The sequence below is a fragment of the Lepisma saccharinum genome, chromosome 15, assembly GCF_977018435.1.
Source record: "Lepisma saccharinum chromosome 15, izLepSacc3.1, whole genome shotgun sequence".
In the NCBI taxonomy this organism is placed as follows: domain Eukaryota; kingdom Metazoa; phylum Arthropoda; class Insecta; order Zygentoma; family Lepismatidae; genus Lepisma; species Lepisma saccharinum.
Genome location: NC_139243.1, coordinates 35918064 through 36177592, shown reverse-complemented (window position 1 = coordinate 36177592; position 259529 = coordinate 35918064). Strand labels below are relative to the sequence as shown.

At 37.7% G+C, this 259529-nt stretch overlaps 4 protein-coding genes across 6 annotated transcripts in view; 2 read left to right on the top strand and 2 right to left on the bottom strand.

The window, feature by feature from the left end:
- The window catches only part of ebo (exportin ellipsoid body open), a 151872-nt gene extending 135543 nt beyond the window's left edge, over positions 1-16329 (bottom strand). The window contains exons 1-3 of the mRNA XM_083136809.1: positions 16197-16329; positions 7358-7460; positions 582-785 (exon numbers count right to left, since the gene is read on the bottom strand). Of these exons, the coding sequence (XP_082992935.1) occupies positions 582-785; positions 7358-7360 (207 nt within the window). The 5' untranslated portion in view covers positions 7361-7460; positions 16197-16329. The remainder of the gene's footprint in view (positions 1-581; positions 786-7357; positions 7461-16196) is intronic.
- Positions 16330-27728: 11399 nt separating this feature from the next.
- On the top strand, positions 27729-98736 carry peng (Pumilio and CPL domain-containing protein penguin). 2 transcript variants are annotated; one of them, XM_083136807.1, is made up of 13 exons: positions 27729-27775; positions 42385-42427; positions 48967-49110; positions 56655-56950; positions 60631-60858; positions 68566-68774; positions 73143-73317; positions 75044-75166; positions 77985-78139; positions 84988-85133; positions 90136-90318; positions 94407-94497; positions 98415-98736. In XM_083136807.1, the coding sequence occupies exons 2-13, from the start codon at positions 42415-42417 to the stop codon at positions 98659-98661; spliced, it is 2010 nt and encodes a 669-aa protein (XP_082992933.1). In that variant the 5' UTR covers positions 27729-27775; positions 42385-42414; the 3' UTR covers positions 98662-98736. The 2 variants fall into 2 exon arrangements, with proteins under 2 accessions (XP_082992933.1, XP_082992934.1); XM_083136808.1 differs by lacking the exon at positions 27729-27775 and adding an exon at positions 27782-27850.
- A 10880-nt stretch (positions 98737-109616) lies between these two features.
- ND-B14 (NADH dehydrogenase (ubiquinone) B14 subunit) lies at positions 109617-119788 on the bottom strand. The gene is made up of 3 exons (XM_083136806.1): positions 119632-119788; positions 114174-114289; positions 109617-109862 (listed from the first exon to the last, which is right to left on the bottom strand). The coding sequence occupies exons 1-3, from the start codon at positions 119759-119761 to the stop codon at positions 109734-109736; spliced, it is 375 nt and encodes a 124-aa protein (XP_082992932.1). The 5' UTR covers positions 119762-119788; the 3' UTR covers positions 109617-109733.
- A 63-nt stretch (positions 119789-119851) lies between these two features.
- On the top strand, positions 119852-204718 carry Miro (mitochondrial Rho GTPase). 2 transcript variants are annotated; one of them, XM_083136804.1, is made up of 16 exons: positions 119852-120105; positions 128074-128270; positions 134068-134273; positions 143289-143339; positions 143696-143797; positions 144644-144685; positions 154014-154179; positions 160272-160392; positions 163397-163589; positions 164757-164892; positions 168205-168335; positions 175559-175771; positions 179092-179288; positions 190895-190966; positions 197115-197285; positions 204477-204718. In XM_083136804.1, the coding sequence occupies exons 2-15, from the start codon at positions 128075-128077 to the stop codon at positions 197245-197247; spliced, it is 1959 nt and encodes a 652-aa protein (XP_082992930.1). In that variant the 5' UTR covers positions 119852-120105; position 128074; the 3' UTR covers positions 197248-197285; positions 204477-204718. The 2 variants fall into 2 exon arrangements, with proteins under 2 accessions (XP_082992930.1, XP_082992931.1); XM_083136805.1 differs by lacking the exon at positions 190895-190966.
- The last annotated feature ends 54811 nt before the right edge of the window (positions 204719-259529 follow it).

Sequence of the window (259529 nt, the reverse complement as noted above, 5' to 3'; positions counted from 1 at the left end):
CACTGCTCCGCCCTGTACATGCAAGAGCTATGAACACTGCCCCACCCTGTACATGCAACTATTCTTCACACAATCACAGTTGTCAATGACATTACTCTTTTCTCTGCCTTATATCATGCCAGCATCTCTGCTTGCAAGGTTAAGTTCCTTGACTCCTGCCAATTATATCATATTGTAGCATATCCTACTTCAAATTTTTCCATTAAAGAAGGACTTCATAGGATTTTTCAAGAGATATTCAGTCTCCAGAAGGCAACTCCTGCACTGATTGGTTGCAATGTCTGCCTTTGGCATATTGAAAAAACAAATGTTATTTTCATACAGAAAATACAGGGTGGCCCAAACAAAGCTATACCCAAACGTTATTACAATCTTTGTGTTTGGTATAGTTTTGTTTGGGCCACATAACTGTCAGTTGAAACCATGAAATTGTACTACAGAGTTTGTAGCATCATAATTGCAACTTGTTACATCTTGAGGTCATCTACATGCTGTGAAAGTTTGCTAGGACATCCTGTAGATATTTACACAGGCATAACAGATAATACAATATGGTTGAAAAAATATGTTTCAAAACTCACCTCAATAGTTGTCAGACAGTACATACATACATAATGGTTGGAAGTATGTATCATAAAATACAAACAATGTTTCCATGCTCCCCTCTGTCCACTAAAATTCTGAAGCAAATTTTCAATCTCTCTCTTCTTCTCATTTCCAGTCTCAGGAGCAAAGAATTCGTTCATCAATGACTCCAGCGCAGCCAATGATTCTGCATTCGCTGCCTGCAAAGCATTAAAACAAAATCACAAATATAAATAATCCTTGTGTTACCTTCTTATTACAAACATGTCCAAAATCCACACCTTTCTATACAATAGCAATTAACTTAATGTTACTCGACCACAATTTTCCTTATTTGTGTTAACCTCTACTGGCAGGAAGGTTGCAAGTGGTCACTCTCCAAATGTTCAGTGACACAGCCATTTACATTTCCAAGCCATTAAGTAACAAAAGCAATGTCGTGCCATCTGATATTGGTAGTCCTAGTCTGTCGATTGTTGTGCACTGCAGTTGCATCACTAAGGATGAATTCTTCAGCCAGGAATGAATGTGCATCACTAAGGATGAATTCTTCAGCCAGGAATGAATGTTAGTGAAGAGTTAATCTTATAATATGCTCAAAAAAATTGTGGCATAATGTGATATTTACAGAAGCGAATGGGATTGCCAGGAAATGAGGGGAAAGCAAAAAAATGTTGGGGTTGTCAAGTCGAAGTGTTTTATATTAAACAAGAGGGAAAAAGTATACAGCAGCACTGCTACAAAATAAGCCAAGACAACCGAGCTGTATATGAGTGCAGTGTGAATAAGATACAAATTCACAAGAAAATTTACAGTACTTGTACACAACATGAGATAAATATAACAGGTTGGGTACATGGTACACCCGACATTGTAAACATTGTACAACAGCCATGTTATCACAAAATACATGAACTCTATAGTGACCCAAGATTAACAAGGCAACTAACAGCTAAAAATTCCATATAGAATATGGGAAACTCCTCCTGCCACTAATACACAAACAAGGGTTCACCATTTGTAAATACAGTTGCAACGCTGGAAGGAGTTGCGTCGGTATACACATACATACGAGGCGCATCCAGAAAGTAAGTTTCCCTATTTTTTTCCCGTGAAAGTAAACATAATGAGCCGTGTAAATTGCGCATGCGCAGCAGAGCTATGACGTATCAATCATATGCCAGGCGGACAGATCCCGCCCGGCGCCAGTAGCGAGGCAGCAGTGGTCCGAAGTGGAAGCTCGTATTCCTTCTCCCGCCGCATGCCAGTAGCAAGGCAGCAGTGGTCCAAAATGGAAGCTTGTATTCCTTCTCTCGCCGCATGCGAGGTTCAGTCGGTGATAAAAGTTCCTGAATGCACAAAGCATTGCGCCAATTGACATTCATCGTCAGCTCTGTGAGGTCTATGGGCCGAACATTATGAGTAAGCAGATGGTGCGTCGCTGGTGTCAGCAGTTTTCGGAAGGTCGTCAAAGTGTCCATGATGAAGAGTGCAGTGGGCGTCCGTCCCTCATCACTGATGATCTGGTTGAGCTGGTGCGACAGCGCATCGTAGAGAACCGTCGCTTCACGATTACGGAGTTGAGCAGCCTTTTTCCGCAGATATCGCAATCCGTGTTGCATGACATTGTCACGCAGCGCCTGCTGTTCAAAAAATTGTGTGCCAGGTGGGTACCGAAAAACCTGACACCCGAACACAAAATGAAACGTTCAGGAGCAGCACTGACATTCCTGCAACGGTACCATGATGACGGCGATGATTTCCTCGACAGGATCGTCACGGGCGATGAGACATGGATTTCGCACTTCACCCCGGAAACCAAGCAGCAGTCAATGGATTGGCGGCATAGTGGATCTCCGGTCAAGAAGAAATTCAAACAGAAAGTGAAGTGCACCGTGTTTTGGGACAGGAAGGGCATTTTGCTCATTGACTTCCTCCCCAGAGGTGAAACGGTGAACGCTGACCATTACTGTGAAACACTAAGGAAATTGCGACGTACCATTCAAAACAAGAGGCGTGGCATGCTTACTGCAGGTGTTGTGCTCCTCCATGACAATGCTCATCCACATACGGCTCGGCGCACAGCAGCTGTTTTGACGGAATTTGGCTGGGAGTTGTTTGATCATCCACCTTACAGTCCTGATCTGGCTCCCAGCGATTTTCACGTTTTCATGCACCTCAAGAAATTCCTGTCCTCCGGTGAGCGTTTTGGCAACGACGAAGAGCTGAAGACGTCTGTCACACGATGGTTCCATTCACAGGCGGCAGAGTTCTACGACAGTGGGATCCAAAAGTTGATACCACGATACGACAAGTGTCTCAATTCTGGTGGTTGCTATGTTGAAAATAGCTGAACCTTTGCTGTACCTGTTGCCAATAAATGGTTTCCTGAAAATGTGTTGTTGTTTTTTTTAAAAAATAGGGAAACTTACTTTCTGGATGCGCCTCGTATTAGGCACAAAGGAATCGTATACGAGGGTCACTATTTATATTTTGAGCATTGGCAACACTGATTGAAGTTAGGCGCGATTTGACGTTTGCACGGAATCGTCTGGCATTATTGACCATAACGTACTTCAAATGTTTTGTCAATAGCTTCATTTGTGTTGTTTATGTTGCCTTGGAGATTGCGCGACAACAATAAAATGGAATTAACTCGTGAACATTTTCGTGCGATGATTTTTTATGATTTTCGACGTGGATTATCAAGACAAGAGTGCATCGATCAACTTACTTCCACATTTGGCGATGAAGCCCCATCCTTTGCCACTGTGAAACGCTGGTATAACGAATTTAATCGTGGCCGCCATTCGCTCACCAACGAGATTCGCGAAGGTCGTCCAAAATCAGTTGTTGTTCAAGAAAACATTGATGCTGTGCAAAACCTAATACTGCAAGATCGTCATGTGACATACTGTGAGATTGAGGCAACCATAGGCATTAGTTCCACCAGCATATATAAAATATGACATGATCATTTAGCTGTGAGAAAGGTATGTTCTCGTTGGATCCCACACAATTTGACAAAAACTGAAAAAGACGCTCGCGTCAATTGGTGCAAATAAATGCTCAATAAATACAATTGTGGTGCTTCAAAAGACGTATATAAGATTGTAACAGGTGACGAATCATGGATATATGCATATGAGCCGGAACGTAAACAGCAGTCGACTGTATGGGTGTTCCAAGATGAACCCAATGCAACAAAAGTTGTTCGCGCTCGAAGCACATCGAAACAAATGGTCGCCTGTTTTTTCGGGAAAACTGGTCATGTGGCAACTGTGCCTTTAGAGGAACGTAGAACGGTCAACTCTGAATGGTACACAACAATTTGTTTGCCAGAAGTCTTCGGTCAAATACGGAAAACAAACAAACGCCGTCGGATCATTCTTCATCAAGACAATGCCAGCTGTCACACATCTCGTCTAACAAACAACTTTATGAACAGTCAAAAAATCGAATTGATGGGTCATCCGCCATACAGTCCTGATTTGGCACCCAATGACTTCTTCTTGTTCCCGAATGTCAAGAATAAATTGCGTGGACAACGATTTTCGTCGGCGGAAGACGCCGTTGATGCATTCAAAAACCATATTATGGAGGTGTCTCAAGAAGATTGGAAAAACTGCTTTGACAAATGGTTCGAACGAATGCAAAAGTGTATTGACCATAAAGGAGAATACTTCGAAAAACAATAAAGCAGTTTTCAATGCCAAATTCCCGTTTTTTCATTGTTAGGCTCAAAATATAAATATAAATATAAAAGAAATGGTTGTAACTGAATGCTTCTTATGCTGTCAATGGCCCATTTAGGGCGAACATTGAGTAGGGCATATGCCAATGGAAATGTCACATTTGCTGTGGCATACACTCATGTGAGGAAGCCAAAGAGAACAGGATGTGCAGTGTATCCTGAGGAACAATACGGTCCCATTCCTGTATGGTGGCCTCGGTGAGCTATCGGAGGATGTCTGTGGTGGGTTGATGATAGGTCTCTTCAGGAGTGTCAATGCACTTAAGGTTGGGGAATAAGCTGTCCATGGCTGCGATGGATTCAGTGCTGCTGTTCCTGATGGAAGTGGATGGTGATAAGGGAACAGTGCACCCACACAATGTGCAACAATTTTTTTGAGTACTGTACATTAAATTAAGTTACAGTATTGTATGTGTTGTGAACATTATATGTTGACAGTTCAGAACCACTGTCACTATTTTTATTGTCACTGATTTCAAGATGGTGGACATCATTTTCTCCATTTGTAAGCATGAGCAGAACAAAATGTGACACAATTGTATGTGTGTATAATATCCTAAAAATTATTGCTTCATAATAAATTTTAAGGTCAAAATTTTGTATCTCAAATTGCTGAAATTGTCATTTTCAGATAATTTTTTGAGGGAGCAATTTAAAAATTTTGGGTTTGAGACCCAGGTGGTTCAAGAGATATGGTCTGCAAAACTTGTTAAAAAATTCAATTACTCGGATTAAGTAAGGTATGCCTAATTTAATTTTATATTGACGTACTTTGTGATGTAATGCTGTAAACTGTAATTTGGAATTTAAAAATACACGATTAGAAACTAATCATGATATGGATCTGAGGGCGATTAGAAGTAAATTTACAAAATATTGTAATCTATTTTGTATGTTTGCTTAACAGCATTGAAATTTCTTCACCTAATGATTCTGAAATATTGTGTGAACATCCAGCTGCTAAAATTAATTCAGAGTGGCTGAATTCTAAGCATATCTGTCATTAGCACTCATATTCTTACTTCTTCGTGGCTGAGTTTTCTAAGCATATCTGTCATTAGCACTCATATTCTATCTTCATATGACATCTTGAATGACGTTTCAGGTCCACATGGGTGGTAGAAGCTACATTTGCCCATCATAGAATTGTAATTATTCAGGTCACAAACAAGCATATCAATCAGGGTTCTGTAGTTGATGTTAAGCATTGATCCATAGACCACAAGATTAACATTTTGATCAGTACAAACACAACATACTATGGCTTCCTGAGGATGTTGCAATAACAATATAAACTTTAATCCTCCAATTTTACATTCTGGATTTCTTTCTTGGAACTACACAAAGAGTTCATTCAGATTGCAAGGAAGGCTTTTGCTTATGAACTTTCATATACGCGTATGTATCCACGTACATGTTTATTTCATTTTATTAATATTTCTGACCATTGTCACTATTCACAACAGAACTTTTACAAGTCCATTTTGTGGGCTTCCAGTCTGCGCTGTCATGCCGATGGCCACTAAGTGCGCAGCTGTGTAACATGCCACTGCTTGGTGTTGCTTGCTTAAGTAGCGGAAGCCAGATGTGGTGGGACTGTCTGTTATCAATATTTAGTTCATGGGGGAAATGAAGATGGAATGTGTTTCCTTGATATTTGTGTTGATTGATTTGCTTCATTTTACTTCACTTCTTATGCCACTTTTGAATGAGTGATGATACGATGAAATTGATGAATGGACACTCACAAACACCATGCCCAAGTCAGGATTCGAACCCGGGACCCTGGCATCGTAGTGCAATGTGCTAACAACTCCACCTTCGAGGGCTGCTGGCTTGATATCTGTGTTAACTGGGCGTTTTTCTACATGTTTGGTGGACACTTTCTTCATTTGGTCGTTTTCTGTAACTGATATGTTGAGCTAAGCCAGTGGTGGGTTGGTTATTTTCTGGCATTGGGTAAGGGCTGTTGGATTCTTTCATTGATTGATCTACCAAACCGCATTTCACTGACACTCCACATCGTACACTACCATGTTATCCAGTGGATCAAGGAAGTATTGTTTATGCTTGCTAATTCTGCCTGCTACTTTGGAATTGGGTTTGTGTGCTATGGTAATATTGAAGAATCAAAGGGCTTTGGGGAGATGGTTGGAGGTGGAGGGGTGGTAGAGAAGGCAATCCATTTCTTTTTATCCTTGGTGTCTAGCCTGTGGTGGTCGAGTCTCAGCCTTACTGCACCTTGTGAATAGTTGGTGCTCCATGTATCCATTTTTGATTCCCAGTAACGTAATTGTGGCTACTTCTTCTTGGATATCTTTCTCCATGGAGAAGGCTCTTCTAAAAACGTTGAGCCATATGGTGGCATTTTGTTTTGGTGGATGGTTGGATAGAGCATGGATGTACTGGTTTCCTGTATACTGTGGTGTCAAATCTGCTGTAGCAGTGCTTGCTTGAACTTGTGGACTATTCATACCAAAAGGAAAGAGGGCTGACCATTTAGCTAGGTAGGAATTAATCTCACTAATATACAAAGAAGACATTTGAGAGTAACACATTTGGAACCATTAAAGAATTTTGAAGTAACGAGTTTAACTGTAATGGTAAATAAGAGAGCAATCAGGCTGAGGTAAAAAAAAATAGTGGAAGGTCGAAGGTAAGTTTCTCAGGGGGACCAAGCTGAAAAACTTTCAATATGAAAATGTAAACTGAGGAAAATTTTCTAACATTTTGTTATGTTGGGACCATCAAAATTGAATGTATAATGCAAGAAAATGTAATATCCGAGAACATAAAATAGGGGTTCTCCTGTATTAGTTTATGAAAAGATTTCTCTGGATTCAACCTTTGGAGTTTTCTCAAAACTGTAACTTTAACAATGATGGTTTCTACCCATAGGTATGTAAGAAATTGTTTGCTGCAGCTTCCAAATTCTGAATAAATTCCTGATTAACTTTCTCAAAGAGAAAAAAAGGATTAGTTTTAATAATCACATTTCCATCTCTTGTAAAAACTCACCATTTTTCCAGGAATGTTATAACCTGCAGTGCAGAATGCTAGTCTCTACATAAGATGTCATTTTATTGTGTTACTTTGGCTACATACCACTACAGATGATAGCCTGGAAAGAAAGAAAAAAAACAATGATCAACACTAACATAATAAAAGTTTTCATGAAAAATTACATGTATGGGTGAAGAGAGAAACTAATGCTCTTGTTATCAGTGTCTATGGGGATGTCCCCCCCCCCCAAATATTTTGGCAAATGGGAAATCAAGGGATAGGCTACACTGACTTGGGACAAAAAAAAAACACATTCCAATCCACAATATTTTTTTACAAGTCAATTAAAACACCGAGAAGTTTTTAGTTTACTGAATTTTGGTGCACCAGAATTGAATTCTGCAAATTTTTTTGTGTGAGTATAAAACCAAGGTACAAACAAACCTTTCTGAATTAAACAAACAGCCAAGGTCACACCCCCACATATGGGATTGTCTCTGTGTGTGTATATTTCTCTTACAACTTTGCTTTTGATGTCCCTGGGTAATAAAATTTTGAAATTTACAAATCTACCAGACTAGTTGACTCAGTGCATGTAACGTGCGAGAATGTGTAGTAGATTCATGAATCTGCAAGAACCATCTAGAATGCTGTAGAATGTGCACACATGAATATTCCAGAATGCTGCAAGATGTTGCGGAACATAGAATAACTTTCTAGAATGTCTATTCATTTCTCCTCCAAGATGAAGTACAGAGGTTTCACTGGAAAAACACATACACAATTCGTCCTATTGCATTCTATTTATTTGGCCCATATTAGAGTCGCAACAAAGCTGGCTTTTTTGAACTGACTTTTTTCCCCAATAAAAAGCAGGTTCTTTTGGAAAACAACTGGAAATTTTGGCTTTTTACAGGGTTCGCACGTCAACTCTAAATGCATTTTCCCTGAGTTTTCCTGAAACAGCACATTTCTTCCAGAGTACTCAATACCCAGTATATTACAAGGTAGAATCAAAAAGTAAGGTAACAAGTGCCCTGAAAATGAACAACGATATGCTAGTAACTTTTTTTTGTGTGTTGTAGGTATTGATGGATAGTATCCCTGGTGACCGCTAGAGAGCAGCACGGTGACACAGTTGCAGAGAATCGCAGTTCGAAGATGGCAGGGTTACTGGAAACATGGTCAAATGTGGAAGTGCGAAGTGTGATCAGGTTTTTGCATGCGAAGGGGAAGAAACCAGCCGAGATCCATCGGGAACTTGTGGAGGTGTATGGAAACAACGTGTTATTCAGGAAACAAGTGTGGTGTTGGTGTAAGGAGTTTGAAAATGGTAGGACTGACATTAATGATGATCAGCGAAGTGGCAGACCGTCAACTTCAGCTACCGACCAGAACATTTGTCAGGTGGAGGGAATGATTAGGGAGGATAGGCGAATCACACTGTCACACATTGCAGATACACTGAACATTTCGTATGGTTCTGTGCACAGTATTGTGCACAACACGCTTGGCTACCGCAAAGTACGTGCACATTGGGTACCAAGAAATCTCACTGATTATGACAAAGGCAGACGAATGGGCATGAGTCTGAACCACCTGATCCGTTATCAACAAGAAGGGTCGTCATTTCTGTATCGCATCATTACGGGTGATGAGACACCTGTGCCATTGTGGACACCGGAATCCAAACGTTCCTCCATGATGTGGAAACATCCATCATCGCCCCCATCCAAAAAGTTTAAAACAGTAACATGTGCAAGGAAAACAATGGCCACGATCTTTTGGGACCACCTTGGTGTGATTCACCTGGAATTCCTTCCATGTGGTACCACTGTCAATGCTGGACCTACTGCCAGACATTGGACAGATTGAGAGAGGCCATACGTCGGAAACGACCTGGAGCACTCAGGGAGGGTGTATTGTTGTTACATGACAACGCTCGACCTCACACAGCGCAGCTCACCCGTGACCATGTCACACGTTTCCACTGGGAGGTTTTGGAACACTCCGCATACAGCCCTGATCTTGCACCCAGCAATTTCCATCTGTTCGGACCAATGAAGAAGCATCTTCGAGGACGACGCTTCAACACAGTGCAAGAGACACAGGATACGGTGAAAACCTGGTTGGACAGCCTTGACACTGATTTCTTCACTTGCGGCATTGATGCATTGGTCACCCGATGGAACACGTGCTTAGACAAATATGGCGACTATGTGGAATGTTAGTGTGCAGTGTCATGTATACCCTGTCACAGTTTAGGCAACCACGACATAAAGGTTTCTGTGGATAAAAACTTGTTACCTTACTTTTTGATTCTACCTTGTACTATTCTAAATATATTTTACAATGGCCTATGGTGCATCTGTTTTATCAGCAATATTACCGATCTGATATATTTATAAACAATCTGTAATTTAATGCAATATTCTGCAATCTTGTTTTTTTTTTTTTATTTTATGAATAAGAACATGTAATTAATGTTATGGTAGTGGCCGCGGTGGCTCAGTCGGTAACGCGTCTGACTACCATGCTAAAGGTCCCGGGTTCGATCCCCGGCCGGTTCAAATCCGGGAACTTTTCTAACGATGGAAGCAGCCCCGGCGCCCACCCAGCGTCGAATAACATGGGTACCTGGGGGAAACCCTGGGGGGTAAAGGCGGTCAGGGGCGTGATGCTGATCACATCACCCCCACTCACGACCGGATCAAGAAAGTGTGGGGCATTACCCCCACACCCCCTATACGCCTTCATGGCGTGGTGCTATGCACAGGATAGCACTTTACCTTTTTTATTAATGTTATGGTTTTGCAAAGTAAATATCTAAATAGGAAGATCCTTTTCAAAGGCAAAACCCACCACAATCACTCGGTTATGTACATTAACGAGATACCCAACTGTAACCCTCCCGGTCCCAAGCATCTCGATCGAGACGCTGTATCAAGGTCATAGTTTTTACGTTATAACTTTTCTATTTTTGGCTAGAATTTCAATTTTTTTTTTTTAATATTGTTCCTAACACATGTATTTAACAGAAATGTTTCTTGCACTTTTTTTCTTCATGAAAATGGAGGGGAAAAGGTGGGAAAAGGGACTCTTTTCAAGGGAACATTTTTGCCGACAAAGTAAGACCGGCTTTGTTGTTCTAAAGCAATGCTTTTCACTCCCGCCTGGTAACTGAATTCGAAGGAAGCTTCTTTATCAGTATCCGATGTCAAAATGAAAGTTTTCCGTGCGGGCGCAAGCAGGGGGTGGGGGTGGGGGAAGACTGGTTGTTGAATCTGCGTTGTGAGAATGGAATTTCGAGATGCGCTGAAGGAAACCTTTGTTTTTGAGCACAAGTGTTCCACAAGTTGCAACACAGGTTACCCTGCATTGTCTAAAAATAGAATTTGAAGCAGCTGCAAGAATCGGCGCTCATTTTTCACTGCGTTCTAGCTTTTTGTCCATGAAGGTTGTGCATAGGTGTGTGTCGTTTTGTGCCCAAGTGCGAGGATATTTTTTGAGTGAAGTGACAGACTTCCAAGGACTTTTTTGTCATCTACGTGTTTTTCTTGTGGTGTGAAAAGTGTGCTAGTCGACCATGGCTGCCCCCGTTATCTCCATTCTGATGAAATCCGAGATGAGCTGGAGGATATGAATACAGACTCCGAGTGGGATGAAGAAGAGCTTGACATTCCCTCCGATATATCATCAGAATCTTATTCTGATGACATGTCACAAAGACGTTCCCTTCCCCTCCTCCTGCTCCATCCGACTGGCAACCCCCTTCCCAACTGGTAGAACTGCTCCCAACCTTTCCTAGGTCAGACTGGACTGAAGGTTCGACACATTGACGATGCATCCTCCTCCTTGGTATTTTTTCCCTTGACTTTCTATGAAGAAATCTTCCTCTTTAAGGAAGGTTCAAATTTCGTGTGACAATGATTTCCAAAATTCTATAATAATTAGTCTTTGTGCCAGGAGAAATCATGGTAACAGTATGGTATAGTGAAAACACATTTCTTCAAATTTACAAGAGAAACTGCTTATGGAACTGAGTTTCTGTAGACTTTTGGAAGCTCGTGGAAGTGTTTCTCCCTTCGTTCAACTTATTCGGACGGTAAATCATGTATTTTTCGACACTAATGTATCTCCGATGCACGATAGCTCTTGCCACCATTACCGTCGACTATGTGTTTCAAATATTCCGTGCATTCGATTATGTAACCCCCTGTTAGTGTAGCAACCATGCAGTAGTTTTACAAGATGATGTGTGACTGTTTTTTTTTGTTGTTTTTTTTTCAATATAATTTTCTATGTTTGCCTAACCTAACTGAACCTACCTAACCTTCCGTGAATGGTTTGTGGATAACTTTTCGCTTAAAAACCTCCTGTGAATAGTTTGTGCGGCATTTTTCGTTCAATAAGTGTTAGTGTAGCAACCATGCGGTAGTTTTAGAAGATGACGTGCGAGCGGTTTTTTTTTCCAATTTAATTTTCTGTTTGCCTAACCTAACTGAACCTAACCTAACCATCCGCAAATGGTTTGTGGATCAATGTGTGCTTAAAAACCTTCTGTGAATACTTTGTGCAGCATTTTTTGGTTAATAAGTTTGGAAACACAGCCTATCAGCTGACGATAGACAACGCAAGTCAAGATTTACCTGCCATATTATGTGTAACAAAAGCAAATTAGCAACGACCAATAAATACTTGTAATGTGAAAAATTACACTTTTTCAGAGAAAAAAGCAAAATCCAATGTTCAAAAATGTTCCGCTATGCATAACAGGTAAGGGCCCAAGTTCCTTTTGTTTTATTGCAATTTCATCATGCTACAAATGCAATTTTTACATGGCTTGATTTCGATTCATGTCTGTTAACACGTACTGCGGAGTTTTAGCGATCACTTAATATTTTGTTCAATATATGCTATCATGGTTGGGTTAGGCAGGTTAGGTTCGGTTCACTTAGCATTAAAATAAAAGTCCCTAAATGCTTTCTACTAAGGTTCAGATTTTCTTCTACATTGATTCCCACGCTTCTACGATATTTACTGTCGGTTGTCAACTGAGAATATCTTGTCCATGAGAAGTGCGTAAGGTAATTTTCAAGTTGTTTTTTTCAACATAAATAACTTTTCAAGTCCAAACAGCACTCATTACTTTAAGGAAGGTTCAAATTTTGTGTGACAATGATTTCCAAAATTCTACGATAATTAGTCTTTGTGCTAGGAGAAATCATAAAACAATCGGAACCGTTACCCCCAATTTGCCTACTATTATCTTTGAAGTTGACTGTACCAGGTGCACCTTCAAGGAGCATCAAATATTGTAGTGGCGTTATTAAAGGTTGCAATAGAAATCTGACAAAGAAATCAACACTTAAAAATGCGAGTTCCATTTGGTAAATATAAGATCAAAAAAAGTTGGTAGCAGTTTCACAGATCGGAGACACATTAAAATCGAATATTTCGTGTTTCGCATGGTTCGAACTTACTAATTGTGTATTGCGGAACATAGTTCAAGGTGCCACTATGCATTTTACACAAAAACAAACGTATTTTTCACATTCTGGGAGCTTTTTTTTTATTCCTTTCTTCGCTTCCAGAACACACAATATGGCGGGCACATCTTGACTCACATTGTGGCAGTGAGTGTTTCAACCTTCTTCACCGAAAAATACCTACTATCATGTTCGTCACAGGTGGAAATTATACATTATGCACTGGTAGCTGACGGATAACCCCATGAACCATTCACGGATAGCACCACAAACCATTATGCACTGTAGCTGACCGATAGCCCCACGAACCATTCACGGATAGCCACACGAATCATTTCCGATAAGGTTAGGTTTGGTTACGTTAGGCAAGCATAGTAAAAAAAAGGGGGTTGAAACACTGACAGAGGCTTACGTCATCAAACGTACGCAGCATCCAGTTATTATAGGGCAAGCAAATGAAAGCAATGGCAATTGTGCATTTGTGAGATATTTCTCTTGAAAAATACATGATTTCCCGGTCAAATATATTCCACGATGAAAGAAAATACCTCGAAGTACGTTGTAAACCTTGGAGAAACTCATTGCCGTAAATCGTTTCAGTACTATTATAGTATGGGGGTGACACCTATAAATCATATATTTCGCACTTTTTTACATTTCCAACATACTATTTTGAAATGCAGAACATTTCCTAAGGTGAAATAATGCATTTCTAAGTATGATAATGTCTATTTCTTACATTTACGAGTACTTACTGTTACTTGTTATTTTGATTCTGTAACACACATTATGGCGACAGTGTACTGGTTCATCGCACGTTGTGCGAGTGTTTTGTCGATTTATGCAGTGTTGCAACCTTGTTCATCGGAAAATACCTACTTTCGTGCCCGGATTTGAAATAATGCTAATACCTCGCAAACCAATGACGTTAGTTAGCCTCACAAACCATTCACGTTAGCCCCACAAACCATTCACGTTAGCCCAAAAAACTATTTTCCGTAAGGTTAGGTTAGGCAGCATAGTTTAAAAAAAAAATATGAGCGATTTTACAATACCGGGAATTTCTCTTTTCTTTGAAATTCGGCATATTCACTAATTTTGGCCCCCTAATCACGAATCTGCAGTTAAAATTTGGCGCTCACGTGTCAAACTTACAAAATTTAACTATGTTTCCTAACTTAACCTAGCCTAACCACGTGCCAATGGTGCATGGGGCTAGCGCCAATGGTGCATGGGGCTAGTGCCAATGGTGCGTGGGGCTAGTGCCAATGGTGCGTGGGGCTACGAATATTTTTTTCGAAACCAATTTAACTATTGTAACCTTTGCGTGGCCCTACCTAACCTAACCTTACCGAAAATGGTTCGTGGGGCTATGTACGAAATCTCTCCGAAGGATAGTAAACAAGTACCCAAATTTCAACTGCAGTCATGATTACCAGACCAAAATTAATAAGTACACCGAATTTCAAACAAATTGCATATATTTCAGTTATTCTAAGTAACGTAACCTATCCTTACAGTCAATGAATCGTGCAAGAAACATGTAATCCACACTTTTCAAGACACCATTTTCTCACATGCAAATGAACGCTCCATGCAATTCACAGATTACATGCAATTGGTATAACTATTCGTACAACACTCTAGGAACCACACCGTTGCCAAACTTACCTCTATTGGAAGCCGCTTCCATTTCAATAATTGAACAACATTGACGATCTTTTCACTGCTTTCCGCCTCCATTCTGCTACGATCAATGATCCCCAAATGAGATAGTAACAATGCGGCAACGCTGTAGACACAGCAACAAGTATGCAAAGAATACCGAACCTCACTTGTCAACATCAAACATGGCTACCACAGGAGTGTATTGACAATCATACCGGTGTTAGGCGCTGTACCGGTGTTAATTCCACATAATTCAGGAATTTCTATACGTGAGCGCCAAATTTTAAGTGCAGATTCGTGATTAGGAGACCCAAGTTAGTAAGTATCCGAAATTTCAAACAAATAGGAGAAATTCCCTGTATTGTTAAATTATACCAAAAAATACTCGACATGTCATGTTCTAGTGAAAATACGGCAAGTTTGAAACACTGACTACAGGATTACGTCATCTATTGTGCTCTCGTGCAGAAAGCAAATGGCGGCAGCAGAAACAGCATGTCGGACAGAGATTTTTGCAGAAAACAACATGCATTCGGGTAACACTTTACTATACCAGATACGGATTTCTTCAAATTTACAGGAGAAAGTACTTACACAAATCATTTTCTGTAGCGTTGTTGATGTTCGGTAATGTAGTTTTGATCCATTTTAATGCGAAAGCATGTGGTTTTCTATGAAAATCTCTTTACGATGCGCTATTGCTGCTGCCGCCATTTGCTTTCTGCATGAGAGCACAATGTTCCATGTGTTTGATGAAGTAAACGCCGTAGTCAGTGTTTCAACCCACGCTGTCTTTTCGCTATTAGATGAAGTGTCGTTGTCCGTATATGCTAAATTGAACGAAAGGAGTGCTAATGGAACCTAACCTAACAGGCCTAACCTAACCTAGTAGGCATACCTCATCCCTGTTATGGTTTGTGGGGCTATCGTGAATTTTTTGGCTAACGTCAATGGTTTTTGGGGCTACCCATGGATAGTTTTTGGGGCTAACGTCAATGGTTTAATAATTACTCTTTATGTCAAAAATTGAACTTTTTTTCGTGAAAAAATTTCGTGAAGGGTTTTTATTTTATTTTTAAATTTAGGTATTTTTCGGTGAACAAGTTTGCAACACTGCATGCACACTCCAAATCGACAAAATACTGGCACAACGCTCGATGAACGGGTAAGCTATTTCCATATTGTGTGGAAATAAGGAAGAACAGTAAGTACTCGTTAATGTAAGAAATAGACATTATTTTCATTAGAAATTCATTATTTCACCTAAATAAATGTTCCGCAATGCAGAATAGTACGTTAGCAATGTAAAAAAGTGTGAAATAAATCATTGACAGATGTCTCTGGTATAGTAAAGTAGTACCAAAAAATGTGTCTCCGATGTATGAAACTGTTACCAAAAATTTTTCAAAAGACAAAAACTTACTGTGAACTGAAGTTCGTGAAGAGCCGGCTTTACAATATCTACATTGACAGCTTGGCTGCAAACTCCCTGGTCAAAACTATCGAGCTTCTCTCTAACGATATTGTGTTATCACGGGCCATATATAGTATCAATATACACAGCCTTTTCTAATCTTGCAAGTCCAAGAAATCTAATATTCAAGGACGTACAATAGACTCTTTTCCATGAACAAGAGTTCCTTCAGGTAGTACACCATTTACACTGTAAATCTCTAGCTGATTAATATATACTGTACCTTTAATATCATATCCTTATGCAGAAATAATGCCCTCCTTCAATTCATTCACGGATAATTTTTTAAACAAATTTCCTAAATGTTAACAATCCAATAAATTTCATATCCTGGACTTGAGCCTTACACAGACACACTTACAGACATCACTTCCTTGAGTTCCTGTATTCAGACAACAGTCTGTGACTTGTCAGCGGGATGCACGAGTAATGTCCAGCAAATTGTACATGATTATCTTAATTAATTCTTTTCTCCTTGCATTTTGCAAGATTTCAAGGAATAAATTTTTATATATGCTGGTGCATATGTTGCCAACAGCGTACTTAGACTTTTATTTCGAATCTTGAAGCTCTCATTCTGCAAAACAGAAGAAATAAACATGATGATGGAAATGTTCCCACTCCACTGTGGTTCTTCCAACTGAATTAGCTTTTCTTTATACAGCATACTTGTTCATAAAATTGCTTTTGTCAAACAAGAACCGATAGACAATAATATTATTTTCAGGGGTGATAATAGTCTGTGGTGATAATCATGGCCGCGTCCGAATCGGCAGCAGATGTCGCCTAGCATAGAGCGCCTTGAATAACGTAGTGTGGAAAACGGCACGGTTCTGTGCTCTCTCTGGCTGGTTCCACTCGAAAATGATATGCTAGAGGCGCTGGTGTTGGACCCGGTGATTGGTATAGACCGTGTTAAAAATGTAAACATAAACATTGGTGAAGTCTTGCCCGGTCCCCCCGGAACTTCCGGTTTAGGCCAGTCCCCGTTGTTGCCAGTGCAGATTCACCGGCATACGAAGTAAGAAATGAGCGCTGTTTTCATCAGTTGTGCGACGATAGTCAAGAAAAGTATTTGTTAAAGTTCTACTATGAAGGAGTGGACGTCGGATGATCAACTGCAGAGCAGATTATTAAAATATGACGTGTCTTTGTGACCGCCAGTTGTAAAGCACACTACGAACATACAAGTATCTCATTCTCATGTACACGCACGACGTACGTTTAAATAGAGTATATTCAAATATTTTGTAAATTGAAGAGTGAGAGAAAGATAATTCTATAAAACTAGTGATATTATTATATTATAAAGTATGCTTAAGTGAATCTTTGCTAACAAATCTGCAGAAGTATAGTGACACATAACAAATGCTAGTAAATATAAGTGCTTTCAACGTCGCCTTTCCGCCTGAGGGATTTAGGGAAAACCTATGATATGGCATGCCACTTTCACTTGCACGAATTTACTTCAAAAAACAAGGGAGTTTTCAGACTGACGCGACAAGCGATATCGGGATTTCGCACAGAAGTATTCGATCTAAAGCAAACCATTCACCAGTGACGCTTGCGCAAATAACAGGCCGTTATCAATGCACGGTATTGATAAAACAGCCCAGTCAGAGCAACAAGCAACACCTGTCGTTCGGAAGGTGTTGTTTATTTTTTAATGTTGGTTTCCAAGAGTCACGTATCGCTGCAGTCTGAAAGCTTCCTTTCGAACCAATTCATGGCCTCCCCGATAGCGCAGTGGTAGCGTTGTTGCATTGTAATCAAGGGGTCCCAGGTAGGGTGACCAGACGTCCTCTTTTATCCGGACATGTCCTCCTTTTTAGGTGTCTGTCCGGCGTCCGGGCAGATTTTTTAGAAATCGGTAAATGTCCTCCTTTTTCGGAAAGATTGATTGATCCATTGAGTTGGTGTTTTAAGTCCACTTATGCACAGTAAGGCTAATTGGGACTGGACCTACAGTTTAAAGTTGGATCCGAACCACTATCCGTCTCCACCAGGTATCGAACCCGGGGCCCCTTGATTACAATGCGACGACGCTACCACTGCCTCATCGGAGAGGCCCCTTTTTCGGAAAGAGTGCAGCATCGACTATAGAGAATGTGCTGCACAGGCAATGTATCAATACCGACGATCATAATTTGCTATTTTACATAGGGCGCATGATCAAGTTTTTCTGAACGTGTCATCATCATTATATTTCTAACTTGTTGCTTCTTCTTCTGAGGGAGCCCCAGATTGCCTGCGGGAACGCATACCGTACAGTCTCTGCAGTTCTGTTTCGAGTCACACATACGCAATACAGAAATGCATAGTGAGAATTTTGATTATTGAGTAATAGTTAATTTTACTAAAGTGTAAATTCAACAATAAAAGCATGAAAATATTAACGTTTTAAGGATGGAAGAATCAAACATGAGGCAGAGTGTCAAGTAGGCGTACGCAGGGCTGCAATTGTGTTCTGGTGGGACGGAACGGTATACAGTATACAATATATATCATAATTGCAGTTTTTAACTTTCGTTTTAAAAGTTGTGCAAATGCAAAATTTGTAATCGGGGCTCATTTTCAAAGGTGTTTGCATTTACGTCTTTGGTTTTTCACAAGTCCATTGCTGTTTTCATTTGAAAACTTTGATCTTCTCAATATTTGTGGAGGGGCTGCAGCCCCATCAGCCCCTCCCCATCTGTGTCACCGGCTGTCACATTTCCCTGTTGATGAAAGAGAGCCAGAAATATTCGCATCATTACAATGTTTCTTGTTCAAACCTAAACTACCTAAAATTTTAATTCAGTTTCTTTCGGAAATAGGTTAAGCGAAACTTACTTGTTTCATTTGCATTCACATATGGGGATATTTCATTCCAAAATCCAAAGGATTTGAAAAGGAACACATTTGTGTGCTTAAAATTATAGATACTCTTAGTTATGATTGTTAGAGCATTTATTAGAAGATTGCTTTCTGTGTTTAAAGGTAAGAGGAAATTATTGAAAGTGCTGAAAAAGATGGATTTGTTAAGAGGTAGAACAATATATGTTGCTTGTGAGTCTTGTTGATGAATTCGAATGATTTAAGTGAAGGAATAAAACAAATCGGAAATACAGTGATGTTAAAAAATGTATGGAAATCTATGGTTTAAATTAAAGGAATTGATATTGATGATGTTAAAGTTTTTACTAATTTTTCATCTTAAAGCAGTTTGGTTTGGTTTGGTTTGAGTTGGTGTTTTAAGTCCACTTTATGCACAGTAAGGCTAATCGGGACTGGACCTACAGTTTAAAGTGGGATCCGAACCACTTGTGCCTCCACCGGGTATCGAACCCGAGACCCCTTGATTACTAGGCAATGACGCTACCACTGCGCCATGGGGGAGGCCCTCTTAAAGCAGTTTGTTGGTGGTAATTCTGAATTAGAAAATGTAAATGAGAAATAGACTAAATATTTCCATTCAAGTAAGTCTGCTGAATGTTATTCAGAACTACTCAAAATATAGCAAAATATTTATTTTCTGTGCCGCGACAACTTAATACAAATGTTGAGAGAATTTTCTCACAAATATCAACAAATTGTTGGAGAAAGTCAGATCTCGTACCCCTGCGGAACGAAAAACTTACTTACCTGAGGGGGCTCAAAAGCCCATACTTTGTTTTATCACTAAAATTCAAGAAACCGTCACTGCTTTTCTTGGTGTTTATATAAATACAGATGCCGGCGGAGTGGTTAACACATCACGCTACGCGCTATTCGTCACTCATCTCCATCTTCGCAAATTAGCCAAAAGTGGCACAAAAAGCGAACTAAAATAAAGAAAATCAATCAAGATAAGTACAGTTATTTAATAATTTTAATAATTACAAAAATTAACATCATAAATGAGAAAAATAACCACTTGTTGTATGATTGTCACACACACATTTTATACACTGAACCTCACAAAAACAATATTATTTATCCATCAAAGTTTTTTTTCGTGTTTATGTAGTTGCTGTTATTTATAAATAATTATTACTATAAAATACCATTGTTACTAACCATTTGTGCACTGCCATTATCAATGGCACGAATAATATGCATCCAATAAAAGGGGAGTTGCCTGATAGCCCAACCAAGTGAATTTTCCCTTTACGTTGCATTTTATGTCTTTATGAACAAATGTAATACCGAAATATTTTGAACACTAGGGAACATTGTAATTTTTTTTTCTAAAAATATTCAGTTGAAAAATCTAAGACGTAGACAGCCCCCCCCCCCCCTTTTGGATAAGCTAAGGCTAAGGGTAGGTGTCCTCTTTTTTTGGGTTTTGTCCTCCTTTTTAGCCATGCTCTGTCCTCTTTTTTGAATGTATGTGTCTGGTCACCCTAGTCCCAGGTTCGATACCCGGTGGAGGCACATGGCACAGTGGTTCGGATTCCACTTTAAACTGTAGCTGCAGTCCCGATTAGCCTTTCTGTACATAAAGTGGACTTAAAAAACAATTCAATCAATCGAACCAATTCACCACGAGAAAATGCATGTGTCGCTTGGACTGGAATGTTCTTTTCTCAGCACCATACATCGTGTCGCCTCGCTCTGTTGTACTCGTATGCAAGGAGAATTGTTTCCTTTGGAGTAAAGGGGCTGTTGCTTGTCGCTTCGGTATGTAATCTCCGTGCCACTTAAAATAAAGTAAATCCTCAGTGATCAATGAAATTTTTCGAACCGAAGCGAAACGACAAGCTGCACGTGTCGCTCAGATTCCCAATGGCGTGTATTGTGCCGCCTGATACTCGATTTCCCATGAGCGGTAAATGCTTATTTATAGACTAAATGGGCGTGTGTTGCTTGTCACTTCGGTTTGAAACCTCACTAAGAGGCGTGCTTTTCACCACAACACAATACGCAGATATACGATCAACATGATTGTAACAAAATGCAAGTCGTAAATATCCTTTCCGGGTACCAATCCTTTCTCGTTTTGCTTGTATCAACAGGTTTCGTCTCTCTACGTCCTTCGGAAATCTACGAAGTGATACTTGGCTCAATAAATTTGTTCCCGATCGAACTGTGCAACCATATGCTACACAGCTGACACCCTATTTCCTTGTAAAAGAATCTCCACTTTGCCTTTTCATATTAACGTCCATAGCATTGTAAGCGTAACCGGATGTTCTAGGGGGACCAGACGAGTGCGCATGCTCCGCAGTTGCTCCGCCTTTAACACCGTCTATTCGTCTGCTTATAATGGAAGTAAATGGAGTTTTCGCTGCAACGTCTGATTCTTTTACATGAAGCATTTCTATGAATGTGATAATTGCTATGATATTTGTTACAGTGGTCGCGAAGATATTAACGAACATTCTAGACAGTCGACCACGTCCTGTTATGGTCACACTTTCGTTAATAATACGAGAGAAAAAATACGCGTGGAATGCTCTTGGTAACTAAATTTTTGAGTATGAATTAGGTTCATTATTATTATCATCATCATCATTTCTTTTAAAGATATATACACTGAAGCATTTGTATTTTTGATATTTACTGTCTCTTTTCTTCCGCTTTAAACTAATCGCGGCGATGATGATAATGATGATTCCAAGAAACGACATGGGGAACCCCACAAAACTCTTAGTGCCATCGACATGACTTTAAGGAAACTTTCAAACCAATGGGACAAGCGACACGGGATGTTGACACTGTCACACTAGTGACACTCACTTCCAGACTGTAAAATAGCATTCATTGCACATGAGGGTCCAAACAGCAAACGACACGTTCATATGGCGTATTCGCGTGCTACTTGTTACTTCGGTCGGAAAGCTCAGACCGAAGCGACGCGCTACAGGGGGAGTTCCCAACTAAGTGACAAGCGACATGGTGCCTTCAGTCTATTGGCAAGCGTTCGCTGCTAATTGTGCGAACAACAGATAGGCGACACGATAAATCGCACATTACAACAACAGATCTAGGCGGCACGATAACCCACACGTGTCGCTTTGTCGCTTGTGCGTCGCTCAAACTGGGCAATTTCCTCAATAGCTTGCAACATGTTGCCGTGTTTTGTTGTTCGCGCATACGCGATGCAATGAGTGTCTTGCTTTAGGGAGATTGCGCACCAAAGCGACAAGGGGCACGCGACACATACCGCTTGAGGATTTCACCAACCGAACGCGGACCTGTACTTCCCGTCATGCCGCTACGATGTGAAATGTTGCTCTTGATTGGCTCCTTTCCAAGCAACATGTCTCGCTTCGGTATGAAAGTTGCCTTGGACCGAAGGACCCGTGTCGCTTTGGTGTGAAATCCTCGTATCGTTTGTCGCGTGTCGCTTTGGTGTAAAATCTCCTTGAGGATACGGTGCAGTCAGAGCTTGTGTAAATATTGTTCGAAAGGCTGCATTGATTACGGGCTGCTCGCTTCCAAGATTGTGGTTTGTCGCCTCGGTATGAAATATCTCTCAGGATACAATTTATATTCTAATAACATAGAAAAATAAAACTCTAATACACAATCCAACACCTGACGTCCGGAATCACTTTGCGATGTTTCTTCTTGTGTTACGCATGCTATTTATTTATTAACTTTATTTTACTTTTCTTTCCAAATTAATGTCATTTCGTGACTGCAAATCACTCCACAAATATAACTGCTTCCATGAATTCACTTACCGCCTTTCTAGACAAACAAATCTACACAATATATTCCAAAAACTAACTAAGCCGCATTACTTTCATAACAAAATTAGCACCTGGTTCGTTCGCACTGCCATCTATGTTTGTCATCCGTCTGGGGAACTAGTTTCTTGGGTCGTTTTCCACACTACGTTATTCAAGGCGATGTACCTAGAGCATGGAGTTAAGAAGGGGGAGGAGCAAGCCCCGCGCGATTTTTCTGGAGCTGGGTCACGTGACAGGACGAGGCGAAGTCAGACCATGATCAGACCAAAACATTCATAGTCCCCATAAGAAAGTATGTAATTTTGCAGGGACGTCGTTACGGGGGCACTAGCCCCGGAAAACTGTTCTGTATTTGCTGGAAATTTTACTTTCATGACAAATATTGCAAAATAATTCTTCAGTAAATATTGCTTGAAGTTTGAAACATTTCTTCAATTTTCAGTAGCACGAACCCAAGCAAGGCATTTATTTCTTATTTCCCTCTTTCTTGCTTGTTGAACACAAACAGATGTATTGGGAGGGGATGCAGTTAATGATTTTGTGGTCCGCCCCGGTCAGGGAAGTCTGAGACCTATTGAAAATGCACTTTTCCTCCCGGCTACACACCAGATCCAGGATCCCCCAAAAACTGTCACTTTCTCTTCATCTGGCCCTGCACTGGCTGCATGGGCACCGAAAGGACAACACAAACAGGAAGATTTAGCTACGGGTGGCTAGAACTTTCTGCGTTAATTATTTTATGGTTCAGAAAAGATATCCCCATGCGTTTCAAAATCTAAAAACAGAATTCTATTGCTTGTCCCTTTTTCGGCGCGGGAATGAATGACATAGCGGTTCTCCTCACGTGCACTCAACCCTCCTGCTAATGACCTGCCCTGCAAGGAGGGAAAGGCCACTTTCTGAAAATTCGGAGAAACATCGAGACGGTCGGTTCATCTGTTGATTTGGTGGACAGTTGATATCTGTCGGATAGTTTGAAGCAGGATTTGTTGTCCGAGCGGTTGTAAACTTCTGTAAATGCGTGAAGATAGCATCACGAAGTGTTTTTGATCTCGTTTTCCTACATCACGAATAAAATGTCGAATGAGAAGTTGCCAGATTGTCTTCCTTTGGAAACAATTGATCAGGATCAACTAATCGACCAAATATCCAACATATTGGAATTCTAAAAGAGAGTCTGATTACCACACAAGATCCTGGGTTCGACTCCCAGTGTGGTTGATCTCATGTATAATGAACAGGGTTGGCATGTTTAAAACAAAAGTGTTTAAAACACTTTGTTTTAAACGTTTAAAACACACGGCTCTGTTTTTTTACAAATGTTTTAAACGTCTAAAGCAATGTGTTTTAAACATGTTTTTTTTAGAAGTGTTTAAAACACATTTTGGTACTTGATATTTTATAATCTGTGATAATTTTTTTGTTTGGCAACCCTGCCTTTTCATTGGATCTGTGTCAAATAAGGTTACCGTGCTTTAAGGATCTCACTTATCGCACAACACTTGAACAACCTTTTTTTCTGACGTGACGGGAGAAAGATTTTTAATTTTAGGGCACATGCCTACATTGTTAGGTTAGGTAGGCTAGCTATGTATGCACAAGGTTGCAAAACTGTTGTGCGACAAGAAAGACCCGTGCTTTACTGTACAAATCGAGACTTCTCAGCTCTTTGTTTCCTACCGTCCTGGAAGTTTGAGACTGGTGGAAGCTAGAAAGTAATATCTGATTTTGATCAATACGTGATTTTTATTTATCTTGCGATACGATTTATTGGTCTGTATAACTGAATGAAGCGCAGATAGTTACTTTTGGTAACATAACTTTGTACTTGGAAAGATAAATTGATCTGGAGAATCTATTATGACACTGCAGGTTGTTTTCTGCTATATAAACTGTTCTGGCAGCAGGAAATATTTCACCCTGATTTTTCCAGGACGAGGATAGTAATTCTATTATAATATTTAGTTCGTTGAAATTTAGATGAATATGAATCCTTACATACTTCAGCAGTGACGGAAAAGGGGGGGCTATTACCCCCAACTTTTGTCCCTGCACTAGAGGTGTGCGGGATCCCGAAAAGTCGGGACCGGGATCGGGGGAAAAAATTCCCATCCCGATCGCGACTTCGGGAAATGACTTCTCGACTTTTCGGGATCCCAAGCAGTCGGGAAATACCGAATGGTCATTTTAAAAAGTCGTCAATTCTCGACGTTTTCTGCACTGTAAATGTCTGGAACTTATCGGAAATTGTCAGTTTTTGTACCAGAAGTGCAAAAACAAGCACTTAAGTTGGAAATTACGTGTAGAATTCGAGATTTCAAGATCTTTGGGAAATTTCGAAAATATCCCGTCCCGAAAATTTCCCGACTTTGTCGGGAATTTGAGAATTTTCCCCGTTCTGAATGTCGGGAATTCATGAATTTCCCGTCCCGACCCAAAAAAATCTATCCCGCACACCCCTTCTCTGCAGTATGGTAAACCTTATTTCCAAAGGTCAATAAACTGTCCTTGCCGCCACTGTACTCATAAAAATGAGTATTTTTTTCTATAACGACTAAAACTATAATTTACTGTGAAAAGGTTGACTTTCTTTTGTATAAAACATATTTTTTAACTCATGTTTAAAACTATGTTTAAAACAAAAGAAAACGTTTTAAACAAAAAAAAAGTTTGTTTTGTTCTTTTAAAGAAAACACAAATTTTGCCAACCCCGATGAAGAATAAACCACGTTTCAATTAAGGAAGGAAACTAGGTATGTAGCAATGGTTTTTACAGCCGTCTGCATGCTCTAAAAGTATTATGTTACAAAATTTGTATATCATTCTGACTTTCTGTGATTTTTCTTCATTTAGCCTCCACCTGCAAATGCGGAAGCTGCTGCTGCTGCTTAGGTGGCTAGGTTGGCTAGACATACAAATATAATTAATCCGTAGTCATACAGCGAATAATACTTATAATATAATCATGAGTTATGGAGAAGCAAATAATTTATCAAGCATTTTCTGTTTCTATTTGTTGTGCAGTGGTTAACAATGTGCATTACGATGCCAGGGGTCCTGGGTTCGAATCCCGGACTGGGCGTGTGTGTTCTTTATGATGGTCCTCTCATCAATTTCACATCACTCATTGTCATCTTCATCTTCACGATTAGCCAAAAAGTGTCAGAAAAGCGAAGTAAAATAAATCAAATCAATCGTTTATATATTTCTATATTACGCCGCTCTTCTACCTCTTGGGTTAGATGCGATGATGAGGATGAATGATGAGCCGAAGGAATAGCAATGAGACAGACATGATACAACCATACCTGTAAGAACCTTGGACCTCTGGTTTCGTAGCGTCTTATACTCAGTAGAATTCTTAGGAAGAAAAACTGTAAAAGTAGGGTGAAAAGAAGCAAAGTTGTATGATGCATAACAAGCCATGTTTAGTTCTTCTAAATCCTTCCAATTATCGAGTTCGTGCTTTAACTCCACCTTATGCACAGTAAGGCCAATCGGGACTGGACATACAGTTGAAAGTTGGATCCGAACCACTATGTGCCTCCACCGGGTATCAAACCCAGGACCCCTTGATTGCAAGGCGGCGACGCTACCACTGCGTTATCTAGGAGGCCATCAGTAAAATTAATATTGAGGGACAAGGTCTGCGAAGAGTTCTTTCATTCGGTTGCGAGTTGTCATCACATCGAGTCCCATAGTTTCGAGAGCAGAATTTGCTTCCATATGGCTTTCAAGTACTTCCCAAATTGTCCTCACGATGTTGGAACAGAACAGAAATTTGGAACTAATGCAAGTAGTGTTGCCCACGGGACGAGACGGGACAGGCTTTTAAAAATTCGAGACGAGACGAGATTGATCATGTGTCCCGAGACAAACGAATATTTTCGAGACGAGACAGCATTTCACAGCATTTCTACGAGACGAGACAGGCCAAAGTCTCGTCTCGTGGGCAACACTAAATACAAGCAAGCACATACCCAGGAAAGGGGCTCGGGGGCTGCAGTCCTTTCCCGAAATCCTACAAATATCTGATTTTTATAATGTGTAGTACTAATTAAATTTACTTCATTAACAGGATTAAACATCTTGTATATGGTATTCATACATTCATTCTTCGTATTCATACATAATTAGTTACACGCGCATAAACGTTTGCAGTTGCAGCCCACCTACAGTCTCGCTTGATAGAAGGAGAACCTATGTGCGTTTGCAGTACGCGATGCGATGTTCTTCTGTCAGATGAAGTAGATGCGGCCATCTTGGGCAGTCTGTAAGCTCCGCCCACTGGCTTCAAAACGAAAGCAAGGCAAGGAGTGATATGGGACTGCAGGCACCTGGCCTAAGGCACCGTTCCATCCGGGGACTCATGCTACCTCCGTTGTCCGAAATGGAGCCAGACAAAGTCGGAGGGGAGAGACGAACGGCTCAACAGATGCACGCTCTAACTCGCTGTGGCCCTGCGCTTGGCAGCCATATTGCAACTTCCGCTTTGCGGAGACAACTTTTACTGAATATATGATGTAAATCTCAGTGATTCTTAGACATTTTATCGAAAAAAATTAATGTAGAATAATTGAGAATGAAGAAAACATATGTCACATTTCTAATGTTAGTAGTAAATAGGTGGAAATCGTTGAGACGTGTGTTTGGCGTTTGCCTTCTGCTTCCATCCTGTGCGCCTGCGTCCTAGAGCGCGGTGAGTGACGTTTGGGGTGACACCAGGAGGGAAAAGTGGCATACATACTGGAAAGGGACATTTAGATTCGGACAGCTTCGACGACAGACGAAAGCAACGGGATAGAACGTGACGGAGCGCTTGTCAATCCGAACACGGCCCTTATATTTCTTAAGAACTAGATAGTAATCATGGTGATGGACACTTTTCTTAATAATACTTATGTATCTCACTCTACGTTAAAGCAAATTGACCATCACTAAGTATTTTCCTTTTGTCTTATTTACGTTGTTACTACGCGTTTCAGTTTGTGTTGGCAAGATTAAATAAATCTCTGTTTCATTTATATGTAGTTATTTCAATTTTTGAACCTCATATCTCATAGACTTGAAATAATATTGGGATGGACAATTTGAATATTAGTAATGTAAACTTGTGCAGTTTCGGAACACGTGAATATTTCTTGTAGGTTTTATTTTACTTTCGTTTGTATTATTGTTTCATTTTTAAGGAGTACAATACAACGAAAAGATTATATAGGTATTATCTCTTGTATTTTTTTTTTATAAAACTTTGTGTTGGTGCAAATTGCTGCTGTAAGTAGGACTTGTGCACAGATATCTCTTAACCAATTGTATTTCGATGTTTTCTGTCGAACGTTTTACATGTGAAAAGAATATGTACATGAGAATATAGTTTATTTTTATTCGATACATTCATAGATATAATGCGTGAACTTAAACAAAAACGAAGTCAGCGACGTCAGGAACTACAGAATTTAATGTGCGTATTACTTGATGAAAGTTAACTGGGTAACAATTCAAAAGAGGCAGTATCACATCCTCCCCAGCTCAAGACCGACTGAAGGTACTAAGGGTGCCAAGCGGGCAAGAGTCTAGTTTACGTCCTTTTCCTAACGTATACGTGTCATATATCGTTGGAAAGGTTATTGTATAAGAAATTCAACAAAGTAAATCCCAAAGCGAGGAAAAATTTCCTGGAGAAGAAGATCGAGAAAAACCGATGTTGTCCGGATATGCGTGATTGAACGTACTGAGGACATTTTTCGATGATGAAGCACATATTTAGGGGTGAAATGAGGGTAACACTTTATAACACCATTAAGCCTTGTTTCCATGATTATGAAAAACTAAATATGCTGACCAAGGCAGTAATTTATTTTATTGAAAACATAAACTAAACGTAACGTTTCAACCTTCTAGCAAGGTCTTCTTCAGACTCTGTATCAAGTACAAAAGTCTGAAGAAGACCTTGCTAGAAGGTTGAAACGTTACGTTTAGTTTATGTTTTTAATAAAATAAATTACTGCCTTGGTCAGTATATTTAGTTTTTCGTAACACTTTACTATACCAGAGACGGATTTCTTCAAATTTACAGGAGAAAGTACTTACACAAATAATTTTCTGTAGCGTTGTTGATGTTCGGGAATGTAGTTTTGATCCATTTTAATGCGAATGCATGTGGTTTTCTACGAAAATCTATTTCCGACGCGCTATTGCTGCTGCCACCATTTGCTTTCTGCACGAGAGCACAATATGCTCTCGTATTGTCCGTATATGCTAAATTGAACGAAAGGAGTGCTAATGGAACCTAACCTAACAGGCCTAACCTAACCTAGTAGGCATACCTCGTCCCCGTGATGGTTCGTGGGGCTATCGTGAATTTTTGGGCTAACGTCAATTGTTTTTGGGGCTGCCCGTGTATGGTTTGTGGGAAATAAGGAACAACAGTAAGTACTCGTTAATGTAAGAAATAGACATTATTTTCGTTAGAAATTCATTATTTCACCTAAAGAAATGTTCCGCAATGCAGAATAGTACGTTCGCAATGTAAACAATTGCAAAAAAAATCATTGATAGGTGTCTCCGGTATAGTAAAGTAGTACCGAAATGAGTTCTAGTGGAACCTAACCTAAAAGGTCCAACCTAACCTCGTAGGCATACCTTGTTCCCGTGAATGGTTAGTGGAGCTATCGTGAACAGAAAGTGTAAAAAAAAAAACTTAATTACCCTAAGAGATGCCGGAACGCCGGCTGTCTGCTTGCACGGTTTTGAATGATGCACTGAATTATCACTGTGGATAAACATATTTGGTAAATGTCTGTCATATCAGAGACACATTTCTTCATTTTTACAGAAGAAACTACTTACGGAAATGAGTTTCTGTAGTATTTTGAAAGTTCTTGGGAGGTATTTTCTCACCGTAGAATGCTGCACAACAAGAAATAAGCACTTTTGATATAATAAACTTGCATTTTGTGCAAAGTGACAACATTGTGCCGTTGTTTCCATTATGTACCTGCAGATGGCGCAAGCGTCGAAAGGCATGCGGTCTCGCCAATGTTTCCAAACATGCCTTTTTTTACCAGATTTTTTTTTTTTTTAACTGTGATTACCTAACCTAACCTTGCCGGAAATGGTTCGTGGGGCTATCGTGAAGGGTTTTTGGTGCTATCGTGAATGGTTTTTGGGGCTATCCGTCCATGGTTTGTGCGGGCTATCGTGAATGGTTTTTGGGGCTATCCGTCAATGGTTTGTGATGACATAATGAACACGAAAGTAGGTATTTTTCAGTTAAGAAGGTTGAAACACTGCATACCCCACTCCAAATCGACAAAACACAAGCACGACGTGCGATGATCCACAGCTGTGCGTGCCATATTGTATGTTCCGCGACGGAAGAAAGGACACAAAAGAATTACTCGTATTGTGAAAAATCGAAGTTATTTTCGTGTAAAAAGCACCTTCAACTATGTTCCGCAATACACAATTGGTAAGTACGAACCATTTAAAACTGAAAATATTCGATAGAAATGTGTCTCCGATATAACAGACAATTACCACGTATTTTACACTATCTAGAAGTTTTTGGAACCTGTTCTTCTTTAACACACATTCACAACGCGGGCACAAAGACGAGCATGCAGTGTTGTTAACTCCCATCGGTTACCACCAAAAGGCAAGAAGGTTGTAAACTAGACTCTAGCCGCCAAGCGCATCATGTGGTAAGAAGAGGTGGAGAATAACTTTTTCTATTTACTCGTCATCGATTTGACGAAGTCTTAGCTTTCTAGGGTTAAAACAATCATCTGCAAAATATTTAAGGTAGCCCATTATTTCAGATATGCACCCTCACTCTCGCCATCAACAGTTTTAACAACCAATTTCCTGTTTAGATAAAGGTTCCGGTTGATTTTTCCAAGTACCAAAAGCAAGTATTGCAGAATTGTAGTCATGGGAGTTACAAAATTTGAACCTTCCTGAAAGTTTGGATTTGTTGTAAGTGGCATTTATTTTCGAAAAAATGTAAAAATTACCTTATGCAAGCATCTGCGATTCCCATTGACAAGGCATTCTTAGTTTCATAGAAAGAGAAAGTATCGAAGAATATTGTAAATGATTGTAGAGGTAAATTTGAAAAAACATGAAAATAATTAACGGTAATTATGCGATATAGCCCGAACACCTCTCACTCGTTTATTTTGTTAATTTTAGCATTGATACTTACCTATTCTGCATTGCGGAAGATTCTTTGAGGTGAAGTTATGCCTTTTTCTATAAAATAGTGTCAACTTTTCATATTACGAGTCATTATTTGTCTTCTGTGTTCCGCTTGGGTAACAGACAATATGGCGTGCACTCGTCATAAATCATCGTGCTTGTGTTTTGTTGATTTGGAGTGGGTATGCAGTGTTTCAACCTTCTTCATCCAAAAATACCTACTTTCGTGTTCATTATGTCATCACAAAATATTGACGGATAGCCCCAAAAAACCATTCACGATAGCTCCACAAACCATTGACGAATAGCCCCAAAAAACATTCACAATAGCCCCACAGACCATTTCCGGCAAGGTTAAGTTAGGTAAGCATAGTTAAAAATAAGAAAAGAAAAAATTCTCGTAAAAAAAAGGGCACATTTGGAAACACTGGCGAGACCGTGTGACTTTCGATGCTCACGCCATCTGCAGGTACATAATGGAAACAACGGCCAAATGTTGTCGCTTTACATAAAATGCAAGTTCCTTACATAAAAAGTGATTATTTCTTGTTCTGCAGCATTCTATGGTGAAGTTTTCAGTTACCTCGAAAGAACGAAGAACTTCGACAATGCTACAGAAACTGATTTCAGTAAGTAGTTTCTCCTGTAAATTTGAAGAAATCTGTTCGGGCTATATCACATATTTACCTAATTAACACTGTTTCCATTTAGAAGAATCCAATTTATAAGCAAAAGGAAGATGTTAAAAAGTACCTTTCGCAAACATCCCATTCTTTGTAGCTAGGAGGCATTCTACAGATCACTACTGTTATTTACTTGTTCCTGTATGTTCACCGGAGGCTCAAAGGGGTTTTGTGCTTGAGATCTGCAGTTACGTAATGAGTATTTGAAAAAGCAAGGTTATTAGAAGTATAGAGGTTGTGTCAATCCCTTGTTTATCTCGTGATGACGACACGATGCCAAGAGGTGAATTCATTCATGAAACGAATTTCGGCATGAGTTTACAATACCGGACCACTCTCCAATTTCTATAACATTTCGCCTACTTACTAATTTCAGTGTCCTGATGACGTATCTGTAGTTCATATTTTGCGATCACTTGTTAAAATTGTAGATTTACGTGTAGAACTTGTAAAATAACCTTGCAATTCGGAACCATCTTTCTTTCACAATTGGCTAATGGTCTTCCTTTACTCACAACAATCTTGCTGACGTCAGACGAGGAATGCCTACAAAGTTAGGTTAGGCCTGTTAGGTTAGGTTCCATTAGCATAAATACAAAGAAAAGTTAATATTTTAGCTAAGAGAACTAAACCTTGTCTTGCTTGTTGATTTCTTCATGTTGGGAAAATGGCATCTTCCGTGGAGTTATTGTTCTTATGGTAGGGTTACGTTACGTTAAGAAAACATAGTTTATTTTGTTTTTTTTCTCGATTTCCATACTTGACCGCCAATTATTACATGCAGATTCGTGATTAGGAGTTTACAATTAGTGAGTACGCGAAATTTCATAGAAATTGGAGAGTGGTCCGGTATTGTAAACTCGTTTCAATCATTTCAAATCTGTGCGCTAGTGTTGCACAATGCAGATAGGAAACCATGCCAGAAACTGAACACATGAAATCGAGTACACAAATGGGCATTTCCTGATGTAAGATGCTTTCTTCTTTATAAGCAATAAACCAGCGCCTTCCAGATACTACAGGCCTGAATCTGCGATGCTAAAGAGGCTGGTGAGGTCAAAAGATTGATTCTATGTTTTGGGGAAATACATTATTTGAATGAGCAAGTAGTTCGAAAAACAGGTCGTGCAAATTTATTTATTTCAGAGTAAGAATAATAATTATAATCACAAATTAAAAAAGGATTATATCCTGATCATTAGAAGTAAATTTGTCTGTTGTATGGAATACAAATCTCAGTTACATGTTAGTGCAAGAATGTTTGAGTTCAACCAGTACAAAGTACGAACCTAGCTGATTGAACATGTTGATTACATGGATGTCAACCATATTACTATTAATATTCCTTTATTTAACTTGAAAAAAAAAAATATTGGGATTTTGGTTCATACGTTGTTGAAAATTGTGTAGTTCGATGTGTAGGTCACGTATTTACTGTCTAGCCATAATATATTATATTCAGTTCCTTCTTCTTCTCCTATGGCGCTGCAGCCCGATATCGAGCCCTGGCCTTCATAATAGAGCCTCTCCATGCTTCTCTGTCCAATGCTTTCCTCCTCCAGTTTCTCATTCCTAACATTCATTTCACATCTTCCTCCACTGCCTCCATCCATCTTCTCCTGGGTTTCCCTACAGATCTACCTCCTATTGTACTATAAGCCACTATCTTGGGTATGCGATGTGCATCCATTCTTTGGACATGTCCTGCCCACTCTAGTCTTTTAAATTTAATAAAGTGGGATATACATAATTCTTTGTATAGATGGTACAATTCATTGTTATATCTTAGTCTCCATCCATCTCTGTCTCTTACTGGTCCCCATATTCTTATTATAATTTTCCTTTCAAAAGCATCCAGGTCCATCTCGGATTTCTTATTAAACGTCCAGCTCTCGCTTCCATAGTACAATGTTGGTCTGATTATAGATTTATATAGTTTAACCTTAGTTACTCTGTGTACTTCCCTGGTTTTGAATATCGGCAATAGGAAAAAATAAACTTTGTTTCCCTGATTTATTCTCCTTTTGATTTAATAGCTTTCATTTCCATCTTTTATGTATTTTTGCTCCCAAATATACAAATTCTTCTGCTAGGTCAATATTGTCATTACCTACTGATATTGTTTTTCTTGCATCATATGCCTTGGTCTTTCGACTCTGGATCATCATTGTTGTTTTATTTAAGTTTATTTGTAGGCCAACTGTTTTAGCTGCATTTTTAAATTGAGTATATGTTTCTTCTGCTGCAGCCATTGTTCTTGAAATGATAATTACATCGTCTGCGTAAGCCATTATCTGAGTGGTCTTATATACAGGGTGACAAGAAATAACCCGTACAAAGTTTGGTGTATCCTGCCAAGAATGTAGTGTACCGTAGCCAAAAAAATTGTTGTATTATTGGATTCGCCATAGTCTTTTGTAACTGTACCTGTTGTTTCGGCTTTATAATGATCATTTTGTTTGTGTTTCATAATGTCAACGAAACGCAGTGCAATTTTGGAACTGTGGCGTCAAGGAAAGCGTCAATGTGAAATTGTTCATTTACTGGGTGTTCTAAAAATGACAGTCTCAAACACAGTTTGGCGATTCAAGGATTCAGCTATGAAGGCGACTGTCCCGGAAGAGGAAGAAAGCCTACCGTCAACACGTCCCAGAACCGCAAGATCATCAAAAAGCGAGTTCAGCGAAATCCGAGGATCTCCATGAGAAAAGTCGCCCGTGAGATCGGGATCAACTGCGAATCGGTGCGGCAAATGGCGTAAAAGAACCTCAACCTCAAGGCGTACAAGCTCCAAAAAGTTCAGCTTCTCACGGACGAAAACAAGCGCCTGCGACTGAAAAAAAAATGCGCTCCCAAGCGATGGGAGCGCATTCTCTTCACAGATGAGAAGCTGTTCACCGTGGAGCAGGTGCACAACCACCGAAACGACAGGACCTGGTCTGCAGAGGCTCCCGGTACCCGCCAAAATCCGCAGTTGGTCATGGTGTGGGGAGGAATTTGCGCAAGCGGCAAGACGCCCCCGGTTTTTGTGGATCAAGGGGTCAAAATCAACCAAGAAGTGTGCCGCCGCGACATTCTCGAGAACGTCGTCCTTCCGTGGGCCCAGCAGCACTTCGGCGATACGCAATGGACATTCCAGCAAGACTCCGCTCCGGCCCACAGGACGAAAATGACGCAAGCGTGGTGCAGAACCCATTTTCCGGACTTCATCGCATCAACGGAATGGCTGCCCTACTCGCCGGATCTCAACCCAATGGACTACAGTGTCTGGTCGATTTTGGAGGCCAGGGTATGTGCTAAACGCCACCACAGTTTGGAGTCGCTGAAGCAATCGCTGCGTCATGAGTGGAACCGATTGTCGCCCGAGGACCTGCGGCCCATCGCCCAAAATTTCAAAGCCCGTTTGGACCTCTGTATCGCCACCCAGGGAGGCCACTTCGAAACCGGCTGAACATCTTATTCCTAAGGTCCCATGTCCTTGTTCTTCAGTGTTGTTTTGCTCAATTGTTTCGGTTTAATAAATTTATGATCACAAACATTAGTACGGGTTATTTCTTGTCACCCTGTACTATAGTGCCATTACTGTCTATGTTAGTTTGTCTTATTATATATTCTAAAACCATATTGAAAAGTAAAGGAGCAAGTCTGTCACCTTGTTTCAATCCGTGGTTCACTACTATGTCTTCTGTGAGTTTGTTCTGTATTTTAACCTTTTGGTGCCCAAGCGTCTCGAACGAGATACCCAAAAGTAACCCTCAGGACACCAAGCATCTCGATCGAGATGCTGTGTCAAGGTCATAGTCTTTACGTTATAACTTTTCTATTTTTGGCTAGAATTTCGATTTTATTTTTTTATATTGTTCCTAACACATGTATTTAACAGAAATGGTTTTTTGCATTTTTTTTGTCTTCATGAAAATGGAGGGGGAAAGGCGGGAAAAGGGACTTCTCTTTTGCATCTCTTTTCAAGGTCAATTTTTTGCCGACAAAGGAAGACCGGCTTTGTTGTTCTAAAGCAATGCTTTTCACTCCCTCCTGCTAAGTGCATTCCAAGGAAGCTTGTTTATCAGTATCCGATGTCAAAATGAAAGTTTTCCGTGAGGGCGCAAGCAGGGGGTGGGGGAAGGGGGAAGACTGGTTGTTGAATCTGCGTTGTGAGAATGGAATTTCGAAGCGCGCTGAAGGAAACCTTTGTTTTTTTTTAGCACAAGTGTCCACAAGTGGCAACAGGGGTTACCCAGCATTGTCTAAAAATAGAATTTGAAGCAGCTGCAAGAATTGGCGCTCATTTGTCACTACGTTCTAGCTTTTCGTCCGTGAATGTTGTGCGTAGGTGTCGTTTCGTGCCCAAGTGCGAGGACATTTTTTGGGTGGTGACAATTTTTTAAAATAATTTTTGGGGGGTTTTCTCCCTTCCCCCTCCATATATAGAGCAAATTTGCATAAATTTTGCATTTTGTGCATTTTGAAAAAAATTTTTTCGGGGTGGGGGCGGGGGGAAACACCATTTTTTTTTTAAGAAAAGTATTTTTTAGGGGATTTCCCCCCTTTCCCCCTCCATATGTACGCCGAATGTGCATAAATTATATATCGTCTGAATCTGTGATTCATTCTGCGTACAACGGTATATCTTTCATATCTCTAGGGCATTTAGTTTCTGAGCTATAGTCATTTCAAGGTACCACTGCATTTTGAAGCTTAAATCAGTGGCATGCCGACCATTCCTTTTGGGGGTACAACTCAAGTTACATTGGTCATATGATAATAATGCAAATATTTTTGTGTTCCTTACATGTCAGTGATCATTTCCATGTGCATGTCGACACTGTCATGTACTTTTTTCTTGTGGGGAGGGTGGGGGAACCAAATTTTTTTTTCTGAAATTTTGGAATTTTGAGAGTTAGCCCCCTCCCCCCACCACATATACGCCGAATTTGCATAAATTTCATATAGTCTGAATCTCTGGTTCATTCCGCGTACAACGGTATATCACTCATCTCTCTAGGGGAATTAGCCTCCGATCTACACTCATTTAATTGAAACTCTGCATTTTACTCAAAATCGGCTCGGGCACTAGAGGCTTACTTGTGAAAAAGGCCTTGGGCGGCAAAAGGTTAATTTGGCTTTTGGTTCCTGTCATCGTCTGACTAATCAGTTTAATCAGTTTTTCTGGTATTTTAAATGTCCGTAATATGTTTTGCAATTGCCCTCTCAGTACACTGTCATATGCCTGTTTAAAATCTATAAAAATCATATATATATCCGCATTGTATTCCCAGCATCTCTCAGTAATCTGTCTTAATGTGTAAATCTGGTCTGTTGTTGATCTTCCTATACGAAAACCTGCTTGGTATTCTCCTATGCATTTTTCCGCCAAGGGTTCCAATCTCTTTTTAAGAAGTCCTGATAATATTTTATATGCTGTTGACAGAAGTGATATACCTCTGTAGTTGTTACATGTTAGCTTATCCCCTTTTTTTATAAATAGGGCATATAATACTATATGCCCTATACTTCCAGCATATGTTCTTCTTCCCAGATTTTATATATCAACTGGTATATTGCCTTTATTAATTCCGGTCCTCCTTTTTTGAGTAGTTCACTGGGTATGCCATCTCTTCCCGGTGCCTTATTCCTTTTCTGTCTGTCCATCACTTTTTTAAGTTCTTCTTCTGTTGGTGGTTCGATTTGTACTTCTATATTACCTTGCTGTTCTCTATTTATCTGTATTTCTATTACATTATCTTCTACGTTCAGGGGTGGGTTTAGTAGCTGTTCAAAATAGTCTTTCCATACTTGCATAATCTCCTGTCTTTCACTTACTATTTCTCCCTCTTAATGCGGATTATATCTATTCTTGGTTTGTATCCTTCTTTGAAGGATCTAACTTTTCTAAAAGCTTGTTTTATATTATTTGCCTTAAATTCTTCTTCTATCTGTCTCAGTATATACAGTATATGTACAATACTGAATTCTCTTGCTTTTTGTTTTGGATTTATTCGAATAAGTTGCTTTAATTAATATTTTCAACTAGTTTAATTTTCCGTATGATTGTAAATCCCTTTCCATAGGTTTGAATTAGTGGGTTAGGTCATTTAAATTTGGGATTCTTAGCATCCAGGGTTTCGAGTAGGTTAGAATAAACTAGTTAAGTTCGTTGCATATTTGTATAAGAAAATTGGGCCCAAGTTCCTTTTGTTTTAATGCGATTTCATCATGCTACCAATGCAATTTTTACATGGTTCAATTTCGATGTATGTCTGTTAACACATACTGCAGAGTGTTAGCGATTACTTAAGATTTTGTTCAATATATGCTTTCGAGGTTAGGTTAGGCAGGTTAGGTTTGGTTCCCTTAGCATTAAAATAAAGTCAAATGCATTCTACTAAGGTTCCGATTTACTTCTACATTCATTCCCACGCTTCTACGATATTTACTGTCGCTTGTCGACTGAGAATATCTTGTCCATGAGATATGCGTAAGGTAGTTTTCAAGTTGGTTTTGCAACATAAATAACTATTTTTCAAGTCCAAACAGTGCTCATTACTTTAAGGAAGGTTCAAATTTCGTGTGACAATGATTTCCAAAATTCTATGATAATTAGTCTTTCTGCTAGGAGTAATCATAAAACAGTCGGAACCGTTACCGAAAAATGCTTTTAATAACCTCAACCTATGACCACGGTAACTTGTGCAGCCAAATATTTACCATATTTCTCGAAAATTAAAAATTTCTGCATATTACAAATGCGAATTGTGTTTTCAAAGTTTGCAAGCTTATTTAATACTAAATTCCAATCTTTCTCTTTCCTAATCTTTCTGTATGTTAAAATTTTCAAAAATTATCTTAAGTACGTTCAACTCGAACACGTAAGTTCTAATTACATAACAATTAAATATATATGAACGCTGACAATTTTTCAGGGATGTTTGATACAGTTTTAACTAATTTTTAAAATAAAGGTAGATTAAGCAGAACTGTAAAGATTGTATTTAACATTTATCAATGTTATTTCTGTATTTTCAAATTTTCTTGGATGTGAAGTCAATATTCTGAATTAATAAGATAAAGGACGATTAGGTCAGAAAACTAAATATTAAGCTTTTACAATGCGCTGTGTTAAATGTTGGTTATGCTCGACCAGTCCTGTGACATCACAGAAGCTGGTGTGAGGCCCGTAATATTTTGGAAACCCATTTACAGTTTTTGGCTTCAGATAAATTGAATACCCCGGCAGGTACTTAATGTACATAACATGAAATAAAAACTAATTTCCCGATGTTATAGACGAGCAATAAGATTTTATCAATATTTTATAATATAAACACAAAATGTAATATTCTAAAATTAATTTTGTGAAGTTTAGTAAATCATTTTATAAGTTTCATGTCTGCTGCGGCCTGTTACTTGTCCATAGTCCAACTGTTTGATAACTCTAGTGACTTACACATTAGCTTTTCCACAGCCTACAGTACACAGCCTAATCTAGACATTGTTGTTGTTCTAGTATTTGATATTTGCATATTGCAACATTGCCATTCCGTCGCTTCACATGTCTTAACATTGAAGTGATACATTCATTTTGCCACTACACATCATCGCACACAAAAAATTTGAAGCGTTGCCATCGATACAGACCTGGGCTGGTTGAAAGTATTTAATGAAATTATTGGAATGCTAAAAATCATAAAACCCAGGGTTGCTTTCCTCCGCATTTGGAAACCAGGGAATTTTGCAGGTCGTCTGGAATTTACGTGCATTTTGGAGTCTGCAAGAGAAAGAGTTGCAAGATGAGCAAGCAGTTCACTTCCACTTCTAAATTTGGTTCTTCTGATTCCACTCCCCCCCCCCCCAAAAAAAAATCAGTTTAGAAACTTGTTTCTTTCATTCTTATCATTCTCAGTCTTGTGCAAATTTATGGCTCCTCTGTAAAAAAAAATCACTTTTCTAATAATAGATATTAGAAAGAATATCAAAGTAAAACTTGCAGTCCAGATATCTGATTGATAACTAAAGTACATGACTATATGATCATAATTATCTGAAAGGTTGGTGAAGATGAATTTATCATCTATTATTTTATAGATCTTAGTCTTGTTTTCATTTCCTATAGAATTCCTATATGCAACAAAATTTCTCCAGATGCTGTGTACTTATAAATGTAAGCAAGAAGGCAGCATTTTCTATGACATTATAAATCAGCCAGAAAATGAAAAATTGTGTATGGTTTATGAACCTTTTCTGTTGTTTTTATATTGTGGAGATCTGTTATGGTGAAATAATAATTCTGTTACCTTAGCCTGGCTAGATGCTCGTGATTGTAGCACCCAATTCATGTGATGCTGATTGTAATTTTACATTGCACTCTTCGAAGTTTCACGTGTTCTTGTGTGTGTAGAAATTGCTAAGAAAAAGTTGTGAAAGTGAATATTCATAATAATAAACAGATTATATATTTAATTGAAAAGCACAAGGTTCCAAAGCAAAAATTGTGATGATAAACGTGTCTGGAAAAATTTTAATTTTTGGACTGGAAATGTCGGGGAATTTCATAATCAAAAAATCTTAGCAACCTTGTAAACCTGACCCGTCTAACGTTACTATGAAAGCATTTAGTGAAGCACGATATGTTGGTAGCAAAGTATTATCAACACCTCACTGCAAAGCTTTTTAATCGTCAGGAAGTTATTACAGCCTGCATGAATTCCACATGTCTCCAGAATCTTGAAACATTTTAGCAATTGAGAATTACACATCAACCCACCACATGGTAAATGAACCAATTCTGAAAACCCCTTTGTACCTCACACATGTGATGTAGATAGCAGCAACAGTTTGTAACTAGATAAGAGTAAACAAACAGCTGGTGGTAAGTAAAGAAATATGTAGTGAATATTATCATGACAAAGTGAAACATAAATCTGTATGAGTAAACATTATAAGAATTTGACAAGTTTACATTCACCCAACTTCAGTTTTCTGCTACACTCGCATGGCAAGTTAGCCCCCTTCCGCCAATATTTTTAACCTCACCAGAGATGATTTTGAGTCATTCAATCGTGGAAATTTATCACTTTCCTGCATAGAATTTACAGTAAAAAAATGCATGACCCACACCTGGGTCTCGGACATACCATGCCATTGCTCTGCCACTGAGCCGGCCTGACATTATCTGAGTTTTCGTTGTTTAAACCGGTGTGTAATAATGTCTGTCAGTGCTAACGCAACAGGATCTGTTGCCTTTGAAACACACTAGACATCAACATTGCCTGGTTCCTCCAAGTGTAGAGATGTAAATTCATTAACATGTGGCTCATACCACACAGGAGATGTACTATGTAGAATTTTCAGTGAAAAATGCAGGCTTGACCAGGATGAAAAATCAGGTTAAACCAGAATGGCTGGGTAGCTCAGTGGATTTTCTCCTGTGCTATTTATACTTAAATTGGTTCTGTACTGGTTTGAAGCACTTGGTATGTTCTCCTCGGATCTCCCTCCCCTCCCCTTCCCTTCTTCTCCCAGCTATTAGTTGTGAACAAGGTATCATGGAGAGTCAACTAGGCTCCCTGCAGGGTTGCCCTGTCAAGAAAAGTGAAAAAAATATGATACTTCAATAGTAAAGTTAATTAATTATTTTTCGTGATGTGAATACAGTAATTGAAAATTTTAAAAAAGTACTTTTCTAGGAACATCCTTTATTAGTGCTCAAGTAAAATTTGAAATATTTCTGTGAATTGGTTGTTGAGATAATCATGACCAAAATGTACACAGGCTTGACAAGGAAAACACATTTTTGCCAGGTGTGAGATTACCTTAAGCTAAGTTTGAGAAAATGCATTAAACTGCAATATACAGTGTGTCTCATACGTAATAGCGCAAACTGACACAGGTGAAAGTACACAATAGAAGAAAATAACATGGGTCTGCAAACGAGCCATTTTTGAGATAATCGTGAATGTGTGCTTACAAGCCGCCACTGACTTTTCATTGTTTGTAAACGTCATCCTAGTTGGTAAAATGCTAATAATGTGTGCAAATGTGTGGTTACAAGCCATCACTGATTGCATTTTGTAAACACAGAGTGCTTTACTCCTTGCGCATTCTGAGGTTTGCTCTTTCTTTACAAAACAGAACATTTCTGAGAGATGGCGTCAGTACAGATAATTGTACATGCTTGTGACCAATTCCGAAATGAACCGGGGGTGTTTGAAAGCATTTACCAACTAGGATGACGTTTACAAACAATGAAGTCAGTGGCGGCTTGTAATCACACATTCGCGATTATCTCGAAAATGGCTCGTTTGCAGACCCATGTTTACTGAGACTTTTTTGCTTCTATTATCGTGTACTTTCACCTGTGTCAGTTTGCACTATTACTTTTGAGACACCCTGTATGTACAGTGTTGTGGTAAACCAAAATAGTCCTTTTCAGATATGGAAATTTACAACGTGCAGCTGTAAATAGCACTACTCAACTTAAATCATGCTTTCACTTGAGTTTTAGTCATATGTTTTATGTATCATTATGCTTGTTTTGTTTTGTTTGTCGAAGGGGAAATTTCTAGGCTGTGGGGTGATGCTTGGTCAAGTTTGGGTTAGGAGAGGCTGATGTTTAAGCAAATTATCTAACTGGGGGATGCTTTGTAGTTTTTCTTAACTGGGTAACTGCATTACTCTTTTTATTCTTAGATTTATACTGACCTCTTATCAAGCATGGATGTCATTGAGTTTGTCCCATCAACATTTCATATTTTTTCATTATTCATCCTAACATGTAAGAAAAGCAGTGATCGAAATAGAAAAGAAGTAAAATTTCCTGCACTCATAATAAAATAACAATTTAACTGATGTATTGTTATTTTTATTTTAGATAGTTCATGAAAGGGGACACTTCAACAAAATGAAAAGATCACGTAAGTATCTTTTGTGTAAACCATTTAAGTTAGTCTTATAAATCCGGTTGAAATAACTCTAGTATACAAAACCTTCTGTAGGGAAATGTAAACAAAATTTAGTGGCTCAATTTTATATTTTTTAAAATTTTCCTAATTATTAATATTTTATAATTTTTATGCTTGGTGTTATAAGTTTATCTTCTAATGATTTTGAAAATATTTTATTACATTTTTCTTACCATTATTTACAAGAAAAGAATATTTTCTTATGGGTCTTAGGAAAAATGAAACACAGTTTGTTGTTTCTTTTTTTTTTTTAAATAAAAACCAAGAAACTTGTTGTTTGTTGATAACTAGTTACATGTTATAAAATGTACATAAGATATTTTGTTGCTGACTTGAAATCACTTTTACAAAGAAAAAGCATAAGGTAGTAACTTGAATATTACATAGAACATGATCAGTGGTCAGCAGCAGCGTGCTTTCCCACTACATGACATATTCTGACATATCTAGTTGAAACATTTTTTTTTATTTGTATGATACCTACTGCCGGATTTAAAATTATAGATACTAGAGTTTGGACTCCAATTATTAATTAACTAGTAGACCTACATAAAAACGATTTAAATCAAGATTTAGCTTATTCAATTCTAGATTATATGCTAACCAATTTTATTTCCGGGTATGCCTTTTTTTTTTGTCATGAAAACAAGAAAAGTGCCTTTCTTATTAGTTTTACAAACGATTGCTCTCTTTGAAATTCTATAAATACAAAACAGGTCCGATTGTGATGAAATTTTAGTTTCCAAATTTTTAAAATTCTTAAGAAAACCTGAGTTACATGCAAGCACCTCATTTACTGACCTCTATTGCAGAGTGGTTAGCACAGAATTTTACAATAGCAGGTGTCTCGGGTTCGAATCACAGCCTGGACATGTGTGTTCTTTGTGAGTGCCCCTTCATCAATATCATCCTTACTGTCGTTATTAGTCAAAAGTGGCAGAAGAGAGATGCTAAATATTCAAAATCAAATCATGTGCCTTATTTGGTGTCCATGCACACACAGAAAGTAACTTTGAAAATGAAAGGTGCTTTTATTCAGAACAGTCAATTGTACTCATTATTGATTCGCATCCCAAGCAACGCTCAGGTCACGGTACACTCATGCTCCATTCATGGTCAGGGGTATCCACACTAGTGCTCAAGTATGCCAATGGTGTTCCACAATTATTATGAGTTTTCAATGACAAGACTTGACTGTTGTAGCATGGGCGTTTAGAAGAATATGAGAAAAAGAATTATGAAAACTGAAATGGCTGTGGGTTCATCCAATTAGTGCAAGCTGCAATATTTTTTTTTAATGTCACTTGCATCTTTTGAAAGCATACTGAAAAAAATTGAACCTTCACTAAAGAAAGAAAACATGAAATTCCGTAAAGCAAGCTAAGTCCCAGCATGGGGCAGCCTTTATGGCAGTGACCTGCTGTTGCCATGTTTACATACAAAGAAACTTGCCATCAAACAGTTAATTAGGCCTACCCATGTTTGGGTAACAGATGCAAACTTAGAATCTCTCCTCTCTAAAGCAACCAGCAGGAATACAGGATTTTGTCAAAATAGCCTTTCTGCACTGTGAAAGAGGGTTGAGAGATAGCATGGCCATCTTGTAGGGAAAAGCTCGTAGCATGTCTGAGGTAAGAAAAATTCAGTTATACAGTGCTTATTTATTACTATCCTTGAAATACACAAAGCTACAAAAAAAACTTGAAATTATTTAGATTTCAGAAAGAACTACTTTTGCTTTCCAAGATTATCCAAATGCACAGATAAGGTATAAAACCATGAATAATATAAAACAGAATTTTCGAATTTATACACCTGCACAAGGTCTACTCTGGTCAGATATTCTTTCCAATTAACATGATCAGAGCATGAGCTGAGAGGACCTTGAGCAGACGTCTAGGCGTGAGTGCATTCATTTAAAAATTATGTTCACCATGAGCGGAGTCTGACTTGAGCACTAATGTGAATCAAGCATATATGTGACAACCTTCCAGCAAAGTCGGTTGATTTAAATCGGGTGATTAAAAAAAATCACTTTAGATAAATAATTTATAGAATAATGGACATAAGGATTTTGTAGATATCAAAATCACTTTTGGTGAAAGTACATTAATCTCATAATCATTTTATGGTGAAATGAAATTAAATGAAGGGAAGCAAATTATATGTACTGATGGTGTGAAGCTCACATGAAAGGAAATGTAATATGTAAACTGTTAACATACTTAAATTTATTTTGATTTAAAAATTAAATAATTTTTATAGACAAAAAAAGCAAATATTTTGTGTAAAAAATATACAAAATACTAATCATGTTCAACCGTAAATAGTGTCATTTTCATTAAAGTGTAAATAAACATAGTAGCTGATATTTTGCAAACTATCATTAGAAAAATTACCAAAGACTAAAAATATTTTTAAGTTACAATTATAGAGTACATCCAGAATGTTTTATTTTCACTGGAGGAAAAGTTACTAAAAGTATAATAGTTTCATTAACACACTCAACAAACATATCCATAGTAGGTTCATATATATACTATCAGAAACAGAAAAATGTATAATTACATATAATATTTTATTTGCTTTACTCAAACTGTTGAAATATTTTACATACAGGGCCATTTACTTCAAAGAGCCTTTCTATATATATATATATATATATATATATATATATATATATATATATATATATATATATATATATATTATATATATATATATATATATATATATATATACACACACACACACACTCTGTAAAAAAAAATAGCATCACTTCATTATTTTTGGTCGTCAGCATTTCGCTCGTGAATTATCAGTTGTTTTATTGATTTAATTCGACTTGTTGATTTGTTTTCCTAACAATTATATAAAACACTATATCTGTACAATATATTTTTATTATTTAAGTCCTAGTTACGTACATAATGTACTTGACAGAACTAATAACAAAAATATAGCTTGTGGAACGTTTTCGCACAAAGACAATTTTTACAAGTAAAAAGATTGAACAAAGGTTTTAAATGCATCATGATATGTCAATTTGAAATGATAGTAAGTAAATACATTGACTAGTGCTTAGTGTGGCCACCCCTGGCCTTCCTAAGTGCTTCCAACCTTTGAGGAATGCTATGAATGAGATTTTGACAATATTCGACCTCAATTTCATTCCAAACATGTACAATTGCTGTCACAAGTTCCTCTTGTGACCTGTACGTCTGATTACCAAGTTTTTTGCACATAATAGCCCACAGGTTTTCTATAGGATTCATATCTGGAGAGTTGGACGACCACCAAAGTCTTTCAATATTCATATCATGAAACCAGTTATTCACCACCTGAGCACGGTGACAGGTTTCATTATCGTCTTGAAAAATAAAGTAGTCCAAATTCTGTCCAGAAAAATGATCTCCTGCAGTTTGTAGAACTTTCCGATTCAGGATTTCCAGATATTGATCAGCCTTAACGGTCCATGTGCAAATATGCATCCTGCCAATCCCTTTTGCAGAGAAACATGCCCAAATCATAACACTGCCACAAAACTTTTGACTTTCTAAACTACAAGATTTTGCAAGTTCTTCTCCCTTCCGCATCAACAGTTTAACTGAGCTGTCATTTCCTAGCAATTTAAATAGTTTTTCATCAGAAAATATCACATGTTCCCAATCTGTATCATTCCATGCACCATAACATGTGACAAACTCTCGTCTAGCTTTTGCATGTGCGTCAGTTAGTCTGGGTTTTTTACGTGGGACGTGTTTAGAAACACCCTGTTTCTTTAGTCGGGATACTACAGTAGCATGAGTAAGATTAACTCCCACCTTATTTTGAAGTTTATGTGCAATTTGGCGTGAACTCATTCCTCTGTTCTTCAGTGCCATGTCCTTTATCATACGATCCAGTCAAGGTGATGTATTTTTCTTTCTGCCACAGTGATTTCTCAGTGATGATTTTCCATGTTCTTGTTACTTTTGCAGGCAGCAGCTAACTGTGGATTGATGCAGTTGAAGTTGTCGACCAATTTCTCTCTGAGAATGACCATCCATATGCAAAGCAAGAACCATTCCTTGCTTACGTGGTGAAATGTCACACTTTCTGCCAATTTTTTTTTCGAGAAAACATGCTCAAATACACTACACACCACCAGAACACTTCACAAATATGATAACGTATCCAAACTGTCAATAATGAACATGTAGTTGCAACATAAAACACGTCACAAGTTGCACTACTAACAATCGTTTTACAGATTTCTGACAATTGATTACAAAGCCTTGCAGCAGTAACTGATTGCAACACCCTCTAGCGGACACTCCAAGCACTAAATCAACAAAAGAATAACACCACACTATGCAGTGATACCAGACCAATGCTTCAATCAATTGATTTCAAGTTGTGCAGGAAAGATGCATGCATGCGAAACTCAAAATTGTCAACATCTGTAATAAGAATACAGTGATGCTAATTTTTTTTACAGAGTGTAAATAAATCAAAGAAGGTAAAAGGAAACACTCACCGGACAGTAGAAAAATTCAAAATTTTCGCTAATTTCATAGCATCATCGGTGTGAGGAGAAAGAGACGGTTCCGGTTCCGTCTCTTTCTCCTCACACCGATGATGCTATGAAATTAGCGAAAATTTTGAATTTTTCTACTGTCCGGTGAGTGTTTCCTTTTACCTTCTTTGATTTTTACTTAGCCCTTTTGGCCCTCCTTGCTTTTATATATATATATATATATATATATATATATATATATGGTGCGAGAGACCATACATGCAATTTTAAGCTTATTTTTAAAAAAATCTATTTAAATAAAAAAAATAATCAAAAAATATTTTTATATATGAAAAACATGACTTTTATTCACCCTGACCTTCCTACATAATCTTGTTCTCTCCCTGCTCATTCCTTAGAAACACATTTTACACACATTTTCGGTTGGAAATTAACAAAAAGTAGCTTCTAGAGCTGAGATTGTCCAAATGTTAAACTTGATTGCAAATCATTTTAAAAAATTGGAGCTTAGGATTTATATTAAAAAGCAGGGTGTTAGTTCACAGGGATGTCCAGAATTCTATAATATTCACATTTCGCTAATTCCACAGAAATGTACACCAAAGTGAGTTTCAAAAATATTTTTTTTTACCAACTCCTTGAAATACAAAATGTTGTTGGTAAATCTTTAAAAAACAAGAATCAGCAACTGGTATCAATGTATGAGCAACAATCTGTCAGCACTCTCGGAGGGAGTGTGAATTTGTTAACCTTTGCTATGCCGAGAGGGTCGTCAGAATGTAACCCCGGTTTCGCCGAAACCTTTTGCGCGAATTTTAAATTCGTACACTTATTTGACAAAAAATGTTATAACTCGTAGACTATTTGACCAATCTACTTCGGGTAACTTTTGTTTTGCAGCTAAAACATCAGGGCATGCAAAAAATCATAAATATGGGGAGTTTTTTCACATATTCTATAATGTAATGCACCCGGGAACATGAAATGACTTTCATTCGGTTGAGAAAGGACCTTTCTTTGAAAATAAGGCTAAAGTTTGCCCCCCTTCCCAAAATAGTGGAGGAAGAGGGGACAAACTCCCCATTTATATGATTTTTTTAATTGAAAGTTCGGGGCCGCGGCCCACCCAACCCCTCTTATTGCCTTTGGCATTTTGATTTCTGCACGGTTGCATGCCCTGTTTTAGCTGCAAAACAAAAGTTACCCGAAGTAGATTGGTCAAATAGTCTACGAGTGTTAACATTTTTTGTCAAATAAATGTACGAATTTAAAATTCGCGCCAGCTTCCATAAGTAACTTTGGAGTCGGGGGGGGGGGGGGGGGAGAGGTGCATCCACATTATGTGCCAAAGCTTTGTTTAACCCACTGTAAGTGTTTCCGACCTAAAAGAAAAGTATGAAGAAAATAAAAAACAGGAATTTTGTAATCAGCTGCATGGTCGATATATCAACCAAAATACGAGTAGAGGAACCTCTTTTTTGGTTATTGAAAAAGGAAGAGTAGTATGAGTCACGTGATTAATTTGTTAATTTACTTAATTGTTTACTTTATCAACATTTTAGCTGTTGGGGTTTCTCTGCTATTACAAGTAAAGTCAGATGGTTGTATCAAATTGTATTTTACTTCGTACTTTTCACTTCTTGATTATGGGGTGTAAGGGGTACTTTCCACGTAGGCACCCAAAAATCAACCTCACTTCCATGCAGTACACCCTGGACTGCCTTTTGCAGATGAACGAGGCTCTAGCTCGGTGCACCCTTCTGGAAGGGTGAGTGAGTGACCTCTGCCTCTTGTTACCTCGGCCTGTTTGTTCGGCTGAGGAGCAGACGACGCTAGAGTATTGGCAATAGTGTGCGAGCGACGTCTGCTGTTAGCCCACGAAACACTCTTTCTAAGGCTTCCTGCACTATAACAACCTTTATGCTTATGTGCAACTGTTGGTTTTTCATGATAATGAACTTGCATGTTTCAGATTCAGGTTCTGCAAATGAACCAGGATCAACAGGTACTCCTGCAAAGAAGCAAAAAACTTTCAAGAAACCAAAAGGAACCTTTAAGAAGAAACAAAATAAACCACATCAAAATAGTGTGAAAAAAACATTCAAAAGACAAAAAGGTAAGAAATCTATTCTGCTGGGTGAACCAAAGAGACTGGTTGAATGTAAGAAAACAGCCAGCTGAATATGGGAATTTATGGGGATGTCTGGAATTCTATAATATTCACATTTGTAAAACAAATGTTCCCTTTATGTTTGCAAACACAAAATTGTCAAGAGAAGTAAATTTTACTTTTCTGTTTAAATATCTTCATTGCATTCGTTTACAACTCTTCTAACACAGGTGGCCTCCCCGATGGTGCAGTGGTAGCATCGTTGCCTTGTAATCAAGGGGTCCCGGGTTCGATACCCGGTGGAAATGGGCATCGCCAGAAATTTTCCTAGGGGGGTTGAATCAAAGATGTCGAGGACACCCCCTCCCCTCAAAAATATTGTGATGCAGACCAGTGGCATATGCAGAAGTTGTCAAAGAGGGGTTCATTTTTATAATTATTGCATTACCGATATTTTAAATTATGTTATTGTTATTACTATTATTACTACTGCTACTACTACTAGTAAGTTTATTATATGAATAATATAGTACTTGTTACAATCAAGATTACATAATAGTTACTTCAAACATTAGTAGCAGTAGCAGCAGCAAACACAGTAGTATAAGAAGCTTCAAAACGTGTGAAAGTTACGAATTAACAGAGTTTCAGTGTTGCAAATTATGAAAGTTTCGGACCAAATTCAATATCTCAAGACCAATGATGCAAAATGAGGTGAAATAAAGTGCTTTGTTTATAAATTGCCATAAATTGAAAAAAAGTAGATGAAAATTTCCAGGCTGGTCGATCGAACAGTTCGACCCCTCCCTGCCGATGCCCATGCCGGTGGAGGCGCATAGTGGTTTGGATCCCACTTTAAACTGTAGGACCAGTCCGATTAGCCTTTCTGTGCATAAAGTGGACTTAAAACAACAAATCAATCTTCTAACTCAGAAAAAGTAAGGAATCAACAAGTAGGTCAAGACGTCAATAAAAAATAGGGATGGACTGAAAAGAAATTTTGGCTGATACCGATAAAGTACCAATATAAAATTTACTGATGCAAATAACTGATACAATGAAATCTCAGGTATATGTTTTATGGTGAACAGAAGGGTAAAAACGTATAACAGAAAAACATATTATTAAAATATAATTAAAATGGTAAAATTAAGTACACAAAGAAAGAAAAGGAGTACTACATATATACCAAAGTTTGCTGTATTGGACTGATCTGTTCTAAATCGTTATTGTAAATTCACAAATTCACGAGAAAGAGACATTGAAGGTGCCGTGGGGTGAAGGGGGTACAAGCAAGGATTACACGCTAATCCATTCAGCCAATTCCCTGCAAAAAAAACATGCTGAACATTATGACGTTTATTTCGATCTTATGTTTACTGTAACTCTCGTTTCCCGCTTTATACATTTTCCAAACTCTGCCAATGACATAATTTGTCGTATGCCAGTCGACGTCTTCTTCCCCACTTCCTTGCTTTTGTAGCAGCCTATTCATTCACCCTGCGACATTGAACTCCTGCCTTACGATCAGGGAACAAGCAAACTGTTTCCAAAACGATAGTCATTAAATGCTGCTTTCTCTAGCGTTTTAACAAATTCTAAAAGCGTGACTCAGGTGTCTTTGTTGCGCCTCCCCCCACAAAAACGTATGCAGACAGTTGAGAACATGGCTCAATCACTATTCCCATTTCTTTATCTACGTAATTCTTCCTAATAGAAGGGGGAAGGAGAGAGGGAGCGGGGGGGGGGGAAACTTGATTGGAAAACTTTTCTTTGGCAATCCCGGTTATCCGATATTGGTTTAGGAACGAGTGAAAAAAGTCTCTAATCTCCTCTCACAATAGATAATTAAAATCTGCAACAGTGCAGGGCCAGCTTCCGTTTGAAAGGAAGGGGTTTAAATATACTTTTTTTTAGTAGTCTGCCCTAATTTTGCCATCTTTTCCTGCTAACAACGTTCTTTTTTTGGAATACTGGGACAAGGGTGAGGGGGTTATGGTCCCACCAACCCCCCTTGGGCACCTCACTGTGCAGGGCTATTCACGAAGTAGCCATCTTTTTATTTTATTTTTATTGCTCGTGTCGCAACTTTAAAAAAAAAAAGAAAACCCTGAAATTACAGTGTTCAGAAATTTTGCGTAATTACGGAATTTCGCTTCTAGTGTCCGCCCTATGGATGCTGGATGGACAAAATTTTGAGGGAAGCACAACAAAATTCCACTCTATGAGGATATGTAATGCTCGTGTCGCAACTTTGAAGAAAAAAACTGAAATTACGGCATTTGGAAATTTTGCGTTATTCCAGAATTTCACTTCTAGTGTCGGCCCTATGGACGCTGGATGGACCAAATTTTTAGGGAAGTACAACAAAAGATCACTCTGAGGATATGTAATGCTCGTGTCGCAACTTTGAAAAAAGATTAAAATTATGTCGTTCGGAAATTTTGCGTAATTACGGAATTTTGCTTCTAGCGTCGGCCCTGTGGACGCTGATGGACCAGATTTTGAGGGAAGCACAACAAAAGACCACTCTATGAGAATATGTAATGCTCGTGCCGCAACTTTGAAAAAATATAATAAAACTGAAATCATGGCATTCGGAAATGTTGCATAATTACGGAATTTCGCTTGTAGCGTTGGCCCTTTGGACACTGGATGGACAAAATTTTGAGGGAAGCACAACAAAATACTCTATGAGGATATGTAATGCTCGTGCCGCAACTTTGAAAAAGTAAAACTGATATCATGCCATTCTGAAATTTTGCGTAATTACGGAATTTCACTTCTAGCATCTGCCCTATGGATGCTGGATGGACCAAATTTTGAGGGAAGGACAACAAAGAACCACTATGAGCATATATAATAGTCCTGCCGCAACTTTGAAAAAAAAAAGATGGAAATTATGGCATTCAGAAATTTTGTGTAATTGCGGAAAAATTGGAACTTTGGGATTTTGCCCCTGCTTACCCCCTGACCTCTTAATTGTCGGAAGTTACTTAAAATGTTACTTTTTGTTCATTGTTACATTTACAATTTAAATTTTTAAAAAAAGATGCAGTGGTTGAGCAGTTATAGCCTTTTATCTTCAATTTATCCCATAGTAACAAAAGGGAAAAAGTTCTTATTTCAAATGGTGCTTGCAGAAAGAAAAAGGCACACAGTGTATGATTGCTGCTTTACTTCAAAAACATTCACACGTTAAAAAGAAGTCGCAGTATTTAATAATTTGTTTATTACGATTTCGTTTTGCATAATATAAAGTACTGCAACGTCTCCGTCTTCAACAACCGTATTATCTTAAAATATGACTGTAATAAGACCCAACAGAATTCCCCCTTCCTGCAGGCTGCTGTTGACTCCCCCTCCCTTTCTTCAGCTTGTTTGTAATGTTTAGGACAGGCTGGGAAGTGTGGCGCCAGTAACTTGTCTGACAGCTTGAAAGATATCAATCTCCGATCTGCTTAGGCAGATACAACTTGCAGAAGACAATGCAAAGAACAAATGCAGGATTATTTAGCACAGGTCAATCTTGTTGAAGGGTGCATAGCCCTTCCGCTTCTCTCCGATGCAAGCAACAAAAATAGAATTCCAAGTCGAGAGTCTGGTCCCATGGTTGCAGCTGATAAGAATACCTGTATGAGAATGGGTGGCAGATGTTATCATCACGGAAATCTTGAACTCCAAGAGCAGCATTCTTTCGAGCAAGTCGAGTTAAAAACGTATAACTGAAGTCTTTTCCTTGTTGGGACTGAACTTGTCGAACGTATAACTGGAAGAAATCGTATATCTGGAAATCGTATAACTGAAATATAATAGCACTGACCCTTATGGGAATTGGCAGTGACCGCCACAAAAAAAGTACTAACGAGAAAAACGTAATATTGCAAAACATATAATTGCAATTTCACTGTATTCTACCGGTCTGATATAAAATTCCAAATGGTCCTTGAAGAACCTGAATAGTTGATTGACTTCTTAATAAATGTGTTTTTCGAGATGACTGCAGTACAATAGGAATTGTATACACAGCGCGGCAATTTGAAATCGAGACTGGTGCTGTAAAAAATAAACAAGTGTTCATAGAAAGTTACTTACCTGGGATCATTCAAGATAGGACCATCCTGCATCCACACATCATTGCGCCCTGCCCACCAGTGCATGGAAGGATTGCTGGAATTCATTTTGTGTTATGTTGTTTTAAATCCTTGTCGCAGCCCTCTTGATGGTCGGTACATCATCAAAGTACGAACCTTTGAGTGCAGATTTTAATTTAGGAAATAGAAAATAATCACACGGGGCCAGATCTGGTGAATAGGCAGGATGTGACAATATACGGATTCCCTTTTGGGTCAAAAAGTCCTTCTCAATCACAGCCTTGTGACTTGGAGCATTGTCATGAAGCAGACATCAGGACGGGCATCACATGTGTTATTTCCATCAAACGTTTCATAACCTCAAGATAAAATACTGCAGTAAGAGTCTGTTTGTAATATTGGTCTTTAGGAATGATTGTCCTCATTTTCTCAACCAATTCCGGTGTTCTCACCATCCTTGCTGCACCTGGATACTCGTTATTTTCAATTGACTCCCATCCTTCATGTGAAACACCTGTGCTATTCAAATGCATGCGCACAGGATAAACAATTGTCCCCATACACTTGGCTGCAACATGTGAATTGTTTCCATAGCAGATTTACCCAGGCATGCACAAAACATGATGTTTGCTCTTTGTTCCATGTTGAAATCACGATGCACTTTCACGACATGTGCCCACACTCAACAATGCCACATGTGGCAATGTCACTCAAGGTCAACGAGCTCTGCACCAATTGTTCGTGAGATACCCCTCACTTGTTTGCACCACAGAATGCTTGTACAAGGAAGAAAATCAGTCTCGATTTCAAATTGCCGCACTGTGTATTTAGACATTTACTTTTTTAAAGTATGGAGATTATCCATAATAATTACAACACAATGGCAGAATACCACACTAAATTATAAGATATTTATAGATATATTGGATCAGTATATGCCTATAACGGCCCTCCGGTAGAGTACTGATTAATCTGTCCCATCCTTAATGAAAAGTGAAGAAATTATCAGTGGCGATGCTAGATAAAGGGCAACTAGGGCAAGGCCCCACAACAATTTTAACATAAAAAAGTTCATCTGAAGAGGCGAACGGTATATAACTAAAATTTTCGTTTTTTTCCTCAACTCCTACGTTACTGCAACCAGATTTACAGGGTGTGCACCCTGTGCGAGGTTAATATATTTCTGCGTCCTGTTTGAGAGAGTCAGATCTCAGCTCTGCCCTGAGACGTGACGTCACTAACTGATCCTAAGATTTACAGCATAGGCAAGGGACGGTATCCCCTCACAATGGAATAGTGCAAAATTCGTAGCAGTCTTTGGGCAGTGGATGAGGTGCCCTGCCCATTCATGTTTACAATTTTACCTTTCAGTGTTTCCAACGCTTGGCAGGCACTTCATTCATTCTTCCAGCTAGAAAAAAAATCCATCGAATGCCTTTCTTCGCGCTTGTTCCGGCGACCTGAAAAGTTGACAACACTTTTTATTGCACAAACTAGTCCCGCGGTGTTTTCAAAAAGATCCTCCTTCCTTTCCAAGGGTTTGGATTTGAGTTAGTGTGTGAGTTTGCGTTGCGTTCCATCTGTGTCCGTTAAGGTCGCTTACCTCGGATTTTTAGGTTCTAAAAAGTGTGCTTTTAGGTTCCTAATACAGGCTCTAAAAATCCTCAAAAAGGTTCGAAAAAGCCTAAAATAGGTTTCAAAAAATCCTAAAATAGGTCCTAAATATCTCGAAAAATCCTGAAGTAGGTTAAAAAAAACTAAAATTAGGGTCTAAAAACCCTAATATAGGTCCTAAAAATCTTAAGTTAGATCGAAACAACCTGAAGTAGTAAAAAAAAATGAAAAAGTTCCATATTCCTGTAAAATGGTGATTAGGTATAGTCACCGGCAATGAAAATGGGACACCTATATCCTGAAATACTCACTATCTTGCATAACGTTATGTGTGTTGCCTAACCCTATGGCGGTACCAGAATATGCCATTGGAAATTTGCTATTAAAATCCACTCTTCGCCGTATAGTTAGGCAACAGTCTTTTTTCGTGTTGTCCACAGCAAACTCCGCAATTTTGTCTGTAAGGATCATCTTATATGCTGAAAATAATCTTTCAACAAAAACGTAGTCAGTGGTGCAAACTTCAAGGCTGAAATGTTAGTTTGCAAGGCGTGAATGCCACAAAGCACCGAAGTGACGTGAAAGTGAGACCACACAAATCAGACCCCTTAGGATTGTGCAGGTAACAGTGGCAACAGACATTTTGTTTTGTTTTGATCTTTGAAAATCACAATGAACTTGGAAGAAGGGATATCGACAGACAGTACGTTTCAAACACGTTCATCATTGGATTTTTTGTGACGAAACAATGCAAATGCCTTTGTGTGACAAAAATCCTGTAAGAACCTTTAAAAATATATAAAAACCTCAAAAAGTCATGATGTAGGCGCAAAAACCTAAAATGGGCTCTGACAAGCAAAATAGTTTTTTTAGGCACTATAAAACTTCATCAGTTGTTGCGTTTTTTTAACGAAACGCTGACATAACTTACTATTTCTTACATATCTGTAAAGGAAAAAAAAATAGGTTAAAAACCTGAAACCCGAAGTCTACTTATGAAAAAAATAGTTTTTCACGAGTGACAGTTTATAGTGACTGTACGTGTAAAGAGGAATATAAAGGTTAACTGCCCCCCCCCCCCACACACCCAAAGAAAATGTGCCCTGCCTGCCTGGAAAGGCACGCGCCGCCCCTGGAAATTATACTTGTGGTCAAGAATTTTCGCTATCGTAATGAATGACTTCCTGATTTATTTTACTTTACTTTACTTTTCAGCCGCTTTTGGCTAATCGTGAAGATGAGGATGAATGGTGGTAAGATAAGATGGATGAAGGGACAATCACAAATATAAGACAACAATACAAGTCCCACATAAGATTATACTGGTTGTGGGTCCTGTCACCAGAGCCTCGCTAGTCTGACAAATGCAGTCCAGGATGCATTAACCCCTTCCCTGTGACAATGTTGAAGGGAAGTGCTTCCAAAAAAGAAATCATCTCTATATAGGTGCAACCTCAAGTTCGTTCTATCATAAAAAATAACTATATAAAGTCTTGCCGCATAAAGAAGTTAAGGGAAGCAATCTATGTATAGACTCTGCCACAAATTGTAAAATGCAGGAAAACAGTCATTACAAAAATATATTTTTCAGGAACTGGAAAAGCATTAGCAATGGATTTCTTGCTCAAAAAGACTAATAAAAGCATGATAAAGTGATGTCTATAAAAATGAATTGCAAACATAAATTTAAGTACACGAATCTAAGTGATATTGGTGATATAATGCAAGATTTTCATTTAAATTATGCTCATTACTTTGCTATTGGTGATATCAATGGAAATATGCTGATGTGATTATTTGCTCGAAAAGTCTGAAGCTTGTATTTTATTTTTATTGCTTCAGGTGCAGATTCTGCAAATGAACCAGGATCAACAGATACTCCTGCGAGGAAGCAAAAAACTTTCAAGAATCCAAAAGAGCCGTTTCAGAAGAAACCATATCAAAATAGTTCGAGAAAACCGTTAAAAGGACTAAAAGGTAAAACATCTACTCCTCTGCATGAACAGAAGAACCTGTCAGAATGGAAGAAAATGGCCAGATCCATATGGGAAGTCGTACGTAGTAAGCACACAGAAAATGAACTCCGTGCAAAGAAAGTGCCACAGCTATTCAATATTCTGAAGGACAAAGTTAATATGGTAAGTTATATTTTTCTTGTTTTGTTGTTTGTGTTTTGTATGTGTACACACACACACGAGCACTCACTATCTCCCCTCCTGTATGTGTGTTTTTCCCTGTCCCTGTGTTATTGTTCAAGCACATATGTGAAAAAAGAAAGAAAAAGGAGGAGAAAGGCAGATAAATAAAAGTAGAAAGAAACAAAATCAGTTTCTACATTTTGCAGCCTGGTCACATTTTCAGGGAGGAAGAAATTGCATTGTACTTCAGTGTAGCCAGGCCATTACAGAAGATAGCAACAGGCATTAGACAAAAATGTGCTTTCACCAGTGTTCACGTGCTCACTGGATGGTGGGATTGAAAATATCTGAAATATGTGGATGGGATGGGATCGTTACTGAGTGACTAGGAATACATATGAATGCATAACTGATATGTAGGATCTTTCCCAGCATTTCCAAAGGAATGTGTTGGTTGAAGAAGGGTGATAATGGCTGCTCAGAAATAGTTTTTGAAGTTAGTGTTGTGGCTATTTGTGAGGGTAGCAATGGCGAATCAAGAGTTCTTGGTGGACATGTGGTTATTGTTGATTCTGAGGTTGAAAGAAACAGGGTGGGGGGGCAATTTTGTCAAGGTAAAACCCCTAAGAATCTGGCAGATGAGAATATTTATGATGTTCAGGAAATTCCTGGAATAATGTGTGAATGTTTCTTCGTAGACGTGAAAAAATTGCAACTTTTATTAATCCAGATCCCATTGGATTTATTAGGGATGTGCCGATATTAAATTTTGGCCAATTCCGATAAAGTACCGATATAAAATTTACCAATACCGATAACCGATATTCTGCCGATCGGATATAAATTTAGAAATGGTTCTTGAAGAACCTGAAAGGTTCTTTGACCTCCTTAATAAACATGTGTTCAAAATCTCTGCTGGTTGACAAAGGGTCAACCAACCGCAGTTATGAACACACTATGTGGCTGAATAATCTCATCAGCTCTCCAACTCATCCACCATCTCCGCTGTCATATACTGACTGATTCTGTGTGCCAGGAACCCACACTTAAACATCCACCCTCATTCCTGACCAACCCTGCACCCAAACGTTCTATCTACTCCTTAAGATCCACAAACTGAACAATCCAGGTAGACCCATAGTGTCCAGCTTCAAGGGTAGTCCAAGGTTGACTGAGACTTTTACTTCTAGGGAAAAAGTTTTACAAATACCAAACTGTGTCAGTTTTTTGTATCATTCCTCCTGCATATACAGGTCATCATTGTTGTAGTTCCCTGATTTCTTTGGCATAGAAGAAAGGCGACCTCAGAACATCTTTTCTCAGTGCTTCATCTGTCTTCAATTTTTTCCCATCTCATATGCTTTTCAAGGAGCTCAAACAAATTTGATTATCACTGAGGGCTAAGTCTGGACTGTAAGGACATTGGGCAACACCTCTAAGTGCATTTTGGCAATATTTGATGCTGTCAAATTGACTGTGTGTGTCTGAGCATTGTCATGGTGAAGATGACATTTTCGAACAATATCCCTGGTTTTTTATTGTGAGTGGCATTACTAGAGGCACATATTTTTGGTAAATAAAAAAGCAAAATTTCAGTACAAAAATGGAGTCAATTTCGGGTTCAAAAGCGGTAAATAAAATAAAATATCGGTGTTATAGCGGTGAAAAATTGGATGAAAAGTGGTATATAAAAATACATTTTGGTTTTAAAATTGTGAAGATAATCCTAAATTTGATTTAAAAACTACACTTATTCCACAGAATTAACATTTCACTTCTAATAGCACATTTATGTAGTTATCAGAGTATTAAGTTTATTTCTGTCTAAAGGAGTCCATTTTTGTTTCTCCAATATTAACAGCAGAATTAATAAATTTTCCGGAAATTGCATAAATCTCAGGATAATTCAGACCTCAGAAGGTGTCGCGTCGGTGAATAAACCCTGAATTTCGTGTTTAAGAGTTAATTTCGCTTTTGCAGTTCATTTCGCATTATTTCGTGACAAAATATGGTCACAAAATGCATCTCACACCTTTCAAAAACATGAAAAATTAACACCACAATGCATTTTTTCAAATTTCGTTTTTTTGTATGCCATCCTTCATCAATGTTGAATAATACTGGGCATTTATTCTGACCCTTTCTCCAAAAAAATCCTCATGAATAACAGCTGGCATGTCCCAATGACACAAACATGTTCATGCTGTTCATTCGTCACCAAATATTGATCTTCGCCAAACTGTTGACTCCATTCAGATTGTACACAGCTGATCCACAGCAACACACACACACACTACTTGCTCAAGATAGCTCAGAAGGCAACACATACAATTTTTCAAGCTGATCGAGGTGTTGTCAAAGGTTTTTTTTTGCATAACATGGAATTTTTCTTGCAAATTGTCACATGTTCAACCAATATTTGCCTCAGTAGTTAACTGCAGATCATCGTTGTCTGCCAGCATGTGGTGTATCTTCAAGCGATTCATCACCATCCTTGAATTTTTTAAACCACCTGCACTGTCTGCTTCTACTCATTCACCACATCACTGCTGAAGCCCTGGCATATAAACCCTGGTTCAAAGTTTATAGTCATACAGCACACAGGCCCTTAACATGCTGTTTGAAGTATCCATGCTTCACCTGTCCTCACTGATGCTCACATTAAACTAGATGACCACAACCTGCTGGTTGAACCAGTATATGCCTACCAACGAGTGACTATCGTCTTATCTGTCTAACCTTTGAAGTTAAAGTGTGCATTGCACGTGACATTCAACATCATCAAAAACCGGAAGAACATTCTTGTTTACCTTTATACTTGCTCTTCTGCTGAAAAATACACCATGGTACTGGACTTTTTATTGCCAGCATTAATCTTCAGAGCAAGGTGCTCCATTACATGTGTTAGTTGTGTGAAAGAATTGGGTTGATCTAGAATGTGTCTGCCATTCACTCACATTACATCCATTGAACAAATCAACAAGCAGAAAGTAACCTGACAGTGTGCATGTCATCATGTTCTTTCCATTTTAATGTATACATATTATTCAAAGAGCAAACCGACCAACAGCCACCATGACTAGTGGATTAATGTACAGGCATCAACCATATTTCTGCCTTCAAAACTTACTGTATAATCTGTTTTACCTATTATCGAGTATGGTTTTTTATTTTGTCAATGGCTTATGAAAGTGCAAGCCTTTCCAAATGTGAAATTTTATCCAATCTTCAAATACAATTTATTTCTTATGTTAACTTTAGGATTTGAGATTTCTTTTCACAATGATTAATGGACGACGTACAAATTTTTGCCACTTTTCATATCTAGATCCCATGTACCAATATCAAATACCAAAACTTCTTTGGCATAAAAGCTTCAAAGCTACCCTTAGAACTAAGATCACTTCTCTATAGACTACTGACACTCCACTATTCATTAAAGATCCTCCTGCCTTCCATCTTTCCAAACAAGCTTTCAAAACTGTGTTCATTAAGCAACCAACGAATTAATAAAACTGGTTTTCTTGTTGGTGTTGTAATTTTTGTTTTGTGTTTGTGTGGGTGTGCAATTTTTACATTTCTTTCATTTCTCATTGTTGATATCCTGATGTAAAGGAGATTTATTTTGTTTATAGGATTTTTCAAATAAATTTATTTCTCTTTTCCATTGTGGATTTCAGAATGTTTATGCCCAGGATTCAGCGAGAATAATAATATCTCTTCTTAAACATGGATCTCCAGACATTCATCAGTCAATATTTGATGCACTGAAACCCATAGCAGGAAAGGCAAAAAATAAGTATGCAAGACATGTTATTTCAGCCATGTGTAATTGTGGAACTAAGAAAATAAAAAATGATACAATTGAACAGTTATATGGCCATGTTGTTGATCTGATGTGTAGCAAGGTAAGTTGTATCAGAGCATGGTAATTGAAATATATAATGTGCTTAGAGTGTAGGTAAAATTCATATTTGTCATATTTAGATTTGCTTTTCTGCCATTTTTGGCTAATTGCAATGTTGAGGATGATTGATGATTTATGTAAAATTGATGATTGAACCTCTCAAAAAAATACCTATGCCCAGATCAAAACTCAGACCTGAGAACTTCTGAGGTGATCTCCGAAGTTTGCCACTTAACTGCTTGCCTTATTATGTCGAGTAAACTCAGGCAGGTACTAGGTGCACTTTTTATATTATCCTGATTATAATTGGGCCAAACCTACTTTTTCTCATTCAAATGTTTTTATCCCGAATGAACTTGTGAGATGCTCTATGCCACGAATTACAGTAAATGTCCACTTGGTATCAGCACTTTACTCAGCTTCATGCTTGGAATGTGTACCAGAGTGAGAGATGCCAAAGGCAATGAGATTGGTAGTAAACCACGTTACTACTGTGCCCTTATGTGCAGCTCCATGCTTCAGAGTTCACCATGCTGTCTCTAATATCTAACAATGTCAAAATCATAACTGCAATTTGTAAGATTGTAAAAACATATGTACCACATTTAAATGCAAGGTACAGTCAAACCCCGATTTTACGTTTTTCAAGGGTCCGTAAATATAGAACGTAAAATGCAGGAAACGTAAATAATGGGAAAGTATGCGGCAGGGGTGAAACTCAAGTGTCACTAAGAAATGACTACACAATCAACTTTTTAGGGGTATATTATATCAAAAATTGTTTAACAACGGGGTAGAAATATGATTATGAATTTCTAAGGAAGAAAGGAAGACCTGCTTTGAAAGTCAATGACAGATTAACAGGATCCACTTTTGTAGGGTAGGGACAGTGGATGACTGCTTCTAACTACCACCTATTAGGTTCAGTTGATGCATTTGCTTGTGCGGGATCTCCATTTACTCTGTAAACTGGTAATTAGTTGCTAGTTTTTGAAGTCCTGGGTAATTGAAGGAGTAGGTTATCATTTATAGGTGGACATCAAGCTCTTTATATACTGGAATCAAAGTGTCCTGAAGACATGCAGAATGGTTCAGATTCCACTTTGAACTGCATACTGTATGTTTCCAGTCCCGATCAGCCCAACAGCATGAAGTGAACAAAACAAGCTTTGTCAAACTTACGCATTTTTAGAAATCACAAGAAATTATCAGTGACACGTGCAGGTTTTTCGAAAGAGGAGATGGGGCTACGTATACTTTTATAGTAGTCAGCACTCACTTTGTCATCTTTGCCTGCCTATGACGTTCTCCTTTCCCCCCCCAGAAATACTGGCCAAAGGGGGGGGGGTTAAGACCCTCATCATCTCCCCCTTGGGCACACCACTGAGTGTTATTTACATCCATATTAATTTACTATTTATTATTGGATTTAGAAGTTTTGTGGAGGGCAAACATGCCTTCCACCAATAGTTTTGCCAGTAAATAAAGTGCTTCCTTTATTTTTTTGTATTCCTGTCAACGTTTTAATATTGCGTGATTTAGTTTCAGCACGTGAATGGTTCTGAAGGAAACTGTGATTATATCATTCTTAGCATCATGTGCATTTCCTTCCTGCACTGCTCTGTGTGTTCAAGGCGTTTATCTGAAGGCAGAGCAAACAAAAAAAAAATTCTCTTCTTTTTTTTTAACTCCCGCATTGTGTCTGCTGCTCGTGTTTCCTAATCGTCAAAGCAAAACAACCTTCTGAGACAAGATTCAAAACACTGCCGTTTTTCTTACCTTCAGACTGAATGGAGCCAGGAGATGAAACATTGGCACTGGTTGCCACCTGCCCGCTGCTTGCAGATACCCCTCCGACCGGTTTATAAGGGAGGGAGGGGAAGGGGGAGACAAACAGGTGGTGGAGCAGTGCCAATGCCGTCTTATCAGAAGTGTGCTCATTCCCACCTGGCCAAGTTGCAGAAAGAAAAGAAGGAAAGGGGTGGGGGGAGAGGAAGAAGCACTGCTTGTCACTCTCCTATGTTGTCATATCAATGCTTTAGAGACAGGAGCAAGATTTCCGATGTAGGGCATTAAAGAATGAGAAACCAGCTCAAGTATTTTTTTTCTTTTTACTTGCAGTATGCTATGTTCGTTGAATGTGCGTATTCAGGTTCAAACAAGCACCTTTCTCGCTTTTCTTTTTCGTTCCCGTCAACTAGGAAGGATTCCGTAAATCTGCGTGGGTAAAGAAGCGGATGATAGAGTCCTGTTGTCAATTTTCCACTCGGAGTGGGGAGGGCAAACTGTTGTTGTCCAAATTCTAAGGCAGGCACCATTTGGTGAAAATCTGTTTGGCAACAGTGCGCTTGTCTGATCCTGAGGCAGAAGAATCCGCCCATTGTGTCTTTACCGGCAATGCAAGAAGTGCCGTTTTCCCTTCCTGTCCGTCAAGGTGCAACAAATGCAAGCAGTGCCCCACCTCCCCCCCCCCCCCCCCCACATTTCACTGAGCCATGCATCTTCACTCCCTTCTCTCGCATAAAAGCCTAACAGCTGGAAGTTCAAGGTTGGGTGGTGAATGAACCAGCTTCGAAAGCAAGAAAAAGTAGGGAGAACTCGCGTGGTCAACAGAACAGGTTTCTGCCAAATTTTAAGACATCGTCACAGCTCTGAAAATGTATAAAGCAGGAAACTGGAGTTAGAACGAACGTATGATCAAGGTAAACGTCCTATTACACAGTGCAACAAATTTGAACTTTGTGTCTTGCCGCGAGATGAAAGAAGGTGTTCTTTACTAAATCAAATATGCTGATTACAAAAATGAAATCAGAAATGTTCCATTACGTACCAATTTTACTGGAAAAGATGTGCCACATGTACCACTTAGCCTATATTTTATATAGTTAGCAATATATTGTAATTCATGAAAAACAAAGTAGCAACTTTTGCGACACTTGGAAATGACTCCATTATAGTACAGGAGGAACCTGTAGCTGGATAAAATAAAAATCATGGAACAAAATTAATTATTTGTATTACAAAACATAAAAAAAGGTACGAGAAAGCTGCCAAAAGCTTCAAATGATCTTACAAGTTAGAAACGTCTCCTGGAAAATTTCCGTTTGTGGGTGGATGGTGAATCTTCTTGTAGGAGTGTCCAGCAGTAATCTGCCAAAAGGTTTGGTGACCATCTTCCCTTATATCGTCTTTCCATGGCAGCGATATCTTGGTGAAATTGCACCATGTTTGTCACTCACATCTCCAAAATTAGGCAGGAAAAAATCCAAAATGAGAATGCAGGAAATGTATTTTCAAAGACATGTTGCACCCCATAGCCTTGTAACAGTCCAGCATGTGTTCCGTCAGTTCCCTGTAATTGTCAGACCTGACGTTACCCAAGAAATTGTTGCATACATCTTTGAAGGCAAGACAAGCTGCCTTCTCAGTACCTGTCAGCAACTATTCAAAGGTTATGTCATTCAAGTCACGAATCTGAGACCCAATGAAAATACCTTCTTTAATTTTTGCAGTACTAATCGCAGGAAATTTGGATAGTAGAAAGCCCCTGCCATCTTTGTCCATTGCTTTCACAAAATTCTTGAAGCACAATTTCAGATGGAGCGGTGGTAACAGCACACATTTTGTTCACCCGGATTGAAGCTTTCTCTCGAAGGCCACTGTTGCACTACATAATGATCTTTCCTTGCCCTACTATCCCAGTGACACAAGAAACAGCAATATTGTGTGTAACCAGTCTGCATTCCAAGCACAAGCCCCAGAACTTTGTGATCATCACAGATTTTCCATTTGTGGTTCGAATAGCCAATATACTTCAGAAGTAGTCTCATGTTCTCGTAGGTTTCTCTTTTACTGAACGGAATGGGCCACTGGTATCGAAGGTTTCTCGTTTCCGTTATGCAAGAGAGTTTTTGAGGAATCTATGAATAGGCGCCATTCTTCCGCATTGTGAATCATTCCAAATTCTGTCATTACAATATACCAGACCCTATCCCATTGAGGAAAAAGTGGAAAGACCAAGCTGTTGTTTACGGAATGATATACTAGTTTTTGGTTTGTAACAGGTTTTTTTCTTGAAGATGAGACCCAAGTAATTCTGCTTGCCTTTTTGAAAGATTAAGTCTCTTACAAGATCGTTCAATTCTACCTGTGACAGTGGCTGTGGTTGGGGCTGTGATGTAGATGGCATGTAATCAAGATCTTCGTGATTTATTGGTTAGTTACTACCATCATCTGTTTCATCTTCCAGTGTCCATTCCGCTGGGGGTTTTGGAACTGGGATAGAATCAGAATACGGAACTGGCCGCATTGCAGATCCCAAATTTGGATGTGAAACTGTGTGTTTTGATTTACTTGAGATGCCAGTTACTTTCGTTAAACAAAAGTAGCAATCTGCTATGTGGTCTCTAGGTTCCCTCCACAACTGTGGTACGACAAATGGCATAGATGGGTGGGTTCCATGCAACCAGTCTCTTAAATAGCAGGAGCAAAGTGAGCAACAACAGTTCTGTGGTGCCTAACACTTAACCTCATATACATTTGATTCAACTCGAATGCCTTTTTGACGAGCGTGGAAATGGGATGTCTTTTGGACTTCGTCGTAAACTCACCACACACATAACAGAAAAGGTTTGGTGAATTAACACACATCCTAGACATCACTGAACACATGAAACACGTGAACATGCACAAACAGTATCCTTCACGTTAGGGGTTTTGCACAACACACACTGCAGGAACAGACACTGCGTGATCCCACTAGCAACTGACTAATGCAAATAACTGCAACTTCACTATACCTCAACCTATCCCTTCCCTCTCCACACCCTCCCCTATGCACTGTCGAGCCCTAGTAACAGGCTGTGCTGATAAGTGCCGCGACAACAATACCATGCAGTCGTGTGCTGATAAAATTGCGTTTCCAGAGAAAAGTTTAGGTCATAGGGAAAAACGGTTATCACTATCGTCATCAGGGGACTGAACTCCATAGGAATCACATGTTTTTGTTCTGCGGCAATTTTCATTGTCGCACAGTGTTATTTAACATGGCCTTTTGCCGGGGCCGGACTGGATGAACGTATTAAGTAGGAAAACGTATAATGTGGGAACGTAAAATTGGGGTTTTACTGTATTATGTTTATGTTTATGATAAAAATGTATATCCTTCATTAGCCCGAGTGTACACATATACATAATGCTTACAGATGAGTGAAGTGAATTGTTTAAACTTTCATTTCATATATCCAATATTGAGAGACAGTACATTATAATTTATTACATTATGTTTATGAAAAATTAACATTTTTAATGCATGTGTGTGTAGCCCGAGATAACTCGGAATAATAAAAGATAAGTTTTTTACATATAGATATTCTATGCACTTAGCTATACTTCAGGTAAAATGTGTATTCTTAATAATGAGCATACAATACAGAACAAAGAAATGGGATTTAAAAAATTCCAAATTTTTGGACCGAATTTTGGAAATTAATTTGTAAGGCAATTGGTTAACATGCTCGACCACCAAGTGGGTAAGTGCAAGTAAATGTAACTAACTAACTCTCTAGCCTTCTTAAACCCTAAGGTTCATGGCTGAAGCAACACAGGCCTTCCATCTGTCACTATCCTGAGCAAGATCTATATACTCTTTTCCATCCCTACCGATTTCCTTTAGGTCCATCTCAATGTTGTCCCTCCATCTTCGGCTTGGCCTTCGTACAGGTCTCTTACCATCAGGTTTCCCAACAAGAATCCTGTAAACTCCCCTTTCCTCTCCTATTCGTGCCACATGGCCTGCCCACCTAAGTCGTCTTGGTTTAATTATTCTAATAATATCTGGACATGAATACATATTATGTAGTTCTAAATTATTTAACCTTCTCCACTCACCTGTCTCCTCATCCCTTTAAGTCCAAATATTTTCCTAAGGATCTTATTTTAAAATACTCTCAATTTATGTTTCATTATAATTTATGTACGAGCACCAATAATAAGATATCCTTAACTGCTTAATTTAAATCTGCAATAAGTAGGGCTCGGAAGTTGAGGACCTAAAAATAGAAAATGCCCTTAAAATTATTAATAAAAATGACCGAAAAATGGTAAAAATAATTTTCACTCTGAAATTAAAAGCTTGGTTTTTTCATAACTTTCAAGAGAGTAGTTGAATAATTCGTTAGGTGGTTTAAACTGAAGCAAAGGGATAACAGCACATAAGTGCTAATGTAGTTTTCTTTATTTTCACATCAAGGTTACATAAAATACAGCAAAAAGTTTATCTGTGTAAGTCATTCACTTTTCAGGCCTCCCCGGTTTTCACAGTGGTAGCGTCGTCCCCTTGTAATCAAGGGGTCCCGGATTTGATACCCAGTGGACGCACATAGTGGTTCGGATCCCACTTTAAACTGTAGGTCCAGTTTCGATTAGCCTTACTGTGCATAAAGTTAGTGGACTTTAAACACCAAATCAATCAATCATTCATGTTCAGAGGGATACAGTAGTCACCCAGCATCTGCGAATGCAGTTGTGTTTTACATACAACCTCTGACAATAAGTTCGGTGAATGATCCTGAATATCGAAAGTAGACGAATTCTTAATGAAACCTACCTTACTGTCCTTCGAAGTAGTCCCCTCCCATGGCTATACACCGTTGAGAACGGTTGTACATGTCCTGGAAACTTTTAGAAAAGTCTTCTTTCGGGATGGTGTTCAAGAACCTCGTCACGTTCCTTTGGATGTCCGGAATATCCTCAAATCTCTGACCTTTCAAAGCGATTTTGAGCCGTGGGAAGAGCAAGAAATCTGGAGGAATCAGATCCAAATTTCTTGCAATGCATTGCTACAGAGGATGAGAGCTGGTGTGTGTGGTACGACCCTTAGAGGAAACGCCAAAGCATGGAATGGCGTTCTCCTGCATCACCCCGTCGGAAGAAGGCCAAGGCGGAAAAATTGTTGTTCCCTCCGGCAGGAATTCCTTGTGGATCATGCCATCGCTGTCAAAGAAAGTGATAAGCATCGTCTTGATGCGTGATTTTTACGCTGTGACCTTTTTCCAATGGGGTGATGCAAGAGAATGCCATTCCATGCTTTGGCGTTTCCTTTCAGGGTCGTACCTCACACACCAGCTGTCATCCTCTGTAGCAATGCATTGCAAGAAATTTGGATCTGAATCCTCCAGATTTCTTTCTCTTCCCACGCCTCAAAATAGCTTTGAAAGGTCAGAGATTTGGGGATATTCCGGACATCCAACGGAACGTGACGAGGCTCTTGAACACCATCCCGAAAGAAGTCTTTTCTAAAAGTTTCCAGGACATGTACAGCTGTTCTCAATGGTGCATAGCCATGGGAGGGGACTACTTCGAAGGACAGTAAGATAGGTTTCATTCAGAATTCGTCTACTTTCGATATTCAGGATCATTCACCGAACTTTATTGTCAGAGGTTGTATGTGAGAGTATAATTTTTGTATATTGTGACTAATTTTACTTTAGAAACCCAGATTAAAACATTAATAGTGACCAGCAAGGGAACCTTAAAGTAGGCTTCACACAAAGTATTTCAAGTTTGCTGGAGGAAAAATGAATTTACTACAATTAATTATTTAATCCATTGCCAAGCATATGCCCTTATGTTTCTTGAGAAATAGTGCAATTAACATTTACAGTTGTCTTTTCCTAAATCTCAATTTCTTTGTTTTATTTATTTTCAGTTTGGATCAATAGTTGTTAACAAGGTTTACAACAAGTATGGTAATAAAAAGCAAAAGCTATGTTTGAAGCAAGAACTTTATGGTGATCAGTTCAAAGTGGCTAAAAGGGAACGTGTAAAAAACTTGAAGATACTGTTTGCAGAACACCCAGAGTTAAAACAAGAGGTTCTGCACAATATGGAGAGAGCATTTGATAAAATAATCTCTAAGTAAGTGGTACATTCATGGTAAATGTAGTGAAGATATCTTACGGAAAAGGATTCTGCATGTTGCTGCATTGCTCTTATGCCTGTGACCGATTGCATCACTGTATTGTTTACTGCTGGTGAGAGTTCTGAATAGTCACTTATCAGTGCACAAAGCCAGACATTCACAACCCAGCCCCACTAAAAAGTAGGAATCTGACTCCTGCCAGTCAAGCGTGAAAAGTACCATCTCCACTCCAGATGCCATAACCTAAGTTAATGACATCTGTAGAATCTGTCACAAGAATAACAGTAATGCAGAAACATGAAACTTTTCCCCCTAAAGTATACAGTTTAACCTTTAACTGAAGTATCCAGACACTCACCTGAAAATAATGTACAAGTTTAGGTTGCCCTCCATCGAGAACACTGGCAGTCAATACGGTGTTGGCCCACCCTTAGCCTTGAGGACAGCCTTCACTCTCACAGGCTTACTTTCAATCAGGTGGCGCAAGGTTTCCTGGGGAATGGCATCGCATTCCTAGCAGAGTGCCAAAATGAGAAGAGGTATTGATGTGGGTCGGTGTGGTCTAGCATGAAGTCTGCTTTCCAAAACATTCCAGAGATTTTGTATGGGATTCAAATCAGGACTCTGCACAGGCCAGTCCATTAGTGGGATGTTGTTGTTAGTGGGATGTTATGTGCCATGACATTGCCACATAAAGGAACTAGGGGGCCAAGCCCCCTCCAGGAGAAACATGACCACAGTGTAACCCAGCCACCCCCAAATTTCACTCTCAACATTATACAGGCTGGTAGATGTTGTTCATCAGGCATTCTCCACACCCACACCCTACCATCGGAATGCCACATTGTGTACCGTGAATCGTCACTCCACACAACGGTTTTCCACTGTTCTGTTGTCCAGTTTCAACGCTCCTTGTGCCACGCAAGGCTGCATTTGACATTTCCCTGTGTGATGTTTTGTTTTATGGGCAGCTGCTCGGCCATGGAAACCAAGTTGGCACACCTCACGCCGAACAGTCATTGTGCTTGGAGTAGATCATGATGCAGTTCGAAATTCCTGTGTTATGGTGGCAATGGATGATAGATGATTATGCTGTACGACCCTCCAACACTCGACGGTCTCTGGAGGACAACATGGGAGGTCAGCCTGCACGTTTTTGGGTTGTACACGTCCCTTCACGTTTCCACTTCACTATAACATCGGAAACAGTAGACCTAGGGATGTTTAGGAGGGTGGAAATGTTGTGCACAGACTTCTTACACAAGTGGCACCCAACCACCTGACCACGTTGAAAGTCCGTGAGTTCCTCAATCCTCAAACCTTCCCACACAGCTGTCTTGCACTGTCTGCACACTTCTGAGATCGCTGAATACGTGTTTCATGTGGTAGATCGCAGAACTGTGTCACCCTCTATGATAAACACACATTTTGCTGTCTGTCCGGATACTTTTGATCACATCCCATAGCCTGTAAACATGTTGTGAATAGCTGGCTCAGCACCACATGGCAGCAATTACACCACATTTCTTGAAAACTGTACATGATATTTCAGTTCTGTCTTCTTTATTCATTAATATACATATGAAAGTGTGACATACTCAAATTACAAAACAATGTATCCATTGTTACTCTTATTAGCAAGCAGAGTTTGAAAAAGTCCTTTGTTTCTCTCAGTATTATGGCTTTTAAAATTTGCCATAAATCTCTCAACCACCACTTTTTGCTGATATATAATAAGTAAAAAAGGAACTTTTAACAGCGTGAAAAAATAGGGATCCAGGGACAAGGGCCTAATTTTTTAAATTTCCTGAAAATTACAACTGTTAAAAATGTGTAATTTTTGTTTTTTTTTGTTTTTTTTCGAATTCTAGCATTACGTATCCTCAAAGTATGGTCTTCTGGCATGCTTCCCTACGAATTTGGTCCACCCAGCATCCATAGGACCAATGCTAGAAGTGAAATTCTGGTAATTCTTCTGTAAGCGGGCAACACTGCCACTACAACCATGTAGCACAGATCCATATTTAGCACCATCATTAATTCGATGTCAGAAAACGCACACATTATATGTGAAGGGAAAATTATCATGATTTCGCAGGTTTAATCCCTCCCCCTTAAATTATCCATGCATGTGTGGTATTTTTTGTATCAAGAAGGGTTTCGTAAGTGTTGTCCACAGATATTCACACTCGGATGGCAGCCTATGCTTTTATTGGTTACACAGTCTCCCCATAGTGCGTTAAAAATTATACCATTTTTCCATTATATAATTTTCCTGACAGAAAACTATCAGTGTCAAACCTGAATCTATGCAACATGTCTTCATGCATATAGGAAAGAATATCCCATTTTTTATGTCTCAGAACAAATTGAAACAATGCCTCAGCAAGCAAGAGCATTGGAATCATTAATTCCTAAGAGACAAGTGACTGGTCATTTTGCAAATTTCATAATATTTCTCTAAATTTTAAATACAGTGAAAGTTTGGTTTTGTGTTTTTCAGGGGACCAAGTGGAGGGGGGGCTTAATATGCATGTAAATGTACAATCGAGGAAAATTTGTAATATTTTACCTTATTGGGATAATGAAGATGAGTGTGTATTGTGCGAAAATGTAAAATCAGAATGGTTAAAAATGTTGCTATCTTATAATATGCTTTTAATAACAACTGTGAACAATGCTAATTCAGAGACCAGGTAACGCATAAAACATACAGTGAGGAGATTAAAATTATTTAGAGTAATTTTAAATGTTCAAACAGTATTATGGATATGTGTTCAAACTATTGAATTAACTGTAATAAGAACATAATGTATTGAACCACATATTAAAAACAAATTGGAACTCCAGTTACTCTTAACTATGATATCCTCCATGGATACTATTCAGATTCTGACATATCGATATTCTGAAGAGTGAGACTAGTGAATTGGTGCTATTAATTTCTCAAATATGCATAAAGGTGCACTTAATTATCAATTTTTCAACAGTGTCAGAGATACAGGTTCATGTCATTGTTGAGTCTGTACAGAATTGGTTTTACAGTAGACTCGCGATTAACCGAGGGAGTGGTTGGAAAACATCGTTCTTCATAACGCACCCCCCTGTTTGTTTATGGAGTCAAGTCACCGTCCACGCTGCACGTGTTCGTTACATTGTCGGTGTATCCGATTGTTACGGTGGTGTTTAAGTCTGTGTAGGCCTATTCTAAGTGGAAAAACTAATCTTCTCATTTATGTTGTACTTGTAATAAATAATTACTATACAGTTTTAAGTGTTGTTTCATCATTTACAATCTATTAGTACATTATCTCTGTATTATCAGAGTTTTTCCATATCCGAGGTAATCTCTGTCCCAATTAGCACGGATAATCGCGAGTCTACTGTATATGTATACATTATCTATCCAATATATGTGTAAATAACCTGCAGTGTTGTTTTAAATCCTACCACTTTGTTATTATTTTTATGGATATAAACATGTAATTAATTTACCCTCGTTTTTGACCTTCCGGATATTGTAGTGTTAATGTTGTTGCCTTCTAATCAGGGACTTCCAGGTTCAATTCCCAGTGGAGGCACATGGCACAGTGGTTCAGAGTCCCCTTTAAACTGTATGTCCAGTCCCAATTAGCCTTTCTATGCATAAAGTGTACTTAAAACAACAATTCAATATACCCTAGTTTTATAAAGTAATGCAGTTTCCCAAGGTAAGACATTGCAATCACCAGATCACACATAAATTAAGGAGCTTCATGAACTGTAGTTTTTCTTGTATGTACGCATTGCTTGCATTGTAGAATTACTTTCCTGTAGTTTACGGTTATTATAAACATAAGAAAACAGTTTTTTGTTGTGACGTTTCAGGAGAACACACACTCCCTTCATCAGACATTTATTTTAATTTTGACTAAAGATACAGTTATAACAATGGTTAGCAATTTTTTAAACAAAAAAAAATCCATTGTATAATGGATGTTGTCAATGTTACGTTGTTGTTACATTTGTAACAAATCGAGTTACAGAAGAATTACCGGAATTTCACTTCTAGCATTGATGTGTGATGAAGGGAGCGTGTGTTCTCCAGAAACGTCACAACGAAAAACTGTTTTCTTATGCTTGTAATATCCGTAAACTACAGGAAAATAATTCATGAACTGTTTTTTAAAAAAATATTTTCTGAAATGTTAATTTTTTCAGCACTAATATCAATTTCAGATTTGCTCTAATGACAAAGTTTGTACATTCCTCAATTTAAAAAATAACCAACTCTTGTGTAGGAATTCCTTAATGCCTTGATGTGTTAGAAGGATGCGTGAACATTGCCATGACAATATTGTATGTATTATTTTCTTTCTATCCAGGACTTCATGTAATTCCCCAATGCTTCATACTGCTCTGTGGGAATTCTTGTGTGAATGTGAACCTGCATCTCGACAGAATTTGTTTTTCTTGTTACGCTCACATTTCCAGTCTCTTCTACTGTCCAAAGATGGTGTTAAAGTTGGAATGTTCTGCATTTGGCATGGGAGCCCTAAGGTAAATTGGTGATGATTCACATCATAATGTGATATATTTGTTTCAATGTTTGTAATTTTTATAAAGCTAATTTTAAAACTAAGAGTGACAGTTTCTAACATGTGTGCATTTATTTCAATATTGTCAGAATGGGCACACAGTGTATCAAAGGCAACAGATGCCATTGAGGCAGCACTGACTGAGGCAATCCCACACAGGTAAATCAGCGACCGTGAAAAATCAGGTGTAGCCAAGGCTGATTCGGTAGCTCAGTTGGTAGAGCAATGGCACGGTATGCCAGAGACCTGGGTTCGTGTCCTGGTCGAGCCAAAATTCTTCATATCTGTACGCAGTTTATATATCCGTTTGATTCAAGCATACATTGTAGGTGGCATATTCCTAGCAAAATCTATGAGAACGAGTCAAATGAAAGTGAGCCAAGCCAATGTTTTATGCAGGAAAAGAAGTGTATTTACTAGGGATCAGCCGATATAAAATTAACCGATACATATAACTGATATTCTACTGATCCGATATAAATTTTTAAATGGTCCTTGGAAGAACCTGATTGGATCATTGACATCCTTAATAAATGTGTATTGCCAGATGACTGCAATGCAAAAGAAGCTGCATGTTTAGATATTTAGTTTTTTAAAAAGTAGGGCATAGAGATTATCCTTAGAAATCGCAACAAAATGGCAGAATTTTTGCATTAAATTATATAATATTTATAGATATATGAGATCCTTAAAATAAAATGTGATTTTACTGATACACCGATATGCCTATATCGGCCGATACCGATAGAGTACCGATTAATCTGTCCCATCCCTGTATTTACTCTTGTACAGTGCTGAAAGAGAACCATACATATATAAAAATCTTGCCACTCCACTCTGTTTCTCTTTTACAGTCTCCATTGCACTATGGTGTTGAACACTCACCAAACCTCACGACCATGCACAGAATGAAAGCACAAGGACCGTTGCAGCCTGCCCAGCTAATGCCATGTAACTGGGTGAAACAATTCGCTCCAGAAAAAGGTTGACTCAGCCTTACATATTCTACCCACCAATGTTCCCCCAAAGTTAACGAATGTAGGCATTTTTTGGAAACTAAATAACTGTACAAATATTGTAATTGATTGCTGTTGCTACACAAAATATGTAACAAGAATCAAATTGCAACCTGGAAATTAATTCAGCTGTTTAAAAAGTTAATCAGTGTAAAAGATAAGCAAATCCGGGAACTTTTCTAACATTGGAAGCAGCCCCGGCCCCCACCCAGCGTCGAATAACATGGGTACCTGGGGAAACCTGGGGGGTAAAGGCGGTCAGGGGCGTGATGCTGATCACATCACCCCCACTCACGACCGGATCACGAAAGTGTGGTGCGTTACCCCCACACCCCCTATACGCCTCCATGGCGTGGTGCTAAGCACAGGGGAAGACTTTACTTTTTTTTTAAAAAAAAGATAAGCATAGTTACTTATTACAAATTTCAATAACATGGCTGAAAAATTCAAGAAATATAGTACTTGTGATTTTTTGAAAGCATAGCTTTGACCTTGTGCCACATACATTAGCCAGAACTAATAATAAAGTATTGCATTCATATGTGATTTTATTGTTTTGAAAATAGTAATAACATGTGCTGAAAGCTTAACCAAAATATTTTAAAAAAGAGTGGTTTTCTAATTTTTTTAAGCTTGTGTCTACATGATGAGTATTTCTTTTCTGTGTTGCAGGACAGGAAGGCATTTGTAAAGAGCTGTAAAAATAATGTCAAGGATTTAGCAATGTCTGATGTAGCATACACACTATTACTAGCTATTTTTGACTCCATTGATGATACTGTTGCTGTAGCAAAGGTAAGTAACAACAGACTTTCTTATAATTTCTATTTTTTAGTAGCATAGTTATTAAAAAAATTAGGGGTTGGTGTCAGGCATATGGACTTCTTATGGATACGTCACTAATTTTGTTATAAGGCTGAAATTAGTCTTTTTACTTGTTTTAAACAAGATAAATTTGCCATTTATTAAGGCGCGTAAGAATTATGATTTCTAAAATGAAATTGATTAGCAAAATCTGCAAATGTAAACCGGGAAAGTGGTAAATTTTCCTATATATGATTTGGTGAATAAGACGTGAATCCGGCAGCCATTTTAATTGGTTTGGACATTGAGATAAGTACAGTTTTACGTGCTCTGTAAGAAAAAAAAATAGTCCAGAAATAACTTAAACAATTCTTGAAGTGATATTGGGCCATAAAAGTAGACTTTGATGAAATAATGTTCTAAACTATTCATCTACACACTTCATTTTTCCCCGATTGAAACATCATCCAACAGAAGATGAATGCACGATTTTGGAATGTGATAACATGAAATTTTTATTCATCAAACAGAAAGAAAATAGTGCATATTACATAAAAAGTAGTGCACATGTTGTTATTTATCAATGTATTCAAGGATGGTTAATTCTTAAGTTAGTGAATGTAGAATATAACATTGTGACATTATATGAAGAACATACTCCATTCTTTTGAGGACAGAGTGCTGCAGCTTCTGTTATTTTAATTAGAGCAAATACAAATTTTTAGTATTTAAAATATAAATACTTCTAAAATATTTGCTCTACTGTGGTATCTAGGATTACTTGAGATCTAATATAATTCAGTCTCAAGTATTCCACCTACACGGGTGGCATTATACCGGAACATATCCCAGTCATTGCCCAACTCACTATAAAATGGGTAAACAATCTGTCTTGGGGAGAAAACAAGGAGACTGCAACGAGATCACAGAGAGCTGACGACGAATTTGCTGCCAGAGTGAATGCTGCCAGTGTTAAGATGAGCAATTCCCCTGCAAGGCTGTCAGAAGCTGTGGGGTTCTAGTCAGGCACGTGAGGCCAGCCAGTGGGACTGCCACCAAACCACCCAACGTGAAAAACCAGATAAGTAGCCTGCTCCCATTAGTGTGCTCATCCTTCCTCACCTCTCAGCTAAAATGCATCGTAAAAAGGGTACTTTTGTAGTAACAACATGAATACATATATTCGGGCCTCCTCGATAGCACAGTGGTAGCTTCATCGCCTTGTAATCAGGAGGTCCCAGGTTTGATACTCGGTGGAGGCACATAGTGGTTCGGATCTCATCGGATCGTCCAGTCCCGATCACTTAAAACACCAAATCAATCAATCAATGAATACACATATTCAATTGGAAATAGTGTCATTGTAATTTGCTCTACCTCAGTCTCACTGGATAAGGTAATCGCCCCAGTTAGGTCTCCAGGGAACCATCCTGGAATGAACAACCCTTGGCCATAATGAAATGCTGTACCCAGTTCCAGTGACACTAGCACCGTAGTGGCAATGTCAGTAACAAATAAGTATAAGTAGTTGAAGTGTGGACAATGGAGAATTTACTCTGATAAGCTTAGTTTTAATTTTTCCATGTAAATTTTTCTCGTGTACTGTACATGCCTGACGAACCCACCAGATGGGTGGCGAAATCGATCGTGACAAAAATGTATGCAGAAAAATGAAAAGTAAGCTTATCAGAGTAAATGACCTATCTCCACGTAACCAGCAAACAGATATCTTTAGATACAATGGAGAATGTCAAATTTTCATTCCATTCTCACACCGGAAGAGTGTTTGAGATTTCAGGTGAATTACCTTGTTTTCAATACGAAAGAAATTTATATCCTCTTTTTTTTTTTTTTTTTAATCACGTGTTGTTTCTTTGTTGCTCGCCAATAATGGTATGTAACTTAAGGTTTGAGGCATGCATGTTTAGTTTTTGACGAAAACACGAAATGTGAAATAACACATTGTAATGTTAATTTTTCGTGTTTCTGGAAAGTGTGAGGTTCATTTTTCTCCCCTGTTTATCACAAATTATGCGAAATGAACTGCAAAATTCAAAATAGACACTTAAACACGAAATTTAGAGTTTATTTACTGATACACTTTCTGCAGATTGAATTATCCTGCGAGTTATGCAATTCACGGAAAATTTATTAATTCTGCTGTAAATATTTGAGAAGCAAGAATGGGTCCCTTTATTCAGGAATAGACTTAATACTGTGGTAACTACATAAATGTGCTATTAGAAGGGATATGTTTATTTTGTGTAATAAGTGCAGTTTTTAAATCAAATTTAGGTTTATATTCACAATTTTATAACCAAAATATCATTTTGTATACCATTTTTGATCTGATTTTCCACTGCTATAACACCAAAATTTTATTTTATTTACCGCTTTTGAACCTGAAATTGACTAATTAACTCTACTAATTAACTCTGATACACTTACTATTCATTTTTCCGTGAAAGTTTTTTCCAGCGATCGATTTCGCCACTCGTCTGATGGCTTCGTCAGGCATGAACTGTCTTGCTGCCTGACGAAGCCACCAGACGAATGGCGAAATCGATCGCTGGAAAAAACTTTTGCAGAAAAATGAATAGTAAGTGTATCAGAGTTAATTACCTACTTCCGCATAACCGCCAAACCTGATATATTTAGGTGCAATCTGAAATTGACTGTTTTTATACCAAAACTTTGCTTTTTTATTTACCAAAAATATGTGCATCTACTTGTGGCGTAGGTTTTGATTTTATTATAAATTAGAAAGCAATGATAAAATACTTATGTGTGAAACTTTTTTTACTTCCAGTACATATTGAAAGAAATAATCATGAATGGTTATGAGCTAGCACAAAATCAGTATGGTCGTAAAGTACTCCTGTATTTGTTTGACAGAAGAAATCCTACGCATTTCAACAAAAATTTCTTGGAAATTCTAGAACAAGGAGACAACAATGAAGTGAGGTAAGATACATGAAACTTCTTTAATTACTGTTTGTTGCTGTTCTTTTGGGCGATATCAATTATTACTATTGTTTGTGGGGATTTATCCATACAGAGCCCCAACACTAACACAAATTCGAACACTATAGTCGTTTTCATGTTCAGAAGACACAACGCCGCTTATGGAGAAACCGCACAGTGTTGCCAATACAGCGCTAGCTCATGTCACCGGGAAATGATGAACTTCCTTCACAATGAAGGTGTTACATATTTTGTATATATAATGATAATTATATTAATATTAATATTATACTGTGAACGTTGCAGTTCATTAGCATGTCATTTTCCCATTAGATTTAATTTAATACACAGGCACATTTAATATTCATTTGCCTTTCTCTGTAATTATTTCCTAGAATAACATTGAGATTATTGTATTTACGACAGCACTAATGTTGCTCACAACAGCAGCATTGGAAATAATTGTCAATTATTAAATTTAAGTAATTGCAATTCTATTATAAGAAACTGCATGAAGTTAATATTTTTACTGAATGAAAATAAAATAACTCGAAAACTTGGTGGTGATTAGCCGGAATGCTGCGGTGAGTCAGCTCAAGATGGCCAGACGACGTCTCCTTACTTCATGCGCGGTTCGGGTTAAAAAGAAACTCAACATGCATGGAAGTAATATTTCTGGGAACCTTTGAGTGATTATAAAAAATAATTTCATTATTTTCTCCACAACTTTGTCGCTTGAAGTTTTTACTTGGAGTTACAGAACAAAAAATGGCCAGCGACGACATTTTCTACTGCACGAATATAAAAAATCTCCACATACTTTATTTGAATATTTTTTAATGCGAATATGCTTTAAAGTATTGATCAATTCTGAGCACCACCATCACCTATGACAATTAAAAAACAGTGTCATTTTTTTTCATAATGAATGCTTCAATTTTACGGCATGTTACAACGTTAGGAATGAAAACAATGTAAAAAGTTTGTTTTCACAGAAAATTTGAGTGTTTAATTTATCTAAAAATATGGAAGCAAGTTACCAGTTTTTTTATGTTCACCATCGTATTCTCTACAAAATTTCCTGCAAAACTGCAGGTACCGATTTTACGTAAGCTAAATTTGTAAATCGAGAAATTTCACAACAGCGCACTCTTATTTTCCCATAAGAAAAGCATTCTCCATAAGAATCCATTGTGTCTTCTGAACGTGAAAACGACTATAGTCATCTGCATGTTTTGGATGAGCACCATCTTGGATTTCACTGTCTCTGGCAGCAGGAGAAGTGCACAATGAATCTTCAGGATAGAAAATATAGTTTTGGAGTTAACGTATCTGTGGTCACCACATTTATAAAAATATTCCAATAAGTTTTGATTTTATAACTACTTGAAATCAAGGAGTGTTTCTGCACTCACCCTGTATAATATATTTTCTCAAATATCAACACTTAAGGCTTAGCAATATGTTATATTTAAAATATTATAGTTATCATAGGGGTTCACAAACTTTGAGTTCGCTCCACCCTTCACATGTGACACCCCTGCATCTAACAATTGAAGGGCTCGGGTGTAAAACATGGTAAGTGACATTTTGGTAATTTCTGAGTTCATTAAGAAAAAGGTTATTAGAAGCTATACTGTAGATAAATTGTTTTTGTGGTATGTTTACCAATTTCACTGAGTCCTATGCAAATTGTATGACATCGCAATTTCACTCGAAAATTGAAGGATGGCACATTTTACTTTGTAATTCAAAAATTACCAAAATGTCACCATGTTTTACACCCGATACCTTCAATGAAGAAAATTACACAAATTTGATTTGGTGCTTTTTTCAGAGCCATTATTTTGAAATTCAAACAAAAAAGGGATATTTGGATAGTTGTAGGTTTTGATTGGCTTGATTTTTTTATATGTTGAAGTAGGCCATGAGAAATGAATATTGTGCAATTTTGAGACCTTGAAATATTTTTTACTACCCTGTAGAAAATGTCAACGTTCAAAGTTCAAGGTCAGACCGCTCATTTTTCATGAAAAGTATCTTTGAAAATCAACAACATCCCAAACTTTTGTTTTGATATATTGTTAATATAAGACTGTTTGCTTATATACATTCAATTGTTTTGATGGGACATTGTCCTTTCCATTGTTATGTGGCAACAAAGAGGGTCCAAAATGCAGTTTTTTTCCTTTTTTCGGCCCTTAATATCTTGGTCAAGCAACAGTACCCCAAAGATTTGTTTACTGAGCATTGAAGTTCACTATTAGGACATTCTACCTGATATAGCACATTACTTGGATATTGATGCTGTTAGCAGATATAACCCTTTGAATACTCAAAAATTGCGAAATCCACAACTTTAGAATTAAGCCTATCTCAAAACAGCATCAAGGTAAAAATACACTAAGTATGCCATCTTGTAGCTGAATATATGTAATAACACATGGAAATGAAAAAACTTTGGGTGTAATAACACATGGAAATGAAAAAACTTTGGGGCCTCGTCCCATTTTCGATAAAAAAAAGTTTTAAATGTAAAAATAACAATTCTTCTTTGTAGCTACTCAGTGGTGATTTATTCATCATGGAGTTTTGGACTATTAACCACTGTTAATTTTTGCAAATAAAATATTTTACCTACGTTTCGGAGGCTGAATCTGCCTCCGTCTTCAGGGTACCGTGTAGTCTGTTACATAAATGGTTGCCTAGGAGGAATTGTTCAAAGTGACCTAGGCTTCACCGCGTCTGCAGTTACAAGGACCTCTATATACGAAAAAAGTGCCAGGTAGATTATGAGTGGCCCAGGCTCCACTATGTCAAATGACCACGTCGAGGTCACGACTGACCACGTGAAGGTCACGACCAAGGCTTCGTGTGGCACCGTACAAATAATGGAAATGCTCAACCTCTGCTTGACCACTACATACTTCCAAATAGATGACATATTCTACCAACAGAAAGAAGGCATGGCCATGGGATCTCCTCTATCCCCTATAGTCAGCAATATCTATATGGAACATTTCGAAGAAATAGCTTTAACCACACACCACCTCAAACCGTCCACCTGGTTCAGGTACGTAGACGACACTTTTGTGGTCTGGCCACATGGGGAACACACGTTGCCCATCTTTCTGCAACACCTAAACAGCCTAAGACCCACAATCCAATTCACCATGGAAGTGGAAAAAAACAGAACTATACCCTTTCTAGATGTACTAGTCACAAGGCATGATCACACCCTTTCCACAAAAGTGTACAGAAAACCTACCCATACAGGACAATATCTTAACTTCTTCTCCAACCACCCCAAATCCATAAAAACCGGCATAGTAAAAACACTCGTGCACCGAGCTAAAACCATATGTAAGACCAAACAGGATCTTACCAATGAAAAGAAATCACTCTACAAAGATCTCAGAACCAATAACTATCCACACAAAATAATAAACCCCATAATATGGACAGAAGAAACAACAAAACCACTTCCAAAAGATAAACCACTGGCCACGATCCATACACCATACATAAAAGGAATATCAGAAAGAATCCAAAAAATAACCAAGAAATATAACATCAGAACTACATTCCACTCCAAGAACACACTCCGATCCAACCTGGTCCACACAAGACCCCACACACCCGATATAAAAATGAAAAACGTAATCTACAGCATCCCATGTGAATGCGGGAGAGAATACATTGGCGAAACATGCAGAACACTTGAAGCGAGGGTGGGGGAACACAAAACAAACCTTAGGCTTGGATACTTTGAAAGATCCAAACTAGCGACCCACGCCTGGGAAAACAGTCATAGAATACAATGGGATAAAACACAGATAATAAACAGGGAAGAAAACGGCTACAGCAGAAAATTCAAGGAAGCATCACATATGACAACAAGAACAGAACCGATCAGCCAACCCAGCCTAGAGATCAGACCAATATGGACACCATTAGTCAAAATTTTTTTTTCAAAAAAACAATAGATGGCAGCACTACACCAACGCATCCACATGTCATACATTTACCCACAGAACACAGCAGAAACACTAAAGAAACAGTGAACTAATTGTACAAAAACACAAACTGCAAAAATCACTAACAACAACGGGGCCAGAATTCACAATTCAGACACTATCTCTCCACACACACAAGATCTCACGTATATTCTCTATAGACTGTTCATACATATTGCACATCAACCCCGCTTCACGTCATCATGCAATCCGGGGCAATCCAGTCCCCGGAGATCAAGGTGGAAACCTAACGGTGCCACACGAAGCCTTGGTCGTGACCTTCACGTGGTCAGTCGTGACCTCGACGTGGTCATTTGACATAGTGGAGCCTGGGCCACTCATAATCTACCTGGCACTTTTTTCGTATATAGAGGTCCTTGTAACTGCAGACGCGGTGAAGCCTAGGTCACTTTGAACAATTCCTCCTAGGCAACCATTTATGTAACAGACTACACGGTACCCTGAAGACGGAGGCAGATTCAGCCTCCGAAACGTAGGTAAAATATTTTATTTGCAAAAATTAACAGTGGTTAATAGTCCAAAACTCCATGATGAAAAATAACAATATCTAGCAATCAATCTTAAATAGGCCTAGGAAAAGAAGGCTTAGGATATTTCCTTCATCTTTAATATTGTTACTGCAAATAACCAACGTGCTTCTTTTTATCATCATGGCAATTGTTTTAAAGAAATTTTAAAACATCAGACACTAATTTATATTTTCAGGTGCTTCACCTTGCAAGCATAATGGTCTTCAGTCTCTTTTTCAACTAATTCAACTGGGCCCCCCTCTCTTCATCATTCAATAGCTTTCTATGAATTGCAAACAAAATTGATTGGGTGGGATAACTATGCCTGGAAATGTTCTAATTAGTTCATGGAACATGACCTGTGGTTAAGAGCCGTAGTCAACTGATCTTCTTCTTGTCTGATTGTTCATGTTCAGGATGGCTGCATGATTTACTTACGAGCGAACATTTGGCCAGGTGGGTAGAAAATATTACATTGCAACAATTTCATTTAACCTAAGTATGGACTTAATGGCTTCAACTTTTGTGGAATACTTGTACGTTTGATCATCTAGTTCTGTCAGAAGGGAGAACTGATCACTTTTTGAAGGCTTGACTGCACCACAATTCAAAGAAAACTAAGCAAATCTGGAATACCCCATTATGCTTGCAAGGTGAAGCACCCGAAAATATAAATTAGTGTCTGATGTTTTAACATTTCTTTAGAACAATTGCCATGATGATAAAAAGAAGCACGTTGGTTCTTTGCAGTAACAATATTAAAGATGATGGAAATATCCTAAACCTGCTTTTCCTAGGCCTATTTGAGATTGATTGCTAGATATTATGTTCTTTTACATTGTTTTTCTGCCACTTTTGGCTAATCGCTACAATGAAAATAATGATATTATGAAATTGATGAAGCTACACTCCCAAAGAACAATCATCCCAAGACCGGGATTCGAACCTATGACCACTGGTGTCCTGCCATGCAGTGGTAACCCCTCCATTACGAAGGTCCGCTCCTAGGCCTACATGAATTGAAATTGGTTTATTTTGGGAATCTCGCACACACAGGATAGTGCTACCAGTACAGACTTTTACAAGAAAGTTATATTTTCTTTCGTACTATAACACAGAATCTTTTACAAACATACTCTTATCGCAATACAGACAGTGGGGTGCCCAAAGGGGGGAGGGGGTCATAACCCCCTTTGGCCCAGTAAATGGAATGTTAAAGGCAGGAAAAGATGGCAAAAAGATGTCTGGCTACTAAAAAAAGTATAGCCCCTTTTCGAAAGTCCTTGGTACACCACTGTACATAGAGCTTAGTAGAGCTTTGTTTTTAAGCCCACTTTATTCACAGGAAAGCTAATCAGGACTGGGGACTTGAAGTTTAAAGTAGGATCCGAACAACTTGTACTTCAACCTTGCATCAAACCCAGGATCCCTTAATTACAAGGATGCACCGTTACCACTATGCTATCCATCAAAGAAAGAAAAACAAAAACTATCCCTCAACTTGTCAAGACATGGGCTGTTCCATTTGGAACAAAGAAAAGTAGGAGGAAGGGCTGTTCCACTTTTAGATAGGGGAGGAAGTGTGATAATTTACATTGACATTCTTTACATTTAAAACTTTTTTTTATCGAAAATGGGACGAGGCCCCAAAGGTTTTTCATTTCCATGTGTTGTTACATATATTCAGCTACAAGATGCCATACTTAGTGTATTTTTACCTTGATGCTGTTTTGAGATAGGCCTAATTCTAAAGTTGTGGATTTCACAATTTTTGAGTGCTATATCAGGTAGCTTGTCCGAATAGTGAGCTTCAATGCCCAGTAAACAAATGTTTGGGGTACTGTTGTTTAACACATTTGGGTCTGGCCTCATAATACAGCATTGTTACCTCTGGTCTGTGGTTTTAGGTTGTTTTTCAAAAAATCATAAAAAAAAAATAATTAATTTGTTTTTATTTACCACATATTTCTTAAATCTACAAAACTTCCTCTTTTCAATGAACAAAAATTTGTTAAATTTTCTTTTCATTTTCAGACATTTTTTAATATTTTTTTCAGCAATGTTTTGTGATGAAAAAAAAAAGTACAACATTGTAACAAATGTTAATATAGATATATTTTAAGTTTGTAATCTGGAAATTTCAATAATTAACTACATATTCTATCAATACATATTTTGAATCTTGCATACAAATACTTCTGTATGCTGTAAACGGTTGTGTTACTTTATAACAATGCTGAATTGTTAATTGCTGTTCTTAATTTGAATTGTATTTCATTATTTTGTTTCTTTCTTTTTTTAGCAAGAAAGACAGCCATGTGAGGGAGAAGGAATTGCTTGCCATTGTCTCAGATCCATTTCTCTTAGCTGTTGCAGATGATCCCAAGAAGTGGTTAGATGAAAATTCAATCTCCATTCTAACCTTAACTATTTTGAAATCAGGAGCGGGTAAGACATTGTTCTGCATCTTCAGAATGTTCTTTTTCATTTCACACATGTAAAACAAAGAAAATTTGAAATAATTGGAGCAAATTGACAATACCGGAAGTATCTTCAATTGCTTTCAAATTTGGCATTCTCACTAATTTTGGCCTCGTGATCACAAATCTGCTGTTAAAATTTGGCAGTCAAGTCTAGAAATTGTAAAATACGTCGAAGAAAGTGGGTCCGTGAATGGAGTAGACACCATTGATTTATGAAGAAAACAACTATTTTTTGCAATGATTAGCATTTCAAAACTATGTTTATGATCACCCTTAATTTTAACTATGCTTGCCTAACCTAACCTAACCTTACCGTGAATGGTTCGTGGGGCAAACATGTTTTCCACCTTTACGCAAGATGCCATTTTCTCACATGCAAATGAACGCTCCATGCAATGGGTCTCACTTATTGCACAACACTTGAGCAACGTTGTGTTATGACTACGGTAGCAAGACTGTTGTTTCATATCAGAAAACATGGTTTCCATGTTAGTGTATGGAGAATCATAGCGGTAATTGACAAGCTTATTTTGCAATTTCTAGACGTGACCGCCAATTTTTAACTGCAGATTCGTGATTACGAGGCCAAAATTAGCGAGTATACCGAATTTGAAAGCAATTGGAGATACTTCCGGTATTGTACATTTATACCAAATAATTTTACAGTGAAACTTCGATTTTGCATTTTTCAGGGGACCAAGCTGGAAAAACTTCCAGTGCGGGAAAATGTAAAATCAGTGAAAATTTTATAACATTGTGCCATGTTGGGACCATCAAGATTGAATGTATAATATGGGGACATGTAATATCTGGGAATGTAAAATTAGGGTTCCACTGTAATAGCTTACTGAAAAGTTATGTGAAAATTGTGGCTCAACCAGGGAAGTTATCAGAGGATAATACATGTTCTGATTTTGGAATTGATTATATTGTAAAAAAACGTAATAAATTATAATCAAAATTTATTACTGAAGGAATTGCTAAAATCTACAAGTGAGTCACAGTTTCGTTGATTATGCATACCTCCCTTTATTTCTGAATTAATTTATGATGTGTAACTGTGGTAAGAGTGTATTTATATTGTTCTGTTTGTATAAATCGGACTGAGTGTGAAGGAGATGCCTACCACAGACATTCATTGCACATAAATAGGATAACTCTCTATGTTAGAACCCTTAGGCCAGCCACACTGGATCTGACATGACACAATGTTACACGATGAGTCACAAAGCAACACAACATGACAAGTTATTATGTTTGTTAGCAAAACAAAAATGTGATTGCAAATTTTGTTCATTCACACAATAAGTCGAGGTCTGTCTCTTATAATTTAGAAAGCTGCTAATGATGCATTATAACAGGTTACAGCAGAATCATAGTATCATTGTGTATGTAGAATTAATGTATCAGTTTATATGTTGTGAATTGAATATAATTGGTTAGAAAATACAATATTAATGTAATGTAATGTAAGATTAAATGACTACATTTAATTATTGCTTGCTTCAAATTGCCCCCGTTTTTGGACTGTGATTAGATGTCTGTGGTTGAATTCAATGGATTCACATATTATCACGGTACTTCCAAGGTGAGGAAGAGCCTCACTCAATGACGTAACAAAAGCCCCGGCACTTGGACACAACTTTCCAAAATACCACCTTACTAAAATTTTACTTTCCCAAAGGCCTTTCGCGTGATCCCCTTGTAGCGATGAAAGTGCTGATTGGAGGGTTACAGAAGAGGAATTTACTAAAATGAGCATTAACAACTATGTTATGATATGAATGAAAAAAAAAATAGAATAAATTCAATTCACTTTTAAAGAGTGCAGTTATATGAGCTAATTACCCATTTATCTCCCTATTAGTATGGAAATGACCACCCTGATAACTTATGTTATGATTTCTGTGGTACTGTTACACACATACTGAACCGACCTCGTATATATTTAGATATGACACAATACTTCTGATTTGCAACTTATTCTAAATTTGAAACATATCCATTTATTGGCAAATCCAATCATAAAGATGTGTGTAATTCAGACCTGAACGTAATTATTCTTCAAAGTACTGACTTAATGAATGAGCAAAAGTGGATTAAGGATGTTTCACAATTACCCTTTATCCTCAAGTTGCCTGACAACCTTGTTTCAAAACAATATCTTGTTAGGTTGCATGACCAGACCACACACAAATTCCCCCTCCTAAAAGGAAAGTACAGTAATTAATACATATATGCATGCAACAATATAACGTGCAACCTTGGTGTATATTCATAGGACAAATGGTACTCTGAAATGTTATGGATTACATTTATTCTAATAAACAAGGTACAATTCGGCCATCATTATGCAAGGTAGACTCATTTGCAATACTAAAAGAAAAACAAAAAAAAAACAACATTTATCTGTCCATGCAAAGAACAGCTGGTTTTGAGCTTTAAAAGTACCAATTAATTTATTTACACCAGTAGGAATGTCTGGTAACCACACCCTGTGTCAACCTATGCTATATTCCTTGTTTCCAAAACAATAGGAAACATTAACCACATTGATCATATATTGCCACCATAATATAACATTAGACAGGTTGCACAAAAAGCTTCTAATATGACAAGATGGTTTTGCAACTCGATCAAATCAGCAATAGTCAGTTTCTCTTGAGTGTAACTGCGATACCAGAGAAACACGTCAGCACGTATTGTCCCTACCAGGTACGAACACACCATATATGGGCATGTGACCTTGACTTAAGAATGAATGCAGAAATGCACTATTCCACGTATTAAAACTGGTAAATGAGTAATGTTCATTAACATATACGTTATCTGTCAATCCTACAAAGTATTTTAGATTGATTTCAAATCCTTCTTATATACCAAATCAGATTTTCTCTGCAATGGCGTCGCCCACCATTTCGTATAAGCCACGTTGATCAAAACTAGCGTTTCCCGGTATCCCGTGCAACACACGGCGCACTCGGGAGCATGCTTTACGTACTTATTTTTGCGAAGAAAGGTAGATCTACGTAACAAATGTATGGACATGAACTCGTGTGACACTTGAGGAAAAACTGCAGCTTACCTCCATGGCAAGATGGGGAGTTCAGGGACTGTCACATTCATACCTTGTGCAACGTATTGCCAGTCAACCAGCTGGCGAACCAAGTCTGACGCTTGCGTTAAACTATTCACGATAGCTTCCCATTTGTAGGACAATCCACTATGAACCATCATAATTCACACAACCACCGAATCCAAAGCTTTTCTTCCTCTGTGCATTTATCTCACATTCCACCTCTCATCCATCTTTCTCCCGGGAACCGCGTTGTTTTTTTCACTAATTTGTACTCCACAATTGTCCGCTGCCTATCTGGCAGACCACCGAATGCACTTACTTAAAAGTTGACATTTGTGAATGTGTCTAGGATCTCAATGTATCCCTTGGACCCTAGTATCCCTTAACAACTATATTTTGTAAAAACATGAAAGTGTAATATGTTGTATACAATTTTGTACGATTATTCATGTGCAGATTGCGGAACCTTATCAAGTCAATTTTTATCCGAAATGTCCCGTTGCGTACCTCCATACGAAATTTAATGCATATAAGTTCAGGAACTTAATGTTTGTTCAATTTAAGATCGTAATAGGTAACAATGAAGGTTAATTAACCCTGAATTTAATTTTGACATTTTAACAATCTACCAAATAAGACACAGCTTTTGTATTTTTGGTTTTACGTGTATAAAAGCCAACCATCTAGTGACTTTTACATGTAATATCAGATGCGGAGATGACTAAGATGAGCATTCCAGCTCCACCTATTGTTAATACTTTCTGCGTAGGCGCTTATACATACAGGAAAGAAATTCTTATCTTCTGTTTTCCGCATGCAGGTAAACACATCAAAACTGATAACTCTTATGACAATATTTGTCATAATATGCATGGATCGTTTTGTTGCAAGCTGCTCCTTGCACAGGGTGTCTACTGACCTGGAAAACCTAGGAAACCTGGAATCTACTTTTGTACCTTGATAACCCGGAAAAAGCCTGGAATTTAACCAGAAAGCTGGATTTTTCTCAAAGTTACCATTTTCACTACATATGTCCACTTCACTTAGGGGCTTATGTTTTGTGAGTACGTGGATGGCGACCAGGGGGGATACCTGAGCGGAGTCTGTCACTGCCTCCACTTGAATTTTGGGGGAATGCTGCAATTCAAGGGATTTCTTCGTTAATTTTGAGAATTTGACCTTAAACTGCCCCTCTACAGTCCACATTGTTTTTGTTACTTACAGAATTATTGTACAAGTGCAGAGTACATTTTGTATGAGTATATTTTATGAATAAATTTGTATGAGTATGAGTAAATTTTGTAAAAATAAAGTAACTGGCCATTCCCCATCCGAGAAGAATATGCAGTAACATGTAATTATATAAATTAACATATGCTTAGAATTTAAATTAATAATTTTTAGAAATTTTGTAGTAAAAACAAAATGTAAAAAATATACTACTACCAAGGGATATGAATTATACGGCAGTTTAAGGTCAGAACTCAGCTTGCTTTTGTTAGTTACTGCAATTTTTTCCCAACCCGCCTTCTGGTAGGGGTTATTAACAATAACAACTTTTCTTTGTTTGAAAAAATATGGACTTGGAAAATAATATAAATAGACTTGGACAAACCTGGAAAAAACCTGGAATTTATAAAGAGATATTTAGTAGACACCCTGTTGCAAGACCAAATTCCCCAGATGTTTGTTGCTTTCTCATAAACCATCACAACGTGACACTATAGTCAAATGTTTCGTTCGGTTTGTGCGGCCACCCTTACCACATATTAACTCTTGCAGTACTCTGCGTTTCAGTTCATGTTGACATTTTTATTTCCCTGTTCCCACTATTTCCTGAGACACTACAGTGTGAAAGTATTTTATAATTTTCTTGTTCTTTTCACAGGCCCTAATTTGGAGAAAGCTTACCATGCTATTGTAGATCTTATCACTAAACCTGTTGATGATATAACAGAGGAGTTAGTAGAAAAGGCTGGAGTGCGAGAAGAGTTGGTAGAAAAGACTGGAATTCACATAGTATTAAGAAAGCTGATAGAACATGACAAAGTTAATAATGAAAAGGGGGAAGGTAAGAAATCTATATTTTTATTTTTTATATATACAAGGTAGAATCAAAAAGTAAGGTAACAAGTTTTTTTCCACAGAAACCTTTATGTCGTGGTTGCCTAAACTGTGACAGGGTATACATGACACTGCACACTAACATTCCACATAGTCACCATATTTGTCTAAGAACGTGTTCCAGCGGGTGACCAATGCATCAATGCCACGGGTGAAGAAATCAGTGTCAAGGCTGTCCAACCAGGTTTTCACTGCATCTTGTGCCTCTTGCACTGTGTTGAAGCGTCGTCCTCGAAGATGCTTCTTCATTGGTCCGAACAGATGGAAATCGCTGGGTGCCAGATCAGGGCTGTATGCGGGGTGTTACAAAACCTCCCAGTGGAAACGTGTGACATGGTCACGGGTGAGCTGCGCTGTGTGAGGTCGAGCGTTGTCGTGTAACAACAATACACCCTCCCTGAGTGCTCCAGGTCGTTTCCGACGTATGGCCTCTCTCAATCTGTCCAATGTCTGGCAGTAGGTCACAGCATTGACAGTGGTACCACATGGAAGGAATTCCAGGTGAATCACACCAAGGTGGTCCCAAAAGATCGTGGCCATTGTTTTCCTTGCACATGTTACTGTTTTAAACTTTTTGGATGGGGGCGATGATGGATGTTTCCACATCATGGAGGAACGTTTGGATTCCGGTGTCCACAATGGCACAGGTATCTCATCACCCGTAATGATGCGATACAGAAATGACGACCCTTCTTGTTGATAACGGATCAGGTGATTCAGACTCATGCCCATTCGTCTGCCTTTGTCATAATCACTGAGATTTCTTGGTACCCAATGTGCACACACTTTGCGGTAGCCAAGCGTGTTGTGCACAATACTGTGCACAGAACCATACGAAATGTTCAGTGTATCTGCAATGTGTGACAGTGTGATTCGCCTATCCTCCCTAATCATTCCCTCCACCTGACAAATGTTCTGGTCGGTAGCTGAAGTTGACGGTCTGCCACTCCGCTGATCATCATTAATGTCAGTCCTACCATTTTCAAACTCCTTACACCAACACCACACTTGTTTCCTGGATAACACGTTGTTTCCATACACCTCCACAGGTTCCCGATGGATCTCGACTGGTTTCTTCCCCTTCGCATGCAAAAACCTGATCACACTTCGCACTTCCACATTTGACCATGTTTCCAGTAACCCTGCCATCTTCGAACTGCAATTCTCTGCAACTGTGTCACTGTGCTGCTCTCTAGCGGTCACCAGGGATACTATCCATCAATACCTACAACACACAAAAAAAAACAGTTACTAGCATATCGTTGTACATTTTCAGGGCACTTGTTACCTTACTTTTTGATTCTACCTTGTATATTATATATATATGAATAAAAGCAAGGAGGGCCAAAAGGGATAAATAAAAATCAAAGAAGGAGAAAGGAAACACACACTGGACAGTGGAAAAATTCAAAATTTTGCTAACTTTGTCGTAGCATCTTCAGCGTGAGAAGAAAGAGCATCTTCACACACCGAAGATGCTACAATAAAGTTAGCGAAAATTTTGAATTTTTCCACTGTCCGGTGAGTGTTTCCTTTCTCCTTCTTTCATTATTATTATTATTATATATATATATATATATATATATATATATATATATATAAATGGATGTATGTATGTGTGTGTGTGTATGTGTGTGTTCCGGCATAACTCTTGAATGCCTGGAACAATTTCAACCAAACTTGATACACATATCACTTGCAATCTGGAAAGAAATACTGTGGGGGTAAGACACCCCTGGCACCCCTAGGGGAGGGTGTGGGAAGGGTGTGATGTAAAAATAATAAAAAAACTACCGATATTAGTGTGGAATCCATAGTTTTCGTGGTTGCTAAGTTGAATAGTGACACTCCCAATGCCGTCCAACTCCAAGTTTATCACCTATTGGGATGGGGGGTGAGAGGGGGTGAAAATTAAAATGTCAAAAATGACCTGGATTAGTGTCGAATCCATAGTTTTCGGAGTCGCTAAGCTAATTGGTGACATTTATGATGACCAAACTTGATACACACATGACTTACAATCTGGAAAGAAATACTGTGGGGGTAAGACACTCCTGCCCCCCTCCTCCCAGGGGTGGGGGTGTGAAGGGGGTGACATGTAAAAATAATCGAAAACAACCAATATTAGTGTGGAATCCATAGTTTTCAGGGTTGCTATGATTAATAGTGACACTCCCAATGCTGTTCAACTCCAAAATCATTTTACACTGTAGTTAGAATTCATTATTTTCCTGTCTAATAGAAGATTGGGACAAGTAAATACCCGGGCAATGCCAGGCAATCAGCTAGTAATGAATAAGACTGTTCTTAAGCCTTGTCATCTTATTATTTAAAGAAAGTAATATATAGAGCTGCTATTCCATACACTCTGCCTTGGGAATTTTTGAAGCAAGGCCATGCATAACGGACAGAAGGGGTAACAGTGAATGGGCAGAGGAAAGCAGTGTAGAATGCAGCAAGCGGCTTGAAGCTGCAGCCACGTTTTTACCTGCGTGCACTCACTTTTCTTCACACATTCATTGGTCGAAACCTCTGGAGTCACTACTTGCGCAGAATCTTATTTTCGTTCGCTTGCTCCAGTGATTTCCAAGACAGTGTGTAATATTAACATTTGAGTTCTGGTCATATTTGATATTTACTTTACTAAATCAGGTTTTAGTAAATATGACTTTTTTTTTTATTATTATTAGAAAACATTTCAACTGATACCAATGGTGATTCTCTTGAAGCTTGCAGAATTATTCTTAATGTAGTTTACATTTGTTACAAGCATTTATGTACTATTTGATATAACGTTTAGGAAGGACAAACTCTCCTTTTATCAGAAACAACATATGGTGATGTAGTATACGAGGGTTTTGTGTTCTATGATTAAAAGAAGTTGACCAGAGTGAAATGAAAAAAGAAGTTTATTGAAATGTTACAACCCTTTTTAAAGTATTGCAGTTAAACAGAAAAATCAGTGAATTATTACAAGTGTCCTGCTTCAATTTCATGTAAACAACATTCTTGTCATTTGGGTTAACCTGGAGAGGGAGGAAAATGACATAAAATATATATACATACACAAATACAGATACTTATATAATAATATATTCATTTGGCCATCTCTGTTTATCCCCTGCTGTCCATTTTTCTTTATCATTTGCAATAAAAACAAGTCTGTATCGGCCACCAGTTGCACAAAAAGATTCCACAGATCGGTAAGAATCCACAACCCTCTCTCCCCACACACATTCATCCCTCTCCCAAGAACTCTGAAATCAGCTCAGCATGATAATGCTGCCAGTTTTGAAGATGTCCACGTTCTTACCCCACGAGTTTGCGTGCAAGAATTGGCAATGAATTGTTTCTTTTATTTCCAAGTAGCACCAAGCAGTTACATGCCTTCAGTGTCACATTCGGCTGCAGCACTTTAGTCCTGCCTTTGATCTTGTCATCTGCTTCCCAGGAGGGTACCTCATTTCTCAGAAATCAACATTAAACTTCCTGTGTTGGAAGTCACAAGGAAGGGTGAATGAACCTTTGAAAAGGACAAATCTTGACAAATGAGTTGTTTCTCTTGGGCACTCTTCTAGCTACTCAAGATCATTGGTATTGGCGAAGAAATTTCAGCCAAAACTTACCGATACCGCTGGTACTGATACCGATACCACTGATATGGTATCTGCTCAGCCCTGGATTAAATTAATGAACGAGCAAAGAAACACTCATACCCATGCCAAGGCTGATCCTTCATTCACAAGATGATAATTACTCGATTACTCAACGAACTGATCACTGGTGACTTATATCAGTAAAATTTCATTTCACTTCATCGTTACAAATTATGCATGCTCTTCTCCAATGTACAGTGATCCTTGATCAGTCATCTAATTCTGGTTATAATGCGGTAGTATTAACCTAAAATGTTCTGGGAATCCAGAATGAAATGTTAGTGAATATAAGAAAGACCACTTCAAAACCATATATATTGCAGTTGTTTTATAATAGTTTTTACAATCTATTAATAAATTTTTATATTTTTCTTTGCAGCAACATTTGGTTCATTTCTTGCATCGAAGTTAACAGCAGAAATTTTGAAGCGGTGGGTCAAGGTCAACAGAGGAATATTACTGCTTATGAAGTAAGTGAAATGTTTCAATACAGGAATGTTTAAATTCTTTTTTAGGATATTTAATGCTTATTGCAGTGTATTTATAGATTCACACATAAAGTTTATTCATTTTGCAAAAATGGACGATCTTTAGATAGGTTAGTGCACATTGTTTGTTTTTGTCATCCAGGTTTTTATTTTTTCTCAGCTGTACATTCAGGTGTACCTTGCTATATGGCACTTTGTAAACACAGTGGAACCTTGATTATGTATTTTTCAGGAGACTAGGGCTGTGGAACTTAAAATATGAGGAAAATGCAAAATCCAGGAATTTGGCAGTTCTTGCCATATTTGCATATAAAGTGCATATTTTAGAAAATTTGTTAGGATTAGCCAAATTTGATAATGGTTATATAACTATGAAAGACATGTCTTATGTTGAGCTTTCAAATATGACTGCCTCAATGCTAGAACACCTCACGAAGAAACCATCTGAATATTCCCAAACCATATCAAATTACAAAGTCACAACTCTCAAAAGTCCAACGAATTTAGAACTATTCCACTCAAACAGAGGTTCACAAGATGCCCATCATGTAGCTCAGTGTTGCTTTTACTCAAATTTGTGTACTTGTGTCATTCGGGCACTCAAAAGGTTGAAAATTTCCACATATTTCAAAATATCCAGTAAAAGCAAAAAAAATATGGAATCACCGAATGTGGTAAGAATCACTGAATCTTGGAAGGCAAGCAGGTTATAACAGAATCATATCAATCATATGCAAGCATCAGCTCATTGTACCATTATTTTTTCATACCCTATAATAGTCATTCAAAATTCAAGAACAAATGACAAATCAGAACAAACTTCAGTGGCACACCATTGCACACAGTATACTGGTACTATAAGGGTACTTATTACTTACTTTGAATGAATATTAATGTATTGCTATTAAGATTATGATTCTACTCTTAGAGATTCAGCGACTCTGTTATGGGAAGGGTTTGGTGGAGTACACTAAATCAACCAAGAATAAAAAACCCAATAACAACACTTATTCAAAAAGAGAGCAACGCTTTACGCTGCCACATGTAGACCCTATGCTACGTGTGGTGTTTTGTAAACAATAACAGGTATTTCTTGGGAGACCTGTTAACCAACAGACGAACTTTAGCCTAAATTCTAAAAACGGTAGGTAGAGGATGCTTTGGTAGACTTACGGTTCATGTCAATGATATCAGGTCGATCACATTTAAACGACGCATTTATTCAATAAAGAACATAACCTGTGGCATGGTCACCACCAAACATGGACAGCTTCACTGTTACACAAAGAACACAAAAATAAATATACAGAAGACTTGGTACTTACAGATCAGCCAATTTCAGACAAGACTTTTCATATCTGGGGGCTACACTTTTTCACAACCACAAGCCACATCCCTGACACCTGCCAATTTATGGGGCACACAAGACAAAATATTGGATAATTCCTGCTTTCTTGAGGTAATAATGACTTTTGGGAGTGATGGACACACTTTCCAGGCTTTTCATAGAAGGATTGCTGGATATAACCATGGATGCTCTTGGATTCTTAATGGATGTTCCTACGACTCCTTCTTGCCAACCATGTGGTCTGGATTTCCCACTTTGGGTATGGGACACAGATTTCGGCACATTGGCGAAAATTGTACTCAGCCCACGTGGCCATTAACGCACTGGTTTTGGCCAGCAACACAACACCTGACCTGCTCTCAGGCAGCTAAAAAACACAAGTGAGCTTGAACGCCAAGCTCAAAACATAATAGGACATCTGACTTTCTCCTGTGTGACGTCCCAGCCTTGGAAGCATCTCAATGGCTAGCTGAGGTCACATGTGGCTTTTCCTTGTCTGTGGAGGTTCCAATTCCTTCCACCAGATGGCAGAGTTATCAGGTGGTTGAAAAATGTAAATAAAGGTGTTTTTCACCTTTTGTGGCTTATTTATGCCAGATAATTAAAAGTGAGAGTTTACTTTTCATAAATTACCTATGCACAAATGTTATATTTTATATTTAATAAAAAATAAGGGATTTAGCAAATATATGATTTGGAGCACATGGTTTTTTTGTATTCAAGATGGCTACTGTCTGCCAGAAAATTTTTACTTTTTAATGAATAAATCATTTCTATCCCTCCCATGGGTGTAGCAAATGGTTTGTAAGCATTACCCATGATGCTAATTGGGGGAATTATAAGCCTTTCGGAAATAGCTCTCACAAGCCTTTTCTGATATTTACCTAATGACCCTTGCACTTAGGTTGGGTCTGTGGGTATTTGTGTGTGGGCATGTATGCCCAATCCTTGATTGGTCATAGTACCATTCGTAATTGTACTTGGTCAGTATGTTGGCCTCGTCTTGTGATGAATTTCTAGTAATTCATGGAAGCTCATTTTTTGGTAAGAATTTCTAGCATACATAAAAGGGGTGTACCATATTGAATTACATTTTTTCATACCAACAGATCACTTACAACTTTCAGACAGGACCACCACCTCCATATAGTCTTCCTTCTACTGTATGCACTTCCGTTAACAGGTGCATCTTCTCCAGACTTTCTGGAACCACTTTTTCAGAGTGTGTTGAGCTCATATCTGGACAGCTGCTTCCAGCTCTTCAATATCTGCATAAATATGCCCACTGGGGACTGCTTGTGCTTCCATTGCATTGATTGGACTCTGGTCTCCAGTTCATGGAACCATGCTTCGTTGCAAGCCTAGACATGAAGTCCACTGGATCTGGATCGTGGTGTTGCAGGAGATTACAACTGCTTGTCTTTACACTGATGAGAGCCCTCCTGGCAGAACCTTCCTCATCTTAAGGTGCTTGTTCACAATGCCCAGCAGGGTGCTTCTGGTGAGACTCGTGGCTGCCTCCATTTCCAAGAACGTGATGCAACTATTGTTTAGGATGACGTGCTCCACTCGGACACTGTTGCTTTGCATTGTGTTGCTTTCCTTCTGGAACTGATCTCTTTCCCCATTGGCATGCAGCCACAAATCACGTGTGAATCTCTGGTGGTCACACCCTCTTTCCACAGAAACTGCATTACCCAGCTTGGTCTTTGGCGACCACTTTCCATTCTATCTGCTTGTGCACTGACAGTGGCAGGAGAAATGTGCTATGTTGTACATGGATTGCACCCCCTCTGTCCATTTTTGCCATCAGGTGACAGACCGCTGTGTCAGTCACAGTTGACTTCCATGACCATCCAAACAGTGGCCTGTGGGTTGCTGTAAATTCAAAACTAAAACAATATGGTACATCGCTTGTACATCAGAATTCATGCATTTTCACTGAAATAATTCATCTACACCAATTGAAAATCAACTTTGCACATTAACTACTTGCTTTACTTTCTGCCAATTTTACACTGTGTTCCAACTTAAGCCGATATAAGTTCTTGCTCAAAGATTCAAATTCAGCCAAATGCATGAATTTATAATTCCTACCTATTATGCCATCATGAAGATGATAGATTCTCATGCCAACTCTTGAGCAATTTTTAACTTTCCTTCCATAACCAATATTCTACCGATCCAATATAAAAGTTTTATAATAAAACTTCAAATGGTCCTTGAATAATGTGTATGTATGTGTCATTAACCTCTGTAATAAGTGCATATTTAGACATTACCTTTTAATAAATAGAGAATGGATATTATATGTTTATATAATCCATAAAAGTTATAACAATATGGCAGAATATTGCACTAAATTTAAGATATTTATAGATATATTGGATTGGTAATTTTACTGATAAACTGATTCACCGATATACTGATCGGCCAATACTGGTAGAGTTCTGTCCCATCTCTAAATATTTTTACTTAATTTTTAAAAATAATTGTAAATGTACTTAAATCATGGATTTAATATTTTTTTGTTTGGTTTTCCTTTTAACAGGTTGTTGGAATCACCTGTAGAGAGTATTGCAAAACATGCACAAGAAGTAATGCTTCCCTGTATCAAAATTTTTAATCAATCCACACCTTCATGTATCAAGATCGTGGAAAAGCTGACAGGATCACAAGATAGCAGCAATCCAGTTAAAGAGGAAAAAGAAAGCAGAAGTGCAGTTAAGAGGGAGGAAGAGCAAAGTAGTGCAGTTAAAAGGAAAAAGAATAGGAGTGCAGTTAAAAGGGAAAGATAAATCATGGATATTGTTTTCTGAAAGTGTACAAATGTTTTGTTTTATTTTTGCAAATAAAATAACAGCTTGATTTATTATCACGTGTGTACTAACATGACATAAAACTAAAATTTTAGTTTCCTCTTTATTTTACACTCTAAATGTTCTTTTTGTGTTTTTCTGTAACAGAAACTGAAAGTTTCTGATTTTGTTGAGAATTATAACTTATTGCCAAATTGATTTTTTATATATACAGGGTGGTGCAGAGAAACGGCAAAATTTGAATGTGGAATTGGCAACACTGTAGCACCGGCATTTGTTTCAGTACTGATGCGACATCATTGAGGAGGCTTTGCCATTTAGTAATGATGCAGCATTGGAATGGTTCGGAGCATGCTTTCGCTGTGAAAGCTTTCTAAAAGAAAGGTGATAGTGTGACTGCAGCGCAAAGGGTATTTCAGCAGCATTACCAGCTAGGACGTCATGCTCGTGTCCGATCGGCTTGTGCGATTAGAACATGGGTGCATAATTTCGAAGAAACTGGTTCAGCGTTGAAGAAGAAGCCCCCAGGTAGAATTCGAACAATACGTATACCAGAGAATATTGAAGCAGTTCGAGTTGCCATTCAGAGGAGCCCTCGCCGCTCCGTTCGACAACATGCATCAGCCCTACAGTGTAGTCAAAGAAGTGTACAAAGAATGCTGCATGAAATGAAGTTCCACCCCTATAAGTTACAGATTGTGCAGCAATTACATCCTAAAGATCCTGTGTTGCATAAGAAGTTTTGCGAATTGGTGTTGGCTAAGGTTAACGAGGATGCCAATTTTCTTAACAGTTTGTGGATGTCTGATGAAGCCCATTTCCACCTTAGTGGCTATGTTAACAAACAGAATTTCAATTACTGGTCACAGGAAAATCATTGTCAGCTTCATGAGCATCCATTACATAGCACCAAGGTTACAGTATGGTGTGCAGTGTCAAGTCATGGTGTTTTCGGCCCTTATTTTTGTGAAAGTGAGGAAGGCATTGCAACAACAGTGACATCAGATCGATATGTTGCTATGATTGAAACATTCTTTGTACCGAAGTTGCACGATGCACATCTTGACACCGACAACATGTGGTTTCAGCAGGACGGAGCCAGGTCACATACTGCTCGACATTCGATGGAGGCGATTCGCAAATTGTTTGGAAGGCGGATCATTTCACGTAACGGTGACATTTCATGGCCTCCGAGATCCCCTGATCTTAGTGTTTGCGATTTCTTTCTGTGGGGACATCTCAAAAGTAAAGTGTACAGCACACGTCCTGCAACCATTGCTGAACTGAAACAGAAGATTGCAGTAGAAATCACTGATATTCCTCGAGACATGATACAGCGGGCATTCCAGAGTTTCCACAGCAGACTTTCAGAATGTGTACGCCGCGATGGAACACATCTTTCTGATGTAATCTTTAAGAAGTAAAGTGACATGTAAATGTCATAGTTAATGGCATACTATGTACATGCATATCCTTCATTAAATGTATTTTTTTCTGTGATTATTCGTGCATTTTACGTCAATTGAAATTTTGCCATTTATCTGCACCACCAGTTATAAATGTTACAAATAAGAAGGTTCCATGTTTAAAATAAAACTGAACCATTTATAAGAAATGCCACATCCAAGATATATTGTAACTTTCTAAAAGGTTGAACCTTGATCCTAGTTATTCTGGACCAATGCTTTAACACCAAGGTATGAAAGAAGCCAACCTCTGTTTTCCCCACAGTTTCTACATTTCAATCTCCAGTATGTGTTTCTTTGTGTCCAAGATTATCCAGTAGCAAATATAATTTACAGTATACCTGGAACGTGCATGTTAATGTAACAGAAATCTAAACACAAAGTTAGCGGTGTTCGCAAATGTTACCTTTGTTTTTATTGATTTCAAGACTAATCTGGATGCTCCTTTCATACACAATTTCATTCGCTATGCAGAGAAGTACAGGGTAATTAAAAAAGGATCATAAAAAATTAAAAGTTGCTTCTTCATACCTGAACTGACTTATCACAACATTTAAGACATGGATTCAATGTGAGTGAGACAGTAGATGGCAATCCAGTTCTGTTCAGATGCTTCCCAATATATCATCAAATATTAAGTCCACTGTATTGGGGATGTATTGTTTCAAGCTGTACAGGTGATGTGCCAACCATCCTGACTGCCCCTGTTTGTGTGAATTCCATTCTATAAATTTCCTTCTCCCGCTTCCACGTTTTCATATTTCACACATGCTTGCCCAATTTGTAGCCCCTTTTTCATTTCTTGCAGGAGGAGGTGTCTGTGCACAGGAGTAATAAGAGGATAATAGCACTTTGCCCTACATATCAGGCATGCACACCAGTATACTCTCCCAGACTCAACCCAGCCACCCAATAATGGCACCAACCCCCTCTTTTTCCTTCCCGAACCTCACCTGTCACTAACTATGCAGTAAACACTGGCCAAAGTACTTTCTTGTCAACACCTGTTACTTAATCACTTCTTTATGGCTACACTGCAGTACCGATGCCATATTTATTATTCTGTGCTTCTACCATGGAGCATACAGAGTGCTAGTTGGCGAGAATTTTTGTCCTCAGGTAGGTGGAGCTTACGCTTGCATGGTTACCTTTCCATCTGACTCATGTGTTGTTTTTTTTGGGTTTTTTCTGGGCCTCCCCCATGGCGCAGTGGTAGCGTCATTGCCTTGTAATCAAGGGGTCCCGGGTTTGATACCCGGTGGAGGCACAAGTGGTTCGGATCCCACTTTAAACTGTAGGTCCAGTCCCGATTAGCCTTACTGTGCATAAAGTGGACTTAAAACACCAACTCAAACCAACCAACTCATGTGTTTTCTGCTGTTGGAAGAGAATCAAGAAAATCGACTCCCACGTTGTTTCAGCAATGCTTCATGGGAGGTTTAACAAAACGAGTTTCATTTTAAATGTGTAAACTAACTATTAAGTTCACAAATGAGATGGTTTAATGTTGGATATTACTTAATTTAGAAGCAGCAAAGTTAAAGATAACAGAGTAATTTCTTCGCAACCTTAGATCCGAGGCAGCAGCCACCTTCCTAGCAAGTTCATCACACTTTCCCGTAATGTTAAAGCATACATATGTGTAATACTTTGCATTGTGATTTACAGAATTTTTTAAACCTTTTCCTTCACTAAGTTGCTTGATATATTTTTCAAAATGTGTCCAATATCATGACTATGATAATAAGTAGGGCTAGGAGTTTCATGACTTAGCATTTTTTTTGGGGGTAAGGGTGATGTGTTCCCTAAACATGTAGAAATTCATATTATGAAGAAACTAATTAAATTATGGTGATTTTTAAGGGCATATTTGGCCATTTCCATGTGATAGAGCATATTTTGATGATTGTTTGGTCATATTCAGCATATTTTTGCATTTTCAAGAAATATACAATCATTTTCAAAGTAGATTCGTTCTTACTCCCATTTTTTTTTTTTTTGCACTAGCAAAATCTTTTGCATTTTTCTTTGAAAATTTAGAGAAAGTGTTCATTGTGTATTGCAACTCAGGGCCCATAAAGTGAACTAAATATAGTACATATGTGAAAATATCTCAGCATTTAGATATTGATGTTTGAAATAGTCCAGTTATAAGGGCATATTTTGTAAAATCTTAGGTCATAAAAATCCTAGTTCTAAGAATAATAATTAATACTCTTGAGTGCAGATTTGCAAGTGCCGTCCTACACATTTCCTACAAATGAAATATAAAGAACAATGAGAACAAAAATATAAAATTCGGCAGACTACTAAAATCTACAGCTTATTGCCAAGTATTATTGAATGCAGTGGCGCAACCACAATGGGGTCAGAGGGCATTTACCCCTCAACCTCAGATGGAAATAAATTATATGGGTAACAGGCAAGAGGGGCAAACGTTGAAGTAAGAAGCAGAACTAACAAAATCTAAGAGTAGCCTGGCGAAAGAGATATTCAAGATGGAATTATTTTTTGTAAATCTGATTCTGAATATTGACTGTCGTTTTGAAATCATACAACCCTCTCTCACATAGGACTACATGCTACATGATTTGCACCAGTAACTGAATGAAGACAAATTCGTAGAGGAACAAGCTTCAAATTTTATACAAGCATTTTTTCTTTCTCTCCATCGTTTTTACATGATATCTACTATTTCATACATAATCTGGACATGTGTGATTGCACTTTTATACAATATATTTGTGCATTTCATTTTCTGGTAGGCAATTCTTGGTTTTCATAATATACTGCTGGACAATGAAAACCGGACACTTTAATATTTGACATCGGAATTGCAATAACAGCTCGCAGGTATATTACAGAATGTTCGGCAGATCATGTAGTACCATATGCACCATTCATAGACTCGGACTTTGTTTATGCATTCATACTTAATTCAGTTTCTGCAACATTTAGTTAGCCCTTGTACCAGAGCTTTTATCGACCCATTGCGTTATCACAAAAAATGCAAGTGTCCGGTTTTTTTTGTCCAGCAGTATATATTTTTTCACCTTTGAAATATAATTGTTAATGCAATTCTATTTGTAATATAGTATAAAATTTCTGTTTCCCATGATCTAAACTATTTGATTTACCATGTGGTTTCTTCTTTAGTTTTTAAGAACTTCAAACAATTTAACATTCTGATTTGGAGTACAATTCGTTACCTTGACATTAAATATGGATATTTTTCTTCAGTCTGCTTTACTGCTTAAAGAACAGCCTTGAAGCAAACAAATTTGTCACCTCCTTCGTCAAAACCAACAACTGTAAGCTAGCCACCAGCATAGACATAGTTGATATGTACTCCTCCATTCCAATGAGCCTTGCACTTGACTACCAGAACGTGGCTGCACAGCAATGGCACACCCCCATTTGTAACCAGCTAAATCTGAAACCACCTACAAGCATGCCTCACCCAAACTATTTCCAGTTCGAAGACAGTTTCTTCCACCAGACAGGAGGCCTAGCGATGGGTAACCCCCCTGTCCAACATTGTACTACATGTAGCAGAGAAATCAATACTCACCCGACCAGAGTTTGCTCACAGAAGATATGCCGATGACACCCTATTCATTTATAAACAGGATGAAGACCTAAACTGCCTCCTAACTGCCCTCAACAACATACATCCCAACATAAAATACTCATGATAAGGGGAATAAACAATGCGGTCGATAATATAAGACGTAAGCGAGTTACTAAAGTTATATCCGCGAATATAACTTTATAACTCGCTTACGTATTATATAAAATTCCCTGTTAAAAAGGAAGAAAATGGCCACCTCAATTTTCTCGACCTCAGCATCCGGCGCCAACAAGACAAATTCATCACCTCTGTGTACAGAAAACCAGGCTTACGCACCCAGTTTGTTCACGCAAAATCCAACCATCCCCCAAAACAGAAAGCTGGAGTATGGATGAACTTCTACAGAAAAGCCTTCACACACAGCTGCAAAGAACATTACTTCGATGATGAAATAGCATGCATAACTGAAATTCGACTAAGCAACGGTTATACCGAACGCCAGCTATCCATGTGGTGTGCAAAAGCAGAAGCCCAGCTAGAACAACCACGAGACAGAGATAACCCAAACCCAAATGGATCGCTTTCCCATACCACCCCACCACATCAAGCAAATTAATCAAAGACCTGAAACCCTTCAACATCCGACTGGCACACAAACCTGTATCCCAAATCGGGAGAGACCTACCCAACTTCAAGAGATACTACATACCCAAACTTACATCCCCTGGTGTCTACAAGGCCACATGCCAATGCCACAACAGCTATATCGGCAGAACAATCTGCACTGTACAAGAATGGATCGAAGAACACATAAAAGATACCAAAAAAAGACACACCAGGATCAGGCCTTTCACACCATCTCCTCCACATCCATATTTCACCCAACTGGCTCTATCATAGAAAATACCATTAAAGAAACCCATGACATCATCCAACAGAGACCAGCGCTTAATCTGGAAATGGACAGACACACCTGACTTGGCACCCGTCCTTCAAAATATCCCACACCACAAATAGAAAAGATTCAGTGCCCCCCGCTTGACCCCCTACTCCATAGGAAGAATAGGAACTACACCACACCAAGCAACACAATGCAGCAGATGGCCCAGCCCCACCAACCACCACGTGGTAATGCCACCAAAGCACAGCTAGGAAAGACACCAGCACCGCCAAATGGGAAAAAATGTAACTACTGCTGCTCGGGGAACTAACAAAGAAGTGACGTGCTACCATCTCCACTCCAGGTGCCACACCCTTAGTGAATGAAGGCAGTGAGCCTTCAAAATTAATGGGAAAGTACTATCCAATTGTGTAACACAGAAATATGAAGTTTCACATACGTAATATTTAAACTACTTCCATCATGAACTAATAACAATGTTAATAATAATACTAATTACAATGTAAATAATAATGTACATTAACTTAAATTTGTACTGACAAGCGATTGCCACACATTTATCATTGGAATATTTCCAAATTTTACACGTAAATAAACCAAGGTCTATAAAACAGCTCTATCTTCATATTTGAGGTCTATATTATAAAATAACATTGTTACAAAGTTAGTTTCTTTATTGATTAATTTGCTTTATTTTACTTTTACTTCGCTCTTTGTGCCACTTTTGGCTAATTTGCGAGGATGGGGATAAGTGATATGTTGAAATTGATGGGACACTCACAAACATCCATGCCCAGGCTGGGATTCAAACCCGGGACCCCTGGCATCATAGCACGATGTGCTAACCACTCTGCCACGGGGGCCGGCTAGACTTTCTTTATGAATGCAGTTATGGAGGTTCAAAAAATTGCATCAGATGAAAGAATTTATTAAAAAGTGCACAATTATCTAACCGGTCAGAATGCGATAAGAAGAGTCCAGTATATTCATCCAAAAATAGTAACAATAAATCGGAACAATGACCTGAAATGAACATATGAATGTCCAACTTTCATTACTTTTTTACAAAAATTTTTCCTTGTGCCCATTGGTCTTTAAAATGTTTCTTTATTCATTCTTTTTACAGAATGATCCTCATTCGTACAAAGTATTCATTCTTTTTTACGGAATGATCCTCATTCGTACAAAGTTTTAAAAGCTGCATTGTGCAGTTTCAAATAATAGTTTTACAGTTGCTTCAACAGCTAACTTGTTGAAGATATGGCAAAACCGGTTTCTGCTATGCACGCTGTCACTCAAAATCTGGCCACCAATCACCTTGCCCACTACACGAACAGGAACCAATGCTTTGCAATCCCTCGTGTGTTACTCTGTTCTTCTACTGTGAACATGGGTCCAGGCTGCTATATACCAACCTTTCTTTTCTATGTTGTAGGTGTTTATTGTCTCTTACTTTACATATACGAGGGTTATTTTTTAAGTAAGGTCTGTTTTGCAATAAAAACGAAGTAAGTAAATGTTTTTTAAAAAAAAACATTTATTTTCTGAATTTACATACATTGCTCTATTTTTCTACATAATTTCCTTGCTGGTTTAAACATTTATCGTAACTAACTACGAGTTTTTGGATACCCTCCTCCTAGAACTCTGCCGCCTGTGATGATAGCCAGTTACTCACGGTCGTTTTCACTTCATCAGTGTCTAAACGCTTGCCACCCAGGAAGGTCTTCAGATGGCGTAAGAGGTGGTAGTCGCTACGTGCAAGGTCTGGACTGTATAGCGGATGGTCAAAACATCATCACTGGTCAAAGTGAAAGCAAAACAGGCACTTTCAAAGTGTAAGATCATGGCAACTGTGTTTTGGGACAGGCAGGGTGTTTTGTTAGTGGAATTTGTGTCGCAAGGAACAACAATTAACCCAGTTTCCTACTGTTAGAGTCTAAGAAAACTTTGTCAAGCAATCCAGAACAAACAGCATGGAATGCTGTCAGCTGATGTCGTACTGCTTCATGACAATGCAAGGCCACATGCTGCAGCTCAAACTCAAGATCTGATCAAATCTTGTGGCTGGGAGGTATTTGATCATCCACCATACAGTCCATCCAGACCTTGCACCTAGCGACTACCACCACTTCCGCCATCTGAAAACCTTCCTGGGCGGTAAGCGTTTAGACACTGATGAAGAAGTGAAAATGACCGTGAGTAACTGGCTATCATCACAGGCAGCAGAGTTCTATGAGGAGGGTATCCAAAAACTCATAGTTCGTTATGATAAATGTTTAAACCAGCAAGGACATTATGTAGAAAAATAGAGCAGTGTAAATTCAGAAAATCAATGTTTTTTTGAAAAACATTTACTTACTTTGTTGTTATTGCAAAACGGACCTTACTTAAAAAGTAACCCTCATATATCAAACACAGTAGTTTTCTGGATCTTTGCAACAACAGTAGTTTCCCATTACTAGATGTCCTTGACCAAACTAGAGCCCAAGTTAGGCCAAATAGTTTCCTTTTGATGCAAAAAACAAAGTAATGGATGAACGAAACTTAAAATGAATGATTACATGAAAATTCCTCCAATATATGCAATAATTGCACATTAAGCTCAAATATACACTAATGCCTCAAATATGTATATATATGCACTGTAAAACTGTGCCAGAGTATTCCCAATCAAGCAAAATAAATGCTAATATGCAAAACTCTGCCCCTTCTTAATATATTCCACAAAAACAGAATAGAGGGTAAGAGGTATTATCATTGTATGTATTTCTGTAAGAAAACAAGTTGATGCTGCATTTGAAATTTGTGATTTGCCTTATGAGTACTAATCAAACATTGGCATATCCTCCAGTTCATTTGTTATATAGATTTTTAACAAACTCCTAAAAGTGATATATTAGTATTCACATACACAAAATTGCTGAGTGGTTAGCGCAGCATGATACAATGCCAGAGTTCCTGGGTTCGAATCCCAGCCTGGACATTGGTGTTATTTGTGAGTGTCCCTCATCAATTTCGTCATATCACTCATCTTCACAATTAGCTGAAAGTGGCAGGAACGCAAAGTAAACCACATCAATCAACCCTATACAAAATTTTATCTGTGTGCTATTCGGGAAAAAGCACTTCTGTCAAAAGAAGCAGACAGTTTTTTTATGTTCATTCTTTTAATAGAAAATTGTAGTTTGTGACATGAGCTTTTTCTCACACACACTAGAAATATCCTAGAGAGTCAAACCAAGATATTTTTTATTTATATTTATCATACTGGCATTTTGCTCATGAAATTCCATTGGCAGTTTTTAAGTCCACTTGTAGGCACAGATAGGCTAATTGGAATTTCATCCACAGTTTAAAGTGGAATCCGAACCACTGTGTTCCTCCATTAGTTATTGAACCTGGGACACCTTGATTACAAGGTGACAATTTGCCACTACATCATTGGGGAGGCCACATAAAGGTATTAAATACTCCATTAACATACTTTGTTTTATACTACTAGTAGGTTTTGTTTGCATGGTGATTTTAGGACAGGTAAGACTGTACTTTCCGCATCAGGCATCTTCTCACATTTGAAGCAATTACATCATTTTATATTTCAAAGTTGAAATAACTTATTGCTTTATCTTGCTAAGTTCATGGCACATGTGAAATGATGGCACAGAAACGATTAAATTTGAATGAAAAAAACAATCATTAGTGTCTACAAAAAAGTTAAGTATGTGAATTTTTGTTGTAAAAATGCAGTTTACGACATTTTAAGAAAAAATAAATCGTTGCCTGAAAATTAAAACAAACCATGCTGGCAAACTCTTCCACCCAGCTTGGAAGTTGGCAATTTAAGGCCAGCTGCACACCAGATCCAACATTATGCGACACAACACGACGAGTCATTTCCTTTGTTAGCTAAAATCTGATTGCAGATTTCGTCCATGTACGCAATAGGTCTAGGTCTGTCTTTTATAATTTGGGATGCTTTATGACAGTTTACAGCAGAATCAGTGGATCAATGTGTATGTAGAATTGATGTATCAGTTTATATATTGTGATTTGAATATCTTTCTAGCATAATTGGTTAGAAGATCTGATAACCATTTAATGTAAGATTCAATTACTACATTTATTTGCTTTGAGTTGCCCCCGTTTCCTGTCTGTGGTTAGATGTCTGCACCTGAAGTGAATGGATTGGTGCATGTGCAAACAGTTTTGTCGCAAGCTGCTCCATGCGAGACCAAATTTCACGGGCCTTCATTATTTTGTCACAAACCATCGCATGGTGACTCAAGTCAAATGTTTTGTCCAGTGTACAGCCACCCATAAGAAACTAATGTCAAAACTTCCCTAAAATGGTTTGGGACAAGACTGATTCGTCGTGCAGCTGATCTTACTCTTGACAAAAATCTGAACCTTTCAAACCATCTGAATCTATCCACAAATAGTTCAATAAGGGAACATTTTGTAAAATTGTACATATTGTATATTTGAAAGAAATATGTAAAATGTATATGCCTAATAATTTTGTCCATTAAACAACTTTGAATACAGCAACCCAAGCAGTTTTCCATTTTTGTTCTCCATTGTAAAGAAGTTCTACTCTATTTAGAACTACATTAATGATATGACATCCTGAACAAACTTTTCATATTTCATTTCTATGCAAGGATGTTTGTATGCTGGGATTACAGTTTATGTACGATAGGATCTTCTTTCAAGCAAAGTCTTACCTGTGCGAGAATGATTTTTTTTAACTGATAGTGACAGAAAAACTACATAATTTGGACAACGAAAAAAAAAATATGCTGGCATAAACCTCTACAATTCAACATTTTAATCACATCAATTTACAATAATTTAAATCTTACTTACTGTACAGATGACAATCGGATAGGAAACATTATATTGCAAACAGGGCATTTTCTTTTTAAGATCACTATGCTCAGAAATTGAGAACTCCACATCAGATTGGAGGAATAACAAATTGATTACACATGAATACTGAAAACAAGATGTATATTATCTACAAATTTTTATACAAGGTTATATTCTTCTGTAATATCATAATAAACTACAGTTTCTGCTGTGCACACACACTATGAACACAACTAAGAATTTACTCGTGTCCAGCTAAAAATTTTGACAGAAAATCTGTTGGTTTTGGTTCAAGGGTGTCCTTAAAATATGACATCACATGGTGCTTCTGTTTCCATATTTCAACGGTTTCCTTCAATTCCATCTGGCCCTGCAAGCAACAATAAAACATTAGTTCTGTAAACAGAAAATAAAGTTTACAATTAACTGTATGCAAGTAGACTAAAAAACTGTGGGTAAGATTCTCCAAATACATACACTTCAATGGTTTCATGCAGTCATTACATCAGCGGAAGTGAAACCTTTTTTGGCTTGAGGGCTAATTTACATTTCAAGAATCACTGGTGGTCTACTTATCTTATTAGACCTAACAACGAGAGCCTAAAAAAGGAAGCAAAGGGCCAATATCATAAAATTGACATTGATTATTTTATTTTATGTATGTAATTATTTATTTATTAAATAAGTTTTGGCTTCAGTACTGTGGACCTGGCACCTATTTTAGGCCGTATCTCCCCAGTTCATCATTAGCATCTTTTCATCCTTTTAATGAGAAGGTAAAAAAAATATTTTTTATTTATTTTTTACATAAAAATAATTACTACAAATGTCAGTGTTCACAGGGTTGCGAATAACTGTCTACTAGCCCAGTATTTTGTGCAAATAGTGTTGCATCTAACAATGTAATTAAGCCGGCCTTGTCACTAACAACATTGTAATGTAGGATAAGATCGCCCATTGTTCAGTCGTTCAATAACGAATTGTTGGTTACTCCGAAAGGAGAAGGCAAAGAACATTTACATTTTTTACGGTAAATTATTATGTGATTCAACAAAGAAAGAAATTAATTGTTACAACAAAGCTCTTTCCCTGATACAACACCTGAAAATACAGAGAGCTAAATAATAAAATGTTTTGTGACTAAGCATTATAAAATCCGTATAATATGACAGAGCATCGCGGGCTACCTCTTGCGGCTTGCCGGTCGACTGGTAGACCGCGGTCAACATGTTGGCCACCCCTGCATTACATGTTGAATGTTCGCAAGTTTTTGTTATTTTTATCAATGTTTTACTTCTGAAGTGACCTGAACATGTTATAAATTCTAAGCTTCCTGATGCCAAGTCTGGATAAAATGACCAGACATCCAACTACCATTTTATCTAATTTCCATTCCATTATCTAGATATTTTCGGGTTATCCAATACTTTCAAAGTGGATACTGAATAAATTGAAAGCTAAATATGTAATCTGTCTTCCAAACTACCAACACAGGATTCTACATAAAGTTTAACACACCTGAGACACTTTGCAACTTTATGGACAATTGTATAAAACAGTTGATCCTCGATTAGCCAGTAAAATTGATCTGCAGTCACGCTGAACTCTGATTTTGTGTTGTATAAAAGTTGAACTGAGATTAAGTCCCGGCAGCGATCTGAGGTTGAAGTTAATCTGCGAATTTTCTCCGATCAGCAGACACTGACCGTAGTTGAGCTGCTGTATGTACCATGGTTGTATTAACGAATATTTGCTTTAAAAATGTGTTGCAAGTGAACGTATGCGGCAAAATTCAATGACGGGTGAATCAATTCATAAATCTTGTTTCCATAATAATTATTTATTTTACCTAAAGTTTCAGATACAGTACTAAATGATCATTTTACACTGAAAGAGTAACAGCAGGAAAATAACAGTAATATAATAAAGAAGCGGCAAGCATGCACAACGAGGTGAACAATGACAACTATTTCTTCCATTTTTCTTTATTTTCATATATCGTATGCCATCGTTATTTACTGTTTGAAATATCATGTATTTTTTCCCTTGTAATTTACCTTAACTGACTGCTAGAACATATTGTTTAATTTCAGCAAGAGATGAATTGAGAGGAATTGAATGTTGAAACAAACAGAAAATATTTCCCGATTACGTTTAGTTTTGTTGATACTATTGTGAAACTTGCGTTGGTTGAGGAGGGAGTATAAACATATTACCATTCCCTTTACTGCATCCAGCCTAGTGTCATTGCAATTCAATTTTGTCCGCAGATTACAACAGAGCATGTAACTTGGGCTGTAGTGTATTTGTATCTACGGTTTTATGAACTGAGCATGTTTCATTTTAGTTGGTAAAGCTTCCTCTCCTCCTGATATGTAAACTACACATATCTTCCTTATTTCAAATATTTATTTGTTGTATCATAATGGAATAAAATTTTGGGCATAATTTACATTTGAGAGGATAAAAACCATCGTTGTTTCAATATTCTTCCATTCTGGAAACTGCAGACACATTTTACATTTGAAAACTTAAGTTATTCAATTAAGTGCAAGGAAAATTCCACATGTTACTTACAGGAACGAATGGTCCACCTGTTACTCATTGTGTAATCACAAAATAAATACAACAAACATCTTTTCACATGCACAATAGCTCCGAATCCGAGCATAAGGACGTTGTTATATCTCTTTTTAGCATTATTATAATTTTTTTGATCTATTTATGTTAGCATATTTTCTCCCCTTTGCAATGATAGTTGCTTTCGCCATTAATGACAAATCATCCACGTGCACTCACACCAGCAATATATGGCCATATTGTATCTAATTTACGTGATTTTACTAAATCTGTAGTATGTACAAATATTTACTACATCTAGCACCTCACATTTATTCTTTATTCAAATATTAAGTATAACTATGTATTTTCCGAAAACAACTTTAAAACATTTGCTGTCCAATGTTGGATAATTCGTACCATCACAGCGATATTGATGTTTTTACCACGTTGCCCAACCTATTTTTTTGACCTAAGATCAGGATTTGATCTAAGATCGACAGTTAGCTTTATACAACATGGTTGAAGCTTGAACTTAGTTCATTCCCGGATTGTAGATTAAATCTGATATCCAGTTAGTGATGTTTATACGACCGGCCCTATGTCTTCAAAATGTATTGTATAAAAACAGTGAGTCATATTTAAAAACAGAGCACCTATTCATTTCTCAACTTTTGGAGCATGTGCTTCATTTTGTACAAAAATAGAACCTGCTCACGCAAGGAGCACTCACTCCCAATAAGTGTATGCTTATGTATATCATCATTATTCTCAACTCTGAAGATGGTATATGTTGTTCTTTATCTTGTTTGGTTAAGTCCCCTATGTGTAGATTATTTAAGACTACATGATAACACCAGTTTGAAACATGATAGTTGCAGTTGCGCAATATAATTGCATGTGAAAACATATTTCAATTTTATTGTGAACAATGTAAAAATTAACTTTCTGCCAATTTTTGAGGGAAGGAAATTTCATGCAGCACCTAGGTATTACATTCTAGGTGATGCCAAATTATGTTTGGAACCATCATACTGCATGACTGATAAACAATAAATCTGGCAAATCTAGCTTGTTAGCCAAGCACAATAAGTGATTGACTTTCAATCACAAGTTTGAATCCAGACTTGGTTACGACAGTTCATTGTGAGTGTCCCTTCATCAATTTAATCATAATTTATCTCCACCACGATGGTTAGCAAAAGTGGTAGTAAAGTGATGAAAAATAACAAAAATTAAATACAAACTACAAATAAATGTTTGATGAAGAGAACATGTGGCCTCAAGAAACGTTACATACACAAAAAAAAAAGTGTTTAAATGATTGTAATAACTGTAACTACAAGAATACAAAAACAAATGTGGCAAATAGGTTTCGATTCTTCCTTAAACTAGACATGCATCAAATACTATATTCTAGCTCCTATTTTTGCACCAAAACATTATGGATACAACTCTTCAATCATAGCCTATGCAAGAAGTATACCCTTAACATTTGACTTCATGTACACACTACCTACAAAATTACATTTTATTACTCCATTCAAGTAATAATAATAATTGAGCAACCTTAACTTATAGAGCATACTCCTTAAATACCATTACTATAATATAGAAATCCTGCAACTTAAGATTTATTTACTTCGAGCACAAAAAAACATGTAGCAACAGTACATATCTTGCTTCGTAAACATGCCTATATTTTCCCATGTGCAGTAGTCCCAATTTCAATATGTTATTGGGTCTTAATGCTAGTCAAAAACACATAAAATTTATTGGAACTTTTGCTTTTCAGAAAAAAATTTAAAATAGGTTTTCCTGGAGACTATTTCAGGTTAAATGGATGTCTACTCACCATCCCTTTTTCTGTCACTGCTTAACAATATAATCTTCATACAAATAATACTTCTTCTAATCAAGTATTTCAGTACACAAGCAATAACAAATTTGCTGATCAACCACTAAAGGATTCAAAGAATTAAAGGTTGACTAGCACCCATCACCACTTTGAAAGATGGTTCCCCATCCAACTAAAAGTTCCAATTGAAAAATATTTATGGTACGTTTAAAAGTAGTTATTTACGAATATAGTGCCACATTAATGCATAATAAGTAAAATTACCTTTATAACCAACATATCTATAATTCTGATGTCTGTAACATGGCGGTGTTTTTCAAATTCTTCCCGTAGCTTTACTCTGCACTGCTGGACTGATTTTGGTATGTCATAATCCAAAACTAAAAGATAAAGTTTTCTTTTTAGTAAACAAAGAATATTTCCTGATTGTATTATAATACAAGTCAAGTTACAATATGGCATGCTACAGCACTTTTACTAAGATTGATTGATTGAGTTAAAATTTTTGGGTGCTTCGTTTGGCCATTTTTTCACACTTCCTAAATATATTAGGTGCATCCAGAAAGTAAGTTTCCCTGGGGTTGTGCACAAAAAGGAAACATTATTTAATTCAATGGTTTATTGCCACAGATACAGCACTTGTCCAGTTACTTGTCAACATAATTCCCGCCGGAATTCAGGCACTTGTCATAGCGTGGGACAAACTTCTGTATACCTGCATCGTAGAAGTCTGCCACCTGGTTGCCGAACCACTGTGTGACAGCCGACTGAACCTCTTCGTCGCTGTGAAAATGCTGACCGGACAGGAACTTTTTCAGGTGCAAGAACAGGTGGTAATCACTGGGTGTGAGATCCGGGCTGTAAGATGGATAATTTTACACCTCCCAACCGAACCTGTCCAGAAGGGTTGCAGTGCGCTTAGCCATATGCGGCTTTGCATTGTCATGCAGCAAGATCACCCCGGCACTGAGCTTACCGCGTCTCTTATTCTGAATGGCTAAATGCAATGTCCCCAATGTTTCACAGTAACGGTTAGCGTTCACAGTCTCACCTCTGGGCAGAAACTCAATGAGCAGAATGCCTTGTCTGTCCCAGAACACCGTGCACATCACTTTTCGCACCGACACAGTCTGTTTGCACTTCGTCCTGCATGGAGATCCACTGTGACGCCAATGCATGGACTGCTGCTTGCTTTCTGGGGTGCTGTATGCAACCCACATTTCATCCCCTTTGATGATCCAGCCAGGATGAACATCAGCTTTGCGCAAATACAAAAACTGACAGCGGGATTTTTGAGAAGTCTGTACAGCATGTCAGTAATACTTTAATTTCGGCAAACTTGAGCTGTGAACGTTGTTTTCAATTCACCAAAGAAGAACGGGAACACAAAAAAAACTGAATTGGATGATTTTAACAAAGATGTAGTCCAGACTTCTAGAGTAATACTATGACCAAGGAGAATAAACCATGGATAGAAATAACCAGGCTGATTTCTGCCGTAAAATTGAACATTCATGTTCCCTTCTGTTTGTTGTTTTAAGTTTAAAAAGTGCAATGATGGGCAAATTTTTTTTATTGGAATGCAGATACATTTTTGCCTCAAGAGTAGTTTTTGCAAACTATGCATTTATTGCACACTGAGGACAACAGGCCTGTAATTTACTTGATGAAAGCTGGATTTCACAAACCAGCCAGGAACATGTCACAGACAGCTTTTATCAGTGACATGCACTGAGGAGTAGCTAGTCTAGCAGAGATAGATCAATCAAGGCACAGTTCATATGCAACACTTTCTTTTCTTTCCTTTTCCACGTGCCTCCCCGCGGTCTGTGGGCAAGGCTGGAAGGAGCTACTACCCTAGCTGGCCTTTCCTCCACCTCACCAGTTCCAGGTAGAAACAGCCACCCGAAGGGAAAGGGAAGATTTCTGCCTCTACCTCCCTTGTCCCCTGCTGCAATGGTTGAAAGGTCGTGGTTTCAAGTGCTTCAGTCTGTGTGTTAACAAAAGTAAATCGAACCATGTTAAAATTGCATTCGTAGCATGATGAAATCGCAATAAAACAAAAGGAACTTTGGCTGCAACATTTTATAGCTACTATTCAGGCTTTCACAAAATACTGCAAGAATAATAGCCATCTCAAACCCACAATAGGCCTATATATTTTTAAAAATAAATTTCTGCAAATGTTTTATTTGTGATCATTTTGTCCTTGCCTTGTATTCAAGGGGTCCCGGGTTCGAATCCCACTTTAAACTGTAGATCCAGTACTGATTAGCCTTACTGTGCATAAAGTGGACATAAAACATCAAATCAAAATCAAAACTTGTGATCATTTTCCTGAAAGTGTAGGAAAAATGTTGTTCAATACATAAGCAAGGCCTCCATGTTCTATAGTATTGATGTGGTGGACATTGTAGGTCCAAGATATATCTGTCCACATTTAATTTTTCTTGAATGACCATTTGTGACAAATCGAAGTGGATGTTATGTTATTATTTCATTTGTAGGTATATATAATTACATACATGCTGTCTCTGTATCTGGGCTCTTCCTTGTAGGAGAAGTAAAAAAAATGTTAAAACTATCAAAGCCGTGAAATGTTTGTAACTCGTTTATTCTGTAATTGTTGACATTCATACTTATCTATTGTGTATTGCGAAAGATTGTTTAACAACGGATTTCGCCTTTTTTAACGAAATTAGTATCTATTGTCGACATATCGAGTAATTATTGTTCATTCTTTTCTCACTTCCTGAACACGCAAAATGGCAGGCAAATCTTGACTAGTGTTGTGTTTCAACCTTGTTAACAGAAAAATTCCCTCATAGCCCCAAAAACCATTCGGGATAGTATGACCATCCACAAATAGCCCCAAAAACCATTCTGGATTGTATAACCATCCACGAATAGCCGTACGCACCATCACGGTAAGGTTAGGTTAGGTTGCTTTAGGTTGGGCAATATAGTGAAAAAACTGAGTGTTTGGAAACACTTACCGGGGATTACGTCATCAGATGCTCGCAACAGCTTTCGTGCATCGGACTGACATTATTATAGAAAAATACATGATTTAGCGGCCAAATATATTGAAAAATGCGATAAAACACTTCTACGACCTTTCGAAATTACACAGAAACTCAATTCTGTAAGTACTTTCTTCTGTAAATTTGAAGAAATCAGTTTCCCGGCTTTGATAGTTTGGTATCAGTTTGTTATATTGGAGACACTTTAAAATCGGATATTTTGTGTTTCGTATGGTTCATACTTACCAATTGTGTATTGCGGAACATATTTGAAGGTGCCATTAAGGTTTTCACACGATTAGAAACAGTTTTTACACTAAAATAAGCCATTTCTCGAAGTGTTACGGAATGCACATCATGGTGCGAGCCCCACGAACCATTCACGGATAGCTCCAAAAACCACTCACGCATAGCCCCAAAAAACATTTGGGATCGTATAACCATTCACGAATATCCCCAAAAACCATTCCCGGATAGCCCCACGGACCATTCACAGAAACAGAAGGTTAGGATAGGCAAACATAGTTAAAAAACGGCGTGGTTACGTTTTCGCTTCAATTCAGCAACGGGAATTGATTTCCGGCTGAAATAGATTGAAAGATGAAAGAAAATACCTCGAAGAACTTCGACAATGCTACAGAAACTGATTTCCGTAAGTAGTTTCGGTAGTACTTTACTATACCGGAGACACCTATCAATGATTTATTTTGCAATTTTTTACATTGCTAACGTACTATTCTGCATTGCGGAACATTACTTTAGGTGAAAGAATGAATTTCTAACAAAAATAATGTCTATTTCTTATATTAACGAGTAATTACTGTTGTTCCTTATTTCCCAAAAATTCACGATAGCCTCGCGAACCTTCACGGGGACGAGGTATGCCTACTAGGTTAGGTTAGGTTCCATTAGCACTCCTATCGTTCAATTTAGCATATATGGACAATACGAGAGCGTATTGTGCTCTCATGCAGAAAACAAATGGCGGCAGCAGCAATAGCACGTCGGAAATAGATTTTCGTAGAAAACCACATACATTCGCATTAAAATGGATCAAAACTACATTCCCGAACATCAACAACGCTACAGAAAATGAAATCCGTCTCCGGTATAGTAAAGTGTTACCGTAGTTTCTCCTGTAAATTTGAAGAAAAGTGTCTCCGATATAAAGAACTGTTACAGATAGTTTTACCAAAAAAATAAATACAACTTCTATTTCAGCGATGGGTAAAATTTTCGTATCCCCAAAACGTATTCTTCAATTTTACAGGAGAAAGTACTTACCGAAATGGGTTTATTTATACTTTAGGAAGGTCTTGGAAGTTTGTTTTCGGCTCGTTGAAATTTTTTTGCCGGTAAATCATGTAATTTTCGACATTAATGACACTCCGATGCACAAAAGCCGTTCCCTTGATGTCCGTCTACTACGTGAACCAAATATTTGCGAGCATTTCATGACGTAACAACCGGTCAGTGTTTCCAAATACGCATTTTTGTAACTGTGTAACAGTTCTAGAACGTAAATAAACGTGAGTTACTGTTCATCATTTCTGATTACGAACTTGCGACAACATGACGTGCACAAGATCAGTGGCGTGCACAACGTGAGATTGATGGGGGTTATAACCCCCCCCCTTTCGCCCAGTATCTCTAAGGCTATTTATGAATGGTTCGTGGGGATATTTATGAATGGTTCGTGGGGATATTTATGAATGGTTCGTGGGGCTATTTATGAATGGTTCGTGGGGCTATTTATGAATGGTTCGTGGGGCTATCCGTGAATGGTTCATGGGGCTATTTATGAATGGTTCGTGGGGCTATCCGTGGGGCTATTTATGAATGGTTCGTGGGGCTATCCGTGAATGGTTTGTGGGGCTATTTATGAATGGTTCGTGGGGTTTTCGAACCCGAAAAAATTTCTAATTTTGAAAAACAAATTTAACTAGGTTTAGCCTAACAGAACCTTGCCGTGCATGGTTCGTGAGGCTATCCGTGAATGGTTCGTGGGGCTATTTATGAATGGTTCATGGGGCTATCCGTGAATGGTTCGTGGGGCTATTTATGAATGGTTCGTGGGGTTTTCGAACCCGAAAAAAAAATTCTAATTTTGAAAAACAAATTTAACTATATTTCCTAACCTAACAGAACCTACCCTTCCCTAACCTTGCCGTGCATGGTTCGTGGGGCTATTTATGAATGGTTCGTGGAGTTTTCGAACCTGGAAAAAAATACAAAATCAGTAACACGAAAGTAGGTATTTTTCTATGAAGAAGGTTGCAACACTGCATAACCACTGATCATGGACTACATTAGTCGATTTCTCCGCCATATCGCGAGTAACGCAAGCGAAAGCGAACAAAATAAAAATACTCGATATTTCGAAAATTGAGATTATTTGCGTGCAAAAAACGAAACGCGAACCTGAAGAACCCTTAGGAATGCAGAATACGTAAGTATCAATGTGAAAAATACGAAAATAAGGGAATTAGAGACGTTTGGTGGTTACTGAAATTTTAATCAGCGATGTATCCACAACCCAAAACTTTTCGCGAAAGCCTTACCGCAGACGGAAAATTTTGGATAAACCCTTGTTGTATTGTGAAAAATAAAATATGCCTACACTGTAAACTTATGTAACAAGATATCAACAAACAGTGCAATAATTTTTTTTTCAATAATAGTCTAATAAGCATCTATACCTATGTATGGTACCTGGCGATACCATGCTTTGTACAAGTTTAGAACTCTATTTCTTGCTTCTCCTTGATCAAGCGACAATATAGGTTTTACTTGCCGCAGAACAGTTCTTGCAGCCTTCTGGGAAGCCATGTTATTGAACAGCTGACAGCTACTGCTAATCTCGAAAATTCAAGAAGGAGATATATCGCAACCCTTCCAGAAGAATCGATATTTATATTCGATTCATGTCCTCCCACTACCGCTAGGGGTCTGCTTGTGGGAGAGTTCAGCCAAGTTACCGTAGAAATTCTCAGGATAAGCCGAGATTTGTAGTGATTGTTCCGGCTTTACCGTTAGTAAGAACAAAGAGGCAATTATGAACAAAGTACCAGGAGAAAGAATACACAACTGTATGTGATTGCGTGTACGAAAACAGCCGTGTTCATCCGTGTTCGGCCTGCAATGTTATATTAGTGCTCTTTTCATTTAAAAATGTAAGTAATGATTGCGATTAGTGCTACAAAATACATTTAATTTCACGATCAGATAGTTGCATCATAAATAGAACATTATATTCTTTCAATGGTGTGTCTTTTATAAAACAACACAATATTCAAGATATCGAAAATTAATTGTAGGTGATGGAAAAAAATACATGCTAAAAGAGTAGAAACATACTAAAGACTGCTGTACCGGCAATTGAATTCAATTAATATTTTGTATAACATTTGTGTCTCGTTATCGCGAATCTAATTCAATATTATATCCAGGATATATCAGTTTGAACGATGTATGGAAATTGTGGAAGGAGTAAAGATTTGGGAAATGCAGAGAGGCTGTGAATAAATCCTAGCATCCAGTGTAAGATTATATGGTAGAACCCTAGGGAAAAATGCAGGGTCGACCAGTACTCGAATGCAGAGTTACAATGCATGTGAATCAGGAAAAAATACCACTGTCACCTAACCTACTCGGGGTAATCGTATTCAGTTTTAGCAGTCTCTTTTTCGCTGTATTGATTTTTTTTATTTCCTGCATCTGAAAATGCTGGGTAAGACTGCAGAATATGGGCTGCTTAGGAGGAACGCGGTTCATAATTTTTTGGTAATGTTTGTAGTTAGTAATCGGGAAAGGTAAGTTTGAAGATGTGGAAAAAAAAAATTCATTGAAAAAAACGAGAAATACGTATCCAGGTTGGGTGTTCTTGGAAGGAAAAAGTGACATGGTGGCGCACATTCCTGCACAAATCTAGTGAAAGTGAAAAATGACTACGTTGTTAGGTATCTAGGTTTAGTTCTCTTAGCCTGAATAATAATTTTTCATTGTATTTATGCTAATGAAACCTAACCTAACCTTGTAGGCATTCCTCATTGAAATAATGAAAGTTACTGTTCATAAACAATATGGGTAATTATGCGATATCACCCGAACACCTCTCACTCGTTTATTTCGTTAATTTTAGCATTGATACTTACCTATTGTGCATTGTGGAAGATTCTTTAAGGTGAAGTTATGCCTTTTTCCATAAAATAGTGTCAACTTTTCATATTACGAGTCATTATTTGTCTTCCTTGTTCCGCTTGGGTAACAGACAATATGGTGTGCACTCGTCATGGATCATTGCCCATCGTGCTTGTGTTTTGTCAATTTGGAGTGGGTATGCAGTGTTTCAACCTTCTTCACCAAAAAATACCTACTTTCGTGTTCATTATGACATCACAAAACATTGATGGATAGCCCCACAAACCATTGACAGACAGCCCCAAAAACCATTCACGATAGCCCCACGGACCATTTCCGGCAAGGTTAGGTAAGCATAGTTTTAAAAAAAAAAGATTCTCGTAAAAAAAAGGCATGTTTGGAAACACTGGCAAGACAGCGTGACTTTCGACGCTCACGCCATCTCCAGGTACATAATGGAAACAACGGCATAATGTTGTCGCTTTACAGAAAATTCAAGTTCCTTACATAAAAAGTGATTATTTCTTGTTCTACAGCATTCTATGGTGAAGTTTTCAGTTTCCGCGAAAGAAAATACCTCGAAGAACTTCGACAATGCTACAGAAACTGATTTCAGTAAGTAGTTTCTCCTGTAAATTTGAAAAAATCCGTTCGGGCGATAACACATATTTACCACAATATGGACGCGAACGAATAGAGAAATGCATTCCTTCTGCTCCATTACTTTAACATGCAGAAAAGTGTTACCGAAAGTCATCGTATTTTGGTGGAAGTGTATGGTGACCATGCGCTAGCTGAGCGAACGTGTCAGGAGTGGTTTGCACGGTTTAGAAGTGGTGATTTCAGCCTTGAAGGCCAAGAGCGACCTGGACAGCCAAAAAAATTTGAAGAGGAAGAATTGAGAGCATTGCTCGATCAGGATTCGTGTCAAACGCAGGAAGAACTTGCAGAAGCATTAGGCGTTGATCAAACAACAGTTTCCAAACGCCTCAAAGCCATGGGAATGATTCAAAAGATTACACATTGGGTTCCACATGAATTGAAAGACAGAGACGTTGAAAGACGAAAAACCATTTGCGAATTGCTGCTTCAAAGACAGAAAAGAAAGGGGTTTTTGCTTCGCATTGTTACTGGCGATGAGAAGTGGATCCATTACGAGAACCCGAAACGAAAAAAGGCCTGGGTGAAGCCAGGTGAACCAGGTCCATCACAACCGAAACGAGATATTCACTGTGCAAAGGTTATGCTGTACATATGGTGGGATATGAAAGGTGTGGTGTACTATGAGCTGCTGCAACCGGGTGAAACTATTAATGGAGAACGTTATCGACAACAATTAATGCGTTTGAAGCAAGCTCTGGCCAGGAAATGACCAGAATAGGTGAACAGACATGATAAACTTATTTTTCAACATGATAACGCTTGCCCAGATGTTGCAAAACCGGTCGAAACCTATTTAGAAAATGTCGGATGGGAAGTTTTACCCCACCCGCCATATTCACCAGACGTTGCTCCTTCGGACTACTACTTGTTCGATTGCATGAATAACGATTTGATTGGACAGCGGTTCACTTCTTCAGAAGATATCGAAAAATGTGTCTCTGACTGGATCGCTTCAAAGGATTAGGACTTCTTTCGCCACGGAATCCGTAACTTGCCTGACAGATGGGCCAAAGTGGTGGCTCGCGATGGACAATATTTTTCTTAAGGTATTTATGTATTTTGTGTTTGAACTACAGCTTCAATGTGTGCGTAACAACTGCACGAATTAATTCCTAGACCAAATACATTATGCACGGGTAGCCCCACGAATCATTCATGGGTAGCCCTAAAAACCATTCATGGATAGCCCCACAAACCATTCACAGAAAGCTCCACGAACCATTTCCGGTTAGGTTAGGCAAGCTTAGTTAAAATTTTTGTTCGTAAAACAATGTGATACAGCTCTAAAAAAAATCGGTGCTAATCTGATATTCCCCGGACAGATTTCTTCATTTTTACTACTTACAGTAATAAGTTCCTGTAGCATTGTCTGCATCTGGAAGGTGTTTTGTGTGATGTGGGAATGTTTCATAGCGGAAATAAATGTTCTTTGTTGAAAATTAATTCTCCGATGGACAATGGCGTTTGGCACATACACCTTCGTACATCATCACGCGTCGTGATTGTGTTTTGTTCATGTTCATTCGGTATCCAGTGTTTCGATCTGTCGTGTGTTTGCAACGAAAGTTAGAAACATGACGTGTCGTGGATGCATGGTGAAATTCGTACCGGGTGTGGAAGATCCAGAGGATTTTTTAAATTTAATTGAACACGGGATTGTGAAGAAAGGAAAGGAATGTCGAAAATGTGGCAGTGAATGGCTACTCGTTAGAAGGAATGGGCTGTGGGTATATGCCTAATATGACGTGTCGGGGATGTGTGGTGAAATTCAGGTAAGTTTTCCATATCCTGGAAACTGATTTCTTCAAATTTAAAAGTTGGGGCAGGTGACTCCAGCCAATTTCTAACATGCTTTTAACAGGGACTCTATAGAGAAAGCCGGGTAGCCTGAGTGGGGCCGCGGTAGCGGTAGGTCGGTCAGTTACCTCAGGGCCGGAGCCCGGAATCGGTGGGAAATTTGGACTCAAAAATTTCAAACTAAAATAATGTTTTAGTTTAAATTTCTCATCGATTCCGGGACGGATAGCACCACAAAACATTACAATTTTCTTCGTAAAACAATGCGAAAAGAAAAAAAAAAAGATCAGATGAGCTTTTTTCACGGGTATTTCTTGGGTTCCTAAGGTTGAAACACTGCATAACAAATGAAAATCTTCAAAACACAAGCACGACACGCGATTATGTAGGAAGGTGTACGCGCCATATTGTGCGAAAAGACTACGAGAAAGAAGTACTCGTGATGTGAAAAATTCCAATTACTTTGATAAAAAAACTTGAATACACCTTAACCTTTTGCCACCCAAGCGTCTCGAACGAGATACCCAAATGTAACCCTCGCTGTCTGAAGCATCTCGATCGAGACGCTGTGTCAAGGTAGTAGTTTTTACGTTATAACTTTTCTATTTTTGGCTAGAATTTCGATTTTATTTTTTTATATTGTTCCTAACACATGTATTTAACAGAAATGGTTTTTTGCATTTTTTTTTTGTCTTCATGAAAATGGAGGGGAAAAGGTGGGAAAAGGTACTTCTCTTTTGCGGCTCTTTTCAACGTCAAATTTTTGCCGACAAAGGAAGACCGGCTTTGTTGTTTTAAAGCAATGCTTTTCACTCCCTCCTGCTATCTGCGTTCGAAGGAAGCTTGTTTATAAGTATCCAATGTCAAAATGAAAGTTTTCGGTGAAGGGGTGTGGGTGCGGGGAGGGGGAAGACTGGTTGCTGAATCTGCGTTGTGAGAATGGAATTTCGAAGCACTCTGAAGGAAACCTTTGTTTTTTTAGCACAAGTGTCCACAAGTTGCGACAGGGGTTACCCTGCATTGTCTAAAAATAGAATTTGAAGCAGCTGCAAGAATCGGTGCTCATTTTTCACTGCGTTCTAGCTTTTCGTCGGTGTGCGTAGGTGTCGTTTTGTGCCCAAGTGCGAGGACATTTTTTTGGGTGAAGTGACAATTTTTTAAAATAATTTTTGGGGGTTTTCTCCCTTCCCCCTCCATATATACGCCAAATTTGCATAAATTTTGCATTTTGTGCATTTTGACATTTATTTTCGGGGGGGGGGGGCACGGAGGGAAACACCATTTTTTTTTAAGAAAAGTATTTTTGAGGGGATTTCTCCCTTTCCTCCTCCATATGTACGCCGAATGTGCATAAATTATATATCGTCTGAATCTGTGATTCATTCTGCGTACAACGGTATATCTTTCATATCTCCAGGGCATTTAGTTTCTGAGCTATAGTCATTTCAAGGTACCGCTGCATTTTTGAAGCTTGAATCAGTGGCCATTCCTTTTGGGGGTACAACTCAAGTTACATTGGTCATACGACAATGATGCAAATATTTTTCTGTTTCTTACATGCCAGCGATAATTTCTATATGCATTTTGTACTTTTCATATCCTTTTTTTCGGGGTGGCGGGGGGGAGAAACCCCTTTTTTTATGCCGAATGTGCATAAATTATATATCGTCTGGATCTGTGATTCATTCTGTGTACAATGGTATATCGTTCATATCTCCAGGGCAAATAGTCTCTGAGCTGTAGTCAATTCAATGTAACTCTGTATTTTGCTCAATTCCGAAGCTTGAGACAGTGGCGTGCAAGCCTTTCGTTTCAGGGGTACAGCTCGCGTTACATTGGTCATACGGCAATGATGCAAATATCTTTCTGTTTCTGACATGCCAGCGATAATTTCTATGTGCATTTTGAACTTTTCATATCCTTTTTTCAGGGGGGGGGAGAAACCCAATTTAAAAAAAAAAAATCAGGGGATTTCCCCCTTCATATGTGCGCCGAATGTGCATAAATTATATATCGTCTGAATCTGTGATTCATTCTGCGTACAACGGTATATCGTTCATTGCATAAATTATAGTCTCTGAGCTAAAGTCATTTCAAGGTACCGCTGCATTTTGAAGCTTGAATCATTGGCATGCCGACCATTCCTTTTGGGGGTACAACTCAAGTTACATTGGTCATATGATAATAATGCAAATATTTTTGTGTTCCTTACATGTCAGCGATCATTTCAGAGTTAGCCCCTCCCCCCCGCCACATATACGCCGAATTTGCAAAAAATTCATATAGTCTGAATCTCTGGTTCATTCCGCGTACAACGGTATATCAATCATCTCTCTATGGCAATTAGCCTCAGATCTACACTCATTTAATTGAAACTCTGCATTTTGCTCAAAATTGGCTCGGGACAGAGAGGCTTACATGTGAAAAAGGCCTTGGGGGGGAAAAACGTTAATGGATGTTCCCCAAAGCAGATATGCAAGTGCAAATGTCAAAAATTGACAAAACGAAGAAATTATAGGTGTGCGGGGAATAGTAGATTTTTACCAAGAATTCCTCTTTCATCGGCTATTTTCCCGATTTGCACACGTGAGCCCTCCATTTTAACAACAGATTCGTCATTAGAAGACATTCTCTATATTGTAAATTCGCTCCAGATACAAGAACTAGATTTTCAAGAAAAAGTAAGACAGAATTAAATGGTAATGATATTATGGGAGCCTATCCCTTATTAGCTATAACTTTGATTAAGTAATTAATGCAGTTTAGTGTTTTGGAAAGTGATATCTATTGCTTCCCGGTGAGCGGCCACTCTTCATTTACTGTTATCTTGTACATATAAGCTACTTGTGTATTTTCATGTGAGGTTCAAATTGGTGCCATGCTTGAGACTAGGTACCACATGATCAGCTCTATAAAGCATTTAACAGTGTTATTTCTATGGTAAGTATTTTTTTAAACATAAAAGTAAGTATGACCAAAATTTTCAAACATTTTCACAGTGTAATGGAAGTAAAACTGTAGCTCATCACATGGTTAAAGGTTCAAAGAAGAGAACCCCTTCACATCCTATGCATATGATGCAAATGACATCAGCAGTCCATGCTAAAGATGACAGTGAATGAATGGCTGCTAGCAAACAATAAGCATGTAAGAGTACACAAAAGGGAAATTTTATTCTCCAGGAAACACATAGGTAATCACTAAGCCGATGACATAAATAGAAATCAAACAATCTTGAAAACATATGTGTGTTATGATTATTTCAAAATTAAACAAGTGGAGGTTGGGCCTTTCTATACATTTTTGCTCATGATAAATAATAAATCTCAGGATTTAACAGTGTGGAATTTTTATGCAAAGAGTAACCTCAAAATATTTTTTCATTAGTTTCTGAATGATCCAGTTGAATTCCTTGACCCCAAAAGAATAGTCTGTGGGAAATAAGGATATTTTGTCAGTTATATATAAAAGTAATATTACAAAGAAATCTCAGTGCGAATGGATGGCACATCCTATCTTCACAGAAATCTTCAACTCCAAGAGCTGCATTCTTTCGAGCAAGCACAGTTAAAAATGTGTAACTGGAAGTATTTTATTTGTTGGGATTGGAATCGTTGAACGCATAACTGAAATATAATAGTACACAACCTTAGGGAAATTGGCAGGGACTGCCAGAAAAGAAAAGCATACTCTCGTGAAATGTGTAACTGCAGTTTCACTGTATTTGTAATTATTTTTATGCTTTATAGACATACATGAGAAATCAGTGTGATAGAAACTAAATATGTGCTGAAAAAAAGAATGCGAAGAATATTATGGGGTGGATCATCACTTATTGGATACAATTAAATTATAAGGGATGGTAATCTATCGGAAATTTCAAAACACTTCAAACTTGTGTCCCAAAAGAATAGTCTGTGGGAAATAAGGATATTTTGTCAGTTATATATAAAAGTAATATTACAAAGAAATCTCAGTGCGAATGGATGGCACATCCTATCTTCACAGAAATCTTCAACTCCAAGAGCTGCATTCTTTCGAGCAAGCACAGTTAAAAATGTGTAACTGGAAGTATTTTATTTGTTGGGATTGGAATCGTTGAACGCATAACTGAAATATAATAGTACACAACCTTAGGGAAATTGGCAGGGACTGCCAGAAAAGAAAAGCATACTCTCGTGAAATGTGTAACTGCAGTTTCACTGTATTTGTAATTATTTTTATGCTTTATAGACATACATGAGAAATCAGTGTGATAGAAACTAAATATGTGCTGAAAAAAAGAATGCGAAGAATATTATGGGGTGGATCATCACTTATTGGATACAATTAAATTATAAGGGATGGTAATCTATCGGAAATTTCAAAACACTTCAAACTTGTGTCCCATAAGTATAGGTTGAGTTTCTGGTGGAAGAACTGTTACTAAGCATTATATATTTTGCTATATCATTGTCAAAGGTGACTGTTGAATTTCTATATTTTATGTTTTACGTTGCATTTTAATATCAAAGAATTTGATGATGTTATGAATTTTTCAGAATGGTGTTGAGAATAAACCCTCATCGTAATGTTCGCATTCTATTGGTTGGTGACCGTGGTGTTGGAAAGACATCCCTGATACTATCGTTGGTGAGTGAGGAATTTCCAGAAGATGTACCACCAAAGGCTGAGGAAATTACAATCCCAGCAGATGTCACCCCAGAGCAAGTTCCAACCTACATAGTAGATTACTCAGGTAATTTCAAGTATCCATTACTTGTGATGCCATTTGTCTGTCTTTGGAAGTAAGGAGTTGGTTTATAAATTAGTAACTATAACTTGGGTATGCTTTTTATTGTTTTCCTTAGAAACAAATTTTCTTCAGCCAGATTTTTGCATTGCCTTGAACCAAATATTATTGTGAAAAAATAGTCAAGTAGAAGACTATTAGGATTGCGCATGTACCCCAAGTGTTTCTTGTAGAACACCTATATCATATTTTTGCTTCCATTCTTGACCAGTGTTCAGCCCCCTCCCCCCTCCCTCGATGGTGCAGTGGTAGCATCCTCGCCTTGTAATCAAGGGGTCCGAGGTTCAACACCAGGTGTAAGCACATAGCGGTTCTGATCCCACTTTAACCTTTTGAGTCCCAAGTATCTCGATCGAGATACCATGTGTCAAGGTCGTAGTTTTTACGTTATAACTTTTCTATTTTTGGCTAGAATTTCAATTTTTTTAATATTGTTCCTAACACATGTTTTTAACAGAAATGTTTTTTGCATTTTTTTTGTCTTCATGAAAATGGAGGGGAAAAGGCGGGAAAAGGGACTTCTCTTTTGCGTCTCTTTTCAAGGTCAAATTTTTGCCGACAAAGGAAGACCGGCTTTGTTGTTCTAAAGCAATGCTTTTCACTCCCTCCTGTTAACTGCATTCGAAGGAAGCTTGTTTATCAGTATCCAATGTCAAAAAGTTTTCCGTGAGGGCGCAAGCAGGGGGTGGGGGAAGACTGGTTGTTGAATCTGTGTTGTGAGAATGGAATTTCGAAGTGCGCTGAAGGAAACCTTTGTTTGTGAGCACAAGTGTTCCACAAGGTTGAACATAGGTTATCCTGCATTGTCTAAAAATAGAATGTCAAGCAGCTGCAAGAATCGGCGTTCATTTTTCACTGCGTTCTAGCTTTTCGTCCGTGAATGTTGTGCGTAGGTGTCATTTTGTGCCCAAGTGCAAGGACATTTTTTGGGTGAAGTGACAATTTTTTAAAATAATTTTTGGGTGTTTTCTACCTTCCCCCTCCATGTATACGCCAAATTTGCATAAATTTTGCATTTTGTGCATTTTGACTTTTTTCGGGGGGGCGGGGGGAAACACCATTTTTTTTAAGAAAAGTATTTTTGAGGGGATTTCCCCCCTTTCCCCCTCCATATGTACGCTGAATGTGCATAAATTATATATCGTCTGAATCTGTGATTCATTCTGCGTACAACGGTATATCTTTCATATCTCTAGAGCATTTAGTTTCTGAGCTATAGTCATTTCAAGGTACCGCTGCATTTTGAAGCTTCAATCAGTGGCATGCCGACCATCTTTTGGGGGTACAACTCAAGTTACATTGGTCATATGATAATAATGCAAATATTTTTGTGTTCCTTACATGTCAGCGATCATTTCCATGTGCATGTTGACACTGTCGTGTACTTTTTTCTTAAGGGAGGGAACCAAATTTTTTTTTTCCGAAATTTTGGAATTTTGAGAGTTAGCCCCATCCCCCCACCACATATACGCCGAATTTGCATAAATTTCATATAGTCTGAATCTCTGGTTCATTCCGCGTACAACGGTATATCACTCATCTCTCTAGGGCAATTAGTCTCCGATCTACACTCATTTAATTGAAACTCTGCATTTTGCTCAAAATCGGCTCGGGACCAAGAGGCTTACCAGTGAAAATGGCCTTGAGACTCAAAAGGTTAAACTGTAGGTTCAGTCCTGATAGCCTTACTGTGCATAAAGTGGACTTAAACACCAGATCAATGAGTTGACCAGCATTCAGCCTGCAGCCATGTATCTGACATTGACTGAACTTTACACTTATGCCTCTCTCACTGATTTCAGTAAAGGAAGAGAAAAAGCAGCTATGCTGTTTTTGTCGTGCGTCAGTGGGTTTTCCAAGGCCTCCCTTCACACAAAATAGTTGTGGTGAGCAACTAACCCCCAGGCATGTGCTGGCATCCTTCTTCTGTCATACAGTGTTGCAAGTCCATTCCACTTAAGACCTCATTGCAAATTGAGGGAGTGTTTTTTTTGTTTAGAAAGGGGAGATTTTGATATATCCTCCACCTCAGTGTTCTGCCTGTGGCAGCATCATGGAGGACCCCCCTCCCTCCCAAGCATTTGGTGTATTGCTTTGAATGTGGAAGGGAAGGACATTGCCAGGAGAGGGGAAAGAGACAGCAAAACCAAGGTTGTATTTTGCCAGGCACCTTGGTGAAAGGAAAATGAGGTAGTAATTGTTTTTACATGCTGAAAAATTCCCTGAGACAGGGTGCGGCAGAAATATTGAGACTATTTAAGAATCGCAGCACCGGAATCTCCCGACAGATGTCATGGAAAATTAATGTGTCGTTGCGTGCAACAGTGGATAGATAGCCTTCAGTAGCAATGGAGCGTTGGTCGAGTGAGCATCCTGCTTTCACAGTGGAATGTTACTGACACTATACAGATTCTGCCACTATAATGCAACGTAAATTCAGGTGCCACTCCAGCATTGGGAGAAATTGGAAAATGCTGACATGACAGACTATTCTGAATTGGATAAGAAACTTCAGAATGACTACATCAACCACAAGCAAGAAGAGCCCAGGACGTCCATGAATCGTGCGAACTCCGGAAGCTGTGGGGAGGATAATGTAAGCTTTGCACAGAGGTTTGTTTGAGGGAGAATGATGCCCATCTGAGTGACACTATTTTGAAGACATAGGCATCATATGAAATGCTTTTGTATGTACTTTCCAGTCATGTAAGTGTTTTAATTGTTATTCTGAAATGTAATGTAGATTTAGCAATTTAAATCATTTCAATATTTCTGCCGCACCCTGTACAATGATGATTGTGAAAGCTTTACCTCTGCCGTGAAATTATTACCTACAGGTCTGAATGTATCAAGCTGGAAATTGCTTTTTGTAGATTTCAGGTGAAGTTGTGCAGGTTGTAACATTATATTTTATGCAAGCTCTAATTTGCTTTTGTACCAAGCTTTGTTCTAGTGAAAAATGGAGGCTCAACCAGGATTTGAACCGTGGCCTGACATATCATGCTATTGTTCTGTGAACTGAGCAGGATTGTGCAATTACGCTTAAAAAAAAAGATTTTCTACATGACATGTAAATTACATGTAAAAATGCGTAAAATACATATGAAACTTAAAGTACGTAAAAAACTAGAATTAAATATAAAAATTAAAAGGAAACATGGATTTTGAGATGGTTATTCTTATGTATTGCAATTGGCAGTGGTAGAAGACAAGAAAAGGCTTTAAAACTTTCCTTCTGAATTTTTGTTTGTTCTTACATTGGAATTTTACAAACAGCCATATTCAAATACACATCATACTCACCTATGCAAGTGTATAATATGCATGAAAAAGGAATTTGAAGGTGTTACTAAAACTTTGAAATCCAATCCAAATTCATTGTTGTCAAATTAAAATTAGTATTGTATGATCATGGAAGAATATTATTTGTTCTATTAGCGGGGATGATCTATCTTGTAATCCAATTTGATTTCAGGTTGCCATTTTTTAAGAAAGGTTTAATTTGAATTTGAATTTTATTTGAAGCTTAAATTCAATGCACTTTTCTGCCACCCAATCGTTATGTTATGTATACGCCAACCCCCATGGTGGAGTGGTTAGAACATCACGCTACGATGCCAGGGGTCCCGGGTACGAATCCTGGCCTGGGCATGGATGTTTGTGAGTGTCCTTTCATCATATCATCAGTCACCCCCATCTTTGCAAATTAGTGGCCCAAAACCGAAGCAAATCAGTAACAATAAAACATGGCAAGATGTGTATGCCAACATGTTTCTCAATTTTTAAAGATACGTGAGAGAACAGTTATATTTTAAAAAGTCTGTGAGATGGCTGTATAAACAATCTTAAGGAATTAATCATTTTTGTGCTGAAATATGTAAGAAGATTAAAGTTATAAACTTTTTATTTTGAAAATTAGTTTTTTATATCTGTGTAAAGAACTGGTTTTCTACGTGAAGTAAATTATGCGTAATTTATGTAAATTATGCATTTTTTATGTAAAATACGTAACTAGTAAATTACCTTGGCAACCCTGGAGTTGAGCCAGCCTTTGATTTTTCGCTTGCACTGTTTTACCTAAATTTCTCTGTACTACATCTCTGTGTGCGAAATAATAAGGTAATATACACCTCCACTCTTGCATTTACTAGGCACTGTCAATGACAGTGTTTTAAAGGCAACAGATCCCATTATGTAAACACTGACAGACAATTCCTACAGGGAAAGCAGCAGAAGTCAGGTACAACGATGGCAAACTTGATAACACAGTTAATAAAGCAGTGCCACGATATGATAATCCAGATTCAAGTCCTGGTTAAACTTGCATTTTTTTCTTAAATTTCTAATTGTATTATGTGGAAATGTGTGCTAACACAATATAATAATTAATAAAATTAATTTACAATAATAGTTTATCATGCAGGGTTAAGAATAGAACACTGAATAATTAAACATGTGTAGAATAAATGCACCAAGAAGAGCTCGGGTGTATAGCATGGTAAGTGACATTTTGGCCATTTTTGAGTTACAAAGTAAGGTGTTCCATCCTTCAATTTGCAAGTGAAATTGCCATGTCATACAATTTGCATTGGACTCGGTGAAGCCTCCTGAACTTGGAAAACACAACACGAACACAATTTATCTACAGTATAGCTTCTAATAACCCTTTTTCTTAATGAACTCAGAAGTGACCAAAATGTCACTTACCATGTTTTACACCTGAGCCCTTCATTTAGTTCTTGCAACAGTTACCAGGCATGATACATACTTAAAAACATGTTTTGCTTGTTTTATTGAATTAAATATTAGAAGCAGTAATGGGGCATTCCAGTGTTACATCTGACATTCACATAGAAAATGTAAGGTTCTAAACATGATATTGGTTCTTTGTGGCATCTGCTGACAGATGAAAAAGAAAGACTACAGTATGAAGTGGCCACGGTGGCTCAGTTGGTAATGCGTCTGACTACCATGCTAAAGGTCCCGAGTTCGATCCCCGGCCGGTTCAAATCCGGGAACTTTTCTAACGATGGAAGCGGCCCCGGTGCCCACCCAGCATCGAATAACATGGGTACCTGGGGGAAACCCTGGGGGGTAAAGGCGGTCAGGGGCATGATGCTGATCACATCACCCCCACTCACGACCGGATCAAGAAAGTGTGGGGCGTTACCCCCACACCCCCTATACGCCTTCATGGCGTAGTGCTATGCACAGGGGAGCACTTTACCTTTTTATGAAGCCATATCCTGAATTCATGATATGCAGTAACGAAAATGAGTTACTTGTGTGATGCTTTAAAATGTAGCAAAGTTTCTACAGACAATGGTAATTGTTGTTGAAAAATGCAAATTATATGTATTCACAAACATTTAAACGTAAATGTAATTAAAACAATAGTAATTTTCAGACTGATTCCTTTCGTTATTTAGGGGCCTCCTTAATGGCGTAGTGGTAGCATCATCGCCTTGTAATCAAGGGGTCCCGGGTTCGATACCTGGTGGAGGTGTATAGTGGTTAGGATCCCACTTTAAACTTTAGGTCCAGTCCCGATTAGACACCAACTCAACTCAACCTTTTGTTATTTACATGGAGCAAGAACACTTTTCGTGGAATGCACTTATGTGTTTATATACAGTAATACTTCCAAGTACATAACTGCATAATTATTTTGAGTATATCATGTATGCATCGGCAATTAACAAATAGTGAATTCTCTCATCAGAATTTGTTTTGTTCTTTGCAGCAGTAGAGCAAACAGATGATATGCTGGTTGAAGAACTTCGAAGAGCTCACGTCATATGCGTAGTGTATTCAGTAGAAGACGAAGATACCTTGGACAGAGTGACAACGCGATGGCTTCCACTGATTCGGGAAAACTGCCTTGAGAGCAGGACTCCAGTTATTTTAGTTGGGAACAAAGTTGATCTGGTTGATTACTCTACAATGGATGTAAGTAAAGATGCGATGCATTCCTTCTTTGTGTATGAATGTTTTCTTATTTTATATAGATTAAGTTGTACATAATTGGTAGGGCCACATATTTATGGTGAATTAAAGATCATGGTTTTGGGAGAAAAACTTGGCAGATTTCTGGATCTAATGTGGTATATAAAAAGGTATATCGGTGTTAAAATGGTGAATTCAATCAATTTGATTTAAAGACTATACTTATTACACAAAATAAACATTTCTTTTTCTAATATCATATTAACCTAGTTATCAGAGTATTAAGTGTATTCCTTTGTAATGGTGTCCATTTTTACTTCTCAAATTTTACAGCATAATCAATCAATTCATGGTGGTTGCAGTAAACGCGGTTTAAAATTACTTACGTGAAATTTAGAAGATTTCGTACTTCCGCGTTGCACAATTTAATGGTTCAATCCTATTAATTTCGAAGATCCACTGTCTTCATTCACAAAAGGGTACGGCGTTTGAAGCGGAGATGGTACCGCGTCACTACTTTGTTTGTTCCCGGGCGGCGGTGGTTGCGATTTTTCCCGTTCGGCAGCACTGGCGCGCGCATCTTGGTTTGTGTCGTCTGCTTCCTGTTGTCCGGTGGCGTTGTCAGTTGGGGGTTGGGGGGCTGGGCAGCGTTGCTTGGTAATGTGCCGTTCCTGTTCCCCGCGTGGCTGGAGGGGGGTCGAGTATGTGCATAGCATCTTTTCTTTTTCAGGTCGGGGATCTTTCTGAGGACAGGGTGCCAAGTTGGGTGTGCTTGCCCATTGTCCAGGTTTAGTGCTGGTTTCTGCTGGATGATGGCATGGGTTTCTTTGATGGTGTTTTCTATGACAGAGCCGGTTGGGTGAAGTATGGATATGGAGGAGATGGTGTGGTTAGTGGAGTGGAGGTGTTGGGAGAGGCCTGATTTAGGTGTGTCGTTTTTGGCATCTTTTACATGTTCGTTAATCCGTTCTTGGACGGTGCGGATGGTTCTGCCAATGTAGGTGTTGTGGCATTGGCATGTGGAGTATGGATGAACTTTTACAGAAGAGCATTCACACACAGCTGCACAGAAGATGACCTGCAAGATGAAATAGCGTGCGTAACGGAAATAGGCTTAAACAACGGTTACACCGAGCGCAACTATCCATGTGGTGCGCAAAAACAGAAGCCCAGTTCAGACACCCAAGAAACAGAGATAACCCGAACCAAAATCCTAAACCCAAATGGATCGCCTTTCCATACCACCCCACCACATCTGGAAAATTTGCCAAAGCCCTCAAACCCTTCAACATCCGAGTAGCGCACAAACCCATATCCCAAATCGGAAGGGCACTACCCAACTTCAAGAGATACTACCTTCCCAAACTTGCATCCCCCGGTGTCTACAAGACCACATGCCAATGCCACAACACCTACATTGGCAGAACCATCCGCACCGTCCAAGAACGGATTAACGAACATGTAAAAGATGCCAAAAACGACACACCTAAATCAGGCCTCTCCCAACACCTCCACTCCACTAACCACACCATCTCCTCCATATCCATACTTCACCCAACCGGCTCTGTCATAGAAAACACCATCAAAGAAACCCATGCCATCATCCAGCAGAAACCAGCACTAAACCTGGACAATGGGCAAGCACACCCAACTTGGCACCCTGTCCTCAGAAAGATCCCCGACCTGAAAAAGAAAAGATGCTATGCACATACTCGACCCCCCTCCAGCCACGCGGGGAACAGGAACGGCACATTACCGAGCAACGCTGCCCAGCCCCCCAACCCCCAACTGACAACGCCACCGGACAACAGGAAGCAGACGACACAAACCAAGATGTGCGCGCCAGTGCTGCTGAACGGGAAAAATCGCAACCACCGCCGCCCGGGAACAAACAAAGTAGTGACGCGGTACCATCTCAGCTTCAAACGCTGTATCCTTTTGTGAATGAAGACAGTGGATCTTCGAAATTAATAGGATTGAACCATTAAATTGTGCAACGCGGAAGTACGAAATCTTCTAAATTTCACGTAAGTAATAATCAATCAATTTTCCATGATTTTGCGTAACTTACAGGATAATTCAGCCTTCAGAAAGTGTTGTATCAATAAATAAAAACTCTAAATTTCATTTTTAGAAGTTTTGTTTCACATTTTGCACTTCATTTTGCATCATTTCGTGACAAAAGATTGAGAAAATTGTTCTCAGATCTTTCGAAAACATGAAAAATGAAGATTACAGTGTGTTAATTCACTTTTCATGTGCACGGCTCTATTAATTGGACCCACCACGGAGATGAACTTGGTGGAATTTCAGTGAAAAATGCATGCTCAACTATGTACCCACGTAACTGACATAACACCGCTGTTTAACTGCCAGGATTGTCTCAGTGTTACCACAATGTGATCTATTGTCTTTGAAAACACTGATAGGACTCCAATCCAGAGTCTTTGATAGTAAGGCATTAGTTGTTTTAATAAAGAGAAGCAGCAGCTTATTTTTCAACTTTTGGAACACCTGCCCCATTTTGTATTATTAAGAAAGACTGAGAATAAAATTACCATGTCCTCAGAAATGGAGCAGGTCCTTATTTTCTCATGTACACACACCTGTGCACATACACTCAGTTATCTTCTCAGGTTATTAAACACTTGATGTATCTATTAACCGTAGCTGGGTTGTAGAGAGAAGACTATTCATATAAAAATTGGGTTCATGCTCACTTTTTGAGCATCTACTATGTTACCTTTGGAGTATGTAATCATGAACATCTGGTTATTATTGTTAAAACCCAATAAGTTGACCACTTGATTTCAAGGGGGATTGATTTAAATGTGGTAATTTTTTTTAAAAATTACAGTCAGAGAAAGTAGTTTGTGGGGCCACGTGAACTACGATATCATAACATCTTAAAGCCTGTTGTCTATGCAACCCAAATAACAAAATTGTCGCTTAGGTTTGTCTGGTGAACCTGGTTTCTCGGGAACGATTGAGTATTGACAGCAGCATTAGTCATACCCCCACTCCCAGCTAACAAACAACAGCTGGGTGCCGTGAGACCTCAAGAAAAAGTTTCATTAATTGGTTTCTTAACAACAACTACGAGTACTCTTAAGGAAATGTTCTCTTTACTGATATTAGTCATTGTCAAGGAAGTTCCACGAAGTGGTGGGTTTAATCAAAACATCATCGTGCAACACACATGCTGTTATCCCAGAACTCTTTGAAAAAGATTAGAGTTAAAAACAACTACTTGACAAATCATAAAACGAACGATATTCATTAGTCCTGTAAGGCATGGATCATGATGTCCTATCATCCATTTCATAACTTCATTAATCATCCTCATCGCCTTAGTTGACGCAAGTGCTATAAAAGCAATATAAAATAAGCAAAATTAAGAAATTATTTTTTTCATTTTCTGCGATTTCACGCATCGACTCAGTTTGCATGTAGAAAGAGTTCCTTTAATCGAGAACCAAGGGCCCCCTCGTTCTGCTTTATTGTCATTTCCCCTTCACTTTTCCTGCCGCGATTAACCTGATGTTGATTGATGCAACATTAATTAAAACAACCAACCAACGAAACAATCCACAAAGTGCACTAAAGCGGTGCACATTATGAATCGGTAAACTATGTGAAATTATGCTAATTTAGAATTTAGCAATAAAATGGGAATTTGGGGGGGGGTCCAGTTAAGTGGCTGCATGATTCATGCACATCTATTATGTAATCGCGATATCATCAAATTGTACAATGCGTGTCTACACCTACATAAAGTGCCAGTTCCCGTGATGGAGTATGTAGCGCAAAGCCAGGGTAAGATCAAATTTGCTTTGTTATTGATTTTATTAGTAATTGCCTCAGTTTTCTTCGTCTGTAGTTTAATTATTCATGAGGACGATTTGTCATTACATTAAACACATACACAAACACAACTCGGAACTTTGTTTGGCAAGAAATTCAAATTCTCCAAAAGGCATAAGTGTTTCATTGGAGTTGTTCCTCTACTTCCGTCATTTTATCACTAATGTATTTCTTTAATATACAAATATATATCACAACTATCTAAAAAACATTATATTGCATTTTCACATGCATATGTTTTTGGACGGTTCGAGTGTGAACTGGCACCAGTTTATTTAGATTGTTCTTTGTGTTTCGTGTGTAGTTAAAGATAGGAAAAATTCTTGTGGAATGATTAGGGTTATAAGAACTCCGACCACCGTGACTGACTGATTAGCACAGTGTGCTATGATGTCTGGTGTCCTGGGTTCGAATCCCACCGTTGATATGGTTGTTATTTTTTTATTTTGACTTCATCAATTTCATCATATCACTCATCCTTATCGTCTCGAGGTAACGGAAAACGACAATAAATAAGAGAATAAAAAGGGGCTATAAGAAGCATTCTTATTTCCACACGTGTCCTACATTTTAAAGTTGTGTCTGGCCTCCAAAAGAAATTTGAAAGAAATTACAAATGTCTTATATTTTGGGCATCACGTAACTTCAAATTAGATGTCGAAACAGAAAATCTGAGGGAAGTCTGAGATAACATGGTTCCTCGGAGAAGTATTCTTAAAACAAAGAGTGTGCACGTTTGCTACTGGATGTTTGAAAAAGAAAAATCCAATCCGAGCTCAGAAAAGGCTTCCCGATTTTCTAGATCTGGAAAAGTCCGGATATATGTATAAAAATGCTTAATTTGTGAAGTTGTATCAATACCATAAGTATCGGTAATTGGTAACAAGTTTCATTCTCCTTCTGGAGAAATAAGGCACACAATTCTGGTTTTTCCCAGTGCATAGAAATCTTTTACATTTCAATAACAAGAACTTCCCGACTTTGTTTATGAAATTGTGAACATTCTCCGTTCCCACTGCATGGATTGTTTCCGCTTCCTGACCCCGTCTCAATGAAAAACGTTCCGTCTGGCATACAGAAGTTGAAATCACATATGGCCGTGCTATTAATTAGCAGTTGGGAATGTTCACTTGAACATCCATGTTTAAGCTGAAGATGTGTCATATTCTCGTGATATTCTAATATGTCCTAGTAACCTATAATATTTACTGCAAATGCGTTCGTGTCCAACATTTTCAGATAATATGTCCTACTTCTCGCTGAAGAGTGATCTGATAGCCCTATGCATGATGAAAACTGTTTTTACTCAATTTCTAATATCATTTATTCCAGCATTTCCTTCAACTTCTATCTCTTTGTTATTACCTCCAATGCTTATACGACTTTTTCTTCGTGCTCGAACTTTCAGTTCAGAAATGTGTACAACACCCCCATCTCCCACTTGTAAATAGCCAGCCAGCAACATCACTCTGGAGAAAGAACCATAATGCATACAACTTCTTTACTACATATTTTACGAAAAAAATAGAATTTTGGCTTTATATAACTCTGGATTGAAACAATACCATCGACAAACAGAAAAAAATTACCTGTTTTATACGAACACTGGAACGAGCGCAGGCCTGCTGTGAGTCAATCTGCCAGTGAAGGTCACTGAATGAAGGGGTGGGTTTTTTTTTCTTGCTACAAGCAAGCACTTTATCTCTGCTCAAGGAAACACTGAAATCTTTGTTATGTTTCTTTTCACCAGACTAATGGTGAACATTTACAGGAAACGTAAGGAGTAGTATTGTATTCCATTCCAATTCATTCTTGTTCTTGGCAATCCGTCACAACCCATTCTTTTTTTTATTATTTTGGAAGTACGTGCGTTCCCTTGGATATCTCCCTGTAATAGAAATAAAATAACACCCCCCCAAAAATTACACATGTGTATATATCTTTAGTTGTTCTATCACGGGTGGTTCGCGTGCTATTAGGAAAAAAACCAAGGATCAAACAAATCAAAATAGGCAAAGGTCAAACTGCTAAAACCCAGTTTTTCTAAGTATAAAATAGTGCATCACTCCAATTCCTTCTCGCATGTACCGCCAGCTGGTCGGGAGTTTTGTTGCGGGCTCGTCAAGTCCCACTCCCGACGAACTAATGTGTATATGACTGAAAATATACAACTGCCGTATGGCCCTTCCAAAAAAATACCTGCTACCCAAAAATTATACAGGGGAAAGGTGAACTTATCCTAAACGGCACCCTGCGCCCTCCTTCATTACCTGAACAAGTAAGATTGTGTATTTTCTGAATATACTTTTTATTTCTTTAACGATTGTGTATTTTCTGAATATACTTTTTATTTCTTTAACAAGTGCAGTTTTTGATTCCTTACAATAACAATACGTAACAACGTGTTCTGTATAAATAAGCCCCTTCAAACAAGAATCTGTTAACAATTAACCCCCTTGACAGATTTCACAAAAAATATTTACTACGGTGATCAACGTCGACTATTCCTTTTTTTTTACATTTTCTTCTTTTTGTTCCACTATCTCTTACAAACACTTATCCTTACAAAAACTATGTCCTACATATTCATTCCTTCTCTTAACTACTCTCATATTTACAGGAATTAACCCCGGTGATAGGAAAGTCTAGCATCTTAGCTCGCGATGTTTTCTAGAGTTTAAAAAAAAGGGGGAAAAAGGGAGTGAAAATGATTCAATTACAGTAATACGGTAAATTAAACCCTTTTGGTAAAATACTTAACTCCATATCACGTAAGGCTTCCTTCCACATTCTAGTCGATGTCCCAGGTGTACAGGAAAGAAAGCCTGAGTCACGCTCACCTCGGCTCAGGCGGCTATCGCGTCGTGGAGCACCGTTGCTGGAGTTGATGTTGTCGCGGTCACAGTTGGGAGAGAAGTCCGTCTCGCCTAACAAGGAAAACGTCTGCCTCGAAAAGCTCGCCAGGTGGCAGTATCGTATCAATCCCTAGGATTGTATGTTTATTTTATTAAGTCTCTCTGAACGCTTCATGTTGACCAGGGCATTCACTTGTTTTTCTCAGCTGTCTCAAGCCTCTTAGGCATGTTTACAATGCATTGTGTTGTGCCATGCAAACCTCCTGAGCATTCAGGAACAGGTAACACTTCTGGTTATGGTGTCAGCGGTTTGCATGGTAGCAATTATAATAAACACGATTCGGCGATTCGGCATCGAGGAAGAGCTCGATGGCCAGGGAATATAGAGGTGAGACAAGCTGGGAAGTGACTGGACTTTGGGAATTGAGTTGGTAGAGAGAGGAGGTCAGCAAGGCAGGAGGTCGATAGTGGAAGCACGCTTTGGTCAACAAGTTAGAAGCTTACAGAGGACTTCGCTATTTTCATTCAGCTCAGAGACTTCAGTTAGACAGGTAATTATCCTACACCCAGCCATGATACAGGTTCAACGGTTCACAAAATCCAACGAGTTGCCATTGTCTTTTCAGTAGTTTAATTCCTTTTGTGTAATTTGTACCTTTCGCATGCCAAGCAATAACTCGTCATGTCAATGACGAGTGGTCTCATCACGAGGATGAATGATGAGTAGTTTACATCACCCCATCAATTAACTGGTTAACCTGCTAGATACTCTTAAGATCCCACGAACTTTAAGGTTCGTTACGGTATCGTCGATCCCATGCGAGCTTCTGGGAGACAAACTAAATTTCTCAGCGAACTAACAATCCTAAGCATCGGGTCTAATTCCTCTTATACGTGGTGGGCCGAAGAATGTGGCGAAACGGGATAAACAAGTCCCGATTCACTACATGTTTCATTGACATGTGAAAGTGGAAGTTTAGAGATCCTTCTTCCTTACGATTTCTAAACAACTGAAGAGTGTAGTGAACGTGAAGCAACTAATTGTTTGCAACAACGATATATAAGAATCACTTTGGGTGAAAGTACATTAATCTCGTAATCATCTAATGGTCTTTATGAGGCTCTAAGAAAGGAAGTGTGTGCTCCCCTGTGCTTTGCACCATACCATGAAGGCATATAAAGGGTGTGGGGTTAGGGCCCCACACTTTCTTGATCTCAGCCGAGCTGGGGGTGATGTGATCAGCACCACGCTCCTGGCCATCTGTACCCCTCCCCCCACAGTTTCTTCCTGGTACCCACTTTAAAAAAAGGAAGATAAAGGGGGGGGATATGTACTGATGGGGTGAAGCTCATACGATAGGAGGTTAGCACATCACGCTATGATGCCAGGGGGTCCCAGGTTCGAATCCCGACATGGACATGGATGTTTGTGATTGTATTCATTTCATCATATCATCACTCATCCCCATCTTCGCAAATTAGTCAAAAGTGGCACAAAAAAGGAAGTAAAATAAAGCAAATCAATCAATCAATCATACGATAGGAAATGTTAGCATGTACTGTAAACACCATTATTATCAGCAATTTTACCAATACATCAGTATCACTACATCGGTCAGTAAGATAGAGTACAGATTAATCTGTCCCATTTTCAGTCTTTATAAATATTATATTGCAAGAAAAGTGTGTTATTTGTGCCCGTAAAGGTTAGGAATTTCCAGACACCATTATGCTAATTAATATAAGGCAACTGGTTATAAAAACTCAACATTGATTCAATTAATTTTTTCTTTTTTTTCTCAGTTACTTACTGTATTGTAAATAGGCCTGGTCCAATACTGATGCTGAGTCTGTATCACTATCAGTTGGAATTGAATCACAGATACTTTTGCGGAGTCTAAAAATTTTCATTATTTTGGCAACAACACTGCATGGAGAAATGCGTATTGTTATGAAATCATTATTTTATGTAAAATTGTGAATTTTTTAAAGAAAAATGTTGATAGATTAATATGCTGTAAAGTATATTTTATAATTTATAAATACATGAAGTATTTGCATTGGTATTGGTGGGAATTAGTGGTATCTTCTCAGTCCAAATTGTAAGCCATATGCTTGTTTCAAGTTTGAATTAGTTTCTGTTTTCATCTGCCAGTTTGTGATGAAATTACTAAGTATACCATTAAAACATCAAAAACTACCTACTATTTGCACAGTATATGTTAAATAATTTGCATGATTGACATTTGACTTATTTGTTGTCAGTAGTATTTTACTAGGCTATATTCTTTTGTTACAGGCTGTATTCCACATAATGGAGGAGTTTCCTGAAGTTGAAAGTTGTGTGGAGGTATGTACTCCATGCCTTTTTCAAAATTTTAAAATTGGAATAAGAGAAATTAATAGAAAACATGTATTTCACTATTTGTGTGCAAGCATGGTCATTTTCCATAACTATCTCAAAAAAGGTTTCACCTGCCTAATGGCATTTTTGGCCTTCAGCAAACGAGACTTTTTTTTATGCCATTATCCATCTTTTGTGGGAGATATTTCAACTGTTTCCTATTCACATGTGGAAAAATAAAATAATGTAGGACATATTTTTACTGTAGAGAGTTGAAATTTTGTTGGAAGGAATGAAAGTGGTGATCTTGTATTGTTCTTGTTTCTAAATACATTAAAAATTATATCTATTTCCATTTTTAGTGCTCAGCCAAAACACTGAAGAATATTTCAGAGATGTTCTACTATGCACAGAAGGCAGTTCTTCATCCAACTGCACCTTTGTACTCCCAGGAGGACCAGGATGTAAGTTTGTACTTCATTTTGAATTTTAACTTTTTTAAATGCCTTTACATACACTCCTGTTCAGATATAGTGCAACGTACTACAAATGCCCAACCTTATAAAATGTACCACTTTATGTAAACAGGAGTGTGCAATAGCATGCTACAAATGTTTTCATTTATAACTTTTATCACTTTCTGAAAAATTGTTAATGTTCATTGCAATATCTTTGCCTCAAAAGCCTTTATGAACTTGTTGGATGAAAATACCTCTTAACTAAAAAAATATCCAATTGCAGAAGGAAATAAACAAGAGGTGAGATTCTTTTTCAGACCCCATTTCAAGGCATGGTTTTAGACAGAAAAAGTTGACTAATCATCATGAAATTAAGTGATACTGTAAGGGAAGAGAAAAATGTTATCATAAGATTACCGCAACATGATGTCCATTGTCTACATGACATATAATTTTATTTGAGACAACTTTTTTTCTCTATTTGTGAGCTACCCAAAAATTTCTCAATGTTGGGCCTAGATTCAAACCTAAAGAAGAAAATTCCATGAAGAAGTTGTTACATTCTCTTTCAAACCCCATATTTACACATTCTAAATGGAATAGAGATTTTTTTGTGTTAGAATTTCTGTTCATTTTTATGAAAATGTGCATTAAAAATTTGAGCTTCCTCAAAGCTGAGTGCTTAGTATTGCTCATACTGCACACAAATGTAGCGGGGGGCGGGATACAACACATACATTTTTCATTTAAAGCCATTGAAGTGGAAGTTATAAATGTGCTAAATAAATGATTTATGTACTAAATCATAATATAAAGCTACAACATGTTAACAATGTCATTTTTTGTTTTCAGCTTACTACAGCTTGCCAGAAGGCACTTGTTAGGATATTTAAAGTAAGTATTTTTAATAAATGTTTCTTTACATATTATGTATTTAAATTGTTAGGTATATATTAACAATTAGTGTCATGGTGAAAGAAAGTTGTGTTATTCATATCATAGGCACTTGTCACTTGTCTTTTATGTGGATGGGTTAAGTCAGTCATATCAATTGGTTGTGCCTTTGTTATGGACTCCTAAAGTTCCAATTACTCTTTACATCCTACCTGTTCCATCTATTTGGCAGAACTGTATACAATTCTACAGGCACTGAACTTTGCTGATGTTCACGCTCCGAGGAAATGCCTTGTTTGCACTGATTTGACCAGTGTACTCCAGTCATCCTGTACTGCGATGTGTCCTTCGACGGCTCGGGTCCTTATCTGCCAGTGCTGAAGTCCGCTTCTGCTGGATCCCTAGTCATGTGGACATAAAGGGGAATGAAGCAGCTGATGCTGCCGCCAAGTCTGCTGATGCAGATGGCGATGTTTTTGTTCACTTTCTGCCAGCCATGGGCCTGCAGAACGTGTTTCTTTGCTCCCTTCTTGACACTTGCCAGGATATGTGGGATGATCTAACAGGGGACAAGCTTCGCACCATTAAGCCTACCATTAGTACATGGCTTTCTTCATGCCATCCCTCCCATCAAGAAAAAGTCATTCTGACTCAGCTGCGGATTGAAAAGAGCTCCTCTCACCCATGGTCACTTTCTTCAAAGGCTGGACCATCTAATGTTTTGTGTCTGTAATATCATTAACTCTGATAAACTTACTTTTCATTTTTTCTCGTAGTTTATGCGGGAAAATGAAAAGTAAGTTTATCAGAGTTAATTACCTATCTCCGCATAACCGCCAAACAGATATCTTTAGATACAATCTGTATTATCATTTTTAAATATTCAGCATATTCTTATTGAAGATGCTGAATTTACTTTCCTCAGACAGACTTTTAATCTTCCCAACTGTTTATCATTTATCATGCAATGTTTTAACAAAGCATTTTGGCTTTTTGAGAAGAGCAGATCTCTTTGCCTATCTCTGAGGAAGTTTTTAGTGTGAGTTTTTTTCAAGGGTTGTATTTGTCCAGGGTTCCTGTACAGCCTTGCACTGGAAACCTTTCTCGAGGAATTTTTTTCAACTCTTAGGTAAGAATTTTGGATAAGGGGATATTTCCTCATACACACTGAAGGGTACAACCCACACAGCACACAAATGTACAAAAGATATCCACTGGATATCATTTGGATATTTGTGTCAGAAGTTCTGGATATCCAATAGATATCCAGGAAATGTCCAATTGACATCGACTGGATATCTGCTGGATATACATTTGTTCCCATACATGATATCCAAAAGATATCCAGAAAGGATATGTTTTGGACATTTTTGGATCACTTTTGGACATGTACTGGACATCAAGTGGGACGTAATCTGGACATTATGCTTTGATTTAGACTTTTTTGTACGTACTTTGTATATTGTATGAACACGAAAAGTTCAAGTTTTGATCTCATCTGGATATTATTTCGATATGAAAGGATGCATGCAACAGTCAACCACCAATGTTTGTTGTTAATTTTCTTGCTCCCCCTTAAAATGGGCACTAGTCAAGTTTGATAGTTCAATGAACTAACCTATCTGTACCCACCCACACTAAGTACCACATAATTACTTCAAGCTTGCTTTCAGCTTGCCATATCAAGCTTGCTATCGTAAGCTTTCCGCAAGCTGGTGTGCTAACTGGGTATATTCCTTCGAGATTTGTGATGCTATAAGCGAGAATTGGCCCGATTCTTGTATGCAGTGTATTGTAGCGTTTCTGATCCTAAAATTTTAAAAAGTTTCAATCGCTGATAGTAGCTAATAATAAGATGCTCACCAACAAGAAAAACAGTCACAAGCTTCTGATTCACTCAGGCCTCAGGCATAAAACACACGAACTGAAAATGATGTGTATAGCTACTGCCTATGCTAAATATACAGGGTGTAATTTTAATGGCACCCACGGACCACGGAACATTTTATTGCATTTGTGACGTCATATCCCATCATGAAGCGATGCGTTCCAGGGTTGCCAGGAACACACATATTCTGTGAAAAATGACATAGCTACAATCAGCCACATTATGTACCGTAAAATAAAACGAGAAAACACGTTCTGTAACCTAACATGAAGTAAACAAACGATACGTTAAATGGTAGAAAGAAAATAGAATTCAAGTGGAAATGGTCATATCGAATTTTATCTCAGCTTACATGTCAAATATTTGCAAATCTAGTTACCAAGTTGACATCTACACTTTAGTCTATCCACTTCGTTCTTCTGATACTAGTTGTCTGTGACACTGAACAGAACAAAATTCCAAAGGTAAACAACACATAATATAATGTATATTCAGGGCATTATGAGGCAAGTGGCAAAGATGGTTGAAAATACAGGGATATAAGTAGTAGTAAAACAAACTGTCTGACAACTGTGTTTATCTATGCACCGGATACACATGTAATAGTTTGCAACTGTGAAGAGGGCAGTATAGTCGCTACTGATTCATCATTACATTGTTACTGTGGTTGTACGTGTTTTAGCCGTAATGTAACAACGTGAACCTTGGATACTTCCGTTATCAGCACAAAAGTGCAACAAGGCATCTGGACACAAACCTGTTATCAGCACAAAAGTGCAACAAGCCATCTGGACACAAACCTGTAGATATCAACCTTGCAACGAAATTTGCAAATATTTAACATGTAACTGGGCGAAAACAGCCACATGTAAGCTGCAAGTCCAATAAAATATATTGTTGTTGATATTTGACATGTAGGCTGAGACAAAATCCGATAGTGACACTTCATTTTAAATACGTCTCTTACCATTTCTCATATGGTTGGTTCACTTCCCCCTTCCCCTGAGATGACTGCTGATCTTCTGGCTGGTAGGCTATGATGTTCGGTCTACTGGACGAGTTTCTCGCTTCGTTTTACAGCTAATTATTTGGTTGGTAGTTTGTGATTTTTCACAAAATTTGTGTGTTCCTTGCAACCCTGCTGTGCACTGTTTCGCAGCAGGAAATTACGTCACAGACACAATCAAATGTTGTGTTGGGTTTCCAGCATCCAGGCGGCAAGACTGTGTTTTTTGAAAAGCTGTAGCGTCGAATCTACGCACCAACGAGAAAAATGTTACTGAGAAAAGTTTTTTTGTCTTGATGTCCTCTATACAAATCTGTGGTCCGTGGGTGCCATTAAAATGACACCCTGTATATAAGGAATGGGTTTTCCCAGTTTAGCTAAGGATTTACTCGATTTTAGTCTCAATTGTATTGTAGCGTTTAGTAAGACTAAATCAAAATTTTCTGGTTCTAAGAAGAAAAATATTAAATCGCTATATATAAGAAGTAAAAAAGTTTAGAAACACTAATGCTTCAATGCAATTATTGTTTCAATTGCAAGATAAAGTATAAAAAAGTATACACAATGGGAATACTATGATAATTTTCTAGGGGTGTGCAGGACAGAATTTTTTGGGTTGGGACGGGAAATTTTTTAAAGCCCGACATTCGGAATGGGAAATGTTCAAAATTTCCCGAAGCTCTGGAAATCTCAGATTCTACATGTCATTTTCACTTTAAGTGATTGTTTTCGCATTTCTGGTACAAAAAAGAACAATTTTCCATAAGTTCCAGACATTTACAATGCAGAAAACGTCAAGAATTAACGACTTTTAAAAATGACCATTGGATCCCGAAAAGTTGGGAATTAATTTCCCAAAGTTGGGATTCGGACGGGAAATTTTTTTCCCGATCCCGACTTTTCGGGATCCTGCACACCCTTACCATTTTCTAATATTCGAAACATATCCTATTTATGTTCATTGTTGGATAAAAAGTTCTGGATCAGTTCTATACATGTATTAGATATCCAGAATTGTATGTATTTAGGATATCCAGTTTTGGACAAGATCTCGATATGTTTTGGATATCCAGAATTGGATGTGTTTTGGACATTCAGTTTTGGAAGAGATCTGGCGTCGTATTAGATATTCGGAATTGGACAAAGTTTCTTACAACCAGTTCTACACACGTTTAGGCTGGGTATTACGAGATCAAGAATTTGTCGAAGAATTGGATATGCACAAAGGGATATCTAATGGACATTCAATGGATATCCATAATATCCATGGATCTGATCTGGACATTGTGGATAACCAATGGATATCCCTGGGAGATTTGTGCTGTATGGGAAAATGGCCATATGTGCCAATGCACTCAATAATTTTAATTCAGTCATTCATTTATTAAAGTTAATGTTACATGTTTTGCACAAAGTAGTGTATTTAAAAATCATAACCGAGACAAACATATGACAATAATGGAAACAAACCACAATCAGTACATATTATTCCATCTCCTGTACTCATTTCGGTGTGGTCACTTCGAAGTACGAGGTGCATGCCAAGAAAAGGGCTGATAATTTTTTACGCGGGGTTGGCAACACTGAGCATGCGCAGGAGCATGCCCTAATATTCTGTGCTTGCAACAGAGATAGAACACAGTGGGGTTGCGTATGTGCGAGTAGCAGTAAAGTGAAATGGCTGCCGTAATACAAAATCCCGCCAAATGTGAAGTGAGATCTGTCATATGATTTCTCAACGCCAAAGGACAGAATGCAGCTGACATCCATCAGGAATTGTGTGCCCTTTATGGACCGACAGTGATGAGTGAAGGGAAGGTCAGGCAATGGTGCAGAGAGTTTCAGGAAGGGCGTTGAAATGTCCATGAGGATGAGCGTAGCGGAAGGCCTAGTGTTCAGATGGACGATCTGGTGGAACGCGTTAACGAGAAAGTGCGTTCCAATCGCCGGTTCACAATATCTGAACTCACCAAAGAGTTTCCAGAAGTGTCTGCGAAAACAGTGCATCGAATTGTGACTGACAGCCTGGGGTATCACAAACTGTGTGCGTGGTGGGTACCAGTGGCGCAGGAACGGGGTTTAATGTACCCCCTAAATTTTTGAAGGGGTACTGTACCCCCTAAAACTGTAAATCGAGTTGTACCCCCCTGTACCACCCCTTGGTAATTTGACAGCAGTCAGAAGGTGCTACTATTAAAATAACCTATTTTCAGTTCGCTCAATAAAAAAGTGTATATTGTTTATAACTTAAAAGCATTATCTTCCTTACCATAGAAATTCAAACCATTCTAAACTTATTCTACTATTGAGCGACCACAAGGAAAAAACCTTGGACAAAAAGTCCCGCGCAGCTTTCTCTTCTTCCGTTCAGCTCAGGCCATAAGAAAGCATGGTTCACTCTCCCCCTACCCTCCTTGCGGGAGTACGGTGCATAGGAGTAGCAGGTCTGTGCAGGTTTTTTTGCTTGTGGTTCCACTATACATTGTGGTTGCGACTAGTTAGTTCATTGACCTAAGTTCTTGGAAACCTCTTTAAGGTGAAGAAAATTGTTTAAAATGTGTGTGGAACGATGGAATCAGATTTGCTCTCATAAAATCTTGCTGCAGACGAATGCTCCTTTGCATAAGGGGGAGGGGGTTACACTTTTCTAAAGAAATGGTCACGCCGATTCGAAGATAAGATACAAATCTTCATGTAAAATGGAATTTTCCAAACGAAATACTTACATGAACGAGACGAGATACTTACTACACACCAACTTGGGGGGAGGGGGGAGGTACAATGTACTGCTGTACCTCACCCATATTTTTCATAACTTTGTAAGGGGGTGTTCTGAAAACTATACTTAAACCTAAATATTAAGAGATTTTGAAAATAGAGTCCCGATTAGCCTATCTGAGCATGAAGTGAATCTAGTTTTAATGACTTCCGAGTGGAAACCGAAACAAAAATTAACACACACAAGAACGAGAAGGACCTCGCCACACAGGAGATGAGATGAGGCTGTGACAATTTTAAACTCATCGCATCGCGATATTATTCCTAGGTGAAATGAAATTTTTCCTAGACATTTAAACAAGGTGCAATTTGCGATATTATTGTTTTTACCTATGTATTAGATATACTTATAATTAGACATTAATTGCTTAAACTGTAATTTTGGTATCGAATGCAACACAAACACAACACCATTTTAAGTTAAACCCTAAAGTCAATCTGTAAGGAAATTACATTAGTCAGATGAATGCACGAGATAAATTAAACTCACTGCAGGTTCTATTGGTAGATTTTGGATTGGATTTGCAAGGTCTTGGAGTGAGATGAGAATGTTTGATTAATTTATTTGGTTTATTTTACTTCTTGACCTGGGACCTCTGGCGTCAAAGCACGCTAAGGTAACCCCACGGAGGCCGACGAGGTGGGAATCTGTTTTGGATTTTTTTTGTAGATGCTAAAATCTTTAACTGTGACGTGCACATGCTTTTGCTTACATTAAAGTTTACCTTTTCACATAAACGACAGATTGACATGTCACCCTAAAACACACGCATGTATCTGCATTTAATACCACTACATACAAAAGGAAACCTTGGGCGGTTCTTCATATTGTCAACCAAAGATTGAAACTAAAAAAAATTGAGCGTATGCATTTCCTTGCTTCCTCTGACATCTGAAGGATTCTGGTTTTGTATATGTAATGATAGTACTTTCAGTGCTTGAAGAGTGTCATTAGGTACAGCTAATTATATAACAAATAAATGCTTTGTCCAATGTTCCACAAATATTTCAAAGTTATACTTCTTAAGAGTTGGTCAGGAACCATCTCAACTCTATATTATTATTATTATTATTTTTTAATACAACGCCCTACAGTAAATGCCAAATACATGGCTTCTAAAAGACATTGGATGTGGTACAGATCTGCCATAATTGTTTAAAGATATTTTTATACGTAGCTATGGGAATTTAAAATTAGAATGAACTGAACTGAAGTGAAACTCTATAAGTATGATATATTCATAATGTGGTTTCTATATCCAGTAGGTGGGAGATGATTATTCCTGGTTGGGGTGGCTTAGGATCCTCCTCACTCCCTTTAATCTCAACCTGCATTAAAATGAATGCATGTATCTTTGTTCGAAATTTTCACATTTCGAATTCCTGATTTTCCGTTCCGTTAAATTCAAATAAGGCCAGAACGAAGTCACAGAGCTTTATATGTTTCAGAATTTTTAGGTCTGTTTAAAAAAACAAATTCTAAGGAAAAACAAAGAAAAAATAGTTATGTAAATTTTGCATTAAATAACAGGACATTCGTGTGTGTAGTTCTAAAATAGAATATTTCCCATGCCTTCACATTATACCTAAGTATCAAGGACGTATTTAGGAGGGGGGTCCGGACACTCCCCTGAAAGACTTACCAAGAAGTAAAAGTAAATAATCAAAATATAATTGTTTAGCATTTGTTATATAATCAATGGTTATTTCCGCTGAACTTATTGAAAAGCAAGGAATTTGGCTCATATGGCTTTGAAGGGTTCCAAAAGATTTATGCACACAACTAATGATAATATCCATAAAATATTAATCAGAAACTTTACTTTTCGTTAATTGGATCTAACTCCTTGTTTGTTATTCAATAAATATTCAATTATTTTTCTATTTGACATTAAATTCCTTGCCAGGGTAGTTGTTTTTATGCAAATCTTGACGACCTTAACTACACGTAAGCTAGATAATGAATATATGCTTTTATATCTCTATTCTTTTATTATATTTGACCTATTCATGTAATAACAATAATACAATATTAATTAACTTACATATTTAATTAATATTTTAATTTAATTAAATATAATTATTATTATTATAATTATTTATTATTATTATTGTTATTATTATTGCAACACTTGGTTGGGCCCCCAAAATGTATTTCTAGGTGCAGTAGTATGTGTGTTCATATATATACTGGGTGAGTCTTTTAAAAGAGGCCCCGTGGAAAATGAGCTCCTTGCATGTAGGCAACCCTGGTACACCGAAGAGAAGAGTGGGTTAGAGAACAGTCCAGGATATCGGTGCCAAGCATATTCGACAACATGACATGACATATCCTGGACTGTTCTCTGCCCCGCTCTTCTCTTCGGTGTACCAGGGTTGCCTACAAGCAAGGAGCACATTTTCCATGGAGCCTCTTTTAAAAGACTCACCCAGTACATATATATGGTGGGCTGAATTTTGTACCCCCCCCCTTCCCCCAATGAAAAACGTTCCTGCACCACTGGTGGGTACCAAAAATGCTGACAGATGCTCACAAAGAGCAAAGAAGGACAGCTGCACGTGATATTTTGACCTGCTGGGGTGAGGATGGGGATGACCTCTTTTTGCACATAGTTAAGGGGGATGAAACGTGAATATCGTATGCCACTGGGGAGTCGAAGCAGCAGTCAATGCAATGGCAGCACTCTGGTTCTCCTAAAGCGAAGAAATTCAAACAAACACCATCAGTTCACAAAATCATGGCAACCGTGTTTTGGGACCAAAAGGGTGTTTTGTGGAATTCTTGGAACCAGGACGAACAATTACAGCAGAGTAATTTCCTTGCCCCACTTGTAAATTCACTCCATTGATGCCATAGTAAAAGATTAAGAGTGTTCCAGTATTAAAACAAACAAAGAATGGGGCTATTCCGTGTCTCATCAGCCAGGTGTTTATATTCATAACGGAAATAACAAAACGGCGGAATTTTGCACTAAATTGTATGCTGTTTAAAGATATATAAAATCTGTAACATTATCAGTAATTTCACTAATAATCCAATTTACCTGTATGTGTATATTGGCTAATACTGGTAGAGTACTAGTTAATATGTCCTATTCCTAGAACAAATTATACAGTAAAACCTCGCTAATCTGGACTTTGCTTAATCCGGACAGGCCAAAAAAAGGAGAAAAAAGCAGAATGCAAGGTTTTATATGTGGCTAGAAGTCAACAAGAGAAATTCCCGAAGAAAAGGCAGTAAACCACTGATGAAATTCTGTTTTCTGCAGACTTTATACTGCATTGTATAGTGTATTTAGGCCTATGCCCTTTAAATACAGCATAATAAACGTATTTTGTTGCTATAAACTGAGTTTTAATGCACTTTCTACTGTTATTTTAGGTTATTTCAGTTAATCCGGACTTTCGTTAAACTGGTCAACGTATCCCCCCCCATTAGTCCAGATTAATGAGGTTTTACTGTACATAAAAATTCAGAATTATGTTTGAATTCACACTGGGATAGTCAAGGCAGCCTGTGTGTACATTTTACAGTTCCTGGTGAGTGTTTCAGTCTTTCTTTTCCACATTTTATTTATACTGCTTATTGTTATTTTATTATGTCATTGTAGATTTCACATGAAATTACTTCCAGTCTTGATTTTCCTCACCTCTAGATATGCGATGCTGACAATGATGGATTGTTAAATGATACGGAACTAAATGCCTTTCAACGGAAATGCTTTAATGCGCCATTGCAACCTCAGGTATTGGAAGATGTCAAATCTGTTCTGAAGAGAAATATCTCGGATGGAGTGGCTGGAGATTGTATTACACTGAAAGGTAACTAAATTTCCATATCAGAGGAATAACAATGACTATTATGTGAACTCAAAACTTGAATTATTTTATAGTCAGCTAACTCGTTCTTCCTAGATCACGTTTCAACCTTCGGATATACCCTCATTTTGTACTACCTTTACCCACCATCAATTCAACTACTAACAGCTGGTTACATTTTTTTGGTTACCCAAACATGGGATGTAGCGTATGCATCATGTACATACTATATGCTCCTGTGTACGGCACCGTGAATGTCCACTATATTACTTTTCTTCATTTTATTGTGCTGTATTATGAAGGAAGACAATAGAAATGAAAGGAATATGGGGAACTGTAAAATTCCATGGATTTGATGCCCTGGCTTATTTTAAAGGCACCAGAGCACTAAATTTATGTGGGTATAGGTTGGGCTACTTCTGGGGTTCCCCCCTTTTTTTTCATTATTCCACAGTCATGCCTAGAAGAGATGGAGTAAGCCCAACGTGAATTAAGTGGACAGTCCTCTTGCAGTCACCACAGATGAAAATGTTCCCTTTTGCTTCTGCTTGTGTTATATTTGTGTAATCCAGTTTTTTCTTTGTCACAACCACCGACACAAGTGCACATGCATTGACTGGGAGACCAGTTGTAATGTTGGGATGGAGGAGATTGTGAAGATGACCTCCTGCAAAAAAATCATCTGCTGCTGAAACAACATTGAAGTTTCATATATAGTAATGTCACTAGCAGAATCTGTTGAGGGCAGGAGTAACAGATTCTGTGCAGCCAGATGCAAGGACCCTAAACTTCTTTCCCGTGGCAAGCTGGCGAAAGAGAGGTCTGTGTGTTGGATGGTTGTGGGAGGGGGAGAAAACATAGCATTACACTTATGGGAATATTATTTTACTTGTTCTCTTGGGAGTATCAAACTTCCGATGGTGTGGAAAAACATATCAGCGGGAACAGGACAGGTTGAAGATTTGATTGGCAGGTGGAGAAGCCGAACCTTCCATTTGATTCGTTGTAACTTGAAATTGAAGTTGCTGCTTTTTTTTCTTCATAAGGAGTAAATGGAATTCTGAAAATTCTTATTCATCATATTTTTCATACATCGCACCTAGCCTAATCATCAACTTTATAAAAAGTTTCCACTTGCAACATGGGAGAAATTCATACTCTCTTGTTTACCTTTTTATTTTTATTTTTTCGAATTTTTGCCCATTCCAACGATATCAAACTAAATGCACAACTAGTATGAAACTGTTAACTCTTCACTTTGAGAAGGAAGTTTGGAGCTGTAAAGGGCAGCACAAACTTTGCAAGATAATAAACAGAACAACTGAATTCATACAAACGAAATACTGATCTGAAACCTACCATGTTGTTTCACATATGTTTTTACCTATCTCCTTTTTCACATGTAGATTCCCTCGAGCTAGTCTTGGGCAATGCAAAGGCAGAATTGCATAGCAAGCTGATTGATCGGGATTGTAAGGTGCAGTGATTTCAATATGTTTTTTCTTTTTAAAAAGACCCTTGCATTTCAATTCATAAACTGCAAACCTTTCAATTTTGAAACAAATTATTTACACAAAAATGTGTAGTTGAGTTTTTCCTTAAAAATTCCATACAAAACGAGCATAATAGTATTGTTCTTCACTGGCTATGTTTCACCATCTAAATTAAGCTGTCATCAGATTAAATTTTTCATGTTAACACTACATTGTTCTATGCAGCTTGAAGAATTCTCTTTTCTAACCATTACAGTTAATGTGTAACAAAATCTCATGGTATATCTTATTAATGTCCTTTTCCTTTTATGTAGCCATTATATTTTTTCATAAATGATAATTGTCTTATCTGTTGTTGTTTCTGTGTTTTAGAGACAAGAAACAGAGCATTCTTTACAAGCTAGTAACCTAAACACACAGCCATGAAAATAGGCGGCTGGGCAGAATTGCGCTGGTGCCACATATGGGAAAAGCAAAGCGAGAGCAGGGCAAAAGTTGCTGGTTCTCGTGCACTGTGTGGCAACGTCAACCGGGCTGTGTTGCCAAGCTTGAGCATCAGACCGACCTCTCTCTGGGTCAGTTCTGTTTCATCCCTGACCTTTCGAGCAAATACTGTCAGTTTGTATCACACGGATTACAAAGACCAACTGTACAATGAGATCTTTCATTCTCTTAAACCTTGAAACACACAGGGTTTTGCTCTGACGTGGCAACAGCGAGAACTTCTGCTACCCACCTAATTTCATTGCCGTGCATTTAGTGTCAAAAATTGTATTTAAAAATAATAAAAAGTTAACTGTGATAAGAAAGTAAGATTAGATAGGGCAGAGGTTGGTATGTATACAAATTGAGCAAGGCTTATATTCAGGGGATCACAGGTTCAAATGCCATGGCTGTCCATCCTCTGTGGGCAGTTTCTTGTAACTTTCCTTCCATCTTCCTCTCACATGTTATGATTAACCTAATGGTATACACAAGAGATGTTCCTTTTTCATAAGGGACGTTGTGGACGCGATCCTCCATCCTCCTCTCTCCTCTCACACATACATCACCCTCTCACCCGGCATAAGTTCCCATAAGTATGTCGTTCTGTTTCATCTCTGATTTGTGTAATTGCACGGGTGTGGTTGTCCCATAATTTAGTAATTGGCCATCCTGAAGTTGCTTGGAAGAGATTGTTGGTCTCCAGATGAATCCTTGGAACCCTGGCTCCTGTGTAAAATACCAGGGAGTTCTATTTTGAGTTAGTTCTTGATATTTATACTTTACAGTTAAAATATTAAGGTAAAAGAAATAAGAATAAGAAATATGATACAGCTTAAAGATATAATATAGAAGAAAAATACAGATAAGAAATATAATGGAAAATAAAATATAATTATGAGAGATAAAATGATATCAAATAATAACATATAATTGATTTGATAAGTAAGGAGATTCGAGTCTGTAGACTCGTATGGTCCGTAGACCAATTGCAAGGGTAACAAAAGAAGAAAAATAGATCTATGTTGAGGTTGGGATTTCACATGTTCCGCAAGCTTCTTCTTCCTTGTTTCTGGTCCGAGGATTAATGATGCTCATGGTGGTTGACTGCATGCACTTTCACTGTCAAACACTTGGGGAAAGTCCTGCCGTACACTTAGTCCAATTGAGTCCTTTGGGGACAGTGCTCCGCATGGAGTTAGTTCACTTTTGACTGCACGTATTTCACTATCAGCAACTAATCTGCAGAGTCCTATGTGTTCCACTCTAGAGGACAATATTTATTTCTCCTCATCCGAATATGGACCACCTTCGTGTTCCGTGAATACGCTGATGGATGTTAAAAACTTCCATGCGTATTTGATGCTGCGATTGGGAAAGGCTTTTCTTACACTAAGTTCACTAAGTACTTCATGTCCCACCATCCGATGGGACTATATCCTTTAAGAATGGGCTTACAAAAGTATTCATCTTTGACTCTAACTAGGACTCATTCCCTACATCTGAAATGAAGTATCCTTTTTTTCTAGAGATAGACTGAGTTCACTAAGTCCTTCAAGTCCCATCCCACGGAATGATGTTACTCAGGAAAGGAGTTCACTTGAATGTTTGACACTGGTAACTTTGTGATTCTCAAAGTAATAAGGTTCTATTGGAGATGCTGTTCTCAAAGTCCAAATATGGACTACCTTTGTTTCATTTCATACACAGATGGACAAATAATTCTTCAGGTCCCTCTAGGGGAAGTCTTAACATATACTAAGTTCAGTAAATCCTACAAGTCACACCAACTGATGAGGCTGTGTTCTCCAAGAGTAAGTTCACTCACATGTTTAACACTAATACACTGAGTTCACTAGATCCTTCAATTGTTGTCATCCAGTAGGGCTCGGTTCTTCAGGTAAATAGCGTTATTAAGTGTTACTGAGCTTTCAGAAGTGGGTTAGTTGTGGTCCTCAAGATCTTTTGGTCTTGCAGAAGTTATAAAATTTTCTTCTGGGGCCTCCCCGATGGCGCAGTGGTAGCGTCGTCGCCTTGTAGTCAAGGGGTCACGGGTTCGATACTCGGTGGAGGCACATGGCACAGTGGTTCGGATCCCACTTTAAACCGTAGGTCCAGTCCCGATTAGCCTTACTGTGCATAAAGTGGACTTAAAACACCAACTCAAACCAAAATTTTCTTCTGTTGACTGAAGAAGGTCCTGGTTTGTTGGTTAATAGGTGGTTCTCGTTGTGTAGTCTGTGATCTTCTAGCTCTTATCATTCTTCTAGTTCTGACTGGGTTTTCCTCGGTGTCGCTTCTACCGGGGAGATTCTGGTTCTCTCTTATGTTGAATTTGTATTCAAGCTCTTCAGCATTGGATATTAACAGAGTTAATTTGTTAAGTGCTTCACACTTTTTCTTCTTAGCTAGCAGGTTAGCATAGTCATCACGTCCTAAGCTTCTTCTCAGCGTTCCAATTATCGAGGAGTTATGCTTAAGGCACTTGGAAATCTTATGTTCCGGTGAATCCAGTACCTCACAGTTAGTGCAGATTGCTGTATCCCTCAAGTTAAACCGCTGCAGATAGCTATTAAATCGTCCATGTCCAGTTAGAAAATTGACCATTTCCTTAGTTGGATTTAGATGAGTCCATGTGTTTCTCTCAGCGATGTCTGGGATGTATTGTCTCGTATGGGTTGAGCCATCCCTTTTCCACTCCTCATTCCATATCTGGTTGAAGTCTTTCGATATCACGTATGGAATCCATCTGGATGTTCTATCTTGATCTTATCATCTTATGTTGGTTTTTCTTAAACCAGTAAGTTGTAGCTGATTTGAGAAGTTCCATATCCAGTGGAAGTTCCCCAGCAATTGCAAGTACAGAGAGAGTTGAAGAGGTCCTAAAAAGGCCCTTAGTACTCGTAGAAGAACATTCCTTTGAGCTGATCAGAGGGCTGATTTAATTACCTTTTGTTGAGCTAAATGGGCCCAGGTGCTGGCACCATATCAAACAATAGAGAGAAACACTACTCTATAATAAATCGTTGCTGTTTGAAAAGGGATTTTGTAGATGGAGTTTCCCATGTTCAACATTTTATGCATTGCTGCTTTGGCTTTAGATAGAATGTACTTTATATGACTGTTGAATCCTAATCTGGAATCAATATAGATTCCTAAGTATTTGAGGGATTTTGATTCTTTTAAAGGTTCATCATTTATTCTAATGCAGGGTGTCCTCAATAGCCTTCCCTTAAGTTGTATCTTAAAGGCCTTGCTGATGGCGATTTGTAATTTTGATAGGTTACACCAGTCCATGACCGACGATAAGACTTCCTTGGCCTTCATTTCCAAGTTCCGTCTGTTCTTGTCACCGACGAGGATCATAATCATCCACTTATGCTATTATATCCATTGCATGCGGGCTGTTTCCTGTTTTTTGCAGGAGTGGATCGACAGTTATATTCCACAATAACGGCCCAAGGACGGAGCCCTGTGGGCAACCTTTATTTGTCTCTCTAGTTATGGTATTTCCATTCCATTCGAAAGATACTGTCCTTCCGTTAAGATAGTCTTTTAGTATGTTGTATAGAGGACTTGGTATTTCTTTGTCTCTTAGTAGTTTTAGGGTAGGCCCACCAGACATTGTCGAAGGCTCCACTAAAGTCAATGGTGATTCCTATCACATACTTGTAGTTGGATCCACGTACTACTTCCGATGTTCCTTAAGGGAGATTTCACACTGACAGGCGACACTTGTTGCATGAGGATTTCACCAATCAAATGCAAGTTTGTGCTGTCTGTCATGCCATTGTGATGTGAAATGTTGCTGTTGATTGGCTTCTTTCCAAGTGGCACATGTTGGTTTTGTCTGACATCTCCCTTAATCAACCAACCAGTAACTTAACACTCACTGAGATGTAAACTAAGCACACACCTAGTACATGGAGTCTCATTATTTGTATCTTGTTCTAGTTTTTCAAACTGCATCTGGTATATCTTATTCAAATCTCCTAACTTATTCAAGTCATGAAAAAAGAGTAGAACCATCAGGTTACTCAAGTCAAGTGTGAAGTGGATATGATCGAATCCTTATGCACATGAGACATGTTGATTTTTATTTCCTTCCTTTCCTTACAGGATTCCTTTTTCTACACTGCCTTTTTATACAGAGAGGAAGGAACGAAACAACATGGACAGTTCTCAGGAAGTTTGGTTATAATGACAGTCTTCAGATTGCAAAAGAGTACCTTTTCCCACCGTAAGTACTGTCCCCACACTAGTTGATACCAGCAGTATCAGTATTGGAAAATATTGGTTCAAATTCAAAAACTTCTGCTGATCAATGTTTTTCTTAAGTCCATTTGTCTTGTAGCACTTTCTTGGAGACTAAATATTCTGTAAATTATGCAAAATTTACAATTTACTTTAATCTTGAACCAGTATTTTGTGAGAGAATGGATTTTGTCGTTAAATGAAAGTTACTTTAAAGTTTTAATTATCTTACAAGTGAGCTTGTACATATTTTGAAGTAAAATCCCTGCTAGATTGATATCATACAGTTCAAATAGATTACTTATATTATTATTATATTATTACTTATAATATGCTGTGCAAATTTATTACAGTGTTCAAGTATCAACAGGGGTATCTGTAGGGATCTAAGAGTGTTAACATCAGTGTTTGTATTACTTCAAAGCTTCAGCTCAGCTCTAAATTAGCATATCGGTGGTAATTTCTTCATTACTCGGGATAAGCTGCAGAAGATCTGTTCTGAATCTATGTGCCATACCAGTAAAGGAATGCATCGATAATGTCACTCTTACTTCATTCTTTTTTCTAACCCCAGGTGCATTAGTTTTCCAGCAGAGTAGCAAATTAACCCTCCGTTAGGCACGTGTGGTATAGGTGTCCCCATATTGATATTAGTGTTCTGATTGCAACACTGAACTATACTGCACATGGGTACTTTTGCGTAGCTGAGCGTGCTTTCTTTATCTTTGTTTTAAGTTCAGCTGTGTTCTTCTGTTGCACTTCTAAGCCATGTAATATTTTAAAGTTAACATCAGTTTCATGCTTAGGGGACTAAATATGTAAAAAGAAAAATATCAAGGCGAGATAAACAGAGCACACAGCAGATCAAAATGTTATGCGGAAGTGGGTTAGTGATGAAGGGGAGGACACCTATAGTTCAAATCACAAACCCTGACACCTTCCGTAAACAAAACCACCTGCATGCAGAAAGCATTGCAAACTCATAGAAGTAAAATAATCCACACGAAAATTCAGCGTTGTTACAGGATTCATTACGTAAGGTAAAACAATGGCAAATTTGTAGTATGGGATACGCTGCCGCAAATGACGTCTCACTTTAAACCCAATGCTCTTTCTTTTTTTACTTATTGCTTCACCTTTATGGTTAACTCTTTGCACCAGTAATCATTTCCCATAAATTTGGCTTCTTTCTTTGAATATATTTTACTTGAATTTTTTAGACAAAATGATATAACATGGTAATGTATATTTCTAAGGTTTGATATAGATAGGAGTGTATTTGAAATTTGTTTGTACATTTTATGTAAATTGTATCTTATGTAAATAAAATATATAATGGGCATAAACAGCCATATTCATTGCTGTAAGTTCAATAAATGTATTGATGATCAAAACAAGACAAAAAGTTCGTAAATTTATTGCGGTTGGAAACTTTGACAAGCATCCTAATAACGATTTTTGTTCCGCCAAATATAGTGCACTTCGTAAAATAACTTGGTGACATGGCAAGGCAAGATAAGTGTGAACATTTTGTAGTAATATAACTTTCAATGAGCTTAGAGATTTGTGTACATAATGATATTTTGTAACATTGGTTATTTTCTAAAAAGAATCACGTGAACAGCAAGGAAGTAGTGCAACTTAGTAATATTGCCTGACTTATCCTTAGAAAAATAACATGCCGAGTTCTATGCGTGCGGGAAGGTCTCCGTGTTCTCCGAGCTTGTTTTCAAAACACCAGCAAGGACAGCCTTTGAAAAGGGGTGAGAAACAGATTCTACTCAATATTTATGTAACGTTCTGTCAGTAGTATCCTGAGAAACCAGTAAATGAAGTGGTTAAGTTGGTATCCCAGTGCAGTGGTGTGTCAGTGTCTGCAGTTTTAAGGGTTATGAAAGAGAGAATGACCGGGAGAGTAACAATGTATGCGGCTGCATATTCGTCTGATGTTTTGAGAACGGGTTCTCACATTCAGAGGCTCTTATATAAAATGAATAGGTGCAGCGAACTATGAGTGTAACAGCAGATGATTGCAGTCATGGATCAGCTGACGTGGAGTGATACATCGAATCGGTGAGACCGTTTGTTTACAGAAGGTCTCAGGGATGGTGATTTAGACCTTAGGATGTGTTAGTGACCACGTGAGTGGAAGTGAACATGACACTTCTTCTGTTGTTACGTACGGATCTGATACATCTTTCAGAGTTAATAAATATTTGTACATTAAAAAGTATAAATTTTAAACATTCCACCATCGGTTACATACATAAAGATTAGTAAATTAACATCTTTGTAATTTTTAATTGGCGTCCATTCATTTCTCGTTTGGTCATGACAAATCTTTAAGTTTTCAACTTTTAAACTTTGCATCTTATACTCGTACATTTTCCTCTCTTTCTTTCCAATTGATTTATCAATTTTATCAAATGAAGCAAGGGCGTAACAAAGTACACGGATCAACCATACATTTTTTTCAAACTCTCGACTCTACCGATAGGCATAGTGGTGGGAGTTATGCGCCTTCACGCTCAACTTCACGTTACAATTACTTGAGAACTACTTGACGTATTACAATCTAACAAACACCATTCTTAATGAATTTTTCCATACTTTCAAATGAGCTGAAAAGAAAATGGGGTTTCCATTTAAAAGAAACTAAGTTTGTGTTGAAAACGTACTTCCTTACGTAGTTGAACGTATTTTGTCCACTAATTTCATGAGCCCCTCTCATACCTTTATATCTGCGAAAGCAGTTTTTCAATATTTATTGTTGTTCACGAAATATTTGTGTGGTAATTTTAGGTTACTCACCCTGTATATCTTAGGATTTATAAATATTTGGAACTGCTTGGAATAGTTGTAGTTTTTGTGTATCAGTATCTGTGGGAATTTGTAAGAGTATCAGCAGTGGTATTGTGATATGGGCTCAGCCCTTATGACAAGTCTATGTAATTGTTTTGCAGTAAGCATAATGAAATATTGTATTTCAGATTGAGGGTTCCAGCAGGTTGTACAACAGAACTGACACATCGTGGGCAACATTTCCTGTCCACTGTATTTGAAAAATATGATAAGGATCAAGATGGTGCATTGTCTACTAAAGAAATGGAAGACTTATTTTCAACGTGTCCATCTATGCCATGGCAAGATGATTTTTATAAAGTTGTTCCAACAAATGATAAGGCAAGTGTTTACAGAGAAACAGGACTTCCATACACTTTAGGGAGATTTTACACTGAAGTGATGTGTGTTATGTTAGAAATATCAGTTACTTTCAACTTTCTATACACTGTCAGGGTGAGGCACTGCACTTGATTGGTTCATAGTTCGTATTCAAGTATCCTGTCACATTGATGTAAAATCTCACTTAGTGATGCCTCCTTGTTTCATGTTAGATCAATCTTTGCTTTTCCATTTTTATATTTTGTTGCTACCAAAGTTTCACTTTTCTGGCCATTAAATTTCATTCCTTATTTTGTTTCATTTCCCACTTCCTGTTATCTCCCTTCTTCCCCATAGACCTTCCCAAAGGCATAGTGCAGGGCAGCCCAAACTATGGCCTTTGGGTGACATCATGCCTTCCATTGCCTTTTATGTGGCCCACCTTAGTACCTACAAAACCACAAATTACATGCTGTAATATGGGCCGCGAACAATTACTCAAGTAGTTACTAGCCCTGCATGCAAATGTTATGTGCCTCTGGCATAGTAGAAATTAGGGATGGGACAGATTAATCGGTACGCTATCGGTATCGGCCAATATAAGCACATCGATTTATCAAGGGGTTCAGTTCATGGTGGAAGCACATAATGGTTCGGATAACACTTTAAAAGTAGGCATAATCACCACTTTATTTTCTGTCCATGAGTGTTTAAAATAATAATGATGGTAAAGCACTTCCAATTTTACACAATTTTCTGTTCAAAACCACTCAGTTCTCCTATATGATGAGAAATGTGGGTGATTATCCTTTGTTATACTCATGTGTTTTTCAGAGAGAGAGAGACATACTTCTACCACATTTTTCCACAAAATAATGCAAAATTACTTTCAAGATGTGAAATACACTCTTGCACACAATGTGTATAATCTATTTGTTCATATGGGTGACAATTATAAACATGCCTTGTAGGGTGGATTTTCTTGTGTGTAATAAGTGTAAAATCATATTTGAGATTTTATGCACCATAACAGTAAAATGTCATATTATATGCTAAAATTTAGTCTATTTGTGTACCTGAATTTTGATTATTTACACAAATGTGTGTGTAAAGATAATTAAGAAATATGCAATATAAGACTTATGTACATTTGATTTGAAATAATTCCTCCTGCTCATTCTTTTGTAGGGATGGATTACCCTTCAAGGTTTTCTCTGTCAGTGGGCTTTAATAACTTTATTGGATGTTGCAAGAACATTGGAATATCTAGCCTATCTTGGTTACAACATCACAGAAAATGAAAACCAGCTGTCGGCTATCCAGGGTAAGGTTTTCCTTATATAGGCTTTTCCAATAAGAACGATATGATTTTTCATGTTGAGCGGAATAAACAACGTGATTGATAATATAAGACGTAAGCGAGTTACTAAAGATATATCCGCGAAACTTACTTGTAAATGTTCTATTAATTTTGGTGGCCTCTACCACCATCCACTTGGGAACTCGATGCTTTACTGTTAGGTTGACTTCCGGTTCCTGTTGTTGTTTCCTCGACTACCGCTAGGGGTGCTGGTGTAGCCATTTCGTCTGCTGTGTGCGATGGGTTTGAGCTGTTGCAATAACGGGAGCCAAACCTGATGAGCCTGACTGCTGTCGATAATCAGTTCGTGTGGAAAGTGCATAATGGCATGCGTCTGTTTGATTTTGGTGTCGATTAGGGTGTGATGTATGCCTAACAAACTTTTTGGATCCTGTGTTTGTTGAACTTGAGGTGCCTTGCTAGTCCGGTAGTGGGTTGGGATTTTTTTGCATCCGCTAAGTGCTGTTGTGTACACTCGTTGACAGATCTGATGGATCTGCCAATGTAGTGTGAGTTGCACTCACACTGCACATTATATACACCTGGGTTGTCTAGTGGGGAAAGGAATGCCTAAGCCAACACAAGAGATCATGCCTTTCCCCACTAGACAACCCAGGTGTATATGAAGCCCAGTGTGCCCGACCCTGTGGCCGAGTGGTTAGCACATCGCGCTGCGACGCCAAGGGTCCCGGGTTCGAATCCTGGTCGGGCTTGGTTGTTTGTGAATGTCCATTCATCAATTTCATCATTTCATCACTCATCCCCATCTTCGCAAATTAGCCAAGAGGCACAAAACGCGAAGTAAAATAAACTAAATCAATCAATCAAAATGAAGCCCAGTGTGAGTGCAACTCACACTACATTGGCAGATCCATCAGATCTGTCAATGAGCATATACCACAGCACTTACGGATGCAAAAAAATCCCAACCCACTACCGGACTAGCAAGGCACCTAAAGTTCAACAAACACAGGATCCAAAAATTTTCATCAGTTAGGCATACATCACACACCCTAATCGACACCAAAATCAAAGAGACGCATGTGATTATGCACTTTCCGCACAAACTGAATATCAACAGCAGTTAGGCTCATCAGGTTTGGCTCCCGCTATTACAACAGCTCAAACCCATCGCTGCAGCAGACAAAATGGCTACACCAGCACCCCTAGCGGCAATCGAGGAAACAACAACAGGAACTGGAAGTCAACCTAACAGTAAAGCATCGAGTTCCCAAGTGGATGGTGGCAGAGGCCACCGAAATTAATAGAACATTTACAATTAAGTTTCGCAGATATATCTTTAGTAACTCGCTTACGTCTTATATGATATGATTTTACAATAAAATAAAATAAAAACTATTTGAGATACAAGTAAACTTTTTATATTATTTTGAAGCATAGTTTATTACATTATGTTTTGAATAACACATCATTTAAGTGTCCACCTTGACTTCGTGCACACGAGTGAATTTGATGAACCCAATTTTCGATGACTTTGTGCAATAACTCGGGCCTAATGTCATGAATGCAGCGTTTGATATTCAATCTTAATGCTGCAAGGGTTCATGGTCTGTTTGCATTGACTCTAGATTTCAAATAACCCCACAAAAAGCAATTTGAGGGAGTTAAATCACAACTTCTTGGAGGCCAACTAACAGTTGCATTTTTTGAAATTATCCTTTCACCAAACTGTTCTTGCAATACATTGATAGTGGCATTAGCAGTGTGACATGTGGCACTGTCTTGTTGGAACCACATGTCCTCATCAATTTAATCTAAATTTGGCCACAAAGATCTGTTAACATCAATCGGTACCGCTCACCAGTCACTGTAACTTCATCTCCTACCTTGTTTTGGAAAGAAAATGGTCCGATGATGCCACCATGCCATAAACCACACCATACAGTGACCTTTTGCGGATGCAAGGGCTTCTCTTATGGATTGTTTTCACACCAAAAACGACAATTTTGTTCGTTAACATATCAACTTAACCAGAAATGAGCTTCATCTGAGAAGATAATATTTTGCCCAAGTTCAATAGAATGTAGCAGGATAGTAGGATTCTTATCTTTTATGCCCTTATATGAATACTACATTTGTTCTATGGGTCTTCAGTTTCACCAGTACTTTGTATTTTTGGGATGAGGGTTGGTCAGCATGCTCTGCCCCTGACCTAGAAGGCTTTGTCAGAGGGCCATTTAACTACTCTTATTTTTCAACATAGTCCCCTGCAACTTTAATGCACTTTTCCAATCGGTACTCTAGGGCTTCAGTTCCAGCACAGGAAAAAATCTTCCGACTGCTCCTGAAACCATTCATTTACAGCATCCATTACTTCATAATCGCTGCTGAAACTCTTCTTACACAAGTCTTTTTTGAGATTTGGAAACAGTTGGTAGTTACTGGGGACTAGGTCCGGAGAATACAGTGGCTGGTCAATCAATTAAAATTGTTATTTGTGTATAGCACCCACTGCAATTTGGGATTTGTGAACTTGTGCATTGTCATGCTGATAGAGGATACCCCGGCAAGCTTTCTGTGCCTCTTTGTTTTGATAGCATTGCGTACTTTTTCAAGTTGGCTGGCATAGTAACACTGTGACTGTGGTGTGGTCTTCAAGGTATTCCACCAGCAGTATCCCCTTTGCATCCCAAAATAGGGAAGTCGTGACCGTGCCTTTGGACTGTCGAACCTTGAACTTCTTCAGTGCTGGGGATCCATGGTATTCCCACTGCATGCTTTGAATTTTTGACTCTGGATCAAAGTGGTGCACGATTGTATAAAACTTTAAATATATGTATCTAGATCTGATACTAATGTATTGTTTCCAGAAACATGAAGCATATTCAAATATTTGTACAAGAGCTACATGTACTTAACGTTACCTGTGAATCTGTCTTCTGTCGCCACACACATTCTTGTAAATTTTGATCATAAACCACATAAATCACATGGCACAACATTCCCATCTGAGACGTTGCATGGTGAAGTTGCAAGTTAGAGTTATGAGAAATGTATTCACTGTAACTTCTACTAAATAGTCAGAATTTCCACAATATCAGTGATATTTTGAGAAATGGAAATTCCATACTTTACTTTGAGTGCTTTTCCACCAGGTCAAGAAGTATGTGAATAACAAGAAAAATATCAACCCTTTTATTAAAGATTGTGAATTCTCACTTAACTGAAAAATTCAATTTAAGTGTTTTCTGAATATAAAAAGTGAAATTAGTTTATGGTAAACATGCATACTAATAATGGTGTATCATCTTTCAGTAACAAGGGAGAAAAATATTGACATTGCTAAAAAGCAGACAACTCGCAATGTGTATCAGTGCCATGTTATTGGACCAAAATGTTCCGGAAAGTCAATGTTGTGCCAAAGTCTGCTTGGGAAGTGCCTAGAGGTGAGTCTCAGTAGGATTATTGTTGTAATTTATCTGCACAGCCATCAGTACAAAATATTCTTTATAACAAATAAAAAAGACATGTACAATTAATTGAAACTAAATGTTTTGTTTTTCAAGGGACCAAAATGAAAGAACTTTAATTGTGAGAAAATTTAAAAATCTGGAAATGTAAAATCATGAGTTCGAAATGTATATACTTTCTATGTTTTGTATGTCTGGCACATACTTAATTTTTGGTTGATATAGTCAAAGTATTGTGTAAAGAGAAATACAGTATTAAGTTCCAGAACCACAAATATAAAAGAATTCCATATCTTTAGGGTTGAGACAAATTAATCACTATATACTTGATAGGCATTTTTTAAGGGTACCCATAAAATCAGGATGACAGATGTTTGGATGTCAAACCTAGTATGTTTTGAATACAACAGATAATCTGGATTTCTAAATATTCTGACATATCCTAATTACCAAATTTTCAAGATATTTGGATATCCTAATTATGCCTAATTTAATTAATTCAAATCTTTGTACATATCTGTTTTATGTGCTGTCCATGTATCATTATCCATTTATAGTATTCCTCACGCATACTTTATCCATAATGTCTGCATTGCTGCCGTAGGGATCCTGAACAAATTCATCATCCAACTAGTTTGTGTATTTTCCTTATAAACTTGACCTGTGATATCATGGGTAAAAATCAGAATAACAAAATATCCCATCATTATTTTCACAGCTACAGTAAATCTTAGGAGGAATGTTTAGATGCAGGATGTATGAGAATCCATGCAACAGATATCATGGACAAAGTATATGCACAGGATCCATAAAAATGGACAAACAAACCATTCAGATGATGGATTTGTTAAAAAACTGCACCTCAGATTTAGAGTGTAAATTGTGCAAACTATCTGGTCATTCATAGTATTTTCCAACGTAGGCATGTCAGTGTATTAAAAAAATAATACAATATTGTTACTATTAACCTTTATTTTCCTGTAGTTTACGGTTATTACAAGTATAAGAAAACAGTTTTTCTTTGTAAACTACAGGAAAATAATTCTACGATGCAAGCAATGCGTACATACAAGAAAAACTAATATTAACCTTTAGTAGACAGGAGTCTCTCATGCCTGTAAGGTTTAGAGGTTTGAGGTTTTCAAGGTTGTTCTTTTCAAATGGGCAGTGCTAAAAAACAAGTACAAGGAAAACTATTTGCCGTAAACAGTTGTAGGTTAGTTTTTCCTCCTTCTCACATTGTTGCGAGAAGGAAAATTATGGTAACCTGTTCCAAAAACAGAGGCTCAAACAGAGGCAGACAAAAGTTTAAAAAAAAAAAAAGTTTTTGTGAAATTTCAGGTTTGAAATATTTTTTTGTATATTTTGTCAAAAACCAAAAAAGTTGTAGTTTCTCAAAGAGTGGTTTTTTGTGCTAAGTAAAATCAACCAGGTTACATAGCCATTGCATGAATCAAGAGTCTACCTGCATTCATCTGGTTATATGCAGTAATTATGGAAGTGAACATTCATTTGCAATTTCATATTGGATCAGCAAAATGTTCAGAATTGGTCAATTTTCTATCAGTACTTTATCAGTATTGGCAAAACTTTCATACAAGCCTATCTCTAATATCCTATGACATAATACTGTGAAGCATAAATCTTGTACATTTGTATAGTGCCATTGCAATAGTTATTATAGTCTAACACATGAAATGCAAATTATTCACCTTATTTGTCAGAGCAGGAACACAAAAAACACTTAAAAGTAAAAAAAAGTTTCACTGGCTTTCTGCTGTCATTGTCAAGGATAAAATGTAGTTAAGATGAAGATGGGGAAGAGCAGATGTGTACTCTGTTGTAATGTTCAAGTATCATGTTGGTACAGTATTGGAAGAATCAGTAAGCCTATTGGTAATGATTCAAAGTGGTTTCAGATTGCAATATTCATATCAGATTAAAATATCTATAGCAGGGTGTCTACCAAAATGACAAATCCAAAATTCTTGACCCTTTTTTCCTTTTTCTTAACATTTATGTAGTCACTACCCCCTCCCCCTATGTGGGTATAGTTGAAAATCAAGAAAATTTGTATATATTTTTATTCAATGAAAAAAAAACCTACCACAAGGCCAGTCAAGATGAAAACTGAAGCTGTACTTTAACAACTAGCATTTTGTAGGTTTGGTGACTATTACTCACAATTCCAGAATATAAAAAAGATGTTAAAAAATTTAACGTTAAAACTGTACTTACGTATGCGAGTATGTTGTTCCTATTTACCTTTCTTTAGAACTACGTTTCGGGGACTACAAGGGCTACTATTTATATTTTGAGCCTTGGCAACACTGATTGAAGTTAGGCGATATTTGACGTTTGCACGGAATCGTCTGGCATTATTGACCATAACGTACTTCAAATGTTTTGTCAATAGCTTCATTTGTGTTGTTTATGTTGCCTTGTAGATTGCCCGACAACAATAAAATGGAATTAACTCGTGAACATTTTCGTGCGATGATTTTTTACGATTTTCGACGTGTATTATCAAGACAAGAGTGCATCGATCAACTTACTTCCACATTTGGCGATGAAGCCCCATCCTTTGCCACTGTGAAACGCTGGTATAACGAATTTAATCGTGGCCGCCATTCGCTCACCGACGAGATTCGCGAAGGTCGTCCAAAATCAGTTGTTGTTCAAGAAAACATTGATGCTGTGCAAAACCTAATACTGCAAGATCGTCATGTGACATACTGTGAGATTGAAGCAACCATAGGCATTAGTTCCACCAGCATATATAAAATATTACATGATCATTTAGCTGCGAGAAAGGTATGTTCTCGTTGGATCCCACACAATTTGACAAAAACTCAAAAAGACGCTCGCGTCAATTGGTGCAAACAAATGCTCAATAAATACAATCGTGGTGCTTCAAAAGACGTATATATAAGATTGTAACAGGTGACGAATCATGGATATATGCATATGAGCCGGAACGTAAACAGCAGTCGACTGTATGGGTGTTTCAAGATGAACCCAATCCAACAAAAGTTGTTCGCGCTCGAAGCACATTGAAACAAATGGTCGCCTGTTTTTTCGGGAAAACTGGTCATGTGTCAACTGTGCCTTTAGAGGAACGTAGAACGGTCAACTCTGAATGGTACACAACAATTTGTTTGCCAGAGGTCTTCGGTCAAATACGTAAAACAAACAAACGCCGTCGGATCATTCTTCATCAAGACAATGCCAGCTGTCACACATCTCGTCTAACAACCGACTTTATGAACAGTCAAAAAATCAAATTGATGGGTCATCCGCCGTACAGTCCTGATTTGGCACCCAATGACTTCTTCGTGTTCCCGAATGTCAAGAATAAATTGCGTGGACAACGATTTTCGTCGGCGGAAGACGCCGTTGATGCGTTCAAAAACCATATTATGGAGGTGTCTCAAGAAGATTGGAAAAACTGCTTTGAGAAATGGTTCGAACGAATGCAAAAGTTTATTGACCATAAAGGAGAATACTTCGAAAAACAATAAAGCAGTTTTCAATGCCAAATTCCTGTTTTTTCATTGTTAGGCTCAAAATATAAATAGTGACCCTCGTAACTATCCCTTCTTCAGGTTCATCTAAAAAACTAGGTACTTAACATGGTACCACGTCAAAATGTAATAAAAGGATTGTGGGCAAGGGTTGGTGTGGATACATTTAAGATATTATATCCCCCCTCTTGATGAGGAAAGCCCCAAAGAATGTGGAAAAATACTTTACTGATTATAAGAAAGGAAAAACGACTAAGGAAATACCAGAAAGACAGAAAGGAGTGTATCGAATAGAATGTCAATGTGGGAAGGAATATATAGGACAAACTGGTCGAAATATGGGTAAAAGATGGAGCGAACATGAAAAATATATAAAAGAAAAAGTTCCCAAAACAGGTCTCGCGGAACACATTTTGGAAAGCAGACATAGAATTGTAAAAAAGGAAATCATTAGATTGGAAAAGAGAAAGTTAGGAAGAAATGTGTAGGAAACAGCGAATATTTGTAGAGGGGGGAAGAATAATCTTAACAGAGATGAAGGAAATTTAGAAGAAGGGTGGATCAATTTCCTCAAAAAAAATGGGATAAAACCCGTAAGATTCAACCCAATATCGGTTTCCACGTCACTCTGGAAGTTATCCAAGCTGCTCGAGAAGAACGAGAATTTACGTTGGATTTGTGACGAGATAGTAAGGGGGAAAGAAGAAAATAAAGTGGAGAGGAAAGCGTTTGTGGAAGAGTGACCTTCAAGTAGATTAGGAAACACAGTTGAGCAGGAAAAGCCAAACCTGCAAGTTGTACATAGTGATACATGCAGGTTTTTAGTCTTTTAACGTTCTTAACATAGGAATAGGGTAATTGTGCAAGTTTTTAGTGAACGACTAATTTTTTTAATACGTCTAGAGGGGGGATATAATATCTTAAATGTATCCACACCAACCCTTGTCCACAATCCTTTTATTACATTTCGACGTGGTACCATGTTTTTTTAGCCGAACCTGAAGAAGGGGATAGTTAGTCCCCGAAACGTAGTTCTGAAGAAAATAAAATAGGAACAACATACTCACATACGTAAGTACAGTTTTAACGTTAAATTTTTTAACGTCTTTTTTATATTATGTATGTTAACAAGAGATTTAGACTTGCTTTAGTTATTAACCTTTACTTTCCCAATGGTCTATGAGTGTTCCATCCACAATATAACCAGAGTTGCCTGATGGCACACTCATGGACCATCGTGCTAATTAAACAATTTATGTGCTTTTAGGGCCTTCATACTTGTATGTGAGGTTGTAAACGCTGACAGATGTTCAGATAAAACTTTGAAATGTCATTTGGAAGAAAACCCACATACCCAGGACCCCCCCCCCGACTCCAAAGTTACGTATGGAAGCTGGCTCGAATTTCAAATTTGTACACTTATTTGACATAAAATGTTATAACTCGTAGACTATTTGACCAATCTACTTCAGGTAACTTTTGTTTAGCCAATAAGAGGGGTTGGGTGGGCCGCAGCCCCCAACTTTCAATTAAAAAATCATAAAAATGGGGAGTTTGCCCCCTCTTCCCCTGCTATTTTTGGAAGGGGAGGCCTTATTTTCAAAGAATGGTCCTTTCTCAACGGAATGAAAGTCATTTCATGTTTCTGGGTGCATTACATTATAGAATATGTGAAAAAACTCCCCATTTTCATGATTTTTTTCATTGCAAGTTGGAGGCCGTAGCCCACCCAACCCCTCTTATTGGCTTTGGCATTTTGATTTCTGCACGGTTGCATGCTCTGATGTTCTAGCTGCAAAACAAAAGTGACCTGAAGTAGATTGCTCAAATAACGTTTTTCTGAAATAAGAGTAAAATTTAAAAATCCAGCGCAAAGGCGGAGACCAGAGAGAGATTACTTTCGAAAACCCGTTCGGCAGTCTAAAGGTTAATGCATGTAAAAATTAATGCTTCAGACTTCATTTTGGATGGGGAATGGCCACATTACATTATTTAATATTTTTACTAAACTTCACATACACAACAATGTAATTTTTATGAAACAAAGTGAACAAATCTTAACCACAACCCAATACAATTTTAGATTTCCAAATATTAAATTTTATCATATTCCAGTACAGGTATATAACAATGTACCAGGTAACCAAGAAAGTTCATGCGGTTTTTACAACTGCCCGTAGTTTTCGTGGGGTAGTACGCAGTTCAGCCACCAGGGGTACATGTATGTGTGATTGGCGGAAAGCTCATTCCTTGGCACGTTGGCTAACGTAGATAACAGGTCGCAGTCGATAGTTCGGGAGCAAGTATTCGCAGTGAACCATGGCTGTGTCGAATGCAGTAATCAGGGCGTGTTTACTGTATGAGTACAAGTTGGGCACAAAAGGAGCGGAAGCAGCAAGAAAAATATGTGCAGCGTTTGGAGAAGGTACAATTAGTGAAAGGACAGTGCAAAAGTGGTTTCAGACCTTCTCGAGTGGCGATGAGACACTGGCAGACAAACCTCGAACGGGCAGACCGAAATCTCTCGATGTGGACCAACTGAAGGCAGCAATTGAAGAGGATTCAAGTCAAACGTGTCAAGAACTCGCTCAACGATTTGCGGTAAGTGCTGAAACAATTCGTGTGCACTTGCATGAGCTTGGCAAATCATGGAAACTGAGTAAGTGGGTCCCGCACGAGCTGACTGCTGCGAACCGTCTCCAACGACTGAACATTTGCGCTTCCTTGCTCACTAGGAACAACAACTGTCCAATTTTGGACCGCATTTTGACGTGTGATGAAAAGTGGGTAATGTGCGATAACAAGAAATGCTCATACCATTGGCTATTGTCAAATGACACCATACCTTGATCTGCAAAACCTGCTCTTCATCAGCGGAAGGTGCTGCTGTGTGTCTGGTGGACTACGGCAGGGATTGTGCATTATGAGTTCTTGGAAAGTGGTAAAACCATCAACAAAGAGGTGTACTCCGCGCAATTGCAAAGAGTGGCGGAACAGCTTGCAAAAAAACAACCTGCATTAGTGAATAGGAAGCATGTTCTTTTCCACCAAGACAACGCTAAACCGCATACAGCAAAGATGACCCTGGATGTGATTTCTTCTCTCGGCTGGGAACTTCTGCCACATCCAGCGTATTCACCCGACATCGCTCCATCAGACTACCATCTTTTTTTGTCTATGGACAACCATATGCGCAATCAACATTTCCAAACTCGCGAGAAGGTTGAAAACGTGGTGGTGCAGTTTTTTGCGGCCCTACACAAAGACTTTTTCAAACATGGCATCTACAGGCTTGTACAAAGATGGGAGAAGGTTGTAGAAGCGGATGGTGGATATTTTGCAGAATAAATATAAGGTAAACACATTTGTTTTGGACCCTTTCTTCTTTGTACTAAAACCGCATGAACTTTCTTGGTTACCTAGTAAATTCAATATACTGTAAAAAATATAAAAAATTCTTGACCACAAGCATAATTTATTGACTTTTTCTTGACTTTCTTGACCTACCTGTTGATTTTTTGACGGCATTCTTCACTGGTAGACACACTGTATAGTCATGACTGCATAAATTTAATTCTGTCAATACCAAATATAATTTTATTTTGAATTCTCTTTGTTAGTTTTAGAATTTTAGCTAGGAACATATTGCAGACAGGTCTTACTTACTTCTTGCAGGACACACATGTTTCAGAACTTGAGAATACTGCAAGATACATTGTAAATACTGTTCAGGTGTACGGGCAGGAGAAATACTTGGTCCTGCAGGAGGTTGATGTCAGAAACATTTCTGATCCTTTGTTCCCAGCTGAGGTCCAGTGTGATGTCGCTTGTTTAGTGTATGATGTATCGGATCCAAGATCGTTTGAATATATTGCCAGGATATATTTGGTAAGTGATAATTGGGGAGAAAATCAAACAATTTCAGACGTTGATTGATCGAAGAGGTGGTATTGATTTCCTAGTAGATATGCTAATAATTTCTATGAAGGCAGTGTATCTGTAAATTATCTTTAAATTGTGACTAATCACATATTTATTTATCAAGAAAGTGGATTATACAGTAAAACTTCTCAATACCGGACAAGCCTGGGGGAAAAATAAATGTTCGTTATTAAGAAGTGTCTGCTATTCAGAAAAAAGTGTAGGATGTTACACAATCGGATAAGCATATTACAGTACGTACTTTACGAACATGTTTTTTTTCCCTACATTCAAGGAACAGAATACTGTACTACATATGGTGAATTTAAATTTACTAATGTATCCCTACATACATTACAAATTTCAAAAAAGAAAATACAGTACACGTAGTGTAATCCACTTCTCAAGATAACCACAAAGAATACTGTCTGCACTTTTAAAAAGAAATACATTCGGTGTAACATGAAACAATGCACGCTAGTTCGAAATACTGGCCATTGTTGTGTTGAATTCCAGGAATTGCAACCGTTTTCTTTCAGACTGTCCGTTATTAAGAAGTTTTATTTGCGTTGGGGAGGTAGTTTTCAGTGTCTACATCCGTTATTGAGAAGTAATATTGCCATTAAACTCCATGTATTTCTGCCGGGGAATTTAAAAGTGTCTATAATTTAGAGGTGTCCGTTAGGAGAAGTTTTACTGTAGAAACCCCGATTTTACGTTCCTAGATTTCACATTTTAAGTTTTTTCAGCATGGTTCCCTGAAATACCCAAAATCGAGGTTCCACTGTAATTCAGTTTTGTATTAAATAAGTGACATTTGTATACATGGTGTCCCTAAAGTCACTATTTCAATGAAAATATTGATATGTATCTTCATGAAATATGTGAACATCTTTCGCGGAAGATTGATAGGTAGGAGTCACCAAAAACTGGGAAACATAATCACCTGATCAAACCCTCTTTATGCTTCTTGTCATGGGGATTCGTCAAATCAAAGGTTTATAGATGTAAAGCCAGTGGCCTAGTGGAGCTACTTGGGTCATATTAGGGTAACAGCAAACCTTTTTAGTCTAAGTTTCACAACACTACTGATTGATATAGTTTTTTGTCCTTGGTGGAGGTCATACGAAGTTATGTTACATGGCAGTAGACATCTTTGCATTCATTCATGGACATAGGAGTGTTGGTATATCTGTCGATTTATGCAATATTATTTTTAATATCGTAACATACCCCAGCGGTGCGGGTAGAATCATGCCTGAACTTGCATCTCGATTTTGTTGATGACAGAGGTTTTGACAGGAAGCGGGATGATGCCGACCTTAAGGGGGAGGTGAGTGAGAGGAAACAAAACTAGGAGGATCGAGATGAACAAGGTCTTTTGTTGGTCATCGCAAGAAGGAGTAAGACTGGTGGAATAGAGGCTACTCGCACCGAACAGGGTACGTTATTCCTTATTCCTGTAACCTGCTATTCTCAGTCAGAAGGATTGGGACAAAACATCTGTTATGTCTTTTAATTACTTATGCTAGATTATTTACCTCACCTCTGGCCCTTTTAGGGCCGTCGCAGCAAGCAAATGTTGTTATTTGTTATTTGGAGAATGAGTTGGTTTGATCTCCCATTCTACAGGGAGACAGGATAGAACGTTACGATATGTCCATGGAAGGAGATGGTGACTTTAGGGACACTCAGTATATAATCAGTACTTCATTAGTTACTGGTATCTATAATTTTATAGCAGTAACTTATTGGCAGCAGTGGCAGAAGATGCACATTAAAATTTTTCAGAAACTGTTGAATTTTATTAGAGCTAAGCTGGTACCGATGTAACAATATTGGCAGATACTAGTGGTATCGATATTGGAAGATATATCATCTAGAATGTAATCACTGTTACCAGCCAATGCTTGTCTGGTATCCAAGTGTCTCATTAATCTGAAAATCCTTCACGACACTCGCTGAACCTAAATATTCTGAAATTATACAAAATGCATAATTTTCATTACTTTTAGAACAACATTGTGGAGAGATAGATGGATTTTGTGATTAAATTATTATCTTATGTGTATTATAAATAATCGAAAGCAAAACTGGTAGATTGCTGATATAGCAATGGAAAATAATGCAATTTTGCATTGTTTTTTCGATTTTATATATGCAGAAAACATACTTGTGATATATCATTGCATGCATGTAAACATGCAAATGCAAGAAAAAATGTTGTGATGTTTTTGATTTGAAAAATCAGGTTATCTGTGCATGATGATTAACCTATACATATATGTATGTGTTGTGATTAGGGCTGAGCCTGATTTGATACCAATGTATCAGTATCTGATGGAATTAATCACTGATACTTTCCACAATAGTCAGTGTGTCTCATGGAGTCTGTAAAAATGTAGCAGGCTGCTTTGTGGAATCTAAATATCCTGGAAATTGTACATAATTTTCATTATTTTTACCACAATGGATTTTATGATCGATTGTCTCGTGAAATTATAAATATTTTATAAGTTTTCCGTTGCTACTATACATGGTTATTCACAATTTGTTACCTAAAACTAAAATTAAATAACTCCATTTGTATAATACACTTACATAATTTATTTACTGCATTAAAATCTACATAACTTCAAGTTTCTTATAAATGTTCGATTTGGCTCCCTTTTGTCACTCGGGAAATATCCTACCAGTATGATATAAGCATGATTTTGTTCTCTGTGTGCAACACAGCCAGGGTTGATAAAATGATTGCACAAGGATTTAACAGTCTTTGCTTGATGCAGAATTTTCTGATACGTAGTGCTGAAACCCCTTTGAACAGTAACTACGGACTGTGTTTCATGGAGCCGCAGACAACACTACACGTGCTCTACTCTAAGAGTCCATGTCAACTGGTTTATTGGTCATGTAGTCACCTGTAACAGAGCAACTGACCTCTGGTGGCCTAGAAATGAAACTTCATGGTATGGCACATATTTACGTAGAAACCGCATTTGAATGAATATTGAATAATACTTTCAGAGTTAGTCAGATTTAGTTTTAGCTAACTAATTTGGAAAACCTGTATTAAAGCAATATATTATAAATAATGTGAAAGATTTTGGTTTGTTAGAGTTTTCAAGTATAGGTATCTGTGAGAATTCATAAGAGTAAAGTCCAAAGTGGTATCAGGTCTGCCCTAGTTCTGATGAATGAGTTCTCGAAAAGTTGAAAGTGTGTTTTGGTGTATTGTTAGTAAGTATTAAGAAAACATTCTTATCTGTACTTCTTTCTGATTGCAGAAATATTATGTTGAAACCAAAATCCCTGTACTAATAGTTGCCAATAAAGCAGATTTAGAAGAAGTGGCACAGGAGTACTTACTCCAACCTTCAAGTTTTTGCAATAAACACAAGTTGCCTCCACCACAGATCCATTCCTCATCACGGAGAGTGAAGAAGGATATTTTTATTAAGTTAGCAACAATGGCTGCATTCCCGTAAGTAAAGATATAAACTTTTCTCAAATAATAGTTTAAAAATATTTTTTGAAAATATATCTGTATGTATGTAACTATGATAATTGTATTTGTATATATGCATACTTCCTTAATCTTGGATTTCATGATCCTTTTGTAGAGTGAGATGTAGACCTGAGCTGATACTGATTCCAATCCCAATAATCGTACCAGTTCTGACTGATACGGATGCTTGAAATTGTAAAAATTAAAAGTTGTTCAAAATATTAATTTATATTAGTGTGTGTTCCACTCCAATTATATGCATCAATTTACCAAGAGTTTTGCTTTAAAATATTCAAGAATTACTTCAGAACATTAAAATACATGTTATGTAATCACAAAATCTCATTTTCACACAAATTGGTGAATTATGGAGTGCTGCATGGGACCACTTTCGCTTGCTCACTTTTTCGAGTCTCCCTTCTTGAGCGTACCACACTCGTACTGGAATCATTTGGCAATGTCCTGTGTTTCATAGCCTAATAAGCAACATTGTCAACCTAAATCCCATACGTGGAAGGAAACCACTCTGTGCAATTACAATTCTAAATGATAATTCCATACATTATTATGTAAGACTCAAATGCGATATGCATAAGAGTATGCATACTGATAATGTGTGAATTGCTCACAATCTAATATCAACTAAAGGTTAAAAGATTAAAAATCAGTAACTTATGTGTGTGAGCATGAGATTGGTCAAAAAACGTTTCGAAGGTTATACTACCTCCTTCTTCAGGTTAATGCAATGTGTTCAGACACCTGACATGGTGCCTCGTCGAGAACCTAAATCCTCAACCAACACTTTCTCGATGAGGCACCATGTCAGGTGTCTGAAAACATCACGTTAACCTGAAGAAGGAGGTAGTATAACCTTCGAAACGTTTGAACAATCTCATGCTCACACATGTAAGTTACTGATTTTTAATCTTTTAACCTTTAGTTGATAAGAGTATGCAATATCTACAGACCAAAACGTAAAATGGAACCCTTGGATATACATGCTGACAGACCTGCCAAATATCATATCACAGTGGAACAAGTATGTGTACATCATTGTTCACTTACCAAAAAGGATAATCATATTCTGCAAAATAATAAAATGCAGTTATAGCATCGTTTTAATGTGACAATAATCTTAGAAACTTGAAATGTCAGCCCAGGTAGTTTCAGCTCATAATCGTAAATAAATAATCGCAAATAAATAAATAAATAAATTTCATTTTTGTATATCACAGACATACAAAACTGCATTTTAACATGGAGACTTGTGTTCACTTAATTTTCAATTTCACTGTATCTTTTACTTCACGGTCCATATTTGAGGACCCACTATCACAGACAAATCACATAAATACGTGAGAGTTCGAGTGTATTCCACCTGATTGAACATTTTTTGCTCAAGCGAAAGAGCTATGAATTCTGTATGCCATTTAGCATTGCCTGTGTAAACTACTGAGCACTCAAGCGAAAAGCCCTCATTGTAGTACTCTAGTGTATAATAAAATAGAATTTTGCATAATTTCCAGGATAATAGGACTCAGCAAAAGTGTTGCAAGACATTTTTGCAGACGCTGTGAAAGACCAAAATGCCAGAAAAGTATCAGCTGGTATTAGTAAATAAGTTCCAACCGATATTTTCAGATAATGATACCAGTGGTATCAGCTGATACTGATATATCAGCAGTGGTATCAGCTCATTCAAAGTCACAGACTATACTAGGTTAAGGACCATAAGTTCATTATAATCATTGTTTTAACATTACCAGTAAGTTACTTTTTGAAATGAGTAACTGTAACTCAATTGCTTTTTCAAGTAACAAGTAACAAAAGTAAGTTACTTTCACAGTTCTCTTCTGTACCTATCAGCAGTAATGACTAAAATTATGGCTTGCTGGAAAGAAACAGAAAAAGAATGTTAATCTTTACAGATATGCATTTGTTAAATGTTTTGCACAACATAATTTATTTTCAACTAGAATGGTTTAATTTAAATTATCCTACCTCTATATTTTATTTAAACATATGGGATTTATTATAATTTAATGGATATTAATTTTAGTTTTACATGAACATCGGTAAACATACAGTTCAGAAATGCAACATGCTTTACGAGTTGTAACTGAAATGCAATGAAGTAGCTGACAGTTTTTGAAGTAACAGTAAGTGAGTTGCTTTTTCAACAACTGTTACTGTTACTCAATTACATTTAACAATGAAAGTTTGAAACACTTATTTTAACATGGAAAGAAAGGGGAATGCAGAGTAACAAACAATGAGAACAAATATTAGAGAAGTTAGTGCTAGAATTCCAGGCAATGTGTAGAAGCTATTCCTTTCACTGTGACGTTTTTCTGCGCGGATCGTAATAAACGGTATTACGTTAAAGTACCGCGTAGAAAAGCCTCACATTTCCTCCACAAATCGTCGGTACGCCTTGCGTCTGTGTTGTTGTATGTTGGTTGAGCGACTGACCACTAGAGGTCTCCACTGGCCTTTCTTTTGTGCTGCGATTACGAGCGAGGAAGCTCCGCAGTCCTGATTCACCTGGCAGTCTTGATTCAGCTTGGAGTCTCGAACCAGCGACCGTGCCTTGAAGTAGACGGGAGAGACGACGTGTGTTCTGAGAGGAACAGTGACTCGCCGGACGAGACTTATCTATCTACCGTCAGTTACACGTTGTAGTATTGGACTCTCCTTTTTCTACTCGGACTACTATGAAAACTGGTTCATTTTATTGTACCCGATTGGCAGTAAAGAGGTAGAAGAACTGCATTTTTTTGGGGGGGAAGGAGTGAATGCGGTGAGCGGACTTCACTTTGACTTTTGGACAGCTTACTCGACGTTTTCTTCAGTGCACGATTCGTTGCTAGGACCATGGAGTTACAAATGGGACATGACGATGAAGGAAGATTGAGTGGCAGCACACGGGATTGTGTACGAGTATGAAGACTACCAAGGGAAGGCACCATATCCATATTTGACTCCATACTAAAGAAGTTCAATAGGTCAGTGAGGACGAGTTTGTCCCGACTGTTGAGGTATGTACTTTTCAACCCACCTTTTTGCATAGATGACAGTGAAGTGTGCGAGATAGATGTACGTCTTTCTGAACCGAGTTAGGAGTTTAAAAAATGGAAAGAACGAGTGACAAATGTCATACGACTCAAATGGTGGACAAAACAACGATGCATTAGTGGCCAAATGAGTCTTCGTCGCGATTGATCTTGTGGAAAGTAAAAGCGGCGTTCAATCTTTAATTTTTTTGTAAGCAAGGCAGGTCCTAGCGGAATTTAATAAAGTATCACAGGGAATGGGGAAATACAATTAAAATAATTGTTGGTTGGCACAGGGACGGATAAAATATTCTCTCGTATACGTTGATAATAAAAATAAAAAAAAGAGAAAAAGGAATGCGAGCACCAAAGGTAAAAAGGGGGGGAAATTTGTTACAAAGGAAATGTGTAGGATTCACATACTGCTAAAGATTGACCTTGTAAATTTAAATGGTGCGAATGCATGCGTGTTCTGATGATTGTCTTTTTTTTTTTTTTTTTTTTTGCTCCCTTGCTGTTTAATGTATAGACCTTCGTAGTAAAAATAATTGTTGGATTTTTTGAAACTTTATTGTGAGAATCAAATGAGAGAAATTGTTAATGTTGTTTAATGTACATGTTTGTTGACTGAAATGCTAATCGATCTACGCTGCGGGGTTAGCATAATAAACTTTGACTAAGTGTCTCAAACTAAATATTGCATTATATGTTGACCTTTTTTCCAAAGAAAGAAAAATTGCCTTTTTTTGTATTACAAGCTGGTCGAACTGTATTGTAACAATTGTTCGGAGACGGACTCGTGGTTATATTCACTCGTGATTTAGAGTTAATTTTCCCAGAAATTCTTGAATGTATTTTTGCATTGAATTTATGTTTCAACCTATCCTGTTTATCCGGATTGCATACCACGTTAAATTGGGTTCTCATTAGAGACTGAGGTGACAGTGCTAAACACTTGTCATTAACCTCATAAGACCGTGACTTTTGTAACTGATTGGTTTTTTGTTTTTTTTTAGCGTACGTATAATAAATTGGTCCACGGACTATTCCCGCGTCTTCCTAAATTTTGATTGTTGTTCTTACGTACGCAACCATCACGTTACATCACTTAGCCTCATTAAATCATCCTAATTAACTTCTTAAAGCCAAAGTAACAAATATTAAAAGCTTACGTACTGAGAAACTTGGAATGCAAATATTGATGACAAACTTAAAAGCTTCAATATTTGCTGCCTCAGTAGCAGAGGGTATTGAGTGATTGACTCAAATTCTTACCACCAATGTATCATGGTCTGTGTGCTTCTTTGTGTCTCTTCATCAATTACATCTAATCATGTATTACCATCATTTTGATTAGCCACAAATAGGAGAAAAGCAATTCACAATAAAAAAAAATTAAAAAAAGTTTCTTTGACATTTATACATCTCCATACCTCCTATATGCCTTCATGGCTTGGTGCAAAACCTTACTTTTTTTACTTTTTACTTTCCATAGAAATTGAATTTTATTACAGATAACAAATTTTAAACACCATGATAACAAGTAAAACACTCTATGTGGCAAGGATTTGAACTGTTTTGGGACAATATACTATCGAGTAGGTAAACTTTATTGTGAGTATCATAACACCAATTGTTCAGATAGTTCACATTCCTGTTTCTCTATGTATTTGAATTTTCTTTCTTGCGTGCAGAATTTCTCCTTGCCTGTAACTAATGAAGGGTTACAAAATTTATACACAAACATTTTCTTTTCCCCACATAATCATCCTTCTATAAGTTACATTGGGTTCATATTCATTCATATAATTTACTAGCATGATAACTAGTGTGTTCTTGTTTTGGGGATATGGGAGTGTTTTTATTAGGACTGAGCTGGTACTGATGCCACGCAAAGTATTGGTTGGAATTTATTTACCAATATCAGCCAATACTTTTCCAGCATTTTGTTCTTTCATGCATTCCACAAAAATGAGGTGCAACACTTTTGCGGAGTCTAATTATCCTGGAAATTATGCAAAATTCAAACTTTATTATTCTTTTGGTCCAATTTTGCTTGAAAAACTTACTTGTGATTACATAACATCTATTTTAATATTACGATGTAATTCTTGAATATTTTAAAACATGGTGGCTACTAACAGGGAATTCCTTGAATTCCGGGAATTATGCATGAATTTTTCTCCGTAGATGTGAAAACTTGCAACTTTTATTCATCCAAATCCTATCGAATTTATACATATTTATAAATACCCTGACAAGTTTTTCACACTTTAGCTTTTATTTTTATTGAGGAAGGAAAATAACAGAAAGCTGCATGAAAAATGAAAGAGAATTCTCTCAAGCCATTTACTTTGTTAGTGTCCTTTGCAGAACAATATATCTGACGGAAGATTATTGCAAGGTAAGATATCTTGAAATTGATTAGGTAAATTTGAGTTTGAAATTAATTCTTACACAAAATTCTTGTACAGTTAACCATTTTTCCTAGATTAGTATATCCCGTAACATTTGTGACTTGTGTTTGTAGATGTATTTAGAGCATAATTGTGTGAAATGGCAAGTGTTAATATGTTTGTTTGTGTCTGTATGTGGGTGGTAGGAGACTAATTCTTAACGTTAAAATAGATAAAACATTTTCTTGTACCCTTGAATTTTTGGAAAGTTTGACTTGAAATCAGGGAATTATACTTGAATTTTATCATGGTGCTAGGGTAGACACCCTGTTAAAGCTAATTTCTTGGTAAATTGGTGCATATAATTGGAGAAGAATATGTACACTAATATTGATCAATATTTTGAACTACTTTTTTAATTATTACAATTTTCAAGTATCGGTATCGGTGGAAAGCGGTCAGAGTATCGGCATCGGTATCGGTTTAAAGTGGTATCGGCTCAGCTATAGCTTTTATACATATTGATCCTTTCAGCAAAGTTGTTTATACAGGGTGACACAGGGAAGTGTACTCATTTTTGAATTAACAGTATACAGTTGATGTGACACCAAACTTTATTCCTGGGGTTTGAATAGGTGTGGGAAGTAATGCCATTGGTGGTACGTAGAAAAAATCACATCTGGAATGTGATGTCCATCTTCGATAATGCAATTTTCCAGTCGAGAGGTGAAGCTGCCCGACATGAGTTCCAATGTCTCCTCAGTGATCTGCTGCACCTCCCTACGAATAGCTGTCTTCAGTTCGAAACTGCTTAACCCATTTTAAGATTGTTTTGCGTGTTCGAACTGCTCCATGCCACCTTATGTGGAAGTGTCGGCAGAATAACCTCTGAGCTGCAACCACTCTGAGTCGCCGTTTCTCACATATGCATCATACGTGAACACAATATGTTGCACCGACCACGAGTCCATGGTAATTGCAATAAGTAAATGTAAAATAAATTGCAATAGATCACACACATTATACAACAAAAATAATACAGTTTGATGTACAATTAACTGTAGTGTTTATTCAAAAATGAGTACACTGTCCTGTGTCACCCTGTATTATGTTGGACAGAAGCACTAATTAATTATTTCCATGTGCAATTAGTTTATTTTGTTTGTTGTTATTCATAGGTGAAATTGTGTGTATTTATAATACACAAAATGTATTTATTATTTATGAAGGGTAGACAATTGCTTAGAAATTTTAAAACATTTTAAGTCTAATAGTTTAATGCTTTGTATATATTTCAATTACAGTGTTTTAAAGTGGAAAAAATGATTACGGAGAAAATTTAAAAATCATATTTAAGTTACTTTTAAAAAACAGTTTTCATGTGTTAACTTATTTGCTTCTAATAACTGATTCAAAAGTTATTGAAAACTTTATTGAAAATAGAGGTTGAGTTAGTAACTCAGTTGGATAGGGTATTGAAGGACCAAAGCCTGGTTGCCAACAATTTTTCACTGAAACTTCAATTAGTTAATTCAGTTTATCTGCATATGTAATATGTTTTTAACATTTTTTTCATTTTGAAAAGCTGAAAATTGAAAATTAATTTACTTACTTAAAAGAAAATACTTAACATCAGTTTGTGTAATAAGCTATATTACAGATGTTTTCATCATGTTTTTTTTTTGTTACTATTTTTCAATTTTTTTTATTACATTCTCATGAGCTCAGTAAATTAACTGGTTTTATTTTAAAATATATTCCTTTTTTGTTAATTACGTTGAACAATGGAAATTTTTTAAGATGGATCCCAGGGAATGTATAGTTTCTGACCCACTTGAGTCCATCTAGATTTAGTCTAGCACCCTCAGATTTTAAAAGAATTGTGAATTAAATATAGTACTTGCACATATGCACGTTATGAAAATTAACATGGGATCAATGTTTTGCAATGGAATAACATGTATTGAAGTACGTATGTTTGAATGGAGTTAAATGGTATAATCTTTTATGCTTCAGCACAAAAGATGCGAAACTTTGACAATATTAATCTATTGACAGCTCATGCTCCGATACACTTTTTACATCCCTATCTGCAGTAGTCTGAATAGCATGTTTCTGGCATTGACCTACAAAAACTGAGGTGTACTCGTGCATGATCCAAATTTTAATTCAGTTTGTGTAGTCTTTATCTGGAATGCTGGGGTCTTTAACACGTTGAATCCCAGGGTATTTAAATTGGCAAGAACTCGGAAACCTGAGCATTTTATGTGATTTTCAACAATCTGAAACAATTTATTTTTTGGTCTTACTATACATGTGTTATACATCAAAATAAAGGCAATTTATTTGCCTACACGATAAAAAAGAAACAATTAGAATCTGTGTATTCTTGCGTGTGCTAGAGATGTTCAACATAGTCCTTGTTTTTCATATAATGAAAAAGTCCGTACTTCTAATACTAAACATATACCCTTAGTATGAAACACAGGCGGTGTGCAAGTAAATAACTCATTACAAGTAAATAAATAAGTGTTCCATTTCTTTTGATATTCATTAGCCAGGAAGGGGAACTTGAGCCCCCCCTGCCCCCATATGGGCACCCATGGTCAAGTGTGCGTATGTGTGTGTGTGAGTGATGATAAAGCACTAAAAATCTAGGCCTAGTACTGCAATCAATGAAATTAATGTGCTTTCCATTCAATGAGAAGACGGTTCGAAATTTCACAACCAGGGTACAGCACAATGTAGAGGCATACCAAAAGAACTCCCAGGAACATTCTGCACGTGCATGGCCCAGCATCGTAACTCCAAACATTCAAGTGATATTGCCAGTACTATGAATGTGCATGGGACACTCGCCATATTCAGGATGCTCGTGCATAGCACTAGCATGGGATTCAACGTGTTAAAGAATCCATGTTCAAATTTCTTTGGAAACTGTAGAACAGAAAATTATGAGATGTTGGTAAACAAAATGCTGGAAAATGGCCTCCCCAATGGCATAGTGGTTACATCGTTGCCTTGTAATCAAGGGGTCCTATGTTCGCTATCTGGTGGAGACACATTGCACAGTGGTTCGGATCCCACTTTAAACTGTAGGTTCAGTCCCGATTAGCCTATCTGTCCATAAAGTGGACTTAATACATCAATTCAATTCAATTCAAAGTGCTGGAAGTCCGTCATACTTGGACGTAGACTCCAACAATCTGGGATGTGTAAGTGATGGAGAGAAAAGGGTGGGGTGGGGGGTATATTTTTAACAATGGAAAAATGTTAACCATGGTTGATGGAGGGCTAGTAAACCTCCAGACTAAAGTACCACCATGATAACAGCCGACGCGGGGAACACCTTTATGGTAGTGACTTGCTGTTGCCACCTTTACCTACGATGCCAATTAGTCCTACCACTGCCCCCTGATTGTGCTACAGATGGCAACCTTAGAATCCCTCCTCCCCAAAGCAGCCAGCAGGGAAACACGATTTTGTCAAAATAACCATTCTGCACTGTGAATGGGGGCCTGTTGTTGAGGTGGCCATAGGTAAAATAAGTATATGCATTTCTGTATTTTGTATTACTGCATAACAGTAAGTGCCATTTTTCAACTAAAATAATTTCAAAACCTGAGGGAGCTAGAAAAAATGTAATGCCTTAACTCAGAAGTTTGAAATGTATAAGGAAGGCCTTATTTTGTTCAGTGATTAATATGGGTTAAACTTCGCAAAGAGAGCGATTTTGTTTTCAATGTTACTTAAATTTTCTTTAATTTTTAAATTTGTACTGTTTATATATATTCCTATTTCTTGTGCATTGTTTGGCCAATGCACCTAATTTTAAATATTTTCTTGAAGTTGTTTTCAAGCAGCTTGGATACTTTTCTACAAGCACAGGTTTGTACTTTAAATGTGACAATTTGTTGAATTTAATACATGTCATGTTTATGCTCACCTCTATGTTAGTACTGCACTCGAATACTTACCATGTGTCATATTTTGTACTTGGTTATCAAAGATTGCATGCCAGAAAAATATGAACATTTCATCAAAATTAAACTTAGGGGAATGTACAGTATGTGAAAGCATTTTGATAATGTCAAAGTTTTCTTGTCTTAGGCAGTGGCTGTTATGTTTTTCTATTGCTTTAAACAAATAATGCAATTCCATTAACACAACAGTCCATGAAGAGGAAAATGTATAATTATGAAACATATCATCTTAATTTCATATCATTTGTATCATATGGGAAGCTGTTAGGTATATAATTGTTCTCTTGTCTACATCCACACAGAAAGGATTGACAGTAGTCGTTCAAGATTAACTTTCCGTGAAAAACTAGTTTTCCACACTTTTGTCTAATTACTGAAACATATGAGCCCATTATGAGCACGACCTTATGACCTGAGATATGCTGAACGAAATAAGAAATAATCTATATTTATACCACTTACATTTCCTGGGATATTAAATTCTAGTTACAACACATATTTTTTTTAGTTTTGCACTGGGAATAACCCCATTGTTGAAGCTAATACAGTGAAAACAGTTTCAGCATGCAAAGATCAATAGATTTTTCCACAAAGCCTATAATTTGTCTTGTCCCCTTTTCATAGAAACCCCCAAATTTAATATGAATGATGGGTCTTTAATTTTGTTGCAGGTTGATATTTCCAAAACAAAATCCAAATATTTGAAATGGAACTTCCAATGCACGCATGAGGGAAAGGGGGGGGGGGGTTCAAAGTCTTCAAATAACACTTCGTTCATCAGATCTCTAGCTTAATTTCAAGTAACTTTGGTATTAAATATTATAGCAACAGTTTTTGTAGGAGCCTATAAGTAATCTTTGTGATTTACAGCAGTGACAGGTTAAGAATATGAACACTTCAAATATTGGTAAAAGCATAAACAGTAATTGTGAAGACTATACAATCAAAAAGTAATGAACTTTTGTACGTCCTCTTTTTCTGCTATGAAATTTATTTATTTACTATGCCATGCATAACAGGCATCTGGCCTTCTACAATGCACAGATTTGCTACATTTGTAAATTTATTAAAAAAAATAGATATACAAAATATTTAAATGTTTATAGAATTCAAGTAAAAATATTAAGTATATCTAGTCCATAACGGGTAAGAATCTTGTCTGTTAAGATTTCATTTTAATTGGGTAAATTGAGAAAATGTCCTGCACCTTGGCCATGCAATCTAAGGTGTCACGCTTTGGGCTCTGGCTATGGGATGCATGAAGGCTCAAGTCTCCTGGGGAAGCGTAACAACTTTTGTCCTGAGGTTTCGGCCTGTGTATGGGATTGGTGGCCACCCACCATTGTGAGGAAATTGGGGAGCTACAAATGAGTAACATAACCCGGCCATGGAAACTTACAACAAGGATGGGGGGGGGGGGGGTTGACCACACAGACCCCTTACTTAACTGGTTGGACCCCAGCAGGTGGGAGTGAAGCCAGTAGCCCTTGACCCTCATGGGCTGTTGTGCCACGGGTTATTAAATTGAGAAGATATATCTCCATGTATGCCCTTTTCTAACCAGTCATTCTTTGCAAAGAAGTAATTTCTGTGGATTTGTGTGGGTGTAGGGAATTGCAAAGAGTTGCTTTCTTGATTTGAGTGTCAGAAAAAAAGAAAAAAAAAAAAGCAGGAGAGGAAGAACGAAATTTCTTGATGAGTTGAAAAAGAAAGAGAAGCTAGAAGTAGATTTTCCAGGAAAGATTGGCCCACAAAATAAAAATCTTTCATTCAAAGTTGCTTGATATTCACAAGGTTATGAATGAGATCACTCAACTTCCTTTGCATTATATTTTTATTGCTATCTTCAGGCATCCCACAATTAAGGCACCACCAAACCTTATTAGTGAAACATCTTCCCATATTTGCTTATGTTTGTAAGCTAAAAATATTACAGAACAGTTAACATATATATAAAAGAAAAATATGCTTATGATCTAAAAAGTTTACCATTTCTTACCAAAGAACACAGACAATTATATTTTTTAAACAAAATTTCATGTTTTTTTGTGCATGCTCTTCATTTATTTGTGATACTCTTGTAAGTAATTTTTAAACATGGTTTGAAACATCAACTTTTTTTTCTCCATACTTGAATGGGCACTGTTCAGCAATCTTCGAAGGTTGGTCCATGTTGTCCTTTTGAGATCATCTCCATCCGAGTACATCAGTAGCTGTCTCAGGTTCTTGACTACATTCTTTTTTTCTGAGCTTGAGAAACTTTGAGACATTTCTCCTAGCACGGTTGGCATGCTCAGTATTCCTTTCTTCTGAGTGTTGAATGTGTGTAAATACAGTTTTACAGTTTAGTTTAAAAGATGCATGCTTAGATCTAGAACTGAAGCATGGATGATTTCTGTACTGGTAGGTGATAAGCATTGAATAAACTCTGTGCTTCTTTATGTGATTACACAACACATCATTTTAAATTAACACTTCAGAGACAATTAACTCTGATACACTTACTATTCATTTTTCCGCGTAAGTTTTTTTCCAGCGATCGATTTCGCCACTCGTCTGGTGGCATCGTCAGGCATGAAAAAAATTACGTGGAAAAATGAATAGTAAGTGTATCAGAGTTAATTACCAAACTGATATCTTTAGAAACAACGTACTTCAGAGACAGTTTGAAGCTAATTGTAAAATTTATGTATGGATGTTTTTATGACTTCTAAGTAGGAGCACAGAAAAACTTACTTCTGACTTAACTCGCATTTCATTCATATTCATGCATTCAGTACTTTTTGTGGCATTATTTTACAATATATGTTTTAACTGAAGTGCATTTTGCATGCATAATTCAAATTCTTACATCATATTTACATTTGAACCACATTTTTGATGAAAGGTCACATTGCTTTCAACTAGGTAGACCTAAAAAATTTACAATACTTGCCAAAAATTTTAATTTAACACTGAACAAAAAAAAAAAGATTTTGACAGAACGAAGGTTTCGGAAAAGCTTGTAATGTTGAAAAAAAAATACCAAATAAGAATAATTTTCTAATAGCCAAGTGTTTCTAGTATGTACTTAATAGCTCATTCTGTTTTTCATATTTCTAAACAGAAAATAATATCATATTTTCCATCTGCTTGCATTATCAATTTGTATCATTGTTGATGGTATACAAGTGCCTTTTTTTCACCATTTTCAGTTGATTGAAAAGTTCTTCTTGGATGATTGGTGTGTATCTTGATATTGCTATCTTTACAAGGAATAGCAATATCAAGATACACACCAGACTCTCACATTGAAGTTCTTGATTTGAAGGGAACAATAATAAACCAATTTCATTAAGTAATCTGGGTAATGCATAAGCCATAACATGGTGCACATGCTTTCAACTGTGTTTTCAAGCCTCCATACTTTTTGGGATTGCCCAACTTTACTCCCAAATTGGTTAATTATAAAACGAAGCATTTGTCCTCAGTTTTCTTTGAACTATAATAATACTGATACTTCAGGTTTATGAATGAAAGATTTGACAAAAGGATAGTATGATCTTACGAAACAATACCAAATTAGTAAATGTAGCTTATAGTAACCATAGGTATATAGAAAGAAGGAAAATATGTAAGAATAGAAACCATACAAATGTGATGTAAGAATAGCATCTTCAAGATGGGATAAAGAAATCCTGTACAAGCATCAACATTAAGCAGCATTGCAAGATGACAAAGGAACACAAATCCAGAACAGAGTATATTGCACACACAAAGCAAACCACATCCAAACTAGGCACAATTGGGATGCTTTTTAAAATTGCAAAGTAGTAATTTTGCTTTCACATCATTGCAAGATCATGTTGTCTTGGAGTCTGGTGATTTTCACACAGCCTTTGTTCATACATACACCACCTTGAACAAGTGGTATGAGAAAACTCAAAATTGGAAAAGCATGCAGTTGTTTTGCTTTCATTCACGCTACCTTGTGCTGTAGATATTTGGTAATGATCAAGGCGAGCGATTTGAAAAGGTATGCCATAATACTAGACTAAGAAATACATATATTGCATGTTCTCTGAAAGTGTAGATAGTTTGTGGCATACCCAGGTGGGAAGTCTGTATGAAGTTTACATCACCCCAATTGGCCTAGATTTCCTGTACACACACACACACAAAAGGAAACCCAAAATGCAGATTGGGCATGCCACTGCAAACACAATAGATAAGCATGTGTGAATTTGAAACTTGTTTTTATACTTGCTGCTTTGATTTCTATCAAAATATGTGTAATGTACAGGGTGTCTCAAAAGTAATAGGGCAAACTGACACAGGTGAAAGTACACGTTTTTGAGATAATCGCGAATATGTGATTACAAGCTGCCACTGACTTCATTGTTTGTAAATGTTGTCCTAGTTAGTAAAATGCTAATAATGTGTGCTAATGTGTGGGTACAAGATGGCTTGTAATGTTTGATTGCAACGCCACCTCTCGGAAATGTTGTTTGATTACAATGCCACCTCTCGGAAATGTTGTTTGATTACAATGCCACCTCTCGAAAATGTTCTGTTTTGTAAACAAAGAGCAAATCTCAGACCGCGCAAGGAGAAGTGTTTACAAAATGCAATCAATAACTGCTTCTAATCACACATTCGCGATTATCTCAAACGGCTTGTTTGCAGACCCATGTTTACCGAGACTTTTTTGCTTCTATTATTGTGTACTTTCACCTGTGTCAGTTTGCGCTATTACTTATGAGACACCCTGTATTGAACATTCATAATGAGCTGTTAATGAGGGCCAGAAGTAAAGCTCGGACAAACTTAAGGAAAGTCAGAACTTATCCTTCTCACAAATTTTACTATGTGTGAAGAGACGTGTAACCACCACATGTCCATGTGGGTGTCCTCACAAGAATGGGCATTATGGAAGAGACATGTGGTGGTCCTACTTTCTCTGTTTGCCCGAAGCTGTGCTTAATTTTCTTGATAGTTGGCTTATTGCACTTTACATGGTGTCATTGTGATCAGTCTGGTGGTGAAACTACAGAAATTTAATTTGGTGTCCACTCTATGAATGCTTGTTCTTTCGTATTACGTGTAAAATACATGTATTTTAATATCAAGTGAATATCTTTAATAGCATGTGTCATCAACATGAAAAAGAGAAAGATAACAACTAATAATATTTAACACAAGCTGGTTTATAGACAGGATTAGAATTTGGCAGGGCTGGACGTCATACTTTATTTAAATTGTGGGAAACTTTGGGAAGATTCAGAGAAATTTGACCATGTGCAGTCAGTGGCAAGTGTAACAGTAGGCAAAGTGTCTGTCCCCAATAATAGGTAGGACTCCATGCAATCTCGATCTTTCCTCATAGTGGAGGTGATGTGATCAGCATCATGTTCAAGCCATCTTTACCCTTCAGAGTTGCCCCCCAGGAACCCATTGAGTAGAGTCAGTGTGAGTCCAAGATCACTTTATTCAGGAACATAGTCCATAAAATTGCCTCTTGAATCATTACCATGGGGAACCAAACCCAGGTCTCCTACATGGCAGCCAAGTGTCATACTAATCATACTACAATGCCAAACAACTATTAGAAAATGTTCCAACCTGCATGTAACTATATGTAACAGTTATTTAAATGGATTTTGCGTGGGAAAACAGAAACTCTGTGTTTAGAAATTTGTGAAAGAGCAATGAAAACAATAACACAATGATAGAAATATTTGACTATTAGTAATACAAATATAGGCCCTTATTGACTTATATCAATAGTGCCAATTATCGTATTTGCCGGCACGTAAGTGCACCCCCTTTTCATACACATTTTTGAGGAAAAGCGTTTGTCACTGAATTTACAATTAATTTACAGTATTTCAAGCATAAAGTAATGTGTAGGTCTACTTTCAACAAATAACCTAATCAAACTAGGAAAGAATGCATTTTAATTGTAATCTTCCTCACGCACCACAAGAAAGGAAGCAGGAAATTGTCCAACTCAGAACAGAAAATTTCCCGAGATGAAGGTAATCAAAAACTGAGTATCAGCGTATAATTTTGTCTTTTTAACCTTTTGGGTCCTAAGCATCTCGGTCAAGATACCCAAATGTAACCCTTGCAGTCCCAAGCATCTCGATTGAGATGCTGGGTCAAGGTTGTAGTTTTTACGTTATAACTTTTCTATTTTTGGCTAGAATTTCGATTTTTTTATATTGTTCCTAACACATGTATTTAACAGAAATGTTTCTTGCACTTTTTTTTCTTCATGAAAATGGAGGCGAAAAGGTGGGAAAAGAAACTTCTCTTTTGCGTCTCTTTTCAAGGGAAAATTTTTGCCAACAAAGGAAGACCGGCTTTGTTGTTCTAAAGCCCCATTTTTTTCCGAAATTTTGGAATTTTGAGAGTTAGCCCCTCCCCCGCCACATATACTCCGAATTTCCATAAATTTCATATAGTCTGAATCTCTGCTTCATTCCGCGTACAACGGTATATCACTCATCTCTCTAGGGCAATTAGCCTCCGATCTACACTCATTTAATTGAAATTCTGCATTTTGCTCAAAATTGGCTCGGGACCAAGGGGGTTACATGTGAAAATGGCCTTGGGACTCAAAAGGTTAAGACTTATTTTTAAAGGAAGTGTGTCTTATATGCCAAGAAATATGGTAATTCCCTGTTCGATCCTTAAAAAATGCATTTAACCCTTATAATATGACTACACCAACAGGTATTTCCACCAAATACCCTGTGGTGCAGCATAAGCATAATATGGCTCAGATGGTAACACTGTTCACAAATTATTGTGAATCTTTGTCTGAAGAAGACCCTGTCAGAGGGTGGAAACGTTATGTTTTAGTGTATAATTTTTTTCTACAATAAATTTTTCCTTGGTCAGCATTTGATTCTTTTATGACTCAGAAGTGTGTTGTTAGTAAACAGTAATTGTCAGTCTCGGTATTGGGGGATGGGAGTGTAAGGGAGGGGCAAGTACTTCTTTCTTAATGATTATTAACATCAATACTGTTTTTCCATCATACAGACATATACCCAAGTTTCCTAATCAAACCAGGCAAAGGCATTGAAACAAAGGGGAGGGGATAAGAATTCACTTGTCGACCATTACCAAAATAGCAGTCAAGAATGCCTCTTGTTTTCACAGCCTACATGCTTTCACCACTTTTTGTCGGCAAAGCTGCATGTCAGATGATAAATGGAATGAAGGGGAAGGTTCGGTTTTGTCAGCGTGATGAACTACAAATCAGCATTTTGCATACACCTGCACTCTTATCCTTTGTTTCAGATTGGATTTTTGGTGCTGCTTATAGTGATCTTTTGCCTCACATTTCAAATCGTTTTTTCCCATCAGTCCCTTTTTCGGAAGATGTGCATAATTTTTTTGTAGCAAAGTGACTCCTGGCATGGTCTCCATGGCAGATGACAAATTTTCATTAATTTATTTTTCAATTTTTGTCCTGTTCTGATTGATTAAAGCAAATTTGTTCTCTAGAATTATGTTCTTGTAATGCTACAATTAGTACTGAGATGTTAAGTATGGAAAAGTATGGAATTTCAAATTATTCTCCTGAAAACAGCATTGTATTTGGTGCAAATACCAGGAAAACAGATCTGTATTGTAAGGGTTAATGTTAATAAATTAAGATGTTTGAAACTTCTAGTATTATTACTTACGTGAAATTTTGTATTTCCGAGGTGCACAATTGAATGGGATTATCCTATTAATTTCGAAGACTCTGTCTTCATTTACTAAGGATACGGCGTCACTGCTTTGTTTTTCCTGGGTGGCGGTAGTTGCAATTTCTCCCATTCGGCAGCGCTGGCATGTGTATCCTGGTTTGTGTCGTCTGCTGTGCTTTCTGTTTCCTGTTAGGTGGCGCTGCTGGGTGGTAATTGGGGGGCTGGGCCGTGCTCACCTGGGAACAAACAAACGCAGTGATGTGGTACCATCTCTGCTCCAGGCGCCGTGCCCTTAGTGAATGAAGACAGAGTCTCTTCGAAATGAATAGGATAATTCCATTATATTGTGCAATGCGGAAATACGAAATTTCAAAATTTCACGTAAGTAATTTTAAACCACGTTTACCGCATCCATCATGAATTCTAGTATTGGTTGCCAGCTGTGGTGAGAAACATGACAAGAGTTTGAAAGATAGATATAAACATTTTTCAAGCAGTTATTTTGAATATGATTTTAGTAATTTTTCAAAAACAGAAGTATAATTAAAATATGTATCTACAAAATTTCAGAGAGACTGGAGCCTATAAAATCAAGTATTACAGTTGTGAACTAATATATTCTCTTTGTATTGTTCATGAAGATTTATGTATGAAAGTAAGTTAGTAATTGACGTTGTTACTTTAGGCATCTGAAACACATGAATTTACCACTGATCGCTGGCAAGAATGTGGAGTGGTGGAAAGCTGGGCTAGGAATCGCTGCCATCACCGCTGTAGGATTACTTGTCGTGCGGGTTTTGAAGTCGGATAAGAGATAACAGAGGGTACAAGAAATGGAGCAAGTGTGTGTTTGCATGTAAGTCTTTGAGTTTTGATAATAAACTTTCTGCTTATTTCAAACATGTATCATGCACCTGTGTTTAAATTTATTTTTTTTGTAAATGGGGACAAAGTACTAACTAGGGTTGAGCTGATACTTATGCTGACATGTCAGTATTTGTTCTAATTTAATCACAGATGCTTTCCCAAAGTTTGGCAATCTTGCCAGGTCTGCAAAAACACTGCTTGATACATGGTTTAATATCCTGTAAATAAAATGTAAAGTGCATAATTTTCATTATTTTGGCAACAGCATTATAGGAAGAAATTGATTTTGTGATTAATTAACGTGTGAATTTTTTAATATTTTAAAGCAAATTGTAGATTGATATGGTATAGTTTAAATTATTTGAAATTCAGATAGTAGGTTAAGGTAATATCGGCGCAGCCCTAGTAAAAACTAATTGCTTATGTAGATTTTTCAATTTCACTTTTAATTATTAGAAGTATCAAGGAAAACTAAATATATGCTTACAGGCCGAAACCAAGTGTTAGGTAATAATCAAAATCTAATTATTGATAACAACTCGTTTGAACCAGTTTCCAAATTCAAATACTTAGAAGTAATATTAACAAATGAAAATTATATTAAAGAGGAAATAAAAAGTAGGCTTAATTCAGGAAATGCATGTTACTTCTCTCTTCATAAACTTTTGTCTTCTCGTTTAATATCTAAGAAACTAAAAGTTAAAATATACAAAACATTAATTTTGCCTGTGGTATTATATGGATGTGAAACTTGGTCCCTTACATTGAAAGAGGAACATAAATTGAGAGTATTTGAAAATAAGATCCTTAGGAAAATCTTTGGACCTAAAAGGGATGAGGAGACAGGTGAGTGGAGAAGGTTACATAATTTAGAACTACATAATTTGTATTCATGTCCAGATATTATTAGAATAATTAAATCAAGAAGACTTAGGTGGGCAGGCCATGTGGCACGAATGGGAGAGGAAAGAGGAGTTTACAGGATTCTTATTGGGAAACCTGATGGTAAGAGACCAGTAGGAAGGCCAAGATGGAGGGACAACGTTGAGATGGACCTAAGGGAAATCGGTAGGGATGGAAAAGAGTATATAGATCTTGCTCAAGATAGGGAAAGATGGAAGGCCTGTGTTACTGCCGCCATGAACCTTCGGGTTTAAAAAGGCTAGAGAGTTAGTTAGTTAGTATCAAGGAACAGTGAAAGGAGAAAGTTGTTGTTGCCTTGTAATCAAGGGGTTCTGGGTTTGATACCCAGTGGAGGCACATAGTGGTTCGGATCCAACTTTAAAGTGTGCATAAAGTGGGCTTAAAACAAAAACAACAACAACTCAAAACTCGAGAAAGGAGAAGGAATTCTAATATATATTGATGCGTTCACTGGATTCGTGAGCATAACATGTGGCGATCGAACTGGTAAAGGCTTAGGGACCAGATGATAGAGCAAGGTATATTTATGTTCCCAATACAATCTCCCTAACAAGCTATCGGCAGGGAATGGAAGGAATCACGGGATGATGATGTTGTACATATTACCTCTCGGCCAAGCGGATGTAAGCAGACGTCAGGTGACAGCTCAAGGAGTCCTGGGTTTGGCAGCCCACAGTCTTCCTTTTCTGTGGCTGGCGACAAAGCTTGCGCTGATTCTAAGTGGAAGGCATCCGATTGACTGTCTGAGCCAGCGGGCTGATGCCTTATGAGCCACAGTACTGATTATGGCTAACTGTCATCGAGACACAGCGATTGCTCTCAGTGATTACGGTGGTCCGGAATCCCGAGCTTCGCTTGAGATCTGAATACTGAGCTGGATACCTCTTTTAAGCTGCTGGCATTTGCTTCCTAGCCGCATACTCAGTTTTTCCGGATTTGCCAGTCGATGACTAGTTTGAACACGGTAGTATAGAAGAACAGTGTCTCTTGACGACATATGCTTCTGCTATTGCTGGAATGTTAGCTTGTGTAGTGTTTTGTAGCTTGGCCGAATACCGACGTCTGAATTGAGTTTTAGCTTTTTACAAAGTCTCCCTTGGGTCTTTCCACAATATATACTGTTGTTTCAAAGGATCAGTTTCAGTGATATTCTAAATTATCATCGTGTATGAGAACCAAATGGATGTAACTCCAAATTTATCAAATTTGCAGGAGAGAAGAAATAATGTATTCTTAGGAATATGTTTGGAAAAAAAAAAGTGAGCAAATTGGATATACAGGACTCCAATTTACTACTAAGGATTTGAGTTGGGGACATGCCAATCTGACTCCAAATAGAGCTTATCAGAGGAGATACATTAAACAAAACCAAAAACTGCATTTTTGGAGTTAACGTTCCTCTGGTTCTCACACGCATTATGTAGAATTACATCTGTTTAGAATACCTTCCCCTTTCTTGAGTTTTGAGTTGTGGTTTTTGTTTAAAGCCCACTTTATGCACAGTTTAAAGTTGCATCCGAACCACTATGTGCCTCCACTGGGTATTGAACCTGGAACCCCTTGATTACAAGGCAAGGATTGCCTTCTCCTTTCCTTGATACTTCTAATAATTTTATGGTAATGCAAGCCTATTTTTAATTATAAATAAATACAGAATCAATCAACATGAAAATTCTTGTCTGCGCTCCAAAAGAATTCTAAATAAATGTAATTTTTTTGTAATATAAATTTCAAAAATTCAAATTAACTTTAGCATTGTGGCAAAAGTAACATTAGTGCTTTCTTTCATATTATTCATGGTGCTGAGTAATATTGATTAATATTTCATGTGTATTTGCAAGTATAATTTTTAAGTTGTTTATATCTAAGTAAGAAAGTGCTTATAATGTTATTATTGTCTGCTGCAGGCTGTAATACCTTAAGTATTTAAATATACACTGTTTTATCATATAAATTGTAAATATGTACTTGATGGTTCAGATAACATGCAAGCAATCCTCTTTTGATTGTTAAAAATATAAAAATAGTATTGTCATAAAAACATCCCGAAATTGTTAATATTGCTTCTCAGTGCATGTCCTCTCTTTTTTAATCCCAATGCCTATATCAACAAGAACAAATATGTAGAAGTTTAAGGCTCGCATGCTTGGCCAGGACTCAAACCCATTGTGCATGCACACTGACTGAGCAAAACTTACGGGATACCCACCTAATATCTGGTCGGGCCCCCTCTGGCCCTGCGGAGCGCAGCTATATGGTGTGGAAGTGACTCTGCAAGGCTCTGGTACACGTCTGGAGGCAGTTGACACCACACAGTCTGCAGAGCGGAAGCCAATTGCATCCTGTTCGTGGGTGGAGGATCCAGTTCACGGAGCCTGAGTTCAACGGCATCCCAGATATGCTCGATGGGGTTCATATCAGTGCTCCGGGGTGGCCACGTCAGTCGTTGGATGCAATGCATTCGAACCATTCATGGACGACATTGGAGCAATGTGGCGAGCATTGTCATGTTGAAAGACCACCATGTCGTCAGGGTGTTGAAAGGTCAAAAACAGGTGGAGATGGTCTCCGAGCAGCTAACGATACCGTGGACCAGTCACCGTGTCTTCCAGAACAACCAGGGGGCCCAGTCCATACCACGAAAATATGCCCCAGACCATGACTGATACCCCACCACCCTGGACCACACCCTCTTGGCATGCGGGTTCCATCGCTTCATGCGGTCTGTGCTACATACAGTACTTCCCATTGGCATGGTGCAGTTGATACTGTGACTTGTCAGACCGTACGACGTTACGCTACTGTTGCAGTGTTCATCTGCGGTGATTGGTGGCAAATTCACGCCGAAATTCAGGCCGGAGTGTCCGATGACACGGGCTTAGCAGTGGCACCCGTGTAGGGCGATGGCTCCCATACCTGAGGGCACGCATGTTCCAACGGATTGTCCACTGGGAGATGTTTCTAGCGTGGCCAGTGTTGAATTGGGCCGTGATTTGTTGCCCTCCTGTGTCTGTTGACCATTTGTCCCGGATGTCGTCGGTCTCGGTCATTGAGGGCGGCTGGACGCCCGGTATGGTGTGTGTTGTGGACTGTGGCACCTTCATCCACCCATTCTCAGTACACCCTGGACACGGTTGAATGTGGGAAGCCAAATTCCTGCACCACCTCCGAAATTGAATGTCCCCTGCCCCGTTCGAATGCCACAACTCACAACGACATGAATCACTCACACAGCCACTTCCCACAAGTTCTCACACACAGCTGCAGCCGTCGCGCAGCCCTGCAGGGGGCGTGGAACACATGTGGTGTCCACCTGCGAATCAGTGACCTGCTTTCCCATGAGTTTTGCTAAGTGAGTGTAAGAACAAATATGTATATGCTAATGAAATAATTGGAGATTATCAGTGCGACTTTGAATGTAATTGATCAAATATTTCATATTTGGCAGACATTTGGAAAAACAATTGGGTGTAATAATCATTAGGGTGCTGATTTTTGCCTATGTACATACATTTTTTATTCCTTTGTATTAAAACATAAGCTTAATATTTTAAATTTGCTTCATGTTGTTTTGAGTCTTATAATGCCTTTTTTGTAGTGCCTATAAATGCTTATTTTGCAATTTTCTGCTTTTCCCTGTTCTTTTGGTAATTTGGTTCTCTCCATCTCTTGTTTCGTGGGTTTGTTCATCAATTAGTTAACAGTAACAGAAAAGCAATACAAATATAAGAAACATACAATAGAATCGAAAATTTCAAAATAAGTGTGTAACTGACTAAGGAAATAGAATAGTTGACATGCAGTGCCTATTTGGTGCCTGTAAATACACACCTAAATAATCATCATGTTCATCCATCATTTACTGACTTTAAAAGCATATGATTTCTGTTAAAAGTGATAAAATTACATTATTTGAGTTTGGAATACCTAAAAAATGTATTTTGATGAGTATGCCTTCTTAACAAAGGAAAGTAAAATCCACATATATGTGTGTATGATAAATTTAAAATTCACGATGTTTTTAACCCTAGAAAGGTATGGTTTTTGGCATGTACGTTAAAGGTAGGGACACGTCAGATTGATGTGTAGCCTATAACAAAGGACAAATCATGACATTGTAATGTCCATTTGTTATTATATTGTTTTTAGAGTACATTTTATTTGTTCATTGGTATATTGAAGAATAGTCACAAGAATTTCGTCACAAAGAAACAGTTCAAAACATTCCAGACAAAAGGTGGCTTGGCGGGAGTTGTTTGCTGTGGGTCCTGTCCTTATATGAATAACATTTTTGGCTGGTGTCTTTTCCCTTTTTCTGTTGGCATTTCGTATTCCAAACAAACCCATTCTTGCCCTTCATTGTTTCTTCTTGCACTTTTATAACAATTCCGATAGTTTTTCCTCATCAATTTTTGGTACGCTGGCTTTATTTTTTTGACTTTCATTTGAAAGAGTATCTTTTTTCTTTTTCCGAGGCTGCTCTGGTGTAGTAGAAAGTTCAATTTTTTGTACTACCTCTACTTCCAAAGAATCTAAGTCATTTTCATCCGGTGTCAGCATCACTCTCGTAACAGCTCTCATCTGAATCCGAATTTACTTCAACTTCTAAATTATCTTCAACTTCGGAATTTTCTTCTGCCTCGTCGAGAGCAGCCAATATTGCATCTTCACTGTCCAAAACAGTTGACATTATTTTAGTCTTCCAATTACTTGACATAACACAGAAAACAATGCAAACTGAACTCAAACATTCAACAAAAACACCCGTCAAATCTAGCGACACGTCAGACTTGCATGTATGAAAAAAGCCGTTAAGGGTAGGGACACGTCAAACTGGCGTATAAGTACTACAAAAAATATCCACATACAACACAGGAATGCAGAGTCCACCTGCACTCGATACCGGTCAGTCAGCAACTGACACGAGAAAGCACTGCTGGCATGGGGAGCACCTGGAAGGGAGGGGATCGTACTAACCTCTACTTCTACGTAAAATTTACGTACGCTACGTTTCTAGGGTTAAACAGGGAGATGCTTTATCATTTTTACTTTTTAAGTTTGCCTTAGAGTATGCAGTCAGGAAGGTAATAATGATGATAATAATAAAGCATTAAAATTAAATGTAACTCAGTTATTAGCATATGGGGATGATGTTGCCATACTAGGGAATGAAGTAACTGCAGTTAAGGATAATACTACAATAGTTTTAAAGGCAACAAAGGAAATTTGTTTGAAAGTTATCTAAATGCATCTTAGGCTAAACCTAAGAATAATCAAAAAAAACTTGAAATTACAAGCTGAACATTTTTCTACTTACAAGTTTTATCCTCTCGCCTAATTACAAGTGTTGCAAGTGCAGTGGAAAAGTAATTTATTTACATCAATATACGTGGGTTGGAAATTTAATAGTGGCAACACTGCTGTATATACGCATGAAACTGAACTGGTGCTTCTCGCTCATACCACTCATTAGCTTGATACCTAATTTACCTCCCAGTAATGGATTCTTTCTTCCAACGCTAGGCACATGCACAGTGACGAGAGGAATAGAGTATCATTGGAGTTGGCAGCCTAAAGTTGTGTAGTCAGAACCCCACTAATGTGAAAGTTGTGGTGATTCTTGTGTACAATTGTGATGTGTTATCTTAGCACATACTTTACCTCAAGGACAGACTGTTTATTTTTGGAATATAACCTGCATAACATAGACTGCTCCATTTGAACCATCAACAGAACAAGTGCTGCTGCTACAGGTATACTACACTGGAAACTGGTTGTACACAATCCTGGAGACTACATCGAAGAGCTGTAAAAGTTTCATAGAGGTATTTCTTCTGTATCAATTGTAAATAAATAGGTGCCACTATTAAATCTCCAACCCACATATTTGAAATACTAGATAATCATCATAAATGAGCGTGATTCACAGATTACACCACAATTTTGTTCATAGCCACCAAGGATTTGTGTCACAATTTCTACTCACTCTTTTGCCTACTTCTACTAGACTCAGGTTCAATTTGCCTTGGGTGGGAAACAGTTTTGATCATTGTAGTGACATCTATTCTCTTTGTTCCATTAATTTCTAATGTTCATGTGTGATATTGCTTGACAAATGTTAAAAAAAATATGTAAAACAGATAAAAAAAATTGATCTGTTTTCATGTTTTTAACAAAGTTGGGGTTGCATGACTTCTGAACCATTATATCATGGAGTTCGAATACTTTATTATAATATTTATTTTTTTACTTTCAGATTTAAAGTTGTGGACTAAAAGAAAGTATATATCCCAAGACAAAGTACGCTGTGTAATTATTGTGTGAATGAGTTAACAAATATATTTATTCAGATATTGACCTTTATTGAGTCAACTTATTTTGAAATAGTGTGCATAATAGTCTAAATTTCCTATATACACAGCAGATTCCTTATTCAAAAGAGGAAATTTACTAGCCTAGTGTTTTATATTAAAACTCCTGTAATAAATTGAATCTCTTTCTTATGTCATTATTTTTTTTATATACAACCTTTGACCATCCTGTAGCACTGCTCTCAACATTCATGTTTTCAGTAAATATGAACATTTTTGCTTATGTAATTAAACTGTTTGCGCCAACCTGTTCTTCCTGAGCTAGGGAGCTTTCAACAGTTCCTGTATTAAACAGAAACAAGGAAAATGTTTGCTAGAGAGAGAGAGGCTTGAATGGAAGCCAGAGCAGCAGTGCATGTGCATGTGCATATGCATATGCTGTTGCCACTTCATATAATTATACAGGGTGATGCAAATTGTGTCTACCAATTTGAATTGGCAACTTTGCTAGAATGCATGAGCGCATGCGTGGCCTACCTACATCCGTGGAGAGTTGGGAGTCAGGCAATTAGTATACCATGAAGCGTTGGCTGGTGTTGACACACATTGTGACAGGCACCTTGCACTGCAGCGGAACAATGAAGATCACCATGCACCTGTTCCAGAGACATGCAGCATTCTGAAGTGGGTTAGCGGAGAACCCCGTGGGTAATATTTTGAACGGTCAGTCACCGTGAAATAAGCTGCTATTCCACAGGATGTGCATCATGAAAACCTTCCTGCATTCCCTTGAACAGTGCATCCAAGCAAGAGGAGGACATTTAGAGGACATTATTTTCAAGGTGCACTGATGTCTGTATTGTCCATATTACACTATATTAAATGCCTATGTGTATATTTTATTTCATAACCATATAAAGGTACTGCAAGCAATAACCATCTACCGTTACCAAGTTGGTAGATACAATATGTGCCACCCTCTATTAAAATGTTTTTCTTCAATTAACATGCAGTGTCAATTGGACATTATCCATTGTCTAGTGCTTTTTTACATATACTTTCTGTAACACTACATTTCAAGAGAGCATCTGTGCCTCCCTGATGGTAGCATCGTTGCCTTGTAATCAAGGGGTCCTAGGTTCGATACCTGGTGGAGGCACATAGTGGTTTGGATTAGGGATGGCCAAATTCAATTTTTTTAAAATCCGGAATCCGGATAGTAAAAACTGAGAATCTGGATTTCGGAGGGAATCCAGATTTCAGATGCAATCCGGATTTCGAAGTCGATCCATCCTGGTTCCTGGCTATCACTTATTTTAATACTTAGCTCAATAGCATGTAACCAAGTCTACTGAATATGTTTGCAGGCAATTTCAAACTGAAAAGGAGTAGTTGGCTAAGTGAAAAGCAATGGGATTAGTGTTGTTGCAGCAGTATTATAAAGCTACAGCAGTTCTTTGTTTCGGCCAAACATGCCCATATTGCCGGATGGCCCCTTATCTGCCATAGCAGTTGCACAAGAGTAGGATTTTGATAGATTGACAAGTTCACAGTTTAGGTCAATGTGCAAACACCTTCTGATACCAAAATAATATAATCATTTGCATCTGCTTCCTGAGATCATGTGCTTCGGAGCTCACTCAATGAAATCGTATGCAACACAAAATGCTTATTTCCTTCTGCTTTCGACCAAACTTTTCTTGCTCTCATGTCATACGTGCAAAAAAATATTCAGATTACTTTTGCGTAGCTAACCTCATGTACCAACTTTTTGTTAATTACCAATTATTGTTGACCAAAAAAAAAAATAACGTAATGCAATCATTTCTTAAAAGAAGGGAAACCTACTGTATGACTAAGTGCAGTTTGCTTCTTTCAGGGGTGGCACCAGAAAATTGAAGGGTTTGCTGCAAAAAGGAGGTAGCTCCACTTTTGGAGGTTTTAGTGTTCTGTACCTTACAGAGTGCAATAAAACTACCACTTTCAGTTGTTGGTATAAGAAGGATGTAGCTCCAAGCGGTAGTTCTTGCGTTACTCACGAGATGGAGCTGCCTGTGTTTTGTGCCAAATGCCTGGTATGGTTGGTTGACATGAAAGATAGGTATCTGTTCCGACTTCATTATACAACTGTATTCTTATCTATTTCCAATACATTACACATGGTATCACTTGTTTGCACCAATCTTTTCCCTAGAAATCAGCAGATCATCCGTTTTGTGGCAACAAAGAGGTAGCTCCACCAACAAAACGTGTTGCAGGTCATCTAGAACATATGTTTTGGGTGAAGACATTGTCCCCATTTTGAAGGAAGACCTACAGAACGTATTGAAACAACTTTTGTTCACTTTGCCAATAATTTATCAAATTGGAGCTACTTCCTATTTTCAGCAAACCATTCAATTTCGACCGGGTGGGCAGGAGCCAAATGCTGATAAATTAGGGTTGGCAGATATAAAGTTTGAGTTTCACAAACAGATATTCTCTCACTCTCTCCAAAACTCCTTTGTATTTCTTTCACCTTTTCTCTTTGACAATTTTCCTCTGCTTGTATAACCCCTGCCACATCCCCTCCTCTCTCGTTTTCTTTAAACACATACACATGTGCATGCATGGGTAATCCGTTCACCAAATCATCTTATTAAAATTCTCTCTATCCACCAAGACCAGACTCGCCCTCCAGCACACCGAAAATGAACATGCGGCACCCTTTTTACCCCAACTGCTCACAATTGGGTGTCCTGTTGAGCAAATTTGCCACTGCCCTCTTGGCAGTTCCATCCGACCTGCCAGAAGGACCCATGTCGTCACCTGAAGGGTTCCCCCCCAAATCATGTCATAATCCCCATAAGATATTTAATGATAACAGCCTGCCTTTAGTAAAGCTTAAAAAGTAACTTTTTTTTTTTGCTTTCCTTAGCACTTTTCTTTATATGCCTCACCCAACCCCCCCCCCCCCCCCCGAAGAGGGTCAACGTATTGTTCCCAAAATTGTTCATCCTAATTCCACCAAATTTTGTATATTAATATGTAATAATTGAATTTTATTTTAATACAACAGACTGTTAAGCTCTCCATGTTTTTCTAATTGTTGAAAGTTTCGAAGTAACGCAAAGCTTGCACAGTGATTGGTTAAATGCTTAAGTTAATCTGAAATCTCATAGAGCAAATTATATACATATGCATTTAAACAATGTTTGTGGGTAGAGAAGTAAAAACATAAAGTTAGTGTATTTAACACCTGCCTCCGTGGCAGAGTGGTTATCACATAGCGTACGACGCCAACGGTTCAAATTGCAGCCTGTGCATGGAGTGAGTGTCCTTTCATCAGTTTCATCAACACTCAACCTGATCTTTGCGATTAGCCAAAAGTGACAGAAAAGCGAAGTAAAATAAATCAAATCAAATCCAAAAATAAAAATAAATTTGAGTATTTAACACATATTGTACAACTTAATATTGAAAATTTAACCTGGGTAAATCTGCAGTTGTCTGTTAATATTGTTTTACGACACGTATACAGAACCTAGCAGTAAATTCCTAAGGATGAGGCGAGAATATAATATGGTTCCTCCTTCAAAGAACTCGCCTCCTCTGTAATCCATAGCTGGGAAAATTTCCCTTCCTAAAGTAAAATTGTCCTGTGACAAGAAATTAGAAATGCATATTTGAAATAATTCATTTTTCTGTTTTATCGGATAATGCGCAACACGTTACTATGGCTTAAATATTATACAAATTATAGAGATTAGAGTATATTGTTAAATTCATACGACAATTATTGAAAATATGGATCAAAATCCAGATTGCCTCCGAAATCAATTTTCCCTCAAAATTTTGCTTTCCCTCCGTAATCCATACAATACGGAACAGACCAAAATCTCGACTCGTCCCGTGGGCAACACTAGTTAACTTGGTGGAAACGAGACAGGTTGGGTGATACCACTGAGAATACTATACACTCTGGTGATACATAAATAGTGCTAGTTGTTGTTGTTGTTTGTGATGGTTAGTAATATCGGTAGTGCTCTTCTGCATCCCGATTTCGAACACTGCTTATCGTCATTCATCTTCATTGTCGCGATTATCCAAAAGTGACATGAAAAGTGATGCAATAAAGAGAATACTAAATTAACCATGTGTTCTCATAGTTACGATTACAGAAAAGTAACATAAAATCGGATAAATACATAATTTTGGAGGAAATAACAAACCAAGGTAATTTCTATGTTCTGGGGATTGCTGGGTTAAGTGTTCTTAGAAATGAGGCTCTTGTTGACCATTCTTTGTGCATGTCGTCGATATTATTCCAGTAAAGTGTATTCGACTCCAAAACTAATTGTTTATGTTTGTTGTTAGAACATAAACTCGTCCACTCTTGGAAAAGTTTGGTTTACTTAAAGTTTCAGACAGAGTACTGAAAGACCATTTTATACTGAACACTGTAGCAACAAGAAATAAATAGAAAAAACAACAACAAAACAAGACAATACAAGCTGGCAGACGAAAAAAAAAAGAAATTGTTACACGTACATTCTTAACGATTGTCGGAAACAGTGTTCTGACAAGAAAATATCAGTGTTTACAGGCAGGTTATTATATAAGTGGAGGAGCCTATAGTAAAGAGACTGCTGTATGAGAGAGAGCCTTGTAGTGGGAATGTGAAAGAGCTTTTCGTTGTGGGTTGGCCATGTGGGTACTCGTAGATTAAATTGGTTGATTAGAAATTCGGTTTCAATTTTGCCATTAATGATTTAATTCAAAAATTTCATGTCTGCTAGTTCGTGGTGAGTGTGTGATTACTGGATTTTCAAAATAGACGTAATATCTGTTTTATGGAGGTGTCTGAGAGAAGGTATTCTATGGCGAGGAAAAATCTTGAGGTCAGAATCAAGCCTGGAAAGATTAGTTTTAGAAGTCATACTCCAGATGGGGGAGCAGTATTCAAGAATGAGAGAGATGAAGGATTTGAAAAATATGCTAATGGCTGATTGGTTTTGGATTTCGGGGAACCTGTACAGAATACCAAGGAGATACCTGGCTCGTTTAGAAGTATATGTAATGTGATCATTGAAGTTTAGCTTTTCATCGATGATAACACCAAGATCTTTTTGAGAGGAAACCTTTTTGATGGGACTGTTTTCGAGAGTATAAGGAGAGATCAGTTTGTTCCTTTTTTTTTTTTTTTTAAGGAAATGGTGAGGCAGGAGCACTTCTGAGGATTCAATTCAAGTTTCCACTGGTGACACCACAAAAGTAGTTCTGTAAGAGCTTGTTGTAGGATTAGTAACGTTAAGATGAAATTTCTTCATCGGCAAAGAGAAGTACATTTATGGGAAGAGAACACAGTCTGTCGGGCAGATCATCCATGTAAAGAAGGAACAAAAGTGGGCCTAAGACACCTCTGGGGGACACCAGACAGGATGGGTAGAAAGCTGGAAGAGGAGCCAGAAAGGATATCACGCTGCACTCGTGCATGCAGATAGTCTGTTAGCAAAGATAGAAGTTTACCATGAATGTGAAATCTGGATTTATGAAGAAGGAGATTATGGTTAATTGTATCGAAGGCTTTTGAAATGTCCAAAAATATAATGTTAAGCTGGGAATTGTTTGAGATAGACTGAGTAGCATGAGAAAGTAATACTGATAGATTGGTCAAGCAAGAGCTGCCTGGAAGGAAACCATGCTGAGCAGTATTTATAAGGGGGGGGGGGGGGATGTGAACCTTAGCAACCTGTCTTTGATTATTTTCTCACAGATGATAGAGAGAGGTGACAAAAGAGAGATTGGTTGATAAGATTTTACAGAATGTTTGTCTCCAGATTTATAGATTGGTACAACATTTGCACGTTTGAACAGTTCAGGAAACACATCTGCTTAAAAACAACACTTGTTTAGTAAGAGACACAGAGGGTGAGCCAGGAAGTAAGCAGTTTTGTGAAAGAAAATTGTCGGAATTTCATTGGGGCCTAAGGATCGGTGCACCGGCAAAGAGGTGAGGAGAGATTTGACTTCTTGAGGGGAGGTATTAATCAAAGAGAGAGTGTATGAACTAATAGACTTTACACGAGGAAGAGGTTCGAAAACTCTCTCCGAGGGGAAATTTCAGGACAAGATCATTGGTGAGGGGGAATTTCCCCCTGTCCCCCTGAGATTTTGCACCCTGATGCTATCAACAGAGATTCGCATGTTAGGAAAAAAAAACTCTTTATAATATGGAGAATTTTTCTCTTTAAGATATCCATTCCATGAGGTTAAACCTAAAATTCTCTGTTCCTCGAACTTCCTTAGGTAATTATTGGAGGACAGTCTTCAGGCTCTTGCATAAAAGTTACACTAAAGGTTGGAGTTGGTCCTTTTATGGTGTTTAGAGTCTGCACGCATCTATGAAGATCAGTTGTGGGTTTGTGACAAACACTTGGTTTAACCCCGATTCATATTTTTCGATTCTCATGTAAAAAGATAACTTTTGATCAGCCATTTTCTCTACTGAGAATTTGATTTATATTTGGGAACTCTTTATAATATGGAGAATTTTTCTCTCTAAGATATCCATTCTATAAGGTGCACAGTGTTGTTGACATGACAACAATAATCAATCAAAAAGGTTTTTTCCATGTAATATGAAAATATATTGGAAATAACACTTGGTAAAGTGTTGCCTAGAGAAAGTTCATTGACCTGTTGGTAGACAGTGAAAATGAAACACACACATCACATAAAATCACTTGGTACAGTGTTAAATTCGGTAACCACCTATGTAAGCATCATTAATAGAAATTCTTGGGTACAAGTTGCAAACATCAAAGCTGACAACATAACATGTTGGATCAAAGGATGTGTTAGGAATGTCTTCTTTTACACTGAAAGAATTAAAGATGTTTTATTCAATACAATGCTACAACATATACAGTGTGTCCCAAAATAGTGTTTACAATCTTAGAGCATTAATAATGGGAACATAACAGCAAGTATGAACTTTTTTGCATGTTGCATACCTTAAAGTTATGGATGTTCATTGGCAGCCTGTGGAATAAACTAACTGCATTGCGAAATATGTATCCTACTGCAGTTGAGTGTAATCATCACAATTAGCCAAAAGTGGCAGAAATGCGAAGTAAAACCAATCCATTCATTCATTCATTCACTGTTGGGTGTTCTTCCATGAATCTCAGTACATGCCGTAGGGCATGTCATAAATCAAATTTTTTGTTGAATTATTTTACATCACTCTTCTGTCACTTTTGGCGGATCACAATTGAAATTCTTCTTGTATGAAGTGGATAAATATCTTCATGAAGGAGGTAAAGTAAATGTCCTGTAGACATTTATAAAAGGACAATGAATAGGTAATTTATATAAGAAAAACAGGGTGTCTACCGAAATAACAAATCCAAAATTCTTGACTTTTTCTTAACATTTATTTAATGGCCCCCACTTAGGTATAGTTGGAAGTTAAGAAAATATATATTTTTATTCAATAAAAAAAAAAAACTACCACAAGGACGGTTAAGATGAAAACAAGTACTTTGCTTATTAATGCAAATAAAAATTACTGCTTCAGACTTCATCCTGGATGGGGAATGGCCACATTACTTTATTTGATATTTTTCAAAACTTCAATCATACAAGAATGTAATTCTTAAGAAACAAAGTGAACAAATCTTAATCACAACTTGATACAATTTTAGATTTCCAAAAATTAAATTTTTGTCAAATCCCAGAACAAAAATATAACAATGTAAATTCACTGTACTGTAAAAAAAATAGCAAAAAATCTTGACCACTATCATAATTTCTTGACTTTTCTGTGACTTTCTTGACCTACCTGTTGATTTCTTGACATTCCTGACTGGTAGACACCTTGAAATATCTAGTAATGTTCAAATCCACATATATTTGATATGAATTCAAGTACAGATCAAACCAAGAAATACCGTCTTGCAGACACATTGGTTTAACTTGTCAGCAGCAGGATGTGGACAATTCACAATTGTTCTTACAGGTTATTTTCATTAATGATGTTGACAGAAATTAAATTCCAAGCATTTATGAGTGGAAACCAATTTGGGCTTGTCTCTTCAATCAATGGCGCCCACCGACCACAGAAACGTATAGAGGACATCAAAACAAACAACTTTATTCAGTAATAATTTTCTCCTTGGTACGTTGTTCCGACACTACAGTCGTTCAAAAAAACTTGTTTTGCTCCCTGCATGATGGCAACCCAACACAACATTTGATCGCATCGGTGTCGTCATTTCCTGTGGTGAAACAGTGCACGGCAGTGTTGCAAGGAACACACAAATTTTGTGAAAAATGACAGAATACAACCACATTATAAGCTGTAAAAAGAAGGTAGGAACGTGTCCAGTAGACCGAACATCTAGGGTAACTTGACCTACCAGCCAGGAGACCAGCAGTCATCCCAGGGGAAGGGGAATGGAACCACCAATACGAAAAATGGTAGATAAAAATGTATTCAAAATGAAGTGGTAATATCGGATTTTGTCTCTTAGCCTACAAGTCAATTGTAATCACATACAACAATAAATTTTATTGCACTTATAGTTTACATCTGGCTGTTTATGTCCAGCTGCATGTCAAATATTTGCAAATCTCGTTACAAGGTTGATATCTACAGGTTTGTATATCCACTTGTTTCGATACATGCTTTGTGGTATTGTGGTGCTGATAAAGGAAGTATCCAAGGTTTGCATTGATGCATTATGGCTAAAACACATACAACCACAGTAACAACATAAACATGAATCAGCAAGGAATATACTGCCATATTCGCAGTTGCAAAGTGGATAAATATCTGGTGCGTAGATAAACATAGTCGTCAGAGAGCTTGTTTTAATACTACTTACATCCCTGTATTTTCAACCATTTTTGTCCCTTGCCACATAATGCCACAATGAATATACATTACATTATGTGATACTTCCTTTGGAATTTTGAGTTCTTTCATTTCTATTTTGTCAATTCTTCAGTGTGTCATAGACAATCAGTATCATAGGACGAAGTGAATAGACTAAACTGTAGATGCCAACTTAGCAACAAGATTTGCAAATATTTGATAAGTAGGCAGAGACAAAATTTCAATATTACCACTTCCTTTTGAATACGTTGTTTTCCCACCGTTTTTTGTATCTCTGGTGTACTTCCAGTAGGATTACTGAAAGCATTCCCTCCCTTTGTTTTATGGCACATAATGTGGCTGGTTGTAGCTATGTTATTTTTCACAGAGTATGTGTGATTCTGGCAACCCTGGTATGCATCGCTTCACGACAGGAAATTACGTCTCAAATACAATCAAATGTTGTGTTGGGTTGCCAGCATCCAGGTGGCAAATTGGGCTTATTTGGGCGACTGTAGAGCTGGAATGACACACCTACAAGAAAAACGTTACTGAGAAAAGTAGTTTGTTTTGATGTCCTCTATTCGTTTCTGTGGTCTGTGGGTGCCATTAAAATGACACCCTGTATATATATATATCAATTAAATATGCCTAGATAGCATTACTCTAGATTTTCACCTCTTGTAATATCACCAATATTCACTTCATTGAATTAATGAATTTAAATAATGACATGTTACTGTCACAAAATAAACTGATTTATTATATACTTAGTAATTAGAGGATTAAGCATTATACACATAACACAAGTCTAATACTACTGTACTACATTACAGTCAACTACAAATATCGACACTTTGAAATAAAGAGACAAAAACATTTGTACCATATTGTTAAATTTTCTCAACATTAAAAAGGTATGTATCAATAACATAGCTATATTTGTGTGCATAATTGTTTATAATTTCCATTGAAAATTTTTTAAAAAATAATATGTGACACCAAGAAAACCAATTCCATTTCATGATATGTATCTCTTAAAATATAAACTGTGTGCAAGGTAGACAATTTTTACGACTTCTGATTTTCTTGAGAAAATTATCATAATAGTTTTTAGTCAAATATTATATCATTCAGTCCTTTTCCTCAATGCACCAGAGGAAAAATAATTCAACTTGCATTCTTTCTGCTCAGAGAAACATCTTTTGTGTTCTACAAACATAAATCATACCATGTTGGTGTAATGCAATCTGCTGTGTGAAAGTTTTATCACATAATGAACATCACAGACAATGTTTACATGTGAGATATGAAACCACCAGATCGTTGGTAGAGGATTTGTACAATTCAGACATAACATGCATAACTACGTCAGTCCCCATGGCAGAGTGGTTAGCACATCACGCTACCACACCAGAAGTCCCAGGTTCGAATCCCAGCCTGGGCATGTTTGTGAGTGTCCATTCATCAATTTCATCATATCATCACTCATCCCCATCTTCTCAAATTAGCCAAAAGTGGCACAAAATGTGAAGTAAAATAAAGCAAATCAATCAATGCATAACCACAATGGCTCGTCTGTATAGGCAGGAGCTACTGGCGTCGAAGCTTCCTTATTTCTTAGTACTTTGGACCAAAAAAATACATAAAAAATGGTTTGCTCTGATAAAAAGTCTGCATCATGTAATGAATGGTTTCCATTGCACAATTATTACCAACAGTTTTGCCGACTGCCATCTCAAAGCATGGATGAAATCTGTGTCAGATAATAAGATGTCTGCAGAAGAGTTGTAGACATCAACAAATGATATGTATAAAACTAAGTCTCGAGCCTATCACAAGTGAGATGTGGACAGACGGAACAAATTTCCAAGCGATTCTATTTAGAAGCAATGACCATGCAAAACTACTATTCCCTATGTGCAGATAGGTCTAACAGTTTCTATTTGGTGTGTACCATCCTTACGTGTATAGTAAGTTTGTAAAATTTTTGAAACAAATTGTGCACTTTATAAAGGTTTTTATTTTGCATGTACCTTGTATGAATACTAAGGTGACATAGGCATGCGCAGACCTTCTGATTAGAGGGGACAAAAGCCTTGATGAAAGCTCAGTCGGGAAAGAAAAACCTCATTTTATCTCACTCTTTTAGTTTCATTGCATGGATGGGTATATATATACATGCATATATAATGTAGGGGTCCCGGGTTCGATACCCGGTGGAGGCACATAGTGGTTCGGATCCCACTTTAAACTGTAGGTCCAGTCCCGATTAGCCTTACTGTGCATAAAGTGGACTTAAAACACCAAATCAATCAATCAAAAGCATATATAATGCAACAACATAGAGGCACCATAACGAAAAAATAAATTGTCCTTGAAATGTGCCGCACTCCTTTCCCTCCAAACAATTGTGTTCATGCATTTAAGACAAAACTGTTTAGCAGCAAGAGTCTGAAGTACTTAGGAGTTATAACTTCTTTCTCTGGTAATTAACAATGCATTACAGAAAACAATAAAATTGCGAGCAAAGCGAGCAAAAGAATTTTTAGATCCAAATTTTTGCAAACTGAAAACAATATTGATTTAATATTGCACAAAAAATTTCACGGGGCGCCATGGCATTCTCTTTCTTTAATTTAGATTGTTCGGTGCCCAGGGCCAACTCCCGCTGCTCCCTAGCTATGGATCTGAACTTGACAAGACTGAAAGAAAAACAGATACTGCGAGCAAGAAAAGTTTACGAAATGTATTTTTATATGTATAAAATTTTATATCGAGGGGAGCAATTCCCCTTTGTGCCTGCTGCAGATGCTCTTGGCCGTCTGGATGAAATAATCCAAAAAAAACGTGAAAACTAATTTCATCTTGAGATTCCTTTCATCCTGCTACTCTTAGATTCTACTAGTCTTGCATTCTCTAACCTCAATGTTTGCCCCCCTTGAATTGATTTTCGTCAAAAAAGGTTGTAGAGAGGTAATGCCCATTGTACCACTGCACCCTCTTCTCCCGTAGCTGCTTTGAAATTTAGTCGGCTTGAAAATAAGAGTATAACATTGTTTAATTACGGCGATAAGATTCCTCTATACTAAATTTGTAGTGTAATAATGTAGGAACATGGAAGTCTGGAAGGGGAAGCAAGGATGGCCACGTCTCCCCCTTAGAAATCGAATGTCAACCTAAAAGTATATATTTCACACGCAGTGGCGGCGATTGACTTCCAAACTAGGGGGCAAATTGCAGAAAGTATGGGGTGCAAGGACAGTTTATTTTCCCTTGGTCCATAAGGTTTAGCATAGTGCAGGGGCAAAAGTGGCAAAAAGTAGGGGGGCAACTGCCCCCCTTCGTCTTCACCTAATCGACGCCACTATTCACATGTATAATTTGATTTCAGTCATAGTAATTTACATTAATGCAATAATTTCAAATTCAAGTGGTGTTTTTTGAGGGAGCAACACTTGAGGGGGCAACACTATTATCGGAGTAATATACCCCATGGAAAAATACTTTGCTTGTCCCTCAGCGGAAAAAATCTGTGGACGTCCATGATTAGGGGGGAGGGAAATGGTCCCCTTTGACCCCCCCCACATGCGCACGCCTATGTAAGGTGATCTCTTGGAGAAAAATCTTTGTTGCATATTATACGCTTAAGTAGATTTTCTTTTGTATTTACACTCATATGTTCTTATATTTTTATAAGCTGAATTTTCACTGCAAATTGAATAATTAAAAGTATTCTCTTTGGTGTGAATAGTCATATGCACATCAAAGTTGTATTTTTGGAAAAAACCTTTATTGCAAATTGAACACTTAAAAGGTTTCTCTTTTGTGTGTACTCTCATATGCTTATTAAGGGAACCTTTATAAGCAAAATCTTTGCTGCAAATTGAACACACAAAAGGTTTTTCCCCTGTGTGTACTCTCATATGTGCAAGGATATAGTTTCTATGAGCAAAATTTTTGTTGCAAATTGAACAATTGTAAGGTTTCTCTTTTGTGTGTACTCTCATATGCTTATTAAGGCAACTTTTGAAGACAAAATCTTTGTCGCAAATTGAACAACTGAAAGGTTTCTCTATTGTGTGCACTCTCATGTGCATGTTAAGGTAACGTTTAATGGCAAAATCTTTGTTGCAAATTGAACAATTGAAAGGCTTCGGTTTTGTATGGACCCTTGTGTGTTCAATCAGATGTATTTTTTGGTAGAAACCTTTGGTGCAGATGGAACACACATATTGCTTTCTCTTTCCACTCTTGGCATCTTCAATGCCTCCCTTGGTTTTAGAGGATTTTGGCGAACATCCAGCCTCTACTATTCCCTCTCCACTGAGACATTCTGTATTATATTTTGGCTGCTCTTGTTCACTTAATTTTTTTACAGATACTATCAAATGTGTAACTGATGTTGGAACATCTTGGACCTGTCCTTCCATGTAGCTCTTGTTAAGGTATCTGAAAAATAGATAACATAAAAATGTAAGTGTGGTTCTATAGTAATGACTGATGAGTGCATATCATTGACAATAGAAAGTTATTAGAATTCACTGTTAATCATGACATAATTATAGAGCTAAAACCAAATGTATAATTTATTTTAAGAGCGCTCAACAATAAGATATTCCTTTGCTTGCAAGACATAGTAAATTTTTGGTATACAGGACCTTATGGAAGTAGCATTCATTATCTGTGCCAACAAGAAATGATCTGTACTTTAAAATTTGCTCATCTCATAAATAGCACAATCGAAATTGTTGGCTGTGACATGGTGCTTCAAAATTTGAAGATTTATTTCTCCCCTTCTGACATGGAGAAAATGAACTTTGATAGTTAACCAGGCAGCACTTTAACCTAGAGTGTGATGGTAACAACTGAGAAAGGGTCAACTGAAAATACTCTGTGAAGTCTTTCGTATAATAGCTCCACCAATGAGTAACTGTTATTCCTTGAACGTTTGTAAGGAAACAGAACCAAAGATTATGTATTACAGGAGATGAGATAGTGAGCATATTTTCCAATGACTTATGTAAACACTTTTTTAAAACCACAGAATACTATACCCAGTACAAGCAGAAGACAATTTATTTATTTACTTATTTATTAACATCTTGTTTTAAATGGCGGATGCTGCAGGTATTGAATATCATATTAAATTTAAAAAGAGAAGATGGCAGCAAAAACTATCTGTGGATGCTGTTCAGCAGAATCAACAGGTTAGAGTCTGAAAGTCTTTTCTTCCACTCAACCATATACATAACATTATACATTATTATATTAAACACAAAGTACATTTAGTCATTTCACGTACGTCCACACACACATATTACACTCAAACATACAAGTCTTAACATGCTGAATATAAAATACAATATATATAATATACAAAATACGAAATATAGAATGCAAAATTTTAAATTGTATTTAAGTAATAACAAGGAATTTTGAGAATTCATTCACTTGCATTTGCCTTTTAGTCTGCTTGACATGGGAAGATCTAATGAGTACTCTGAAGAGAGTGACGAAAACGTCTGCTGAAGGAAGCGATGGAACTTACTCTTCTAGTGCTTCCTGGAAACTGATTTCACAGCCTTCCAGCCAATACGAAGAAGAAGTTTGATCTGTGGATGGGGATAGAGAAAGATGAGGAGTTGCATGATCTAGTGTTGCGATCGTGAAATTCGTAAAGAAATTGGAAGCGCAAGAGGAGATAGGAAGGTGACTTGAGGTTGATAACTTTGTAAAGTAAGATCAGTGTGTGCAGCGTTTATCTTTCTTGCATATGTAGCCACCAAAATTTGAGAAAATAAGGTGATAGGTGGTCTCAATATTTCAAATTAAAAATGTATTGTACACAGGCATTTTGAATGCTTTGCAGACATCCAGCTGACTCACCTGTTAAGTCAGAATATGCTACATCACAATAGTCTAAATGACATAAAACTAGGGACTAGCATAGTTGGCTTCGATAGAGGTGGGGAGGAACTTACCCATGCATCTTATAGAATACAGAGATGCAAAGGCTTTCCTACACATAGAACTTGTGTGATGTGACCATGATAAATTTCCATGTTATATAATTCCAAGATCTTTAACAGTTTGTTCAAATGGAATGTGAGTCGAATCTACAAGAATGGAAGGTTGAATGTTCAGATCTACGTAACATTTCAGTTTATTAGAGCAATCAAAATAACTTTTGATTTATTATATAATATACAACCCATTGTTTAGCGACCAGTTAACAATCCACTCTATATCTTCATTAAGCTTGGAAATACCATCGTCTAACATTACTGGGGGTGCAGAATAGTATAACTGGAGGTCATCGGCATACGGGTTGTAATGGCAGTGTTTTAAGATAGTTGGCAAGTCATTGATGTATAAAGAAAATAATAAAGGGCCAAGTACACTTCCTTACGAAATGCCACAAGTGATCTCAGATAGCACCAAGTACTTGTCATTATAAACTACCCCTTGTTTGCATCAAGTTAAGTAGGATTTGATCCAGTCAGTTGCAGAGGAGATGAAATTAAAGAACGATTTTAGCTTGAAAATGAGAATATCATGGTCGAGTGAGTGGAACGATTTTGTGTAGTCCAACAAAACTAAAAGATGCCTGTCTGCAGTCCATCGCTTGTCTGACATCGTCGGTTATGTAAGTCATGGCAGTGCTGGTGCTGTGATTAGGTCTAAATCCCAACTGAAGAGGAGCCAGAACTTCATTTGTATGTCAGCTTATTTGGTTGTGAGCAATATACTCTAACGCTTTCGATACCATGGGGAAAATACTGATAGGTCGGAAATTGTCAATGGAAGGGGCAGGGTCAGTCTTGGCAAGAGGAAGAACATGTGCAACTTTCCACTTATATGGAAAAATACCAGAGCACAGAGAAAGATTAAAAATATCAGTGATGTATGGCAGTATATGAGGTAAAATCAGCTTTATAAGTCAGAATGGGAGGTTGTCAGCTCCGTTAGAACCAGATTTGATCTGACTAATTGCAGTTGCAACTTGGATCTCATCGTTTGGGTTAAAATTAAACTCTCCCATTTCTGTTTTGTTTGCTATCACTCTAATAGTAACATTTTTAGTGTCGTCGTTCATTGGAATAGAGAGAGAGAAATGTGTTATTTAATTCATCAAAAGAAGAAACATGAGTGAGATCTATGTTACGTTTCACTCCTAGCCCTAAATTTCTTAATTTATTCCACAGCATTTGTGGGTTGCCCTGCAAATTCAATAATTCGTAATTGAACCTCCTCTTTGCATTGCGCACAGCCTGATTGCACACATTTCTCAACACGCGATAGTTATTAAAATTATTTATTGTATTTGGAGATTTGAGGCGCTTGTCAGATTGAAACCTGCAGTGAGACAATGTACTTGAACAGTGAGAAACTATCGATTAGTGTGCATATCGATATTTAAGCTCAGTACTGGAAAAGTGAATTGACTTTTTCACCAGAAATGGAATGTTTTATTCATTGAGTTGGTGTTTTCTTAAGTCCACTTTTTGCAAAGTAAGACTAGTCGGGACTGGACCTACAGTTTAAAGTGGGATCCAAACAACTATGTGCCTCCACCGAGTATCAAACCCAGAACCCCTTGATTACAAGGTGACGACGGTACCATTGCACCCACCGAAAATCACTCTCACTACTCTTTGAGAAGAATTCCAGCTTTTGTGACACAAAAGTTCTGCGTTCCCTTCCTCTTTATTTTTCCCTCTCTGTGGTTCAGACTAATTTACAATGTTTACAATGGTAACAACATTGAATATTAAGAGGGGCAACTGCTACCTTGCCCCCCCCCCCCACCCCCATCTGCACACCTATGATTCAAGACAAGAAACAACATTTAAATTCTTACTTTAAAAAGTCTTATTTGATGGTTCATTATTATAATTAATTTTCTGGAGTTTTATTTACATTGGAGTTAAATTACTGCAACCCATGTGATATGCAATGAGATTAACAATAATAGGACCAGAATATGTTCCTATGGCACTAATAATGAACCACCCAGAACATAGTACGAGGGTAATTCAGAAAGTAATCACCCTTGTGGCATGGCACGCTAGTAGTAGTGGGCAGAGCGCAACCGCTGTTACATCATGCAATCTGTGATTCAGTAAGCTTCCAGCTGTGCTAGTGAGAGCATCGTAGTGCCGTGCGTGTGCTGGTTATAAAGTCACAAAATGTGTGCTGCTATCGAAAATCCCACCAAATGTGAGGTAGGTGGAGTGATAAGATTTCTTTGGGCAAAAAATGTCAAGGATTGGTCATACATTCCCAAATACAAGCAGAACACCACACTATTCCATTCAAGTGCAAGGCTCAATGCTACCATGCCAAAATGACATGGGAAGCAATTTTGTTTAGTATCAATATTAGCGGAAAATAAGAATAATACCTAAAAACCCTAATAAACAGTCTAAAATCAAGTTAGAGTTGCAATCCATAACAAAATAAGTTGTTATCAACATGCTAAAGCCATTTTGCATACATAACACCATGTGCTATAATTGATTTATCAGACAAAATTTTTATTTACTTACATATTTTCAAGAGAACATTTATGTAGGTTCAAAATAACCCCCTTTTCTTGAAAATATCATTCATTTATCCCAGTTAGAATAAATATGCTTAAGAAACCCCAAAAATTGATGTTTTTTGGAATAAAAACAATTGAGAGCTGAATAAACTCCATCCTAGTCTGACACCTCGTGGCCAGACTTGGAACTGCTTGAACCAAGCTAGCCATAACTTGAGTCAGCCAATGGGAACCATCCCAGGCCATGACGCCAAGCCAGATGGCAAACTTTCCTTATTATGAGTGTAGGAAGCCATCTTGGACTCTATTCTTTACCAGCTTTGGAATCGTGAAGGTCGTGACCAAGAAACGTGCTATGTTAAAGCAACGCGAGTGAGCACAATGGCCCGGATATCACTGGGAACTACCGTAATAGTGATATTGAGTCCCTCAAAGGTCTAGTGCAGGCTTATAGGACAGATAACAGTGTGGAAAGTTATCTAAGCCAGGAATCGGGACTCGGGCGTGCAAAAAAGGGGTAAAATCGGAAAATGCGGACTTTTCATTCCCCGAATATTTCGTGTTTGGCCACGTGGCTGTGTAAGCTGAACAATCCGATGCATAGTGACTGGAATCCACCTCAATCTAAGGGTGGAACAAGCATCCATCATCATCAGTACCACCAATAGTCTGGAGAGGCTCCAGGAAGCTTAGGATCTTGTGTCTTTGTGCCCGTAAATTCTGTTTTCCCCCCAAAATGAGCCATCATTGTTCAAAAGTTTCTGTGTGTGTGTAACAAAGGGCCCCAGGACAGGTAAAACGTGATTGTGTTCATGCCTATGATGAGATCCGGAAATTGTAAATAGAATATGTTATCTTATCTAAGTGCTGTGTGTGTGAAAGTATATATACATGTTTGTTTTGCCTGTGCTATTTCAAGATACTTGTCCTAATGGCCAATAAATTTGTCATTTCAACGAGTTGCATCTGATTTCAACCCTGAGTGTGTAAGTCTGCGAGTGTTCCTCCACTAATGTTTAAATTTGGCCTGAAAGTTACCCTAGATAGCAGCGAGTCTTCTTCGGAACACTCGCTGCTAACTGGGAACACCACACATCGCACATGGGAGATGTGTGGCTGCGTAGAGTAGCTTGGGAGGTGTATTTTTAGGTTTCTTTGCATTCTTGTGCTTGTTGAAGATAAGTAGGCAACCAACTTCAAAAACCTAGAAGTATAGCTCCCGATACCCATTGCAATCTGCCAGCAGCAGACATTCATCGTGAACTGTGTGCTGTATATGGCCCAAACTTTACAGGTGAAGGTGTTGTGTGTCAGTGGATCAGAATTTTCTAAGAAGGAGGCAAAAACATGAAAAAATATAAATATGCTGACCAAGGCAGTAATTTATTTTATTAAAAACATAAACTAAACGTAACGTTTCAACCTTCTAGCAAGGTCTTCATCAGACTCTGTATCAAGTACAAAAGTAACAAGATACCAAAAACAGGGCATTATATACACAAAACATTACTCCCTCCAGACTAATAGAAAGTTGTTTTGGAACTTTCTCGCAGGTGGCTTTCACTATACTTTCACCTAAAAGGCGAAAAATATATACTTTCATATCGAATGTGAATTGGGCTTTATATATCACGCTCTTTTTCCTTCATTTTCTTCCTTCTCCTCTCCTCTTTCTCTCTTGTCCTTTCCACTCTTTCTAACACTTTCTTCCATTCTTTGTTTAACTTCAGTCCCCCATTCCAGTTCATTGTGTCTTCTTCACCTCTCTTCTCTATTTCCTTGGCTTCCTTCCATTTTCTTACTAGCATTCTCTTCTCCCTTCCTATCTGCTTAGCCTCATCCCACTCTATGTCATGTCCCGTTTCTCTCGTGTGTTTAAATATCGCATTTCTCTCTCTCTTAAGTCGTACATCATCCCTATGTTGTTTCAACCTATCTTTCAGTCTCTTTTTCGTTTCTCCTATGTACACACTCTGACATTCTTTACATTTTACTTCGTAGATAATCCCTTCCTCTTCCTCTTCTCTGTTTTCCTCTTTCTTGTTTGCATTCTTCGCTATTCCTAAGATGCTTCTCCCTCCCTTTCTGTAAGTTTTAATGCCCGCTTTCCTAAGCACTTTGCATATCTTTTCTGTGGTCTCACCCATACTCCTTATTCCAAACCACCTCTCTTTTTCTTTCTCTTCATCTTTCTCTTTCTCTTCCAATTCTCCCCTTCCTCTTTTCTTCCTTCTTCTGTTTATGTCCAGTCTATCCTGCTTCTCATAGCCATTCTTTTCCAGCTGTTTCCATAGGCTATTTATTTTGCCTTCTTTTTCACATTCCTTCGTGCATATTTTCGTTATTCTGTCCTCCATATTCTTTATGAAATTTCTTTTTGTCACCTCACTTACATCACTTCTTTTGTGGCAGAATACCCCTGCTGCACACTTCTTCTGATGCCAAGCGGTTTCAATTTCTTCTCCTCTCTTCCTTTTCATCAATATATCAAGGTAGCTTAACTTGCCTTCTTCTTCTATTTCAAGTTCCAATAAAATCCCTCTTTCTTCATCTTGTATTTCTTTGGCAAAAATGTCAAGCTGCCTCTTTGTTCCCTTCCATATGCCAAAACAATCGTCCACATATCTGCAAAACAAAATTATTTTGTCACCTCCTTTTTCTATCACTTTCTTTTCCCATTCATTCATAACCAATTCAGCCAATGCTGGGCTTAGGCTAGAACCTATATTCAGTCCTTCTCTCATTAACATTATTTTATCTCCCATTATACTGTAACCGTTATTCCAAATGGTTTCCAGCGCCTTCACTACCCTTTCACTATCCCATTCTCCTATAATTTCCTTTCCCATTCTCTTTTTAATAATGTCCAAAACGTGTTCCCTCTTGATGCTTGGGAACATACTTTTTACATCTAAGCTAAACATTGTCGTCTTCATCTCATTTAACTTAAGTCCTTTTATGAGGTCTACTACTTGCTCACTGTTCTTAACTGCTCTGCTTTCTTGCTGTGTTACTAACACTTCAATAACTTTCTTTAATTTCTTTTCCAAGGGTTCCAAAATATTGTTTCTGCAATTCATTACTGGTCTTAACTTTATCTCCTCTTTGTGTATCTTTGGAAAGCCCTTCAAACTTGGTAGTCTTCCTGTCTCCTTTATGCATTTCTTGAATCCACTCTTCCTACAGTCTTGTATGACCCTTTCTTTTATAGTTCGTTCTTCTTCTGTTCCACAAATCTCCTCATATCCATTTTCTTTTAGGTCTTCAAACTTCCTCTCGTACCATTCTCTTTCCATCACCACAATTGCTCCTCCTTTATCTGCCTGCTCTATCACCACATCATTTCTTTTCTTGATTTTCTTTATCCCTTCCCTTTCTTTCTGACTCAAATTATCTACTTTTCTTTGTTTTCCCATTTCTTTCTTCAGTATGGCTGCTGTTCTTCTTCTAATCTTGTCTCTAGCTGGTTCTTCTTTTATATGGAGTACTGCTTCTTCAATGTCATATATAACTTCCTCATAATCTACATGGAATGGAAGAAAGTGTTAGAAAGAGTGGAAAGGACAAGAGAGAAAGAGGAGAGGAGAAGGAAGAAAATGAAGGAAAAAGAGCGTGATATATAAAGCCCAATTCACATTCGATATGAAAGTATATATTTTTCGCCTTTTAGGTGAAAGTATAGTGAAAGCCACCTGCGAGAAAGTTCCAAAACAACTTTCTATTAGTCTGGAGGGAGTAATGTTTTGTGTATATAATGCCCTGTTTTTGGTATCTTGTTACTTTTGTACTTGATACAGAGTCTGATGAAGACCTTGCTAGAAGGTTGAAACGTTACGTTTAGTTTATGTTTTTAATAAAATAAATTACTGCCTTGGTCAGCATATTTATATTTTTTCATAATAATGGAAACAAGGCTTAATGGTGTTATAATTAGGCAAAAACATTCACGATGAACCTAGGAGTGGTAGGCCTTCAGTAGTGAGTGATGATCTCGTCAAGAAAATTGACAACAAATTTAGTTAGAACAGTCGATTCACAATCTCGGAACTTTCTGAAAAATTCCCGAACATTTCTTGGACTGTTTTGTTCAAGGTTGTGTCGCCCCTGTCAACACATGCCTTTTAAGCACTAAACTATTCAGTCTATGTTATAAAAATCTATGTTGTTAAGAATTAGTGTTGAATCTTTTCTCTAAAGATTGTTAGATTTCTTTCCATAAAAATGTTATTGTTAATGTTACAATAGGTAATGAATTGTTTAATTTATATCAGAAAAAAATGCTGAAACTATGGAAATATAAAACAACTATCTAGTAACCTTGGAAAATTGTAAACAAAATTATGATATAAAAGAGCTAGACTTTTGTAAGCCTACGGGACATTCTCCTGGTTGCTGAAAGGCTGATGGTTCAGGGGACGTTGGGTAATATCTTGCTTCAATCTTTGGATTGGCTTGTGTACTTGTGCTCCATTTGGCAGATATTCCACAAACCCAACTCTGAATAAGGCATTCTCCTGCATCATCAAAAAGATCAGGGTTATAAACATAGGTACAACTAATAGGTTTGGGCCTACAAGTTGTATCGGGTGAATTGTCTGTTTGAAAAGTGTTTGTATATTAACAGAAGTTCAAATAAATCTCCGAGTAAAAGATCTTAATGATCTTTCATTTCAAACCTACATAGATCATAATTAAAAATAAATCCTGCACCACAGACACCGCAAGGGCTTGGTCCTACTAACCCTAAGAAGCCTTTGAGAAGTCCATTAAAAGGGTAGTAACCAGACTAACATAAAGCCCTAAAGGCAGAAGGTGCGTGTCAAGGTTGTCACCCAGTAAATTAGGCTACCGGAAGTTCTGTACTTGCCTTGGGCACAGCACTTCGTTGACAATGAGGATCTTCAAAATGCTGTGACAGGTTGATAAAAATTTGTCGTATCTATGCGGGTTTTTTATTTACAGCCAAACGGTTACTTTCCGAATGACCCTTGTAAATTTACAACAGAAAGAATATTGTACTATAGAGTTACAAAGGAAATTCAGGCAAATGCAGAGGAAGAACATAGAGACATAATGTCAAACTGTAAGAATTTGTAAAGTGGACCATACAAGTGTTTTTTTTTTCTTTTCATTTCATTCTCAATGAGTTAACCTTGCACATCATATTCTACCCATCTTACATTAAAATTTATTCACTATTCAAAAATATTGCTAATATGTCTAAGTTTTCCTTAAACAAAATAAAATAACTATGCATGTATGTAGGCAACACTCATTTGTAGACTACAAGGAAGATTTATTTTCTCACTCCAGTTAAATTTAATTCTTGGTCAATGTAAATTACAAACAAAGATGTAGAGGTTTCCTTTGCTTAGACCAATCAAACTCAACTTGTCTGCTTTGGGACTTCTTAGAAGATGGTACGTAATCAATAGAAGGGCAAGCTAGTGTAATCTTATGCAATACTCCATCAATGATGCATTAAAGTTTTGTAATGAGATGACTATGTAAAACAAGAATACCCAACTCCTAGTCTCTTCCATTATGCTTGACAAAAGGAATAACACATCTTACTCAGCATAGAAGTTAATTACGTAACTACCATTTTCTGAAATATGTCAGGAATAGGAAAGGGGAATCCACAATGAACAAACATTTTGGTTCAGAAAGTAAACTACAGACACACTAAATCAAAACGCACTTATAACAAAAGTCAGTGCTTGGTCCTCCCACAGGTTAGTCAATAACCAATTCTGAAAGTAGGGAAATGCATCACAATCTCCCATGAAGATCTAAAATCTTTACAATGGCTTTCTATAAAGCTTTTAAGTGCTTGAATGTACATTACATCATGCAATGCCACACAAAATGCAATACAAATATATTTTATAGTGTAAATCATTTGAATTATTTATTATTTTATTTATTTACTTCTTTTTTTGGATGGCGAAGTTAAGGCACAAGCCTTTTCTTACACTTAACCATCTCTACTTCACATTTTACAAATTTAGTTGAAATATCTAACAGTTTACGAAATATAAAACATCAAAATACCAAAGAAAATAAAAAACACAAAAAGAGAAAAAAACACAAAAAAGAAGAAAAAACACAAAAATACACATATATGCTGCAGAAAACATAAAAAATGCACGTACAGCATGAACACACACATAACAAAAATATTTAAGATACAGAAAAGTTGGTCGGTGTTTGGCCTGCAAATTTAGATCAAGAAAGGTTAGATTTTATTTTCTTTACTTGTTTTCCGTACTGGTAAGTTGCCTCCAGAAGATGCTTTCTTAATTTTGATTTGAAATTGCCGAGAGAAGAAGAGTTTCTTATGTCATTGGGAGGTCGTTCCACGCTCTGGTGAAGGAATTCCGTAAAACACTGTCTTGTGGGAGGGGATGGTGAGCAGGGAGTTGTTTCGTGAAGGGGTAGCAAAGGTATGTGCTGCATTTAGGGGTTGAAATCGTGAAAGTAGGTAGGGGGGTTCTTTTGAATGCACTATTTTGTAGAGCGCTGTAAGAGCGTGGAAGCGACGGCATGTTGAAAGGTCAAACCAGCCTAGGTCTTTGAAGGCTGGGGTAAGGTGGTCAAAATGTTTGATGTTATAAATAAAACGTACACATGCATTTTGTATTCGCTGTAGACGTCTTGCTAGTTCAACGTTGAGGTCAACATACATCAAGTTGCAGTAGTCTGTTTGCGACAAAACTAGCGATTCCACAAGTGTTTCCTTTACCTCTTGTGGTAAGATGTTTTTTAGGTGGTACAGTGAGTGTAATGCTGTGTAAGATTTTTTGCATATGGCCTTCACATGGTGCCGTAGTCGAGTGGGTTAAGGCGTTCACTTGTCTTGAGATCGTTCGCTGCGGGACGGCGTAGGTTCGAATCCGGCTCTGGTCGGAATTTATTCGGCCTACGTATAGGGCCAGTGGCAACCCACCATCGTGAGGAAATTGGGTAGCTCCGAGTGAGTGAGCGTAATCCGGTCGAGACGACCTACTATAACGGCTGGGGATACGTTGGGCCGACCCCCCGACTATTCCAATACTGGTTGAAGATCTCCACGCTTAGAGGTGACGAAGGGAAGTGTGGGAGGGAGACCGGCAGTCGGTAGGTAAGCCAAGGCCCTTGACGGGCTGTCGCGCTAAGGATTATTATTATTATTATTACTTCACATGGTGAGGTTTTCGTCCACAATAATTCCCAGGTCTTTGACCGAAAGTGATAGTGAAATGGGTTTTCCGTCTACAAGAATGTCCAGGATGGAGGACTTTGCTGTAGTGGATATGAGGTGCCGTGAGCCAATTAAAATACAATTAGTTTTCTCAGCATTTACTCGTAGACCGTTTGCCTGAGACCACCTGCAGACATTCATAATATCAGCATTTAGGGCTTTGATGGCCATATTGATGTTTGTTTTAGGAAACGATAAGTAACATTGGACATCATCAGCATACAGATGGTAATTCATTGATTGAAATGTTTCCGATATATCATTTATGTACATGGAGAACAGTAGCGGAGACAAAACGGTTCCTTGGGGAACACTGCAATTTATCGGCAGACATGACGACTTATTTTCAGAAATGAATGTGCATTGCTGTCTGGCTGCTAAGAATGATCGAGTCCAGTCAACAGTGGGTTGGGAGAAGTTGAAATAAGATGACAATTTTACCAGCAGGATATCATGGTCTACGGTTTGGAAGGCTTTGCTGTAATCGAGGAGAACCAGCATTGTCAGATATCTCTTATCCATCGCTGACCTTATCATCCACCACTTAAATGAGTGCTGTGCTGGTGCTGTGTTGTGGGCGAAAACCGGACTGGAAGGGGTTTAACATATTTTTCGATTGTACATAATTAAAAATTTGCTCATGCACAATGTGTTCAAATACTTTTGACAAAGTGGGGAGAATACTGATCGGTCGAAAATCTTGAGCGCTTACTGGGTTGGTGATTTTAGCCAGGGGGCGTATGTGAGCGAGTTTCCAAATGTTTGGGAATGTGCCAGTATATAGGGATGTGTTGAAAATGTCTGCAATTGCAAATGAGATGTGGGAAGCGATACATTTTAACATGTTTATAGAAATTTCATCTGCTCTGGTTGCATTGGATTTTATTTTATTAATTGCAGTTTGGACCTTAGCATGAGTTATAAAAGAGAAATCAAACTACTTTTGTTTTTGCTTTTGACGTTTGTTAATTTTAGGATTTATGTCTAATGAGTTCTGAAAATGACCATTTAGTTCTTCAGTAGAAATGCCAATTATTTAATTTCTATCACGTTTTTTTCTCAACACCGAACATTTTAAGTTTGTTCCACAGCGATTTCGGTTGTGATCTATAGTTTAAGAGTTGTCCGGCAAAGGAAAACTTTCTCTTTCGTATTTCCTGCGTGCACAGATTCCAAAGAATGCGGTATTCTTCGAAATAATCACACACTGACTGCAGGTTTGATTTGAGTGCGGACTTATATTGCCTGTATGCTGCATCCCTGCGGGACATCAGCTGCAGGATCTTGGGGATAATCCACGGGCTGGGAGGTCTCGCAACTCTCTTTCTTTTCACTGGCGCATGCTTGTTGTAAATCTGTAGGATGAGGTAGTTTAGGAAGTTCACTTTCTCATCCACCATTTGAAAAGAAGCGACCAGGTGCCATGGCATATTTGCTGCTTTGATATTCAGGACTTGAATGTCGAGTCATTTAAAATCTCTGAGGGAGATTACTTTTGGTTTGTATTTATATGTTTTAAGAGAATAGGACATAAAAATAAGTTCGTGCTTCGATATGCCTGGGACTGGGAATTGTCCGAAATTTAGAATTTTTTGTGGGTTAGTTGTTAATATGTGGTCAATAAGAGTTTCGCTTTGTTGAGAACAATGTGTAGCTTTTAACGGGCAGGCTGACAGGTTGAGAGATGATATGGTGTCTTTGTAATTCCGTACTTCCGGTTTGGAGCTCAGGAGGTCAAAGTTTAGGTCACCTAATATAACACAATGTTCGTATAATGGTAAAAATTTGGATATTTCCTTCTCAAAATTTTCAAAAACTGTTTTTGGGGGTCGATACACTCTGCTGAGGAGGATTTTCTGGTTGTTTATATTTAGCTCAAGTATCAAATATTCCGAACTACCCGACTATTCTCCTTGAGAACAAGAGAGGATATTTACGGGAATGTTTTCTTTTAAATATATTGCACAGCCCCCTCCCCTTTTGTTTATCCTGTCGCAACGATAAAGCCTGTATCCCTGCATTTCGACCAGGTGATCTGGGATCGCTGGAACAAGCCAGCTCTCAGATACAAGAATGGCATTGAAGGACAGAGGCGCAAATAGCATTCGGAATTCGTTGTAGTGGGATAAAAGACTCTGTGAGTTGACGTGCGCTGCATGGAATGCCCTGGGTGTTTGACTAGCTCCTCCTTCAGTACCGTTACAGCAGGGTGAGAAGGGCAAGGAGAAAGTGTGAGAGAGGGGAGACAGGGGGTTGAGTGCTGGAGTCGACTTCCATTTGGCATAGCTGCCAAAAATAGACTGTGGTTGGACTTAGTGTTGCCATATCTTCTAATATGTTACCCAAACACGGCGCATGTGGCCTGGGAGAGAGGGAGAGAAAAGAAAGGAGATATATATATGTATATATTGTTGGACTTACCAGTACTGAAACCAGGATTCCCTTGCGGCATGGATAGAAGTAGACGTCCACTGGAGAACACACACTCGTTGTTGATTAACATTAGCACAGATTTAATATATATGTATATGCTATACATTTTTGCAGGGACACACACAGACTCAACACAAACACATGAACTTCTACGAAAACGCATACACATACATAAACACATACACTTAGATACGAAGACACAAACTAACATATGAAAGTAAGCAAAAACACGCGCATATATGTAGATAAGTATGTGGTTTGGTGGCGATTATACAGTTCATCATTGCACTTGGCTTCTTCTTCACCTTAGCATTCCAGAATTAATGCAATCATTTTATGAGTTAGCCTCTGGTCATGGACTTATGGTCACATGTTGTCAGGGCAGATACTATCAATTGTCCATCAATTTAAGGCCATTAGTTTTCATACAACCAGTTTGAGGGTGCTATTCACATCCTTATCCGATGGAAATGTCATGTAGCAAGTTCCGTATCTGAATGAAATGTCACATAGTAGCTTCTGTAACCATCTAATGATTTCCACTGTCGGCCTGGCTTATAATGTTTTCTAATCCTCATCCTTGACAGAACCACACAGTGCCTTTGCTGCAGGGAGAGTCAACAATTCACTTCAGACAAAAGAAGAGATGTCAATATTTCTAAGCACAATGGAAGATAACCACTAGTGAATAGGCCTCCCAATGGCACAGTGGTAGAGTCGTTGCCTTGTAATCATGGGGTCCCTGGTTCAATACCAGGTGGAGGCACATAGTGGTTCGGAACCCACTCTAAACTGTAGGTCTAGTCTCGAATAGTCTTGCTACGCATAAAGTGGGCTTAAAACACCAACGCACCTCAACAAATCCATGAAATAAACAAATTGATCAAATTTTGAACCAGAAATACAGTTGTGCTAAAATGTTCAACTAACTAACTAACTCTCTAGCCTTCTTAAACCTGAAGGTTCATGGCTGCAGCAACACAGGCCTTCCATCTGTCCCTATCTTGAGCAAGATCTATGTACTCTTTTCCATCCTTACCAATTTCCTTTAGGTCGATCTCAACGTTGTCCCTCCATCTTTGTCTTGGTCTTCCTACAGGTCTCTTACCATAAGGTTTCCCAACAAGAATCCTATAAACTCCTCTTTCCTCTCCCATTCGTGCCACATGGCCTGCCCACATAAGTCTTCTTGATTTAATTATTCTAATAATATCTGGAGATGAATACAAATTATGTAGTTCTAAATTATGTAACCTTCTCCACTCACCTGTCTCCTCATCCCTTTTAGGTCCAAAGATTTTCCTAAGGATCTTATTTTCAAATATTCTCAATTTATGTTCCTCTTTCAATGTAAGGGACTAAGTTTCACACCCATATAATACTACAGGCAAAATTACTGTTTTGTATATTTTAACTTTTAGTTTCTTAGATATTAAACGAGAAGACAAAAGTTTATGAAGAGAGAAGTAACATGCATTTCCTGAATTAAGCCTACTTTTTATTTCCTCTTTAATATAATTTTCATTTGTTAATATTATTCCTAAGTATTTGAATTTGGAAACTGGTTCAAACGAGTTGTTATCAATAATTAGATTTTGTTTATTACCTAACACTTGGTTTCGGCTTGTAAGCATATATTTAGTTTTCTCTTTGTTAACTTCCAAACCTATCTCTTTAGCAGTTTTGAAAAATATTTTAGCATTATTCTTAATTGTATTTATATCATCCCCTAATAAGTCTACATCATCTGCATATGCTAACAACTGAGCCACATCATTTAATTTTAGTCCTTCGTTAGTTTCTTTTACCTTCATAACAGCATATTCTAAGGCAAAATTAAAGAGCAATGGATGTTTTAACCCATCATGAATTGTAAATTTGTCAGATACATAAATACCCACACGAATTTTACTTTCTGTTTCACTGGTGCATACTTTCATCATACTAACAAGCTTCTTAGGTATTCCAAACTCTACTAATATATTATATAATTTATCTCTTTTGACCGAATCATATGCTCTTTTGAAATCAATGAATAGCTGATGGACATTTTGATTATATTCCCACATTTTTTCAAGTGTTTGTCTGATGTGAAAAATTTGATCTGTAGTTGATCTGTTACGTTTAAATTCACATTGATAATCACCTATAATTTCATTACCATATAGGGTTAGTCTTGTTAAAATAATGTTAGATAATATTTTATATGTTGTTGAGAGTAGAGAAATTCCACGGTAATTATTGCAGTTCATTTTATCACCTTTTTTAAACACAGGAACAATTATGGATTGTTTCCACTGTTGAGGGATTTCTTCTTTATTCCATATTAAACAAATTAATTTATGAATTTGACATATTAACGAATTTCCACCATATTTAATTAACTCAGCTGGTATTAAATCAATGCCAGGTGCTTTGTTATTCTTTAGCCTTTTAATAGCATCTTTAACTTCAGTCAAGTTAGGTTCTGGAACTAAAGGTTCTGCTGTGTGTACCTCATTTACTTCTGATTCATTTACACCTTTATATAAATCTCTGATATTTTTGTTTTTGCTGTTTGTTTCAATTTTGTTAATTTTGCTTTTCAAGTAATCTCTTTTATTACTTCTAAACGTGCGGTTAACTTCTCGCTTTATTCTATTATAATTGCTTAGATTTGTATCATCAGAGTTATTTAACCACCTAAGTCTAGCCTGATTTCTTATTGCTAGTAGATTATGACATTCATTATCAAACCATGGCTTACTTTTTCTTGGTTTATGGTATCCTATACTTTCTTTAGCTGCTGATTCTATTGCATTATGTATGTGCTCCCAATTCTTATTTACGTCTGTTTCATTTATATTTTCATCATCATTTAAATCCTGCAAAATATCAAATCTATTTGACAGTTTAATTTGGTAATCTTTCTTAATTCTTTCATCAGCAAATTTTCCTGTATTAAATTTTAGAACTTTTAGATTTTGTTGCTTATGATTTATCACTGCGAGTCTTTCTCTTAATTTAGCAATTACTAAATAATGGTCACTGGCACAGTCAGCACCTCTATGTGTACGAACGTCAATTATACTAGTATGCCTTCTCTTATCAATGAGAATATGATCTATCTGATTATGAGTTTTACCATCTGGAGAAGACCAGGTATATTTACGGATATCTTTATGTTTAAAAGTGGTACTTTTCACAATTAAATTCTTTGAGGTTGCAAAAGTAATCAATCTTATACCATTATCATTACTTAATTCATGAAGACTTTATTTACCAATCGTGGGTTTAAATGTCTCTTCTTTGCCAATCTGTGCATTACAGTCACCTAACAGAATTTTCATATCATACTGAGAAAATTTATCAAAGACCTGTTCTAACTCTGTATAAAAATCATCTTTAGTATTACCATCTTTATCTTCTGTTGGTGCATGTATGTTTATTAAAATAATTTTACACCACCTACCCTGTAAAACTGCATATGATATCCTATCATTAATAAATTCTACTGTTTTAAGAGCCGAGATAATTCTATTATTTATGAAAAAGCCTGTTCCAAAATTATGATTTTCAGTACCACCATAGAAAAAAGTATAATTTTTAGTTTTACAATTCCCTTCTCCTGGCCACCTAATTTGCTGGACAGCTACTACAGCTAATTTATACCTAACTATCTCATTAACTGTACACTGAAATGCCCCAGGCCGGTAAAGGCCCAGAACATTCCAGGTGCCTATTTTAATATCCTTATTCCTAATGTAGATCTTATCCTTAGTCCAAGGATTCATGCTAAAATGTTCAAACATGTTCAAAATGAATAATTTAATGATGAAAACCTACAAGAAACCACTATGAATTGTTACGTACCCAATAGGCCTACCATGTAAATAGTTACAGGCATTAAACGTAGATGGCAGTACTAGACTATAAAATTAAAGATATTGCTTATGAGATTGTTTATAAAAATGTGAAACTAGAAGAAACTAATAGCTAATATTGATTATTAATATAAAAATTAAAGGGATGAATAGAATGACAGAGATATATGTAGATATTATCATTTAAATGAAACCTTTCTTATGTAACAGGATATTAAATTATAAGAAGCTGAAAGACTGAGAGAAATTTGTGTCTTTTCCTTACGGCATATACGAACCCTCGAGTGGAAGTTTTGATAGACACAGTTGGGTGCATGTTTCAATCGCAGCACCAAAAAATCACTTTAGGTTGCATGTCACAATCGCAACACTGACCCAGCTTGCACATTACAGTCGCAGCACTAATTTTACACTATGTGGTTGTTAAAAAGTGTAGTTTGGCAACACATTCCAGTCGATGTCCCAAGGGTGGGGAAAAGCTAGTTCAGTGAAACCTAGATGCTAAAGATTAGGTGCATCTAAAAGTATTGCCACCAATTTTTGACTTGCGTGTAATGCAGAACACTAAAGTTCATAGAGGTCACGGATACTCACTATAAACTACAACCTTTGAAGTTAAGTGAAGTATATACGAAGGACTCTTACTAAGTAACCCAAAGGACCAGCGTGCATACCAGTCTGTTCCATTGAAAGAAGGAAGTCCAGTTCATTCCAGCCAGAGAAGGAAGGAAGTTCATCACAACCATAGAAGGAAGGAAGTGTTTCTGAGGAAGAATTAAGGAAGTGAACAGCTTATAATAATGGAAAAAGGCTGATGCAGTATAGAAGTGAATATCTAGAGAATTTAGAATACTTAATTAGACTGAATAAGAAAGCTATAGATATTCCTGTTTCCAAAACATAAATTTTATGAACCTGTATTGTAAATAAAGTATATAATCATAATATAATAAGATTTATAATCTCCATTGGAAGATCTTTGCTTGTTCTGATTCACAATTATAAAAATAACCCATAACCCTTGAGATATAGCCGTGGTAAGGATTTGCACCCAAAGGGAGGTAGCATAATTTAAGTGGCACCCAAGATTGCAGCTAGAGAATTGTGAATCAGACAGTAAAGCGAAAGAAAAAGTAAGTAGAAAATGGAGGACAAGGATAATGTTGAGAACGAGAATGAAGAAGCTACAATGAAGAAAGTCGGAAAGGAAAATGAAACTTTCAGTTGTTTTGGAGAGGAAGGAAAAAGGAAGAAATTATCCTGTGTAGCACATGTAAAGAAATGAAACACTGGATATGCAAAGGAATGAGAAAAAAAAATACATATGATTAAGCGAAAGAGGAGAGTGTTATACATGTAAGAGTTGTAAGAAAGATAGTTTAAAGGAAAAGGAAGAGAAAATGAAGGAAAAAAGGAAAATAATAGAATTGTTTAAAAAAATAATGCAAATGGAAGCCAACACTCAGAGAATGGAAGAAAATAGCAAAAGATTAGAAGGGAAATTCGAGGAAAACAACAGGGAACTAAAGGAGAAGTTTGATGAAAGTACTAGAAAGATAGAAGAAAAGTTAGAAGAAAGCAATAGAGATTTGAAAGAAAGAATGAAGGAAAATAATAGAAGGTCGACGAAAATAGCAGAAAATTGGAAGCAGCAAGGTCTGAAACCAAGGAGATGTACGAAAGAATAACCGAGGTATGTGAAGAAAAAAGAAATGTACTGGAAAATAGAAGATACAACATTATTATTAGAAGAGAGAAGTTTGGAAACAAATAGAAGGATTGAAAATGAAGTGTTGAAACTTAGAGAAGAGAATACACAGCATTGCCGAGAAATTCAAGAAAAATTAGAAGCAACAAATAAGAAGACAATTTATTTGGAGAGGGAAATTAAGGAAAATGAAGCTCACGTGAATACAGCACTTTCTAGGATAGACAACACCGACACTAAAGTTGAGATTGCAATGTTGTAAAATGAAGAAAGAAATGTAGAAGGAAGGAAGTTATAAAGATGTGGGAAGAAAATGCAAAAGAACACCAAGGAATACATAAGTGATTAGAGGCAAAAATCTTGAGTAAAGAAAGGGAAACTGATAGAAAATTGAACATAGCAGTCTCCAGGATAGATAAGATGGATAAGAAAATGGAAGAAGTAGAAAGAAAGTTAGGAAAGATATCTGTTAAAGAAAGGAAAATTAAACTTACTATTCGAGAAAGTGATGAGGAAGAGACTTGCGTTAAGAAAGAAATAAGAGAAGGTAGCTCAAGCGACGACGGAGGATGAAGAGAAGTATAAGAGATACAGCGACGGCGACAGGGGTGGGCACAGGTGGGCAAGCGCCCACCCAAATATTCCTGTGCCCACCCAATCAAATTCAATAAATATATACAATTAGGAAATATAAATGGTTCTGTAAGTATAGGCTGGTCCTCACTTCATGCATATTTTACTTGTGAATATTGTCGATACTACGTAGAAAGTTCATAAGCTTCATCCCATAACAAGCTTTGATGTCATTTAGCGAAACGTTTGTCTAGTAACTAAGTTTATAAAAATTTGAGCAAATATCCTGTTGAATGAAATCAATTTAATGTTTTCTTCCTTCTTTCTTAATTTTGTCATTGGAAAGCTAAAGGTACTATCAGTGATCTGATGAACACTGCTATGATTAGAAGCAGTCAACAAGCTTAGTAAGTTTTATAGGATACTCACAATTATAAGGTTTATGATTAAGAGTTGATCAGAATTTAGGAGGATTTGGAGGGTTGCAACTCTCAGCCTTCAAAGGGGAAAAATTGGTTCGAAAGCAGCCATATATTGAAGAAAGAAAGATTTTTGGAATGTGGAAAAATATAACTAACCATCTGGTCTTCCTCCTTGGCCGTGCGGTTGCGGGATGGCATGGTTTCGATCCCGGCTTCAGTTTCAGGGAATTTTCGGCCTGTGTATAGAGGAAATTGGGAACCTTCGAGTGAGTAGCGTAACGGCTGGGGGTTCGGTGTGCTGACCCCACGTCACCCCATTACTGGTTGAAGAACTCTACACCTGTAGGTAGTATTGTGGAGGGAGTCTGGCAGTCGGGAGATAGGCCAAGGCCCTTCAAGGGCTGTCGCGCCATGGATTATTATATTATTAACTAACCATCTGACATGACTTGGGCTAAAGGTTATAGACTAACTGAAACTGTGCAGAGATGGGAGTGAGTTCTTGATGTTATCAGCGCCGGACCTCCACATAAATCTCGACCTGGGTATGATCAAAGTAATAAACAATAAAAAAAATAAAACATCTTCTTCGCCTTGCTTTCACCAGATACGCACGAAATTATATCGACTTTTTTAATTGGGTCCACACAGCAATACCAGGAAAGAAGACAGGAAATTTTATGTTTGATTGATTAATTTTTAAAAAAATACTTTGCTTTTCTTCACTTTTGGCTAATCGCAATGATGATATGATGAAAGTTATGAATGGACACTCACAAAAACACCCGTGCTCATACCAGGATTCGAACCCAGGATTCCTGCATCATAGCACACTGCGATAACCACTCCGCGGGTAATTTGATGTGCCACTTTCTTTATTCTATCACATTTTTACATAGCTGTCATCTTCAAATAATGCAATGTATCTAAAATAACAATTTTTAATTTGAGGCGTTGAGGATACGAAGGGCGAACTCAACAAACGTACATTGTGAGGGAAATGCGTTTCAAGTTGTCAGGCACAGTGCGAACTCCACAAAAACTTGATAACAGTAGATGGGAATGTTTCATGTGTGATTTCCAAAGTTTTTTGTGGAGTTCGCACTGTGCCTGACAACTTGAAACGCATTTCCCTCACAATGTACGTTTGTTGAGTTCACCCTTCGTATCCGCAACGCCTCATTTGTTCTAATTAATAGCGAGTATTCACAACCACTACCATACCGAGGTGACCAAATTTTAATGTAAAAGTAGTGGAAGTGTATCGGTTCTAAGTACTCCTTGTAGGTATGCCTAGTATTTAGCCTCAGTTGTGACATATTTTGATGATTTTTTTTTATGGATTTTACTGCCTTCGACGATGTTCTAGCCCTATTTTTTGCTCAATCTTGTTTTGGGACTTTTTTTGTAAGGTGGTGGAGCTCTTCTTTGTAGGTATGCCATGATCTTACGTGATATAACTTAACCTATTCACTTTTTTTACAGCCTTTTACGGGTTAAAATAACCTACAAAGTGTAAAATGATTGTTTCTACGCAACCCTTGTTGGTGGACTTTAACCTCAGTTGTGACATATTTTGATGATTTTGATGATTTTTTTATGGATTTTATAGCATTTGACGATGTTCTAGCCCTATTTTTTGCTCAATCTTATTTTGGGACCTTTTTTGTAAGGTGGTGGGGGCCCTCAACGTAAACGCCTACGGGCCCTCAGCGTAAACGGCTACGCCCCTTTTTTCACGATGTATGTCGTGGCAATAGGTTCAATGCCCCCACTACTACTTTTGGAGGGTGGGAGGGGCTCGCAGTGTTGCCAAATTACTCCACAAAAATTTCACCACATGATATTTCACAGGCGAAGCTAACCTACAAATAGAAGTTGGCACTACTCAGTAATGCCATAAATTTCTATAGTAGAACGATTTTTTTTATGTGTGAAAAATGTTTTGGATCTAAGGTCAGTGTAATTTTTATAGAATTATCCATTTTTTTTTGTATTTAAAACTGTTCGGTCACTCTTTCATTCTTGACATCATACACAAAAGTTTTCTCTGCAATAAGGATGATGCTGCACAGTGTGTCCGCAGGCAGAGCATCGTGAAACTCACAGACAATCTTGATGTAGGTGTGATCGTTAACAACCACCTGCTTTCTCTTCGATGTGTTAATGACGAACATGGGTCTGCGGGCTATGAACTCATTGGGGTTGTAATTTTGTGCCGTACCTGTTCTCGCAGGTGGAAGTTAGAAAGCATGGCACCATCATCGATAGGGTTGACTACCCCGGGATTACCTCTACAGCTGTGGGAACACTGAAACTCTCCAAGGACAATGCAGCATACTACCAGGCAGGGGGATTCGAAGCAGGTACAAAAATCACGCCAGGTGTGGTGTGCCTGACCACTATCTATGTTCAGTTCATGGTTGTAGTGCATGATGGCATATGTTTCCTTGATTTTTGTGTCTATGAGAGTGTGTGCTTTGTATTTGACATGTACTTTCTAAATTTTATGGTTGTGGAATTTGATATGCTTGGCAAGTCCGGTGGTGGGTTGGGCAATTTTTGCATTTGATAGGTGCTGCTGAATTATCTCACTGATGGGCCTGATGGATCTGCGATGTAATGAGCCTTGCACTCGCATTCAGCATCATAGATACCTGGATTGTTTGGGGGGGGGGGAGAGAGGAAGTACCATTTATGTTTGTTTAGTTGGTCAGCTATTTTGGAGATTGGTTTGTGTGCTACTTCGATGTTGTAGGGGCGGAGGGCTTTGGTAAGGTGGTTGGATGTGGTAGGATGGTAGGGAAAGGCAAACCACTTGGTTTTGTTACTGGGATCTGGTTGCGATGGTGGAGTGGGTTCTGTTGATGGTGCAGGTTGTCTGACTTGGATTTCAGCTTTGCTGCACCATGTGGAGAGCTGACATTCAGTGTATCCATGTTTTAGTGCCAATTCTGTGATGGTTGCTATCTCGTCCCTCAGGTCTACTTCTCTGGAACAGTAGGAGAAGGCTCTTCGGAAGAAGTTTAGACATACGTTGGCCCTTTGCTTGGGTGGATGGTTGGATAGTGCATGGATATATTGGTTGCCTGCATCTGGTTTTCTGAAAACTGTGGTGAATTTGGTGGCAGTGGCTACCGAACTTAATAGAGAATAATGTAAAACAGCTTCATGGAAAATGTGAGTATCTTAATTATCTATTACGGCGTCTCTCATTCCCATAGTATGGATAGAGCATTTACCTAAATTCAATGGGAACATATCCGATAAATGTCCTAGAAAGTTCTTAAGGGAACTTACAACAAACGTCAGACTCATGAGAATCCCCGAATGAATAATCCTGAACGTTATAGAAACATGTTTCGAGCAGTCTGCAGCAGGATGGTATTAACTGAATCAGTACAAATTCAGAAAATTCCTGAATTATTACTGCAGTGAGGACATAGAAGAAAGGCAGTTAGAAGCTCAAAAGAGATATGTAGATTGGTCCAAAGTAGACAGCTTAGAAGAACATATGTGGGAGACCCTTAGAAGCTTTAAAAATCTGAAGGAAGGATGCAGCGAAGAAGAACTAGTTAAACAAGTTGTCCAAACATTGCCTTTGAGAATACAGACCTATACGAGGGTCACTATTTATATTTTGAGCCTTGGCAACACTGATTGAAGTTAGGCGCGATTTGACGTTTGCACGGAATCGTCTGGCATTATTGACCATAACGTACTTCTAATGTTTTGTCAATAGCTTCATTTGTGTTGTTTATGTTGCCTTGGAGATTGCACGACAACAATAAAATGGAATTAACTCGTGAACATTTTCGTGCGATGATTTTTTTTTACAATTTTCGACGTGGATTATCAAGACAAGAGTGCATCGATCAACTTACTTCCACATTTGGCGATGAAGCCCCATCCTTTGTCACTGTGAAACGCTGCTATAACGAATTTAATCGTGGCCGCCATTCGCTCACCGACGAGATTCGCGAAGGTCGTCCAAAATCAGTTGTTGTTCAAGAAAACATTGATGCTGTGCAAAACCTAATACTGCAAGATCGTCATGTGACATACTGTGAGATTGAGGCAACCATAGGCATTAGTTCCACCAGCATATATAAAATATTACATGATCATTTAGCTGTGAGAAAGGTATGTTCTCGTTGGATCCCACACAATTTGACAAAAACTCAAAAAGATGCTCGCGTCAATTGGTGCAAACAAATGCTCAATAAATACAATCGTGGTGCTTCAAAAGACGTATATAAGATTGTAACAGGTGACGAATCATGGATATATGCATATGAGCCGAAACGTAAACAGCAGTCGACTGTATGGGTGTTTGGAGATGAACCCAATCCAACAAAAGTTGTTTGCGCTCGAAGCACATCGAAACAAATGGTCGCCTGCCTGTTTTTTCGGGAAAACTGGTCATGTGGCAACTGTGCCTTTAGAGGAACGTAGAACGGTCAACTCTGAATGGTACACAACAATTTGTTTGCCAGAGGTCTTCGGTCAAATACGGAAAACAAACAAACGCCGTTGGATCATTCTTCATCAAGACAATGCCAGCTGTCACACATCTCGTCTAACAACAGACTTTATGAACAGTCAAAAAATTGAATTGATGGGTCATCCACCATACAGTCCTGATTTGGCACCCAATGACTTCTTCTTGTTCCCGAATGTCAAGAATAAATTGCATGGACAACGATTTTCATCGGCGGAAGATGCCGTTGATGCGTTCAAAAACCATATTATGGAGGTGTCTCAAGAAGATTGGAAAAACTGCTTTGACAAATGGTTCGAACGAATGCAAAAGTGTATTGACCATAAAGGAGAATACTTCGAAAAACAATAAAGCAGTTAGTTTTCAATGCCAAATTCCTGTTTTTTCATTGTTAGGCTCAAAATATAAATAGTGACCCTCGTAACAGCGGTTAAGATAAAAGTAGTACATGATTTGGTTGAGTATATAAGAACAGAAGACGTGCTACGGAAAACTCAGAATTCGTGGAACGATAAGGAAGGAAGATTCTATGGAAATAGACAACATTCAGAGGAAGAGGGCCATTGGAAACCAAAGTTCAGGAGACAGCAATTCGATGGAAGAAGAATACACATAAGATACCAGAGAACAGATATACGATAGGTCACACTAAAAGTTTTTAGACACGCGCAAGTAAAACACTGGAGACCAAAAGTATGAATGCTATAATTTTTCAAAGTATTCTCCATGACAGTTGATACACTTGTTCATCCGCTCAAACCAAGTGTGAAAACACTGGGACCACACATCTGCAGGCACCTCTTGAATGCACTGAACGAAGGCGGTGACTGCCTCCTCGGGAGTAGGAAATGAAGAACCTCGTAATGTATCCTTGATTTTAGGGAACAGGAAGAAATCACAAGTGGCGAGGTCGGGACTGTAAGGAGGATGAGTCATTTCTTAGATGTTGGAGGCTTTGAAGAGTTCAATTGTTCGTACTGCTGTATGGCTGCGCGCATTGTCTTGATGCACAATAATGCGATTTCATGGGCGTTTTTCACGAACTTTCCATATGATCTCCGGTAAACAAACCATAGTGTACCATTCAGCGTTAACGGTCCGACGTCCCTGTAGCGACACTGTTGCAATATGGCCCGTCCGACTGAAGAAAGTGGCAACCATTTGTTTGCCAACACTTCGTCCCTTCCTGACTTTTGTTGGTGGGTCTTCATCCGGGAAGATCCAGTGCGTCAACTGTCGTTTGTTCTCGGGTTCATAACAGTACACCCAAGTTTCGTCACCTGTTACGATGTCATACACTGCAGTTGATTGTCCTTGGTTAAATTTGTCCAGCATTTTCATGCACCATGTGACCCGTGCCTGCTTTTGCTCCTGAGTAAGATGGTGTGGGATCCATCTGGCACAGAGCTTCCTGACACCAAGGCGGTCATGCAGGATTGTTTGAACCTGACTCATACCAATACCCAGTGTTGCACTAATAACTGCATATGTCACCCGGTTATCCTCCTCTATCATGCGACGCACTCTGTCGACGTTTTCTTGAGAAGTTGCTGTCACAGGACGACCATCACGTAATTCATCACTGAGTTTCTGACGTCCACGTCGAAATTCTAAAAACCAATTAAACACAGTCGCACGGCATGGGGCTTCCTCCTGAAATGCATTTCGGAGCCTTTCATAACATTGCTGCTGCGTTAAACCTGCTCGAAAATCGTAAAAAATCATTGCTCTGAAGTGCTCCCGTGTTAAATCCATTTTACTGTACACACACGACAATAATTGACTAATTTCTGGCTCACAACAATTAACAACTATAAATTCTGCAGCATTATCACACTTCACAGACTACTAACTTCAACATATCCCAGAGACAATGTATTGCTGCAATCAGTGCTGCCGCATCTAAAAACTTTTAGTGTCACCCACGTAGAAAGAAGAGACGCAGGAAGAGATAATGGAAGATATGAGAGAAATAGGGACTCTGCGAAAGAAAGGAGACAAATGACGCTAGATACCAAGGAACTTGGAGAAACTACAGAGGCCGAAATAATTTCTGAAGATATGGTAGAGGAGGAAATCAGCGATGGAGAAATAGGTGTGAACAGAACGCAAGTAAGTGAGTGTGTGAGTGTGTGTTATACTAACATGATCATTTACTACATTTATTGCTCTATGAAGGCTTCAAACTTGGTTAATTTTTGGCTTCACACTGCAATCTTGCTAATTGCAAAATGTAACTGTAAAGATTTTCTTCATATTTACAGAGAATACACACATTCTTCAGAAGGGCAGAAATATACACAATAAAACACAATATTGGCACATAAATGATTTTAATATTAGAATTTACATACAAAAATATGATACTTAATGTTTCAACATGCAAATCTCTAAAATATGTTTCTAATTTTGTTTATACAGTTCTCCCCTTCAAATACAACTCAGCTAACATCTGAAAAACGTAACTTTTAAAGCACAAGATTTGAGTATTAGTTGTATCAGTAAAGAACTGAATTTAGTTCTTATATAACAACTTCAATCCATATTTTTGAACAAAGAAAAAAGCAATATGATAAATAATAATATTTATATTCAACATTTTTCACCCACATGAAAAAAAAAATTGCACCTAGAGCTGATTCCAGTGGTGAATTGAACATCATGATTGGGATGAATGGTGATATTCCAGATGATTGCTGGTTCAGCCTGAGAAGCAATCCTATATACCAACTGGTGTGAACAGAATGGGTAATAGATTACCACCCACACAACCTTCTTGAACTTGACAAATTCTGAAGTCATGGTAATTTATGGACAGATATCATGATTAATGCAAGAAAAACACTGCATACTTCTCAACAGCCTTTTTCAGTCATTTAATGACAAGACACTTTATACAATTTTTTCAAACATGTTTTATAGTAATTTTACTGCAGGGAAGCTTCAAGAAATATTCCTTCAAGAAACTGTTTTCTGCCAATTACTAAGTTCCATGTGAGCACATCCTAATGGTTTCTCTTTGAAATGTACGTCCTCTCTGGTAAAGTTGCTGCCTTGTAATCAAGGGGTCCCAGTTTCGATGCCCTGTGGAGGAACAAGTGGTTCAAATCTGACTTTAAACTGAACGTAGAGTCCTGAGTAGCCTTCCAGGCCAAAAAAGTGGACTTAAATCCAAAATTCAAACTCAAGTATGTACTCTTCTCACACGTAGAGAAAGTATATTTTTATGGGGAAAATCTTAGTTGCAAATTGAACAATTAAAAGGTGTCTCCTTGGTGTAAAGCAAGCCCGTTGCTAGAATTGATCTCCATGGGGGCTCACGGGTTATCACGGGAGCTTTGTAAACCAAGTCCATTTTTAAAAAATTTAACAGTATTAAATGAAGGTAAATTATGTGTGTGGGGGGGAAGGGGCTCATTAAGTTATATAAAAAATTTATAAATACAAGGCACGTCCAGAAAGTAAGTTCCGTTTGGTAATAAAATTAAATTGTGTACAGATACAGAAAAGTTATTTATTGCACAAAATTCTACAACTCTTAAACTACTTTTCCACTTAACTGCCGAAATTTTGCAGGCATTTGTCATAGCGTGGCACAAGTTTTTGTATACCTTCTTCATAGAAATTTGCCGCCTGTGTCTTCAACCAGTTGGAAACAGTTTCTTTCAGCTCGTCGTCATTGTTGAAGTGTTGACCGCCAAGGAAAGACTTGAGATGTAAGAACAGATGAAAGTCGCTAGGAGCGAGGTCAGGGCTGTACGGAGGATGGTCAAACACGTCCCAGCCAAATCCCTGTAGGAGGTTTTTCGTCACATTTGCAGTGTGTGGTCGTGCGTTGTCGTGAAGAAAAACAACACCTGTTGACAGCAATCCTCGACGCTTATTCTGTATTGCGCAATAATAATAATACAGAATAATACAGAGAAGTAACATGCATTTCCTGAATTAAGCCTACTTTTTATTTCCTCTTTAATATAATTTTCATTTTTAATATTATTCCTAAGTATTTGAATTTGGAAACTGGTTCAAACGAGTTGTTATCAATAATTAGATTTTGTTTATTACCTAACACTTGGTTTCGGCTTGTAAGCATATATTTAGTTTTCTCTTTGTTAACTTCCAAACCTATCTCTTTAGCAGTTTTGAAAAATATTTTAGCATTATTCTTAATTGTATTTATATCATCCCCTAATAAGTCTACATCATCTGCATATGCTAACAACTGAGCCACATCATTTAATTTTAGTCCTTCGTTAGTTTCTTTTACCTTCATAACAGCATATTCTAAGGCAAAATTAAAGAGCAATGGATGTTTTAACCCATCATGAATTGTAAATTTGTCAGATACATAAATACCCACACGAATTTTACTTTCTGTTTCACTGGTGCATACTTTCATCATACTAACAAGCTTCTTAGGTATTCCAAACTCTACTAATATATTATATAATTTATCTCTTTTGACCGAATCATATGCTCTTTTGAAATCAATGAATAGCTGATGGACATTTTGATTATATTCCCACATTTTTTCAAGTGTTTGTCTGATGTGAAAAATTTGATCTGTAGTTGATCTGTTACGTTTAAATTCACATTGATAATCACCTATAATTTCATTACCATATAGGGTTAGTCTTGTTAAAATAATGTTAGATAATATTTTATATGTTGTTGAGAGTAGAGAAATTCCACGGTAATTATTGCAGTTCATTTTATCACCTTTTTTAAACACAGGAACAATTATGGATTGTTTCCACTGTTGAGGGATTTCTTCTTTATTCCATATTAAACAAATTAATTTATGAATTTGACATATTAACGAATTTCCACCATATTTAATTAACTCAGCTGGTATTAAATCAATGCCAGGTGCTTTGTTATTCTTTAGCCTTTTAATAGCATCTTTAACTTCAGTCAAGTTAGGTTCTGGAACTAAAGGTTCTGCTGTGTGTACCTCATTTACTTCTGATTCATTTACACCTTTATATAAATCTCTGATATTTTTGTTTTTGCTGTTTGTTTCAATTTTGTTAATTTTGCTTTTCAAGTAATCTCTTTTATTACTTCTAAACGTGCGGTTAACTTCTCGCTTTATTCTATTATAATTGCTTAGATTTGTATCATCAGAGTTATTTAACCACCTAAGTCTAGCCTGATTTCTTATTGCTAGTAGATTATGACATTCATTATCAAACCGTGGCTTACTTTTTCTTGGTTTATGGTATCCTATACTTTCTTTAGCTGCTGATTCTATTGCATTATGTATGTGCTCCCAATTCTTATTTACGTCTGTTTCATTTATATTTTCATCATCATTTAAATCCTGCAAAATATCAAATCTATTTGACAGTTTAATTTGGTAATCTTTCTTAATTCTTTCATCAGCAAATTTTCCTGTATTAAATTTTAGAACTTTTAGATTTTGTTGCTTATGATTTATCACTGCGAGTCTTTCTCTTAATTTAGCAATTACTAAATAATGGTCACTGGCACAGTCAGCACCTCTATGTGTACGAACGTCAATTATACTAGTATGCCTTCTCTTATCAATGAGAATATGATCTATCTGATTATGAGTTTTACCATCTGGAGAAGACCAGGTATATTTACGGATATCTTTATGTTTAAAAGTGGTACTTTTCACAATTAAATTCTTTGAGGTTGCAAAAGTAATCAATCTTATACCATTATCATTACTTAATTCATGAAGACTTTATTTACCAATCGTGGGTTTAAATGTCTCTTCTTTGCCAATCTGTGCATTACAGTCACCTAACAGAATTTTCATATCATACTGAGAAAATTTATCAAAGACCTGTTCTAACTCTGTATAAAAATCATCTTTAGTATTACCATCTTTATCTTCTGTTGGTGCATGTATGTTTATTAAAATAATTTTACACCACCTACCCTGTAAAACTGCATATGATATCCTATCATTAATAAATTCTACTGTTTTAAGAGCCGAGATAATTCTATTATTTATGAAAAAGCCTGTTCCAAAATTATGATTTTCAGTACCACCATAGAAAAAAGTATAATTTTTAGTTTTACAATTCCCTTCTCCTGGCCACCTAATTTGCTGGACAGCTACTACAGCTAATTTATACCTAACTATCTCATTAACTGTACACTGAAATGCCCCAGGCCGGTAAAGGCCCAGAACATTCCAGGTGCCTAATTTAATATCCTTATTCCTAATGTAGATCTTATCCTTAGTCCAAGGATTCATGCTAAAATGTTCAAACATGTTCAAAATGAATAATTTAATGATGAAAACCTACAAGAAACCACTATGAATTGTTACGTACCCAATAGGCCTACCATGTAAATAGTTACAGGCATTAAACGTAGATGGCAGTACTAGACTATAAAATTAAAGATATTGCTTATGAGATTGTTTATAAAAATGTGAAACTAGAAGAAACTAATAGCTAATATTGATTATTAATATAAAAATTAAAGGGATGAATAGAATGACAGAGATATATGTAGATATTATCATTTAAATGAAACCTTTCTTATGTAACAGGATATTAAATTATAAGAAGCTGAAAGACTGAGAGAAATTTGTGTCTTTTCCTTACGGCATATACGAACCCTCGAGTGGAAGTTTTGATAGACACAGTTGGGTGCATGTTTCAATCGCAGCACCAAAAAATCACTTTAGGTTGCATGTCACAATCGCAACACTGACCCAGCTTGCACATTACAGTCGCAGCACTAATTTTACACTATGTGGTTGTTAAAAAGTGTAGTTTGGCAACACATTCCAGTCGATGTCCCAAGGGTGGGGAAAAGCTAGTTCAGTGAAACCTAGATGCTAAAGATTAGGTGCATCTAAAAGTATTGCCACCAATTTTTGACTTGCGTGTAATGCAGAACACTAAAGTTCATAGAGGTCACGGATACTCACTATAAACTACAACCTTTGAAGTTAAGTGAAGTATATACGAAGGACTCTTACTAAGTAACCCAAAGGACCAGCGTGCATACCAGTCTGTTCCATTGAAAGAAGGAAGTCCAGTTCATTCCAGCCAGAGAAGGAAGGAAGTTCATCACAACCATAGAAGGAAGGAAGTGTTTCTGAGGAAGAATTAAGGAAGTGAACAGCTTATAATAATGGAAAAAGGCTGATGCAGTATAGAAGTGAATATCTAGAGAATTTAGAATACTTAATTAGACTGAATAAGAAAGCTATAGATATTCCTGTTTCCAAAACATAAATTTTATGAACCTGTATTGTAAATAAAGTATATAATCATAATATAATAAGATTTATAATCTCCATTGGAAGATCTTTGCTTGTTCTGATTCACAATTATAAAAATAACCCATAACCCTTGAGATATAGCCGTGGTAAGGATTTGCACCCAAAGGGAGGTAGCATAATTTAAGTGGCACCCAAGATTGCAGCTAGAGAATTGTGAATCAGACAGTAAAGCGAAAGAAAAAGTAAGTAGAAAATGGAGGACAAGGATAATGTTGAGAACGAGAATGAAGAAGCTACAATGAAGAAAGTCGGAAAGGAAAATGAAACTTTCAGTTGTTTTGGAGAGGAAGGAAAAAGGAAGAAATTATCCTGTGTAGCACATGTAAAGAAATGAAACACTGGATATGCAAAGGAATGAGAAAAAAAAATACATATGATTAAGCGAAAGAGGAGAGTGTTATACATGTAAGAGTTGTAAGAAAGATAGTTTAAAGGAAAAGGAAGAGAAAATGAAGGAAAAAAGGAAAATAATAGAATTGTTTAAAAAAATAATGCAAATGGAAGCCAACACTCAGAGAATGGAAGAAAATAGCAAAAGATTAGAAGGGAAATTCGAGGAAAACAACAGGGAACTAAAGGAGAAGTTTGATGAAAGTACTAGAAAGATAGAAGAAAAGTTAGAAGAAAGCAATAGAGATTTGAAAGAAAGAATGAAGGAAAATAATAGAAGGTCGACGAAAATAGCAGAAAATTGGAAGCAGCAAGGTCTGAAACCAAGGAGATGTACGAAAGAATAACCGAGGTATGTGAAGAAAAAAGAAATGTACTGGAAAATAGAAGATACAACATTATTATTAGAAGAGAGAAGTTTGGAAACAAATAGAAGGATTGAAAATGAAGTGTTGAAACTTAGAGAAGAGAATACACAGCATTGCCGAGAAATTCAAGAAAAATTAGAAGCAACAAATAAGAAGACAATTTATTTGGAGAGGGAAATTAAGGAAAATGAAGCTCACGTGAATACAGCACTTTCTAGGATAGACAACACCGACACTAAAGTTGAGATTGCAATGTTGTAAAATGAAGAAAGAAATGTAGAAGGAAGGAAGTTATAAAGATGTGGGAAGAAAATGCAAAAGAACACCAAGGAATACATAAGTGATTAGAGGCAAAAATCTTGAGTAAAGAAAGGGAAACTGATAGAAAATTGAACATAGCAGTCTCCAGGATAGATAAGATGGATAAGAAAATGGAAGAAGTAGAAAGAAAGTTAGGAAAGATATCTGTTAAAGAAAGGAAAATTAAACTTACTATTCGAGAAAGTGATGAGGAAGAGACTTACGTTAAGAAAGAAATAAGAGAAGGTAGCTCAAGCGACGACGGAGGATGAAGAGAAGTATAAGAGATACAGCGACGGTGACAGGGGTGGGCACAGGTGGGCAAGCGCCCACCCAAATATTCCTGTGCTCACCCAATCAAATTCAATAAATATATACAATTAGGAAATATAAATGGTTCTGTAAGTATAGGCTGGTCCTCACTTCATGCATATTTTACTTGTGAATATTGTCGATACTACGTAGAAAGTTCATAAGCTTCATCCCATAACAAGCTTTGATGTCATTTAGCGAAACGTTTGTCTAGTAACTAAGTTTATAAAAATTTGAGCAAATATCCTGTTGAATGAAATCAATTTAATGTTTTCTTCCTTCTTTCTTAATTTTGTCATTGGAAAGCTAAAGGTACTATCAGTGATCTGATGAACACTGCTATGATTAGAAGCAGTCAACAAGCTTAGTAAGTTTTATAGGATACTCACAATTATAAGGTTTATGATTAAGAGTTGATCAGAATTTAGGAGGATTTGGAGGGTTGCAACTCTCAGCCTTCAAAGGGGAAAAATTGGTTCGAAAGCAGCCATATATTGAAGAAAGAAAGATTTTTGGAATGTGGAAAAATATAACTAACCATCTGGTCTTCCTCCTTGGCCGTGCGGTTGCGGGACGGCATGGTTTCGATCCCGGCTTCAGTTTCAGGGAATTTTCGGCCTGTGTATAGAGGAAATTGGGAACCTTCGAGTGAGTAGCGTAACGGCTGGGGGTTCGGTGTGCTGACCCCACGTCACCCCATTACTGGTTGAAGAACTCTACACCTGTAGGTAGTATTGTGGAGGGAGTCTGGCAGTCGGGAGATAGGCCAAGGCCCTTCAAGGGCTGTCGCGCCATGGATTATTATATTATTAACTAACCATCTGACATGACTTGGGCTAAAGGTTATAGACTAACTGAAACTGTGCAGAGATGGGAGTGAGTTCTTGATGTTATCAGCGCCGGACCTCCACATAAATCTCGACCTGGGTATGATCAAAGTAATAAACAATAAAAAAAATAAAACATCTTCTTCGCCTTGCTTTCACCAGATACGCACGAAATTATATCGACTTTTTTAATTGGGTCCACACAGCAATACCAGGAAAGAAGACAGGAAATTTTATGTTTGATTGATTAATTTTAAAAAAAATACTTTGCTTTTCTTCACTTTTGGCTAATCGCAATGATGATATGATGAAAGTTATGAATGGACACTCACAAAAACACCCGTGCTCATACCAGGATTCGAACCCAGGATTCCTGCATCATAGCACACTGCGATAACCACTCCGCGGGTAATTTGATGTGCCACTTTCTTTATTCTATCACATTTTTACATAGCTGTCATCTTCAAATAATGCAATGTATCTAAAATAACAATTTTTAATTTGAGGCGTTGAGGATACGAAGGGCGAACTCAACAAACGTACATTGTGAGGAAAATGCGTTTCAAGTTGTCAGGCACAGTGCGAACTCCACAAAAACTTGATAACAGTAGATGGGAATGTTTCATGTGTGATTTCCAAAGTTTTTTGTGGAGTTCGCACTGTGCCTGACAACTTGAAACGCATTTCCCTCACAATGTACGTTTGTTGAGTTCACCCTTCGTATCCGCAACGCCTCATTTGTTCTAATTAATAGCGAGTATTCACAACCACTACCATACCGAGGTGACCAAATTTTAATGTAAAAGTAGTGGAAGTGTATCGGTTCTAAGTACTCCTTGTAGGTATGCCTAGTATTTAGCCTCAGTTGTGACATATTTTGATGATTTTTTTTTATGGATTTTACTGCCTTCGACGATGTTCTAGCCCTATTTTTTGCTCAATCTTGTTTTGGGACTTTTTTTGTAAGGTGGTGGAGCTCTTCTTTGTAGGTATGCCATGATCTTACGTGATATAACTTAACCTATTCACTTTTTTTACAGCCTTTTACGGGTTAAAATAACCTACAAAGTGTAAAATGATTGTTTCTACGCAACCCTTGTTGGTGGACTTTAACCTCAGTTGTGACATATTTTGATGATTTTGATGATTTTTTTATGGATTTTATAGCATTTGACGATGTTCTAGCCCTATTTTTTGCTCAATCTTATTTTGGGACCTTTTTTGTAAGGTGGTGGGGGCCCTCAACGTAAACGCCTACGGGCCCTCAGCGTAAACGGCTACGCCCCTTTTTTCACGATGTATGTCGTGGCAATAGGTTCAATGCCCCCACTACTACTTTTGGAGGGTGGGAGGGGCTCGCAGTGTTGCCAAATTACTCCACAAAAATTTCACCACATGATATTTCACAGGCGAAGCTAACCTACAAATAGAAGTTGGCACTACTCAGTAATGCCATAAATTTCTATAGTAGAACGATTTTTTTTATGTGTGAAAAATGTTTTGGATCTAAGGTCAGTGTAATTTTTATAGAATTATCCATTTTTTTTTGTATTTAAAACTGTTCGGTCACTCTTTCATTCTTGACATCATACACAAAAGTTTTCTCTGCAATAAGGATGATGCTGCACAGTGTGTCCGCAGGCAGAGCATCGTGAAACTCACAGACAATCTTGATGTAGGTGTGATCGTTAACAACCACCTGCTTTCTCTTCGATGTGTTAATGACGAACATGGGTCTGCGGGCTATGAACTCATTGGGGTTGTAATTTTGTGCCGTACCTGTTCTCGCAGGTGGAAGTTAGAAAGCATGGCACCATCATCGATAGGGTTGACTACCCCGGGATTACCTCTACAGCTGTGGGAACACTGAAACTCTCCAAGGACAATGCAGCATACTACCAGGCAGGGGGATTCGAAGCAGGTACAAAAATCACGCCAGGTGTGGTGTGCCTGACCACTATCTATGTTCAGTTCATGGTTGTAGTGCATGATGGCATATGTTTCCTTGATTTTTGTGTCTATGAGAGTGTGTGCTTTGTATTTGACATGTACTTTCTAAATTTTATGGTTGTGGAATTTGATATGCTTGGCAAGTCCGGTGGTGGGTTGGGCAATTTTTGCATTTGATAGGTGCTGCTGAATTATCTCACTGATGGGCCTGATGGATCTGCGATGTAATGAGCCTTGCACTCGCATTCAGCATCATAGATACCTGGATTGTTTGGGGGGGGGGGGGGAGAGAGGAAGTACCATTTATGTTTGTTTAGTTGGTCAGCTATTTTGGAGATTGGTTTGTGTGCTACTTCGATGTTGTAGGGGCGGAGGGCTTTGGTAAGGTGGTTGGATGTGGTAGGATGGTAGGGAAAGGCAAACCACTTGGTTTTGTTACTGGGATCTGGTTGCGATGGTGGAGTGGGTTCTGTTGATGGTGCAGGTTGTCTGACTTGGATTTCAGCTTTGCTGCACCATGTGGAGAGCTGACATTCAGTGTATCCATGTTTTAGTGCCAATTCTGTGATGGTTGCTATCTCGTCCCTCAGGTCTACTTCTCTGGAACAGTAGGAGAAGGCTCTTCGGAAGAAGTTTAGACATACGTTGGCCCTTTGCTTGGGTGGATGGTTGGATAGTGCATGGATATATTGGTTGCCTGCATCTGGTTTTCTGAAAACTGTGGTGAATTTGGTGGCAGTGGCTACCGAACTTAATAGAGAATAATGTAAAACAGCTTCATGGAAAATGTGAGTATCTTAATTATCTATTATGGCGTCTCTCATTCCCATAGTATGGATAGAGCATTTACCTAAATTCAATGGGAACATATCCGATAAATGTCCTAGAAAGTTCTTAAGGGAACTTACAACAAACGTCAGACTCATGAGAATCCCCGAATGAATAATCCTGAACGTTATAGAAACATGTTTCGAGCAGTCTGCAGCAGGATGGTATTAACTGAATCAGTACAAATTCAGAAAATTCCTGAATTATTACTGCAGTGAGGACATAGAAGAAAGGCAGTTAGAAGCTCAAAAGAGATATGTAGATTGGTCCAAAGTAGACAGCTTAGAAGAACATATGTGGGAGACCCTTAGAAGCTTTAAAAATCTGAAGGAAGGATGCAGCGAAGAAGAACTAGTTAAACAAGTTGTCCAAACATTGCCTTTGAGAATACAGACCTATACGAGGGTCACTATTTATATTTTGAGCCTTGGCAACACTGATTGAAGTTAGGCGCGATTTGACGTTTGCACGGAATCGTCTGGCATTATTGACCATAACGTACTTCTAATGTTTTGTCAATAGCTTCATTTGTGTTGTTTATGTTGCCTTGGAGATTGCACGACAACAATAAAATGGAATTAACTCGTGAACATTTTCGTGCGATGATTTTTTTTTACAATTTTCGACGTGGATTATCAAGACAAGAGTGCATCGATCAACTTACTTCCACATTTGGCGATGAAGCCCCATCCTTTGTCACTGTGAAACGCTGCTATAACGAATTTAATCGTGGCCGCCATTCGCTCACCGACGAGATTCGCGAAGGTCGTCCAAAATCAGTTGTTGTTCAAGAAAACATTGATGCTGTGCAAAACCTAATACTGCAAGATCGTCATGTGACATACTGTGAGATTGAGGCAACCATAGGCATTAGTTCCACCAGCATATATAAAATATTACATGATCATTTAGCTGTGAGAAAGGTATGTTCTCGTTGGATCCCACACAATTTGACAAAAACTCAAAAAGATGCTCGCGTCAATTGGTGCAAACAAATGCTCAATAAATACAATCGTGGTGCTTCAAAAGACGTATATAAGATTGTAACAGGTGACGAATCATGGATATATGCATATGAGCCGAAACGTAAACAGCAGTCGACTGTATGGGTGTTTGGAGATGAACCCAATCCAACAAAAGTTGTTTGCGCTCGAAGCACATCGAAACAAATGGTCGCCTGCCTGTTTTTTCGGGAAAACTGGTCATGTGGCAACTGTGCCTTTAGAGGAACGTAGAACGGTCAACTCTGAATGGTACACAACAATTTGTTTGCCAGAGGTCTTCGGTCAAATACGGAAAACAAACAAACGCCGTTGGATCATTCTTCATCAAGACAATGCCAGCTGTCACACATCTCGTCTAACAACCGACTTTATGAACAGTCAAAAAATTGAATTGATGGGTCATCCACCATACAGTCCTGATTTGGCACCCAATGACTTCTTCTTGTTCCCGAATGTCAAGAATAAATTGCATGGACAACGATTTTCATTGGCGGAAGATGCCGTTGATGCGTTCAAAAACCATATTATGGAGGTGTCTCAAGAAGATTGGAAAAACTGCTTTGACAAATGGTTCGAACGAATGCAAAAGTGTATTGACCATAAAGGAGAATACTTCGAAAAACAATAAAGCAGTTAGTTTTCAATGCCAAATTCCTGTTTTTTCATTGTTAGGCTCAAAATATAAATAGTGACCCTCGTAACAGCGGTTAAGATAAAAGTAGTACATGATTTGGTTGAGTATATAAGAACAGAAGACGTGCTACGGAAAACTCAGAATTCGTGGAACGATAAGGAAGGAAGATTCTATGGAAATAGACAACATTCAGAGGAAGAGGGCCATTGGAAACCAAAGTTCAGGAGACAGCAATTCGATGGAAGAAGAATACACATAAGATACCAGAGAACAGATATACGATAGGTCACACTAAAAGTTTTTAGACACGCGCAAGTAAAACACTGGAGACCAAAAGTATGAATGCTATAATTTTTCAAAGTATTCTCCATGACAGTTGATACACTTGTTCATCCGCTCAAACCAAGTGTGAAAACACTGGGACCACACATCTGCAGGCACCTCTTGAATGCACTGAACGAAGGCGGTGACTGCCTCCTCGGGAGTAGGAAATGAAGAACCTCGTAATGTATCCTTGATTTTAGGGAACAGGAAGAAATCACAAGTGGCGAGGTCGGGACTGTAAGGAGGATGAGTCATTTCTTAGATGTTGGAGGCTTTGAAGAGTTCAATTGTTCGTACTGCTGTATGGCTGCGCGCATTGTCTTGATGCACAATAATGCGATTTCATGGGCGTTTTTCACGAACTTTCCATATGATCTCCGGTAAACAAACCATAGTGTACCATTCAGCGTTAACGGTCCGACGTCCCTGTAGCGGCACTGTTGCAATATGGCCCGTCCGACTGAAGAAAGTGGCAACCATTTGTTTGCCAACACTTCGTCCCTTCCTGACTTTTGTTGGTGGGTCTTCATCCGGGAAGATCCAGTGCGTCAACTGTCGTTTGTTCTCGGGTTCATAACAGTACACCCAAGTTTCGTCACCTGTTACGATGTCATACACTGCAGTTGATTGTCCTTGGTTAAATTTGTCCAGCATTTTCATGCACCATGTGACCCGTGCCTGCTTTTGCTCCTGAGTAAGATGGTGTGGGATCCATCTGGCACAGAGCTTCCTGACACCAAGGCGGTCATGCAGGATTGTTTGAACCTGACTCATACCAATACCCAGTGTTGCACTAATAACTGCATATGTCACCCGGTTATCCTCCTCTATCATGCGACGCACTCTGTCGACGTTTTCTTGAGAAGTTGCTGTCACAGGACGACCATCACGTAATTCATCACTGAGTTTCTGACGTCCACGTCGAAATTCTAAAAACCAATTAAACACAGTCGCACGGCATGGGGCTTCCTCCTGAAATGCATTTCGGAGCCTTTCATAACATTGCTGCTGCGTTAAACCTGCTCGAAAATCGTAAAAAATCATTGCTCTGAAGTGCTCCCGTGTTAAATCCATTTTACTGTACACACACGACAATAATTGACTAATTTCTGGCTCACAACAATTAACAACTATAAATTCTGCAGCATTATCACACTTCACAGACTACTAACTTCAACATATCCCAGAGACAACCCAGTCAACACACTAACGTTGCCACAACGTTGTATGAATGTTGTATTTATGATGAATGTTGTATGTAGGGGAACAACGTTGTGATAACGTTGCCACAACGTTGTATTTATGATGAATGTTATATGTAGGGGAACAACGTTGTGATAACGTTGCATCAACGTTGCAAAAAAACATTCCATTGAATATGCTTTAGTTTGGATGATCACCACCATGAGCGCCACAAGCGTCAGATCGGAGCACTGACCACCAAACCTTATATTTCCTACAGCGTACATTAGATGGCAGTGCGACTCAAATGCAAAACAAACATAAGTTTTAGTAACACAAATAAGGATACTTTCGATTGTAATTAGTGAAAAAATGTGTTTTATTATCCTTCGAAAGATGTGTGAATATTGAAGTTGTAAGGAAGATCAGAAAATGAAATGTGTTGAATACAAGTGAAACTCCCATGATAAATATTTTTATTCCAGACTATATAAGCAGGAGGTAAGTACTGGAAAGAAAAACTGATTACCAGGTGTAGTTAGAGGTTGGTCAATTCATCACAAACTCGAGACTAACAATTGCCTATTATGGTGGAGTTTTTATAATATCTAAAGAGAAACTGTGATGTTACAAACATCAGTTTTTCCTGTTACGTATATGTATTATATACAAAAATGGCTTGGCAAGATTGCTAATAGCTTGCAATGCGAAATAACCATATTTTAAATATGCATTGTTATATTCATAAATTACACAGGCAGCAAGGTAATGTTGCAAAAAAGTTATGGCAACGTTAACCCCTGACATACCTAACGTTGCTACATAATGTTCAGTATATGTTGTGACAACGTTGTCAACCAACGTTGCAGCAACGTTGAAAAAAATGACCCTGAAACGTTGACACAACGTTTTCACAATGTTGTATCAACATACATTCAACGTTGTAACAACGTTAGGTATGTTAGGGGCTAACGTTGCCACAACGTTGTGGCAACATTACCTTGTTGACTGGGAATGTATTGCTGCAATCAGTGCTGCCGCATCTAAAAACTTTTAGTGTCACCCACGTAGAAAGAAGAGACGCAGGAAGAGATAATGGAAGATATGAGAGAAATAGGGACTCTGCGAAAGAAAGGAGACAAATGACGCTAGATACCAAGGAACTTGGAGAAACTACAGAGGCCGAAATAATTTCTGAAGATATGGTAGAGGAGGAAATCAGCGATGGAGAAATAGGTGTGAACAGAACGCAAGTAAGTGAGTGTGTGAGTGTGTGTTATACTAACATGATCATTTACTACATTTATTGCTCTATGAAGGCTTCAAACTTGGTTAATTTTTGGCTTCACACTGCAATCTTGCTAATTGCAAAATGTAACTGTAAAGATTTTCTTCATATTTACAGAGAATACACACATTCTTCAGAAGGGCAGAAATATACACAATAAAACACAA

Excerpts from the sequence above, each read along its gene's own strand:
- peng (XM_083136807.1), top strand. Across the intron at positions 60,859-68,565 it reads TTGATCTGATGTGTAGCAAG|TTTGGATCAATAGTTGTTAA; the intron begins GTAAGTTGTATC and ends ATTTATTTTCAG. Across the intron at positions 90,319-94,406 it reads TAATAATGAAAAGGGGGAAG|CAACATTTGGTTCATTTCTT; the intron begins GTAAGAAATCTA and ends TTTTCTTTGCAG.
- Miro (XM_083136804.1), top strand. The coding sequence starts at position 128,075 with ATGGTGTTGAGAATAAACCCTCATCGTAATGTTCGCATTCTATTGGTT. Across the intron at positions 160,393-163,396 it reads AAAGAGTACCTTTTCCCACC|ATTGAGGGTTCCAGCAGGTT; the intron begins GTAAGTACTGTC and ends ATTGTATTTCAG. Across the intron at positions 190,967-197,114 it reads TACATCAGTAGCTGTCTCAG|GCATCTGAAACACATGAATT; the intron begins GTTCTTGACTAC and ends TTGTTACTTTAG.
- ND-B14 (XM_083136806.1), bottom strand. The coding sequence starts at position 119,761 with ATGGCTTCCCAGAAGGCTGCAAGAACTGTTCTGCGGCAAGTAAAACCT. Across the intron at positions 114,290-119,631 it reads TCGCCAGGTACCATACATAG|TTTTGGATTATGACATACCA; the intron begins GTATAGATGCTT and ends TTTATCTTTTAG. Across the intron at positions 109,863-114,173 it reads TAGATATGTTGGTTATAAAG|GGCCAGATGGAATTGAAGGA; the intron begins GTAATTTTACTT and ends TGTTGCTTGCAG.